Below are 218,537 nucleotides of genomic sequence, written 5' to 3'. Positions count from 1 at the left end.
CCACTTCCTCCCCCTCCCAGTCCCAACGTGCTTTTCTTGTCTTGCACGTGGTCCAGCAGAGCCACCCACCCTGACACTGCAGCATGCCCTCACAGCTCTGGTCCCCTAACTGGAATGTCTCTTTTTTAATCTGAGGGCAGATTCTCAATGGAGAAAATGTGGCCAATTCCCCATCCCCAAAGGGTCATTCCCAGAAGGCAGAACCCTCTGTGGAAGGCTGTGTCGGGCTGGTGGGGGTGCCCTGTGGACTGGTGACTGTGTAAGGTGTCCATTCAGGTAAGGAGAGAGAGGCTGGTCACCACATTGTACGTACTATTGCCCTTTCCAGAAGCTAAGAGGTGGGAAGAAGCCTATGATCATATGAACCATCAAGGTGCAAATAACAATTACAGCCCCATAGTCAGTGGTGGAAGAGGTGTAGACAGAGCACCGTGGGAACCCGGTGGAACAGAACACTAAGTCAGGCTGGAACAAGTGGGAAAGGCTCCACCGAGAATGCCACATTTAGGTGGGATCTTGAAGGACGAATATATGGTGATTTACCTTGGTGAGGGGGCTTGGTGGTGAAGGACAGATGAGAAACAGGATGCCCAAAGGCACAGGCGTGAAACGGGGCATGGTGGGGTTACGGGATAACTAACAGTCGTTGGCGTGGCTAGAGAGTAGAGTGCAAAAGGACACAAATCAACACCAAAAACAAAAGCAGTCAGGGAGAAGGGTTTGGCTAAAAGGCTTGTTCCATTTTTTGCCAACCGTGAAGTTGACAATGAAAAATGTCCCTTAGCCAATGAAATAGTAGACGCAGGCTCATGAAATCCATTCGTACCCAACTCTCCCCATTAGTGAGTCATTTCTGGGTTGTTCAGGTGTTGGGCTTTGCCACAAGAGAAGCTGGGATGAACCGCAGAGAATGCGGAAGAGGACTGAGGAGAGGAGCTGGGGAAGCCGAGGACCTGGGACGAGTCTGTTGCCACCACTAACTGGGTCTGTGGACTTGAGCCGATCTGCATCCTCTGTGGATCAGTTTCCTGAATTACAAATAAGGTTTCCATCCATGGCCTCTGAAGCCCATTACTTCTAGGTTGAACACTGAGATTCTAGGATATATACATGAAAAGTGATGCATGTGTATGTGCACGTAAGTAATTAAGCCGCCCGTTGCCCTCATCTGACAGAGCACAGCAGACGTCTTTCTACAGTCCCTGGGCTCCACAGCCTGTGTATTAGTCAGTGTGAAAAGGACATGGCCAACCATCATGCACAGGCCATTTTCAGCACTTTTTACTGAGAGAGCCACAACATTCCCATCCCCTCGACTCATTTATTATGTAGAGTAATGTCAGCTGCTGTAACAAAAAACCCTTAGCAAAATGAAATTTTCACACTCATGTGCTAACCCAGTGAGAATGTTCCTGGTCAGCAGGTGACTTCCTTCCATGTGATGATTCAGGAACTCAGTTTTCTTCCATTTTGCGATGCGGCCACTCTCGGAGGCCTTGGTGTCCTCTTCGTCCAGTGGCTGATGGGAAGGAAGTTAGGAAATACAAGCACACTTCTCACTGCCTTGGCTCCGAAGTGATAACCATCGCCTTTGCTCACATTCCATTCATAAAAGTTTATCACCTTAACCCACTCGAATGCAGAAGACACTGGGAAATATAGTCGTGACCAGGCAGCCACTTCCCAGTGACCACTCTATCCCACAAGAAGACGAATTTTTTATGAATGGCTGCCTCCGTCACAACCCCTCTGTGATTAAAGGTAGATATTTTTAGTATCAATGGCCAAACGCAATCTGACCTATGTCTATGTGGAGTCTTGTGGTTTACAAAAAACCTTTCATATGCATGGGCTTGAGTTGGTTGAGAGTCACAGAGCTAGGTGTTATTCTCATTTTATCAGTGAGGTTCCAACAGGTTAAACGATTGGCCAGGAGCCACAGTGAGTAAGAGACAGGTCAGAGACACAAGTCTTGTAATTCCAAATCAGAATGTCGTGGCCTCCCATGATCCACACCAGAACAAAGGATGAGGTGACCACCCCCCTCCAGCCCAGGAGGCTGCTGTCCCAGTGAGAGGCCCTGGGAGACAGCCAGGGTCTGGGAGGGAAACAGGAGAAGCCAGATGCCACTGACCCCCTCGCCCTCCTTCAGTTTCCTTCACTTCCCTTTGTCTCCATCCTTACTGAGCAAGAATGCCCTTTGAGGGCAGCTGAATGGACTCATGTTCCAGAAAAGCCAAATTTCCAAAAGAAAAATTTCCTTATGATAAAGTGATTTGGGGTAAGGAGTCGTCTAATTACTCACAATTAATGATGGAGTGTTACCTGGTCCCAGGGAGGGAGGTGATTCAAAAGACACCTTGGGAAAGGATTCCTGGAAAGCTGCCCTAGGAGGCAGGCCATGTGACCTTTATGACATGTGCAGCAGAGAAAGGGGAACCAAACTGTCTTTATAAGAAATGGGATTAGCTCTTACTCATCAGCTTGAAGGAAATTCATCATTCTTTCTCAAGAATCTGGAAAGAAGGTGACCCAAGTTTAACGAGTCTGATGCTTCAAAATCCTTAGATTCTGATTCCTAATCTTAGTCATTTCTGCTGTATCTCAGGTTCATCCCAACATCTACATCAGCTGAAACACAATAGGAGCTGGTCGTCATTCTGTGGGCTCCCCAGTCACCTTTACTATAAGTGCAGAGTCCATGAATGGCACAGCGACGTAATTCACCCTTCTTCTACGATCAGTGCCGCTGGCAGACTCCACTTCTCTCTCCATGACTGTGGGGCAGGAGTTAAAACCTGGTGGCCAGCAGGCTTGATATGTTTGATCCATGAAGTGTCTTTTTAACGGGATAATTGTCAGTGTTTTAAACTGGAAACATTTGGTGTGATAATCTGGATTTCCGCCTCTCCGGCTACGGTGGGTGGGCGTTCCCACGTGGCAACAATCCAAGGGAGCTGATCAGTGGTCACTCTGTGGAGACAGGGCTCACGTTCTCCACTCACCAGTGTCTTTACCCAGCCCGCCGCTCTCATTCACGGGACCCTCCTGGTCCCTGGAGACATGTGACACCAGCTATGGGGTCAAGGCTTGAGGTTTTGCATTTTGGCCTTTCATGTGTTGGTGCTAACCTTCAGGATTCTGTGGGGTTTGATTCCCAGTTCTACCATTCTCACCTTTTGTGAGATTTTAAACAAGCGTCTTTAAGCTCCCTGAGCCTCAGTTTCTCCAATCCAAACATGCAGTTGTTGCAAAAGTTAAACGACCCATTTTTCAAGGCAATTACTGTCGTGCCCTGTACCTAGCATACACCCTGGGAATATTCCTTTCGCCTCACAATATTAGTTTGTGATAAAATCCCTTACAGCTTGTGCCATCGGGGTTGAAGAGCCTGGCAGGGTTCCAGGAGGGAAGATGGATGGCTCCAGGCCACCACATCCAACATGCTGTCCCTCTGTAGGTTGGTCCAGGCAGGCTCCAGAAAAGTGGAGAGAAGCTCCCCACGGTCTTGCTTCCAGAGCAGGAGCAGGCCTCTACCTGCTGGGGCTGCAAGAGGCACAGAGATCGAGACTTAGAGGGATGGCCAAGGGGAACAAGCACCCCCAGGTCAAGAAAGCCCCTTAGCACATTGGAGAGGAGAGGCAGATGTGTTTGGCATCAAAGAAAGTGACACAGAAAAGGGCAACAGGCCATATAGGGTTTTCCATGTTAGTAATACTGTGAGTAATGGTGGACAGAAAAATCTATGGGCTTGCAGATGGAGGTGAAGCTTTGGGAGATGCCATGTAGTCTGTCCAAGGTCATCCAGCAAGTGGCAGAGCTGGACTTAACTACCTAGGTCAACCAGAGTTCAAGGTCACTGCTTATTATCTTCATATGCACCTGTTGGGTATGTAAGACAAGCATTGTTTACAAGTAGGATGGCTTGTCTGGGTTTCCCCAGGACTTTCCTGGTTTTAGCACTGAAATTCCCATGTTTTAGGAAGCCCCTAAGTCCTAGGGATGGTTGGTCATCCTAAAATCTTATGACCGTCTTACACAATAAGGCACCTCACAGAGGCAACTTATGTTAACCTGCCTACCATCGCCCTGTGTAGCACAGACTCCCGTCCGCACTACGCGGACATTGCCATCCCGAGCAACAACAAGGGCGCTCACTCAGTGGGTCTGAAGTAGGGGATGCTCGCCCAGGAGGTTCTGCTCATGTGCGGCACCATCTCCCGGGAACACCCTTGGGAGGTCATGCCTGAGCTCTGCTTCCACAGAGATCCGAAGAGATTGAAAAGGAAGAGCAGGCTGCAGCTGAAGATTGTGACCAAGGAGGAATTTCAGGGTGAATGGATGGCTCCCGTTCCTGAGTTCACTGCTACTCCCCCTGAGACGGCAGGCTGGGCAGAAGGCGAGCAGGTGCCCTCTGCGCCTGTCCAGCGGTTCCCTGCAGAAGACTGGAGCGCTCAGCCCCTCGGGACTTTGGGGGGGTTTCTATTTTCCCAGAATTGGTAATTAAGGGCCAAAACTGAGAAAAAAGGAGAGGCTTAGTATCATATATCCTAAAGAGCAACAGATACCCTCCCCAAAGATAGCACGACACTCAAAATAACTCTGTAACTAACCACCCTTCCCCATCCCTATCTATTAAAAAAGGTTAGGGGAGAGAGAGGAGAGAGGTAGACAAGAATCACTGGGTTGCTTGCTCTCCTCCTTGAAGCTGAAAAAGGAGGGAGACTCAGAGAATTGTTTCTGGGGAGTTAGGCCAGCTGCAGGCCCGACATCCCATTTCCCAGTTGGACATCTGTGATGCAGCAGACTTGCTGACCAGTCTCCTCTACCCAGTGAGGCAAAGGGGAGGAGAAGTGGCCGAGAGGCAGAGCTGAGAGAGGAGGCAGGTGTGGATCAACCTGCACCACCACCAACCAGCAAGGATGTGTGTTTCCCACAGATGAATGGAGGCCCTAGAAGGGAGCCGGGTGTGACCATAATTCAGGTATAAAACCCAAGGCAGAGTCCTCAGAACAAAGTGGACATGGGCTACATTGGTGTGGGGAAGTGTGGAAGAGGTCAAGCCAGAGCTGGACTTCCCACATAAAGGCCCTGTGCAGTGGGGAAGACCCACCCAGAACCAGCACGGGCCCCATACGAAGGCCAGCGTTCGGGCCCCTGTCGCACAGGGGTCCAGCCGTGCCAGTCTGGGAAGTGGCCACAATGAACAGAGAGGGCTCAACTGTGGTCTGTTAAGAGACCCCCATGGTTTTCCTTTCCCTCCCTCTATCCCACCATCTCAGGACAGCTGCGTGAGGATGAAGGGGAGGAGGAACGGTCTCAGAGCCTGGCCGTAGCCTCCCTGCTCGCCTCCAAGCCATCGGGCTGCCAGCTTACGACTGTGCCGGGGGCAGAGAGGGGAGGATGATCTAAATCCAGCTAGAGGTTGAAGTTTGTACTTGGTTGGAACTGAGCTTGTGAATACCTGAAGTAACCAGGAAGTTAGGGGAACTGCCCAAGTTGTCATGGAGGGTCCACAGCACAGAGTAGGAAGATGCAGCAAAGCACAGCTGAAAGCAGTGATTGCACGGGGACAGTTCACATCTGTACCTCCGGAGGGAAGTGATTTCTCAACCAGCCCAGAGTTACCTGCCCCGCCCAAGTTCTCCAGCACAGCACGGGGAGCAGGGGGTGGTGAGGGGAGAGCAGTTACTGCAGGGCCTCACTTACCTGAGATGTAGCTTCCAGGTTGGGAGGGGAGGGGACTGGGAGCTCACAGGAGGGAAGGGGCATTCACGGTTACCAAGCTGGAGAACGGTAATTACCATAAATGTGATAGATCTGTCAGAAGTAATAGACATAAAATGCACCATGTAAAACCCCGAAAAGCAAGTCTTTTTCGTTCTTGGGCAATATGAAAATTACAGATTTTAAATCCATATAGAAAACACAGAGATCATCTACATTGTGAGAGTCACCAGAGTTGCTTACCAAATACTTCTAATTCTACATCTGGCACTTACCTGTTGAGCTAGGTGGGACCACGTGATTTGCTTTAGTCATTGAAATGTGTGCAAAGTGACATGTCACTTCCAGGTGGAAGCTTTAAAAGCCAAGGTGCAATTTAGCATGTTCCCCTCCTTTTTTTGTCTCCACAATCATGGAGGATGGCGCTTCCCTCAACCCAGCTCCCTGAGGAAAACAAGCGCCCCCTGCTGACATATGATGGGTATGTTGCAGGAATGAGAAGAACACCTTTGTGATTTAGCCGCCGGGAGGATGGGTGGGGTCTGTGTTACTGCCGCTTATCCTGGTCTCTCCTGATTCTTGTTGAGTCCTTTAGCAATGTGCCCATCACCCAGTGAAGAGACCACATCCAAGTATTCAATGCCACTCCACCACCAAACATGTGGATGATCAGGGTGGCCCTGGTCGGGTGTGCCACATACGGAATCGTGGACCATTAGCTACAGTCAAAGCCTTGTCTGGGAAGACCCCAGGCAAAAGGACCTTCATAGAGCAGCTAAAGGAAGAAGGGGAACAGTGCAGACAGCAAAAGGGGTGAGGCAACTCTGAGGAGGTGTTGGCTGGGGTGACACAGACGATTATAAGAAACGGGCCAGAGTGCTGGACCAGATCCGACAAGAAATGTCAGGAGATACCTGATTCAAACACTTAGCATGGACATTCAGATGGCAGGCATGTAACCAAGGTCATGACCCTTCGTATCAATTCATGAAAGTCACACAAATTGAAGCCATGATCCAGGCCATAGGGATGAGGGCTTGATTTGGTGGCACTGCATGAAAAAGGTCAAGTTTCACCTGCCCCCAGGTGTACAATGTTAAAAAAAAAAAATAAGGCCAAATGCCACAAAACCAGAAGACCAGGATGCTGGGAAGGTCTTCAATCTCTTTGGTGGGCACACCTGTGGCCATGTGGGTCCTTTAGGAACTTGGGAGTAAATGGCCAGATGACCAGCGCGGCTCTCTCTAGGTTTTTCCTCCTAGGGATCTGGTGCTGCCAGCTTCCCATCCCACCCAGACCCCCTGGGGAACCAGGGATGAATACTAACCTGGAAGCCCCTCCTCTGGCATCTGAAAACACGCCTGGCCCCAGCAGCCGTCGTCTCTTGACATCCTGATGGGGCTACAGGCTAGCCCTTTTTCCCTCCCCACATTAGGCTGGGTCTCTCTGCTGGAAGCGAGGTCAACCCCAAAGTGGTCTTGCCTGGACAAAGACCTCCCTTATTTCTCTTCCCCAAATCCCTGAAGCCCATGATAGGCCTCTGCAAATTAGTGGCTTTTAATAAGACCTAAACTGCTCAGATGAAAAAATGCACTCACAGCTGAATGCAACTGCCTGGGGTTAAGGGGGGAGGAGACTGTGTTCTAGCTGCTCCAGGAAGGCAGCCAGGATTGGGCAGAGCCCTGGGCCTGGAGTAGAAGATCTGAGGGTGACACCGGCTCTGCCTTTCCCAGCTGGGTGCAACCCAGCAAGTCACTGAACTCCCACGTCTGCATCCACCCCTGTGAAATGGGGATGATGCCGCTGGCAGCTCTGGGCTGGGGTGAGTATGAAGTATCTCAGGGCCTGTGGACACAGCGGCACAGCGGCACCATGGGAGGAGGGGGGACCTGTGTGACCACATTCAAGGGCTGAGATCCTTTCCCAGAGAAACTTAGCTGAAGAAAGGCTTAGGGGAGAATTTTTCAAGGGCATTATCTTCTGTTCACCTGCCAAGGACAAGGAATCTGGAGGAGGCTCTGAGAGGCTGATGAGGAAGCCACCGCCAGGGCCAGCTGTGTGTGGAGAGAGGGGGACAAAGGGAGACGATGCCAGCAACACCGGGAACAATCAGGGCCACATCTCTGCTGCAGAGTCTACGCCGAAGGCCGCCAGCAACACGAACCAGACCAGCAGGCTTGACCTGAATACGTGCCACACGGAACTGGGGCACAAACGGTGTGAACCCCACTGGGGGCCTGCTCCCTGTCTGCAGCTGCTTCCCAGCCTGGGCTCTTGTGATCCGGATGACGGCCAGTGTGCCCACGCCTGCCAGCCTGAAGCCACGGAATGGGCCACCCCCAGCCCTGCCCCCAAAGCACCACCAGCCACATCCCGACCCTCCAGTGAGGGTCTGTGGGGGCAGCTGTGCCAAGGGCACCACCACTATAGGCGAGGACCCAGGGGATCGATGTCCTCACAGCAAAGCATGGCGTCACCTCATGGCCACTTCTGGTTTCGTCTCCAGTCCAGCACCTCGGACTTTCTACGATCAGAGTGAAGGGCACCCAGAGCCACAGAAAACAACCAAACTTTTAAGGAAATGAAACCTATCCATCAGAGAAGGCCGCCCAAACAAAAAGGCAACAGCCACCAAGGTTTACTCATTTTTATTTTTTATAAAACAAGCTACAAATAGTCTCCGTCCCTCCTTACAAAGGAAACCACACAACACAGCCTACACACACGTGAAGGGAAGATGCCTGGGGCAGAGTCTGAGTTTCCACAAGGAGGCGCCTTCTCTGTGCTGACATGTTCCTTCCAGGCCAGACAAGGGTCTCCTGGAAGGGCCACCAGTGCCGCTACACCGAGCTTTCTGGTCCAGGCCCCCTTGGATGGGGGAGGGCTCCCTCTCCTCCTTAACATGCTGGGATGGTGCTTCCAGTCACTCTGAGACAACCTCTGGGACTTTCACCAGGACAGCAAGAACCTTCTCCAGCCAGAGGCTCCATCTGAGCACGTCCTGAGAAGGCCATGCCCCACACCAGCGGGGCACCTCCCCCTGCCACCACCACAGCGTCCCCAGCAGGACCTGGAGTGGGCAGTGCTTACAGTGCCAATTCCTCCCAGACCTGAAATGGGATGCACAGTCCGCCCAGGTGACACATTTACAGAAATCCTGGGATGTGATAGGAAATGCGGCCAGTTTTCCAAAAACAACCCATGGGGGCATCAGTCCTGTGTTACCCGCCCTCCCTCGCTGCCGCCATGGCTGCTCATGGGAAAGGGCACTATGTGTCACTTGTTGCCCTCTGTCCGATGCCGGGCAAACGGGCACAGCCACCTGGGCAGAGGAAGTTGACATCTGACCAGAAGGCTGGGCAGCCCACATTGGAATCCCAGTAAAACGTCTGTGGAAAGCTCAGCCTGGGTTTCCCCGGAGCTGGGTTCTGATCCTTGCACTTCTAGGGGAGGCAGGAGTGGGAGGCCCAAGACGAGTTTTGCTCTGGAACTGGCCTCAAGCCTGGAAGCCCTTAAGAGCATTTAGGGAAAAAGGAAGAATCTCAGTACTGGGTTTTTTAAAAAAAGGCTGAGTTACCAACAAGGTGACCAACCCAGCTCCTCCCTCAGACTTACAAGGACCAGATGATGGCAGGGGGGATCGAGGAGGGTGGAAGGGAAAGCCTGGAATGACTCTGGCACTGGGAGCTGTCTTGGGAAGCCTCACTCGTGGGTTTGCAGGAGCTGAGAAGCTTCCTGTGGGCACTGCCCTCACCAGTGCAGGCCCTGTGTCCTCTTTCTTCTGCTGCTCAAATACTAAACATCTACTAAATGAAAGGCCCCACCGTGTGTCTTTCTTCTTTGCCTCTCCTCTCATGCTTTACATGGAGTAGATGCTAAATGTCAGTGGAAATATTTCAACTGTCTCTAATGCAAATCCTTTGAGGACAATTTGCTCAGTGGGTCCCTAGGATACTGTGCACCCACTGAGTCTGGACCCTGGGGGTCTGGACGGCAGGAACCACAGGCATGGGAATGGGTGCCTGTGTTGGCCATGGGCTCCTGTAGGGGCCACTCCCATCTGTCCTTCACCCAACCTCCCATGAGAAGGTCAACCATCAAGTGACTTGCCAGCTCTGGCAACTGGGGCATGAGGCAGTGCCCTCCTCTCACCAGAAAAGAACCAATGGCATCTACACTATGATCACCAGGATCAGTCTCCAAACAGCCCCCAAGCAAGCTAGGGATGGCGTCTTTGATTCCAGAAAGCTGAACCATGTGTCCAGAGCCCTCACAACCCAGAGTCGGGAGAGGGAGGGGAATAAACAGACAGCAATGCCAACACTTGTACAAAAGAACTATACAATTTACATATATATTTATATACAGTATATAAATCTCTTTCTTCTCAATCCCAACGAGATCCTCCCCCCCACAAAAAAACCCTACAAGTTGTCAGTAGCAGATCCAAAAACTTACAATAAAAGAGAGAATAAACAGTCTTTCTTCCCTTTCCTTTTCCCACTGTGGTATTAGATAGCGATGTTTAAAAATGAAACCCAAAAGAAAACACACAAATAAGAGTTATTAAAAGTGCAAACACGGTGGGCATCACTTATGTTACATGGAATGTGGCCGGGCCAGGGCAGCGTCGAAGGTTAGGTGTCTGATGGTCCATCATGCCTCTTGGTCTCTCCACCTGCCCTTTGGTTTTCTGTGCCTTAGACGAGGCGTCCTACTGAGAAGGGGAGGTACAAGCAAGAGGTTAGAGCTGGGTTTATGAGAACGCCAACTACACATACCAATTCCCTCCCCAGAGCAGTCTGTTCCACCTGCCGTTGGATATAGGGCTGGGTGGGACACAGGTGAGCTGGGCTTGTGGATAAGCCCATGTTTTATCAAGCTCTCTTTTTCTACCATGAGGTGTCATCACAGTGGCGCCTGAAGCAAGTTGGACATTCCAGAGAACTTGGCTTTGTCTAGTAAGCGCAGCTGGGGCTCCTGATGCCAGCCTTTCAACCTGAGGCTGGGGTGAAAGTGGTAGGTGCTTTTTTATAGGTGAGGATGGTACGATCCTTGGAGAAATGACTCATCTTTCTCGTGTGTCCTCAGCAAGATAATTGAACATAGGAGCCTAGGTGAATAGCCAATCCCACCGCTCCCGCTGCACCACCAAAGCTGCGTCAGAGGGACCAAGGAAGGGGCCCCAGAAAGAAGGCAACTCCTGAATGGGTTTGTGCCTGCTCGTTTCCCTGGGGGAGGATGCCAAGAGTGCCGTTTACAACAAAGGGGGATTTACGACGCTCGAGTGGCCTTGACCGAGAGAATTGGTAGGGCTCCTTCTATCCCTGGGCCCCTGTCCCCTGTCACCCCCAGAAGGAAGAGGGGACTTGGGGAAGAGCCAGAGGTTGTGTGGCCATGCTCCCTCTTCTGCCTGGATGAACCCACTGCTGGCCAACACCTTTAAACGAAGTCCCTTTTCCCTAAGGCCAGGGCCCCCCTTGTTAGCTGAGAGGGGCTTTGGTGCGGATGGACATTTGCATAACCGCCTTGGGTCCTGGCTCCCCAAGCTGCAGGATGTCAGGTGGAGGGACTCTAAGTGATCATCTAAGGAATCTAAGCCCCTTCACTTAACAAATCTGGAAACTGGGCTCAGAGCAGTTGGCCTTGGGCTTACCCAAGGTCCCAGGTCTACTCTGCTAACACCCCCTCCGCCCCAAGGGGTGCTGATCAGTTTTGGAGGCTGTGCAGGTCTCCTAAGGGAGGAGCAGGGAGCTGGGAGGCAAGCACACAAGAGCTGGGCCAGCTCCGCGTGGAGTTATGCGATCTTGCGCGCACCCCTTAACGCCGCTGGGTTGGTCTATGGAACGGGAATTAGGCCGCGCTGCTTCTGCTCTGGCTCTCACAGGACTGCCTTGAGAAGGGACGGAGAAAGGGCTTGGAGGAGTATAAAGTGCTGTGGGAACCCACACCCACCCTCAGCTCAAGTGCCCCCCAGGTGCGCTATCATTCCTTAAGAGCTGAGAAAAAAGATAGAACGTGGGTAGGGTGGAGCCCTGGGTAGATACTGGTATATCCAGTCTTACAGATGAGAAAATAAATTCAGAGAGAGACTGACAGGCTCCTGGCAGGCAAGAGGGAAGTGACAGAGCAGAGCCAGAGGGCCAGCCTTCACCCGCTCCTAGCAGCTGCTCCTCGCAGTGGTGAGTGGAAAGATCCCCACAGACAGACGGACCTGGGACTGTCCTGCCCACCTGGCTGAGACTCGGGACAGAAAACGTACAGAGGCCAGCTCTCTCCTTGAAGGCTTGCTGCGTTGCTGCGCGAATCCCGTTCCTCGTCATATCTCTGCATCCTCAGAGCAACTTTATGTGCAGTAGTAAAACGATCACACCAGCCCCGTTTTCTGAGGGTGACACAGGCTTGGAGATGGCATAGTTTTATGTGGTGAAGCAAACTCAGGCCTGGCGACTGCTCCCAGAACCACGCTTTTCACCACCAAGAGGGGCGGGGAGGGTAAAGGCCTGAGCCCAGGGCTGGCGCTGTCCTCGGGCAGCTAAGCTGGAACGTTGCCTTTTTCTTCAGTGGAGGCACTCGTCTCCAGCCTGCCTGCCTCACAGGATGGGGACAATAATCCTCATGACTGTGCTGTATTAACTGGGAAGGACCGTTCAAGAGAGAGGCACGGTCCTCAGAACGCAGGGCAGAAAATTCAGCTCCCCGGTGAGCAGTCTAGTTGGTAAAAATGCCTGTGTTCATGGGGCATTTCCAAAAAATTCATTCTCTCAGATTCCAGGCTACATTCACCCCCAAACTCCGCGTCTTCCCCTCACCCGACTTCTGCCCATCCCCGACTTGGCATGCAAGCCCCTCTCAGCCCACCAGAGGGCACCGCATGACACCAGATGACCGGCATTCGCTACCCAGGTGGCCTTTCTGTGGCTCCCCAGAGCGGAGGGACCCAGGGAAGCTGCCATCAGCCCCAGGGTATGTTCCTCTACTTCTCCTAATTTCTTTCATGCTTTCACTACAAACCAGGTGCTGGGCTAAGTTCTTCACAGGCACCAGCTGGGTAATCTTCACACCAGCTCTCTGAGGCAGATACCATCATCTGCATTTACAGGGGAGGAAATGGAGGCTCGGAGAGTTTGGGAACTTGCTAAGGATTAAAGGGCTAGTGAGTGCAGAGCTGGATGCTTTCTCCAGGTCCTGGACACCTGATGCCTGGCAAAGCTTAGAGGAAAGCTAGGAAGCCTTCGTGAGCTTCCTGGACCCAAGGTCATCCCACTCAGCCTCCCCTTGGACGCTGTGCACTGTGAGGACTTGAAACACCAGCAAGGGAAGGGGACCCAGGGCAGAGTCGCTACAGAGCCCTGTGATTCCCACCCTACTGAGCCAGAAGTGCCCGTGGGTGGGCCTAGGGTCTAGGCTAACATTGGCTAGTCCCTTCCCAATACTGGCTCTCTCTCTGCCTGCGCTCCGAGAAATGGACACAGACTGCAAGTGCATCAAAGCAAAATGTCACTGCATAGGACAACCCCTCACCGTTCCTTCATCATTTGACAAGGATCTAATGCACTACTACTGCCAAGGATCACGCACTGTGCCTGCGGTTAGAAATTGAGAAGACAGAGTTCATAGCTTCAACAGAGAATCAGGAAGATGAATTGCAATGCAGTATGGTAACTGCTTCTGACAGCGGCAATAATTTTATGAAGAAGAACAATAATATTGAACTTCCACTGAGTTCCTGTAACGTCTCAGGCACTATGATAACTGCTTTGACTCATTGTCCCCTTGAATCAGCACAACAGCCCTATGAGGTAGATACTAGGGTATTTCCATCTTACAGATGGAGAGATTGAAACCTGGAGTGGTTGAGGACCATTTTGCCCAGTGTACTTGGCCAAAAGAACCAGTCTGCAGCCGAGGCGGGGTTTGATCCATGACACTGCACTGTGTCCTGGGAACTCAGCGTAGTGGGAACACAGAGAGGCATCCTCATTAGACAGGATGCCCAGAGTGATGAAGTCACTCACCCAGGGTCACCAGGGTGAAGGGGGCAAGTCCTGAGACTGGGCAGCTTGTGGCAACTCAGCCATTTCCCAAGCTACCTTTTGGGTTTACACTGTCAAGCAGGGGTTAGGACAAGGAAGAGTCCTTACGTCTCCTCCAAGGCAGTCTCAGCTTTCCCAAAGCTTCCATTTCAAATAAGCATCACTCAAAGTGGTACTTTCAGGTCAGACCCTTCCCCGGCACTTCAGACCCACTCATCCTTCAGGTGCAGCCAACTCGACGTGCCCAAGTCCTCCTCCTCGTCGTCTCCTCCACCCCCTACACCCCTGCTCTTCCTCCAGTGTCGCCCCTCTTAGTGAATGGACCCATCCTCCAGCTGTCCAAACCATCCTCCATCCTCTCCCACTCAGGCACCAAGCCTTGCAGGTCTACCCAGCTCAGACCCCCCCCCCACTCCACTGCATCCTCCTCTGTGTTTCTCTTAATTCAGGCCTCCATCACCTCCCACCCGGACAGTGCCACACCTCCTACGGAGTCCTCTGCCTCACTCATCGCCAGTCCATTTCCCACACTGCACCAGAATCATTTTTAAGCAAAACTGACACTATTGCTTCTCTGACTGAATCCCTTCAATGGCTTCCCACTGCCCTTAGAAAGTTGAAACTCTCTCACCTTGCCTCCTGCAGCCTCCCCTCTCCTCCCATCCTCAACATGCATCTCAGTCACATGGACATTTTTCAGCTCCTCTAAGACACTGCTCCCTCCCCTCTGCAGCGTCCTCTTCATTTGCCTCAGCTCAGAGCTCTCTTCCCTCCCCTGACCTCTCTGCTTGGCCACCGCCTGCTCGTTGCTCAGGTATCCATGTAGAGCAGGGGTGACAAACTTATCCGTCAAGGACTAGATAGTAAGGAGTTTAGCTCTGTGGGCCATGTACAGTGTACAACAGTTCCTGTTGTATATACTCCTTTTTTGAAAATTATATCTCTTTAAAAATACAAAAAGCATTCTTAGCTCACAGGCTGTACAGAAACAGACTGTGGACTAGCTTGGGCCCCTGGGCCATGGTTTGTGGACCCCCCATTTAAGCATCGCGTCCTTCCTGAAGTCTCCCAAGGCCGTCTGTCCCCGAGCTGATGTACCCGCCCTACACATGTTCCTACAATACTCTGCACTTACTCCACTGTGACAGAGATCATTGGGTGTCCCCAGAATCCATGCTCTCCTCCTCTTCCTGGGCTCCCAGCCTTCCTCACTGTGGGGTGTGGTCAAGTGACTGAGTTCCAGCCAGTGAAATACGAGAGGTGATGCATGTCACTTTCAGGACGGGCCCATGCGGGCCCATAAACCCTGCCCCACATGCGCTGCTTCAGGTTTTACCCTGTCTGGTGGACTGGGAAGGGAGATGACCCGCAGGGTGACTTTGGAAGCCACATAATGAAGCTGGCAGAGACATTCTCAGCCTAGATCTCAGAGTGACTGCATATAGAGCAACCCCCCCATTCCTTCCCTTACACACACACACCCCCCACCACACACCAGGACCTGGAATCAGGGGGAGCTATTATATGGGCAAGATGAAAAAATTCCCACTGTGTTGAACCATTACATGAGTGGCTCTACTTGTCACTGCAGCCTGGCCTATCCTAATACACTCTCATTGCACTTACGTGAATGCAAATACGTCAGTATCCGTCCTCTCAGTAGACGGGGAAGGGAGGGATAGGGACCTTATCCATCAGTTCCTCCTGGTGTCAGGCATCTAGCACGAAGCATAACGCACTCCCAGGAAACAGCTGAATAAACGAGCACCTAGGATCTCATCTGTTGGGGGAAGCCCTTGGTCCCTGGGCCTGGGAGGCACAAGTCCCGCCAGGCCAGGAGCACAGGTGCGCACTCACCTTCTTTGCTGACGCCCAGGCAGCCCTTCAGCTCGGGCAGCGAGATGACCTTGTCCTTGTTCAGGTCGCAGTAGTCGGTGAAGCGCCGGGCGCACTTCTTGGGCTTGGCTTTCTTCTTCACGTAGCGCTTGAAGGGCTTCATCTCCCGCTTGTTGATGTCGCTGCTGCTGTTGCTGTCCAGCTGGCTGAAGTACCAGTGCACCACCCGCTCCTCCAGCGTGTGGCTGGGGTCCGGCTCCGAGAACCTGGGCCATGGGCAGACACCCCCACCCCAGAGCACACCACTCAGGCTCCTGCAGGAACCATGAGCCCCACCACAGTTCTCCCCCCAGCATGGTCAGATGCCAGGGTACTGCTGGCAGCCAAGCCAAAGGCCCCCAGCCCCGCTCTGCTTGCAGCAGAATCAAGCCATCCCTTCCAACTTGAGCCTCAAGACTGGACAATTCATTTCTCAGGGTGGGGGGTCCAAGTGGGTGAGGCTGCCACACCCTCCAGCAGAGCCAGGAATGTTCTCGTACAAGATGGGTGCTCAAGACATATTGGCTGGATGTCATTGACCTGAGAAAACCACAAGAATCCAAACTGTCCTTCTCCCAGCCTCATGCTGCTGCCAGACAAGCTGCTCACCACCCATGAGTGTGACACCCAAATGGGAGAGGGTGCTCTGAGCCTGCACCACACACCCAGCGCCAGCCCAGGGCTTGGAGAGCTTCCAAAGCAGGAGGCAGAACCCCTGGCTTCAAACTGCTCACTGTCTTGGCAAGACAGAGCCCAAAATGTGAAACCGGGCAGCAACAATTCCATGTGAAGTGTGAGGTTCCCATGGGCCGTCCCTGTCGGGTACCAAGTCCAGCAGGAATTGAGAGAAGAAGGCAACTGAGATGGACAAAAACAGAGGTTCTGTAACTGGCAAGTCCAGCCCTACTAAGGGTGAGTCTCTCCACACACAGCTTTCAAGACAGGAGGTCTGAGGTGGACCCAGGAAGCCACGTGTTAACTGAACCCCCGGGGGATTCTGCCGAGAAGCACTGGACTGGAATAACCAAGAAAGCTTCCTGGTGTTGAGATGCATGGTGGTGACTGTGTCCAGCAACCCTTGTGCGCCTGGTGACCACAAGGTGATAAGAGCAATGTCTTCTTATGTAACATGGACAAGGGCTCCCCATCCATTTTATTTCCTCATGCCTCATTTTCTCCCCAAAAGGATTCAGAGTGCTAGCTAATATTTAAAACTTAAAGCCAGAGATGGGTCTGTTCCAGAGTGGGTGACTGGGGTCTCTGACCAGCAGGACAGAGCCACAGGAGTCCCATGGCTCCTGATCCCGGGGCTTGGCACTGCGTGAATGTGGTCCAGGCCCTTGTGTTTAAAGTCCTGGGTAACTTTCTCTTGGCTAGGGGACTGGGCTGAGGTTGAGAGGCCCATATATTCAAATACCTAGTCTGCAAGGCACTGGGACAGACCACATGACCGCCGCCGTGGGCTAGAAGCGGGAACAGAGGGGCTCACTGTCTCACAGGGACCCTAGACCCGGGGTTCAAGGCCTGCCGACATATTCTGAAGCTGTACCAGGCAAGAAAAATATTCAAGGCACTTGCCAATGCCCTGGGGGTTCCTCTCTGGAGTTTGCCGGGTTTTCCAGGAGGGAGGGAACCATCCCTGACACCTCCCTTATGAATAAGCAGGCAGACCCCCTCCTCTCCCCACCCCTAAGTGATCTCACCGTTTAGGGAAAAAGAAGTTTCATTACCAAAAAAAGCCAGGCATCCCTGCTAAATGCCCATTCCTATTTAAGTGGATTGCAGCCTTGGGCAGGCCCCCCAGGCACCCTGGACCAGTCCCAGAGCAGATCCGCCAGCACGACCTCATCCTGACAGGTCTGGTGCAGGGAGCACTTGGGAAAGGTGTGAGGGACCGTCTGCCTCGAGCTCCCTGGGAATCCGTCATAGAAGCCAGGCTTGGAAGGGCTTTCACACAGGCAGAGCTCAGATGTTTGTCTCTGCCACTATATGGTATTCTGGTGGTTTTAAGCTTCCTCTATTTTCCCTGCAACACCCACACTCGAGCCTGCAGGGTACCCCAGGCGGGCAGCAGAAAACTTGCCATCAGGACGCTGGTGGAGCAGGAGTGAGGTGGCCAGCTCCCTCTCAGAGCACCCACCTGCTTCTGCCTCCCCCTAAACGCGAGGGAGGACCCAGACTGTGGAGGGGCCCCAGGGGAGGCGCTCCAGCTGGTCCCGTCCAGGCTTTCTAAGTCAGCCAGGGGAGGGGGTCAGCGGCTTTCCCTCTCAGCCCCTCCCAAGGGGGCCCCCCAAGAGCCCCAGGCAAAGGCAGCTCTTCCTCTAACCTTTAGGCTTAGCATAGCGTAATGTCTACCTAGAGGCTGGAATAATAAAGCCTCAGTCGCTGAGACGGGAAGGGATGAGGTCATCCCACCCAGACGCCCTGCCAGGAGAGGCTCACTGCCTCCAACACATGTTCCTGGGGCTCCCATCCGTCCAGTTCTCAGGGACTCGTGGATGGAGCTCCCTGCACCTTCCTCGGGGCTAGTCTGCAGCAAGAAGCAGGTCTTCCACCCACTTACAGCCTCTAAGACGTTCCTTTCGTGCCAGAGAGTGACTGTCATTTGGCTCCTGCTCCCTTTTGCCTCCCACCCCTGAATCCGGTGTCTGGATAACCGCATTCCTGCCCTCTTCACTCCACAGGACCTCGCAGCCCAGAGCAGCCACGACTTTTGACCGTTAGAACCCTACACACACCCCAGCCCCCATCAGACTCCTGACCCAGCCGAGGACACGTCCCCAGGAGAGGTCTTTCGAGGCCCCTCCAAGCAGTGCCTCTGGTTCCCTATAACACTGCCACGTCCCACAGCCTGCTCTGTGGAGCCTCAGGGTCCTGCCTCTTCCCCGCTCCTCCCCAGCTGGTGTTAAGGCTCTCTGCTTCGGAACTCCTTTGACATCCAGAATCCCAGGCGGCCCCCTCCCCATTATCTGGGGAGAGAGCCCGGCTCTGTGTGTGTAGCTGAGCAGTGCTAGGGCCCTACTTTGGAATTCAGCACTTCGTCTAGGCCAAGCTCCAAGTGCATTTAGGCAAGAATTTCTTAGCTTTGGGAGATCAAGGACCCTTCAAGAACCCAAACAAAGCCAGAGTCCTCCTCTCTCAAACGTGCAGGCACCCAGAGCTCTGCAGATTTTAGGGGTTTAATGGACTCCTAAACCTCATCCAAGGTCATGGGCTCAAGAAAAGAATCTTTGTCTAGAGGGAAGGAGACTCCAGCCATGGCTCCAGAAGAATGTTTAAGTATGAACCTTCTGGAAGAAGATGGAATGAGACAAAAGCCAGTAACAGGGGGGTGGGGGTGGGGTGGGGCTAGTTTTCATGTTTCCAACAAGCATAATAGAAAAAAGAAGACTACTGAAGGCATCTGGTTCCAAACTCTGAAAGTAAGGTTTCTGGCTTCACAACAGCCTTATGTCCCAAACCTACCACGCTTCATACAAGAACTAGTGAAGACTGAGCTCGATCAGGAGTCCTGTTTTAGCCAAACCAGCAGGGGGCATGTGCTGGATTGGGGGGGTGGGCAGGAGAGCCTCCCCCAGAGTTTCCAGGAATCTCTCCAGCAGTCTTTGCTGGAGTCCCTTCCATCACAGCTAGACTCCCCACAATTTACTCCTGACCTCAAAGCCACACCCCACTGGTCCCTCCAGCTCCTGCAGCTTTTTAGAAGTAGCCTTTAAAAACACTGGCAACTTGCACACCCAGTTCTAGGGTTACACTGGCATCAGACTTCTAACCTCTGTCTCATACATGCACACAGAAACCCCATTGGGCTCAGGACCACTAGAATTCAAAGCTGCTCAGCAGGCAAGGGCTGGGGACCCTACGTTAGAGAGTGTAATGGTTCTTTAAGATCACTTAGCAGCGATTCCCAGGCCCTTGCTGTGGGCCTCCCTGCACATGGAGTTCCACTTCTACTGAAAGAGCTCCTTGGGTGTGTAGAGTTTCCTCGGATATGGTGTGGAGGGACACACGGAAATGGTGGTGTCAGCCCTGCCTTTGGGATGTTTTGGTGGCAGCCCCATTGACTCCTGCCTCCAGGGATAAGGAAAACCAGTAGAGCCAGGTCCCTCCCTGGACTGGCCCCACCGAGTCTTCTCCCGAATTTAGAGGTGGCAGGTGCCGCCCTTTGCCTGCAGCCCTCTCCGTTTTGCTTCTGCAGCCTCAGCCTGCCAGGCCTTGGCTGCAATGCACAGCTGGAAAGCCAGCCCCATTTAACCACCAGGAAACTGGCTCTGGCCAAGATCTTGGGCCCAATTCTGCTGTCCCAAGCAGTTTTAAACAAGGTGAGGTGGGATGGCCTGGAGGCACTAGCCAAGCCAAGCAGACCAACTAAGCCCCATCTGGAGTCGGGTCCAGGCCCCACCAGCTGTGCGGGCGGGTGGGGCTGGGAAATGCCAAGTCAGCCACATTCCAGCCTCTTCCTTGCAAGACCATCAACAAGGAACTGCACTGGGCAGGAAGGAGGAAGCCACAGTGCAAACGGTCTCTGTTTGCGGGGCCATGGGAGGGGCCAGGAGGCTCACACAGCCCATCCCACCTCCCCTCAAAGCTGACTTTTTCTAGGGCGGGTTGGAGAAAGGCGAGGGTTCCCCTCCTCTAGAAGACTCTGCCAGTTAGGACCTCAGAACTCTTCCATTGAGACTGATAAATTCTGATGGGTGCCATGGAGGGGCTGATCTCCGGTGGTGGGAGGGGAAGGTGTCTGCCTCCTGAAGCCTGAGTAGGAAGGCCCAAGAGCATAATTCAATCAGCCAGCAAAACTTCACTGAGAACAGCTCCCATCTAATGATACTTGCAGACCACCCTCTCCCAGGCACTAGCCACAGATGTTTCCATGGATACCCCATTTTACTTTGCCTATTTTTAGATTTGGGCGGCCCTGCTATTCCCCCTAAATTGGAATAGAAAGGGAAGTAAATGTCTCCTCTTCTACTCCCTACATCTAACAAGTCTTCAAATCCTGTTGATTTCATTAATTAAGCTTCTATATGTCATCCCTTCCCCCAGACCTGTAGTCCACCCTCTAATTGCCTTTCACTCCGACCATTGCTGTAACCTTCCTGACCCATCTTGCTCCCTTCCCGTCTGGCTTCCATAGGAATGCCCATCCTATCACGTGGCTCCCCACTGCCCTCTTTGGCATGAATCGCAAGGTCCACCACGATCTGGGCTCTGCCCAGCTCTACAGCCTCATCTCCTGCCTGCCCACAGACTGCCTCCCAAGCTTAAACCTTACTTCTCACAATTCCTTCCACAGACCCTATCTCATTCATACCTCATTACCCGTAGGTCCCCTCTACTGGGATGTCCTTACTCCTGGTCCATCTGGGTTGGTGCATTTTCCTATTTGTAAGTGAAGATGTGGCTTAAATGTCACCTCCTCTGGAAAGCCTCCTCTCACATGCCCTCTCCCCTGAGTCCCTGCAGGACTTTATCTGCCTCTATTGTCACATTGGCTTTATAGTGCAATCACGTGATTCTTAGATCTCTCTTCTCCCAGGAGCTCCTCCAGGCCTTCATCCCTGGATGTCCCCAGAACCCAGAACAGAGCTCATGCCAGAGGTGGGTGGAGAAATAAGAGTTTGTGCAAAGCCAAAACCTCCATGCCTGATAGGCGGTAGTTCAGGCTAATACACTCTCTTTTCTGTTCTGCCCAAACATCCCCTCTGTCCCTTCTTCCCACTGTCCCCAAGTGGGACTGTTTCCCACTGGCCCCAGCTGATGCCCAGCTTTAATGGCCAGACCCCGAGAGGATGCTGGGATCAGTTGTGGCTTCCTTGACCCTGTGTCTGCAACCCCAACTCTGCCAGAATTCAGAGCCAGTGCCCAAACCCAGGATCCCAGGAAGCCTGGATTTGCTAATTCTCCTCCCAGCCCTGCTGCACATGTGCTGCCCTGGGCCTTTGCTCTCCTATCACAGAAGTCTGCCTGACCAGGGGCTGTCCACACGGTGCCCCGAGGCCCTTGGGCCCAGCCAGGGCGCTGGGAGGCCCTGGTGACAAGGAAATGCCACAGTGAACTTGACAGCTAGATTTGGCCTCATAACTAGTCTTGAAGTAGTTGGTGGACCCTCTGAAATGTGCCAAGATAAAGAGGCCTCATCAAGACATCCTTCTCTATATCTGACAGGGATTCATCCATCTACCCACCCATCCTTCTGGCTGGTTATTCATTCCACAGACATTTACTCAGCACTTACTATGTGCCAGGCGCTGTTCTGAGTTGTAGGGACACAGTAGGGAAGAAGGCAGAAAATGCGCCCTCTCTCGTTTAATTTAAATTTCCATTGGGTGGGTGATAAAAAGGCTATAAATAAACAAACCAGCAAAAGAAAAAAACACAAAAAACAAAAAACATCAGATAGTGATCACTGCCGGGCTGAGAATTAAAAAGAGGTGTCCTGATAGAGGGGGACTGGGCTGTTCCTTTAGAGTGGATGGTTAGTGAGAAGGTGACATTGAAATGGAGCAGCCGGGCCAGTCACGGGAAGATGGGGGACTCACACCCCAGGCTGAAGGAGCAGCCAGCATGGAGGCCCTGGAGCAGGCAAGAGTCTGGCCTGTTTGAGGACCTGAGAAGGACCAGTGGCTGGAACATAATGATGGGAGGGAGAGGAATATGAGAGGAGGGTGAGAGCCAGCGAGACCATCCTGCAGGGCCAGCTCACATCAGCGTTTGGGCTTATTCTAAATTTAGCAGGAAGATCTGGGAGGGATTTAAGCTCAGAAAAATTGGTAAGCCGGGACAGCCCCCTCCCTGTAGAACTGCTTCTCTTTCTCCCTCCCCGCAGGCCCACCCCAACTCCCTTGATTTCTAAACTATTTCTTGGTTCACTTTGTCTGTCTTTTGATTACAAGTCTAGCTTCCAGGTAACACAATTGCTAAATGCAGTTCAAACCTTCCGTGCGCATCAAAACCAAACATAGTCAAGCTAATATGAGCTTAAAATGAAAAATATGTTTAGGAAAAGAACATTAAAAAGAATTTTTTTCCCAAACTCTATTTTATACCTAAAAGAAAGATTTTCTTGGGGAAACAAAAAACAAACAAAAAACCCTTCCCTAAGGACATACTTGGATTAAAAGCGTTTATAAACTCCTTATATTTTTATTTTCTGTAGCAATCTCTTCAGCCTGCAATTCGAGGGCAAGGCTTCCATCCTAACACGCCCTAGCAGAAGGGCCCACCTGTGCTCTTGTCCCCACTGGCCCAGGACCCAGCTCCCGCAGAAGCAAATGGGATGGAAGGCGATGTCTTGTCTCCTTAGGACCCGAGTACAAGCACCAGGCCAGCACCCTGGGGCGCTGTGTGTGGGAAGCACCAGACATGGGATTTTTAAGGCCATGCCCCCTCCTCTTTTTTTTCTCCCTCTCTTCTAAAAAACATAAATAGCTCATACCCAATTTGTATGCAACAACAGGTATGTTTTCACATTCCAAGCATAAATAACATAAAGGCGTATAATACTGAATATGCCTTTTCATCATTTCCCATCCTCCCTTCCTGGAGGTTGGGACACAGCCCTCTCTATTTTAGACTCCCAGTCGCTGAGCACCATGGGCTGCCGCTGCCGCTGCCTCTGTCAGACCCTGTCTCCATGTTCTCAGACTTACTGCTGTGCTCCTCCCAGGGGCTGCCTGGCGCCATCCACGGGGTGAGCAAAACCAGAGTAGGGCCAGAAACCAGCCTCAGAGCTCACAGGACCATGAGGGTGCTGAGAGCAAGCTCCCCAGCAAGCAGTTTCCAAGACTGGCAAGTCGCGAGGCAACCACTGTGCTCACTCTGATGTGACGTTAAAGTGGGTCTTCAGGATGGCTGTCTTCGTCTGCCTCGGGACGCAGAAGCACTGACAGCTGTGCTAGGAGTCCTGGTTCCCACCCTAGATACACACCCTGTGGTCCTGCTGACCACCACTGAGGCAGTCATCCTGGGGCCCTTCCTGTCATCGGGCCCCACTCCTTGCCTGTTGAGACCTCTGCCTCTGAGAAGATGTGGGGGGACTAGCCCTCCCTCTTGGTGAGCCTCGTGAGCCCATCCCTGCCAAGCACATGGTACTTCCTCTGCTGCTGCAGGAGCCTGAACTCGCCCCCACCCACTGCTGTGCCTCCTCCTCTGGCATCATAATGGGAAGCACGTCTCACAGGCCCTTTGAGATCTGGTTCCTGCCTACCTGCCTCTTCTGTCTCATCTACTACCACTGTCATCTCCTCCACCGTCTCCACTTCCATCCACCCCAGTCCAGCCATAGAGAACTATGGATGTGCACTTTCTTGGGATCACAATATTCTTTCCTTTTTCCTGGAATGGCTTTCCTTCTTTTACTGGCTAAGTCCTACCTGTCCTTCAAAAATCACCTCCTCTGAGAAGCCTTCCCTGACTCTTCCAGACTGAGTTAGCAAACTCTGCTCTGTTCTTCCACCTCTGTTCAAGCACTTACCACACAGTTTGTGTAAGTGATTGAACAGAGCACAGTTCTTTGGAGGCAGGGGCATACCTCACACCCCTGGACTTCCAGTCCTTAGCCCAGTGCTTGGTGTGCCATGCATGTTCAATAGGTCTGAGCGGTGGACAGATGAATACATGCATGCTCCAGCCAACTGACCCAATGGGCCAAAATTAGTGAATGTTGGTGATGCTGGTCACTGGGGAGCGTGTGCATTTCAGTCTCATGTCAGGACTGCCTTGGTCAGCATACTCTCCTGAACTAAGCTGGATTTGGCTATGGTAGTGTCCAATCCCTCTGCCCAGAGTCCCTTGGGATTCTCAGGAAGCCAAAATGACACGTGGCTCCTGCCTTCTCAGAAGAGTAGAAAACCACCAAATGCTCTGGACTCCCTCCCTGCGGTCCCGGTCCCCACTGTATGACCATCCCCCTTCCTGCCATTCAGGACTCTCACTCCAACGCATCCACTTCTGAGATTAAAATGCTAGAAGTCTCCAGACACCCCTGGACTTGCCTATAATCAGGTAAATAGGCAGAGAAAAGCAACGCCCAAAGACTAGAAAGGGGAGAAAGGCAATGAGATTTCTGGTGGAAGGTGGGACAAAGCTATAGCTACAGGGTTTCAGGAAGAGGACTGACTTCCAGCCCTTGCCCTAGGCAACCCCTCCCCACTCTCCCTGCAGCATCTGAAATGTCAGGGGCCCCACAGTCCCTGCTGGGCCGGAGTCCTGCTCACATTCTCACCTCCCACCTCCGGTGGGCGCTGCTGAGTTAATGGCCTGCACCATGTCAGTGGTGAGGGCATCCAGTAGGCTTGTGATAAACTCCATCTTCTTCCCTTCTGGACAGCCTGAAAGGTAAAGGGAGATTTGAAGGCAGACGCCAGATAAATAATCAAGTAAACAGCTTCTTCCATTACCACCATTTTCCAAACCTCTCCAAGTCCGTCTTGTCCAGCCAAATCCACTTTGGGAATTGTCCACAGCTCAGCTGATTCTCATAAACCTCCACAGTTCCTCTTCCTACAGCCCACAAGGGTCCATCAGACCAAATGGATAATAATGCTTTCAGTACTCTTCCATTCCACACATTTTTGCTGAATATCAACTCAGGCACTATGTCAACACTAGGGAAGTAATACACAGGGTTCTTATCCTCATGAAGCGCACTGTCTACCAGGGAACTCAAACTACTTCTGGTATCATATGACCGGGTGACTCTAGAGGCAAGGGCCAGGTGCTGCGGGGCCACAAGGAGTGGAGAGAACGTCAGTGGTCACAGTTGACTGTAGGAGACCTACCAGTTTACCCATCCAAGAACCTCCTCCTGTTTTCACATCGCTCCTTATCCAGCTCAGATTATAATCATCAAGCCTCCCTTACACGTACTCTCAAGTCCTTTGTTTCTCTAGACCTCACTGCACTGTTCCAGCAAAACGGCAGCACAGCTGAACCTTCTCACAGATGTGCAGTCTCCAAGTCTGCACCCCGCAGCTGCGTACTGCTGGTGTGAAAACACCAGCACACAGCTGGAGAGAGGGGCCTTCCTGTAAATGCATGGTTCCACGCGGGTCCTAGCACTACCTACAACCCTCCTCTCTGCAGCAACTATCTCATTCCCTTCTCTCTGCAGATACTCCAGGTCTCTGGTTAAATGCTGTCTTCTCAGAGAAGCCACAGACTCTCTCTGCCCTCCTCTCAGCATCTTGCTCTTTCCCTCTGGAGTACCTGTTCCCACAATTTATCTATGTTTGTTTTTGTTTATTTGTATGCTATCTGTCTCCCCAACTCAGTAAGCCTCATGTCGATTCTGATCACTAGATTATACCCAGTGCCCGGCACATAGTGAAATCTCAATCCACATTTGTTGAAGGGATGGCTAGAAGGAGGCAGCCTGATCTCTCCAACTCCGTTCTCATGACAGAGTGATTTCAACAAACCTCACTTGGAAACCCCCTGACTTTCAGGAGCCTCTGTTTTCAGTTCTCATTTAGAGTCTGGATGGGGAACGGTGGGCCCAGCTCCCACCAGCACTGACCTGCATTTGTGCAGATTAAGACTACAGTTGTTCCGAGACATCAGTATTTAGTAATCTTATTGCAACTCACTGGCAGAGAACACTGTAAGTAAGGGAAGCCCAGCACAGCAGCCCTTCGGAGGTCCTGGCCCCCTGCCTGTGTGTCTTATGTTATACCCCAATGACAGTTCTGGGCCATCAGGGATCATTGCAAAGGCACTCTACAGGGCTGGTGACAGACATTGCCATGTCCCTCAGGACAGCCCCTCCCTGGGAGCTATCTTCTCTTTGAAGCCCTAGGGAAAAGCGTCCATGGCTTCCAGAACATTGTCCCAGTCACCCTAGGATAGAGAAAGAATTACAGAGTTGCCAGTCATTTTAACCCAATGACTACATTTTAAAGATAAAAAGGTAAGAACAAGGGGGAGAAACAGTATGCTCAAGAGCGCACTGGACTAATTAGAGACAAATCTCAGACTGGATACAGATCCCACGGCTCCTGCAATGCCTGCCCAGCATCCCCGTGACATCTGACAGATGGGGAAACAGACCCAGAGGAGGGCGCTGCTTCTGTAAGATTAGGGGGTGGAGGAAAAGAAAGAGGTGACAGCGCCAGCAAGGGGCAGTGTCATCTCCCACCTGGCAGCTCCCTGTCCTTGAAGGGGTCGTCCACCTCCACACTCTTGGCCCTGGCGTCGCTCTCACAACTGGGCATCACATAGCTGGGAAGAGAGAGATACGAGGATGACGAGGGGTTGGGAGCTGAGCCGACTTCAGCTCCTACTACCAGTGATGATCTGTGTGGTCCCTAAGCCTAATGTCCCTGGGACAGCAGCAAAATATCTCCTACACTGTCCAGCAGCTGCAGGACGATCCCAGCATCAGCATCCCCAAGGAGACATGTTCAGTGTTATCACTTGAGCATAACAACACCACCTTATGTCTGCATGGAGGATCAGTTTGATCCACAGAACCTAGTGACTCCAGCAGGGAAATAACCTTCTTACTGGTGAATTGAGGTTCAGAGAGGTTGCCTACTTTTCCAAGGTTACCCAGCTAGGAAGGGCCAGACCTGTGACCAGAATCCAGGATCCAGGTTTCTCTACCAGAATCTCATCTGCCCATGGGCAGAAATGTTGCTCCCCTAGGCCCTCGACTCCCACCGGGCTGGGAAGAGAAAGCTGGGAGATGCCAGGTGCCAGCTTGACAGGAAGCTGGTTCTCCTGCCCCAGGGTCCACCTGAGGGGCAGGATGGGCTCGGGGGGGGGCTTACCGTGTGGAGGTTCCGGGCAGCGGGCGCCCCGTGTCCACCAGCACACACCAGCAGTAGCCAGTGGACTGGTGGCACTGCACTGGCTTATAGAGCCCCCCAGGGGCACACTCGGGGATGACGATGCCCTCCCGAGGGTTCTGCCGCGCCTCTTCCAGGGCACTCTGTCTCTCCTGGTCACACGAGTGGACCTTCTCTGCAAGAGAAGACGCAGCCTGTGGGGACTCTCACTCCTGTGACGTCATTGCTGTCTTCCCTGCCAGGACCCGGGACCCGGTCAGGCCCCCCAGGAGCTGATGGCTGGCTGGTGAATCACAGTGGGGAGCTGTGTCCCCCACACCAAGGGCTGAAGGCCCAGAACCTCCCTGTGGCCCTCTCACCACCAGGCTGCACCAGCATTCACACCCAGTGGGTTCCAGCAGCCTCAAGGCAGTCAGGGACTGCAGGGCCACTCCTCACCAGAGCAGCTCTGCCCCGGGGGTGGAATCTCCTGGCTGTTTTCAGAGTGGCTCCTGCTGATGCACTGTCTCCTGGCTCTGGAGAGGAGGCTGCAGGAGCCTGGCTGCCCTGCCAGCTGACAGCTGATGCAGGAATGCCTGTGCGTGTGGACACTCTCCCAAGCCCAGACACAGCGGGACAGAGCCACGGCCTCCGGCCTCCAGGCGGGGGATGCTAAGTGCCCAACAGGAGCAGAATCAAGGACCAACTCCACCCCTTCCTGGCCTCCAGCAGGGCTGAACAAAGTAGGTTGAATGGACCTGAGCTGATTACACAACACTGCTTCCCTCCAGTGGGAGGCAGAACCAGGCCCACAGGAAGGTGTCTGCACTCAGAGGACTCAGGAACATGTCAGGGTGTCTGAACAGCCAAACCTGGTGTTCCTGGAGTCAGACCAGGCTGAGGCAGTGCCTGGTGCCTGGAGGCCTCAGACCCACACGGCCCCTGACCAGCCAGCCTGCCTGACTTCCCTTTCTTGTTCTTTTGTTGATTTTGTGTTTTGCTTTTTAGTTATTAAAAATAAGTAATCTTGGGTTTCTTTATTTGTTATAAAGAAAAATTTGAAAAGCCCCTGATCATCCCACCAGAGTTAAACACTGCCTTCCCCGGACCTTTTCTTTCGCACATACACACAGATGCAATATCTGCTTGGGTTTCTTTTAACAATGAAAGGGACTATATCGTAAACCCGTGCAGTCACTTTTTTATCTACTTGTTTATCTGTTTATTTACTTTATTATCACTTTACTTCTTTCATGAACAATATTCCACAACTTCCCTCCTGAAGAAGACAGGAATTGTCTTGAGCATCCTGTGAAGTTTTCCCAGCATGTTATGGAAATACCATTCTTAGAGCCGGGAGTTTGGTACCAGCAACCAGGAGACTCATTCTGCTCATTAGACAACAGCACAAATGATGAAGTAACAGAAGCTCAGCTCTGAAGGAGCCAAACCCTTTGAAATAACAGCTCCGTTAATGATATACGTACGAACTGGACAGATGTTTAAACAGACGAGAGGTGTACACAGAGACGCAAAGAGCTCAACACCGTCTTAGAGGGAAGTTAGAGGATGCGGAAGTGATTCTTTGCCTCACACTTAGGGAAAATGTCTCCCTGGAGGGAGAGGGACTATTCCCTTAAGGGCATAAAAATATCTGAGGGTCAGGAGGCAGGTATATACAGCATATTCACTATTAAGATACAATTCTGAATCTGGACAATGGGAAAAAAAGAACTATTGTTTTCATAATGCAAACAGCAAAACTAAACAGAATCTCCTTGACTAGAGGAACAGGAGTTTAAAACAGTTGATTGACACTAGACTCAGGATTCTGAACCCAGTTATAACCACCACCAGAACAGCCCCTAGAGGAAGCTTAAGAAAGAGACACAGATAGGTAAGAGAGGGGCCTGGGGGGCACCCGGCCTGAAGACCTAGAATTTTGAGTTGAGCCCCTAGCTGGGATGGAGCAGTGGCACCTTCCAGGGGAAAACACAGAGGTTTTTAATAGCTCTCCCAACCCCAAGTTGGTAACCTTATTTTTCTACCTCGTATTTCATGCTGCACAAAAAGGCGACAGAGGAGCAAAACCAAAGGAAAATGGCTTTTTACTGGCACCACGGCCGTGTAACAACCTCTGACAGAGGCTTTAAATTAAGATCCTCCAGGCCAACACGCTAAAGCTATAAATCAGATAGGAAGTGAGATGCGAAGAGAGGGTGGAGAGAGTTTCCCGGGGACAGAGCGAATGGGGAACCCGACTTCACTCCGTCAGGGATCCAGACGCTGCGGAAGTGGGGAGGGGAACCAGACAAGACAGGGGGATCCTGTGGTTTGGGGGCTGTTGACAGATTTCTGGAAGTCCCTGAAGGCCATTCTGAACTGTTTGTAGGCCTGCTTCCATAGAGGCTGCACGAAGTTCCATGGAGAATACGAACCATACAAGGATGACGCTCGCTAATCTGAGAAAACCAGGGCTAGTGTGGAATTAGAGAAAAGGCTGAGTGCAGGGGCTGTTACCTTTTTATTCGTTTGTCTGCTTGCTTGCTTACTACGTTACGGCAATCTCTGCAAGTCCAGGTGTCCCTCCGAGAAAGAGCCAGGAAAGGTTTAGAATCACAGCACTAAACGCTTGTGGAGCCAGCACAGAGAGCTTGTCTTCCAACAGAGAGAAAATCTCCAATAAAACCCTCTTTATGCTAAGAACAGTCAAAGCAAGTATGCACGGAGTCATATATGCCAGGCAACAGACGGAGGGCTTTACTTGCTTAAACTCTCTGTCCGTTTGAAGTGGGCACCATTATTCCACCTATTTTTCAGACAAGGAAGCTGCGCTGGGGAGGGAGTCATGAATTTTCTCAAGTTCACTCAACCTGGAGAGAGGAGGGCTGGGGCTCCCTCCAGTCAAGGGCTTCTGACAGTCAAGCCTGTCTTGCTGAACTCTAGACAGAAGTTACTGCCTTTAATTACTTGCTCTCGGGGAAAAATACATTTATTTTTATGGTGTGAGGATTTTCCAAGCCAATCACCTTGCAGACTACCCCAAATCTGCAGCAGTCAAAGGCAAATGCATCAAAACAGGTACTTGCCCATTCGACACAGCCCCGCTTCTTCTGAACCGGTGTTTGTCAGCTTAAGCACACTACAGATTCCGTACCTACGCACTTTCCCCTGCCTGCCTTGGAACTGGGACGCTTAAAACCCAGCTTGTAACTCACCCACCTTTACAGACAGGCGCATGAATAAAATAGCTTACAGCTCTCTGAGTGTTCACCGTGTGTCCGGCTCGGTCCTGGGCACTGGTGTTAATTCACTTCAAACTCATCACAAGCCTCTGAGGGAGGTGTTATCATCAACCTCGCTGAGCAGACTGGCTGTGTGCTTTCCTTGGGGAAGTGGCAGAGCCTGGATTCCAGCCTGCTCCCAGGCAGTCTGCTCCCGGGACTTGGTCTTCACCAATCTTCAATATCAGCTCTCACTGCCCTGTGCTAATCTGATTTTTATTCTAACCTATGGTTTCTCTTACTCGGTGTGGTAGATCATTACAAAACGGTACAGTGACTCACACGTCCCTGTATTCATGCCATTGTGTAGAACCCTCCCGCTGACTCTGACTTGCTTTGAACAATGGAAAGGACAAAGGGGATACTGTGTGACTTCCAGATCCAGATCAGTGCTTTTCCAGAGGTCATGTAAATACTAATTAATACATACCAAGAGGCATAAGCTCATTCTACATGAAGACCCAGAAGTCCCATCCTTAGGGCCATTGTCACCCTCTGCCCTTCTCAGTCACTTCCCCAATGAATCTTAAAATTCACAACTATCAGTTTTTCCAGATACCAAGAAGTCACCTTCCAGAATGCAAGCCAGCAATCTATCTCCAGGATCTCTTCATGACCATTGGTTCAGAGAGGAAGCTCCTCAGACGTGGATACTCACTGTTCTAAAATTTTCAACCTCTGCTTAGGAAAGTTCAGGGAAAGACGACAGGATAAGCAGGTCTGGCCTGATAACTACAAGAATGAGCTGGGAGCATCTGTAAACACATGGAAGACATAAATAGTGGGGAAGAGAGAACAATCAGGGCTGTCCAGCGGGGCACAGGACTACATAACCACACATTCTTACACACTCAGGCATACCCACCCCCTATAATCCTATCCCGAGACGGTGCAGAGAAATCAGGAGAGCTGGTTCACTCCCCACCTGGAAATGGGTGGTTTAAGTTTCAATCACAAACATTCAACTGCCTAAGAGAAGAAACACAACAGAAAGGTAGCCTGTGGAAGAAATGAGAACATGGTCCAGCCACTGCCACCGGAAAGCACACAGCCCTCTTTACCACTGATCACACCGCCCCAGAGCAAAGCAGGACTGAAGTCGGGTGAGAGTGAGCAAGGAGGGGGACAGCAGAGAGAAAGACCAGGATAAACCAGACAACACAAACCCTGTCTGCAGGCCCAGGGCACGGGTTCTTCGGTGTCCAGCCAAGACAGGAGGAGCGTGGAGAACGCCCTGTCTGCTACAGCTGGCCCCTGCCCTGCACCTCTCAATTACCCGTGGTAATTAGGAGCGAAGGAGAGGGTGGCCAACCTCAATCCTCAGCTAATCCCCAATCTTGATTTTAGCCCACAGTTTATCCTTTTGTCCTGGGAACCTTTTCTCCTTTATCATCTTTTTATTTTTTTTCCTTCTTTCCTTTAAAAAAGCAAAAACAAAAATGTTCAACAAATATAAACATTAGAAGATTCGAGTTTCAGGTCCTTGGGCTGGTCTTTATTTCTGGTTGCTGCGTTCCAGGAGGGGAAGCTGATGAAGGAAGGTGCAGACAAAAGCTGGGACACTGGGTAACCCAATACCCAAGTGAGCAGGGAATGGTAAGCCAGTCACATCTTGAACTCTTTGGAGAAGGAACAGGGGGATCTTATGGTGATGGAGGCTGGGGGAGACGGGAGAAGAGAGTAGGCAGTCATCAGAGAAGATGAGTAGCAGCCAGAGTTCTCCAGAGAAACAGAACTAATTCAAGATATATACAATTAGAGGTCCTGGGTTCAATCCTCAGTACCACCACTAACAAAGATATATATAAATATAGATAGATATGGATACAGATTTACATATACGGAGAGAAATATTTTAAGGAATTGGCTCTAGGCCAGCAAGCTGGAAATTCAGGTACGAATGACGGTGCAGTCTTGAGTTCACAATCAATGGGTCAGGCCAGCAGGCTGGAAACTCAGGCAGGATTTCTACATTACAGTCTGGAGGAAGAATTCCTTCTTCTTCAGGAAATTTCAGATTTTGCTCTTAAGGCTTCAATTGATTAGATGAGGCCCACCCACATCCTGGAAGGTCATCTGCTTTACTTAGAGTCAATTGATTATAAAAGTGAATCACATCTAAAATAATACCTTGGCAGCAATGTCTAGACTAGTGTTTGACCAAGCTGGGGACTGAAGCCTAGCCAAATTGGCTCCTAAAATTAACCACCCCAAGATCTTTATGAAAAATGAGACCAAGAAAAAACTCAAATCTTACAGAAAACCACACACAGAGAAGCTGAGGAGAGTCACAGGCCATAGAAATGTGTATTGGGAAGATGCCTTGATGAATGAGGCAATCGTCCCAACAAAGAACCAGAAGTTGTCTCCTGAGTGGACACTCTGCTGGTAATTAAGGGCACCTGCTCAGGCTGTTCTGACTGGGCATTGCTTATACTGCAGAAAACATGAGTGAGATGCTGATAGGGCTGAGGACAAGGTCCTGAGAGAGGAGGGTGCCCTGGAGTCTCAGACCTAACACGGGGTCCTGGGTAACACATGAGACTAGGGCTCACCAAGAGGATGCAAAAGGGGTCAGGGGCCTTCCTGGACCCAGGCTCTCACACAGGCTGGTACTGGGTGTGTGCTGGCACCATGGTGGGCTCTGGGAGGTCAGAGAAGTTCTGTGAGATGTAGTAAGAAAGAAGAATGAACCCAATTTAAAAATGGGCAGAAGACCTAAACAAGCATTTCTCCAGTGAAGACATAAGAATGGCCAATAGACATATGAAAAAATGCTCAATATCACTAATTATCAGAGGAATGCAAACAAAAACTACAATGAGGTATCGCCTCACACCAGTTAGAATGGCCATCATCCAAAAGTCCAAGAACGATAAATGCTGGAGAGGGCATGGAGAAAAGGGAACCCTCCTACACTGCTGGTGGGAATGTAGTTTGGTGCAGCCATTATGGAAAATGGTATGGAGATTCCTCAAAATACTAAAAATAGACTTACCATATGACCCAGCAATCCCACTTCCGGGTATATATCTGTAAGGAACTCTAAATCGAAAAGATACATGCACCCCAATTTTCATAACAGCACTATATACAATAGCTAAGACATGGAAACAACCTAAATGTCCACTGACAGATGACTGGATAAAGAAGCTGTGGTAATACATATACAATGGAATACTACTCAGCCATAAAAAAGAATAAAATAATGCTATTTGCAGCAACATGGATGGACCTAGAGATTGTTATTCTGAGTGAAGTAGGCCAGAAAGAGAAAGAAAATACCATATGATAGGTGGTATCTAAAAAAACAAAAAAGGGACACTATGAACTCATCTACAAAACAGAAACAGACTCACAGACTTAGTAAACAATCTTATGGTTACTGGGGAAAGGGGGAGGGAGGGGATAAATTTGGGGGTTTGTGATTATATTAGCCACTATATATAAAAATAGATTTTTTAAAAAGTTTCTTTTGTATAGCACAGGGAACTATGTTCAATGTCTTATAATAACTTTTAATGGAAAAAATATGAAAATGAATATATGTATGTATATGCATGACTGGGATATCGTGCTGTACACCAGAGATAGACACATTGTAATTGACTGTACTTCAATTAAAAAAAAAAGAAAGAAAGAGGAATTAGCCACAAGATCTTAACCTACCCTCATTCCAGGCCTCTTCTATCCTTGAAGCTTTCCCTGGGGGCCCCACTTAGATGGAAGCCTCCCTTTGCTGAGTCAGAGTGTCTGTTTCCCTCCTGGACCCCTGGCCTTTGGTACCGGGACTTAATGAGACTGCAAGCTCCTGAGAGTAAGGACTCTGCCGCATCCTTCCTGATCCTTCCCCACACTCATCCCTGGCCCCTAGCACCTCACTCAACCATGAAGTCTCGGGTAAAAAGAATTCATAGAGTATTTAGTCCAAGAAACGCTCTATTGCTTGAATCCCTGCTGTGCCATCCCCAGCCACAGGATTCTGCTCTAGCCTGACACTTTGGAGACGGGACCACTCAATGCTGAGTCAATGCCAAGTAGAGGGTGGTGGGGAGGATGAGACCACAGAGGCTGAAAAAAGAAAATCTGTCCCTTTGACTCATCCTGGGAAATGCCACACTCAACCCTCAGACCATCAAGCACTAGATTTTCTTGGGGGAAAAAATCAATGAAAGGTTACCCGCCTGAAAAACAAGAGGAGCTTATCTATGTTTTGTTGCAAAAGGAATCATCCCACTGGGCCAAGAATATTAAGGAAAACACTAGTATTGTGTCACCTACAATTACCCTGAAACCCTTTCAAATACCTCACACCCACCTAGCCTCTTATCAAAAATGAATGAAATGTTGAAGGATAACCCAAAATAACAAGCCGTGTGTTAAAAACAGGCTTTCTGAAATCACAACATGAAATTCCAGAGGCATAAAAAGTTGCGCTGCTCCTGCCGCAGGAGTCTCTGGGTTGGCATGTGAGTGGTGTGTGCTGCTGCAAGAGTTGCAGGGACTCTGGCCGAGGAAGGGGCTGCAGGAACAAAAGGAGGGACTGGAGGGACCTGGCTTGAAGGCACTGACTTTCCTGTTTCTCAAGGGCTGGCCCAGGGACTGAAGATGTGGTCTCCAGGGAGAAGATGCTGTGGAGTCCACGATCCTGGGGGGCGATTTGCAGGACATCACTGAGCAGTCCTTTTTGTTCGTTTAGCCACTCAGGGTTCAGCCCCTATCCCCGGAGGACCATTTTTCTGCCCTTCCATCACGCCTGGCACCGAGTTGTCACTTGGCCATTGCCAATCCCCAAGTCTGAGAGTCATCCAGGGACTCCAAGAACCCCCTGAAGAGGACGAGAACCCACAGAACCATTGCTCAGGGCTCCCTTTGGAACAGAAAGTAGGCCTAGAAAAGAAGCCCTGTCAGGGAAAAGAAGATGCAGGTGCCCTGACACACAGAACAAAGTCAACGCTTGAAATTGTGATAAGGTGTGAATCAAGTAGGGGTGAAGGCAGAGAGGAGAGACACAGAATATGCACAAATTTAAAACAGTCACGTCTTCCACTAGAATGGGTTTCTCCATCCAGTTTAATCTAAAGGCCCTTTGCCCCATAGAGTAGGCAGCCAAATGACATGCACAAAATAACATCATCTCCCAGCCGTAACTTACAAAGGGAACTTGGACCAGTTCTCTGGAGGAGGGCAAGAGAAAAGATGCTGTTCAGCTCTGGTCCAGAGGAGAAATGAGGATGGTATAAAACCTCAGTGGGGTGGCTGTTGCCAAACACAAGCGGGAACTCCAACAGTCCGAGGGAAGACATTCTAGGAACGAGTATCATTGATACCTGGGCTTCCTCTCCAAGGCTGAAAGCAAGAGTGAGTGCCCAGCACTCCTGTTCCCGCACACTCCGGCCCAGGCCTGGCATGTGGAGGGTTCTGTCACTGCTCATGGAAGTCAGCAGCCGTGGGAACAGAGGCAGAAGCGCATGGTGGTCAAGGGCACGGGCTCAGGGTCAGACGGACCAGCCTCTACCTCTTGTTCACTCTGTGACCTGGGGCGGTGGACTTGTCTGCTCTCTAAGCCCCAGGTGCCTTACTTGCAAAAGCAGGACAACAACAGCACAGGCCGCACAGGGTGCTTGTGAGGATGAAACGCAATTGTACATGTAAAGCTTTTAAGCTGGCGCCATGGTTAGTTGACAAATGGTAGATTATAAGCTGGTCTCAGGGAGCAGTGTCCTCAGCACACGTGGAGTAAACCCGGCCTTCCTGACCCATCCCTGTGAATGACCAGTCTCCCATGTGGACCACAGGGTCTGACCAAGGGCGGGGTGGTGGGCACCTCCTGCTCCAGGTCCAGGCAATAAGGGGCACACTGTCTGTAGTTTATGTAAAAAAAAGATCGTATAACTAAGAAACAATCTACTTTCTATGATCATCATGCCAGCAACTCCAAACAACGTCTGTGGCAGAATACTCCTCCCCTCTGGGGTGGGCGGCACCAGCACCCTCTTCCATTGGCACACCACTGTCTGATGGTTCTGCTTCTTTCTTCCGCACGTGACAGCTCGGACGGGCCTGTGGCCCTGGACAAGGCCCTTACCTGTCTGGGCCCCTCTCCTTCGTCTGAAACAAAGCTGTGCTGCTAGGTGACACAGCTCCCATGGCCCCAACCTAACAACTAGACAGGATCAGGTGCACTTCCTCATGGCTCAGGGGACTGATCCAACTCAGCCTCCCCCGTCCCAGGGGAGCCCAAGCACCGGGAAGCAGCTGAGTGAGGGGGCGAGGCTGCTGGGGGCCTTCAGGTCCTCTCTTGTACCTTGTCCCCCCTACCCTCTTGGTCACGCTGTGTTCCAACCTGCTTTTGGCCCAGAGGCCCTCCTTTCAGAACAAGACGAACAATGCCTGCCCCACGTCCTGGATGCACCCACTCAGAGGAGTGTTTGCAGCAGGCTCTGTAAATAGGGCATGGTGCTGGGATGACGTGTGGTGGCTGAGGGGGTGTAAGGGAAAATTACAAGCCAACCAACGGGTCTACGTAACTTCTCTCTGGGGAACCTAAAATGGCCATTCACGGCTCACCATTGTCTGAAGCAGTGACCTCTTCCTTCCACACAGAGACTGAGAAGTGGAGGAAAACAAGATAAAAATTCGACAGAAGATAGTTCCTTTAAAATGGATTGTCCCAATATAGCATATAGGCATTTTAAAAAAATTTTTCCCCCAAAGCATCACTGACTCACATCCACTCAAATTTTATAAAAGCCTCCATCTCTACTGACTCATGCCATTAAGGGAGCTCATATGACCCTTCCACCAAAAAGAGTACGGAACACTTCACAGGGGTTCTACCGTGACAAATACCGAGAAGTGGCAAGCTGTCTGCTTCCCAGTTCTTCTCAGTAACTTCGTTGACTTTGACCTGACAAGCTCTGTCCCTTAAGGACCAGAGCTAGCAAATGCAAATTCAGGCGAGAAGGGAGGAGGGGTCAGACGCCAAGGAGGAGATGGAAGAGACTTTCCAATTTGTCAAATAAAGTGTCATAACTTGACCCTTCATTCCCCAAAACAGTCATGTTGCACGTGTGAGTGTGTTAATAAGATATATACCCTGCCTACTTCCAAAGCCATTTTACAAATATACACAGAACGAGGACCCTCAGACGAAAGCAGCTGACTTCTAGCGAGCTGGAAGGACCCAACTGCAATACCTTCGATTCCAGTTTTTCAGCAGCCGAGGCCAAAAGGAAAACATTGGGACATAATGGTTTTTGCTATCAACATGAAAAAGCATACAAACTCATCTACAGAAATACAATCTTTGCTGGTGGAGCCAGTTCCAGAGGCCGGATCATACCCCCACACCACTCCTACCCACCACTGCTGCGCCTCCATGCTCCCAGCAGACAATGTGGGGTGAAGGAGCAAGGCCCCTGGGAAGGCTACTTATAAAGCAAGGTTAAAAAGACTGTGGGGCTAGGCTCCCTGGGGCCTCCAAATATGTTTCGGCTCCTCTTGGCAAAGGGAAAACTGGAGAAAGGCCTGTGTTGCCAGGGAGAAAGCCATAGGAATGGCCACACATCACCGGCCCCGGCTCCATTCTACTGGCCATGATGGGCCGAGACACCAGCATAAGATAGATGAGCAGACATCCAGAAGGCCGCTTATAGAAATAAACATCAAGAATTTGTTTTTATACAGATATTTTAAATGCACACGAGCCCAGACCCATCCGCGGCTGCTAACGTTAGTGAATTACTCATTCCTCCTTCCAAGCACGTCATGTGCGAGGTTCCAGGTGGCTGTGGGGTATTTGCTTACAACGGCTACTGCTGGTTTCCCTGAGAACTGTTTATTTTTCCAGGCCTCAGGTCATTACATCACCCCGCGGTTTCTGGGCAGGCCAAGAGCGCTGGTTAGGGGGGTGGGGGATCCACCCAGGAGGGGCTGTTGCCTCTGTGACCCTAAATCCCAGTCCTGGCCGCAGCCATCCCGGCAGGAGCATCCAGGTAAGGGAGGAGTAACCCAAAACACACCTAACGGGCCCCAAGCAGACCAAGAAGAGCACCGTGCTGACACCAGCAGGTCAGGACAGGATGCTGTAAACAGCTTTCTTGTGGTGTGGATGGGGAGCGAGGCAAACACTCTCACATATGAGGGACACACTGCCGTGGCAGAACTTATTTTCCGCCTTATGTCCCGGCTGACGGCTTGTCTCCAGGGAGCAGAACTACCACCAGCTGCTGCATTCACAGATGAACAGAAGGAAGGTCTGCCCGGCAAGGAGGCCAGGAAGCAAAGGCATCGTCCTTTTGGATATAAGCCCCAGTGCCAGGTTCTGAAATCTCATCAGATCGTGAAAGAAATTAACTAGAAAAGATGGAGATAAAGGAAAGAAAGAGAAGGGAAGCCAAAAGGCGCCACCAGAGGCCACAAGGGGGGCAGAGGGAAAGGGCCTTCTGACGTTCCTTGAGGGCATTGTTTGCACAAAGAATAAAGGTTCACGGACCACATTTCCTGAGAGATAGTATTTTCCCGGAGGAGAAGGCACAGAACTTTGTCCTACAGAAAAAAGAAAAAAAAGACTTTTATAAATCACAGCTGGAGGAAAGTGTCTGCCTATAGTAGAATTAGAAACAGTAAGATACAAATTAAGAATGAGATGAAGCCTCATTTTTGTCATTTCCCTAATCTTTTTACTCTCTTCTGTAAGATACAGATGATTATAATGTTTTACAATTCTAGTTATGCTAAGAAATGCCTTCCTTGGTCACTAGCTCCTAATTAAAAAAAAAAAAACTCATCAAGAGTTTCTGTTTCCTTATAAAAGCAGAAAAAGAGCCTCGGGCCAACACTCGAAGAGCAGAAGATGCTCGCCCTCCAATTGTAGGGTGTTCGCCGCCAGGTATGTTGTCTCCCTGGTCACAGGAGAAACTCCCGGTGCAATGGAGGTGAGAAGTTGAACAGGCAAACCTGCTGATGCTGACCCTGCCGGGTACTCAGAAGGCAACACTGACCATGATGAACACATGACAAAGCCTTAAAAACAAGGACCAAAACCTCCAGGAGGAGGGAAGGAGACAGGATAAGTCTGCAGGCATGTGTGTCATGTTATTGCAAAACTTCAGCTGCCCAGTGGAACCTTTCCAACGTCAACAGTCTTCAGGCCAGAAAACAAACCTGGCGTCACAGGGTCTGAGTGTGAAAGAAGGATGTTTGGGGTGTAAAAGAAACTGGGATGGCCTTTTTCCCTCTGAGAGAGAGCTGAGAAGAGCTCTCACCCCGTCGGCTCTCAGAGTCTACTCCAGCCTTCCCAGAGGAGCAGGCGGCAGCTTTTCCGGACCCAGAATCTTCCGTCAGACTCTAATGGCAACCACCCCAGAGGCCTGACCCACAGGCTCCAGTCCGTACCAGAGCTGGCTACCCAGGCTCGAGTTACCATTCAAAGTATATCTGACTTCTCATCAAACCCAGTGAGATCATGTGAAAAGTGGCTAGCACAATGCATAAAGATATTCCATTGAATTTTTAAAAAAAAATAATTAATGTGTACCTACTATGTGTCAGGCATTTGAGATAGATTGCTGAATTCTCAGAAAAAATCCAGCAAGGCTCTAATGACTTTAACAAATAACTAAGGAGACCAAGGCTCAGGGTAGTTCATAAATTTCCCAAGGTCTCCCAGCCTCTCGGTGGAAGGCCAGCATCAGAAGCCAGGTCTATAGGTTTGCCTGATACCAAAGCCTGTGCTTTTGCCACTACATGGTTTATTTCTTCCATATACAAAAGATTCCCTACCCCCCGCCTATGAAAGCCAAGCCTTGGGATGCTTCCTTGGCAACCCAGTTGTGAGAGCGTGCACAGAACAGGACGTCAAGGCATGATGATCGTATGAGATGGAAAGTGCTACGTGAGCTGCCTTAAGAGCTCTGTGCTATGCAGGCTTCCCGGGGGTACGTCAGGAAGCACTGCAGGAGGCACAGCCCCTATGTCTATGAAAAGGGCCCAAAACGTGAGAAAGACACTCCTCTACACACACTCCCACCAAATACCAGGGGCCAGCAAACTTTTTTTCCATAAAGGATCAGATCATATTTTAGGTTTTGCAGGTGAGATTGTCTCTGTCACGATTATGCAGCTTGACCGTTGAAGTACAGAAACAGCCATAGACAGTATGTCCATGAATGGATCTGGCTGTGTTCCAATAAAACTTTATTTGCAAAAACAGGCAAGTGGTCATTTGCCAACCCCTGTTATGTGCCTATGTGTTTTTGTGTCCCTCACACATAATTACATCAAAAAGATTGACAGGCACTCAGTCAGTATTACCACTTGATCATGATGGAGAAAACCCCTAATTTATTAGAATATGCCTATGGTATTGATCTCTGATAATGATCCCTGGCCTCGGTTTCTCCCAGGGGACTTTTAGCTCTCCCCCAGCTATCCTGTCCTAGACGCCAACCTTTCAGACATAACTTGGTACTGCCAACCAGGGAAAAGTAAAGGTGGCTGGGTCCCTCCAACAAAAGGAATGTGGTTGTACCTGCCTGGAAATAATTTCTCAAAATGACCCCATATTCACCCAAGGGAACTAGACAAGGGAAGAAGAAACAGAAAGCAGAAGGACTTGAGTGGAAGCAAATGTCATCACACTTGACATCGCCACTTGACTCGACACAGAGACTCTCGCCCACGAAGAGAGGCACTCTGTCCCCAAAGAGAAATTGTTTTCTCTAGCCCCTCCACTTACTAGCTGTGACCCAGGACAAGTTACTTCCTCTCTCTCAGCCTGAGGACAAGATGAGGACAATAAGCTCTGTAAAATGGTGACAGTAACAATACTTACAGAGTTCTGGTGACGCTCAATGAGAAAACACATAGCTGATACGGACCAGCTGTGATGATGCTGATGATTCTGACTTTACTGATGATGATTCTTCTCCTCCATCCTTCCCCAAAGTAATCAAACACACTGAACTAGATTCTCTAATAAATATAATAGGCAAGAAAGCCCTTGCCTTCACAGAGCATGACCCAGGTAGAGAAATTAATCACTGGTAGGTGAAGAAATTCATGAAAGTAATTGCTCAGTTGTCAAATGAGTGTTTCAGGGAAAAAGTGCTGAATAATTTCAGAGAGAACTCACCCTCCTATCCATCCCTTGGTCACCGAATGAGAATTGAGCCTCATACAGAGGCTTTGCAGACTTACCGGGAGCTCAGGAAATGCGGGGACCTTTTGCAGATGTCACTTCCAGATACTCAGGCACCCAAACTCTTTCTCTTTGATTTATCACATTTGCCTAACAGTGAGGGGGGAGTGGAGGAAGGTTCTAAGAAGCAGCTTCCTAATGGATGCTTTTTGCTTAGGGTGACAGTCATAAATTCTTTCCTGATTGAAAAATTCTCACCATAAAAAGCATTATCGTAAATATTCCCATTTTTCCTACCATTAATGATGACACCAACAAATACAATTGTACTTACAATTTATTATGCACTCACTGTTTATCACTCAGCCAGGCACTAGTTAAGTACCATACAGACATTAACTCAGTTAACCTTTACTCACTGTTCTTTAAGGGAGAGATCATGATCCCAGTTGAGGACTGAAGCTCCTGGGGACAGGGTGGGGGCAGGGAGGAGAGGTGGCTTTGATTTGACTGGGTCACTCATTAAGTGTTGGAGCCAGAGAGTGAACCCAGCTTTTGCTGATTCCAAAACCAGTGCTTTAACCAGGCACTGTTCTATCAAAGACTCTGGCCCATGGGACTTTACGTGGTTTCCTTCCCACCTCATCACCCCACACCTCCCCCAGCTTTTATCAAACAGAGAACCAGACACATGCTGAGGTACTGACAAGCTCAAGTCACAGAGAAAATCAGCCAGTGCTGTGTGGATTCATCTCGTGGTCTAAACCATTCCACACACTCTGGTCCCCACCACATTTAGAACAGAGCAGGTACACCATACAGATAAACTGAAAGGGGACCAAAGACAGCACACTCATTAATTAATGGTCATGCAAAACTCTGCCCACTAGTTGAAGAGAATGTATCTTTAGTTTACAGTCCTCACTATCTATCAGGAAAAGATGATACGGCTAAATCCAACAACCAGACATAAATATGCCAAGCGGCATATCTCTCAGTGAAGTCTGAGGCTGAAAGAAGGATGACTTCCCCCAACCCCGACAGAGATACAGATGGGGTCTGTTAATACATTTTCTTGTTGAAGGACAGCTGGTCTTTGTTGATGGTAAATGAACTTCATCAACTTTGGTCTTCATTGATGGTAAATGAACTCTACAATTAAATCCTACAAATCTAATCACACTTCAGAAGTTACCACCTTTCCAGAAGGGGTTCAGCCAGTACCAAAACCTGAACACTCACAAGACCCTCAAAAGAGCAGACCAGAAAAGACATAATTGTAAGCGGCTATTTAGAGCCTTAAAAACACATAGAACCAAGGCTCTTAAGATTTCAAGTCCAACTTCTCTATGTCCAGCTATTCTTCTTTCAAATTCTTCTGCATGGTATATAGAAGGTGAATTGAAATATACAATCAAAATGTTTTTGGCTAAGATGATCAGCTACTCATGAAAGCGGATCCCAGAGCACTTACTTGAAGACAAAGTTGGAAGGGATCTCACTCATCTCATTTTACAGCTGTTGAAGAAACTGAAGACCAAATTGGTTAAATGACTTGCCGAAGCCCACACAGCATTGGCAACCGTGTGGCAACCATGGGTAGGGCAGGTGTGCACGTGATCCAGCAAAGGACATTTACCTGAATTTCTTACATTGGTGGTGTTCAGTTTGGAGTCCTTGATTACCAAGTGCTTAATCCACAGAGTGGGAGCTGTGATTTCTGGGAGAAAAAAAAGGAGAGAGAAAATAAAGTCTGGGCAAAGAGAACATATAACTTGGAGTGTAACCTCCAGACTTTTTAATAGCTTTATAAAAAGACTGAGGCATCTAAACTTGAGCTATGTCCCTCATTCCATACCCACTTTGTCCCAACGCCCTCATGCTTCCTCACTATGGAAGCCCCTCTCTCCATCAGCTCATAGGAGCCAACCAGGGCCTCCTATGCTGGGAGGCAGAGTGGTCCGAGTCTGGAGGCACTGAGCCACTCCATCCAGGAATAAAAATATTATCCCAGGAGGTGAGGAGCACAGGCCAAGCCAAGTCTCTCTCAGCTGCTTCCCTGGAGGAAGATTTAAAGGGGATAAATCAACAAATGAACGCCAAACAAACCACAGAGACCATTTTGGAGGAAACAGCTGAGCCACAACAGATTTTAGCTTTCCGAGACTCGGCTCCACATGGGAGAGAGGGTAATGGGTCTAATGTGTGTTTCCATCCCCTTTCTAACGGTTCCTCATTGAACAGTCTGAATTCCTCCATCCAGTGAGCTCCAGGGGGTCTCCATGCTCCCCAGGGCTTGGGTCACCCAGTGAACAGGTGCTGTGGAAATCTGACAGTGGCCCTGAACACACTGTAGAATGACAAGATATTCAGGGAGAGTGTCTGGAAGGTCTTCCAAGCTGATATGGTCTCCATTTCCCACCCGATCTTCCCAGGTCCCATACTTGCCAATGATCTAGGACATTTGTACATCACAGAAACATTTGACCTTCTAGGCATGAACATACATAAGTTCCACTATGTGACCAGCTGCAAAGGCTATCTCACATTTCTATCTAGAACCAAGCCTGGGTGAGGGACATCCTTAGCCACAGTACCAACCAGTGGCATCATTTCTTCTTACTCCTCTGTCTCACTGTCCAGTCTTATGATCCAAGGCTGGATGTACTCGGCTGAAAGCTACTAAAGGGTTGGTGTATATTGCACTGAGCACTAAACCTTATTGTCAGACTTTCTAGAAACTGTACCCTGCCAAGCTTCCTGCTCCTCCTCTTAGAACTGGGAGTACTCAGCAAAGCACACTGAAGGATACGGACTCCTAGTAGCTCAAACTCTAATCGAAGCCAGCCACTTGCACCAGACTCCTTCTACCTTCTCCTCATACCTCTCGAGATATCAACCTCTCTCGTACCACCAACCATCACTACTTCTCTTGACCTAGAATTTCTCCTCTCGCAAATATCTTGACTCAACTCTCATGGTCCCTACAACTTAGCCAAACCAGTTCCGCTCAGCAGTCTCTTTCCCCTCCTTTTGTCACTGTACCCCGTGTCCACCATACTCTTTCCTTTTTCCACGCCAGTCCCCCGGTCAGGAACTCCTGATTTCTGCCCCTGCATTTCCAAGATCCAGCTCAAGTTCTCTCTGTTCACACACTCTTTTCCCACACCATTGTGGTCCCTTTCTTCCATAAATGTCTCTTACAAAAAAAACAAAAAACAAAAAACAAAAAACTGAGACCATATAATCTCATATGTAAAGCTCTCCAATAGCTGCTGCTCTCTTGAGAGCAAAGGCTTCCATCTCATCTGTGTCTCCTTCATCCCCCAGAGGCCTCGCACAATGCTGGGCACAGAGCACTCCAGGAACTTTTAAGTGCTGATTTGTTTAGAATAAGGATGCTGCCGGCCTGACTGTCTCTCTCAGCCATGGCTCCTTGGTCTTGGCAGCTTGCAGGGTCCATCCAGGCTCTGTTATTGTTGGCCACGAGCAGCCAGGCAGGAAGCCTGGTGAGAACAGAGGCCTTTTCCAGAAGTGGAGAGTGTACTAGTTCCTGGGAGGGTTTGCATTTTTTAAAAGGTTAAAACAACCCAGCTGAAACTGGGGAAAAATTGAAATTAAAAAAGAAAAAAATAATAATAGTAAAGCTTACACAAACATCTGAAGGAAAGACCTTCCCCAAAGCTGAAAACGGGTGGGAGAATTCGAATCTGAAGTGATACAAAAGCTTACCATCTCCATCGAACACCGGCTGGGTCTCCATCGTGGGTGTCGGCTTAGACCCGTCATCTGAATTGAGGGTTAAAAAGAATCGAAAAGAGACTACCATTATTGAGGTAAATACTATCTACTCTCCAGCACTGTTGAATGGTTGGGGTTTGCACATGGCCCGGCCAAGTCCCAAGGAACAGACCGAAGAGAAAGAAAAGAAAGAAGAAAGGGACAAGAAGGAAGAGAGAATCACAGAGAGACACCAACAGCAAGACAAACCCAGGTGTGTGCTCGCCACCCCACGGAAGGGAGCCAAGCTGTCATGGCTCCGGAGGACTCATCGCTCTGAGTGACCCCAGTGTGACTCTGTTAGCCCTTGTTCTTTCTCCAGGAAGGCAGGGAGGGCTGCCTTCCCCAACAGCCCCGAGTTCCCTCCAGGCATGTTAGGAAATGTGGCATCAAGCTCTGATGTCCCCAGCTCCTCCCTGCCCCCTTGTGAAAGGTACCAGCCCAGTATCTTTCTAGTGGCGCTGATGGAAGAGCTGAGGGGAACCAAGAGACCAGGGTGCCATTCCCTCCCAAACTCCCACCGATTTCTCCACCCTCATCTAAAAACAGTGTGAAGGCAAGCACCATTCTCTCTCCAGCACGCTGAACTGCAATGCAAAGAAGTGGGAATCCTTGGAACACTTTTAACTGTGAAACAGCATGCACCCCAGTTCCCAAGGAGAGATGGAGGCAAACAAAATGGGATGGAACATGAGTAACTGCACCCTGGATTTGCTTTGAAATTTCTAACACAGGTCACTAGAGCAGGGAGCTCTCAGTAACAAAGTCCTAACACTTACGGCCCTAGAAGTGTTGGCAGCTCTCTCTGCAGAACTAGAACCTCTGCAAGTCAGAGTAAATGCAGACTTTATATGCCTTTCAGGACTCTTGAATTATGTCCATCAAGATCCCCAAAACCTGAATTTAGAACAGTGTTTCTCAACTTTTAAAAGAATTATTGCCCAAGGAAGGAGAATTTTTAGACATTTTTCCCTAATCACTTTCCTAATGAAATTTTAATAGCAAAGATACACTGTGTATCTGTTTATGTATTGTATGCATATCCGTGCTCTAGATGTAAAAATAACAAGGATTCTTTTGTGCCCCAGGAACCAATTTTCACCTCCTTGGCGAAAGCCAGGAGCAGGTATCTTTACCTGTATTGAGAATGCATAGGTCAGAGATTTTTCGGTCTTCTCCATTGGCAGGGGCAGGGAAGGAGTGCGCTGTGGTCTCAGACGCTGTGGTCACACAATCTCTTCCACCCAAGACCCCTAGAGATCTTTTAGAACTGAACACTATTCTCCACCCATTAACTATTTACAGAGAATGCAAGGTCTCAGATAGTCTGCAGCACCAGTCAGACCATCAATAGTAACAGCCTTCACCGTTTGGAGCTCCCAGAACTTTTGGCCAACTTCCCTGGGTCTTATCAGGGGAGGGAGAAAGAACACAGAGTCCTGATCCCTTTCTTGTGCCAACACCCTTCCCTTGGGATCTTAAGATTCGAGAGCTATGGAGACCCAAACCCTGGCTGGAGGCTGAGGCCAGCAACCTGTCAGTTGTGTGACACCTGAGCCTGCTGTTCTTCTCTGTGTCGACCAGGACCCAGCTCCCACAAGGGCCACGGAGATCCTGAACTATCCGACAATCATCCCCAGAGATGAGATGTAGCAGGAAGAGAGGAGCAATGATGCTGAATATCTTATTTGCCTCTAACTGGAGTCCAGAATGGTCATCTTTTGATTCCAAACTCTGTAAATTTGATCTGGAAGTCATTGAGGGAGAATAAACACAGAGTGGAGCCACACAATGTCATTTTTTAAAATAGCATCACTTTCCTGACTCTATTAACACCTCTTTCCATTGAATTCAATGAACCACTGAATGAAGTCTTTTGGCAGCTGCAGAGCCCATTTGGTTGCCCTTGCCGGATGCAGAGTTCACGATATAAATAGCCCAGCACAGCGTGCTCAGCCCCTCCACCCAGGGTGGCTTCATTTTTGGACTCTTAAGGTAACAGAGGGAGAGTGAGAAAATCAAACATTCCCAGAGGGACAACAGTGACAAGCCAAGTGCCAAATGGCTTATAGGATATTTTAATATTCAGTGAAAGTCCTCCCATATTCCAAGAGCTGTATCTCTCTCTGGAGCGGGACAATACAAAATATTCTGTTCATTTCTCCCATCAGCCACATGAGAGTCTTGCACTGAGCATCTGGTCCAGCATTCAGCAAAGAAGTCGGCTGCTGGAGGAGAGGAAGGAGGGGGTGCAGGCTCCCTGGGGAAGTTGTGCACTTCTGCAGGTTGAGGACCTCCACGATTGCCCAGATGCAGACCCAGAAGCCCACCTAGCATGAAGCTGCGTGCAGGGAGTGAATCTTTCTGCCGGGTAGGGTCACCGAGGGTGAAGACATACAGCTGCACGGCCACAATGGAGGCCCTAGATGGAACTCTTTATGAAGTGAGAAAAGACAAGGTGCGCTGCTGCCAGGAGAGCCACCTGTGAAATCCACGATGCCCAAAGGATGAGAAGCCAAGCCAAAGCCAACAGGACCCTCTGACCATCATCTCCGGGCACCTGGGCACCTGGCTTCCAACCCAGCAAACAAGCGCACCCTTCTACTGAACACAGGTCCAAGGCCTGGGTCCAAGGTCCACATCAGGCCTGCTTCCTGGCAAGCCTTAGGACAACAGCAGGCCCCACACTGGGCCCTGGGGAGAGAGAAAAGCTTCCACATGTGCCCTTGGCCTCCCAGTGGGGTCACATCCCAGTTCCCGGCTTTACATCCATTAAGTTGGGTAACCTGAACCCCTCACTTTTCTCCTCAGGGTGGTGGATATCCTCTTCTAAAAATGAAGGATGGTTGCCTCCCCAGCCTCAGGACACTGTGCAGCTGTAAAAGACTTCAAAGGCCTCTTAAAGAAGGTATAATACTATGAGCGTTAAACCATCTTATCCAATTGCTTTTCTTTTCATTGGATTTGCAGAATTAAAATCCCACAAAGTTTTAAAATAAAAAATAAAGTAAACTTTACAACTCAATAAGAAGACAAACAACCCGATTTTGAAATGGGTAAAATATTCTAATAGACATTTCAAAGATGCATGGACAGTTAATAAATACATGGAAAAATGTTCAGCATCATTAGTTGTTAGGAAAACACAAATTAAAACCACAGTGGGATAACACTACATCCCTACTAGAATGGCTAAAATTTTTACAATAGACACTGTCAAGTGTTGATAAAGATGTGGAGAAACTCAAACCCTCATTCATTGCTGATGGGAATGTAAAATTGGGCGATCACTTTGGAAAAGAGTTTGGCAGTTTCTTTAAAAAGTTAAACATAAACTTACCATTCATCCCAGAAATTCCACTCCTGAGAATCTATCCAAGAAAAATAAAGATATATCCACCCAAAGACACGTAGGTATACAAATAAATATTCATAGCAGCATTACTCATGATACCCTCAGACTGGAAACAGTCCAAATGTTCATCGGCTGGTGAAGATATAACCAAGTTGTGACGTACCCATACCATGATGTGTTATTTAGCAATTAAAAGGAATGAATTACTGTTAGATGTAACAATATGGCTGAGCCTCAAAAACATTGCCCTGAACGAAAGAAGCCATGCACAAATACTACATATTGTATAATTCCATTTACATGAAACCCCTAATAAAGGCATATCTATACAGAGGGAAAGCAGATATGCAGGTGCTGAGGGCTGGAGGAGGGAGTGAGGTATAACCATAAGTGGGTACAAGGTTCCTCTTGGGGTGATGGAAATATTCTCTTGTTAATGGCTGCACATCTCCATAAATGTACTAAATTCACTGAATTGTATATTTACAATGGGTAAATGTTATGGTAATGTAATTATAGTTCAAGAAAGTTTTTAAGACAAAGCGAGGAGGGGGTGCCAAAGTCGTCACAGATAAATCATCAGGTGGCAGCAGCTGGATAATTTGCATGATCCTTAACTTCAGAGGAGACGCTTCCTTACTTCTTAAAGAAAAATACACCTGAATCTCAGTTTACACACACACACACACACACACACACACACACACACACACACACACACACACGATAAGTTCATGTGCATATATGCTTAGTCTTGGTGGTTCTTTTAGACCTCAAATAGTAAGACTTTATTTCTCTTTGGTACCATAATATTCTCCCAGACTGAGGAGAAGAGGCTAGAACACTGGGAAAAACCCAGTTCAAAGATGATTGTTTCTCTTACAGGGAGAAAAGTAAAAAGTAAACTTGGAAACATTAAAAATAAATAAATGAGGCAAACCTGAGAGAATCTCTCAAGGATGATGTCCAGAACAACAACAGAAAGTGTTACTACATTTTGCGACCCTCCAAGTTTCTGGCAGGTGGCTTTCTTCAACTATTCTCAGCACCGGCCAGGGCAGAGGAAGTCACCAGACAGATAAAAAGAGATTGAGTTTCAGTGCAAGAAAGTGATTTGCTCAAGGCCCCAGAGGCAGTTGGATTCTGCCCAGCCAGAGAGCCGTGGCGTTTGGCCTTCCAAGATTCCCCAACCCCCAACCACGCCTCGTCCTTGCAGGTGCAGCCCCAGAAAGTCACAGCCCCCGCACGGGCTCTGTGAGCCTATACAGACAGTGGGTTTGTGTGACAGCACAATTCCTTGCCCTGCAAGAAGGTCTGGCCCACGCACAGACAGCTGGAAGTCACTTCGACCCCCGATGACACCGTTTCAAAGCCGCCTCTGTTTGGCTTTTTGATTTCTGATTGACATTCGCTGGCGAGTGGAGATAAATGCTGGGCTGAGGACAATGTTGATCTGCTCTGACTGTTCTCAGGGAAAGACTTTTCAGAATAACAAACAAAACAAAACAAAACCCCAAAAACATTGGTGTGCTTAAGGGACTGAATAGAGCCCAAGAGGTCCAAGGAAGCAGGGCCGGGCCTTTCAAGGGGCTGGCAAGTCCATTGAGGAGTTAATTGTTTGGGTGTACAATGAGTTTATTCTGACCACATACAAAGAGCTTTCTCTTCCAGGTCCTTCAAAAGCAAATGTGTCAAAGGGGCCAGAAGAGGAATCTGTATTAATGGCATCTCTTGGGGTCTCTGAGACTGAGGAGCCTTGGAGAAGGGGGGAAAAGAAACCACCACCCCCATCCTGAGATTTGGAAAGTCTCAACGATTCTGAGTCCCCTTTGATTCCTGGGCTCTGCCCCAGCCATGTCCATCACTGGTCACCCTCCCTCTTGTATTCATTTAGGCTGCCACTGGCCATCTTTTACAAAGACATGGAGATAAACTTCAGCCTGGTAGAAGTGCTGGAAGGTTCTTGCTTGTGAAGGGACCACATCTATGCCGGAGCTGTCATCTCCCTCAGTAGGTGACTCAGAGACTCAGTGTGAAAGTTGCGACGACATATTCTGGGCATCACAGGAAGACAACTGTGCCTATTTGCAAAAGTCTCTTAAAAATCTGACCCGAACCATACCAGGAGGAGAAGGGAATGCTAGTTAACCTAAACCTAATGTTAGTTAACCTCAACATTTTCTGAGATGCATGTTCCATGATCAATGAGGTTCAGAAATGTACTGTGAGCTGTCCTGATTCTGCCCTTTGAGAACAGGCATTATCTGGGTACTTCAGGTCCTTTCCAGAGCGAGAGATCAATGTTTAACATTCCACCTACCCACCTGTACACTTCCCCCCCAAAACAAGTGAACGCAAGCTTAAGGCTGTCTTTTTGCAAGCAGTTCCCCACATTGCCAAGCTCCACATTCCCTTGAGTAAGTAGAGAAAGGGTGGAATGAGGCTGGTGGAAAAGGTAGACCAAAGATGGACCAAGAGGCAGAGGAGGGGGACGGTGAGGGGGAGGGGAAGGTGGCGGAAAAGTGGTACCAGTAGCAGAATTGGCTCTGGACTGGGTTCACATCAAGACTGTGCTAATTTTTTTAACTCTTTATTTTGAAATGATTATAGAAATGATTTTGCAACAGGATGTTGCAAAAATGATATAGAGAGATCCCACGTACTCTTCACTCAGTCTCCTCCGGTGGTTACATCCTAATAGTTAACATAATAATATAGGTAATATCATTAGAGGACAATATCAAAAACAGGAAATTGATGTTGGTATAAGCCACGGACCTGATTCCCCTTCCACCACTTTTGCATGTACACATTTGTTTGTGTCTGTGGGGGTGGGTGGTGTGTGGTTCTATGCAATTTTATCCACGTGCAGATTCATGTGACCACCACCACAACCAAAATACAGAACGATTTCATCAGCGCAAAGATGTCCCTCGTGCTGCCCTTTTATAATCACACTTCTCCTCCTCCATCCCCTCTCTCTCCCTCTACCCGGCAACCACTAATGCTTCCCCCATCTCTATAATTTTGTCATTTCCAGAAAGTTACATAAATGGAATTATGCAGTATATAAAATCTTTGGAGGTTGGACTTTTTCACTTTGCATAACGCCCTTGAAATCCACCCAGGTCATTGCTGTACGTTTGGAGGTTGGACTTTTTCACTTTGCATAACGCCCTTGAAATCCACCCAGGTCATTGCTGTACGTGTCAACAATGTGTTCCTTTTTATCACTGAGTAGTCTTCCACAAGACAGAGACATCGCAGTTTGCTTCACCTACTGGAGGACATTTGGGTTGCTTCCACCTTTGGCTACTACAGACAAAGTTGCTGTGACTATCTATGTACAGGTTTTTGTGTGAACATAAGGTTTCATTTCTCTGGAATAAATGCTCAGAAGTGCAATTATGTGATAAGCATATGTTTCGTTGTTTAGTTTTTAAAGACATTTCCAAAGTATTTTCCAGAGTGGCTGTATCATTTGACATTCTTACCGACAACGTATAAAGGATCTAGTTTCCCTGCAGCCTCGCTAGCATTTGGTATTGTCACTACTTTTTTTTTAGCTCTTCTAATAGGTGGGTAGTGATACTTTGTCATGGTCTTGATTTGCATTTTTTATAGCTAATGATGTTGAACATCTTTTTGTGTGTTTCTTTGCCCTCTGCACATGTGCTTTGGTGAAATGTCTATTCATGTATTTTGCCCATTTAAAAATTGAGTTGTTTTTCAACATTTAAGCTTTTTAGCATTCTTTTCTCTATATATTCTAGATATGTCCTATGTCAGATACGTGGTTTGTAAGTATTTTCTCCCAGTCTGTATTTTTTTTAAATGCTCTTTACAGGATCTTTGGAAGAGCAAGTTGTCAATTTTGATTAAGTCCAATTTATCCATTTAAAAATTTTTTGGATCATGCTTTTGGTGTTCCGACACCAAAGCGCCAGGTTCACCTAGATACAGGTTCTGAAGATTTTCTCCTATGTTTTCTTCTAAAAGTTTTAATAGCTTTATATTTTACATTTAAGTCCAAGACCCATTTTAGACTAATTTTTGTATAAGGTGTGAGATTTAGGTTGAGGGCTTGTGGGGGCTGATTTTGTCTATGAATGTCTAACTCCAGTCGCTGTGTTACACTTGGAACTGCTTTTGCATTTTTGTCAAAAAATCAGCTTGTCATGCTTGCGTAAGCCTACTTCTGGGTTCTCTATTCTGTTCCAGTGATCTCTGTGTCAATAGGACAGTGAAAATACCCTGTGTGATACTACAGTGGTGGATGCATATCATTCTATATGTGTCCATTCTCATAGAGTGTTCAACACCAAGAGTAACCCTGGTATAAATTACAGGCTTTGGGTGATTGTGATGGGTCACTGAAGGTTCATCACTTGTAACAAATGAACCCTCTGCTGGGAGATGTTGATAATGGGGGAGGCGGCACATGTGTGGGAGCAAGATATGGAGACTCTCTGTACCTTCCTCTTAATTTTTCTGTGAACCTAAAATGGTTCTAAAGAATTGTCCTTTTTTAAGAAAAGAAATAAAATAAACATATAAAACATGGGGAGTCACGGCATTTGTTCAGATGATAAAAGGGAAGCATGGACTGAAAATTCATAAAGGGTTGTGAAGGGAGTAAAACATTAAAGATCTCTTGGTTTAACAAAAAATCAGATAGTGATTCCTCCCACTTTCTTTTTCTTTCTAAAAACTGGTTTTGCTATTCTAGCTCCACTGCCTTTCCATATACACTGGGATAGGCAGCCCTTGAATCTCATGGCTTTCTTTCAACGGGCACCTGTTGGTGTAACAGGACCTGAGAGTGACAATTCCTCGACTTTTACCACGGAGTCGGGGCTGGAGGTAAGTGGTTCAGATGGGGCCCTGAGCCCTTTCCACCCACAGGCTGAAATCCCTGCCTCCCTCCAATTGCTGCGTTACACTTGGAACTGAACTCGCTCAGTCAAGGAGCAGTAGGCAAATGACCACATGCTCAGTGGCCTGCCCAGCTCCGGGCTGTCTTGCCTGGACTTCAGGAGCCCCACCCAGGGACCAGGCAGAGGGCTCAAGAACTGGCCAGTGGGCCACGCTCATTCCCGGCAGCTCCATGAGGCGAGGACTCTAAGCATTTTTCTTGTCCCTGGACCCTCAGTGACTGTCACAAGGCTGGCACTAAGTCCTCAATAAATATTTATTGAATGAAAGAATAAAAGAGCCAAGTATAAAGCCCCATTGGTTACTAATAATACCAGGGACTTGTTTGGATATATGGTCAAGAGAATTTTCCAGATCACTAACCCCCATTTCCTCTCCAGTCCTTGGAAATAAGGATACGGCAGAGATTCTCCTCTTAGTTTAGTAACTTCCATGCATAAACTTTCTTTTGGAGAACATAGAAGAGGGGCTGAGAAGAGGGTGGGGCACTGAGTAGATGGAACCGTCCTGGGAGAGTAATTAACTGTAGGTAGAAGGGAGATGTGGTCCAGGCACGAACACTCCAGCACGCTCACGCACACCCCTTCTGCAGTCGACGTGCTGATATGCCAGGCTTGGTCAGGTGGCTCAGAGCAGCAGGAAGCAGCAGCAAGATGCATGCAGAGGAAAAGAGCTGCCTCTCGTGGGCTTGGAGCTGCTGAGGCACAGTTTGTGGCAGCAGGCACGTACCAGAACGAATGCCTCTCCACAGGGAAATCCAGTGTGAGCAGAAGCCAACCCCTAGAGGTCCCACCCAGGCTGGTAGATACTCAGGTTCCTGCCATTTGATGGCAAAGCTGACAGATCTACTATGATCCAGCTTCCCACTCGGTGCTAGGCAACGAGAAAAAAGAGGTTGCTGGGAAGAGGTTAAAGTCATGGGAACATTATAGAACCACGTATAGAACCATCTGAGACAGCCAGCCTTGCACACTTCAGCCAGGCTGGGGGCAATGAAGTAAACCTCCTTCTGGTGTGCTTTACCCCTCTGAGGGCTTATGCTAGAAGCCACATGGTCCCTTCATCTGGGAAGCCTGCCACCCATCACCCCTGCCCTAAACACATCCTTCAGCCTTGAACGAGACTGTCAGTTGCTCCATCACTTCAGTGACAAGGTCTCTAAGTTGGCACCAACCTGTAGACTGGGTGCCAAGAGAGATTCTAAAAACAGAGACCCAGAGAAGGACCTTGGAGAAATAATTGTGACTCATTCTGTTTGGAACACATCCTGTGGGACAGCCAGTGGGGAATAAAAGAAGTCTTTGCAAATTAAAGGGGGGTTGTGTTTGGGAAGTTCTGCTTCTCTCGAAGACCGCCTTGACAAATACAGAAGGCCATGTAAAAAATGGAAGAAGTCTGCTAATGTTTTTATTCCCTCTCACTTTCCTTAAACTGCTCACTCACAGACCACTTACAAGCTGGAAAAGAAGAAACTGCATAAAATTCCTGATGACCCTAAATTTTCATTTGCCATGTATTGAAGCAAGACCCCGGGATCTCTAAGGTCATGGGTGCTCAGAAGAGAAAGCTCCCAGAGAACTGCCAGAGATCACTGTCCAAGTGCTCTCCCATCATTCTCCCACTTAATCATTCTCCACCCGCCCCTCCACCATCCCACTGGAGGCCGACAATGTCCCTCCCACACTTCATAAGCAATGATGCCTGGACCAGTCCCTGACTTTGTGTCTGGTTATCCTGGAAACTCCCCCACATCCACTAGCATCCAGACCCCAAAAAGAAGCACCTCAGCAAAATCGACAAGCCGGGGTGGGGGGGCAGGAAAAGCCAATCAGGGTAAAATCATGATCTCTAAACACATTCCGCTTCCCAGCCATTTTTCGTCGGGCTACTTCAATGGAAACCAAAAATTCCTTTCTCTTTCTCAATTGCAGCAGCCTTGGACTGTTTTAGCAGCAGCAGATTGTCAGGGCTCAAGGAGCTACTGGGGGTCCCTTCCTCTCTTCTGATATTTCTCTGGAGCATCAATAAAACACATGTGGATGCACGTGTGCCCCTCACCCCCCACAAGACACGCACATACCCCTTCCATCTCTCTTTAAGGATGAGGACCGAAAGAGAAGAAGGGAGGGGCAGCAAGATGGGAGTGCCCCAGATCAACGGATATTTGAAACTCAAACACATGGCCCAGGACCTACCCTGCATGTGTTAATTACCACACATGTGCCCATAAAGGAGTTCGTGAAACACAAGGGGCCCAAAGAACAGAGCAAGGCAAGGACATTCCAAGGGATTAAGTAAATAGTCTGAAGTTCTGACCCTCCTCCCCTCCCGGAGCACGTGCATCTGGGTAAGATAATCGGGCCCCCTCCCTCCTTTCCCCACTTCTCCCCTCGGGCCCCGCACCTGTGGACCCAGGAGCAGGAGCAACCCAGACCTCCCTCCTGGGCCAGACGGCGGTGACCTGCTACCGCCTGGCCGCTCCCTCTTCCCTGCCTACCTCCTGCTATCTCCCTGGGCCTCTCCCCCAGCCTCCTCCCACTCTGCCTTTCTCCTCCTCTCCTTCGGAGGACTGATTCCTGGCTGGCAACCAGACCCTCCACCGCACAATACGCCTTTTCATTCCTCCCAGGCAGAGAGAACCGATCCCTCCAAGCCCCGTCTGTGGAGCACGTTCAAAAAGGCAAGCAAGTAGGGAAAGAAGGGGCTGGCTCTGCTCCTCCCCCGCCACCTTCACCTAGACCCCCAGCCTCACCTCCTCCCTTGCTGTCCTCCTCACCCTGAATGATGTTCCGAGCCTAGCATCCCTGTCCGCAGGTCTCGGGCTGCAGGCTGTGGCTCTGGGGAGGTGCCTTCTAGGAGACCCCACGTGTGGGCACAAGCTCAGACAAGGGGCCTTTGTGTCCTCCCACCTGCTGCCCTCCGGAGCACATTCCATTCTTAAGTAGCAGCTGAGAGAGGGACCTTGGCGGGCTGACACAGGATATTACAAATGCCCTCTCGCACCCTGTCCCCATTCAAACTCCAGCTTCCTGGACAGGTGTGGCTTCAGGTGGCTACAGGTGGCCCAAACCTGCTTTCCACTGCCCTGCTCACGGCAGACAAAGATAAGAGGATCAACACCTCTGCAGATCCTCCAAAGTACAAGCAGAGAGAGGCCACTGGGCAAAAGTCAAGTGTCCAGGGGCAAGTGAGCTGGCACATCTCCCCCACCCCCACCCCCTGCCAGGCCTCCCACCTGGGAGGGAGGAACCCCCCGGGGTGCAGAAGCAAGGAGCTGAGAACTGATGGTGGCAACTTGTCCCCCTGAGATGAGGCTTCAGACTCTACCCCCTTGTTCCCTGCATTCTCCCTGGAGGAATCAGGTTCCCCTGCCCTCTTCTAGCTGGGTCAGCAAGAGCCCGCCATGACCACAGGTCCCTTATTGTTATCCACAGGGTTCAAAGCCACAATAACCTGGAAAGAACTCCTCCGTACAGTTTAAGAACCAGAACACCTGGTTGGCCTTTCTTGGTTCAGGCGCTTCATTCAGCATCATGCACCCCCTTTGGTAGAGAAAGTCTGGATGGTCTGTTTTGCATGATTGCTCATTTTTTTCCCCTACCACTAAGATCTCATGTCCAGGAATAAAGGCGATGCTCCTGAAGATGTTAATTGCAACAAACAAAACTGAAGGCAGCTCCCTTTTCCAACCCCAGTAAATTGTAGGCAGATCCACACCACCCTCAGTGTTGATGATCTCAGGTCTTTGCAGAAAGAAACGTCCATCCTCTCTCCTACCTTCCCACCTAGAAAGGAGCTGCCAACACGGATGGCTGTCTCCCCCTGTGCTCCTGTGCTGGGAAGGACCTGCAAAGGCACCTGCTCCCTTCTTTTTGCCCACTTACTCGTCCCTCCTCACCAGAAGGGTAGCAGCTCATCAGGTCCCTTGGTCCATGGTTTCTAGTTGTTGGTGGTATCACCAAGCTCCACTTCCACATCTTCTTGGAGCACCTGCATTCAGGGACAGCAGGTTCTCCAGACTCTCAACTCCTGCTTTCAGGCAGGGGGACATTGCCTCCTCTTCTGGTCCCCACGGGATAAGCACCTGGGACAAGGTCCAGGGCCTTGCCTATGTGCCTCATGCTGATCCTTGCAGGCCCAACTCTCCACGTGGACTCTTATGAGCATGAAGTTCCCAAGGCCCAGATTCAGGTGGAAAGCCTCAAACTCAGCCAAGATCTCCTGTCTGAGTTTTACCCGAGAACCCAAAACAGGGGATCTGGAGTCCTTGCACGTGCAATAAAACTGCTGTAGCTGTTTCCCACACGGCTACCAGGTCTCTGCGTGTATGCTGTCCTGGAGGCAAGAAGTGGTGCCTCGTAGTGCCTCCCCCACTGGAAAGTATGACCCCCATATCCCAGGGACCGATTTCTTATGTTGGCTGATGCACTAAACAGCGCTCAGACACATGCCCCAGTCGGGGCTGGCTGTATAATTTGTAGGGCCCAATGCAAAATGAAAATGCAAAGCCTTTTGTTCAAAAAGCAAGAAAAAAAGGGGGGGAATGAAAGACACTAAAATATAGTCTTATCCTCTCTTCTACAGTCTCTCTCTTGACATGTTATAGTGTGTTTTAATTTGCTATTTAATGCTGTTTTAGGTAACGAAAAATAAACTTTCTAGGGTAATATGGAAGCCCCATAGCCTGCATTACCGAAGCCATCTGCAAATGAGACTGCAGCAGGTATGCATGGCACACGTGTCTCTTCTGCCTGCACACATACTTCATCGTCCCATTGAACTGGACTTACAAAACGCAAGCTCAAAGGCAAAATAATTAAGAATTTCAAGACAACGGCTGCCCAGGTTGCATGCCCATGAAGCATCCTACTCTCAGCGAAGAGACTCTGGATGTGCTGGAACAATCATCAAGAAGAATCAGAAAAAAAAAAATGCTCAGATGGGATTCCAAAATAAGAGCCAGGGCAGACTGGGGCCTGCCTGCCTCCATTGTCCATTTCTGTTTAATACTGGCTACACTGGTAGTTGATTGACCGAAATTCCCAGGAGCCAGGAGTCTTGGGGTCCCTGCCAGCCCTGTGCACTGCACTCGCCCACCTCTCTCAGAAATTCTGGGAGCTTGGCCCCCACCATGGTTTGAGCCTTCCTTACCTCCGATGCTTCTGGGAGGAAACACAAAATAAGAATGGGGATTTCTGCGGGGCATTTTAAGTGTTCACCCCAGGCTCCTTCCATCCTGTCTAAGAACGCCTGCTTGGACTGGCTTTAGAAGCAAACATTTAGATAAAGCGTGAAACTCTACTCACCTTTCCTTCCTGAGTTACCCTGGCTCAAGGGCTTATCGGTGACTGAACCTTGGGTGAGAGGGGAAACAAAAACACAGACGTTCAGAATGCATCGTGGTTGGCTTCTTTCAAAGAGTTGGTAAAGCCTGATGTTATGAGCATACGGTTATGTATATATACATACTGTATACACATCTAGGAACATTATATACAAAGTGAGGACATACATACATGCAAGTGGGGTTTGTTTAACATCAATGTCACTGATATCACAGCACTGTTGAGATGAGCCATGATTTCCAGGCTTCCTGGCAATAGACTGGACCAGATTTTTACAAAATTCCACATCCACATAACTCCTCTGTTGAACATTCCAGTGACTGCCCCTCACCTCCACTTCCCACCAACTCCATGTTCTGAGCCATATCCAGTCAGGAGGGCCAACTGAAAAGAAAACCCCTCTCGCTGCGAATGCAGTGATTGACAGTCCTTGCTGGTTAGGGCAGGAAATCGGCGATTTTCCATCTGCATTAAGTAGAAAATTGTTGGCCCAATTGTCCTGAATGGGCCAAATTTGTCTGAGGCATGGAAGCAATTTTCTAGATGCAGCCTGTTCCTCGAGGAGGGGGTAGCGTGTGGGTTTGGCCAAGCGCTTGGCCCTCTTTGTGCTAGGAGACCATGTGGACCCATCCGAGGGTCCCGACCCTGTTGCACCTGCCTCCTCCACAAAGACCAACCCCCACCTGCAAGGCAGAGCCAGCGCAGCCACAGAAGGGCATCTGTGGCCGTCCCTGCAGCAAAGGAGAAGAAATCTTTCCCAATCCATACCCTTCTCCATATACTAGTTTGTGAGAATCCAATTGTATTACCCTGCATGACTTGTTTCTAGCGCATTTGTTTGCTTTAAATGAAACTTTCCAGGTCATTTGCAAGGAAGGCTCATTCCTGCTCCTCCCCACACCAACCCCAACTAAGGTTTCCAGTTTCCATGTAAACCACAAATAAAGTAAACTTTCCTTTTTTGCCTGCAAACTCTGGTTTCCTAATGTAGATACTGACCGCCCTTCCCACTTACTTTCCCCCTTATACAGCAGATAGCAGGGCTGGTTGAAAAATGAGTAAGTTTAGTGAAAAAGAAAAAAACGCTAGGATAGCAGGACCGTGAGCCTTCTGAATTTCCCATAGGTTTTAGAATAATGTTTTGTATTTTGCCTGCACTTAAAAATTAGACATAAGTAAATGAAGAAAATCTCATAGACACAGATTACAGAGAAATATGAAACAGCTAGCAGGTAGGATAGGCTGGTTTGGGTTTTTTTTTTTTCTTAAATGCGGGCTGAGCTGCAGAGTAAATTAAGGGAGTAATTCCCAAATCCCTCACCATCTGAATAGAAGTGGGAGGCGTGGGGCTTCACAATGTAAATTCATAGTGCACAATCCCCATGAAACTGACCTAAGAACAAATTTTCTCTGTGCCTATAAAATTGAAAATAGAAAGGGCTTGATTTTGCTATGAGCTAGTAATATTTTACTAACCCAGAGGGTCACTACAAAGCTGTGGTTCCCTGACTCATCTAATCATCAGAACCGTCTGTGAAGCTTCATAAACACGTGGACTCCAAGTCTCACTCCAGACCTACCGGCTCAGACGACATAAGAAGCCTTCAACACCTGGGTTCTTTTTAATTCCCCAGGCACTGCTGAGGACAGCCGGACTCGAGGGCCACTGTCATGAATGTTTTTCATCACTAGACATTACATCGTTCAGGGATGGCAAACACACGGCACAAGGGCCACCCCCTCCTCTCCTACGCCATGATAGATATCACTAATTGATTATCACAGCCTTCGATGTTGAACTCCCATGCAGTCTTGAAATACATCTCAATAAACTGCTCCCAGGGCCACCAGCAATCAGAGCACACAAGCTAAAAACGTACAAGCTGTGCTCTAGAGGTTACAGCCGACACTTGGGTAAAGAGCACTGAGCCAGAAACCTAAACACAGAATAAACACCTAACACAGTCATATCCTGATGCTATCACCCCGCTGACTACAGAGCAAGTGTGTTTGGGTAGAGTCCTCCCTTTCCTGGAAGTGGGCTCCTAACCACCGCCAGTCTTTCAAAGGTTCCCCCACAAGATGCCAGAGACCAGCCAAGAGGTTTCTCTCCAACCCTTTTCTTTCTTCCCGCCCCTCCCTACGGTACCTGAACATACAGGAGTTTTATTCTGCACAGAAGAGCCACTGATGGGCTTCCCGTCTGGGGTGACACACCAGCAGTACCCCGTGTAAGTATGACACTGCACCTGTTCAGGGAAGTGGAAGGGGAAAAGAACCGTTAAGACTCGGGTCACTGTACCAACAGTCACCTCCCAACCCTTTCACAGCATCCCCAGTGTGGTGGAGGAGGTCCCTCCTCCTCTCAGCCCAGCATCCCTCCCCTGGGTAGCTCTGGTCGTGGACCACTCCACAATATTGATTGTGCTTTCCGTGTGACTCTCGGGCACAGCCGCAGCGATTTATCTCCTGTTTCCTCATGACAGTTAGTGCTTATCTCCTACAGCACTTAAGCACACTTGGTCCACTGCGTATCCCGTCCATTTGCAAGAAGTTCTGATTGGTGAACGAATGTGGCAAGTATAAGCTGAAGTGTCACCGCGGTCGGTGGATATGTTCCTTCTTTAACGAGCAGAGGCAAGTGGAAAGCTTTTCTTTTTCTGGCTTTTCCCAGCATCCATCCGTTCATACAGTCAGCCTGCCTATTGCTCACGTGGCTCTCCTGAGACAAGGGCACGCGGGATGGGGTGAAGGTCAGAACAAGGTCCCTTGTGCCTGCAGGTTCTAGTTCTAGATGCCCTGTCACCACCGTGTGATCTTCCTCAAGCCTCCATGATCAGGCCCCCCCCCACCCACCCCGCATGCTGCTTGGGACTAGGAAATAAAAACGAGGCTTTCTGCTTCATTCTTCTTTCTCTTTCTTTTTTTTTTTCTTGTTTTGCTTTGGTTGGGCGGAGGGTAATTAGGTTTATTTATTTGTTTATTTAACAGAGGTACTAAGGGTTGAGCCCAGGACCTCATGCTTAGTATGCACTCTACTGCTCAGCTATACCCTTCCCACTTCTTTCCCTTTCAATAGCTATCACTCTGTCCACCTCCTCCACCCCCCACCCCCACCATCCTCTTTCCACCCACTTTCTACACGGAGTTCCAACACAAATTGGGACATCACTCCCCTGCTTAAAACCCCTCAATGGCTTGCCATCAGACTCAGGAGAGAGATTACACTGATTTGCGTGAGCTTGAGGTCCCCCATGATCTGCCCCCTGCCTATCCCTGCAGCCTTGTTTCATCCCAGGTCTCCCCACACCCCCTCCATTCTGGCCACAAGGAACCCTTTGAGGCTCAGGAACACATCCTACTGTCTCACGGTTCTGAACCTTTGTTTGCTCCAACTAGTCGATATGTCCAGAATTCCCCAACCCAACCCACTCCCAACTCTTTCGTATTCCTACTTTCTTCATGATATACCTTCTTCTTAAAGTGGTCCCAGCCTCCCTGCCTCCTTTCCCTCCTTCCTCTGACCCCCCACACACCCTGCTTCCCCAAATTCAAAGCCCTTGTTCAAATGAGCTTAACTGTTGATCTGTCTAGACTGTGACCTCCCTAAGGCAAGGGACTATGTACTGGCTACTTCTATATTCCAAGCATCTAGCATAATGCCTGACGTTTATTGTAGGCATTTGACGAGTTGAACAAATGCATGAATTATCATATTTCCAGAATTCCTGGTCTCCATCCATTCTAAAAATGTAACATCAATTTAAACAGCTCCACCAGATTAAATATAGACCTCAATTACAAAATGTGTGCCAGTTGCACAGACATTAAAGTGAGAAAAAAGAAAGGTGCCTCTTGGGATCAAGGACATATTAGAATTGAGGATAGACAGTGACAGCATACAAATTGAGAGGTGAGGTATACAAGTGCTACATTGGTAAAGGAGAGATCTGACAGCCTGATTAAAACCCAGAAGTTATCGGTAAGGCAGAAAAGCTACAGAAACAGCTTCTGCTCTTGTGTGGGTAGCAAATACCATAGTTTCCCTGAAACTAGTTGTTTCATTACAGACCTCCCCACAGAATCAGGATAAAAACAAGATGGAGGGCATCTTGTCCCTACTAGTGTGATGACTGTGTATAAATGAGGCATTTACCTCTGCTCTCTGTGCAAGGAAACTGTATTCAATGCCTTTACCCTGGGACCACGTTCCACCCCCACTTCATCTCATGGAGACGGTCCATAAACCCCATGACCATGGTTGTTACCTGAGATGCTCACCCAGGATCAGTCCTAAGTTGGGTTAGTGCTTCTTTCTGAGGAAGACTAAGGGTGAGATGGAAAGAACCCAGACAGACCTGCGTTTGAATCCTGATCCAGCCAGTTACAAACTAGCCTGGCACTTAGTTCTTTGAGTCCTGTCTGTAAACTGGGGGTAACAATGCCAAACCTGGAGGGCTCTGGCAAGGAAAAGAGTGTGAGTTCGGTGCCCAGCACAGGGTGGTGGCCGGATACAGGGGGGCTGTGGCAATGACTGCTCTCAGCTGTGTCAGAAACACCTGGCAAGCTGGCCTCCCTGCGGGCCAGAGCTCCCCTGGTAACCTCCGGAGGCTCCGGTGGGAAGCACTGATGGAAACTTGGAGTTCACGCCTTCAGATCCTGTCCGGCCTGCAGGGGATAGCTCTGAGAGATGTCTCCTTGCCAGGGGCAGCATTTTAATGGGGCCTGGCTGGCTGCTTCCTCCTCCTTGGCCAATAATCACCTCTGGGGAACCTGTCCCCGGGGCCGGGAGGCCGCACTGACTCCCTCCCAGGCCCCTTGGCTCCTATGGCCAAGGCCGGCCTCCTTTTCCACAAGGATGGTACCCACCAAGTCCAGTGCTGAGGGCTGTGGAGAAGGCTACATGGGGCGCTCCCTTCTCCTGGGCATGCAGAGTCCCAGCTGAGTCTGCTGGGGATAGAACCACCAGCATGAGTAAGAGACTGAGCCCAAAGCTTTATTTCAGGGGATATAATTGGACCTCAGGGCTCAGAGGGTCCCCAGGGCCACACACTCACTGAGAGCGCCCATTGTATCCACATGCGCATGCAGACGCTGCCTCCCAGCCCCCAGCCAGGCCCACAGGCCCAAACACAGCTCCTTTCTCCCCAAGGCCCTGGGCATTTTCTTCAGTCCAGGCTCCAAGGAGTAGAGTCTGGATTACAAAATCCTCAGGCTGAAAGCTGCTTCCAAGTCCTTTCAAGTTTTATAACTAGAATCGAATGAGGAATTGCTGCCATGTTCCTCTGAGGCCTGGAATACATGGTTATCGGCACACCTGCCCCAGGTGTGCTCCAGGGGAGGGAACAGCAGTGAGCGAAAGAAGATGCAGAGGAGCTGGGCAGGGTCTCGGCCTGCAGGACCATAGGCAGTGCCCAGCGAGGTCACTTCTCTTTGCCAAAGGAGCCCTGAGTGAATCGACCCAGGGTTCTCAATCAAGAGGTTGTTTGTAAGTCGTCTTGGGGAGTTTTCAAGATGTCTTCCTGAAGAAAAAGAAGTTACATGGGGACGGAAGGCAGTGATCATGGAGCCAGACTATAGCCTGCCTTCCTTAAACCTTAAGCCCACCTCTGCTGCTTCACTGAAGTTATCCACTGAACTTGCCAACCCTCTGCAGCCTCGGAAAGGTTCATAGTCAGAACAAGCCCAGACTGCCCGTGTCTGTTTAAAAAGAGGAAGATAATAATACCTACCTCACTCGGTCGCTGGGAGGATTAAACTAGATAATGTAAATAAAACACTTAGCTCACATGGTAAGTGCCCAGTTACACTGAGCTATTTATTTTTATTATCATCATGTTACTTTTTAGCCAACTATGTGTACACTCAAGAAAAGCCCAGTCAGATTCCCTGATGGAAACCAAAGAACATTCTATTCTGACCAGCCCCAAGGGAAGGGGCAATCTGAAATCAGCAAAAAGTGTGAAAAAGTTTGAGTAGGGGAAGGGGAAGTTTGCTTTCATATAGAAACAGTTCCAGTATTCTCAGAGGAGAGAAGTAAGGTTTCTTGTCAAAAGCAATCAATATGCAAATTCTACAGAATTGATGGTAAATGTATATACACACACACACACATGATCAAGAGGTAAATTCTACCTTGTTTCACTTCCTCCCTTGTAAACATATTTATTCTTTTAAATCAACGAGTAATCTCCTTTGTTCTACCTCCTCCATACACACCAGCCTCAAATTAATCAACTCTTGGACTTAATCTACGGGAAAAGCATGGGCCAAGAGGAACTGATGAGGTTCCATTTCTAGTATCTAGCCTCTAGTGTCCTTTTCACACCTCGGAGTTGTTCTGGCCACAAAGGTACAAATACAAACCATGGAGTTTGCTCCTATCCCTATTTGCTCCTACTCTGGAGCATCCGGGGAAGGCTGAAATGTCAACTGATGGGTCTTCCTTAACAAATAAAAAGTGTTCTTACATCAACCTAAGTGACGTTACTCTCTGCTCATATTGTAACTATACCGTTGGATACGACTGGTACTCCTAAAGGTGCTCGAAAACAGTGTGTTCTTAGGTAGGTAAATTTCATCTCTGACTCATATACTTTTAAATATATTTGGCAAGAAGCCCTTTGCATAAACAGCCCAGTGGTGTATTTCAGGTCAACCTCTGTCCAAATTGAGACAAATCTGAAATTATTTTAAGCCTGCTGCTCTTCAGCCTGAGACCAACTTGTGGGCACCTGGAAGAACACGGGAGGCCAGCAGTCCCAACAAGTGCAGTTGAGTGATGAGCAGAGATGCATGGAGCAAACACCAGCTCACAGGGTAAAGCCAACGCAGCCCTGAACGGGAGGAAAGCATGAGAAAAGCAAAGGCAACAATGGAACACGCACAGAGACAAGGATCTCTCAGGCGCCACACCCAAGATGGGAAATATCGCCTCTACCTTCACAACGACTTCTCAGTCACCACCACGACCAACCGATGTGTTGTCTCACTTGGGCCTCCGGCTCACCCAGTGTGCAAGTCTTTCATAGGAGAGCTCGTACGGGGAGCAGCGGCTGTCTGTTCAAATGTCACAGCTAGTTCATAAAAGCACCGGAATTCACATCCCGATCCCCAAGCTCTCATAAAATTTCAGAATTGACAGAGCTGGAGAAAACCTTGGAGATCACCAGGCTAACTCGAACATTTTACAAATGAGGCAACCAAAGCCCAGAGATGAGAAGGATAGCGTGATGGCCAGTATCTAGTCCTGGCAGATGGAGATCCCCCAGACCTGGAAGGGAGGTGGAGAAAGGCAGGGTTCCCAGTGCTGGTGTCTGAGGGAACTGGCCAGTTGTCTTTGTGTCTTGTCATTCTTTTGGGGGACATGGGGGAGGAAATAGGATAAATATTCAAATCAAGAGTCTTTTGTTCCAGTTTGAGTGAGAGGCTATTTCTGGAGTCATCTGGACAACAGCACGAGCGCCTCTGCCGTGCCCCCCGGCCAGCCCACTTTCCATTGGCTGTTCTTCGAGGGCATCTCTGGCCGGGGTCGGACTCTGAATCCCAAAGTAGCTTCGTTGTCGTTGGACTTTTGCCGGCCTTCCTACCAAGGGCCCCTGCCTCCCTAGGAGACCGGCCTCCCCTGCGTGTGCCCACTTTCCTCCCTTCCCCTGGAGTGTGACACCTTTACATCCTCTCCTTTGACAGAGAGATGAATACTGCTGGTGTCCTGTGGGGCGTGACTAGGAATTATTGGGGATGAAGGGATCCTCTAGCCAAATGACTTTGGAAATATTGGGTCAAATAAAATTAAAAGATTTCTTGACTGCAAGACTTCTCAAAGCCTTAAATCGGTTCATGATTCAGCTTTAAGAGGAAGATGTCATTTACAGTAATTCTTCAACTTATTTAATTGTGGGGCCTTCCCTTAACTTCATGTGGGTGAAACCAAATCCCCCTAGAACTGAGTTCCCTTGCTAAGTTTATGGTTAACCTCTCTGTCTAAAATATTATCCCCTTTCTTTCTGGCCCCTTTCCCCCTCAGGATTGAGGAGAATCAAAGAAAAGAGGGAATTGAAACCAACCAGGACCCTGTGGGACCCTCCCGGGTACCAAAGCCTATTTCTTGTTTGTAGAAAAAGGCTTTAGTCTCCTAGGCCTTCCCTGAGTTCCAAAGAGCAGACTCAAGCAGTAACTAATTAGGGAAGTGAGGAAATGCAGAAACAAAGGAAAAGGAGTCAAGCAAGAAAAGTAATGATAGCTTAAACAATAGTCAGTGATAAAACAGAGTCCCAGTTCCGCCTCAAGGGGTAAATATAACAATCTGACACATATCTTTGAGTTGTTCTGCAGAAACTAAGACACCTACCCAGGTGGAAGATGTTAACAACATGCTGACCACAAGCATGTGGACCCCAGGCTGGTTGGAACCAGAAAGTTGATGATTAAAATTACCAAAACATTACCCGATTACCTCACCATCAACCAATCAAAAGAAAGTCTACAAGCAACAGCTGTCACCCCAAATGTTGCCTTTAAAACCCTTCCCTGGAAGCTATCAGGTAGTTCAGGTTTTTTGAGCATGAGATGCCTGTTCTCCTCGCTTGGCACCCTGCAATAAACACTGTACTTCCCTTCATCACAACACAGGGGTGGTACATTGGCTTTGCTGTGCATGGGCAAGCGGACCCGAGTTCAGTTTGGTAACACAGGGAGAATTCCATGGTAGTACTAGTGTTCTCTGAAACATGTTTTTTTGTTTGTTTTGTTTTGCTTGTTTGTTTTATGGCACTATCATGAAGTGCAGGGCTCTGCTGTACGTCTCTGCTTTGCCCAGTTGTACTTTCTTACCATCCAGGCATCAGGCTTTCATTTGGTTTCCTCTTCCAAAAAATAATTTCTCTCTAGCAAATCCCCATCTCCTTTTCTGTAATGCCTTCTCATGCTCTATCTGTTAAAAAATCCATCTTGAATTCCCTCAGACCTTTATTGAAAACTGAGATCCCCTCCAAAGCATAGCACCTTCCACCCTGTGGCTTCATCCCCCAGCCACCACCCCTTTTCTTTGTGCTTCTTTTGTAAAATAGAAAATGTGAACCATATGCAAAGGGACAGGCTTGATTCAGCATTCTTAGTAACAACTACCAAACTTGTAACAAAATGACTACTGTCATACACAGGAACATTTCCTAGTGGGAGAAAGTTAAACTAAAAGCAGAAGGCATGTGGCTATTTCTCTAACTCTCCTTGGCAGTGTGAGTAGGAGACCTTTTTTTTTTCCTTATAATCTGCCAGTTGCTCTAAGTCAGTAAGTCGGTTCTTGGATTAAGCTAATACACAGTGGAAGTTAAGCATCTTGCTGTTGGTGCACCCGATAACTTTGTCTAAGGGCAGCATTTTCAGCTGTTCCATTTCCCTTTTGTCTGCATTCCCTACAGGACCTCTAAGAAATTGTGTTTTTCCAGGGGGACATGTGGAAGGCTGAGTCCCTGGGCCATCTAAGGTTGCCAACTTGTTTCCCTAGAACCTCTCTCTCCATCAGAAGCCGCAGGAGAACATTGTTTATTGGGTGCACGGTTAGATTCACCTGGAGGGTTTATGAAAACAGCCTGCTGGGCCCCACCCACAGAGTTTCTGGATTCCTTAGGTCTGGGGTCAGCTGGAGGATACGCGTTTCTAACCAGTTCCCAGGGGATGCTGCTGCTGCTGCTGGACCAGGGACCACACTTCAAGAACCACTGTTTTAAAGGGTGCTTCATCACGCTATCCTTTCTGGATTTATCATGAAATACTCAAGAAACAAATACTTTTCTGGGTGGGAATTTGGGGGCAAGGAGCCTTGAAACAAAACTTCTCTCCAAAGTTTTTCTGTTCCAGTTGTTTTGATGACATGTGGTGTTTTAATCCATGGACCTAGTGATTGCAGCATTAAATCTTCTGGGTGATTTCACACATGGAAGGAAGTTTGATTGCAGAGAGGAGAGTGGGGGAGAAGGAAGGGATAGTGTAATCCTTTCGGTCTGGCTAGTAGTAGCTGTTTTTCCCTCAGTTTGGAAGAGGTTATCCCACAAACGTCCTCCTCATCGCTAGTCAGGTTTGGCTGAGAAGCAACAAGATGCAGAAGGAAAAATATGCCTTTGGAGGCAAAATGACCTGGGTTTAAACATCATCTCTGCCACAAGCTGTGTGACCTTGGCAAAGTCATTTAACCTCTCTGAGCCTATTCATGAAAAGAGGCTAATGGTGCCTACCTCAAAGGTTATTGAGAAGACAGAATGAGATAAGATAAATAAAGCATCTAAAATAATGCCGGGCATAGAGCAGGGACTCAGCACAAGCTGATTTCGTCCTTTTCCCCCTCCCCTTTCACAGGGAGTATGCAGGTTATTGCTCCAAAGCACTGCTATTCTTGTTGGCCATAGACATTGTCTCCTGCCCTACGCCAGGTCTAGGGAGGACCATCTACTGGGAAGTGAGGGATTCTCCTTTTAGAGTATTTACCGCATCCTCCAGAATTTAATAGAGAGGATGCAAGGAAGGAAGGTAATCCTTCTATTTCAAATCCTCCTAAACATGGGAGTCATTGTTGGCTATGTTTTTTAGGACTTAATGATGTAACATGGCCGCCAACATGATATTAGTTAGCAGTAGTGTGTTTAGAATGAGAGACAGGCCCATTCTTCCCCCAAGCTGTTTATGGCCACATCTGAAATGTGTCCAGTTTGCGGAAGGACCCTCTCTAAGACCCTCTCAAGACCTTCTCTAAGAGGGATCTTGGCAAACTGAATTCAGAAGAAAGAGGCCAGGAGGAAAGAGAGACATTAATAAATATCTCTGATTTGGGAATGAGTGAGAGAACTAAGGATTTTTGCCAGGGCGAGAAGAAATATTTGTCAGCTCTAAGAGAGGATTTCACAAGGACATAATGATGCCTGTTTTCAAATCCTTCTGTAGCAAGTGGGATTTCTGTGGATTCTGTAAATCCCACAGCTAGAATGCAGGTCATCTGTTGGAAATTACAACTCTCAAGTCAACACAGAGACTTTCCAACTAAATCGTCCCAAAATGCATCATGCTGTCATTGGTGTTAATAAGTGTCCTGTCTTTGGTGGTAATCAAGCAGAAGATAGCTGACTGTCTGGTGAGAGACTGTAAGTGGAATCTGAGCCCTGGATGGAGGGCTAGGGTAGAGAGATGAAGAAAATGAATCAGACACCACATACCTCTGGGGTCCCCTTTGACTCAAAGGTTCTGTGATTCTACAAATCTGCTCTACGTTGAACTTCTGCTGCTTAGGAGTAAGGTGAAAAATTTTTTAAACTAGTACCTAATTGTCAGTGTTAGGACCACTTTTCCAAATATATGATGAACATTTTTAAAAAAAAAATTTTCAAGAAACATAAACACAAATCCCCTCACACACACATAAAGAAATTTTAAAAATCTGAGCGTTAGTGCTTCAAGGACACAAAGAACTTTATTTTCCTGACTCCTGCCCCCTTATTTGGTACCTAGAAGGGCCCACGTTTTGTAAACAGCAAATATAACACTTCTTGTCCATTCACTTCTATTTCCATTTTGGGGGGAAGGGGGTTATCAAATACATTTCTGTGTTTTAAAAATCTCCAATAAAAAAGTCCCCCGTATATAGGAGCTTTGTTCAGATCACAACTGTGAAAAGAGGGCCAGCGAGGGGACAAAGGTGGCCTGCAGGAGTGGCGGCTCCTTCTTGCTTCCCATATCGGACTTCACTTTTAATTAGACTTTTCTGCCTTCCTCCCTCCCTCCTGTGTTCCTTTTACCTTTCCCTGCTTTAACAGGGAAGAAAATCTGATCCTGTTAATTGTGCCGAAGAGTTTAGTTGACTAACCCGCAGGGTCATCTCCTAGCATGTTATATGGACCCGCAGTGGAGTGGCAATAGCCCTAAATGTGTGTGTATTAATGGCTCTGCCTGGAAGGTTCCTGAACAACTGTTTGCTGTGGGCCTTCTGTGTGCCTGCCTACCAGACTGAACATTAGCTACCACCTCATAAAATCCTGAGAAGGGCGGAGGCTCTCTCCCAGAGATCATCAGTGCACCCTCCCTCCTGGTGAAGCAGCTCTCCCCGCCCCTCACAGCAGCCCTGCCGGATGCCCACACAGCCCCCACTTGCCCACTTCCTGGGATAGGAAGTCAAATCGTCTTTGAGTAAAACACTCCATCTGTGGGTTGCTCCTCTTGTAAAAAGTTCTTCCCTATTCTGTGTCAGAATCTGAGTCATGAAATATTTCACTCAGTGATCCCGGGTCGGCTCTGCGGGACTGTTCGGTAAAAAGCTCTTGTCATCCACAGACAAAGGTCTGAAGATACGCTCATGCATCCCTTTGGTCACCTCTTTCGAAACCACCCATCCTTTGGTTTTTCTCATCTCCAAACCAATTGCTGGCTTCTTTGAATATTCCTCATGTGACATCATTTCCCAGCCTTCTCACATGAACTATCTTCCTGGACATGCTCTAGTTTGTCAACACCACCTTAAAGGATGGCAGTGTCCTTGGGGAGGCAGCACAGAGTCGTGGTTAGGACCGAGAACCCTGGCGCAGACGGCTTGGGTTTGAATCCTGACTGCCACTTGCAAGCTGTGTGACCCTGGGCAAGCTACTCAGTTTCTCTGTGGTTCACCTTCCTCATGTATAAAATGAGACGATACTTATAGATCAGAGTGAGGATCGAGTAAGTTAACATGACAGGTACTCATAAAACACCCTGGCATACAGTAAGTGCTATATAGATGTTGTTACTATCTGAAAAAGAAAAAACAGCAGACAGGGTGGTTGGAGCCTCCATCACTGAGTTTCCTTTTTCTCATAAGCAGCAGGAAGGCCAGAGAAGTCCTTTCCTCCCTCCTGAATACACCCCCTTGCAGAAGAGCAGCTGCAGATACCGCCCAGAGCTTTCTCCTTTCATTTCCACAACAGACTGAGGGGACAGACTCACCAAAGGCTAGCGGAGGGCAGAGCCTAGCTGGGAGCACCCAGACCCTGCAACTTGCTCCAAAACAAATGATGCCAGCTCATCTGGGAGAGGATGCTCAGTGGCCTTTCGGCCGTTGAAGAGGAGGAACGAGCAGTGGTTGGGGTAGGCAAGTCACCACAGAGCACAATGGATACAGTGTTCGAGCATAAAGCATGCTCCCTCCACCCTCATCCTGCCTTCCTCCGCACCTGTGGGTGACCCAGGGCGTGCCAGCTCTCTCACTGAAAAGATGAGAGTGGTGGCTCCCACCATGTGCAAGAGATTAGATGAGTCACTTGCTAGACAAGTCCTTCCTGCACGTGGGGGCAGCAGGCCCTGTCCCTGCCATCAGTTACAAAATTAAACATTTACTTTTACAGGATCCTCAGCGGGTACCGGATTTGTTTTTGGGCGTTGAAAATATTCTGGCATCAGACAGTGGTGATGGTTGCACAACTCTGTAAATATACTAAAAACCACTGAATCATACATTTAAAAAGGATACACTTTATGTCATGTCAATTCTAACTTAATAGAGATACTATTTTAAATAACAAAACCAAGGGGCCAGCCCACAGGCCACCGTTTGCCAACTTCTGGAATAGCTCAGTTAGCTCTCCCATTTTACAGCTGAGCAAACTGAGACCAAAGAAGAAGAAAACTAACATTTGCTAAACAGCAATTCTGTGCTACACTGTATGTGATAATTTCATATCAATTATCCTATGCAACCTCTTGTTGTTTGAAACAAAAGCAATTCAATGAAAAACATACGTACAACAAGGAGTCAGGTGCCCCGGGCACAGGAGATGTTCAAATGGCAACAGTAATATGTTCACTGAGCACTAAACACAGAAGGAAAAAGGAAAGCAACAACTGACCCAACATTGGCTCTCCTGACCATTATGCCATTTGCACATAAAGGATGGGCTTAAATTTTTAACAGCGTGACTGCTTTGGAAAAAAAAAAAAGTTGGCATCATCCACTAAAACATTGAATTGGCTGCATTTGGCAGCATCCTAAGGAACCAATTCCGGCTGGAGAAGCTCAGAACACTCCAGCTATGGATGCAGCCAGGCTCTTAGTACCCTAACTACAGAGCCCTCTGCACTATCTGAGGAGAGGTGCCTACTGTGGCTCTAGGTAAGATAGCTCCACATTAAGAAAAAAAGATGTAGCCCTTGAACCCATCAAAGATGGGACAATGCTTTCCCCTCTGATGACCTCCAGCCTGCCAGTGTTTCATCAGCCCAGGTCAACAGCTGACATAAAGCATCGATGCCTTCAGTATTTGCTGGGAACTTGGAAGAGAGAGACCCAGATGGTAAAGCCAGGTGTTTCCAGGGCAAGCTAGTCTGCCCGCAGGGGTGACTTCAGGCCGGGCAGTTCTGTACTGTGGGGGCGGGGAGAGGAGGCGCTAAAAAGGAACCTCAAGACCTGCTTTCATAGCTCAGCCCCCAGCACTCAGGAAACAAGCTGTGGCTTCCCAGGTTTTAGGGAACACAACAGTAAGAGCTACAGAGATTCTGACAAGGGGAGCCCACTGTCTTAGCCAAAAAGCCATCTTTCTCTTTGCACTTCCAACTTCTGAAAAAAGCATCATCAAGAAGAAATTACAAAAAAAATAAAAAGACCTCTGGAAATAAAAAAAGCATGTATGTATGCATTGGTGTGGGGAGCAGTAATTAGAATGAGTAAACATGGGGAAAGAGTTTGTGCCAGACAAAGCTATATCAAGAAATCTGTTCCAGCATGAAAAAAAGAAAGAAAGAAAAAATCTGTTTCTGGAACATGAGGCTTAAAGATGCGACACATAATATATCTTTTTCACATAGCAATAACATGACAAATGGTGTTTTATATTCTATGGTATTACTAGAACTACAATCTATCTACATAAAAAATTTAAATGGCTTGGGAATGCATTTGGTAACAACCACTAACCAACCACATCATTGCTCAACACTGTGGAAGGCAATTTGGGAGTATGCATCAAATGACTTAAAAAGTGCATGTCTTTTTGACCCAGTATTCAACTTTCGGAAGTTTAATCCCCAAACTTCCAAAATTCACAGTACATTCATACAATGGAATACAATGCAGCCCTTTAAAAAATGAGATAGAGCTATATGTAACTAACCTGGAAATAAGTCCACAATATAGTTAGTGTAAGAAAGCATTCGAAAATGGTACATGACATTGTATCTTTTTTGTCCTAAATAATGAAAAGTACACAAAGAAAAAAAGCTCGTGGGCTACAGACTTCCTTGGTGCTACTTCAAAGAAATGAAATCAGTGGCTCTACCTTTCTATCTATGCACTTTCGTATTGTCAGAATTTTCTTTTACAAAATGTATGTAACTTTCCCATTTAGAAAAAAATAAAAATATTTCGTTTTATTGGATGAAGTGTCTAGCACACATGTATACACACATACTACGTAAAATGAGCACCCACAACACGTCATTTTACTAGCTGCACAGTAGGGCTGTGTCATAATTTGTTCAAGCAATTCTCTATTTTGGATATGTAGGTTGTTTCCAAGTTTTTGCTATGATAAGCAGAACTCAGATGGAAAGCCTTGTGGATAAATATTTGCATGTATTTTTAATTATTTTTTCAGAATGAATTCCTAGAATTCAAGGCTCAAGATGTGAGCACAGTTAAAGAATTGTGACCCATGTTGCAAAATCAGCCCATAAAATGCCAGGGCCAATTTACTTTTTCAAGTACGATATGGGGGTAGACTTTCCCCTTTACCCAAGCCTGACTATCATTTCTCTAAGTTTTAACATTCTGGTGAGTAAAATGACACAACATTATGTTTTTTTGTATTTCTTTAATTACTAAGGAAAATATCATTCAGAGTCACTTATCGGGCATCTGTTATTATTGTGTGAACTGAGATCTCTTGCCCACCTCTCTACCAGGATCTTTAAGAGTTCTTTACGTAACATTAGCCTTTTGTTAATATATGTCACTTTGCTAATATATGTCACTTGCCTTTTCTCTTTGTTTAAGGCATTTTTTATGTTCAGAAATTTTCAATTTGTATATATTTTTTCAACAATAAAATCACTTGGAATTCCAAGTTACTGACTCATAAATGGACATTTGAAATAACCCAGTTGTACCTCTGGGGTCTTGTATACTAGTTACTTCATCGTATGTTTTCATATCTTTTCTGCATAGTAGCTCCTTGAAGGCACAGGGCAGGGCATTTCTTGAAGCCACCATAGCAACCAGCTCACATCCCAGGCCATAGCAGAGCTCCAGAATATCTGACATGAAAAATACTATGTCTGGGACCTGCCTTGAAGCAATCCAGTTTAGGGTGGGACGTGAAAATGGGGTAACGAAAAAAACAGATTAGCCACATGTTAATCATTGTTGAAGCTGGGTGACGGGTACATGGAGTTCATTATACTATCATTTCCACTTTTTTGTATATTTGAAATTTTCCGTAATCAAAAGGGTATTTTTTTGTGTGTTTGCTTGATTGATTGGTCAACAGCATCATAGAGGGGCCATCTAGAATAACAATGGTAATGCAAGTAAATGGCACACGCATCAAGGACCCTTCTGTAGCATAAAAAAGTTAAGAGCACAGGCCTTGAGATTAGGCAGGCCTGGGTATGAGTCCTCAGAGACCTTGACATAGGTATTCAACCCCTCTGAAACGCAGTTTCCCAGTATAAATGAGGGTATTAATAACTACCTCTAAATGTTCTAGTAAAGAGGAATGGGCGTAAAACCAAGCAACACTCAATAAAGAGTTGCCATCATTATTATTCAGTGATGCACAAACTTGACAAGCTCCAGCCAACTCTTCCTAGTGACAGTGATCCAAGACCCTTCCACTACAGCTGTGACTTCAGTCAGTCACATTGGGCATCAGACAACAGCTCGGCGGAAGACTTGGTAGAACACATGTCAGGAGTTACATTCCTGTACCCAGAAGAGAAAACAGAGAGGCCCGTAGGAAAAGACAAAACCAGTAGCTCCCAGCCTTACTCAACAGGTCATCAAAAAGCCCAAAGTCCACATTCCAATGATGCAACCAACAATGAGAGTGATGAAGCCCTTATGACAGCAGGTCATTTACAACTTGGACCCAACACTGGCATCCCCTGGGGAGCTTGAAATAATAACCACATCTGGGATGTGGAATAGGTATCAAGGTTTTTAAAAACCTAATGTGATCTAGTGTCTACCATTCTGCTGTGTGAGCGAGGGTTGGGGGCTGCAAGGGAAGAGGACAAGGAAAACAAATTGGAGAACGGAGACCACTGGGTCCCACATGAGGCCCGTGAAAGCCAACCCAGTCACGTGTCCCAAGCTGTGTCCCAGGCCAGACAAACCCAGTCCCATCAGGGTCCCCTCACTCCCTCCATAAACTTCAAGAACATGTTGCTGTGTAACAATTTGCAGGGTTAAAATATGTTATCAACCCCAGGATGCATGCATGTGAATATCCTAAACAATATTAAAATAATGTAGCTGGTCTCTGGCTTTTGGTCTTAAAAAAAAAAAAAAAAGAAAGTCCAGCTAAGTGATAGTGGAGGCTGGGGGAGGGAGAAAAGCGTTTTTTTCTCATAGCCTTCTGGCAGCCTGTCAATGCAGTTGAAGCACACTCAAAGAGGCAGCCTCATTTTGTGAAGTTATTGCAGTGTCTTTGATCAAGGGAAAAAGCACATCCATTTCAATCACTATAATGGGGATGGGCTGGCTGTCTGGTTGCCTGGCTGCCCAGCGGGGTGAGCCAGGCTCGAGCCGGCAGACACATGGCAGTGCTTAGTGTGTCAGACAAATGAGGGGGCTCTTGACTGTCTATCCAACCTTTGCTGAACTTCAGGGGCCCCCTCACTCAGCAATCCTGCCCGGATTAATCTGGAAGTTCCTCTCCCTGGCAAACACCACCTGGTCCAGCCTGGCCTCAGCAAAACAAAAAGCTAGCCGGTGGCTGTCTGTCACGAGGCGGCAAACGCTTCAGAACCAGGAGGGCAGGGGTCAACTGTTCTCATAAGCAACACACTCAGGATTGCACAAGCCTACAGAAGGGGGAAGAAAGAGTTCGTCGCCACCTCCCTATTACCTTTACCCCCATCTCAGTCCCAAATGCAGCTTCGAGAGGTTTGATTTTCTCCCACAGACACGAATTCTCAGCAGTGTGGTTTCAAATATATATACAGAGGTCACCTGCATTCTTTTCACTAGAATAAATAATAAATAAAGAATGGATGGTGGGGAGAGGGGCTTTGACCAAAAGTTTTCTTTTCCATAACATCTGTAATATCTTGGGAAGATCTGAGCAGTAGAACCAGAGTAGAGATGGGGATAATGATGATGATAATGACAGACACTGAGGTAGCATTTATGTGCTCCAAGTGCTTTACACATGTTAACTCACTTAATGCTTATCACAGCCCTATGAGGTCAGCTACAGCAATACTCATTAATAATAGGAACAATAATAGTAACATATAATATGCATAATATAATAATTTTATGATATAAAATAATGGAGACAATAATCCCCTTTTCTCACGTAAGGATATTGTGACCCAGAGAAGTTCAGCGGCTTGCCTGAGGTGGCGGGTGGGATTCAGGCAGTCTGGCTCCAGGAGCAGCGCGCTAACCACAGCACTAGACTGCCTCCTTCCGGTCTGCACCTCACAGCCTCCTTCAAAGCTGCCAGTTCCAAGAACAGCAGAGTATGAAGGACTCTGGAGGGCTTTGGAGCCAGAGGGATCTCAGCTGGACTCCCAACTCAGCCACTCCGCATCCCGCTATGGTTGCATCTTCTGCAAATGGCGATAGTAACACCTACCTGGCAGGCTTGGGGTGAGAAAATGAACAAAAGCACCTCTCACAGGGTCGGCAGCCAAGGTCAGCTTAACCCAGTGGCTCTCAGTCCTGGCTGAACGTTTGAATCAGTGGGGAAACTTTTAAAAATATGAGGCCCAGTCCCTACCCCATCACCCCTCCACATTTCCACCCCAACAGCCACTATGTCTGAAATCAGTAATCTCCTGGGCCCAGTCCTGAAATGAAACCCGAAACCCAGTGGACCGAAGGACAGTCTGCCCCCCTTGCCCATAGATTCAGAATTACAGGGAAGCTCTTAAACCTCTGAGGCCTCGGCCTCCAGCCCTCAAGTAGTAGGATTCCCCAAATGCCACTCCAGTCCACAAAGGGAATCTCAGCAGCCGGCCCATCCCAAGCAAGTGGTTGACCCACCCTTGTCCAGGGACCTCCCCCACTTTTGTCCAGACAGTGCCTTCATCCAGCCGCCTCTGCCCCCCAGACTGTCCCCACCTCCGGCCTAAAAACTTTACCACCCTGTTGTCCCATGCTACCCATGTTTCCATCTGTGCCAAGTTCAACATAGCCAGCGTTACTTGTACACTAGCTCTAACCGGATCACCCAGGATGAGAGGTAGAACTGCCTGAAAAGAAAATTTTAAATTTGACTGCATGCATCCACAAGTGCACACACACACACACACACATACTCCAAGAACCACAGACACTTTACACTCAATGGGACCACGGCTTCATTTGAGGCTAGGGGTAGGAAGAAGAGGGGGTACAGAAGGGGTAGCCATAATCAGTGAAGGGAGCCCTGGGGCTGCCCATGGAAACTGGCGGGAATAAGGAAAAACAATCAGCCTGCATTTGACAGAAGAGAAAAGTGGAGACGGCCGGCAGGGAGGACGGGACCAAGCCATGCCAGTTTCCTGGCTCAAACCTCCATGAGCCTTTTAGGACCCACTGCCAGCTGGCAAGAGGTGGTGTGGGGGCCCAGGAGGGGGAATGCAGGCACCAGAAGGCAGCACAGAGGGGTGTCAAAGAGCCCTCAGCCGTTTCCAGAAAGCGAGGCTCTCAGGGCCCTCCTGCTCCAGGCACCTCCCCTCGGCCTCCGTCCAGGACCCGGGCCTGAGAGACTTGGCCAAGGTCTACCTGGGTAAAGGAGCCATCCTCGCCGCACTCCGGGACAAACACCGCCTCCTGGGGCTTCTTGGCTTGCTCTAGGGCCTGAGCCCGCTCCAGGCGACACTTGCTCTGGCCAGCGTCTAGGAGAGGAGAGGAGTCAGTGCGTTTCAGACTTCACTTGGATCCCACCCAGGAGCCGTGGACAAAATGGCTGCCCGGTTCCAGAAATACTGGGAGAAAAGCTCCGGCCTGTGGGGAGCCCACACGCAGCCAAGTGGCTTTTCTAAGAACACGAGGGCCAGAGCTAGTGAGTGCCATGCGGCCTCACCTTCCTCTTAATGTTATTCTTACATATTTATACCGGGTTCTATTACTTTTTTTTTTCTCCCAAATATCCCCAGTCCCTCCTGGGGGGTGGGGGTGGGGAATATTCTACTTCTATTATTTATCACTGGCTTTATTCAAACATGGGCAAGCCCCAGGAGTCTCAAAGACGTTTTGTAGTTCAAGAACTTCAAGCACCTTCTTTGCAAAATCAGAAGTTCTAGGTCAGCCGGCTTAGCCTTCCACAACCCCTACAACAGCTCTAGGCAGCCCTGGGATCACAAACTCCAACACCACCAGGGGTAGGAAAGCGACAGAAATTAGAGAAATGAGCTGAGTATACAAAGAATATCATTCAGCTCGGGGATGCCATAGGGAAGGCTGAGGACTGCGGCAAACTAGAGAGCAGGTTCCCCTTTGAAGGAGGTAGCTTCTACTCAGCCTCAGCCCCTGCCATGGGTTTTCCTTGTAAGAAGGAACACAGACTTAACACTACCAAAGCTTCCAATTTTTATGAGAAGTACAAAACCCCAGATTTTTATGTCGCATGTCCTAATTTTTAAATGTGGTCTCAAGTGTTTTTAATATTTTTAAACATGTGAGCAGACCAAACAAAATACATCTGTTGGCCAGCAATTTGGAATCCCTATTCAGGAGCCAGCCATAATGTCTTGCCATTTTAAGCATCTCTACAAAAAAAAATAATAATAATAATAAAAATTAAAAGCATTAGCCAAATAGCAACACATCTTTCAGCTGTAACCTGGGGGCAGTGTTCGAAACACAGGAAAGTAATCATCCTTCGCTTGGCCAGTCCTCCTTCCCATATTCCCCAGAGGACAGGGTTGGGGGGAGAGGATAGCAAATGAAAAGAACAGACTCATTCTGAGCGCCCCCTACGGGGAGTGCACCACGCAGGGAGCTGTGGCGCTCAGATGTGTCTCCTTGGCTGCGCAGGTACACACTCACCTTTGCATCTACCTCGATGCACCACACCCAGGTTTGGGTCTCTGCACTTGGCTCGCTGGTACTCACACATGGACTCATAGGACCGGCCATCGGAGGCACAGATAGGTTTGGGTTGAGTCCTGGAGCAATGGAGGTTGCACTGAGGGTCACGGTCACTAATGAGAAACTGGATTGGAAAAAAAAGTGAAAGGTTCAGACGTTACTTTTGCAAGAAGAGTAAAGGTGAGTCCATGACTTACAATATGAGTTTGCCCTTGGGAAGCAAGTCCAGTATGAATCCAAAGTTACTCAACCCTAGGAGGGGAAAGGAACTGAGCAGCCACAAACTCTGACAAGGAAGGCAATTTGTGCTGAGTAAATCCACACGCAGGATCTCACCTATTCTCACAACAGCCCTATGGAACAGGAGGTATCTATTTTGCAGATAAGGAAACTGAAGCCTAGAGAGAGGTAACTTGCCCAGTTCTATGTAGCTCTAAGTGATGAATTTGAACCTACATTGTCAGAGGTCAGGTCAAAACTTTCACCATTGGGACATTCGGTCTGTCCGTCTACACAGTGGGTCATTCTTGGGACCTCTATCTCGGCACTTTCCCAAATCAGGAACTCTCTAGCATCTCTGCTTTCCATTGTTGGAAATTTTTATTTATTAGTAAGTAGTACCCCTACCAAATCTATCACCCTTCAATTTCTGCCCACAGCTCTCTGGCAGAATACAAGCTAAGTAATTTTTCACATGAAAGGGATTTCCAGATTTGAGAAAATGATAATCCTCAGGTCATGAAATGCTACGTTAAACCGTTTTCTTTACTGCAGGCCTTCTCATACCTTTGGTACATTCTTATACATTATGAATCTCCAAGAGGAACAGGAAATTAAAGGCCGACAGCTACAAATTATTTGCTACTCTTCCCATCGAGCTGTGAAATCTAATTCCCGGACCTTGAATCTGGACTGGCCTCAGTAACTTGCTTGACCAGTAAAATGCTGCAACAGTGATATTTTGGGACTTCTGAGCAAGGTCATGTAAAGCGTTGCTGCCTCCTCCCAGGCCTCGTGCAACACTCGCTCTGGGGGAAACCAGCTGCCACACGAGAAGCCCGACACGCTGAGACCGCCACGCCATGAGGAAGCCCGAGCCAGCACGTGTGGAGAGAGACATGCCCATCTGACATGGGCGCAGAGGCCTGTTGGTAACGGAGCCTTCAGGTGAGACTAGCCACAGCAATCATCTGACTGCAACTTACAGAGATGAAAAGGAGTAACTGACCCCCAAAAGAGACCCACCCAGCTGAGCCCAGTCAACACACCAGAACTGTGAGAGAGAGAATGATAAGTTGTCATTTTAAACCATTAAGTTGTGCTGTAGTTTGTTACAGGGCAGGAGGTATCAAGATCAAGGGGCATATATGATGGGTCATCTCCCAAACCTGTTTGACCATGAACCCCTTTCTCAGGGAACCCCCGTTAACAACTGTAGAATGCAGCTGGAAAACAGTAAGTGGACTGTACAATCCATGAGCTTCTGCTGAATTACCCTGATTAGACTGCATGGGTCTTGAGAGCTGAGTCCACTCTTAACCACCTCTCTAGAGCAGAGCTGTGGACACACTGAAGGCTCTGCATCAGGGTGAGCAGCGAGAATGAATATCCCACAACAGCGCATGGCAAGGCCATGAGCACACCTCTGGCCGTCAGCGACGTCAGAGTTGACCGAGTAATCACACCAGCTCATAGAGGTTTCGAGAAGCTGTGACTGCAGTTTTTCCTACCTGCAGGCCCTTTATGTAAAGCACATCGATGAGAACATGTTGACCCTTTGCCAGAACAGCCGAAGGAGGTCCAGAGGCAGGACCACTCCCTTCAAGGGAACGCTGGAAACACACACCCCGTACTGGCCAAATCCCAGGAGAGTCCAAGCCTGCCCATGAATACACAGACTGCCTCCCAGCTGTAAGGCCAGTCCCTCTGGCTCTCCTGACCTCAAGCCTGGGTGCTTGAGTTACTCCGCACAGGGAGGCAGCAGCTGGGGCTGAAACCACCACACACACACAGGCTTATCAGGGTAGACAGTACAACCCAGCCTCTCTTCAGATCCCCTGGGCTCCCACCCTCACATGTTCAGCCCGAGTCCTGCCCAGGGCTCAAAGGGAAATGTCCTGATTGTGTCTCAGGATAGAGTCTAGAGTTTGGGGTAAAAATCAATAGTATACAGAGTCATAGCCAGAAGCAGCACCCTCCCCCACCCCAGGCTGCCATACGGAGGAGGGATGAGCTGACGGGACAGTGGGAGGGGGTGGTGTCATTCACAACTCAACCCTGCAGAGGATCAGCACCCCTCAGGCTGCCTCTGCCTAAAACCCTTGAGTGGTGTCCCATGGCTCTTGGGGACTTTCACACGGTGTGCTGGCCTGGCACACCTACTGCCCCGACCTCGCCTTGCTTGCTGCTGGTCAGGCACGATGGCCTGCCTCCCAGTTCCCAAAGGACCTACACCTGCCCCTACCCCCAGGCCTTTGGACACACTGTTCCTTCTCCCTTCCCTCCCACCCTTACTCTGATTTGGACTCAGCTGACTCTCACAGGTGAGGCTGGGTCCCCCCTATAATAACCTCTCACACCTCACTTTTCCTTCACAGCTCTTACCACAGTTTGTGATGATGAATTGCTTTGTGTGATTTGATTAGCAAAAGAATCCCTGACTCTGAGCTCCCAGGAGACAAGGGTCTGTCCATTCTACCAGTGAATGCATTCCCAGCATCCAGCGCAACAAGGGGACACTTGATTATTCGTGGGATGAATGCACCCCTGCGACAGCCTTTCCCACATGGTATTACCTCCAAATCAGCTTGTGCCATCTGACAGGACTGGTCTCCCAGGCTCAGGGGGATCAGTGGGCCACAGCCCTACCCCACCCTCTCCTTCTGAGCTCTCCCCCTCCCTCCCGCATTACATGGTGGGCAGAGGTAGGCCACAGCTTCTTGCCCGAGACCCCTTCAGAACTTAAGTCAGCTCTGAGGCCGAGAGGTGCGTCTATTCTCTCTCCATGCCCCCCCAGGCCCTTCAGCCACTACAGCCCCCCCAGCCTACAACAACTACGCATCAAAAAAATGGGACCCAAAGGTCCAGCTGAATAGGCAGGCTTGGAAGGCTTCTGGATGGACACAGGGTACAGGTGGCCGCCATCAGCAAAGATGGCCTCGAAGTCTCTCTTCCTCCCTCAGCATAGCTCCCTCAGACCCATTCCTAACCTGTCTGCAGCCTGGAAATACAGCCGGACCTGGCTCTGTAATCCTGCCCGGTGAGCAGAAGACACCGGCCAGAGGGTGGGATCAGTGTTCTCACACCCTGGCTTGCAGGCCAACCAGCGGCCTCAGAGCTGTCCAACAGCAGATCAAGGCACCGCCATCACACCACTGTCTCCTGGTCCATGGAAGTCAGGGCTACTTACATGAAGTAGGACCCTGATTTTCAGACCTCTTTGTAAGTGACTTTGCCATGTGAATCTGCAGGAGCCAAGGATCAGCACGCCCTTTGTTCCCATGATCACAAACACCTGTATCTTCTAACGCCTGGGAAAACCAAGGAATTCATCCTTGGTCACAGAGCGATTTGGTAGCCAGACCTTAAGTCTGAAGAGTAGTGATAATAAGAGCTGATAATTATGTATCACAGAGGATACAGTAACTAATCTGACCTTCACAATAGCCCTAGGAGTCAGGGCGTATTAAGTGGGTGTCAGTGCTGAACTGGATGTCCAGGCCTGGCTCCAGAGCCATGCTTCTAACCACTACACACATTGCCTTGAATTATTATTATTTTTTAATTTATCATTTTAACCATTTTTATTTTATTTCATTTTGGGGGGTGGGTATTAGGTCTTTATTTATTTGTTTGTTTGTTTATTTATTTATTTTTAATGGAGGTACTGGGGATTGAACCCAGGACCTCATGCATGCTAGGTATGCATTCTACCACTGAGCTATACCCTCCCTGCTTGCCTTGCATTATTACAGAGTAACACTGCAAGCAGAAACTCTGACCCAGTTGCAAAACTGGGCTCCCAAAGTCAAAACGTGTTGAACAAGAGCCTACTATGTGCCAGACATCAATTGCTGAAAATCAAGATAAGACAGCCCTGCCCCCTGGCACTTTAAGCCTACTGTGAGAAGCTCCTCCTAGGGCTCTTGTTCATCTCCAAAGAAGAGGGATCAAGGAAGACAAAGATGCTTTTCATGCTCAAAAAGGCTGCCCTGTTGTCTCCTCCGCAGCTCCCCAGCTCACGGGAGAGGGGAGCTGCAGGCGTCCCCATGGTGTTGAACTCCAGGCCATAAATTTGGTTTGGAAATCATCTGCTCTGGGCCAACAGAAATGCCATGGCAGCTGTACCAGAGACCAGCTTCACAACTAGAGGAATGCTGCCTGCAAACAGACAGCTTTTAAAGGCAGCTTCAGAAGGAGCCCTACCTACCCTGACATGGAGATCCTTCCCAGCTTGAGAAGAGCTCCCAGAAGGGTCCATCTAGAAATGGCTGGCTCCTGAGGCCAACTGAAAAAGTTCTGAGATAGCACAGGGCCACTGCTGAAGACCATCGCCAATGGTCTGTGATGTCTCATTTGCAAATGTTTTAGGAACTGCAAGTATTTGTCATTGATCTCCCCCAAAAGGCAATGAGTTCTATAAAATGGAGTTTTATTTTTTTAATTGAGGTATAGCTGACTTACAATACTGAGTAAGTTTCAGGTGTACAACATGGTGATTCACAATTTTTAAAGGTTATACTCCATTTATAGTTGTTATAAAATATTGGCTATATTCTCGGTGCTGTGCAATATATCCTTGTAGCTTCTTTATTTTATACATAGTAGTTTGTACCTCTTAATCCCCTTCCCCTACATCACCCCTCCTCCCTTCCTCTCCCCACTGGTCACAACTAGTTTGTTCTCTGTATCTGTGAGTCTTTTTCTTTTTTGTTCTATTCACTAGTTTATTTGAGTGTTTTAGATTCCACATATAAATGGTATCATACAGTAATTGTCTTTCTCTGTCTGACTTACTTCACTAAGCCGAATGCCCTCCAAGTCCATCCATGTTGTTGCAAATGGCAAAATGCCATTCTTTTTTATGGCTGAGTAATATTCCATCACACACACACACACACACACACACACACACACACACACACACACACACATCTTCATTATCTAGTCACCTGTTGATGGACACTTAGGTTGCTTCCATATCTTGGAATAACAGAATGACTGTGCCCTAATAGGATCACCCAAACCTCCAGGGTCCCAAAAGCATAACTTTGGGTCCACAAACACTGCTTGTTCAGCCATCCACTGATCTACGTTTGTACACAACAAGCAAGCACTATGAGGCATAGGAAGAAGAACACAACCAACATAGTCCTGCCCTCAATGTGCTTGCACTCTAGGGTAGAGAGAACAAGCAAACTGCCATTGGCCATACAGCAAGGGAACAGGACACCACAGGACCAAGAGAAGATTTCATCCTAGGGACTGCAGTGCTACAAAGCCACACAGTCCAACAGAACTTCCTGCAGTGATGGGCATGTTCGCTATCTGTGCTGTCCAATATGGAAGCCACAAGCCACACATGGCTATGAAGCACTGAAGTGCAGCCAGTGTAAGTGAGGAACTAAATCTTTAGCTGCATTTAATTTCAGTTAACTTTACATAGCCACTTGTGGCTAGTGGCTGCCAGGTTCATGAGCACAGCTATAGAGGGGAGGGGAGAAAGGCTCATCCTCACTGGACTTTCTCCTAGTTGAGCCAAACCAAGATTTGACTGGGCCAAGAAGCAGAGACTGAGATAATTTCTACATTCTGAAACTGGGCATGAAATGGGTTTCAACAGCAGGACATCCCAGGAGTTCAACACAGTCAATCTGAAGTCACAAAGGCAGATTTTTCCTCTCTCCTGCGGGAGACAGGAGGGACAGGCTAGAAGTCCCCAGCACTGCCCATGGCCTGGGCCAGTTCTCTCGGCAGACAGACAAAACTCAAAGAGTCTGAGTCACCCTGCTGAGACTGAACCCGGGACCACAGAAGTCTGTTGTGGGCTCAAGAGCAACCAGAGTTGGTGGAAATTTTCGGTGTCAGGCAGAGGCAAGCTGTCTCCCCAACCGGGCAAATGCTGAACCATTTCCCTCTGGGGAGGAAATAGTATTTTCATGAAAATCCTCACATACATTCCCTTCCTTCTTCCTAACCAAAAGACAACAAAAACAAAATAATTATGTTAAATATGATTGTGTAATACAGAAACCAAACAAAAGGGGCTGAGACAATTGTGCATTTGCCAACAGCTCTGACTACCACCCTCTCCTTGGGGAGTGAATGATTCCAAAGCAAACACACAGCATTTTGCTTTCTGCTCACATTTGTAAAGTAGGGCGAGCATTTGAAATACTTATCAGCAATCCATCCTTCTTATTGGAAAAGTAAGCTACCGACGGGGATTAGCATCGCCAGAGAGAGATGGGGATAAATGAAATCAAGGGTAGACCAACAGTCCCTTCTGTCTGAAATTCACACACGCTGATCCTTGCCCTCAGCCTCCAGCAGAGGAGAACGTAAACCCTGCCACAGCTTTTGCTCAGGGAGACCCACTCCAGTACCAAAAGCTGTGTTCCGTTTGACTGACTGCCAAGTTTCCATGATAACAGAGGGACAAACAGAGGCAGCCTAAGGTTCCGGCTGGGAGGAGATGTTCAATTCTATATAATAGGGAGTTGGTTTCACCTGTACCATGCTGATTTCACCAGCATCTAAAACCCTAAAGGTGGCTAGTGACATGCCTAACTCTATATTTTTCCCAGGTGTAGAAGTGGGGCAGAAGCCACACTAAACAACCAGAACACTGGTTTGGAAGTGTGAGGTCCACAATCTGGAACAGCAAGTGGTATTCCTCTTATGATATCAGACTCAAAAATTACAGCCAAACTCAAACAATGTGAGGTTTTTCTTTAATAAATTCACAGTTAACACAGCTTCAGCAACTCACTGTTAACATTTTGTTTCACTCATCTATGGCTGCAAAACAAACCACTCCCAAACTTAGTGGCTCCTATTAACCATTCTCTTGATTCTATGGATTGGCTGGGCTCAGCTGGGAGGTTCTTCTGCTCCATGTAGCATCAGCTGAGATCACACACAGGCTGCATTCAGCTGGGAGCTCAGCTGGGGCTAGAGCATCCACTGTGACATCACTCACTGGTACCTAGTCAGAGTGGCTGAAATGGCCAGGAGGCTGGCGGGGCCTCTCTCTCTAGCAGGCTTTCTTCTTTTATCCATGGTGACTTCATTCAATCCTTAATCACTTTCCTAGATGTCTGACTTTTTGCCACCAAACTTTCTCCCCATTCAAATTCCACACTCCATTGAAATTGTCCTCTGAAAAAGAAAATGCTTTCATGTTTCAAACACTACTGCTAACTTCCCTGGAGTTCCTGCTGCATTGTGTTCATATCTATCCATCGAAACCCTCAATATACTTCATTGTCATTTACATATTTACATATCTATAAAAGACTGTGTCTAACTCTTCTTTATATATACTGGGCCTTTTTAAAGTAGAGTTCCCTCTGGATAGACGCCCAGGAGTAGGATTGTTGGATCATATAGTAAGTCTATTCTTAGGTTTTTGAGGAATCTCCATACTGTTTTCCATAATGGCTGCACCAAACTACATTCCCACCAGCAGTGTAGGAGGATTCCCTTTTTTCCACACTCTCTCCAGCATTTATTGTTTGTGGACGTTTTAATGCTGGCCATTCTGACTGGTGTGAGGTGACATCTCATTATAGTTTTGCATTTCTCTGATAATGAGCAATACTGAACATTTTTATCATGTGCCTATTGGCCCTTTGTATGTTCATAGCAGCACTATTTACCATAACCAAGACATGGAAAGAACCTAAATGTCCATCAACAGATGACTGGATAAAGAAGCTGTGGAGTATTTATACAATGGAATACTACTCAGCCATAAAAAAGAATAAAATAATGCCAATTGCAGCAACATGGATGGATCAGGAAATCATCATTCTAAGTGAAGTACGCCAGAAAGAGAAAGAAAAGTACCATATGATATTACTCATATGTGGAATCTAGAAAAGAAGAAAAAGAAAAGGAAAAAAGAGGACACTAATTAACTCATCTACAAAAGAAACAGACTCACAGACATACTAAACAATCTTATGGTTACCAGGGCAAAGAGGGTGGGAAGGGATAAATTTGGGAGCTTGAGATTTGCAAATGTTTATATATAAAAATAGATTAAAAAAAGAAATTTCTTCTGCATAGCACAAGAAACTATATTCAATGTCTTGTAATAACCTTTAATGAAGAAGAATATGAAAATGAATATATATAAATATATATATATATATACACATATATACATATGTATCTATGTGTGACTGGGACATTGTGCTGTACACCAGAAATTGACATGTTGTGACTGACTATATTTCAATTAAAAAATTAAATTAAATTAAAAATTTTAAAAATATATATATACAGGGCCTAACCCAGTGCCTGGATCCCACGCAGTTGTTTAAGACATGTTTGAAGAATGAATGAGTGAATATTAAATCTTATCTTAAAAGATATCCTGGAAAAGAAGCTCCTTTTTTCTATCACTTACTATGAAAAGAGATACATATTCTTTATCCAAATGCCACCAAAAGTTTAACATTCTCAAATGCCTAGAGTAATGGAAGCTGTTTGATCCTTTTTTTCCTTTTAAGGAATGTCTATCAGATAAAAAAAAAGTCATACATTAAGCACAGGATTTTTCCCTTGAATTAAAGGAAAGGAAAAAAAAAATCCCTGAGTCATTGAAGAAACAACAGATTGGCTGAGACAGTACCCATACACCCACAGTATTATGATAAGATATCATCACCAAGTGACCATGGAATTCATTCCCAGTGAAACTGGCCTTAGCCTGAGCAGCCTCCTCACACAGTCCTCTTGGAAGGCTTTCCACCACCCTGCAGATAAGTCATGTCAGCCATAAGTCAGGCAGTAATGTGAGATGCCCAGGGTTGCTAAGCCTGAAATGAGTATGTCAAGACAGGAAACTAACAACTTAACAGCCCATGCGATTAGCACTCTGGTTTTCCTGGCAGCTACCATATGCATGTACTTGAGTAAGAACAATAGCCAGATTCATTTAGAAGTCATATTTTTGACACCTTGGATTTATGTTTTCCATAGAATTAATGATGTAAACAATGGTGAGTGGCCCAGCCCAAGCTGCAAATGTCTATCTGGAAGGAATGAGAAGGAAAAGGAGAAGCCCTACTTGTGTGCCCGCTGAGTAGTAACGAGTACAGTGAAGGCCCCCAAAGCCAGCACCCTCAGCTGGGTAGAGATGGTTGGCCCCCGGGCACTGTTCCTTCCTGCCTTGGGACTTGGCATGCACAGGCCCTTCTCCTTGGACTCTGCTTCCATCTCATAAACTATTCATCCTTCCAATCTTCAGTGCAAATGCTGTCTCCTTGGGGCGTTTGACTCCCCAGGTAGGTCAGGACCCTGTGGTAACCCTCCATACACCCTCTCCTTTTCTACTGTGGCCTTTGTCACAACTGTCATTAAATGACCAACTGTTAAATTATATGTTTCTTGCTTTTCTCACTAAGCTGCATGCTCCTTGCATGCAGGAACTGAGATTTGCTGGGTGCCACCCTGCCAGATCCCCAGTGCCCAGCAGGGGTCTAGCCCAAAGTGGGTGTTCAGTAAATATCTATGGATTGTACGAATGAGAAGGAAACTAAGGCTCAGCCAGGTTAAGCTAGAAGTGGGACAGCCTGACCCTAAGTGACTCAGTGGCCCAGATTCTTTCCTTCAAGGCAAGATAGCAAGCGCTGAGTCTCGGAGGCAGGAGGGCAGAGGGGACTCTCTTGTTAGCTCTGGCCACAGTGGCTGGGGTCTCTGGCCATGGCCCCTCTGGTGAGCAGGACAAGAGAAGGGCTTTGCAAGCAAAGACAGCTCTCCTAAGGGAGGGATTTTTTTTCCCCGTTATGTTTGTCAGTCCAAGTCCAGCTCAAGTTTTTAGGACTCAGGCACTAGAAAGCATTTCTGGGAGGTAAATCTGCTATTAAAGAGGGGTTGGAAGGGGCAGCCACTCCTAGATCAGGGCCTGGAACAAAATGTAGAGATGCACATTCCAGACGTCTAGCTGCAGCTCGGCCCCTCACTCTCCAAGCAGGCGCTGCCACTTGCTGCACCATCTGCAAAACTGGACTTTGGCCTTTTTCTCTCGGGCCCGCGTCTCTGGGAACCAAGAGCCGCCTCACATGAAAACATCACTCAGCCACCCACTATCTAATCCATCATCTGCACTGAAAATCCACATCCCTGCTTCTGCCAGCTTGCCCTCACCCTTCCCTGACCCCACCACCGCTGCATTTACACAGGTGCAAAGGAGGGCCTCGATCAGGGCCGGCCTCAGAGCACGGCTCACAGAGATGGAGGAGGGGAGATAAGGGAGGTCAAAGGGAAGGGGAGGCCGGCAGCTACGGCGGCGTCTGCTCTTCTTCTCCACACCTCCACTGCGGGCCTGACAACAGCGTGCCCGATTAAAGGGCTTTTCACGCTGCTGAAGGAAAGCAGACAGCCCCCTCCAGCTGTTGGGCAGCTGGAACCACTTCTGTTGTTTCAGCCAGGAGAGGCCTGACCCTCGTCACCCTCGCCCAACACCCTCCCCAAGGGAGGAATTCAGCAATCACCCTACCCTGTCCACCCAGCTTCCCTCCTCCATGATGCTCCCCCCACCCCCAGCTACAGGGATGATGGGCAGGACCCAGGCAAGAAGCTTGTTTCATACCAAGCACCACTGGGGGGAAGAGGGGGAGGGTCAGTGGGTTTGACCGAGCAGCTGGGACCCTGGGTGGACAGAGGCACTAACCAGGCTGCAAAGGTAAAGCTTCTAATTCCCACGGACCCCGTCCACACCCTAACCCACGCCCCATACCAGTCTGCTAGAAAGGCAGGCACAGATCAAGTGTGGGTCAGAGCTCAGGCCATCAGATTTCCAAAATAGGAAGTATTATTCTAAGTGAAAGGAGCCAGTCTCAAAAAGCTACATACTCTATGATTCCATTTACATGACATTCTGGAAAAGGCCAAACTGTACAGACAGAAATTGGATCTGTGATTGCTGGGGACTGGAGGGAGACGGAGAGGCATGAGGGAAGGAGGGGGTGGAAACATTCTCTATCTTGATTGTGGTGGTGGTGATACAACTATACAAATTTGTTAAAAACCATCAAAGTGTACACCTACAAAGGGTGACATGTACTGCATAGAAATCATATCACAATAAACAAAAAAAGGAAAAAGCAACAAAACTAAAGAAAAACATCAACCCTCTCATAAGCACACAAAGAGGTTTCTGGAGATTTTGTTGCCACCCCCTTCAATTCCCAGGCCTCGTGCTAGATGCACTGGGGGCTATGAAAATAAACAAGAACAAAGGCCCTGCCCCCCAAAGTCGATCCAGTTGCAAAGATTGACATGTGTCCAGTCAACTCCGTAGGGACTGCATTTTCAAACAGCAGCCGGGAAGCAAAGCCTAAATTACAAACAGACAAGAGAGTCGAATATTTGAAAACAGGACTCCAGAAAGTTCAAGCTGTTGAGACGACTGACTCTTTAAGAAAGAGAGGCGATCAGAGGAAGAAAAAAGAAAAGTCCAATCAGCAACGAATAACTGAGCAGCTATGTGCAGGCCAGGGACAGAGCAGCTGCCCGCGTACATGCTCCGTGGAGTCAGGGTGAGAGGTGATGCCTGACTGCAAGGATGCAGGAGGATTTCTCAGCAAAGGAGCCATCGCTGAGCTGCAAAGGGTGTCCACAAGCAGGAAAGGATGTTGAAAGGGAACCTAAGCAAGAGCAACAGATACACAAAATTAAAGCAGCAAACTCCCTTTAAAAGATAGTTTAGAAATGACCATTTATGGGAGAAGTCAGGCTCTAGGGTCAGGTTGAGAGTGAGATCATGGAGGGTCTTGAAAACTCCCGTTTGTCTCCCCTCCTCCCCAAGCATTGGAAGCCAGTGAAGAAAGTAAAAGACAAGATCAGACGTGAGCTTTAGCAATCTCTCACAGGGATAGGAAAGACCACAGACAGACTGACTGGGGGCCACTCTAGCTGAACATAGCAGCAGGAGGAATTTTGAGAAGAAGGGGCATATTTGGACCGAGTGAGTGGCTGGGTGAGGCAACTGGATGAGATAAAAGCACCAGGAACCAAACAGCTGTCTGTGGGGAGCAGGACTGCTGCCCCGCGGAGATGGTCTGGGTTCCCCAACACAGCCCTGCAGGACTTCCGCAAGGCTAGGAAGGGAAAGCGGGAGATGCCACAAGCATACCTGTTGGCAAAGAAGACGGCGACACGGAGAACAGGTAGAGGTAAAAATACATTTTTGCATGAGTGGAGTCCTTTAGCTTAAAAACGGTTTAAGGTTTCAGCCAGCCTTGATCACCAAGAGGGTGTCAAGCCTTCTGGTCACAGACACAAAGCATTTATTTTTGTTTCCTGCTTGCAACCCTCCAGTCACTAGATTCTAACCAATAGAATTCACGAAGCGAGGCACAGAGAAAGTCACTTACCCATCCTCGCCCCCAACTCCGCCCCCAATCCCTCAAACTCTGCCATCAGAGTAAATAAAAACTCCTCTCACTCCAAATCAAATGAAGAGAATGCTCTCAGGGACCCAGAACCCAGATTTTTTTCAGTTCTCTCAGCCCATTAGCACTAGGGGAATGAATAACTTGATGGTATTAATAAGGAACAAAAAAGTGGTCTTGTATTCAGGGTGCATCTGAGAGATTCAGGGTGGATTACAAGAGAGAACTTGGACTTAGGATGCAAAGAGGACAGTGAAGGTGTTCTTAGTACCCGCTGCATTCTAAGTGCCCAGCTCTTCATCTCAATGACACACAGGTCTGGCAGTAAGGTTTGCTAAATTAGCACTATCTGTCTACCTGGCAAGAGCAATTTATTCCACCAAGGCCAGAGGCTCCTTACAAGGTTACCCTTGAACACTGCCCCAGCTCTGCCCAGTGACATGCTCCAAGTTTTCAGTGGGTGTTACTAAGAATGGAACCGTCTCACATACCACTGAGCATCCTGGCTAGTGGCAATGGGGCCCAGATGCTACTCCTGCCCGTCTGGGCCCTGCCCCACCATACTCTGTCCCACCATCACTAGTAGCATTTTATGCCTAGTGATATGTGACATGTGTTTCATAACCAGGGGAAGGAGTGAGGAGACTGGTCTGGACTGGGGCTCATGACTGTGGGGAGAGATGACTGGAGTTGGTCCTGACCCAGTTGGGTGCTGGTTGGTGACTAAACCCCTCTGGCTGGAAGGATGAGGTCCCAAAACAGAATGGTTTTCTCAGGAGGTTTGGTGAGATGCTGGGAAAAAATAGGAGGTACAGAATCTGAAAAGAGTGTTCAAGAGATTCATGATCACTTTGAGAGATTCTAGGCATCCACAGAGCTATTTCAGGGCCTAGGTGACAAAGAGACATAGCAATGAGGCAGGTCCTTTCCCCGCCTCTGCCTGAAACCCAGCCCGGCTCTGGCAACTGAATCAACAACTTTGGCAGCTGCTGGAGACAGTTCCACTGGCACAGACTCAGGTGTTCTCATGATGGGCGCAGCCAGCAGTGAGGCTTTGGGCAAAGGGGAAAATTATGACTAGTTTGTGGAAATATTTAAAGCACCCCCAAGGAAGGACTAAGAAGAATAGCTATTTGAGCAGACTAGGGCCTTGTAGTCATTGCAATTCATGAGTAAAGGTCAATGTGGCACCACTTTGCAATCAATGGACAGAAGAGGCTTGGAGATAACAGTTATGAGAACAGATGCTAATGGGAGTGCAGGTCCACTTTGAGGGCTGTGGGAGTCAAAACCAGCAGCCCGAACTTAGGGCAAATTTGCAAAGGCCAACTGAGCACCCAGAAATCCATTTTCCAAAATGGCAACACTGGGTCTGGCTGTCAAGCTCCTAGACTGGTCAACAAAATGCCTCAGTAACTCGTTATGTGATTAAAATAAAGCTGCTAGCACCTGGCCCAGAGCAGGGTGGAGAGTTTGAGGGGGTGGGAATTGGATAGTCCCCCAAATGAAAGGGCTGGTCAACTGAACCTGTTCATGAGTTTCAACATAAGGGTGTCCACTGTATGGTCACAGGCACATGCGTGCATGTGCGTGCACACTCACACACTCACTAAGAGCAAGTAATCTTTGTGGGACACAATCACCACCTCCTGCTCAAGAGTGCAGGGCCAAGAACATTGAAGGAGAAAGCTGCTATAGCTAAGCCACTTGCAAAAACAATAACTCTGGAAGTCTCTGTTTTCCTTTCCTTGTGGATTTGCTCTGCACTGTCCGCTGTAAGTCCTTCAGCACCACAAAATGTTCCCCAAAGGAGGTGAACGGACCCCACAGCACCCAGAGAGGTCATGATCAGACACCAGTCCTCCCTGCAATCAGCCCCCACCAGCCCCCTGCCCCCACCCCTCACCCCAACAGCCCCACAGCTTCCTGCGTGGTGGAGAGGCCCCCAAAGTCCCCTTCAGGACTGAACCCCTTAACCTGGAAGACACTCATCTTAGTGGAGTCTCCTTTCTCATCTTGCTGGAGGGCAACCACCAGCCCACACCAGACCACCACTTCGGATTCTTGGTGCTGCTGCTGTCAGTTTTCTGACCTTAGAAGATATCTGCCCACTCACGTATTTTGCAGTGAGCCTTCCAGCCTTTCCCACTTACTGCTCCCCTTATCAACACAAAAGGGCCCCAAACAGCCTCACCATATCCCACCCAAGATAAAAGACCTCCACACACAATCTAAACATCGCGGGAAGGAGAGGCAGGCGTATTACACCCTCCTAGCCCCTGGGAATTACTCCCTGGCTCCACCATAACTAAATGGAGAAATGGGTATACTTTCAATGTCATGGGATTATCACGGATGAAGATGTCATTTTAATGCCCATTTTGCTCAGGCCAGATACTAGGGCATGGACACACAGGCCCATCTTCGTCTCCACTCACACAGTGGAGCAATTTATATTGACAAGGGAGATAACAGAGGAAGAAAAGCTTTATCCCCAGCACTTGAGGAAATCCACTCCCTTACAGCACTAAGCCGGGGGGATGAGCGCTGAGCAAGTACAGCCTAAAACAAACAGAAGAGGAAATCCCAGTCTTGCTATGTCATCGAATTATGCTGGGGCTGTGTGTTTCCTTTTATTGCTATTTCCACTGTCATCTTGAGACCACGCTGCGGAGAGCCGGTCTCCAGATCACCAGACACGCAGCATCTACATACGTGCACAGGAGCATGCGCGTGAGCACACGCACAGACGCACAACGTCTTTAAAGTCAGTTCCAGACAGAAAAGAAGAAAGAGCTAAGCCCATGTGGGACTGCCATGTGCCATGTAAAACCTGACTCTGTCACTCCGTCTCGGGTTGAAATCCCCACTGCGTTGCTCAGACAAGGATTAATTACTGCTGCCCAGAGCCCAGGCTCATGTCTTCCTTCACACAAGCGTGAGGCTGTTCTGGGCAGGAGAGAAAGCCTGTTGACCCAAACTGGGCCAAGGAAAAGTAAATAAAACCATGTCAAATTCTACAGGCAGGAATGGAAGATGGGGCGCATCCCAAAACAAGCCGGCTCCTGAGGGAGAGAAAGAGCAGACCTTCCGTTTTCCGATCCTTTCAGATCCTGGGCACAGAGAATGTCTCTCTTTTGAGGATAAAAATTTGTATTTGACTTGTGAGGATCTTTTCCTTTTAGTCTAGACATTTATAACCCTTAAATCCGGCTCTCCCTCCAATGCCGGATAAGGTAGCCCGATTGAGAGGACATCTAACCTGGCACCGAGCAGATTCCATCTGGTCAGCAATTCTGTGAAATGAGGCAGCAAAGGGGCAGGCTGGATCTACGCCGCAGAGCCTGCGGGGTACACGCCCAAGGAATGGGACTTCTCGGGCTTTCTGACGTGCGGTACAGGGTCGAGTACAAAGACTTGGTGCTAAAGACATTTAATCCAGGCTCCAATGGGGCTCAAGGCCCAATATAAAGATAAAGAAAATCAAAGCAGAATATCAAACATATGTATGTGTGTGCAGATAGATAACACTAGACAGATAAATGTGTGTATGTATACACACATACATGCATACATGCATATATATAATACATATGTGTATACATATTTACTTAAGTATATCTTCCTTCCACTCCAGAGAGAGAGAGAAAGAAAGAGCACAAAAGATAGAAGGTAATACAACAAAATATTAATAGTGGCTATCTCTGAATGATAAGAACACAGATAGGTTTGTTTGATTTTTTCCCTTTGCATTTTATGTTCCAAGTTTCCCACAATATGCATGTTTCAAGGGGGTTAAAAGTGAAAAACACACAAAACTCCATGGAGATCGACACAGGCTTGCCTCTTAGGCAAAGCTGCCTCCAAAAACTCTACCCTAAACTCTGGTGTCCCAGGATGATCAAAGCCCCAGAGCCAGAGGCCCACCCAGGCCAGGAGCTGGGAGAAGCTTGCCTTAGCTGGAAGTAGGAGGGAGGGGCATCTTCCTCTGGGCTTCTTTATCTCCTAGCGTCTGATCCGGTTTCCAGTTCTGCCTCATGCACACAGCTCTCGTAAAGTAGACACAGAACAACTCAGCATCATTTCCATGGGGTGTCATGTTGGGCCCAGATGATCAGCAGCATCCATCTGGGCAACCACCTCATCACCGTGTCGCCTCCTTCTCCAGTTTGGGTGGCCTAGCCAGGCACATCTCCAGCCTTCTCTACAGAAGGAACTCTGAATCTCACCCATCAGGATGAACTCATCTTCCAGTCCAGAGCAGCACTGTAACAAGGTTTGCCAGCAGCACTCAGCAGCCTTTCAAAGACATGCATGTAGCCTGCATCGCCATCAGACTCCAGGGTGATGATGGGTGGTTAGTATGCTGTCACCTGGGGCTATGGGAGAGGAGTGAAATTCCACGGCTGAAAATGAGGCCTTGGGGGACAAGCAGTTCTAGCTTCAGGTAAGGGAAGGAACCAGAGTGCCATCTGCTCTCCCATGTTCCTGCAAGATGCCTTTAGAACAAAACGTCCTTGCATTCATTTCCTTCCTTGCAAAATAAATCAAAACGTGCTAAGTAGTTTTGTCTCGTGGCTCCACGACTTCCCACATTCATTCATTGGATAAATATTTAGTAAGCGCTCTAGGGGCCAGGCACCATGCTGGGAGCTTGGCACAGTGAGGGACACAGTGACACAGCCCCCACCCTCAAGGGCTGTGCTGAGTTTCTATGTTCATGTTTCACATACAGATTGGGGTCATTCTAGGACCTAGTAACCACCCCAGCTATACGGAGTCGTGATCCAGGCACAGACTGCAGAGCAGGAATAAGCCACCACAGGACCTGCCACCCACATGTCACAAACTCCCTGAGGAAGTTTCTTCTTGGTCTGAATCATGACGCAGCCACTGCCCACAGAAGGCAAAGCCATTCCTGAGCTGATCCCGAAAAACAGATCAGTCCTACAGAGAGCCCAGAGAACTTGCTGGAAAAGGGACTCACGAGGCCCCCAGATCGAATCCGGATGTTGCTCAAGCTTATCAGAGCATGCAGGCTGTGTAAAGATCCAGGGGAGACGGCCTCCGGCGTGGCTCCCAAAAAAGATAGGGCTAAGGGTAACATGCCAGAGCACCGGCCCTTGTACAGGAAACTGTTCCTCCTAGGGAAAGCAGAAAAAGACAGTTTCCAACCTGCCCCTTTCTACCTCACTAGAGCATCTCCTCCCAAGTCCTGATGCATTTTAAAGCATTCCTGAAGAACATACTTAAAGAGGAAGCTTCTGTGCTTTAACTAGGCTCTCCATGCCAGACCTAAATATGTTAGGGTCTCAGCATCCACCAGAAAACTGCCTAAAAACAGTATATTTTTAGTGCAAAAGTCCCAAGAAAGAAGATCGTATTTATATAACCTAGACCTAATAAAACACCTAACTGCACAGCTAAAATTTCAAAGCCCTCCAAGAGAAAGTTGGAGGGGAGGGGAGGGGGCCGTAACAGGAATAAATTGCAAGGGGAGGGCGGTGGTTCTCATGTATTGGACAACTGCTATGTGTGAGGCACAGTGCAAGGTAACTGGAATAATTATCTTCAATGACCCTGACATCAACCCAAGACATAATATTTTGCATCCCACTTTGCAGGTGGGAAAACTGAGGCTCGGAAAAATTAAGCAATTGCTGAAGGCCACACAGTCAGAATCCAAACCCAGATCGATGACTCCATAGTATCACAACCAACAAGGACCAGAGAACTGTTCGAGGACCCCCAGGAGTTGCTTGCTCTAGCCTTCGACTACATAAAGGCTCAGCAAACTAAAAAATGCAGTCTGATGTGGTTATGTCTTCACACACAACTGAGAGAAAACGTAGACCCCTAACCCCACGACCACGTTCTCACCTCCTCCCACCCACCACCTTAAAACAAAGATGGGCAGGAGGGCAGTGAGGAAGCGTATGACTAAACAAAGACTCTGGGTCCTTCATGGGCCACAGCACCAGGTCCCTAGCAGCAATTTCCCCAGGACCCAACACTTCCTACCCTTGTGGTCCAGCTCCACCCATCTTCCCAGCTCCCCCACCCCCAGTCTCTCAGCTGCTCTCTGATACAGTCAGCTGAAAATAACAGGGGAAAAGCTCAAAGGCAATGCCTTTCTGTTTCTGATGTGCAGAAAGGGGGTTGTCTTCTTTTATGAGTTGTGGGGAAGATGGATAAAAAAATTAACTCAATACCCCAACTATCAGGCAGCTGTGGCATTTGCAATAGTAACCAGATCTGAGTCTTTGACAGGACACAGCAAAGAAGGTGCTGTTTGGGAAGGTCTTCTGTACCCAGCAGAAAATGCAGGTGTTAAAAGCATGGACTTTGAGTAGATAGACCTGGATCCAGCCCCTGGACTGTGAACCTCGGTCAAGATACTCTATGACCCTCGGTTTTCTCATCTATTAAGACCAGGAAATACATCGACTATAATTCAATGAGAAAGAAAAGAAAAGGAAAGGAAAGGAAAGGAAAGGAAAGGAAAGGAAAGGAAAGGAAAGGAAAGGAAAGGAAAGGAAAGGAAAGGAAAGGAAAGGAAAGGAAAGGAAAGGGAAGGGAAGGGAAGGGAAGGGAAGGGAAGGGAAGGGAAGGGAAGGGAAGGGAAGGGAAGGGAAGGGAAGGGAAGGGAAGGAAAGGAAAGGAAAGGGAAGGGAAGGGAAGGAAAGGAAAGGGAAGGGAAGGGAAGGGAAGGGAAGGGAATGGAAGGGAGAAGAGAAGAGAAGAGAAGAGAAAAAAGAAAAGAGAAAAGAAAAGAAAAAAGAAAAGAAGGAAGGAAAAAAGATAGATAAGGAAATAGAGCAGTTCTACTCTCAGGCTGATCTGAGGATAAAAGAGTAGGTTGGTGCATTAAAAGGGCTTGCTAATTCTTAGCTAACATTATACATTTACCTCTATTATCAACTAAATCAGGGTTGTTCCAACTACATTCTGTAGTCCCACATATTCTCACTGAAGATCCATGGGGATTGGTTGGCAAACAAAGTTAAACTTTGGATAATTTGTGAAGTTGCCTATTTTCTTTGTATTTTCCATTCGTGTGAGTGCACTGCTTTCTAATTTCATAGTACAGTGATTTTCAACCCACAGCAGGATCATCCAGAAACATGGCAAAAAGAAGTGGAAAATATTTAAGTTCTAGAAAGTTACAAATTCAAGAATAGTACAACTGTCCCTAACTACAGTGAAAATGTCTTTTATTTGTTTTACGGGGAGGGCGACCATGAATGTTTTTTAATGGGAGAATAATGAGACTACAAACCTGCAATTGCCATCTGACTCTCACAGTAAGTAAATACCACTCCTCTAAACACGTTATTTTAGACCTCATTCTTTCCAATAAGGGTCACTGGCTTGAAGTAAAAGAATAAGATAAAACCTTAAACAATCATTTTGCAGCAAGACTGGACCTGTTTTCTGCCCATGCCATTCTACGGGTGAAAGACAGTGAAAGTCTCGCCTTGCACATCATAATACGTGTGTTCCCCCTACGCGCACTAAAATCTGGTTTGATTTAATGTAAAAAGGCCATGTGTTCAAGATGTCTCAGAGCTGCCGCCCTGGGCTGGTCTAGTCCTGTATATCTCATCTCAGAATTGCTCAGAACTCCTCATGGGGTGACAGGAGGTGACAAAAGGAGAACCGGTATCCCCATCTCCCCAGTCTTTCAGCCCTGAAAGAGCACCTTTGCATCCACCTCCACCTTCCCATTGCAGTTCCTGGGGTCACCAGGACGGAGCCGACCCTGCCCTGCCAGCCAGTGGCTCTCAGCTTCAGGCACAGGGGTTCCCAAAGCAGAACGGACAGTCCCCAGGCCCACAAAGCTACCCTTGAATGAACACAGCAGCAGAGGGCCGCAGAATGCAGCTCATCAGGCCTCTGCAAGTGAGCAGAAGAGGGCTGTGCCCGTACAAACAGCGCTACACCTGCAGCCCAAACCAGCACCGAAAGCCCCCTCTGGCTCCCGCTGCCCCTCCCCTCCTTGGGGCTGAAGGCAGCAGGCAGAAGCACCCAAAACAGCAGAGGAAGGTCACCCCCAGGCGTAGCCCATTCTAGCCTGTCAGGCACACATTCTACTGCAAAATACATCTCTGTTTACTTTAAAACCAGCATCCCACCTCCTGCCCAAATAGGCCCTGCGGGAAGCTGTCTTTTGAGAAGCTGAACCTGTGTTCTTCCTGCCTCTGGCAAATCAAAGCCCCCTCCCACTCCCCTGGTGGCCAACTTGCAGGGATAGTGGGGAGGAGGGGGGTTTCCATTCTTCTGAGCATGCCAGTGGGCTGGCACCTTATGATGACCGATGGCACACCTGGTCACTGGTTGACGGACAGCTCAGGTTTCAGGGAACAGGAAGACAAAGTCACTCGTTGGTTGGGGACGCCTGGAGCAGGCACATGGAGGCTTTGGCCCTGACAAGCTTGGTGCCCCTCTCCCTCCTGCCTGCCTCCTGCTCCTTTTCTCCTCCCACCCCTGAATCTGATTCAGTTACGGCCAGACCACAGCTGGGTTACAAGAGGGGAGAGCCGAGAAAGTCCTGAGCCGACGGCTAGAACCGGACATCGAGAGGCAGAGAGCCTCTGTAAACTGGAGGCTGCAACCGGAAGTGGCCACTTCTTCCTACCTGCCCTTTCTCTGCATGAAACTGACTGCTGCCCCTGCTGCCAGCACACACCCTGAACAGCACTTCTCAGGAGAATTTTCTCTTATTTTTCACAAATGGCACAAGACCTAGTACTCCTACAACCCCCACCCCAGTCATCGTTTCTAAACATCTAACTGCTCTCCCAACAATCCCTCCTTAAGTCTAATCTAAATCCCTCATGCTGCGAGTTAAGCTTATTCCCAGGTGATCAATTCAACAACATTTCTTAGAGGCCTGACCCACGGCCACCCCGGGCTACAAAAGAACATGATCTGGCTCCTTCCTTCCCGAAGCCAATGCTCTGGGGGAGAGGAAGGAGGAACCAGACCCTGCCCGCCCCATTTCCCCAAAGGCCGGTGGGCTGCAGGGTCTCGGAGCAGGAGGAGCTGGAGCAGCTGGGGGACTGCACGGAGGGCGGAGGACACGGGCACCTTCTTGAAGGGTAGATACGATTTGTGCTTATGGCTGGGAGGAGGAAGGGGCAGAGAAGAGACCAAACTGGCTGCAGGAGAATGTCTGTGTGAGGACGGGGTGGGTCCCTCAGTCCTGCAGGCCACAAGGAACGCTTGGAGGCTTGGGCAGGAAAGTCACTTCATAAAACCGGTATTTTCAGCTGGTTATTCTGGCCACCGTGGGTAGAAGAGACTGAAGGGGAAAGAGAAGAGACGCAAAATAGACAGCTAAGAGGCTCTGGCAGAACTCCAGACCTGAGGTGCTGACAGGGGCCCAGGCTACCCAGTGGCAACTGGGATGGAAAGAAAGAATCAATGTGAGAGACGGTTTGGAGGAAGATTCTGGAAATGGCTGTCACCATCCTCTGCTTCCAGCCTACTGCGGTAAATGCGATGTAACTGGGTCACCTCCTGCATTCCCTGCTCCAGGCCAAGACCTGCTTCAGGCCCTGGGGGATGAGCGTTCTGGTCAGCGAGCGAGCTTCAGAAGTGCCCTCTCACCAGCCAGGCTCCTCTTGGGACAGTCCCTTCGGGTCCTCCCTTGACAGGGAGCTTTCCTCAGGCCCAACCCTGGAGGCCAGCAGCTCCAGCTCCCTGATCCATTCTCTAGTGTCCCAGGGGACTCTCCTCAGACCTCGGGACCCTCCTCAGACCTCAGACCCTCCAAACTCTAGCCCCGGGACCTGGCTGCTGGCTTCCACCCAGGAAAAGTGTTTGGAAGTGGCTAGGCGGTGTCACTCTGCACCCTGTCGGCCACCGAAGGGAAAAAGACGCCTTCCCCAAAGCCACAGTTTGGTTCAGGCAACGTAAACTAGTGTTCCACAGAAGAGGACTCGGTATCCCCTGACTCTCCCGCAAGCACACATCCATCTACCCTCAAAAATGCCGTTGGGACAAGGCAAGTCCCACAAAGGCTCCTTGAGTGAGCTGGCCCGGCAGCCATCAGACGGAGCTGTGCAGAGGCAGGAAGGGCGCCCCCCGGGTGTCACTCACCAGAGGCGGGGGGAGGTGGGAGGAGAGGGTGGAGCAGAGCCAGGAGGGATCCAGAGGCCAGGCAGCAGAAGCACGCTTGGGTGTTGCAGCCCAGTCTCCAAGGTGGACTTGGGGGCCGGGCTGCTCTCTCTCAGGGGCTGTGACACCCACTGCCCACACCGCACCCCGCCACCTCCTTAGAGGAGGATCGCTGTGGGTGGCAAGCTGAGTAGGCCCTTGTCCAGTCTGCACTAGACAACCTCCAGGAAAGTGACTCCAGGAAAGTGACTGTGCCCAGATTGGTCCAGACACCATAAAGAGGTTTCCTTGTAAGAAGGCTTCTCTGCTTCACCCACCCAGCGCCCCTGGGCCTGCCCCTTTCCATGTCCACACTGAAAAATAAGGCCCCCAAGTCTAGACAAACTTCCAGTTGGCCCTACTAGGAAGTCCCACCTGTGTTTAATTCAGACCCAAGAAGTTCTTTACAGGCTTGTACCTTCCCCTGGAGATCACATCTCTTCCTCTCTCCTTCTCCTGGAGTTCAGATTCCTAAAAAAGCCTCCAAGATTCACTACCCTGTGTTCCAGGCTTAGTTCTCAAATGACTTCCAGAACACCTCTCTAAAACACTCACCCTCAATGTCCTAGAAGGTACTCAGTTTCTCAGGCATTTCTGTGGCCAGTGCAGCACAATATTTAAGAGTGTAGCCTTTAGAGGCAGACAGACCAGGATTTCAAACCCAGCTCCACCACTTACTTGCTGTGTGACCTTGGGACAGTCACTTAACCTCTCTGAGCCTCAGCTTCATCCATAAAATGAGAATATGCCTGTCCCGTGGATTTGTCACGAGGACCAGTGAAATGATGCATATAAAGCACTTAGTACATGCCTGGCACACCGCAGACGCTCGATCTCTGGTCGCTGTGTTTATTAGGACCACACTGCAGCCCTCAGACCAAAATAGGATGGGGGAGGCAGAGGGAGTAGGGAATGGAAGAGAAAGACTTCAGCACATGGGGTGGCTCCAGCTGGCTCCTTCCTCTTCCTCTGCTAAGAGTCAGTGTAGAGCTTCCAGGAAACTTGGATGTGGCAGATGCTGGCCCTAAGAAGGTCTCTTCCTGTGTGTTTGGGAGGCTGCCTTTCCTGGGAGGCCAGCCCCTCAAAGAGATCTTCCCTAGAGATCTGGGCCCTCCAGAGAGTGGCCGCTCCAGGGTAGAGGAAATTCCAGAGCGACCCTGTCCAGAAAGTCTTCTGTCCTTGTCCAGTATCCCAGCACTCATACCATCTAACACTTAGGGGTTCGAGAGCTATCTTTCCTGAGGGGAGGGAAATAGCTTAGCATGCACGAGGTCCTGGGATCAATCCCCAGTACCTCCGTTAAAAAAAGAAAAAGAAAAACTAATCAAATCAACACATTAAAAAAAAAAAAGCTATCTTTTCTGACCTTCTCTTGGAATTTATGATAAAGGTGGAAAATAAGAATAAACATAAGCATGAAGCATATATATGCACAGTTCAGCTATTTGGGCTCTGAAAATATGTCATATTGGTAACTCTACCCAGATGGACACATTAATGGGGCAAAATGGATTAATCTAGATATTTCTCCCAAATTGTAGTGTGAGGCAGGTTCTTATTTCACTTGCACTCTGAAATTAAGGTCCAAGGAAGCAAAAAAGGGCCCACTGAAGAGTACCCGAAAGTAAGGCAGAAAGAAAACCCAAGATCCAGCCACAGAGCGTGCACCGAGGATCAGAAGGACCCAGAGCTGGAACCACCCTGGAGTTTGTAAATCCAGCTACAAAGATGTCTGGGCTGGGCTGGGCCCTCACCCCCGGCTGGCTCTGGCTCTGGCCTCAAACAACTGAGCCTGCATAAACAAACAGGGGATTACACAGACCCAGGCCATGAGGAGACTGCAGTTTTGCTTTCTGAAAAAGTTGCAGTTTGCCAAGAAAAATCATCTCTGAGATAGACAAGAAAAATCTCGAAAAGCACGCGGCAGGGCAGAGCCGAGGAAGCCTGCCTACATCCCGGAGAAAGAGGCCAATTCGAGGTCAGCCGGACCTCCTGCTTCCCAACCTGGGTGCCAGCGCAGACGTTCACAGATACACGTTCTCCTCCAAGCCTGGCCCTGAGCGAATCTCTTCTCCAAGCTGGGTCTCAGGTCTGAAGCTTCCTGGATTTATTCAAGGCATCCCTCCTCTTTGGCAGGAATCCCACTTCACCAAGCTCAGCAGCCTTCCCTGACCTCCTCGCCCAGTTCCCAGCCGCCGTCCCTTGCCCACACTGACCCCTGCCTTCTGTTTATTCCCGTCTGGTTTCCTCAAGGGCTCCCTCTTAGCCTCACGTTACAGGACAGAAGGGAACGCTGCTCCACTATCCCGGGCTAGGGGCTAGGAGGTCCTGCTGGACAAGCAGTCCTGCCAAGTGACTGGTTCAGCTGTGAGCCGGGAAGGAGGACCAGGCCCTTCCAGCCTCTGCAAGCAATCCTGCACCTCCGCTAGGGTTTTCTGGCATGGGGAAGAGGTGTCCTCCTACCATCTTACTGAGTTCAGCTCCTTATCCTGCCAGCCCCGTCATGTTCTCAAGCAATCACAGAGCCCTTCCTATCTGGCGTTTGTCAGTCCCGGCCCACAAATGGCAAATGCTCCGAGTTCGATGACATCCAAGGCCAAATCCAAGGCCTGGACCTTCCGAGGCCTCCTTGGATGTGTAATACCGAAGCAACTGGAAGTTGGCCAGGACTTGACAAAGCTCGTCCTGCACGTATTACCTCAAACGGTCATGTGAAATAAAGCTCTAGTCTGTGGCCTCAGACATGGTGTGTCTAACTTATCTGTGCCTCACTCTCCACATCTGTTAAATGGGCACAACGATAGAACCACCACGTCAGGATATTGCTAACAAAGTGAAGGGTGAGTAAAGACAAGTGAAGAATGGAGAATCACACCTGGTGCCAAACAGTCCTCAGTTAATGTTCACCGCTGTTGTCACCAGCATAACCACATTCAGGCTCTCACAGCAACCTGCGAGCCACTCTGGCAGAGATTCACGGAGGTTCCGAGAGGTCAAGCAGATTTCTCCAGGTCACTGTGTAAAGGGCTACAACATGCATTTCAGGGAGGTCTTCTTGCTCCAACATGTTTTCCATCATTCAATACTCAAGAATGCTTATTTGGTGCCAATGTACCATTTCTGCTCAAGGAGATACCACAGTGCGCAAGGCAGACGTAGTCCCTGATTACACCCCCGTGGAGGAGCAGATCTTGTGAAGAGAGGAAGCCGTTCTGGGAACAATCTGCCAGGATTGGTCAGAGGTGCTGCCTTGTGGGACACAGCAGGGTTCAACTGCATGGAAAGAGAAAACATTTGTCCTCGGCAGAACCCCTAGGACTAGAGGCCACGAGAGGGAGATACAGCAAGTGGAGGAATCCAAATCTCTCCTGCATCCGCTGCCCGGCCCCTCGAGACCTATTTTTTCCACTTTCCCTTCTCCATTTCTCAAAGTAATCAGGGTCCTTCCTGTCCCATGGCCTGACCCGAAGCTTGAAATGGGGAGACTGGCTCAGTTATCCCTGGCTCCCGGCACAAAATCAAACACTAAAATCCGACCTAGTCTGCCCATGGGTGACTGGTCCGGCATTGAGACTTCTCCTCCCCAAACTTCTCCTGAGAACACCATTCGAAGGCCTGACTGGCTTGGTGGTATTACTACCTTAAGACTCTCCTGCCTCTTGGTCTTCACACAAAGTTGGCATCTGGAGAATGTAGTTCATTTGTGTTTGTTCCCTAGACATGCAACTTCCAGACTTTGTCAGGGTGTTGGTAATACCAAGTCAGGACGTGGAAAAAAATCCCAAAAGGCTGTGACATTAACCAGTTCCATAGGCCTCAGTGCCAGAGGATTCCTGAGACAAGACCCTTGTGGGGAGCAGAGCCATCCCCGGGGAGATGTGTCTTCAGTTGGGAAGAGCCAGAACACCCCTTCTGTGTGTGCTCAGATTTTTCCAGATTCATCTGTCTTTCCTGGTGGTCTGAGGTATAAGCAGGAAACTGGGTTTCATTTCCTGCTCTGCTTATTTTGATAAGAAGAAAGCTGGAAAAAGAACAACTTCTAACCTACAGTGAACTTTCTGGACAGAATGCCTGAAAGTAAATGGGCCCCTGAAGATTCCAGAGAACCAGCTGCCCTCATGTCTCTCTGTTCCCTTCTCCCAGTGTTCAGTCATTCAGGCAACACGCATCTGAACCTAGCCTATGCCCAGCACTGTTCTTGGTGAGCAAGATAAACCAGGCCCCTACTCTCATGGGCTTTACATCTCAGGGGGTTGAGACAGATGGACACAAAGAAATAGACAAACCATTTCAGACAGTAATTTGTGTTCTGAAGAAAATAAACCAGTGTGATGGCACAGCAAGCGACTGGATCACGTGGCTGAGGAAAGACTGGAGGGTGGACGACATTTGCGCACAGACTTCAATGTCCAGGATGTGCTGCCCACACAACGTCCCGGGAAGATCGTGGCTCCTCCCCTCAAGAGCCTCCCAGTCTACTAGCGGAGAAAAGATGCACAAACATGAGAGACACATCCCATCTCACCCACCTTCTTGTATCCTACCTGGTTCAGGAGGTGGGAGAGGATTGGGGGGGGGCAAAGGTCAGATTACCTACAACTCAACACAAGCCAGGGTGAGGAGTTCGAATTTCATCCTAAGTGCAAGAAAAGGCATTGATAGGTTTTGCAGAAGATAATGTGATTGGATATACAGTTTTTTTTTAAAGATTTGCCCCTAATAAGAAAACAAAACCACCTGATGAAAAAGTGGACCAAAGACCTTAAAAGACATCTCACCAAAGAAAATATTCAGATGGCAAATAAGCACATGAGAAGATGCTCCACATCATCAGGGAAGTGCAAATTAAAACAACAGCGAGACACCACTGCACACCACAAAAATGGCCAGAACGTGGAACGCTGACCTCCGCTACCGGTGAGGACATGGGGCCATGAGAACTCTCATCCACTGCTGGTGGGAACACAAAATGGGTACAGCCACTTTGGAAGAGGGCCTGGTGGTTTCTTACGAAACAAAACACACTCGTACCATGCAATCCAGTAATATGCTCCATGCTATTCACCCAAAGAAGATGAAAACTTGTGTCCACACAAAAACCTGCACATGGATGTTTACAGCAGCTGTATTCATCATTGCCAAAACTTGGAAGCAGTAAGTGGATGGATAAATAAACTGTGGGACATCCAGAGAAGGGAAATTACTCATCATTAAAAAGAAATGAGCTATCGTGAAAAGACATGGAGGAAATATACGTGCATATGACTAAGTAAAAGAAGCCAATCTGAAAAGGCTACATGCTGTATGATTCCAACTATAGGACATTTTGGAAAAAGCAAAACTAAGGAGACAGTAAAAAGATCAGTGGTTGCCAGGAGTTTCAGGACAGGGACGAGTAGGCAGGGCACAGAGGGATTTTTAGGGCAGTGAAAATACTCTGCATCACGCTATAAGGATGGCTACATGCCATTAAACATTTGCCCAAATTTATAAAATGTACAACACCAACGGTTGAACCCTGATATAGACGACAGACTTTGGGTAATAACGATGTGTCAATATAGGTTCATCAGTGGTACCAAATGTACCACTCTGGTAGAGGATGCTGATAGTGGGGGAGGCTGTGCATATGTGGGGGCAGAGAGTAGAGGGGAAGTGTCTGCATCTTCCTTTTAATTCTGCTGCAAACTGAAAACTGCTCTAAAAAATAAAATCTTTTTAAAAAGATTCACCCAGTTGCTGTATGAAGAAGGATAAGAAAAGAAGCAGGGAGATCAATATTGAGGTCAGTGAGACCAGCCAGGCTCAAGAGATGAGGAGAGCAGTTCAGAGTAGGATCAGTAGAGAGAGAGAAGTCACTGCAGATGGGATATAGTTTGGAGGCTGGCTTCACAGAATTTGCTGATGGGACAGATGTAAGTGGTTGAGATTTAAAAAAAAAAAAAAAGGACCAAGAGTGATCTCTAGATTTCTTGAGCAAATGGGTGAGTGGTACCATTTACTGAGATAGGAAAGTCTGGGGAGGACTTAGTTTGCCAGGGAAGAGCACTTTGGGGCTTGTTAAGTTATAGATGCTTACTGGTCATGACTAGTAGATCCCCTTTTCAGGCTGGTGCATCCACCCCCACCCCCAGCTGCTCAAAGTGCTGCAGATCTTCTGGACTGAATTGTCTTGATGAAGGTGGCTACTCCACTTGGGGATACCAGGGAAGCTATGTGCCTGTACCCCCAAACCCCACCCAGGAGACCAGGCCAAGGCCAGACATTTTCTGACAGCATATCACTTTTTCCCCAGCTTTACTGAAATATCATTGACAAAGCTTGTATATATTTAAGGTATAAATGTGATGTCTTGTTATAGACATATATTGTGAAATGAGTACTGCAATCCAGCTAATTAACATCACAAAGTTACCTTTTGTGTGTAGTGAGAACACTTAAGATCCACTCTCTCAGCAACTTTCAAGTACACATTATTAACGAGAGTCACCATGCTGTATGTCAGATTCCTAGAATGTATTCTTCCTCTAATGCGAAGTTTGTAGCCTTTAATCAACATCTCCCCATTTTCCACACCCGCCCCCAGCCCCACCACCATTCTACACTCTGTTTCTTGGAGTTTGACTTTCTCAGATTGCACATATAAGGGAGGGGCACCACATCCTTGCTTAGCCCCTTCCCCGCCCTATCCTGCAGCCCTCATTCCCTTTCCCCAGAGAGCATGCACTCAGTAAATCCTGCACCAGAATCCCTGTCGCCAGCTCTGTTTGTAACGAGGGAATCCAGCTAAGACAACACCTAAATGAAGATGTCCAATGGGCAGCTGACATGGGAGCCTAAAGGTGAAGACTAGAGTTGTAAATGTGAGAGTCACCAGGGCACAGATTTAAAGCCATGGGGCTCGATGAGATCATCTGGGGAGAAAATATGGTTGCAGATAGAGGGTCCAGGCATGAGGCAATCCCGCACTGAGAGGGGGCAGAGTGGGAGGAGGGATGGAGAACAAGAAGGAAAACACAGTGAGATCAAAGGAGATCAAATCTCTCGCTCATTCTGGTCCACACCAAGTCACCCCCTACCCAACTTGCCTTGTATCCCCCATCGGCACCCTGGCTTCAGAACCAATGTGAGGAAACGCGTATTTCCACAGCAATAATTTTGCTGCATTCACTCAAATATTTACTGGGCTGCACTGAGCCAGGCAGTGAGTTGGTGCAGAGGGTGTAAAGATAGCACAGACCCTGCCTGGGAGCTCACCCAGGGTGGGAGAGAGTCAGCAGGTGAGCCAGGTTTAATGTGACAACTGATAGGATGCAGAAAGGCCCGGGTCAAGTTCTGTTGGTTTTCAGTTATCTCATTGGCTCACTCCCTTCCCCTCTGTGACCATAGGTAACCTCTCCCCACACCACCAAAAACAGAGGGAGGCCTCTCTCCTCATGAGCTGAGACAATGCAGAGCAGTGCTTCCTGAACTTTGAGGTGCACATGCATCACCTGGGGTCTAATAAAGATGAAGATTCTCATTCAGTGGTCTGGTGGGAGCCTGGGATGCTGCATTTCTAATTAGCCTCCAGGTGATGCCAGTGATGCTGGACCACACTTGGAGCATCAAGGCTGTAGAGACCACATAACACTCAACAGCAATGGCCCAGGGCAACAGCAGGGAGTCAACCTGAGCCATGACTTTCCCCGGGAAAGCCTGGTGGGGCAGCAGACAGGGCTCAGCTCACCCTGGACCCCATTCCAGCATTTCCAGTGGCAGCTTATACTGTGCCTGAGCATATAAGGATGCACAGCACCTTGATGGCCTGAAGCATGATGGGAGGAGTAAAAGAAGTGGGTAACAATAATCCACCACTATTCATCGAGCTCGCCAACTTTATGCCAGGCACTGTGCGAAGGATATGAAATGCGTTTTTCAGTCTATCTGCATAGCTTGTGGTATCTACAATTATATTTTGCCAACAATAAAGTGCCAGGGGTTACATTACTAGGCCAGGATAACACAGCCAGACCAGGCGGTCCCCGTTGAAGCCTGCACTCTGCATCGTGACACCTGAGCTGCACTTCAGTGAGCTAGAGGAGTCTGGTCCCCAGTCGCTCTGAGCTGGGCTCTGCCTGATTCTGCAACAGAGCACCGATCCGAAGAGGGAGGGGCTCAGACAGACGGGGCAGGATTCCCAGTGGAGCATCCCAGCCAAATTCACCAGGAGCACTTCAGGGGTCTCGGGGTTGAGAGGGATCCTTCCCTCAGTGCCCATCTTTCTCCATCCTGATGCTCAGCCTGCTGTTTCTGGTTGCCACCGCAAAGCACGAGAGACTTCAAGACCCTCCACACTATTTTATAAAAGGAAAGAAGCACATGAGAAACACTGGCTCATTCTCCAGCTGGATGGTGCAGTGAGACCACCCAGGTCAGGGCCCCAGCCCGGCCCCTGGGAATGCTCTTTTGTTGGAAACAGAAAACTAATAAGATTCTCCTGGGGTTTATGGCAGCCGTCTCCCTCCCCAGAATACAAAGCTCTGCACAGATATGGGATTTCATTCACCCCCTTTGAGATTAGTCCAGAGAAGGGGAGGGGCTGACACTGTCACTCAGCTGGGAGCCCCCACGGACAGGGGATGGAGACTGTTCACCTCTGAGGCCCCAGGACCCAGAGCTCGGAGGCTCAGAACATGACACATCAGGGGTGTGCAATAAATGTTTGTTGAATGAATTGATGTCTCTCCTTCTGCTCTGCTGGGAAACTTGGCTCAGAACAGAGAAGAACTCATCACTCTAAACTTTGCAGTGAGTAAGTGAAAGGGAAAAACAGGGCGGGCTGGGAGCTTCACGTCCTGGGAAGGTCCCGGCACAGCACTGTGTGAGACGTGAGGGGCCATTCAGGCCAGTTACTCCTCTCAGCAGCCTGCAAGATCGCGCCGTGTTGGAATGGCCAAGGCAGAAGTGTGTGGAGCTGGGGGCGGCTGAGTCAAGCTCGTTCCCTTCCCTGCCCCTGGCCTCCCCACGCTGTGGCTCAGGCAGGAGGCAGAACTCAGGGGGCATCTGGCCAGCCCTGCGGCTGGAAGTTAGTGTGTGAGGGGTTAGTTCATGGCCCGTTCTGGCAAACCAAGTGTGGGGCCTCAGCCCCAAGGAACTGTCTCATAGGACCCAGGGGTGTCAAACGCCCTGAGGAACCCAGTGCTAAAAAGCTCAGAGGAGGGCTCTGCGTCTGAATGGTGACTGTGGACTGGCCTAAAGGGTGGGTGGAATTTTAACAGGCCACCTCCAGCCACCATGTCTTTCCCTGTGCTGTGCCCTCGGCCTAGAGTGAGTCCTCCTCCGCCTCCAGACCTCACCTGGAGCAGGCATCTTCAGCGAAGACCTCCTCCCTTCCAGATGGGGTCAGAGCGCCGGCGCTAAGCAGCTCTCTGGTGGAGCGCTCACCACGTGGAAGCTGTATTTTGTTTCTGTGATTATTTTATTGCCTCCCCCACTAGACATCAAGTCCATGACTGATGGCAGCGGCTGTGTCTGTTCTGTTGTCATCATTGCATCCTCACCTGGGGCCAGAGTCTGGCACCGAGCAGACGCAAGTTGTCCTGTACGAATGTGCCGGGTGAATGTTAGGATAGGGTTGGGATGGAGAAGATAGTCTGAATACGGCAGGAAGTGACTGTGGTGCATGAGCATACAAATTAGGACTCCAAGTCCCGTTCTGCCAATGGTCCCCAAGCAGTAATAATAGAGGGATGCCTGCTCCCAGCAAAGGCCCCCGTATTCTCATCTGCACCTGCCTAATTTGCGTATCGGTAAAACCTACAGCCAGGTGGGTGGCAAGGACAGAGCCAGCATGAGCACTATTCATATCCAGGATCAGCACATTAGGGTTCATTCATTGGCAAAGAGTTGATCATAGCAAAGCCCTGGAGAAAGCAATCGTGGAAAGAGTTTCCCAGGACAGAATATTGGGGCTCCAGGCAGGGGTGCACGCTGTCCTTCTGTCTGCAGATCCAGGCCCCTCTAGGGGCTCCAGGCTTTGTTCTGCTGAAAGCCTTTAAACTGAACCCATTCTGCAGCCACAGTCTCGACAGCCACCAGGGGGAGAGGGAGCCCACCCACACCTCCCGGGAGACAGAGGACATGGCAGGTGACCACCCTGGTGTTGAGGTATGATGCGTGCCTCTTACCTCTACTCCAGGTGAGTGTGTGTGTGCGTGCACGCGCGCGTGTGTGCATACGTGTGTGTGTGCATGCGTGTATGTGTGCGCGCATACGTGTGTGTGTGTGTGTGTGTGGTAGTCTTCTTAACAGGATAATTGAGTCCAGATGGTTATGTTAATTCTATATTAGATAATCCTTCCCCAAATTTAAGTTGAATAATTGTATAATAAAAGCACATTTTTTGGAGCAATCTACCTCTGGCAGATTTTCACTGATTTCACTGAAGCCAGGGGAGTGAATGAAGTAGGATTCCCTGCAAGTCTCAGGCCCACCCCATCCCCCCTGCAGCTTTGATAATGGTGAGTTAAGAGTGTGAGATCTGAAGTTCTGGTCCAAGCTTGAGAACCTAGCTTCACGTTCACAAGTCATGTGATCTTGGGTTCAGGCCACATTTAATACCCCAGTTTCCTCTGCACGCCCATGAAAGGTAAATAACCACAGGTATGTGATGCTAGTGCATGTGACTGGGACCTTCTAGGTCTCGGTGAATATTAGTAGTAATAATTGCTGTGGTTGAAATGATAATCATTTTCATTTTTTAAAGTACAGAAGGCAAAGTGCTCAGGGTATGTGTGGGGAACAGTAACTCCCCCCTTGGCTGGAATACAGGCTAGACAAGGGACACAAAAGGCTGGGGAGGCGGAGTCCAAATGGGGGGGAGGGGCTGGGAGGGCCACACCAGGAATCTGAGCATCTGTCTTCAGCCCACGGGACCACAGGGTTTCTGAGCATCCCCTCTGGCTCTGGACAGAAGACGGAGGTTGAGTCCAGCTCTTTCCATGGGCCTGACCCGGCTGTATGAGGTAGCAACAGAGTCTCCCAAAGGGAAGCCAGGCCTGTGAGAAAGAAGATTCTACACACTTCAATAAAAAAACCCAAAGTCAGCACTGCTCCTCTCCAAGTGTGTGGGCCCCCAGGGGCAGCAGTAAGAAAACATACAGCTTAAACTCCAGAGAAGCAGGAATCAAAGGCAGCACAATCACCACCCCGATTATCCATGTCAACAGACAGCGGATGAGCCCTCATCCCTGTATCATTGGCCTGACTGTGTGTGTTTGATGTCCCGAGAGTTACCCGTAGCACCTCATAATGGTACAAGTCAGAAGGGACAGAGAAGCACTGTCCTCAGCTATTCTGCAGTCTTGGCCAGCGGGGCAGCTATGAAAAATGTCACCTCTCAGAATAATAATAATAATAGCAATTTTAAAAATTGTTCTAGATGTTTAACATGTTAATTCATTCAACCCTCAAGACAGTCTTGTGAGATAGATTTTTTTAACAGAACTTAAAGTTGAAGAAACTGAGGCACAGGGAAGTTCCGTTATTTGGCCATGGTCTCTAGCTGGTAAGTGATGGAGCCAGAAATGGAACCCAGCCAGTCTGAGGCTAGGGTTCATGGTCAAAACCACAACATACAGGCAGGAAGGGATGTGAGGCAAGGTTAGGACACTGCATGTTGCCTCCCCTTCTGACTTCCGCTGGGTTCATTCAACATCCAAAGCGCAATAATTGAGTATCTACTGTGTCCTTAGTCTTTGGAATGTCCCTAACAGCCATGTGGAAAAGACATCCAAGTTCACTGGCCCACTGCGCCTTGCTCGGTAGATTTTGTTCATGTAGAAACTGGAAAAACAATGCTCACTATTTTAAAATAGAGGGTTAAGAAAGTCAGAAGAGTCTACCGTTTTAAACCGTTCTCTAAAAGAACTGATGTGTTAACACACTAAGGACTGTAAGCACACTGTCTTGTGCTCCCAAGGTTTTCCCACAACACTCAGTAACAGAACTGCTCCCAGGTCATCTCTGTGTGTTTATTTAGATGTTTTCTAAATGTGTCATTCATTGATTAAGAAGCCGTAGGTCTATGTGTTTTGTTTGGTTTTAACTCAGGCTGCATATGCCTATTTATGTGGCATTCTAGAAGCAAGTAAAGGTCACTATGACAGCCCACGTGCAGCACAGTCAAATGCTCGGGCACATACGCTCAGCGAGTACTCTCATCAAAGCGTTTGGGTCAGTTGCTGAAGAGCCCACAAAAGTCTAACTTATCACATCATAATAGCAGCCTGCAATTGACAGTTTGAGACCCTGTTATAAATCAGGATTCTTCTTCCCTGCCTGGTTTTTAAGTGCTGCTAGTAACTCAACTTTGAAATAAAGAATATCTGACTGTCCTTCCTTCAAATTTCTGGTTCAGTTTAATTCAAAAGTATTCTACTACTGCAATGTAAATCAGAATTGTCTCAACATTTAACAAGAAGACAGCAAAAACAAAATAAATATCAGATCAATTTGAACTGACCAAGTCTCATTGATATCTGTCCTACAGATTGAGGTTCCTTCCAAAATTTTTGGAAGAAGAATTGTCTTGCTTTTTAAAAGTTTGAAGACCACTGCCCTATGATAATGCAGTTTAACTGAGTCTGAGAAGTGAGACTTCATTCATTCCACATGCTGCCAGCTTGTTCTTGATCTCAGGCACCGTTCTAGGCACCAGGCCCCTGCCCTCAGGGGGCTTTCATGCTAGTAGAAGGACACAGCTAATAAAGAAGTAGATCTATAATCTAGCAGGGATGGATGTGTGCTAGGGAGAAAAATAAAGCAAGGCACAGGCTGTAAGGAGGTTGGGGATGTCACATCTTATCCACAGGTTGGCCAGGGAAGAGTCTCTGAGAAGGTGACCTTTGTGCAGAGGCCTGAAGGAAGTGAATGAGTGAGCCATATGGTTTTAGAGACCACTCCACACAGAGGGTGCAGCAAGTGCAAAGGCCCTGAGGACAGGGTGTACCTGAGGTGCTCAGGGAACCACAAGGAAGCCAGAGCAGTGGGAGCAAAGAGGCAGCATCAGGAAGTCAGACCAGAGAGGCAGCAGAGGAGACAGTCACGCAGGGCTTGGAAGTCACTGTGAGGTGGGAAGCAGGGCAGTGATGGTCTGATCCTTGTCACAGAAGCTCACTTGGCTGTTGTGCTGAGAGTGTAGAGACAAGGGCTGAAAAAAGGAGACAGTGTGGCAGCTGTTGCAGTCATCCTGTTCAGAGGGAATATTGGCTGGACCAGGATAAAGCAGCAGGGGGATAAGAAGCGGGTGGACTGTGGATACATCTTGAAAGTACAGTCAATAAAATATGTTGATGGATATGATTCGGGAGGTGAGAGAAAGAGAAAGATCAAGGATGGCTCCAATGGTTTTGTCACAGTTGTAAAGACGGCACTGTCATTGGCTGAGTTGGGGAAGACGACTGGGTGAATGGGTTTGCTAGGGCCAGCAGGAAAAATCTGGAGTTAGGTTTTGGTCATTTTTAGTTTCAGATACCTACTAGACATCTATGCAGAGATTCATTGAGTAGGAAGTTGGACGTGTGGAGATATCCAGACCAGAGACATAGACTTGGGATGGCTCTGCACACGGATGCTATTTAAACCATGAAGTTAAATGGCAGCAGCATAGGAATGAGCACAGACGGAGAAGCATGCCAAGGACAGAGCCCTGAGGAGCTCCAGCTCTCAGGGATGGGAGAGAGGAGGAGGGACCAGGAAATGAGATGGCCTGGGAGCATCCAAGAACATAGGATGAGAACTGAGAGAGTGGTGTCCCAGAAACTGAGGGCAGTGTGGTATGAAGGAGGAGAGAACAAGTGTGTCCAGTGCTGCTGAAAGCCTGGGGACCACACTGTCGTGGAATTAGGCAGCCTGGACGTCAGTGTGACAAGCCTCAAAGAGGAGGTGGAGACGACAGCTCAACAGGTGCGGGTTCAAAAGAAGACAGAGGCAAGGAATTGGGGGACGTGTGTACAGAAAACCATTTCAGAGAGTTTGCTGTCAAGGTGGTAGCAAGAAGGAGGCACAGGAGAAATTAGAGGAGGTCTGACACTGAGGAAATGGTCCAGTAGGGAGGGGGGATCCAGTGATACTGAAGACAGGGGGCAAATGCTAAGGGAATGTCCTTGTGCGTGCAGGGAGATAAGATCTAGCGCAAAAGTGGAGGGTTTGCCTGGGAGAGCTGCAACGGCAGTTCACCTGCAGTGACAGGACAGGTGGAGCATGTGGGGACAGGCGTGCCTAGATTTGGAGATGCAGTAATGGCAGACTGCAGAGTTTCTCTACTCTTGCCTATGTTTTCTCAGTGAAAGAGGAAGCAAGACCATCAGCTGAGGGTACAGACGGAGGACTATGCGCTGGAGGTTGAGGAGAGCATGGGTGGACTAGCCTTCTAGAACAGAGGGAGACTGAATGGACCAGAGGAACAGAACTGGACTGCCAGGGAGCACTTGGGGTAAATAGGGACAAATTCCAGTAAGAAAAGTCAGAAGGGTCCCATCCATGAGCGTTCCCACTGGACACAGGGTAGGACTCACAGAAGGACAAAGACATCCTAGTCCCCGGGCCCCTTGGGAGGGACCCTTCTCTGATGACAGCAGCTACTTCCCCAGACCGAGGCAGTGCTGTTTGCTGTTTTGTTTTTCCTTCCTTCCAGTGTCTCCCACTTCTGATTGTTTGGTTGCTTAGGAGCATTTCAACTCTTATCAGTGAACAGAAGAGGCAAGTAACCAGCAAGTCTCACTGCTCTGAAGGCATCTTAGTTTTTGCAGAGGTCGGCCAACTACTCCAGGGGACACATCTGGCCCAGCTCCCTGTTTCTGTGACCGTAAAGCGTTGTTGACTTTATAACACAGCCACACCCGAGTTTCCCATACTGTCTGTAGCTGCTCTCCAACTACAACGGCAGAGCTGAGTAGTAGACACTTCCTACGGCCCGGCCCGCAAGCCTAAAACATTTACCATCTGGTCTTCACCAGAAAAGTTTGCCTACCCCTAATACAGAGCAGCGGTTCGCAAACTACTCTGCATCAGAACCCCTTCCACAACTTACTAAAAACAAATTACTGGGCCCAACGTGAAGAGTATCTGATTCAGTAGGTCTGGGGTGGGGCTCAGACTTAACATTTCTAACAAGTTCCCAGGTGATACTGATGCTGCTGGTTCAGGGAACCACACTATGAGAACCACTGGTTTAGGGGGAAAAAAAGAAAAACCCTGAACATGTCAACACTGGCCTATGTGCTCATCTCATAAAGATCTTACTCACGACTGTAGTGAACTTGAGCTTTTCTGTTCTAACTCTAGTTCCAAATGCATAAACAGATACTCAAGAAAAAAGACACACGAGTCTCTTTTTCTTAATTCTCCAAACAGGGAATGGATGAGCCAAGGAGAAAAAGCTGATGGGAGCTTTTCCCATCACCCCTCCTCTCCTGCCTGGAAGGTAAGGCTGTAGCTAGAGCTCGATCTAGAAACCACCTTGTGACCTGGAGAAAGGAAGCCACAATTGAAGGATGATGGCACAGAAAGACAGAAGAGCCTGGGCCCCGGGTGACGCTGCAGACCGACAGCACATCTGGAACTCCTTTCTGTGAGTGAATGAAGCCAGATATAATTAAGCCTCAACTATAGTTGAATATCTGTTAATTGCAGCCAGACACCATTCCTAAATGCTACAGGCTCAGGGTATATTAAAATATAAAGGAATACTAAAACTAGGTTACCAAAATGGTATTACCTGTCAGACGTGTACACTTGACAAGCTTTTTCCACATACAAAACACAATTTAATATAATTGTGCCATTTACCTCTTTCAATCCTGAAAATTGTAACCTCATTGGGAAGCAATGTCCAAAACATTTCAGTAGAAATGCAAGTTAAAACCATAATGAGATGCTGCATACCTATGAGAATGCTAAATAAACATAAACAGATAAAAAAAATCGTGGCAATCCCAAGTGCTGGTGGGGGCACAGACAACTAGGACCCTCACTTATCAGTGACGGGAATGCAACGTGGCGCAGCCGGGCTGGAAGAAAGTTTGGCAGTGTCTCGTACAGTTAGACATACACTTGCCCTGTGACCCGGCAATCCCACTTCTAGAAGTGGAAACGTATGGCCATACAAAACCCTATACCTGAATGTTTCTAGCAGCTTTATTCACAATGGCCCCAAACTGGAAACAACCCAAATATCCTTCAAGGAGTGAGTGGATAAACAAACCATGATATATACTCAGCAATAAAAGGAACAAACTATTGATACGTGCAATAACAGGGATGAATCTCAAATGCACTATAACACACGAGAGAAGCCAGGCTCAAAAGCCCACCTAATTCCATTTATATGACATTCTGGAGCAGGCAAAACTGTCGGGACAGAAAACAGATCAGCGTTTGTCAGGAGTTACGGTGGGACGGGTCGATGAAAAGGAGCAACGGGAGGGGTCGGAGTACAGCCGAGGGATAAAGCTAAGCGCGCATGAGGTCCTGGGTTCAATCCCCAGGAACTTCATTTAAAAAAAAAAGAGCAAGAGGAGAGAATTCTGGGGTCGGGGGTGATAGAACTGCTCTGCATCTTTGCTGTGGTGGTTACACAACTCTGCACATTTGCCAGAACTCATACCACTGCACACCAAAAGGTGTTTCATTTACTCTACGTAAATTGGAAATCATTTTTTTTTAAGTTTAAATGAGTGTCCTTCAGGAAAATAGGCCTGGGCCACATGGCTTTCCTGGGATGTCCCCCCCTGGCCCCAGCCTGTCTGTCCCCATCCCCACCCCCAGACACCATCTGGACATCCCTCCAGGATCTACTAAAGTGGTAGGCACAGAGGATTCTCTGCCAAATCCTGGGCGCATTTTAACACCAGCCACTAACTGGCACCCCTGAAACACAGGACAATAGCCAGATTGTATGCAGCCCCATACAGGCCACTGCGTAAACATTAGCAACAAGTTCCATGGTGACTCCCTGCCACCAGCCTTCGCAGCTGCCTGGCTCTCAGGACTGGAGGATCTGCCCAGCGTAACACGGAGTCTGGACACAGTTCAATATGTCAGTTAAACCTATAGCTCAGAACAGCCTCAGTCCTTGGAAACTCCCTGGTAATGTTACAGACAACAGACCCTCTACTATTCCAGACCCACCAAAGTCCCCAGTTTCAGGCTTCCTACTAGTTACCCCTGATGACCTCGCAGAGGACACCATCCCCTAAAGCTTTGAAGGTCCAGGGTTCATCTGTGAGAGTCAAGCCGTGGAAAATCCATCTGCTCAGGAGGGATTCCAACCAGGGGCACACTCAACTAGACACCTTCTCAGCATAAACACAGTCTGTCTCCTTGACCTTATGCAGCTACTAAGCCTGGTTTATTAAAAATTGAATACCCAAGATTTATTGCAATAGGGGTACTTTTGTGGACCAAAAAAAAAAAAATCCTTCAACCATAAATCATTTAAGGCACCCTCCACATTAAAGTTGGCATGAAATAAACAGAGCCTGTCTTGTGGGCAGAAGGTGCCAGAGTAGCTCTGCCAGCTTCAAGCCTACTGCCTGGCCATCATAAACCCACCCTGCATGCTTGAAATACAGTAAAAACCTTCACAGAAAGGTTTCTTCCCAACTGTTTCTTTCCACCCACCTGCACTGGGCTCTGATGTGCTGTGAGGCAGCGTGGTGTGTTGGAAAGTACCAGGACTTGGTAATAGACAGACTTGGATTCAAGTCCAGTTCCTTCCTAGGGGCCGAGCACTTTGCTTAAACCTCAGTTTGCTCATTGATTGGTGGGGATAAAGAGTGGTCCCGTTTGCAGGACTGTTGACAGAAATAAAAGAGGGTCTATGGAAAACACATAACACAGACGTGGCTAATAAAACACGCTCATCGCATTTAAGTCTCCTTTCTCCTAGGTAATTTCCTCTAACTGGAGTTAGCTCACGTCAGTGTGAACACACAGCTCACACAGAAAGCAGAGGCCAGCCATCAGAGGCCAGGAAGAAACCACCTGCTCCAATTAGGGACCTGGGTTCCCAGGGGTGACTGATATCTGAGTGAAGAGAAAGAAATTTGGTCTCCAGTTCTGTCACCTTGACTAATAATCAGGTGGGACCCCTTCCTAGGGAGCGTTAGACCAATAAGCCTCTGGTCTCTCACTCCCTCAATCCTCATTCACACCCAGGTGGAATTCTTTTTGGCCCGAGTCAATGAAAAACAAATTAAATGGCCAATGTCCATCAGAATACAGATATTTTTAAAAAGTGTTTTAACTGCTCCTATCTCCTAGGGGGCTCTTGGAAAATACCCTGACATTTTCTGGAAACTTTTTACATGGCATAACTTAAAACCCAAGACTGTTTATCAATGGAAAATCGCTCTTCACAAAACAGGAGACTGAACATTCATTACAGATACAACAGTCACAATTTTGAAAAACTTTCACATAAACCCTTGCCAGAAATCATGTTACCCCAGGGCGATACTCTGGACTGAAAGCTGTCTCCCTCCCCAGGCAAACTTTTACCACCTAGACGCTGCAGTGGGAACTTTGGAATTTGGAATTCGATGTATCAGTCTATAAAAATCAAAGCGAAGTCCATCAGAGACATGTGTTTGCTTTGAGAAGGTAACAACAAATCGGGAAGGGCATTAGCCAACTCCTGCTATCAGATGTAGTTTATTACCTGTTCAGATCATTAGGTGAGAAACATTTCACACACTAGTTAAATTCAAAGCACACAGAGTACACACGTACCATGATTCAGAGATGCAGGAATCTCGCATACTTCTGACGAAATGCTGGCCGGTGCCATTACCAGTAAGTGGTTATTCAGCACCTGATACAGTGTTGGGCCCTGGGAATACAGAGACTGAAGACAGGTCTCTTGTCTTCTGAGTTCCTTTGATGGAGTTGGTAATGGGGTTCCTGCCCTCAAGAAGCCCACAGTCAAGTGGGACAGAAAAAGAAATTACAGTGAACCAACCAACCCGTCACCATCAGAGCTTCAGCAGATGTGAGTATAAAGTGCTGGGAGACAGAGAGGAAGAGGTGAGGGACACTTCAAAGACACAATCTGCAGAGTTGAATTCTCCCAAATAAAATTCTCCCCCAAAATAAACACATGCACACACACTCACACCAATACCTAGGATTAACAGGAAAGGGGGAAGGAAAACAGAAAAGCGACTCCCCTGCACCGTTTTGAGCCGAGCTCACCCCAAGTCCTAATCGTACCTGAGGAGGTTACCACAATAGACCAAAATGGTCTCCCCTTCCAGCCTCCAGCACTAACAGGAAGACCGTCGGAGGGCACCGGAAGGCCAGCGCGCCATCCGCAGAACCCCCGGCACCGGCAGAGCCAGAGAAGCGGCCAAGATATACATATTTGTCAAAGAAATGGGACAGCAGCCAGATGAAAAGGGGAGCAGAAAGGATGCTGAGGCCCAGGCCCTCCAGTCCCGGCGAGCAGGCTCTCAGGGGTCTAGCCACGTTCTTTCCTTGTCTGTGTTGAAACACAGCCTGTCCTGTGGCCAGAGTCTGTCCTGGTGCCCAACGTCAGGAAAGGCAACAGCCAGGGCTCACCTCCTTGCACGTAGAACTGTGCGAGACTGTCAACGTTCCCATTTGCAATGAATGAATGTGCAGGTTCACTGACTGCTCCGTTTTTACTAATTGTATTTATATATGCAAGAAATGCAAGCTTCTTTGAAACAAGGAAAATGAAAATCTCCATAATCCCCAGACTATTAACATTTTACTGTATCTTCTTTTTCTATGCATATTTATCATTTACAAAATGGGACCTTACCACGCAGTACCTAGTGTTTGGAGCTCCATTTTCATTCCACACTAAATCTACTGTGAATTTATCCATGTCAGAAACACAGCACCATTTTTATAGATGGTGCCATCAGTCTATGCCATAACTTACTCACCTGCTTTCTATTTAGGTTCATTCTGAATCCTTCCCTTCCATTTCTGTCTTATCCACCCTCATCTTTACTGTCACTGAATGGAAGGCACAACACCCTTACCAGCAGATTCAGTGTCTGATTAGGACCCAACTCCTGGTTCATAGACGGTATCTCCTAACTCTGTCCTCACACGGCAGAAGGGGCCAGAGAGTTCACTAGGATCTCTTTCATCAGGGCATTAATGCAACTCATAAGGGCCCCACCCTCATGACCTAATCACTTCCCAAAGCCTCCACTTTCTAATACCATCTCATTGAGGGGTTAGGATTTCAATATATGAATTTGGAATGATGCAAACATCCGGTCAAATACACTCTAAAACATAACAACTTAAAGCAATAATTTTGCCATGCTCACAGATTCTGTGGGTCAGGAACTCAGAAAGGGCATAGTAGGGCTGGTTATTCTCTGCTCCATGAAAGACTCGAAGGCTATGGGTGAATTTACAGCTGAAGGTGTATTCATCTTGGTGTCTTCACTCACACATCTGGCAGGTGATGCTGGTTGTCAGCTGAGATCTCAGCTAGGGCTGTTAGCCAAAACACCTACACACAGGAGGAATGTCACTGTCACACAGTAAGAGGGCATGTGGGATGAGGATGATGTTGGAGGTATCTTTGGACAATGCAATCCACGACACTCCTCTCCCATGGCTTTTCTTCCTATGCCCAACTTAACAGCAGCTTTCTCCAGAGTCGGATCACATCTTCCCTGGACAGCTATATCCACACCCCTGGCTTTAACTCTCTTCTACACACCGGTAGCTCCTCAGTCTGCAGCTGATCTGGAATGAATGTATCCTGAGAGCTTCATCTGGATTTCTCAGGGTGTCTCAAATTCAGTAAGTCCAAAACAGTCTTTCCTCACCCCTCATCGAGTCTACTTCTTTTCCTGTACTCCCCAATGTGACGGTGGCACCACCTAATTGCTGAAATTGCCAAAAGTGAGAAAACAAATCGGCATCTTCGATCTCTCACTGTCTTTCACCCTCTGCCCTTCCACATCTAACCGGCCACCGACTCCTAGCAGTGCTGCCCTCTTGATAGTTTTAGTCCTTCATCACAACCCCTTCAAGTCAGATCCTCATCATCTCCAGCCGGGCTTTTGTAATTAGCTCGTAACTGGGCCCCCAGCCTCCAGCCTCGAACCCCTCCAAACTCCGCACTCCTCAGACTTTCTAAAGCATTCATCATGTCACTCCCCAGCTTGAAGTCCTCTGAGGATGCCCCACTATCTACAGCACCACGTCCGACTCCTTAGCGCACAGAGGCCTTGTCCCTCATGTCCGGTGTCACCCCTGTTTTCCAGCCTCACTCCTTCTATTCCATCACCCCCCCACCACTGAACTTCGTGCAGTCTCTAGAACTTACCACTCCCTCTCTCACACCTCCAAGCCTTTGCCTGTGCTGTTTCCTCTGCCTGGAAATTCCTCCCCAAGCCCCCCTGGAAACTCCCACTCAGTGTCAAACACCTAGATCAAGCGGGACTTCTTTGACTCTGCTCCCAGAAACATACTAGCTCCTCAGTCCCGTGTGTTGCCATAGTGCCCCTTCTCACCATCATCATAATTTTACTGCCTACAACCTTGTCACATGATGTTAAAATTTGTTTACATTATCACCATTCTGATCATCATGACCATGAGTCCCATTTGGAAGGAAATAGACAGGCTGTTAGAAAAGATCCTCCTTATCACAAGCAACCCGTTTTATACTATTGATTCCAAACCAAACACAGCAGGACTCCTTCTAGCGCTAACCATGAGATAAAGGCAGGAAGAAAACAACGTTCCGTGATACCCCGCCTCCTACAAGAGGAACAATGTTGAAGGTCACTGCTAAATCTGCACTGCCCACACTGCCTGCCAGGCCTGCCCCTCGCCTTCCCTCAGGGAATGGGCTCCACCACCCCATGAAGTCGGTATTATCACCTCCCCTTGCACCTGCAAGGAAACCACACCTCAGCCTGGTTAAGTCACGAGCGAAAAACCCTCTGCTGGTAGGTGGCAGAGCCAACCTTTGAGCCCACATCTGCCCGACTCCATGGCCTGGGCTATTATACTGTCCCTACCACCTTCCTTAGTCTCAAACAACCCATCTTCACATCTCCTAGGCATTCTGAGGACAGATCAAGAACTCCAGACATCAAATGCGTGAGAACCCATAAAAAGGAGCTACCACTGTAATGGAAAAGAATCTGGAAAAAAAATGTGTGTGTGTGTATCTGAATTGCTTTGCTGTACACCTGAAACTAACATTGTAAATCGACTACACTTCAATTAAAAATAAGAATTTTTTTAAAAAGACCTACCAATTTCAAGAAGTCATCTTGGAGAGAACATTCTCCAATGGGGCCAAAGAAAGTCAAGCATCAAATCACATAAGGGACAAGTGAAGAAGAGTTGTGGAGTGGGCTACCCTCCGGAGCGTGTGCTGAAGAAAGCTGCCCTTCTGGAGACGGTGGCACATATCCAGATAAGTTACACTGACACGCGCAAGAAATGGATTCCACACCAAGTGTGTTCAGGCACACACCTGACAAGTGGAGGTCCAGGTGGAGACAGCGGATTTCACTGCCTCGATGGCAGAGGCGGGAAGAAGTCCCACAAAGGTACATTTGCGGTAAAGCTTCGTTTACTTCATAACAGTCGGAACAGTTGCAAATCAGTCTCTGTTGCAAATGACAGCAAATAGAATCAGCCAAAAAAGGAGTATATGAGCTATTTATTAATGTATTGCAAACCACTCCAAAATTTAGTGGCTTAAGATAAAAATTTATGATTCTGTGGGTTGACTGGGAGTTTCCTCTGCGGGGCTCACCTGTGCAGCTGCGGCCACTGGGGCGTCCATTAGGCTGTATGGCCCAAGATGGCCTCCCTGACATGCCGGGCCATTGGCGCCAGCAATTGGCTGGCTCTCTTCAGCTCTCCTGCACGTGGCCCCTTATCCTCCAGGAGGTTAGAGTTTCTTACACGGCAGCCTCAGGGCTCAAGTCCAAGAGTGTGAAGGCAGAAGCTGCAAGGTAACCTTGAGGCCCAGTCTCCAGAACTCACACCAGTGTGCACCCCATCACACTCTGTGAGTCAAAGCAAGTCACAGTCCAGCCCAGATTCAAGAGATGGGGACACAGACTCCAGTTCTTAATGAAAGGGGCCACAAAGCAACTGTGGCCATGTTTTATCTACCACAAGAAGTCACCGACATACTTAAATGGGAGAAACAGGAGCTCTAAGAATAGCTGTATCCAGGTGTTCACAGCATATTATCAGAAACCTGTCTCTCTTCTCTCAGCTTTGTTTTGCTCTGTGCTGGCTTTGTTCTCAAGTGAACTGTTCATTCATAGGGACCAAGTCACCACTAACCACTCTAGGTCTACTTCCTCACAGTGTCCCAGCCTAACTAAGAGCTTCTCTTCCTCAACTGTTGTACCAAAAAGTCCCAGAAATGAATTCATTGGCCCAGCTTGGGTCTCAGGACCATCCTCGACCCAAGAGAGAGCACACACTCGTTGACCAAGTCCAGGTCACACTTTCAGCCTGTAACTGGCAGAGGGGATCAGTGTACTTCAGTTATGGAGACTAAGCGTAAGGGAGGGGTTTCTCCCAGAAAAAGATATTCTATTACCAGGAAAGAGAGAATGGATATTAGACAGACCAAAACCACAGATGTTTACTACAATAGGCTTTTCGAGATGGTGACAGGGCAGGGCCACCACAGAATGCACTGAATGGCTTTCTCCATCATTGCAACTCTGCCAGCTGAGAAGTGTTTCCCAGTGAGGTGGTGTGTGCACCACTGAATGACTCATTGTGCATGTGAAAAACAAAGACATAGGACAAAGCCTTTTGCAACATGCACTTGCACAATTCTTCCGTTTGGTAAATGATGTCCTTTCTCGGGCATCTGTCACGTTGCTCCCAAAGATACCCCTTCCTAATAGGAATCAGAATGCTTTGTCTTTTAATTTAGTGGTTTTTCGGCATCAGATACAAACACAATTTCCCCCTTGCCTACCACAGCCCCATCAAGGGCCAATTCATAAAAGAATAAAGGGACAAGAGAATGAATCAAAATGCCCCTCCCTAACTAGAGCTGTGCTCAGATCCAAAGCCCCCAGGTATAGGAAGCAAAGGTGGTCATGGAGAAATCCAACCAGTCCATCTCTCTGCAGCCTCTTAGACTCTGCTGAACTAATCCACGCTGTAGCTTTCATCTTTGCATCTCCATGGAGAACTCCTGAGTATGGTACAAGGAGCTGTTTTAAATTTTATCACATGGGATAGTAGTTGCACATGACCCTTAAGACTTGTTTTCCATAGAATTGGACATCACTGTTTTAAAGCTCCTACCCAGCTAAGATTCTCAGTTTCCTATCAGTGCAGGAATGGCTCCAACCCCAAAACAAGATGCTCCTCTACCTTCAAACATGGACATAACACGGGAAAGCAGAGGCCAGCAACCTCAAGAGGCTCCCTTCCCTCTAAGGGAGCATTTCTTGATACATGTAAGTAGCTACTGGCAAAAGCAAATGAAATTTGTGTTTATCTTCTTTTAAGTCACAGGTTACACAGGCCAGAGGTTCCAGTCCTTGCCTGATAGATTTTATTCCCTTCTACAGTTTTAGCCTAAAGAAGCCTCAGAGTATGCATGAGAATCCCCTGTGGTACTTCTTTAGAAATGCAGATTCCTGGACCCTGCAGCAGCTCAAGAAAGCTACAGACCATACCTTAGGAAATATGCTGTTTAAGAAATACACATCTAGAGGGGAGGGATATATTAGGATTTTGGGAGTGACACATACACACTAGTATATAGAAAACAGATAAACAACAAGGACCTACTCTATAGCACAGGGAACTATTGTTAATATCTTGTAATAATATATAATGGGAAAGAACCTGAAAAAGGATATATAAGAATCTATATAAGAATCTCTCTCTCTCTCTCTCTCTCTATATATATATATATACATATAAACTGAATCACTTTGCCATACACCTGAAACTAACACAACATTGTAAATCAGCGATACTTCAATAAAAAATAAATAAATAAATAAAAAGAAATACACGTCTACAGGATGTAACAAAATTTTTAACTGCCGAGTCTTAGCTCATGAGATCTGGTGTGACTAAAGGATCCGTGAGGTGGACCAGGCTATTGTGGTCATATGGTCATGAACCCAATCAGCCTTAGTTAGCACAGGGATGGGGAGGCAATGCACACTGTAATGTACAATTGACTTGCTTTAGAGCCTCAGAACACCGGGCTATCAGGTTTTTCACCACTAACACAAGGGGAGAGACTTTAGTGTTGGGGATAGGCAAGACATGTACTGGAGGCAGCGGGGAGGGTATGGCTCAGTGGTAGAGTGCATGCATGAGGTCCTGGGTTCAATTCCCCAGGACCTCTGTTAAAATAAATAAGTAAATAAATAAACCTAATTACCAACCCCCCAAGCAGAAACAAACAAACAAGCAATAAATATAGAAGGAAGGAAGGAAGGAAGGAAGGAAGGAAGGAAGGAAGGAAGGAAGGAAGAAAGAAAGAAAGAAAGAAAGAAAGAAAGAAAGAAAGAAAGAAAGGAAGAAAGAAAGAAAGAAAATAAATGTACCAGGGTCTCACAATGAATATCAGGAAAATCCCCACCTCCTTCCAGAAAGGGGAGGCAAAAATAGCCATTTTGAAATCACCAGAGTATTCTGTTCATTCTGCTAACAAGGCCTGCCTTCAAGAGAAACTATTTTACCAGGGCCTAACTTAACTGGGGTTTTATCAGAGCCTAACTGACTGGGGGAAGAGAATACCCAATTCCAGCCCCCTCTAGCCATCCTGTCCTACCTGTGGGGAGAAAAGCACTGAGAAGCATTTGTGATGTTCACTGTCCAAAGGCCCAGGTTCACTAAAAGACCAAAACCTAATCATAGGACGAAAGAACACTTTCCTGCCCCCTGTGCCTCACCACTTCATCACTAAAGGCCTGTTTATTGCAGTCACTCTTACCCAGTACAGCACATCTGACTTTCAATAAAAAAAAACTGGCAATGAGTGTGTATATGTCCATGAATGACTGAAAAATTGTGCTGAACACTGGAATTTGACACAACACTGTAAAATGATTATGAATCAAAAAAAAATGTTAAAAAAAAACCTGGGCTTACTAAAATGCAAAAAACATAATTTGAAGAGACAGAGCAACCATTGGAACTAGACTCAGAAATGGCAGAGCTGTTCAAATTACCAGACCAGGAACTTTTTAAAACCTATGATTAGCATGCTAAGGGCTGTAATGGAAGAAACAGATAGCACACAAGAACAGAGAGGAAATGTGAGGAGAGAAATGTAACTTCGAAGAAAGAATCCCAAAGAAATGCTAGAGATAAACACTGCAACAGAAATGCAGAATGCCTTTGATGGGATCATTAGTAGACTGGACCCCAAAGAGGAAAGAATGTCTGAGCTTGAGGATATATCAGTAGAAATTTCAAATAGAAAACTGAAAAGCAAAGAGAAGAAAAGACTGAAAAACAAAAACCAGAACATAACATCCAAGAATTATTGGACAACTACAAAAGATGTCACGCATGTACTCTATGTAATAGGGGTACCAGAAAGAGAAAAAAGAAAGGCAGGAACAAAAGGAATATTTGAAGAAATAATAACTGAGAATTCCCACCAAATTAACGTCAGATCCAGGAAGCTCAGAGAATACCAAGCAGGATACTGTCCCCCAAAACTAAATCTAAACATTTCATATTCAACCTGTGGAAAATCAAAGATAAAGAAAAGATCTTGAAAAAAAACAGAGGGAAAAAAACACCTCACCTGTAGAAAAGCAAAGAGAACAATTACGCTGAGGTTCTCCTCAGAAGCCACACAAGTGAGAAGACAGTGAAATGAAATATTTAAAGTGTTGAGAGAAGGAAAAAAAAAATTGACCTAGAATGCTGTATCCTGCAAATTTATCCTTCAAAAGTGGAGACTAATAATAATTTCTGTCTTTATAAATGTAACAGCTTGCTAGACAATATAAATCAAATGCATTTAAGTAAATTTATTAATGCCAGAAGGAAAAAAAAAGTGAAGGAGAAATAAAGACTTTCTCAGACAAAAATGGAGGGAATTTGTTGCTTTATAAGATAGATTAAAAGAAGCTCTTCAGAGAGATAGAAAATATAAGTCGGAAACTTGGATCTACATAAAGGAAGTACACTAAAGAAGTAATAAAAACTTATTTTTCCTATTTGATCTAACAGATAACAGTTTGCTCAAAATAATAACATCAACAACGTATTCAATAGTTATAACTTTACATATAAGTGAAATGAGTGACAGCAATGACACGAAGGGCAGGAGGAAGGAATTAGAAATACTTTGTTATCCTACTAGCTTTGCACTACTCATGAAGTGGTACAGTGCTATTTGAAAATAGTCTTAAATTAGTTGTAAACGTATATTGCAAATTCTAGGGCACCTACAAAAAAGTATTTTTTTCAAAGTACAGTTGATACGCTAAGAAAGGAGAGAGAACAGAATTGTATGAAACACTCAATTAAAAACATAAAGGTAGAAAAAGTGCAAGACAAAAATAGGAACAAAGAATGTGAACAACAAATAGAAAATAGTAGCAAATATGGTAGATATTAATTCAACTCTATCAGCAATCACTTTAAACGTCAATGGTCTAAAGACACCAATTAGAAGTATTTAGATAGAAAAAAAAGTGAGTGTGGTTGACACAAGCCACCTTATCTGGAAATATCCCTCCTGGAAGTCATGCTTACAGTATGGAGTTTTTCTGAAATGCTCTAAAAGCAGCCTGGATCTCCTGCTCAGGCCCACCCACAGGCCCTGCTGTGACTGGCTTTCCATCCCCAGATAAAGGAAGGCTCAGCATGGGGTGAGGGGAGGAGGAGGCCTAGAAAAAACAGGCAAATTCCTTGAGCTCCATGGAATTTGTCTGGGGACCAGATCTGGGAGCATACTGAGTAGTCACCAACCCAACCCTTGTGACCCTGAGCCCAGAAGTGATGAGGAGGGCACATCGGCAGGGCCTTCTGTTACCTCTTACCAGCAAAACTGCTTCTCACAGTCTTGGAGAAAAAAGGAAAGGTGGTCAGGCTTACCTGAGCTTCCTTCAGATGCTGAACTCCGAAAAACAACCTATCATCCCAGGAAAAGAGAAAATGAAAGAAGACTTCAGGAAGGAGAGCTTGTACAGTCACCTGAAGAAGAAGACATGGCCACCTGGCACATGGAGGGAAATCACTCCAAAGGGCACCTTTCCTCCACTGATTCCCAGGAGGAGGTCCTTCTGACCTATGTTGGGTTTGGGAAAGGCATGAGGGGCAGAGATATTTGATTTATCCCCTCAAAATTTGCTTTGTTTTAAACAAAAGGAGATAGAACCACAAATTAGCTATCTTGCATATACTGATGCACCTTTTAGCTTTCATTCCAAGGGGAAACTCTAGGGAAAAAACAATGTTGGGTTCTTATTTGAATCATGTTTTCTTGTTACATGTGTTCTTTTATGAATAGTTAACATTTACTGAGCATCCTGCCATCAATTCCCTTTAACTCCACAAATGAGAGGCAGCAGCCATGGCGGGACAAGAGGACCCGGTGCAGCGGGAGATTCACCAGGACTGGGCGAACCGGGAGTACGTTGAGGTCATTACCAGCAGCATCAAGAAAATCGCAGACTCTCTCAACTCGTTCGATATGTCTTGCCGTTCAAGACCCGCGACACTAAACGAGAAATTGACAGCTCTTGAACGGAGAATAGAGTACATTGAAGCCAGGGTGACAAAAGGTGAGACCCTCACCTAGAATCGTGCCACACTGCTGCTGGGAAGTTGCTTCTACAGAACACAGGCCCACGTGGGAAAGGCCCCAGCAGCCTTCAGCTCCTTCCTCTCTCCTTACAGAACAACAGGGCTTCTTCTTGTTTTTCTTTTTTTCAAAAATGTGGCCTTTGGGCTCTGCCATGTACACCCAGGAGCGTGAGGTGGCACGTTGGGAGGGGGCCAGGAGAACTCTCGGCAACGTTAGTCATTTTTACCTTTTCGGAAACATTTTGCAGAGCCACTTGTCAACGAATTTGAGGCGCTAAGAGCCAAAAGCCTGAGACTCTGTCACGGTCCTCCCCACCTCTCTCTCTCCCTCTCTCAGCCTTTCTTTGCAGCTCTCATTGCCTCTGCATTAATTCTACAGTCTTTGTCTCCTCCCCACCTTTGGCCCGGGATGGGAAGCAGTCCTGGCTGAGACCCTCACACCCCAGCAAGGTGGCTGCCAGAGAATGTTGTTGCTAACACACCAGTTTCTTGTCCTTTGGGGGAGGTCAAGTCCAGGCCCCCACTTGGCTTGAAAAGTTTTCAGGGCTTTCTTTCTGTCATTTGGGGTGTCTTTGCCTCTCTTATTTCCCTAATAAACTCCTCAACTTTAAAAAAAAAAAAAACTCCACAATGACCCACTGAGGTACATGTATCTTCAAATTATAGATGAGGAAGCTGAAGCTCAGAGGTTAATTTGCCCAAAGACACAGAGCTTGAAAGCAGAGCTAGGATTTAATCTGAAGTCTCTTTGGCCCTAAACCACTAAGCTACACTGCCTTCTGGATGGGCAAGAACGCTTTGAATGGTAACAGCTCAGACTTCTTCTGTCACCCAGCAGTAAGATGAGAGGTGCATTTCATTCCCAAGGTAAATGCAGCTTTAGTGAGAGAAAAGGTACAAACTGGCAACAGCTGTGGGATGAGTGTTTTGATTTTTTTTCCCTAAGTCTCTCCCTTGGTGGGAGAAGAAAGTGCAATAATACACCATCAGGAGAGGACATGATCCTTGAAGCAAAGGAAAAGATGAAAAGGATAGAAATGATGTATTTTGTCCCCTGTGTAGCTTCTGACTTCCGGCTGCCTGGGCCAGTGCAGCTGTGAATCTGCCCCACGGGGCAGGGAGAAAGTACCCACAGAGGGCAAGTCCTGCACACTTCCAGATGCTCTTCAACAAATACGAAGATTCTCCACTTCAATCCTCAAATCGGGTATTGATTTTAAAAGATCTCCCAGGGAAATATTGTGCCAACCAAAAAAAACACCCCCTGTGCTCTAGACCATTTGTCATTTAATTTAGGTGTGTCTGCACTGATTGCATTGCTATTGACAAGCACGAAGAGTCTTACACCAAGATCTGCCTTTACTTCAAACTCTACCACTGACTACATGTTCTAGCTGCTCTGCTGCACATTTCTTGACTGAAACTTTCACCACGGGCAGAAACCAAGAATCCACATCTTTTAGGGAAGGAGAAACTCGAACCTTGTGAAATGGAAGGTATAATGACACCAAGAGTCAGGTGGCAAGGATGGCGGAGACTCTGAATGTCCTGAGTTTTTTGGCCACATGTTCCAACCACTGGACATTGGTGAACTGGCCAAAGGCAACTCAGAAATACAATCTGCTCCTAAAATTCAGGCTGTTTCCTCCCCTTGGCTAGACTTTTGCTGCTTTCCCAAGTTCTCCAGGACATCTTTGAATGGAAAAGCCATGGACAGAGCGATGGAGGTGGAGCTCTAGGTCCGGGCTCTGCTCTGCCTCTAGTTAGCTATGTGGACCCAGGACAGTCCTTATCTCATGCACAAAATGATGGCACCCCTGAGATTCTGTCCAACAATGGGACTGTGCAATCGTGTCTCTTCAGTTGAGGGGTCCTCTGGAATCATCTTCATTTGGCTTATTCTATTCTGAAAGTATCCAAATTTTTCCCATGTTCCCCTTTCCTATCAGCTCCTAATCTTGGAATGTCTGCAGTGGTGGTCACCTTAGAGGTCATTAATTCTTCGTGTAATAGATGAGAGAACTGGTCACACAGTCACAGGAGATCTCCCTCTCTGGGCTCTGACTATGAATGATGTCCAGCACACTTCTTATCACACATCCACTCTCCACTCTGCTGAGCTACAAATACAAATCCCCAAATGGACACTGTGTTTGTTGCCCCAGCATCACTTCCAGACTCCCACCTTGTACAGCCATGTGGTCAGGATGAGAGAGAAAAAATGCCCTCACCCTCAGCTCCAGAAATGGGCATCCTCTCTCCTACTCTGCACAGAAATTGGTCTAAGGAATCTAGGACCATGTCTCTCACAGCAGGGCACTCTCCTGGCCAAAGGGTTTGGCTAAAAGAATGGGTATTTGAGCCAATGTAGATCAATAAGCTAAGAGCCAAAGGTTTCCATGAGTATGGAGGAAAGGCTGTCTGGAAGCCAATTCTCCCTTTCCTCTCTTAGGTATGAAGCATGGAACCACCACAGCAATTCCACCACCATGAAGAGTGAGGCTTTGGATGAAACAGACACCACAAAAAGGCAGAGAGGAGAGACAGAAATGCACTGAGTGTCTGAGGACATCATTAAGCCACTGAATCCAACCAATCCTGAAACCTACTTTCTATCTGTATCTTCTATTACTTGAGCGAATGAATCCCCTTCACTGGGTAAGCCTGTTCAAAATGTGGTGTCTGTTTCCTACAAGATAAATTCCCAACTGATGTGCAGATCACACATAAAGCTGATCTGCAGTCACACTTCAAAGGCCTCCCAAGTAGCAACAGAGAGTAAAACCAGCTCCCTCACGCTCTTACTACTTCCACCCAAAACTAAGGAGACTCCTCTTCCTAAGCCACCAATCAAGAACTCAGGCAGAGTTTCTTTCAAGGTGCTAGAGTCTACTGGGAGGCCGCTGCTGAGAAGGGAACACTGGCCCCCAGGCCCTCTTCCCCAGGCCCCTCCATGCCAGCACAGAGACAAAAAAGATGGTCATGCCACACAAAAGGTAGAAGCACTTTTTGGAATCACCTGTTACTTGTTTAAAAACCAGTGACAGTGCCTAACAAATGAATGGGTCCCAAGATGATCATCACTGGGTGCTAATATCACAGATGCCATGAGCCTCCTGATGGAAGTACACACCAACTACCAGGAAACATACTAGCCCGAAAACATACCAAATCTACATCTAATCAAGCCTCGAGACCTAAGTATCATTTTCCAGGAAATATAAAGGATAGAGAAACATGTGACACAATTCTACAGGAAGGTAATCAACAAAAGTTAGTGTGGAAAACCCTAGAATAAGCTCTTCATTCAACAAATAAATTACAAAGTTAAAAGGAGGTGGTGAGAAATCTCATAGACTAAAATACAGAGAAGCCAATAGGTAGACCTTAAATGGATCTTGATCTGAGAGATAATCAGAGAGATCTGAATGTTGATTGAACTCTACTATATTAAGGGATTGTTGTTAATATACTTTGGTTGTGATACGATATTGTGGTTAGGTGTTTTTTTAATGAGTCTTTAGCTTCTAGAGATATATATGAAAATATTTATGGATAAGATACAGTGTCTGAACTTGCTTCAAAATAATCTGAGCAGAAGACTAGAGGGATGGGGGGAAGAATCGAGATTGGCCAGGAGTTTTTCATTGTTGGAGCTGAGTGAGGATTTCAGGGGAATTCATTATACTAGTCTCTCCTTTTTGGTGTATATTTGGAAGTTTTCATAATAAAGAAAAGTTCTTTTAATGAATGAAAAGGACTCAAAAATGGAGAGTCTAAGCTGTTTGCCAACATCCTGGTGTCATTTCCAGGAAATCCTGCTTACTCAAAGTAACACTTTTTATATAAATTTCCCCAAGTAATTCCCTTGACAGAATACTTCCAGTTGACACTTCTTCTTTCCAAAACTTTCAACCTTTATATAAATAGCAGCATAACGTATGTATTCTTCTACAGTTTGCCTTTTCTCCCTCCACATCTTGGTTATGAAATTGATCCATTACAGTGAGTAATGTTTTATAGTAGTCATTTTCAGCGCTGTATAATATTTCATTATTTGAATATACCATAATTTATATTTCAAGTCTCCTCTTGATGGACAGTTAACTGGTTTACAATTTTTGCTACTACCAAAAAATGCTGCCATGGACATCCTTAAACACGTCTCTTAGCATACATTTAAGCACATTTCTTCAGGATATATATCAAAGAGGAATTACAAGCTCAAGGTGTGCAACTTCAACTGTAATTCTACAAAGTGATTGTACTAATTTATATTCCCACCAGCAGCAATAAATACATTTTTTATAGTTATGTCCTGCTGAGGTTAATTGAAAACTCTCCTTTAAAGCAGACTGAGTTCAAAGCAAGCAGAAACTGAGTCAGAGGCCTGGTACGAATAGTTACTAACCCTAAAAATCAACCCAACACGTGCACAGGCTGTGTCCGATGCAGACGGAGATCAGGCTGGAAGGAGACAGGTTTGGGGATTTCTTCAAGTCATGCATGTTTTGATCTGTATTACTTTCCTCTAAGATTAAAATATGCTAATGGTAAACAAAATTATTTCAATAATCACTAAGACACATATCATAGAAATGAAATATCCTAATGGTGACCACCATTAACAACATGACATAATCCACCCAATTTTTCGATACATAAACCAAAATACAGACTTTTTTTTGCACAAAGGGGATAATATTTTTTGGTTTGCACTTTACTTCTTTTTACTGTTTAATATTTCTTTACAAGGAAAGAAACAATCTACATTTATTGAAGATTCTGTTATTCAATAAATATTTACTAAGCACCTGTTCTTGGGCAGAATGGAGTCTATAAAGAAAATGAAGCAACTCCACCACTAAGAGACTGCTACTCAGAAAGGAAAGAAACTCACAGATGTAGGTCATAATAATGGTCCCCACTTACCAAGCACCCTCTATGAGCCAGGCACTATTCCTTAATGAATGTGGTAGTCAGAATAATGCACCCTCCCCAAAGATGCTCATGTCCTAACCCTAATACTGCTATGTTACATGGCAAGGAGGAAGTAAGGTTGCTAATCAGGTGACCTTAAAACAAGGAGAACAGTCTGGGCTCTCCAGGTGAGCCCAATGTAAGCAATCATAAGGGTCCTTAAATGGGGAAGAGGGAAGCAGAAGATGGCAGCATGAAAAAGACTTGACCAACTCTTGCTGGCTTTGAAGGTGGGAGAGGGCTACAAGCCAAAGAATACAGGCAGTTTCTAGAGGCTGGAAAAGGCAAGAAAAGGAATTCTCCCCTAGAGCCTCCAGAAGGAATTCAGCTCTGCTGGTTATTTAGCCCACTGAGACCTGTGTCAGACTTCTGACCTCCAAAAATGTGTATTGCTTAAGCCACTAGATGTGTGGCATTTGTTACAAAAGAAGAGGTATAGGAGTAAGACTAGGAGTAGGGAACTATTCCCCACCACCCTGGAAAAGAGATGCTATGATTTCCATTGGACAAACTGGGGGACCGAGGACCCAAGATGTTAAATTACTAGCCCAGGCTCACAGTGGCAGAACCAGACTCAAACCTGGGTCTGCCCACCTCCAAAGCCTGTGCTAAGGCTACCTCAAAACACTCCCTCTCTGGTCGGGCAGATGCCCCAGGGGTAAGCAAAGCACAGGGGGCTGGGAGGACTGTGTGGAGCCTTTCAAACAATGGTCAGGATTTTGACAGACAGAGATGGGAAGAGAAGGAGGGGTCAGGAAATGCAATGTGGTTCAGTGTGACCAAAGTCTGGGGCATGTTGGGCTTATCTAGTGGGAGGTCAGGCTGGGGACCTCGGTGAGAGACATTGTCCAGTATGATAGCCACTAGCCATACGTGTCTATTAATCTTTACACTTCATTTAATTAAAATCCTATTAAGTTAAAAACTCAGTTCCTCCGTTTTACTAATCACCTTTAAAACTTCAATAGCCACATGTGTCTAATATTGCACAGTGCAGATGCAGAACATTGCCACCCTGGCAAAAAGGTCTATCCCCACTGATGAAGGGAAGTCGTTGGAGTCAGTTTTGAGCTGGTCGGGGGCGCTGTACACTTGAAGGTGTGCGTCTCATCCTTTCATAACACTCTGCCTCACCCTCTGACTTATTCCTACTTCTGTGTCCTCTCCTCTGGGGCTCTACAGAATTTGTCAAGAAGAGATGCATGATAAACATGCACAAAAAAATGTTTAACTCCCAGCACTGTCCTAGAGATGCTATCTAGTCCTAAAAAATGAACTATTCTGGGAAGTGGGTCCAGTTTTTCTCCACTGTCAATACTTTAAAAAAAAATCAGCCCTTATTTAATAGAATCAGATCAACAGTGGAGTGGGAAATGGTTTTTAAGGGGAAGGGACACAGTCACTCACATCTGTAGAGTTTTTGTCAGGTTTCAAAGCACCTGACACATTATCTCATAGAACCTCACCCTGTCCTGGTCCTCCCTGATGGTGGGAGAGGCTCTTCTGAGATGCCAGCTCTTCTGAGCAGCCTTTCCTGCTTTGTAGAGACTGCCCCACTCTGGCTCCAGAAAAGGGAGGCTGAACTCAACCAAGGCGAAGTCTGGGAAGTACACACAGCTCCACACCTAAGAAGCTTAAATGTCTGCCAGAGGGAAGATTAATTTGTGATCTAGTGATTGAGATTAGAATGACGTCAGGGGCAAAGGGAAATCCAAGTCATTGCTATACTGACCTATGTTGTTTTGGGATCTTCATGAGGCTGTTGGGAGTGTCCTGGAGACCCAGTTCTCTTACCCCCTCGGTGACTCAGGATTCTCTCACGGCACGTATGTGCAAGGCTAACCCTGTTTGCCGGGGCTCACAGGCAGCTCTGATCGATTTCCCATCCACAGCTCAACCTTTGTCCTCTCCCGAACAGCTCCTCGGTGACAAACGCAGTAGGAGGGGGTCCTCCACGCTGACATCCCCCTACCAACACCGGCAATGCCAGGAACTTGGCTGCTTAAACAATAGATCTCTATGCAGTCAGGACAGAAAAGGTACCCTGTACCCGCTAAGAGGGGCCTTGCTTCCCTCCCACAGCCTCTGCCAAGCAGGGGTGAGGAGGGAGGTTGGAATGAAGACAGAGGTCAGCCAGAAACACGCCTCCCCCACCCCCGCTGGCAAATAAGGCTTCTGGCCCGAGCATCAGCTAGTGAATTTTTCTACTCTGATGGGCTGAGGACTCAGAAGGACAGGGTTGACCCCCGAGCAAGGGAGAGGGAAGATTGCCCTCTGCGGGCTCAGCTTTACAAATAAGCCCACTCGCCAGTAGATATTTATGCCCTGGCCTGGCCCTGCTCTGGGTCTAATCAGCCAAGAATTAAAACAAAAACCAATAATTCGGAGATGTACATCTGGAAAAGGGGAGGAGGGAGCAGAGAGGCAAGAAAGGAGTCACCACTCGGGCAATTGTTGTCTGACCTCAGGTGTAAAGAATTGAATGAATCATAATTTTGCTTCATGTCACACTCAACACTGGTCCATGCAAGGGTCACTCTTATTTTTTGTTTCATTAGCTATTAGATCTTCACCGCTGCACAAGTATCTTCAAACCATCTTCTTCTGCTCCTCCCCTCAAAAAGGTAAAGTATTGACACTAACTTACACTGACCCATGGTCCCCCCACAGCCAATCCACCCTCCTGCCTCACCCTAACCTCCCCCAATCCTGTGCACGCTGTTACCTAGCTTTTCTTTTCATATACTTTTCTTGCAGCTGTATGTATTCCCAAAAGTTTTTTTCTTTAATTTTTGCTCTTTATAACTTGACAAAAGATGTCATGCTGCATCTTTCAGTGCATTTGTTTCACTTAATATCATATTACCCAGATGAGTCCATATTTTTTCATGTCATGGAGGCTCATTTGTTTTGACTGAGTATAATTCTCCTCTGTGTGAATACATCACAGTTTATTCATTTGCCCTCCAACTGATGGGTATTTGGGCTCTTCCCAGGCTCGTGGTATTGTGAACACAGTCACATAAGTCTCCTTCTGGACCCGAGGTTCTTTTGGGAATACATATGTAGGAGTGGAACCACTGGACCACAAGAAATGTGAATGTTCAACTTTAGGAGATAATGAGATGACATCAGAGTGTTTTCCATTTGATTGCATTTCCTAGAGTTTCTGAGATGATTGTTTCCTCTTCCTGTCCTCCTCGATTTTGTTTAAGTTTCACATGTCAGCTCTTCAAAATGTTTAAATCAACTGCTTGGCCTAACACTTTGAGCAGCCTCTCAACTGAATCCTCCATGTGGAAAAGCAAGGTTCTTGTCCCGAATGCAGATAATCAGAAGGGCACTTATGCAGACACAGGACCCACCCTGGTCCAGACCCTGAGGCAGGCTAGTTAAATGGAGGGGAACTGTCTAGAAGCTGCTTCACATTTGGCAAATGTAAGATTTTAAAAAAGGGATTTGGTGGAGCCAAAGCCTGTTCCCCCATCCAAGTCTGCTTGCTCAGTCTCTCCACCCCCTAACCTCCCATAACCACCCCACACACTTATTTTTAAATAAGGAACAAAAGTCTAAAAATGGGGGAAAAAATAGTTTGTCAAGGGACCAATTTCACATTTAGATGAGAGCAGAGGGTCTGGTGTGGATGTCACAGTACAGACGAATTCATTTCAATAAATATTTACAGAATGCTCTGCAGTGTGACCAGCACACTGACAAATAAGATCTCGATTCTGCCCTCGAGAGATTGTGAGCTTGTTCATTTAACAAGACAGAGCCATGCTTGCAGTGCAGAGGGGGCAAGTTAGAGCTAAGAAGATGAAGGTACTGGCCTGATCTCAAGATGCTCACTGTAGAAGAATTAGCGAAAGTTAGAACACAAGGGAACCAGATGTTAAACTCGTACAGAGGTGAAAGTGATCGATTCTAACCAAAAGGGTGCTCTGCAGGAAAGTTCCTAGCGAGTGATGCTGGAGCTGGGCTTTGAAGTAGGAATCCAGTAGGTGAAAGGGGAGAGGACAAATAAAGAATATACTGAAAACAATTCAGAAATCAAATCTCTCTGAATTCTTGACCTTGTCCTATTTTCTCCTATTTCTCAAACTTCTTAAATCTATTTCCTGCCTCTAGTCCGAGAAAGTGGAACCCGTGGGTCACTATTAAACATGAATCACCTGCATTTATTTGTTCATTCCATGGGGGCTAGGTCCTGTGCTGAGCTCTGGGAGATACGCCGATGGATAAGACGGGCCCGATTCCTGCCCTCGCCCAGCTCCCCATCTGTAGGGCAGGACAGAGGTTTAGACAAAGGCAGGCAGTGGGTTGGCCTGACCATCAGTCAGATTCTGTCAGCCCAGGAGAGTCCCTCCCCCATCCAACACTCCCCAGAAACATTTTCAGTAAATTGTGCAGGATTAAAGGAATGGCTGCCTCCTCCATAATTAAAAGGCTCCTGGTCAGCATCCCAGGTAGCCATGTGGCTGCTCAGAGCTGAGAGACCAAGAAATCAGGTGCTTCCTACATAATAGCCTCCAATCTGATACTTGATAGCCACTGGCTTCCAGAGTCAAACAAATGTCAGGCATTTTATGATGGCAAGAAGCAAATAAGGGGGCATAGATTGGGGTCTAGGCCTCAGGGGAACTCAATTAGTGAGCCAGATAAAGTTAAACCGAAAGGGCATGCTCTCAGTTTCCTAGAAAAGCCAGCTGGAAAAGATGCCAGTTCTTAAGCCTCTGTCACTCAAAAGATTAACAGGAGAGACCCAGGAGTGCCCAAGGGAATAGTGCCACAGCCAGATGTTTCTGCTCCTCCTATGACACCGTCACTCACAACCAGGGCCACGTTTCTGAGGCTACCAAGAAGCGACAGAACTGCAGTCTTCTGGGATAGGTTGAAACTCAAAGACATCACCCATTAGCAATACAGACACCAAAAAGTGCCATTAATAATGATTTCTTCAGACTCTCCTGATGCCCATTTAACAGGAACCGCATCGCTGGTTGGACGAACACTCCCTGCAGCTACTTGGTGGTGTAGAAAGCATATAATCTGTACATCCATATAAACTGGGATTTGGCTCCCACAGCTACGGATGCACCATAACTGTTTCAGGCAAGGCTTTTAGCCTCCCTGAGTCTCACTTGCCAAATGATACTAAAAAGACCCGTCTTCTCATTCTTACAAGCATAAACTATCAAGGAAAGCACCCAGCCTGAGGGTTCATAAATGTGTCTCTTATTGGGGCCTATAAATGCATTCCGGTAACCACATGCTCAAGACAGCAGCTTCCCTTTGGTACTTTCTGAACATGTGTGTATGTGTCAGAGAGAAAGAGGGAAAATGCAGCTGGGACATATACAAGCCTATTTACAGTTCCTGCTTATGTTCCATCAGTTCTATCAAATTAATAAACAAAGGAAGCTGGAGGGAAAAGTAACCAATGTCCCTTTCCTCCCCCTTAAGTACCTAGCTTTTCCCCTAAGAGCTGCTTCCTCCAGGGTCGGGAGTCAAGGAAGGAGAGCCATATGTCTTGAGACGCAAGACCTGCCTGGCAGCAAGCAAGCCCCCCACCATTTGTCTCCGGGCCTCCCTCTCATGTGGGCGGGCATGCAGATTTCAGTCGGGGTGCTCTGGTCTGCATCTCTGTCTTGACTGTTCCTAATTATTGGAGGGAACGCTGTGGCTCTCCTGACCTCGGAGTTTAAGAGCTGGGAGTCTGAATATCCAACCAAGCAGCTTCATTTAAAAGGCATCCTCATCTGCATCCATAAAAGTCACTCCCGGAGCCCTGACTCGCCCCAGCTTTGGGAATGCCTGCTGTCGAGGATTTATGACACGCCCTGGATCTAATCGACTGCACTTTAACTGCTGCTGTTGCACATCTGGCCATAAAAGCGAGGGCCGGCCCAACACGGGGACAAACACTTTTCTTTCCTAAGTGGCTGCAAATCTGATCTCACAGTGATAGCTGGGCTTGCATGTAATCATCCGGCATCTGGGCAGTCATTAAGGCTCGACAAGCTTTGCAAGGCTCCCCCTCCCCCCGCAACACACACGACAGCTATAAAGGTGATTCTCATGTAGCAAGAGCTATGAATGAAGAATCTGCAATCTAAACAGGTGGCAATGGGCTAGGCCGACCAAAATCCAGGAAAGCAAGAGTTGGTAAAGAAGCCAACCTTGTTTTCACAAAGATCCCAGCTACTTTTTCAGGGACTCTCATACTGACGGTGGAGGCAAAGCAGCTATCCCGAGAGACAGCTCTCCTGACATAAGCTAATTCTTGGCCAGAGATTGTCTGGATATTTTTGGTCAAATGAACCCCTGGGTGGTTTAAGAGTACATTTTTTAAGGCAGTGGAATCCTTCATTAGAACAATTGGGGTGAGGGGAGCAATAATCTAGCCCAGAAATGAACACAATGCTGTTGGTTCCAGGAGATTTTACAATGCTCTGGACAGCCTGTCCTGTGCACAGAATTGGCACGTTTCACATAGTTCAGGAACTCCAATCGGACCAAGGTTCAACAAGTAGTCCAAACTCCCGGCCCCGAACGCCAGGGAAGAGACCCTAGAACACTGCCAGCTCCTCTCCACCAGCTGCCCACAGCTCCCACCTCTTCCCTTCCTCCAGAACTGTGCCCAGCAGGAGGGAGCATTAAAATTATCTGCTGTGGGTTTTACGAGCAGCGATAGCTTTTTAAAACAACAACAACTCAAGGTCCTTGTGTGGCTCTCGGGTAACCTAAAACCCTGGAGGCAGATCTGCCCCCCCCCCACCTCCTGCCAAGAACGCCAGCGCTCCGGGACCCCGCGCAGAGTGAGACCACAGGGCAGCCCTGCTTGGGCGGAAAATGAGTCTCTCGGATGCAGGAGGCTCCTCTAAGGGTCCTGGAGCAAAATGCCCTGCAAGAAAACACTGGGAAAGAGAACCCACCAGTGACAGTCGTGGGGGAAGGGAAGAGGCAGAGTCGGTGCTGCAAGAAAGAATGGGGTGGCGAGGGGTTGGAGGAGGTGGGGGAGCGGGCAATAGGAGAAAATTTTATTTCAACAACTTGGCCAAGAAGACCGCAGGGACGAGGTCTGACACTTCCCTTCTCCTCTACCCAGCCCCCGAGGGATAAGGGCCAGCGACCTCGGTCTCCCTCCGCAGGTGGGCACGCGGCTGGGGGCGCACTTACCCTGGGGCCGGTGCGGTGGCCGTAAGCCGGGGACAGCTGCACCAACACGAGCAGCAAGTGTGGCGCGAGCAGGCGGGCGCAGCGCGCGGGCAGCATAGTGCCAGGCGGGCCGGGCAGCAGGCTGCGGGCAGGGGTGGCGGGCTCCGCGGGGCGCACGGCCGCGCCTGCTTTTCTGCTTTCCTGCCTTCCTTCCCCCCGGGGCCCTGGCTGCGGCGGGCCGCGGGCCGCGTCGGTACGGCGCGGGCTCGCTGAGGCTGCGGTCGGAGCGCGCGCTCATGAACCGCCCCGGAGGGGAGCTGAGCGCGAGCGTGTGCTCTGCGCGGCGCGCTCACCGCTCGGCTGGGCCGCGGCGGCAGCAGGTTGGATGCCAGAGCCCGGGCCATGGGAATTCCCGTTATAACCCCCCGGGAGGGGCGGGGCGGAGCCCGGCGGCCCTGATTGACGGGCCAAGAGGCCCGTGGCAGCCGCCCCTCTGGCAGGTGAAAGCCAATGGGAGAGAGGAAAGAGAGGAGGCTCGTGGTCCTCCCCACCAAGGAGCGACACACGGTGGAGTGGGCTCTAGGAGAGACTGGGATAAAGAGAAACTTTCTCTTGGCGCTTCAGTCCGAAGAAGCCTACGAGAGCTCCAGCCGCCTAAATATACCAGAATGCCCACCCGGCTAATGGTAACACCTTAAGCGCTTACAGTTTTCAGCACGAGTACACGAGTTGTCACAGCGGCCGGGTGAAATTGGCAGAGAAAACACTCCTAGCCCGTTTCTTTCAGATGAGGGTAATAGGACGCGGAGGGGCTGAGAAATCTGCTTCCTTGCTGCATTAACACCAAGGACAACTGGAAAATCGCCAGATCTCCCGCACAGAGCGGGCTGTGATTCGCGTTGGGAGTTGGGAGCGAGTGCATTCGCTACTTGCAAACAAGTTTCCAGCGGGTGGCATACCAAGTCCTACAGCGGCTGCCCCGGGAGCAGAGTCGAGGAGAAAGGGGAAGCATTTGCTGGTTATCTGCTTGCCAGGGGCGGCCCCTGTGGGTATGGAATGATGCTGACCCGTGGCTCCGTTGTGGATCTGGGATTGGAACCCAGGCGTCCTGGCGCCTGGCCTCAAACACGAAGGCCAACAGGTAGTCTCTCTGTGGCCTAGGAGCCCTAGGAGGAAAGGTCAGAGGAGACCTGGTCTCCCGGTGCGACGAGAAGGAAGAAAAAGCGTTGATGAGAGGGGTAGTCTGTGGGTGCAAAGACCACAGAGATGGGTTGGAGGAGGGAGGGAGACCTCTCCTGGGTGACCAACCCACTTGGGAACCACAGCCTACCAAAGTGTCCAGCAGGATGTTGGAAGGCTCTACGCAGGGTCATCCCCAGGGGGCCATCTTGGAAATGGTCACAGACACATCACATCAACTCCTCAGTGGAGGGAGAAAGTCCACTGCAGTCAACCCAAGAAAATTGTGGTTTATCTTCAACCCTTAGGGTTTATTTTCATTGGTATGGATCATTCACTTCAAGGGGAGGAATAATTTTCTCCAACCAAGCTGCAAGCAGTGCCAGGGCTTAACTCCTCCTTCCTGTGGGCCTGAGAGGTCCTGACAAAGGTTAACTCTGCTCCCCTGCAGCTTCTCTCCTGGGTTGTATAAACAAGCTTCTGACCTAACTCCTGCATTCAGTTTTGCCCACTCCCCTTGCCCACCACTCAGCCTCCACCCAGCTGCCAGTCATCCTTCTAAAGAGCAAACCTGAATCACTACTCTCTGCCTAAAAAGCTTAAACTCTCCCCAGCGCCCTCAGATCAAAAAAGCCCAGACTGGATGATGGAACAGTAACAAAGTACTGGTGGTTCTCCAAAAAAAAAAAAAAGAAGAAGAAGAGCTGCTCTAAGAGAATTGCCTGTCTTCCTCTGCTGGAGCTAGTCAGGATGGGTTCAAATCCAGGGTCTGCCACCTAGTGGTATAACTTTGCAAGAGTCACCTTACTTATCTAGGGTCAAGTTTTCCCCTCTGTAAAATGGGGATAAAAAAATAGTATCCACTTCATGGGTTGTTGGCAGGATTGAAGGAGATGGAGTATATAAAGCCCTTAGAATGGGTAAGTTATAAATATCACCATCTGGCATGCGAAGAGGGTGGGACAAATGCCTCATCTCATTTTAGCCTCAGTATGATCCTGTGAAGTTAGAGAAATCCAACTTTACAGGTAAGTAAATGGATACTCCGCGGGATTGAGACTTGCCTGGCCTCATTTGGCTGGTAAGTGACAGCAGAGATTCAAGATCAGGTTTTCAGAGTCTAATTCTGCCTCTGTCACCTGATAACTGCAATGTCCAATTGCAAATGCCATAGAGTTCCAAGGTTCCTGTGTGCTCATTGGGGATTTTTTTTTTCAGTGGCCTGCAAAGGAGCTGAGACTCTGAGATTCACTGAGCTTCAGGGAAGGGCATGGAAACAGCAAGGGTCAGCCCTTCCTGGAAACAGCCCTTGTGATCTGGCAACCTGGGAATTTGCCCAGCTGGACTTGTGACACTTACCCAGTACCCCCATGCCCCAGCACTGAAGCACTGACATCAGTTTCCCTGTGCCTGCCTAGGTGCTCCCCCATGAGGGGCTGGGTAGGATGAAAATGTTAGCACTGGGCTCAGCAGGCTGACAAGTTAGTGCTGACTCTACCACCTGGCCACATGCACCGCGTCAAGCTGGTTAACTTCCTTCTGTAGCTGGAATTATTGAGAAATCTATTGGAGTGAGTAAATATCCTTGAAATGGCCCCCCAGTATCTGGCAGCACAAAGCGCCCAGGGAACAGACATTGCAATAGTCCTTTCCATCCATAACACCCTGGGCTGCTCTCCAGCCAGAAAGCTTATTTCCAAGTGGTCGCTGGTCCAAAAATCTACATTATTCTGGATTTCAACCATGTAGCTTAGTTTAAAATATGAGCAACTGCCTTCCAGTTACTTTGCTTAGCAAGTATTTTCTTTCCTTCTGGTTGGCATGCAAGGGCTGTCGTAACCATGGCCATCATTCAAGTGATGCATTTTCTTCTCCTGACTCCTCCCAGAGAAGCCCAGAGAAGGTTAGAAATTCCAGAGAACTGCTAGTCCCAAACAGCGTCTCTCTGCCAGGCTCAATCGTCTGATCCAAGTAAAAAAGTGAAATTGACAAGTTCCTTCTTTCCCTGGGGGCCAAGCTTATGGTTCAAAAATAAATCTAGCTCTCCTGGCACCTGGTCCGTCTGGTTTTCAGCCATGCTCCTTGTCCTGTGGGACTTCTGTTTGCGAGGGGATATTTCAGTGAAGAAAAATAATACTTTATATCCCATATTGAGGGCTGAGGGCCTTGAATATTTAGGAGTAGCTAGGAACACCCATTTCAAATATATCTGTTTCTGTATAGCCTAGAGGAGTCTTGTCTCAAATTCAGAATAGAACCTTTCTATTCATTTTAATAAGCATTTGGATGCATCTCCCTCTGTGCCCAGCACAATGCTCATTATTATAAGGGATCTTTGGATGCACTCACAGCCCTCTGAGAGATTATAATCTAATTTAAGACATGGAGCAGACACATACCTGGAGACCATATTTAAGGGCAAAGCCTGCAATGTGTCTTGTGAACTCAAAGAGCAGGGACCTACTATAAACCTAATGGGCAGGGAAGGTCTTGGAAGGTAGGTCTTGAATCAAGCTTTAGAGAAAAGTGCTTCTATAATATAAATATACCTTAATTTATGTTTGCTTCACCTGTGACACCAATACCAACAGAGGAAGGTGAGTGGTGTCTAATCAGAACTCCTTTCAAATATACTACTGAGCTCAGGAGCCTGGGACACTAAGAATCCTGGGTTCTGCTTCTGGATTTATGATAAACTTGCTGTAACATTTAGCACTGGGCTGAGGTAGGTATTATTTGTCCCATTATGCAGATGAGATTGACCCATAGAAGTTAATCGTACCAAGGTCAGTTCTTACACTTTAAATATACAAGGCAACTCACATGCACACGAGAAAGAGTAAATATGTGAGGTAGGTAATGGATGTTTAATTAACTCAATGGGGGAAATCCTTTCATAATGGATACATATATCAAATCATCATGTTGGACACTTTAAATCTCTTGTAATTTGTCATTTATACCTCAGCCAGGGTTACGGTCATCTAGGGCTGAAAAACCCACTTCCAAGTTCACATGCATGGTTGTTAAGAGGCTTCAGTCCTTCACTGGCTATTGGCTGGATACCTCCATTTTCCTCCACCTGAGTCATCACAAGATAGCTGGCTTCTCCCCAGAGCAAGTGATCAGCAAGAGAGCCCACGATGGAAACCACAGTCTCTGATAACCTAATCTCAGCAGTGATAGACCATCACTTCTGCCATATTCGATTGGTCACACAGACCAACCTGGTACCAGAAGGCGGGGATCAGTGGGCGCCATCTTGGAGATTGACAACCACAGGCAGTGAAAAACAACTTTGTTAGAACTGTTAATAAGAATTTAAATATAATAAACCCAAAATTTTATTCTACATTTTCCTAGTTTTGAAGGTAACATACCTGAAATAGACAACAAACTTTGACTGAAACCATTCACTCATCAAATATCATGAACCTGGAACATACTCACCTTGTAAATATGGATTTCAGATTTCAAATGTATCTCTAATTGGTCTAGCTTATCATTCCTTATGGTTCTCCAGTTTGTATTTGCATCATCAAAACAGTACTTTTGAAAGCTTTAGCGGCTCATAATTCTGTTGAAGAGAAGATGGCCACCTCCTTTGCTCTGTAATTGCAAACATTTTCATTTTTCAGATTTAAAAACATAATTTAAAATCTTCAGCCCAACAAATATTTTCATTTCTACATCATCTGTTTCCTCTTTGCATACACACCTGCCTTCAACATTTGCTCATTTACAAACCACTTCAAGCAAATTTTGTTGCACAAAAGTATGAAAGATTAATGAATATTTTTATGTCTCTTTTGCAAAATAAAAATGTTCAGGCTCTTGTCACAAAATGTTGTGTAATTAAGTCCATCTTGTTAAGTGAATAACTAGATAAAAAAACCGTATATCCTTTTTGTCCTTAAAACTATATTCTTAATTCATTGATAATTGAATTAGAGAAAAAATCATCTAGGATATCATCATCTAAAGATTCACAGGCTAAGATTTCTCTTAATTAATTTCACTATCGTCATTTGATTATATTCTAGAACACTGCTGCCTCTTTGCATTCATCTTCTGATTTAGGTAATAATTGTGAAATCTCTTCCTCTATCAATTTTTTTCTCATTGCCTTTACAAGCACAAAATGAAAATTTCAGAATTTTCAGTTCTATCAAATGAAAGCTGAAAGCAGACCACAAAGATGGTGTCTCCAGTCTTCTTTTATACCTTCTTGGAAAATGATATAGTATTTTAGGCAGTGAATTCAGAAATCTGAAGGATGATAAAATGATGATTTGTGACACTGTTGCACCATCCTTCCAGGTAATTCCATCATTCTTCAGTTTTCTTATTATGTTAGTCTTTTTCAGCATAGTTGGGAATAACTGATGAGTAATGGTAAAATAACTCCTAGGATGACAAAACAACAAAGTGTTTCAAGACATAAGAAAAAAATCAGATCACTAAGAACTCATAATGTAGCTTACATTTATGAAAGGGTTCCCATGCACCTATAACATAATGGCAAGATAGAATGAATTTTAGTCTATCTTTAAAAAATTAGTTAATTTTATCTTTGTGCTTTGAAAGATATCTTAAAAAGACTAAATGTCAAGAAAGATCTTTGCAAGAAAAGATATTTACAAGAAATGCTTTATAAAAGATACAGTGCATTAAAAAAAGATCAACCAAAATTGAGTCCAGTGGAACCCGGATGGTATTAACATACCTGATGCAGTAGATTTGGGAGAAGTGACACCACTGACAGGACTTAAAGCAGACACCATTCATGCCGCACCCACATCCCCTCAGCACACAAATTCCCCAGCATCTTCCTAACGTCACAGTGCCTCTTTTTTCTGCCCCAGGGCGTCCTCTGCCTACAGGTGCCAGCTCATCTTTTGCAGACGGTGAGCTGGAGGGGTCTGGAAGGCAATACCCTCCAGGTGCAACCAATGCGGAACCAGAATTAGTGGGTAAATCCCAACTTCCTCACCCCCCAGCAAGACAATTCTGAGGTGTGTTCCACAGTCTCTCAGTGGGTCCCCAACAGGATTAAGCCCCAGTTGCCCGCAGCAGTAGCCCTCTCATTAATGAACCATTAGTTGGCATTTTCCCCTTCCTTGTTGTACTTCCCCACTCCCTCACTGTGCTTCCTTGGATCACCTCCAAGTAAACTACTTGCACTGAAATTCGTCTTAGAATCTGCCATTGAAGGGGAAAAAAAAGAATATGCCATTGAGAGAATCTAAACTAAGACACAAGGTGAAACCACATCATGATAAAGCAACTGCAGCTCTAAAAATCAATCATAGGGCTCTTCTTGCTCTACCTGGAGGCCTCACGCAGGACAGAGCAGACTGGGCTGATGCAAGCAAGCCAAACAGAGAGGAGACTAGTTAATGATGGCAGACTGCAGTTTAGGAGAAAGAATGCTTTTAGAGGTCATTAGAATAAGGAGCTGTCTAAAACCATCAGAAGTGCTTTCTCCATTTAACAAAAAGTTGGAATGGGCTCCCCGGGTGGCAGATGGACCGTCTGATCTCGATTAAGAAACTGCCTGGGGCGGTGGAATAGTCCCGGGCAGGGAGACGGAGGAATTGGATTCCAATCCAGGCCTCTCCGAATTCGACTGCCATCTCTACCAAAGAGGATCATAAAGTCTTCACAGCGTTGCTGGGACTAATAAGTAAAATCATGGGTTGTGGTAGGATGCTCTGTGGTTTTCATCGTCTTTGGCAAGGTAACTTGCCGGCTAGCATGAGGTGCAGGCAGGGGTGGACACACACCTCAAAGCAGATGGCCTGTGTCAGAAGAGTCACTTGAGTCCCCTTTAGTCATGTACGTGGAGGGTCAGCAGGCATCAGTGTCCTGGGAAAAAGAGTGTAACAAGCCCTTTTTTTAATTTTTATTTTTTTTTAATTGAAGTACAGTCAGTTTACAATGTTACATTAATTTCTGGTGTACAGCATAGTGATTCATTTATATATTCCTTTTTATATTTTTTCCCAAGGTATTGAATACAGTTCCCTGAGCTACACAGTAGGACCCTGCTGTTTATCTATTTTATATGTAATAGTTTGTATCTACAAATCCCGAACTCCCAATTTAAGCTTCCCACCCCCTTTCCCCTCTAGTAACCATAAGTTTGTTTTCTATGTCTGTGAGTCTGTCTCTGTTTTGTAAATAAGTTCATTTGTGTCCTTTTTTTTTTTTGATTCCACATGTAAGTGATATCATATGCTATTTTTCCTTCTCTTGCTTGCTTGCTTCACTAAGTACGACAATCTCCAGGTCCATCCATGTTGCTGCAAATGGCATTATTTTATTCTTTTTTATGGCTGAGTAGTAGTAGCCCTTTCTTGTGCTGTAAATAGCTTTGCTCCTTTAGAGAAATCTGGCCAGTGGAGGGGGAGAGGGACCCTGGTTCTGTGTAGGCAGGGGCAGGGCTGAGGTCTTTGTGACTCACACCATCTTGGAGCTTTACACCCCAGGGTGACTGTGTGAGTGAACCAAGACACGTGGAGAGCTGGGCCCCTAGGGCTCAGGTCCAAGATGGGAAGCCCATGGGATTATGCGTGGCTGAGGGTGGGGAGAAGACACCAACCCATCTCAGCACCTGCAACAACAGCAAGATCAGAAGAGAATTCAACCTCTGTCCTCACCTAGACCATATTCTCTCCTCTTCAACACGTCAACTGGCCTCTTCCTCTCACTGAGGTTGACCGTGATGATGTAGCTGAAGTGACAAAACTGTCCAACGAGAAATAAGTATAAACCTAGCAGGTTTTTCCCACAAGCTTTCCGTGTATATACATTTTAATGGCTTCTATTTTTTTGAGCATTTAAATATACCAAACACTTTCCAAACATCTCCTTTCATCCTCATGACAAGCTTACTATCCCTGATACAATCCCCATATTTCAGAGGTAGGAACTGAAACTCAGAGAGGCTAAGACACTTTCCTGTGGTTACAGAGCCTCAGTGGCAGAGTTGTTTTCAAACCTGAACATGTCTGACCCCAAAGCCCGTGTCCTTCACCACTAGCCTGTGTTGGAAGAACTGGACGACCAGATGAACCTTTCCCGATGACGCAGTCTAAAGGCCCAGCTGTCACCAGAGGCAGGAGCCCGGCGGTCTCCATGGGACCTACATTCAAAGTTAATGGTGCAACCCGAGGGTGGTGGCCTCTGCACAAAGCGGCATTCAGGAAAGTTCTGGAGCCTGAGAGGCAGGGCAACACCAACCACAGCCTCCTTCTCTAGGATGCACTGCCCGGAGTCACAGCAGGCGTGGCGCCCAGGTAAGGAGGCAGGCTGCTCTCGGCCAGGAACACTCCCTGACTGACACAAGGTCACTGTAGCTGGCCCCAGCCCTTCGAATTTCATCCTTCCAGCAGCCCACTGTCCTGTGGTCCTGTGTCTGTGCCTTGGATAATGCCTCTCAGCTGGTGCCATCTCTCTGTCCAGTGAGACCACAAACATCTTGCGATTAGAGTTCATATCTTCTATTTTCTGGCTTTTTTATCCTCCCCATAAGGTCAAAATCCATGCTCAATCACACTTGTGAGTTAGGCCATTTAAATGGCCAGATGACACTGAGGTAAAGGACTACAGGGCAGCCAAATTGACTAAATTCTTTTAAAATTAACCAGGATGAAATGCAGATTAAGGAGAAATCATTTGCTATTACTGTTTTCCCATATGAGAGGTGTATTTTCAATAAGAACATGTAAAAACTCTTTGGACATATTTCACTCCTACTTGTGTGCCTTTACCAGATGTCTTGCACAATTAGACATCTGTGCAAAGACAGAAAAGTTTGCATTTGGATGCATATATTAGAGGCAAGAAATATAACAGTTAAGGGTCCCAGTTTGGGAGGTGGACAAAACTAGATTCAAATTCCATCTCTGTGACTTGCAGCCTGACCACAGACAAGTCATTCTACCTCTCTGAGCCTCAGTTTCCCTATTTATGAACTTGTAATTAAAAGTGCCTTCCTTGTTCACATTCATTAGGATGACCATTATTTTAGAAAACAAAAAAAGAAAAAAAGTAAAGAAGCATTGGCAAAGATGTAGAGAAATCGGAACCCTGTGCATTGCTGGTGGGCAAGTACAATGATGTAACTGCTGTGGAAAACAGTATGGCGCTTCCTCAAAAAAGTTAAACGTAGTATTACCATATGAATCAGCGATTCCATTTCTGGGTATACATATCCCAAAGAAATGAAAGCAGGGACTCGAATAGATATTTGTACACCTGTGGTCAGGACAGCCTTAGTCACAATAGCCAAAAGGTGTAAGCAACCCAAGGTCCATCAAATGAGTGGATAAACAAAACGTGGCATATGAGTACAATGGAAAATTATTCTACTTTAAAAAGGTAAGAGATTCTGACACATGCTACACCTTGAAGACATTGTGCTAAGTGAAATGAGCTGGACACAAAAGGACAAATATTGGATGATTCCACTTAGATGAGGTACCTAGAGTCATCAAATTCAAAGACACAGAGAACAGAATGGTGGTTTTCCAGGGACTGCTGGGAGGGGGGAATGGGGAATTATTGTTTAATAGGTACAGAGTTTCCATTTAAGGAAATGAAAAAGATTTGGAGATAAGTTACAGTAATGGGTGCACAACAATGTGAATATACTTCATGCCACTGAATTATACCCCTAAAAATGGTTAAAAGTAAATTTTACATACAGTGGAAGATTATTCACCATAAAAAAAGAATGCAATCTTGCTGTCTGGGACAGCATGGGTGGACCTTGAGGGCATTATGCTAAGTGAAATAAGTCAGATAGAAAAAGATAAAGACAAATAAGCGAGATCACACTCATCGTAAGTATGTGGGGACTCTAGAAACAACAACAAAATCAAGCTTCTAGATGCAGAGAACAGATTGGTGGTTGCCAGGGATGGGGAGTTGGAAGTGAGTAAATGCTTAAAGGGAATCAAAAGGTAAAAACTTCAGTAATACAATAAATAAGGCATGAGAATGTAATGCACAGCATGGCCTCTATAGTTAATAACACTGTATTGTATATTTGAGAGTTGCTATGAGAGTAGACCTTAGAGTTTCTCACCACAAGACAAAAAGATTCTGCAGCTCTCTGTGTATGATGATGGACATTAACTAGACTTGCTGTGATGATCATTTTGCAATATAAACAAATATCAAATCACTGTGCTACCCACCTGAAATTAATATAATGTTGGATGTATGTCAATCACACCACAATTTTTTAAAGGGAAATTTTCTGTTATATATATGTTTTGCCACACACACAAAAAATCTTCCTTGTAGTTTCACAGTGAGGGCTAAATAAATTAACACTGGTAAAACAGTTGACAGTGCTTGGCGCAGAGTAGTGGTCGCTAAATTGTAGATAGCACCATTGTTGGCTTTAGTCCAACCAGTGGTGGGACAACAGGGGCCTGGAGAGTCCTAAGCCCCAGAATAACCACAGGATGAAAAGAGAAGGCCCTGGAAGAGACTAGGAGAGGAAAAGATCTGCAGGCCTCTTGTGAAAACACGGCCAGAGCAGGATTGCCAGAAAAACACAGGCTGCCTTGTTAAATGTGAACATCAGATAAACAACAATTTTTTCTTGTAATCAGTATGTCCCCAATACTACATAACTCTGTTTTATTGCAAGGGACAGACTAATATTAAAAATGTATTCATTGTTTATCTGACATTCAAATTCAACTGGGCATCCTGTATTTTTATTGGCTAAATCTAGCAACCTTAGGCCAGAGGCACGACTCATCCTTCAGTCCTTGACACTGAGTCAGTCTATGATGATGACAGATCCTAGAATAACCTGGTATCTAAAACTCTGGACAGGGCATCGTTTGGAGGACGGGCGGGCAGAGAACAGAATAAGATTCTTTGCTTTATAAATGTATTCTTTCACAGCTGAGGTCCCATAAATAGCAAGCTCTCCCCACAGTCTCAAAATAGAAATTCATTTTTAAAACTTACATTTACAGCCCCACTTTTGAAGGAGCCCACCTGTCCAAGTTTGAGGTGGTACCAGCCATCGTCCCCAAAGCTGTGGTTCTCCTGGCTTCTGAGATCAGGGATGGGGGTAACACCTACCAGGGTTCACTGCAGACAGAGGGGTCCGGTTGATAAAGGCCAAATCACCACCCTGGGCCCCAGGCTCTGGCCTCCTCCCGGCAGGGTCGACTTGGACCGGCCCCAGCACCTCCTACCCAGGCTGCTGTGGCTGGCTATTCGCACACAGAAAGGGCGGTCGAAGAGTCCTCTGAAATGTCAGCAGAGACCTAAAAAGGGCTTTGTCTATGTAAAACCAAACACAATTCCCCCGGCCTCGGCCCTAAACTGATTAAAAGCTGGAGTCATTCGTTTTGTTTTGAGAAGTGCCAGGGTTTTCTGCCCGCGGTCCCCCCTTCCCTCCTCACTAGTTCCAGCTGCAGAGGCACATCAGTGTGAAGGACCACACACCAGCAGGCCCAGCGGTGCGGAGGCCTGGCGGAGATTAAACCCCAGGCGGCGGGGAGGGCGCCCCACCCCCACGCAGAAGGGGCGCGGAGCCTGGAGCGGGGAGTTCAAGGAGAGAGCCCTCCCGGCGGACCCGGATCGCGTTCACCCCGGCCGCGCCCCTGCTCCATCCCACCGTCAGACCCGGGAGGGCGCAGAGGAAAGTCCGAGGGGAAGATCTGCCCACCGCACAGAACGTGGCCAGACGTGACTTCCCTCTCGACTTAAAAAAAAAAATTAACCAAATTTCTTTATCACACAACAAACATAATTTGGGAGGAAATCCGAGGGACCGAAAGGAGGCAGAGTCTGGGTTTTCGTCTGGGTTCCACCAGCTCACGAGGCGACCTAGGACCATTTGCCCCAGCTAGGCCATCTGTCTGCCTCGCTCTCCAGCCAGGGGGGCTGCGAACCAAGACTGAAAACCAGTAAGACGTGTGATTGGGTTATTTCCTTTGTCCCACGCAGGCCAAACAGGACTCGGTCTGCTCACTTGTTTATTGTCTGTCTCACCCAGCAAGATGCCCCGAGCTCAGCGCTGGAGACCCACCGGGCAGCCAGCACGGTGCCAAGCATCAAGGCTGGTCCCTACGTGGTTTCCGTCGCCTGAGTAAAGGATGGAAGCCGCGCTGATGCGGCAAAGGAGAGCTGCCCTTCCCGCCTGAGCCAACCTTTTCTCTTCCCTGTGGTGTTCCCCCGAGGATCAGAAGGGGACTTTTTTGAGTGCTTGGGGTTCCTGAGCTATTTTTCTCACACCAAGTTCGGAAGCTGATGGAGGTTCACTGTATGGTATCCGGCACTGGTATCGTCCTCCTTTCTTCTTTGCCTTTGGTACCCAGTGTCCTCATCAGCAACGCCCATACCCCACCTGCCAAGCGCCCTGCCAACAGAATGCCGGGGTCAGAGGTTAAAGGAAATTAAAATAGGACAGAAGGTGCTTGAGGGAGGAGGCCAGAGTTTCTGGTGGGCCTCAGAACAGAAACAGGCGTAGGCTCAGTGTCACACAGACATGTGTGTCCTGGAGAGGACCAGGAGGACACCCACCCCTACAGGACGATTTCTGGTGCTTCCCCTCCCCCACTCCATGACATAATGAAAAATCCATGTTAAAATCTTCACATGTGATCTGATTTTTCAACACTTTAATTGGATTAATAGAAGCCGGGAATATAGTGAGCCCACGGCCCTTCCTCCCCAGGGTCCCCCCTCCCCCCCACCCCTTCCCTCTCAGTCTCCAGTCCTCTCTGCACCCCTCTCCCTACTCCTTCTCCTCGCTTGCCTCTCTATTCCTAGACTGACTCATCTTTATCCCTCAAGGCTCTGCTTCCATCCACACCTCCCTCTCTTACCTCCCTTCCAGCTCACTCCCAGCAGCCTCTTCCTCTCTGGGGGCAGGGGGGCACTTTTTTTTGGTGGGGGGGTGGCTCCAGTAAAATTTGCTCTTTCTTCCCTAACTGAAGGAAAAGCAGTCCCATCACTCAAAACCCTGGTGAATGGAATATCTCCAAACACCTGGGGAATGGAATGTGTCTAAAGAAATGCCATTTTATTGCGTTCTAGAATATACACTACCTACTGAGAGTTACAGGAACAGCACTCAAAATCTTTAACAGATATGAGTTAAATATAACTAGTATATTGGTTATTAGCATGCAAGTGTTACTGTTAAAGGCCCTTGTTCTTTTTTTTTTTTTAGATTTTTAGTTTTTTATTTATTTTTCAGGGGGACGGGTAATAGGTTTATTTACTTATTTATCTACTATTATTTTTTTTTAATGGAGGTACTGGACATTGAATCCAGGACCTCATGCATGCTAGGTGTGCACTCTACCACTGAGCTATAACCTCCCCCTAAAGGCCCTTATTCTTGAGGTGACTCTTCCAGACATAATCTGGGCAATGGCACTGCCACCTCATTTTATAATAAATATGGTTAAACTACAGAGAGGAAAAAAAACACCCTACGCTGTTTCCACGATTGTGTAGTGAATGGCTGTGGGGCGCTATATCCTTAGCAACAATGAAATCCTGTGCAGCTAAAAAGCTCTGGACAGGCACTCCCCTGGGTCCCAGTGCCTGTGTGGTGCCCAAGACAAGCTCACAGTGAGACTCTGAACACGCGGCTTGATTTCTCTGCCCTCAATTACTTCGTCTCTACAACCAGAAGGGCAGTTGGGATGAGTGGATTCCAGACTGTTTTGTAATGTATGCCTCTATCAGTAAAAACTTTTTGAGCATTCATCTCCACTCTACGTATTTCTGGTTATATTACGCTATTTGTACTGATATATTATGTATACACCATACAGAAAAATTTAATGGATAAAAGAAACATGAAAAAATGGTATTTTTATGTTTTATTAACCATGATGCCTTCAATTTATCACTCACTAATATTTCAAGGCAAAATATTTACTGAGGGCAAGACTTTGCTGAGTGTTGTTTTAAATTCATTTTTCAAGTAGACTTCAAAATAATTTCCATTTGTTTTTGTCACTGATTTCTTGCCAGATGCCTGTTTTTAACCTCACAATGTGGCTAAAAGGGGGAATTTATAAGAAAACTAGAGAAGTCCCAGCTCAGCTGTTGTTGTTTCTTTCTGCTTGCAAAACAATATTAAATTATTAATACTATCTTTAAAACAGTTTTTTTTTTTTTGGCAGGAATCTTTTTAGGCTGCCTGACTACTTGGTGAGGAGAGGTATTTGTTAAAGCTAAACAATATACTTTATAAATTATTCTTAATAGGCACAAGTAAACTATAATACATCACAGCACACTGGAAGCACGGAAAAGGATGAGGGCTCCCGGTCCTGGTGCAGGGCTTCCACTCATACACCCCACATGGCGCACAGCATCTGATCTACAGACAGATGGACGGAGTAAGAGCCACTCCGTGATTCTCCATAATGTTCTCTGACTGTTGAACATGTCCACAGATGGAATCTTTCTCACTCTTCATTCCACCTGCTGCTGATCAGCACTCCTTGCTTGAGAGGTGAGCCAAGATGCTGTCTGGCACTGAGGTCTGCACCCTGTGAAGGCTCGTGCTATCTGGGGTGAGCAGCATTTAGTGCCGGTGGACAGAGCTGGGCCCCGGACCTCAGTTTCATAAGGTGGGCTGGAGTGTGTGGGGACCTTACTCTGGGGTGTGATTCTCCACTGCTCTCTCACCCGCACCCCCACTCTCCACACCTCATAGGTTCCTCCCTTCTCCAAAGTATGTGTCCTCTTCCCCTCGTCTCTTTCCCTACCCGGGAACCCAGTTTTTGCTTAACCAACCCCACCTTTCTGCTGGAAGAAATCAAGACAGCTCCTTTTGAGGTATGAAGTGTTCACACAGGTGGAACTACATTGGACTTCCTATCGAGGGCCTTTTTACCAGTTCTGCTGCTAGGGAGAGTCAGTGACTTGATCTGGGTCACAAAGCTACTAGGTGGCAAAACTGGAATTTGAAGTTGGGTCTAGATAATTCCAAAACCCACACTGTGTCCAGCTCTCCAAAAGCAGGGAACGACTAGGGTTTGTAGGTATGTTGTGTTTCCATATGTACACATAAGCATACATACCCTTATGGTCATATGCTACAACTGAATACAGGTGAATGGGTAGGTGAGGAGCCACACTGGGGAAAGGCTGACATGTCCCAGGAAAGCCATGGGTCCAAACATGGACTGACAGGCTGAGAGCCCCTGGAGCAGGCCTGCCATCTCCTCAGCCCACACCCAAGACCAGCTCTTGGTGGCTGGGAAGGAATGAGGGTGTGCCCACGCATAACCTCCTCGGACACTGAAAAAGAACCTAGATTTGTCTGCTTCTGACTCATCTGTTTGGCCTTGCTGAAGGGATGGCATTTACTCTGGCCTCGGACAGAAACCTGTTCTGGTTTGAAGAGGAATCAGAATTCTTGTTAAGGTGATAATGACCCAAATACCAGTCACTACCTTCTGCTGTCCAAGCTTGAGGGAACAAACTCAGTGAGGAATTTGTGGTCCTTCTGCATCTACGTGACTGGCAACCAAGTGCAAGTTTTATAAATAAGATAGCAGAGGCATGCAAGCCACCAAACAGGGAGTGGCTCACCCCTCCTGAAGTAGGATTAGTCCGGGGGAGAGTATTTGAAATAGAAGTCTACCCTCCCTTTTGTCACTTCCCCCATGGAATTGCCAGGCCTTAGATCAGCCCCACTCTAACCAGTTATGAAGGGTCTTAGCATCAAGGTAATGAAGATGACCATGATCATGATGCCAACCATACAGCATTTGTTGTGCACATACTTTGTGCCAAGAATTGTCACAAACATTTTTCAAACACGATCTCAATTCACCCCTAGATTATTATTAATGATTATCTTCAGAGAAGGAAAGTGAAGCTTAGTGGTGCTGGGTGATTATCCCAAGTTCACATTACTATTGAGGGGTGGAGCCAAGATTTTAATCCAGATCTATCTGGCTCCAAAGGCTGTGGTCTTAACCACTGCTCCCGGAACCCCAGATTGGACACCAAAGAAAGAAGCACCATGTTCTTACAATGCATTTCTCCTGAAATAACTTGACCCAGCAAAGATGTAGGGCCAGATAGTCTCTTCCTGGTTGGTGGTCAGAGAGCATCACCATCCCCTCATCCATTCATTCAATAAATACTGAGAATCTGTGAAGTGTCAGGCACTGTTCTAAGTGCCATGGATAGAGCAATGAACAAAACAAACAAGTTTCTATGCTTATAAAACTCAGCATGCCATAAGATAGATAACAAATCAACTAAGATGTGATATGACAGGGGTGACAAGCACCACAAGGAACAATCAAGCAGGTAAAGGAGCTAGAGAGTGACAGCGGGGAGGAGGCTTGCTATTTGGGGTGGGGTGCTGGAGGAAGACCACTTTGAATGAGTGACCTTTGAGCAGAGGCTGGAAGGAGTGAGGGGCTGAGCCCTGCAGAGATCTGGGAGAAGAGAAAATACAGAGGGAACAGCAAATACAAGTCACTAATGGGGAGAGTGTGCCTGGAGGCCAGGTTGGCCCCACTTTTTAGGTTCTCAAGCCTGCTTTCCCTTTTGCTAGTTTGCAGGACCACATTATCCTTATTTTACAATGAGGAAATCAGAGGACTAGATTCAGAGAGTTCCCCTCACTGGTTTCACAGAGAGAGGAAAAGGAAGAAATTTTGTTGTGTTTACTTACCTGAGCTCATTTTTCCTTACAATGGCTCTGAAAAGTGGGTATATTAAAGTTATGGTCTGCTGGCTCCAAAGCCGATGCCCTTTCCACCATACCATGCAGAAGGAAACCATATGACTTCAGGCTGATGTAATTCCTTCCTTCTTAGGAGCACAGAGCACCTGGAAACCAGACTTCCAGTCTTCATCCATCCATCCAGTGTTAGCCAAGAGCCTCCTGTATGCTGGGGTCATGCTGTGCTCTGTGAGGACACAGTGACAAAAGAGACCGACTGGCCCCTCCTTCCAAGGATGGCTCCAATCACTCAGCAGGGCCACTTCCAAGGCACACATCATCAGTGTGTCACGTGTACTCTCACCCACCGTCCACTCCCAGGCTTGGACCCAAGAGGAATTCCTCCCACCCTAGTTCTGGCCAAGGGAGAATGAGTCCTGAGTCTCTCGTCCTCGGCCAACATTGAGCTGCCTGCTGGGGCTCAGTCCCTGCCATCTGCCCCCACTTGCCCTCCACCCCACTCTGAGAAGTCCTCCCCAACAACAGAGCACTGGTTTTCAAGCCAAACTCTCCTACTTTTGCCCACTGACCAAGGCAGAGTGAATGGAGTAACTAAGATTTGTCGCTTCCCAAGGAATGGAATTCAAGAGACTCCATAGGGTGGGCCAAGCCATTAGAAGCATCCAAGATGGGTTTGGGGATTCAGACAGAGGTCTAGCCAATTCTCATTTGATCCAAACTATATGCCTGACAATAAGCCCGCCACACCCCCTGCCTCCAAAGGGAATTAAACCCCATTGAGCGTTGCCAGGAACCTGTCTCTCAGTCTTGCCCCAGTAGGATGTAACCTCTAAACCCACTGGGTTGATGAACAGATCCAGGGACAGCCAACAGATGAGATGTGAGTCTGAGTGGGGGCTGTCAAAGCTTATTCAGAAACGGGCCTGGCAACCCACCGCTTCTCTCCATCCAGAAAAAACGGGGTGGTTGGTGATCAGACCTGGAGGGAGGGCAGATGGGAAGAGTGTTAAACTGCAGCTGAAATCCCCCTCCCCCAACCTCAGGGGCTGCTCCTTCAGTGTCAACAAATACGCAACCAATTAATGTAATTGCAGAGTTATTTATGGTGCCCCGCAAAATGCAGCTGGATCCTAAAAGATGAGGTAGAAGCAGAGAAAAAAGTTCTTAGTTTTTGGTGTGCGATTTTGTTGGTTGTTTTTTTTTTTCCTTTGCTTTCAGATGTTTCAGTCAACTTGTGGTATCCATGTGTCTGGTGGTCATGGCCCCTTCCAGTCAGTTTGCAGGTGTTCCTGCCTGGGGGCAAAAAGGAGGGGGAAGCTAGAGGGAAAAGCTAAAGGTCTTCAGATTTCAAACTGTGACCTGACAGAGAAGGCTTTTTCAAGGTTCCCCACTCCAACTGCACCCCTGTCTTAATCGTCTTCCATTGACCCTTTCCATAACAACCACCACCAAAAATTGCATCTAGAGACCTTTTTTTTTTTCCATAGCTCTGTTATGTGATTGTGTGGAATGACAGCTGTGTGGCCATTCAGCGCCCTGCACAAGACAGGTTTTAATTAGAGTTATTGAGGGGGTTGAATTGGCACAATTAGGGCCAGCATTAATGGGGTCTCCATGTGTTCTTTTGAAGAGTTTGGCCCTATTTTTTGTCCCAGGGCAGGAGGGGGGTTGCAGCTAATGAAATTGGAGAGTGCAAATTATCTCAGCCAAAGGAGGGCTGGTGTGAACCACTCAGGGGAGGGGGAACGTGCAAAGAAAAGAAGCACTTACACATGGCAAAGGCACTCACACGTTCTCACACACTTATTTTCATGTCTTCTTTCTTTAACATGGTCCTTTTATGAAGGAAGTTGTGGCCACCAAATATGTATCATTGGCTAAGAGGGGAAACAGAGAAGATGTGTATCCTATGCCAAGTAAACCAAGGGTGTGTGTGTGTGTGTGTGTGTGTGTGATGCACTCACAGTCGGCTCCCTCCATAGTTACAGTTTCCACTGTATACGTATTTAACCAATCACAGATCAAAAATATATATATTTCTTAATTCCAGAAAGGTCCAAAAAGCAAAATGTGAATTTACTGCACTGGCAACTATTTACATAGCAATTACATTGTATTAGGCATTGTAAATAACCTAGAAATGATTTTAAGTATTCGGGAGGATGTATGTAATTTACATGCAAATACAACCCCATTTTTATATAAGGGACTTGAGCATCCATGGATTTTGGTATGGGGGCGGGGGGGAGTCCTGGAACAAGTCCTGAGAGACAACTATACAGGTTTTCACACTTACCTCAAATGCTTACGGGCATATCAGAGGAAGAGCAAGATACAAAGACAAACTTCATTTATCAAAAGTCCTAACCCTTCATTATCTGAAATGTTGATTGCTCTTTACTATCCCAATCTCCCCTTTCTTTCTTTCTAGATGTCTGTTCTTCTCTTTTAACTTCTCTGAATCCTTATCCTCTATGCTCTCTTGACTGGGCTCCATCAGAAAATATAAGCCCCGTCTCTAAGGCTCTGAGCTTTTCGCACCCCTCCACCCACACCTCCCCACCATGAGCTGCAGCCCAGGAGGGGCTGGGGACAAGTGTAAAGCCTGATAGGCCCTGATGGGCTTGACATTCCTCCCAGAGGGCTCTTTGTAAATGGCATTTCCAGTAAAAAGTCAACACAGCCATTTGGGAGGTAGGAAGGTCAGAATTGGAAAAACAAATATGGAGCCCAGTTATCAGTCAACTTTCAGTGAGAAGGAGGCAGCTGGACTGAAACAGGCTTCAGTTCGGTATGGTGTGGTCCTAGAGCCTGAGGTTGGCTTTCAAGTGACCCGAGCAGCTTTCTGGGGAGTGGAACCGTCAGAGAACTAAAGCAGCAGCAGGCCACAGCAGGACCAGAAGACGGACAAAAGGTCACACACAAGTTGCAGCTAAAAATGTTGTGAGCCCTTGCTTATGAAAATCCAGTTCAGGCCCCTTCCTGGGCCAGCAGTGCAGCTGGCTGCCTGCAACCAGGTTATTTCACAATGAGGCCCAGGCTCCATTTCGCACGGTGACATCACCTTTCTTCATGCTGCCTTCACTGGCTTTGTTCCCTAAAATGTTAGCTCTTTTAGTGGCCCAAGGCTACGTATGCTCTTTGGTAGAGTGAATGGAGGAGGAAGGTGGTCTCACCCTCTGTGGGACAGACAGAAATGGAGAGCACAGTTGAAGGGTCTGAGGCCACTCCAGACAGAAAGACAGACAGGTAGACAGACAGACAGACAGACAGACACCCAATTCAAAATACCCCGAGCACTCAACATAACTTTGGCTTCTAGTGTCCAGACAGTTTGGCCTTGTCAGATTCAGCCAACTCTTCTTCTGCCACACCCTCTACAAACCACACCGCTGACCTCTTTGGAAAGAATCCCACACTGCTGGTCCAACTGTTTTCCCCAAAAGACGAAATACCAAGCCCACTGAAAACCAGCGTACCAGCACGTACAGAATGCCAGGTTGCTTTCTTTAAAACATTGCTTCTCAACAGAAGGTGAATTTGTCCTCCACCCTCCCCCAGGGGATATATGGCAATGTCTGGAGACTTTTTTGGTAGCCATGGCTGGGAAGGGGGTGCTACTGGCATCCAGAAAGTGGAGGGCAGGGACGCTGCCATTCATCCAGCAATGCACTGGACAGTCCCCCAACTAAGAGTTATCAAGGCCGAAATGTCAACAGAGCCCAGGTTGAGAAATCCTGCTCTCAAGTCAACACACCTGGGTTCAAACTCCAGCTTAGCCATTTTCTAATTGCAATTTGAGCAAGTCAATAACCTCTCTAAGCCTTGGTTTCCACATCTGCAAAACAGGGATGGTAAATATCTCACTCCAAGATAAAGCATTGTACTCATTCTTCCCTTTAAAAAAAAAACTTATAAAGAATGTTCGGGGCTATCTTTATTAGAATCACCAAAAGAATGTGGCATTCAGTAATCAGTAATGAAGTCTTACAGCCCTGAAACTGTCTTTTGCACTCGCAGCCGTCACCGGCCCCCTTCCCAAGGTGTATTTCTCCCACAGAAACTAGAAGGCGGGGTGCCCAAGCCCTCGGGGAGCCACCTTCTGGATACCTGATCTTCTGAGTCAAAGCAACCGCGGGGGAAGGATTCTTCAGGGCGCGCGTCCCCCGCGCCGCTGTGGCCAGCTGCACCGGGGTCCCCGGCTGCGCCCCAGAGACCTACCCACGGTGGGGAGGGGAGGGCGGCCTCATTTCCGGTGGAAGTGGACTTGAGTTCGGCCTTTTCTTTTGAACCCACAGCGGCCAAACGTCAATTAGCCCAGCCCTGACAAATGAGCGGGCTCTTGACTCTCGGCGGGGAGGGCCGGGCGCCCCCTGCCCGGCCTGGGGTTGCTGCCCCGTTCCCCCTATTGTGCCGCCAACAAGAGCGTTTTATTGAAAAGAGCTGAGTGCATCTAATGCAGTTATCCGTGTCCGCCCCATCGGGCCGTGGGCTGGGGGCGAGGCGCGCAGCTGCCGGCGCCTCACACGCTCGCAACAAAGGAGCGCGCCGTGGAGAATGTGGTCCCCTTTGAACCGCTCATCTGGTTTCCATTTTTGAAAGGTCCCCAATCTTCGCTTCCAGCCAGCCCTCACCCACCTTCTTCCCACCCTCCTCCCCTCCCCTGTGCTCCAGCCGTGCCCCTTGCAGCGGGCGCCCCACGCGGGTGCCCCCACCAGGAGAGTGGGAGGCGTGGGCTGACCCTCTCCGGGCAGGGCCGCGGGCCAAACGAGCCTGGCTTCCTGCCCGCCTGAACCACCTTCCCAGTCCCAGGCCTCAGTTTTCCCACCTTTAAAATGCCACCTGGATGCCTTTCAGCTCCAAAGGTCTGTGAGTCAAGGAACTCATTTGTGAAATATGTGGCAAGTACATAATAGTATGATTAAGACATGTTTAATTGCTAATTAATTTCACAGCGTGGATAGAACCATTATCAATATTCCAGAGTCTTTTCTTCCGGCCTTTTTCTATGTATAATAAGTCATATATAAAGTTATCATTGTTTAATCAAGCTAGGTTGTATAGTTTTTATCTCCTGCTTTTCCATTATCTGGAGCATTTTCCTATGTTAATAGGCTTTGAAAATATTTTTAAACAGCTGCAAAATACACCATCAAGGGCTTGTGCCATAATTGATTTAACAGGTTCCCCCATTGTTGATCATTCAAATTGTTTCCCTGTTTGCTCAGCGTTTGTCATTTGGTTTCTTTTTTTTCTTTCCCACTATTATAAATTACAAGGCAATTTTCTTTTAATAGAATCTTCAAGTGGCTTCCCAAGTTGACAGCTGAGACTAAACCCCCTGCCCCACTATAAATCAAAGGCATCAGGCAGGCACTTCCACCTCTGGCATGAAGGGGAAAGGTCATCGTTGGCCTCCTCCTCCCCTCCCTGACACCTCCAGGCACCTGCAAGTTGGAAATTTCACATGTGAATCATGGCCCCTGTAAATCATGGCCTCCGGCAAGTTGTATAAACCTCTGAGCCCTCAGCCACACAATAAAGATACGATCGTACTGACCTCAGAGGGCTGTTCTGAGAACTAAATAAAACAAGATATTCAACTGGCTTACCTGATGCCTGGCATCTAGAAGTCCCCTCTTGCTAACTGAGACCCAGCTCCTGCCAGGCTAGTGGGGACCGGAAAGGGAATACAAGGCCTGGGCCTTCCCAGAGCTTCAAACCCTGCCACTCACAGGGCAGTGTGTGTGGCTAGGTCACAGCTGCCTGGCTGTCCCATTTACTACATGGGTGGCCTTGGGCAAGTTTCCTAATTTTTTGTGCCCCAGTTTCTCCACCAGTAAAATAGGGAGTTGTGAGGATTAAATGAAATAATACAGATAAAGGACATAACACCTCACATCTGTTAGAATGGCTGTTACCAAAAAGACGAGCAATAACAAATGCTGGTGAGGATGTGGAGAAAAGGGAAGCCTTGTGCGCTGTTGGTGGGAATGTAAATTGGTGCAGCCACTGTGGAAAACAGTATGGAGGTTCCTCAATAAATTAAAAATGGAACTACCCTATGATCCAACAATCCCTCTTTTGGGTATATATCCAAAGGAAGAAAAAATAGTACAGTGAAGAGATACATGCTCACTCATGTTTACTGCAGCATTATTTACAATAGCCAAGATGTGGAAACTACCTAGTGTCCATCAACAGATGAATAGATAAAGCTGTGTGTGTGTGTAATATTATTCCACACTGTGGAATATTATTCAGCCATAAAAAGAATGAACTCTTGCCATTTGCAACAACATGGATGGACCTTGAGGACATAATGGTAAGGGAAATAAGTCACAGAAAGACAAATGCTGTATGATCTCACATGTGGAATCTAAAAAACAAACTCATAGCTACAGAGAAGAGACTGGTGGTTGCAGAGTTGGAGGGGTGATTTGTGAAGGGAGTCAAAAGGTATAAACTCCAATTATAAAATAAATAAGCTCTAGGGGTGTAATGTACCGTGTGGAGACTATAGTCTGTGTTGTGTATTTGAAAGTTGCTAAGAGAGTAAATATTAGAAGTTCTCAACACAAGGAAAAAAAGTAACTGTGAGGTGACGGATGTTAACTAAACTTATTGTGGTGCTTATTTCAAAATATATTAAAATGTCAAATCATTATATGGTACAGCTTGGACTAATACAATATTACATGTCAATTATATCTCAATAAGACTGGGACATAAAAGTACCTAAAATAATGCCTGGCGCATACTAAGTGCTCGATAAATTTAGCTATCATTATTGTGCACTTGCCCTTCTTGTGAAGAGAAAGCTCAGTCTTCCCCAGGAACTGGTTTCCTCTTTCGTCTCCCAGGACTAGCCCCTTCAGACCTATCAACCCAGGCTCCTGCCTTCAACCTCAGGCCCAGCTCCACTTGGAGGATCTCAAGGCCACAGAAAGCTGGACCCTGATGGGATGCGGAGCTCCAGCACAGAGGCCAGACCCCAGAGAGCCTCACAGAGCAGCCACACCCCACCTATACCCCTAGCCTCGGCCTGTGAGATCTGGCATTCCCTCTGGCTGAGAGAAGGGGACAGGTTGGGAATGAGTTAAGTCAGAGAGAGAAAGACAAATACCATATGCTATCACTTCTGTGTGGACTCTAAAAAATGGTATGAAGGAACTTATTTACAAAACAGAAACAGACTCACAGACATAAACAACAAACTTGTGGCTTTACGAAAGGTGAGGAGGAAGGATAAATTAGGAGTTTGGGATTAGCAGATAAAAACTACTATATACAAAATAGATAAACAACAAGGTCCTACTGCATAGTACAAGGAACTACATTCAATATCTTGTTATAAACCATAATGGAAAAGAATCTGAAAAAGAATATATATATTATATATATAAATATATATTATATATATATAAAACTGAATCACTTAGCTGTACATCAGTAACTAACACAATGTTGTAAGTCAACTATACTTCAATTAAAAAAATAACTAAAATAGGAAAATTACCCCAAAATACAAATAGTACTCAATATCCAACTTCTCACCCCCAGTGTTTTAGGCCTGGGTTACCATTGATCTTCCTTTGATTGGAAAATCCTGTCAGTTTTTAACTTCACTCAGGTGCCTGGACCTTGCAGGGGAAAAAATAATTCATATCTCTCTCTAAAAAAGGGAATCAAAAGCAAGCAGATGGGGAAGGAGGGAACAGTCTGCCTGAAAGAACATACGTTCAAGGTCCTGAACTCAGTTCACATCTGTGTGTTGTTTTTCCTTACCTTATTCATGAGATATTTTAGAGCCAACTTGATGTTTTCCCTCTTCTGAGCCTGTCGTCAGTTTGTATAACCAGTTCGGTTATACCCAGCTCAGGGCTGGCACCCAGCAGGTGTTCAGAGTAAGGCTGGCATTCCCGGGCCTGAGCTTCCTGCTGGGGGCCTCAGCCTGGCCCAGGGCCCTCAGCTGAAAGTAGACGTGAGGACCCAGCATGCCGCCCCTCTTTCAGGAAGCTCCCATGGGACTCTTTTTTTTGGCTCTCAGTTCATTGTTACCAACCTTGAATCCACGGTAATCATCAGAAAGAAAGTCATTCCAAAGCCAAAACTCATTATCTTCCACCATCAGCCTGCCCCTCAGTCTGTGTTCCCTGACAGTCATTCAGACCAGAACCCGGGGCCGTCGCACCTCATGGCCCACCAGGCCTGAAGTCCTGGGAATTCATCTCCTCCGTGTCTCTCAACGCTGCCTGCTCCTCCCCAGCTCCACCGCCTCACCTGTCCTCGCCCTTTGCCTGGTTTGTCGCAACTCTTTCAGACCCATCTACCTCCAAGTCCTTCCTCCATCCTCTAAGTCATCACAGTGGTCAGTGTCATCTGAAACCCAATGACAGTCAACTACCCAAAACAGGCCCTGGACCCCCAGTGCCTACAAGAGAAAGGCCGACAAACTCCTGGGGTTCCTGAGGGCTCAGCTCAGTGCTAGGGATTGTGTGAGAGATAAGAGAAATGGGGGGCATTGCCTTCATTCCCAGAAAGTCACAACAGAACTGGGAAGACCAGAGACACACAGGAAGCTGCGCGTGAGGCAGACCCAGAAGCTTACATAAGGACAGTGTTTAGCAGGGCGCCTGGCACATAGAGAGAGCTCACTAAGTAGAATCCACAAGAATAATAAATAGCGTTATTATTATTATGTGTCAAAATCTGCCCGGGGCTTGCTCTAAGCGGATCAGGTAAATTCCAGGAGCCAGCTGTGGCCAGGCAGAGACCCACCCACTCGCCCATCCTGCACACTCTGGGCCTCAGTTTTCACATTTGCTAGATAGAGACAGCTTTAGAAAGGAGCTTTCGGGTCCTGAGATGGAAGATGTTGGAACATCAAGGCTTTCTGGGACTTGTTTCTCAGTCAGTCTCCAGTTGCACACGATCACCGCCGCTCTCCTACACGGATCCTGCTGGGCGTCTCCGTGCTGGTGCAGGAGGGCCCCCTGCTCCCAGCGCTGCCTGGCCTTCCCCGAAAACACCTCCAGGCTCTCAGACCCGTGGACTTCAAGGCCTCGGGAACCTCGCTCCAGCCTCCCAGGCCCAGTGGACAGCAGACCCCAGCCCAGCCCCTGTGCTGCATGGGCCCTGACACCCTTGGCATTATTTAAAGGTCAGCCTTGCTTTCCAGAGAGCCGGTGGCTTGGCTGGGGGTAGGCCAGATGGAGACACACACACACACACACACACTCCCTCCCCAACTGGTCTCCCAGGCCTCTGCCCTTCCAGTCCTTCCCCTGTTTACCCTTTGCTCTCAGCCACTTGCTCTGTGCCAAACTCCAGCACCCTCAACGGTCCCCAACTGCCGCCGCTAATCCAGTTCCGGGGAGCAGGTCAGCAGTGAAGGAGCCACAGCTCGCAGCTCGTGTGAAAACAGCCCTGCTGGCCCCAGCCGCTCACACCTGCACACTCCATTCATCCCCACTGTTTACACATTGTCATCCGCAATTAATGCTTTCCCAGGAACTGCAGCGGGCTGATTGCCCCACCGCCACACAGGGACCCCATTCTGTGCCCTTGTGTCTGTTAAATTGAGCATGGGGCCCTGTGATTAAATTAGGGTTTGTGGCTCTGCCACTCCGGCCCCCACTCCATCCCACTCTGCCTCCTCCTCCCCCGCCTCCCCCGCCTTCTCCTCCTCCCCTCCCTGCCCTTCCGCTTTCCCTTCCCATCCATCACAGGGCCTCTTTGCAGCTTGATGGGGGAAGGTGGGCAAGGGGGAAATGGCCTGGCCCCTGGATGGGGAGGAAGAGCGGACATCCTTCATAAAGAAAGGATAAGAGGGGATGCATGGCCCCTTGATGAGAGGCGCTCCGGGAGAGGACACAGGGCCAGAACTAGAGAGAAGAGGGTGGGGGGGCCTTTGCTAAATTAATTATTCAATTCCTAGAACCAGCATGGCAAAGAGATTAAGGGCACAGGCTCTAGGATAAGACACACTGAGTTCGGGTTGGAGTTCTGGCTCTGCCGCTTCCTACCTCTAGGGTCTTATTCAGGTGTAACAGAAGCCTTATGTGCTCTGAGCCAGACAGAGGGCTCAGGAGGAACAAGGAAATAGAGGCAGCTGGTACCCTTGTCGCTGTGATGGGAAGAGAATGGCACGTTACCTCGGGGCTCTTCCTCCCAAAACCTGTAAGCCGAGTCCAATCATGAGAAAAGCATCAGACAAATCCCAGTTGAGGGACATGCTACCAAATACCTGACCAGTACTCCGCAAAAACAAGGAAAGTTTGAGAAGCTGCCACAGCCAAGGGAAACGTAAGGAGGCCTGATGACTAAAGGTAGCCTGGTGTCCTGGATGGGGTCCTGGGACAGGAAAGGATGTTAGTAAAAAATGAGAAAATGTGAATAAAATATGGACCTAAATTAACAAGAATGTATGAATATTGGTTCATTAATTATAATGAATGTACTGTAGCACTGTAAGACGGTAATAAGAGGAAAACTCGGAGGCAGAGTATATGGGATCTCTCTGTACTATCATTGCAATAGTTTTGCAAATCTAAAACTGTCTTAAAAATCAAGTTTATTATTTAAAAAAGTGGGGGTAAGAGAGTGGATATGGAGAAAATGGTGGCAGTGGCACAGTTTTGAAATCTCCCATAACTCCCCCAAACACAGATGGAGTAGTCAGGATAGCAGAGCCAGAGGCCCCCAGACAACGTCTGCGGCGGTGTTAGGTGACAAGGTACTCCCAAACCACTAAGTACCCCCAGGTCCCCAAAACTCACTGGACAGTGCAGCAAGTCGGTGTAAGATGAGTAGCTGAAACTGAGAGGGGCTTCTGCAGGATCCACTCCTGGGTCAGGACAGGGGCACCATGATGCAGTAATGGTGGTGGTGCTAGAGCAGGCCGGGACCTATGACCTCAAAACTAACTAACTGGGGGGTGGGGTGGGGACGGTATAGCTCAGTGGTAGAGCGCGCGCTTAGCATGCACGAGGTCCTAGATTCAGTCCCCAGTACCTCCATTAAAATAGATGAAAAAAAAAAAAAACCCTAACAAGCCAAATTTCCTTTGCAGAGGAAACCCCACACTGAAGAGAAAGTGCTAAAAACAGCATCTAAGTAGAAACGGACTGGACAGGAGCAAAGGTTAGAAAAGCCTGGGGAAAATAGGAGAGTGAAGCCGAGGAAACAGATGTAGAAAATGCCAGACCGTATTTGTTATCACTTTGCAAAAACAACAGAAGAAGGAGTTCTAGAGCCAAGAAGGTCAAACACTCTTTTGAGTCAACTGTTTCTCCAAAAATACTCAATTCACTTAAAAAAAAAAGTAGTAACAGTAAAGGATCATTTGAACATTCGGAGAGATTACATCACTTATAAGGGGAAGAAAATGAGGTTGTCATCAGATCTTCCAAAAGCAATGCTTTTTGCCAAAATACAATGGAATAAGATAGTTTAGACACTCAGGAGGAGAAAATGTAAGCTGTGGAGTTTATATCCAACTAAACGGAACTTCAAGTATAAAGGCCAGAGGTAAAATTTAGTAACATGCAAGAGCTCAGGAATATTTTTTTTCCATGATCCCTCCTGAGGAATCTACTAGAAAATTAGTTGTAAGAAAAAAAAGTTATTGAAAAGATACCTACATAAGCACTGAAGGTGGGCCTTAAATATACATTTACTGTGAAATTCAGATCAAATGATGTATAAGTGATATAAGTTATAAGTGAGTCAGGGAAGCATGTGGTGCTTGCATGCTCTGACAATGCAAATAAAATGCAACTATCATAAAATGGATGAGAATGGAGGGTATATATGAAAAGCAGAATGAACATACTGATTGCCTTATAAGTATTATTTGAGAATGAGAGTATTCCTCCAAATACTGGAGGCAAAGGTGGGGGGAGTGAGAAGGTGTTACTACCTGGTTTTACCAGTGTTCATATTATGACACCAAAAGACAACAGGCCACCTCCAAAGAAAAGAAGAGAGGGTACTCCGGGCATCATATAAAGGTATGAATATAAAGATAACCATCAGAACAAACTAGAACCTTCCTAAATACTAAAAGACACATCAAGAGAGAAGGAATGTAAACTTACGGCTTATGGTGGGAAGGGAAAAATTGGGAATTTGAAAATTGCACCTCTTGAGGAGTGATGGAAATGTCTCGACTGTGGTGGTGGTTTCATTGGTATATACGTCTACCAAAATTCATCAAATTGCACATTGGAAATACATGTAGTTTACTGTACAGGAACCATATTGCAATAAAGCTGTTTTTAAAAATTAAAAAATAAAATGCTGACAGAAATGAAATGCTTTTAGAAAAGATTATAAACCTAAACCTATCCAGTGCTGCCTGCCATCTAAAATAAGCAAAAGGAAAAGCTAAAAAAAAGAGAGAAAGAGAGAACGTTGAAGTACACATAATGACAGATATATGACAAGACAGATGAAAGAGAAAAGAGATACATGACACATGTCATAATAATACGACAGAAATGAGCCGAACATATTGATCATACCACTTTCCTTTTAAGTCACCTATTAAAAGGAAAAGATTTTTAGATTCGCCAGCAAAGCAAAATGAAAACCTATGAAATGTACAAGGGGCACACCTAAGACAAAGAAATTCAGATAGGTTACCAATTTTTAAATGGACAAATGTATACTAGGAATATGTAAATCCAAAAAAAATAGGAGTGACAACAAAAGAGATAAAGGAGGACATTTTATAATGATAAAGCCTATAATTCACCATAAAAATATAGTTATTAATATACAGCAACCATATCCATAAAGGAGAAACTACAGCATTTGCAAGGAAAAATATTAAGAAACAGACTGATGGAAGTTGATGACATTTTTATAAGCCAGCCTTAGATGGCACATAGCATCATTCCCACCATGCTCTGCTGGTCATGGGAGTTACAAAGGCCCACAGTTTCAAGGGAAAAAGACTTAGGCTCCACCTCTCAATGAAAGAGTGGGTTTTAGACTAGCACGTGGGATGGGGGTACTGTTGCAACCACCTTTGAAAATTGTGCTCTTCCGTAACAGCCTACTCTGCTGCTGAGGCTCTGGGAAAGTGGGTACTCTCAGCCAATGGGCGTCAGAATGAAAAATGGTACAGTCCTCATGGAGGGGAATTCAGCAACATTTAATGAAATCACACATACATTTAGCCACCTGACCCAGCAATACCACTTCTAGGGACCTATCTCACAGATAGGTTGGCAAAAATATAAGACATGCACGAGAGTATTCATTGCAACATTAGTTATAGTAACAAAAGGCTAGGGGTGGGGAAATGTTCAGCAGTAAGGGACTCCTTGAATAACCTATGGTATATCCACATGACATAATACCATACAGCTGTAAAAAAGAGTAAAAATAATCTCTGTGGTATTATATAGTTATCTCCAGGATATGGTGTTAAAGGGGAAAAAAAGAGAATTGGAGGAAAGTATACATAATATGCTACCATGATTTTTTTAAAAAGTAGACTATAAATACACACACTTGTAAATTTTTTGAACAGAAGGATAAATGATAACTTTTTTTAAATGATTACTTGTGGGGGATGGAGGAAATGGAGTTGAGAGAATAAGAATAGAAGAAAGACTTCTTTGACTGTAACTTCATTTATATTATTTGACTTTGGAATTGTGCAATATATTTATATAATTATAAGACAAAAATGTGCCTACAGAGTATCACTTAAACATCAAAAATTAAATGTAACAAATGAACTCAACTATGTATTCAGTTGGAAGCATAATCACAGAGAAGAACCACTCCAAGTAACTGTAAAATACAGAAAAGTGTACCTCCCTAGTGGGATAGACTCTAAGGACAAAAAAATGTACAAAAATGAAACTCCTCTTAAATATTTTTCAGTATTCTTAATGTTGGTATGTGCATTGGTATTCATATTCTAATTTTGGTATGTGTGTAATGTAGAATAAACCAAGTAAGTAATTTGTTGGTGGCATTGAAAACCAAAATGTGGGGTGTGGTCAAAAGCAATACTAGAAATAGACTCACAGACATAGAAAAAAAATTTACGGTTGCCAAAGGGGATAGCTGGGGGTGGTGGTGGGGAGAGATAAATTAGGAGATTGGGATTAACATATACACACAACTAGATATAAAACAGATAAACAACAAGGATCTGCTGTATTTAGCACAGGGAACTATATTCAATATCTTGTAGTCACCTATAATGAAAAAGAGTACTCACATATGTATAAGTGGATCACTTTGCTGTACACCTGAAACTAACACAATATTGTAAAGTAACTATACTTCAACCAATAAAAAGTTTTAAAAAGTGATACTAATGTAAGATGAACAAGGTTGTACAAAAAATCTGAAACATTAATTTTATGTTTAAATATGCATATATGCACATTCATCTTTTCCAGCTCTGTCCACTCGAAAGGCCTAGCAGCAATGACCAACACAGTAGAAATGAGCAGGCAAGCACGCAGATTGTGTTCTCTACGTGTGATTCTCATTGAAAAGAGTCTGAACTCTTGATTCCAGTTCTGAGGCAAGAAATGTACAAGATATATCTGAAACACCTTATGGTACCAGACAGCAAGGAAACGATCAAAGACTACTAAGATGGTGTCAAAGAGATCCAGGAGCCAACCTGAATAAATTTCCACTGGCCAAAGATGAGACAATTTGACCACTGATAAAAGATAATTACTGTAGGATTGGAACACATCATGTATATTTAATTCGTGAGTTTATAATGATTCTAAGAAAATCATTGGTGACCTTTGGAAGACGCTAGGCAACCAACTTACTATCTTCAAGACTGGTAAATAAACATAACATTTGTATGTAAGGTAAACTAATTAGTTGATGAAGGAAAACTCTCTCTGTAGGATTACTTTAGCTAATCAAGAAAGAAAGATTGATAGAATTAGAATATAATATTTTTTGCAACCCTTAATGAATGAATCTACTCAGCAATGATCATCAATGGCTGATAATATTAACAAAAAAAGAAACAATTAGACTTTATATACTTCCCAGTAGAGGTGTATACATCACCACCTATGAGATAATCTTGCAAAACAAAGAACAAAAAAGAAACAAACAAAAATCCCTAAAATGGACCAAACTTCAAACGAACTTCCCAGATCCAGTTTATAAAAACACAGGGGACAGACATACTAAACATCACAGTTATTAAATCAGCAAAAAATTGGAAACTTACAGCGCAAAGAACTAGTTTCTTCAACAACAACAACCAAACTACAAGGAAAAAAACTAGAGATGGAGATGGAATCTACAGATCAATAGGGTCATAAGAGCCATATCAGTCAACTACAGTATACAACTCTCTTGAATCCTGATTCAAACAAACTTGTAAAAATTGTAAGACAATTAGGGAAATGTGTACATTGATCACTGATGATAATTAAGGGGTTGTTCTTTTCTTTAGGTGTAAAAATGATACTGGGGTTATTTTAAGACTCTAACTTTTGGAGATATGTAATGAAATACTTACAGACAACATGAAGCCGTGACTTGGATTTGCTTCAAAACAAGGGAGGTGGGAGGTGGGAGAGGTTAGGTATAGCTCAGTGTTAGGGTGCGTTCTTAGCATGCACGAGGTCCTGGGTTCAATCCCCAGTACCTCAATTAAAAAAAGAAAAAGAAAAAATAAAACACTTTCAAATTAAAAAAGAAACAGAAAGGAAGGGAGGTGGGGGAGTAGATAAGGTATCACATCTAGAACAAACAAATGAAAGAAAGTTGTCATCAACAATCGTTGAAGCTGAGTGATGGATCCATCAAGTTTAATAAACTATTTTTTCTCCTTGTGTATGTTTTAACTTTTTATTTAAAAACAAAATTTAAGAGACAAATTGTGATGGGCACAGAATACTGACCTGCCAAGATCTCTGAAAATTACCCTTCTATGATGTGAGGTCATTATTAATCTATTCCAGTTAAAATCACAGTCAGAGGTGTTCCCAAAATTTTTCTGTTGACTTGCGTGTAGGTAGAGCTCTAGACGTAACACATGAAGATGAGGTAACAGGTATCACTGGGAGCTCATGATCTGAGTCCTGGGTTCCAGTCCTCACCTTTGTGGATCATTTTGCCTGCACGGCAGCTCCCTGTTGCTTGATTCCACTTTAAACCCTGTTTCACTGTATTTCCTATGACTGAAAGTTTTGCTGTTGGTATATATTTCCACAGTACAGTCAGACCATTGGCAAATTATTGAATACTTTATACATTAAATCTCTCAGAAATTTTCATTTAAATTATCAAAAAGGAAAACTGAAGAAGAGAGCAAGGGAGGGGATGGGAGAGGAAGGGTAGGAACTATGAGACCAGCGAGGGGAGGCGTCATGAGCATGGACTCTGAGGTTGCTCCAGGAGGAGGATGAAAAGGAAAACTGAAGCAGCCAGCCCAGGTACAATCTGGAATGTCTTCCAGGATCAGTGTCCTGCCTCACCCAGAAGGGGCCCTCGCCCGCTGCTGCCTAGAGGCAAGCCCACAGGACCACTGGAGCTGCTGGAATACCCGCGTTGCTGTCTTAGCCCATTTGGGCTATGAAAACAGTAATACTCCACATGGGGTGGCTTATGAACAACAGAAATTTATTTTTCCTCGTTCTGGAGGCTAGAAGTCTGAGATCATTGTTAAGTTCTGGTGGGAGTCCTCTCCTTTCACACTACTGACTTCTCAGCATGTCCTCACAAGGTAGACAGCAGAAAGAGGAAGCAATCTCCCTCGTGACACTTAAAGAGCACTAATCCCATTCAAGAGGGCTCCGTCCTCATGACCTCATCTAATGGTAATCATCTCCCAAAGGCCTCACTTGCTAATCCCATCCCATTGGGGTAAAGTTTCAACATGTTAATTTGGGGGGGACATATTCAGTCTGTAACTGATATCAAAGCTCAAGGCAGGGGCTCAGAGAGTACGGGGTTTCCACACACTCACTAGCAGTCACAAGTTTCCTGGCACTGCTGGGATCCACTGGGAGCTGACTCTTCATTTGTGAGCCTACTTCACCTCGTACTTCGTCTCTGCTAGATGTAACTAACCCAGCCCCACCACCCCAGCTATGCCTGTAGGTGAAGAAAGAGAGGAGCCACATGGGCTGGAGGTGAAGGCCAAGGGAGTGGGTTTCTAGTCCTCCCAAAGGAAGCTCATTGAAGACACTGACAGGCCATGGCAACCAGATCAACATACACAAACCCTGGACCCAGTGACAGAGGGAAAATAGAATAGAAAATGGATTCACTGTAACAGTAAAAAATTGGAAAAGTTTTCATTTATCACTTGTATCATTAACTATAATTTTTTTAAGAGAATGTGTAGTTTGGTGCAGCCATTATAGAAAACAGTATGGAGATTTCTTAAAAAACAAAATATAGACTTACCACATGATCCAGCAATCCCACTCTTGCGCATATATTCAGAGGAAACTCCAATTTGAAAAGATATATAGACCCCAATGTTCATAGCAGCACTATATACAGTAGCCAAGACATGGAAAACAACCTACATGTCCATCAACAGATGACTGTATAAAGAAGTTGTGGTATATTTATACAATGGACTGCTACTCAGCCATAAAGAATAATAAAATAATGCTATTTGCAGCAACATGGATGGACCTGGAGATTGTCATTCTAAGTAAAGTAAGCCAGAAAGAGAACGAAAAATACCATATGCTCTCACTCACATGTGGAATCTAAAAAAAAAAAAAAAAGACACTAATGAACTTATCTACAAAACAGAAACAGACTCACAGACATGATAAAGAAACTTATGGTTACCGGGGGGGGGGAAGGGAGGGAAAGGATAAATTGGGAGTTTGAGATTTGCAAATATTGACTACTATATATAAAATAGATAAACAACAAGTTTGTTCTTTACAGCACAGGGAACTATATTCAATATCTTGTAGTAACCTACAATGAAAAAGAATATGAAAACGAATATATATATGTATATGTATGACTGAAACATTATGCTGTACACCAGAAATTGACACACTGTAAACTGATTATACTTTAATTTAAATAAAAAGTCAAATAAAAAAAAGAATGTGAGAAATTTAAGAATAAATTTCGGTTTATACAAATAACATGCAGATTCATGCAAACATCCGAGTGCTGACAATCCAAACAGGCTGTCCAGACGTTTGCCCTCACTCCCAGCCCTCCACCTTCCCCAAGCCCCCAGGGCTTCTTGGCCAGCCCTGGCGGCACGTAGCTCAGCTCCAGCCGTGCGGAAGCACCGATTATCCTTGGCAGCGAGACCCAGGCTTGTGACTGGCCAAAGGAGGTCTGAGGGTCATTTCAGTGTGAATATCTTGAACTGTTTATTTGCAAGCAGGCTTAGAAAGGGCATAGAGGTGTGCCCAGGATTTGAAGAAACTTTAGATCCATTTCGTTTCCCTACCTGGCTCATCCCAAAACACACGTCTGGGGCTGTCCAGGCAAACCCCCAGGAATTTGAGGAATTAGTCGTAACTGGAGAGGAAGCAAGAAGCCCAGGAAGCAGATCAGCAAGGCTTCAGCTTTATCTAGGAGGTGCGGAGGGCGAGCTGCGAGCCAGGAAGGTTGGAATACGAGCGAGACTCTGTCATGGAAAAAAGCCCGCATCTGTGGGGTTTCCCACAATTTAGGAGACCAGGAACTCCACAGCCTGGCTGGTCTCAGTACCATCACAACTGACTCCACCTGGCGGCAACGCAGCACGGCCTGATGACCTCCGTGGGTCTCACAGCCCCGCGTCCTAATCATCAATTCAAAAAATAATACAGCTCACGGGGAGTAACACTTTATGGCATGGGGTTTTATTTTAGGGTGATTACATGTTTTGGAACTAGACAGACGCAGGGGTTGCACAACACTGTAAATGTGCTAAAATGTCACTGAATTGGTCACTTGAAAACGGTTAATTCTATGTTATATGAATTTCACCTCAATTAAAAAAAATAAGATGGTTCAATACAGTGGCTGAATAGATAATTAACACCCAAGAATCAGTTACCTGGAACACACAGGAAGGAAACTGGAGGGAAAGTCCGTTTGAAAGCAGCAGGAGAAACTGTGAAGAACCTATGATTAAACTTCACAGGAAAGATGTGAGGCCTATGCATTTTAAATTATCACACTTAATTTCTGTAGGGCAGAAATAACTTGAATATACATGGGGAATCTTCCTGTAACCCTAGATAAGACTTCTGATTATTTATGCAGATGGTAACTCTACCTACGATACTCTCTCTCAAAATGCAATCTTAATCACAACTTTCCTTCTGGAACTTGACAGATTTATTATATAATTCATTTAAATACATAGAAAATAAGAAGTGTAATCTCTGCAATTTGCCCATAATCCTAAACAGCACAGATTACTTCTTCCTGCAGCATTACCGGATCATCATGCCTGCGTGTACACATTTTTTGGAAACGCTATAAAGCACAGTATTAGACATCTCAGACTCTGTGGTCAGAGTTGATTCCAGTTCCGTAGCTTAAGGTTGTATGTATGACCTTAGCCATATTACTGAAACTTCTAAAGTCTCAGCTATCTCTTTTGCAAAATAGATCAGATAACACAACCCTCATAGGAATGAGGATGAAATGAAATTGTCATGTCTGAGTGCTTAGCCCAGTATTTCAGGCATAACGGATCTCGGCATTCAGTATTACATCTGTATAACTACATGATAGCATACATGTGATTTTATTACACACTGTGACCTGTTTTTTTTTTAAATATCCTATCATAGACATCTTTGCAAGTCAAAACATGTATTTTTAAAATTATTATTCAGTGCTTAAACTGGCACCAACATATGCGCTGTGTGCTCAGAATATGTTAGTTATATGAGTAAATGAAGAAATAAATCTTGGCTGGTTTTTTTTAATTGAAGGTTAGTCAGTTTACAATGTTGTGTTAATTTCTGGTGTACAGCATAGTGATTCAGTTTTATATATATATATATATATATATTCCTTTTCATATTCTTTTTCATTATAAGCTATTATAAGGTATTGAATATAGTTCCCTGTCCTATACAGTAGGACCTTGTTGTTTATCTATTTTATGTAAAGTAGTTAGTGTCTACAAATTCCAAACTCTCAATTTATCCCTCCACCCCAACCTTCTACCCTGGTAACCATAAGTTTGTGTTCTATGTCCGTGAGTCTGTGTCTGTTCTGTAAATAAGTTCATTTGTGTCATTATTTTTAGATTCCACATATAAATGGTATCATATGGTATTTTTCTTTCTCTTTCTGGCTTACTTTACTTAGAATGACAATCTCCAGATCCATCCATGTTGCAGCAAATGGCATTATTTTATTATTGTTTATGGCTGAGTAGTATTCCATTGTATAATTATACCACAACTTCTTTAACCAGTCATCTGTTGATGGACATTTAGGTTGCTTCCATGTCTTGGCTATTGTAAGTAGTGCTGCTATGAACATTGGGGTGCATGTATCATTTCAAATTAGAGCTTCCTCTGGGTATGTGTCCAGGAGTGGGATTGTTGGGTCACATGGTAAGTCTATTTTTAGTTTTTTAAGGAATTTCCATACTGCTTTCCATAATGGCTGCACCAAATTACATTCCCACTAATAGTGTAGGAGGCTTCCCTTTTCTCTACAGCCTCTCCAGCATTTATCATTTGTGGACTTTTTAATGATGTTGGCTGGTTTTTTGAGCTTGCTACTGGTTGTCATGGTTGCCTTGGGTTCCAGCATGCAGATGTACTACAAATAAATAACCAGTCCTCCACTGATAGACATGTATTATTTACAACGTTAAAAAAAAAATACTGAAAACAGCTCATAGATACAGAGAACAGGTTGGTGGTTGCCAGAGTTGGGGGATGGAGGTGGGCAAAATGGGCGGAGGGGGTCAAAAGGTACAAACTTCCAGTTATAAAATAAGTAAGTCGTGGGGATGTAAGGTACAGCATGCTGACAAATATTGCATATTTGAAAGTTGTTAAGAAAATAAACCTTAAGAGTTCTCATCACAAGAAAAAAAATCTGTAACTACACATGGTGACAGATGTTGACTAGACTTATTGTGATGTTCAGTTCACACTGTATACAAATTTCATGTTATATACCTGAAACTAATATAATGTATGTCAATTACACCTCAATAAGAAATTTTAACTGAAAACATTATAAATACCCTTTGATGGGGGTTATAGATAGACCTTGTGCTTTAAACAATTCCAAATGAGTTAAAACATTCCCACCCCTGTATTAATTGTGACCAAGTGTACCTGGAGATCATTTCGATGTGAATTCCTCAACTGAAACTAGTAAGGATAGTTCCATTTGGGGAGGGGGGAGAGCGAGCCATCATTTCAAGCCATCGTCTCCTGCAGAGCTGACTGTCCCCACTCAGAGCTCTGTGGGTAAGGACCCCTCAGCTGGGGAGAGAGCTCTGCAGGGCCCATCCTCTCTGTGTGTCTTCATTGGTTCGACCCTTTTCTGCATGTCCAGGAGAAAAATGATCAGGATTTCTTTGTGGGAAATGACCACCAAGTGAGAGATTAAATATAGTGAAGTTTTCTCCACAGAACATGTGATTCAGGAGAAAGTCTGGAGCCCTAAGGACCTTTTTATGTTGGCAAATATGGTGATTCTGAGGTCTTAAGATGATGTGTCAAAAAAGTGTGGCCCACCACCGCATCTCCCACCAGCTACACCAGCAGCCGGAGTCTGGAGAGGTCGCCCTATAATATTTGTAGGCTGAGTCAGGATTCAAGTGGAGCCCCCCGTCCACAGCCCACCACCCTTCTCTTTCCACCTCCAACACCATCCTTCATCCGAGGGGCCTGGCGTGCATGTTTGCGTCCAAACCACGTAGTCAGCCTGTCCAGCGCCGTCCACCTCCCTCCCCGCTCAGTGGACACCCGGGCCACCGCGCCGGGGTAGGAGCACATCAGCCAGGAGGGCCAGCAGGAAGCTCACGCAGGTCTTGGGAAATAGAACATGGTCCAGAAATGTGGGGTTGCTCCAGGTGGGCGTGTCTCCTTGGCTCCCTGGCCTCCTCACCCTGCAGGGAGGGAGGGTAGCTATGGGAAGGGGGCCAGAGCAGGGCTTTCTCAGGCAGCACCCAGAAGCCCAGCCAGAGCTTCTGATACATTGATGGTTCTCAACTGCTGCTGGTTTTGTCTCCTCAGTTGGCAATGTCTGCAGACATTTTTGGTTGTCACCAGTGTGGGAGAAGGGTGCTACTGGCACCTAGTGGGTAGAGGCTAGCGATGCTGCTAAACCTGCTGCCGCAGGCAGGGTAACGCCTGCAGCGCCCCGCCCGCCCCTGCCAACAAAGAATTACCCGGTCCAGAGTGTTAGCAGTGCCAGTGCTGAGGAACCCTATGATATGTCCATGAGTGTGGAGGCCAGCAGATCTGGGGTTCAGACCCTGACTCTGCCACTGACTTGTTACGGGACCAATTTTTATCTCCCTGTGCCTCGGTTTTCTCATTTGTAAAATGGGGTTAAGGGTAAATGTTTCACAGGGCTGTTGTGAGAAATAAAAGGAACTTGATGTGTAAAATGCCTTGCACAAAGTGGGCCCTCAATAAATGTTATAGGTGCTCCTTGAATGGGGAAGGAATCCAACTTTGTATTCTTTGTAAAAAAAAAAAAAAGGTCTTTTTATGAATCAATCAGAAGTGTTGGAGTCTGGATGAGAAGATTTCAGCCATGAAGGCAAGAGAAGCTTACAATATTTCAGAACTACTATGTATAAAAGATGAGGAACTATGGATGTGTCGAAAATAGTCTTAAATTACACTAGTCAACAAGAGAGTTGTTTACACACGGTGCTGTAAGAAGCTGTGAACTGTGTGAAACTGTTAAGGTATATGTCTTGACAGTTTTTCCCTTTTCCACAAAGAATTCTCTGTATCAAAATGCCATCTCTACCCCTTTCATGGCCTCTACACACACCTCTATTTACTGCCTGGTCCCCAACCCCCAGCAGTGCTAGGTGTAGGGAAAGCCCATCAGAGGTGACTTACTGCCCTCTGGTGGCAGAATTAGTAAGGGCAGCTAAGATTTTGTCTATTGGTTTGATTTTTCTGGTAAAAATGACAGAACGTGATCTAGCACACAAAAAGCATTTTTTAAAAAATTGTGATGCGATTGACATGTAACGTTGTGTAAGTTTAAGATATACAACATATTGAGTTGATACATTTATATGTTGCCATGTGACTGCCGTAGTAGCAATCATTTATTTAACAGTTCTCTGGGAGCTACAGGGAATATAAAGATGGACAAACTCGCCCACATTCCTTCCCAGAATCAGATGGAGACATGTGGGTTCCTGGCAGCTGACCATAGCTTGGCGCCCCGCCAGCCTGTTTTAACATATGTTTAGTTAGAGTTGGGATTCTGTATTTAATAAAAACAGAATTTGTATAATTCCTTATGCTCAAATAAGAAAAAGTTCTTCCATAAAGCTTAAACATTCACACTTAGCCAAGGAAAGAAATCATTTACAAGCATATGGCTATAAAACAATATCAAAAAGTACTTAAAATTTTTCTTTTGGATTTTGTCAGCAAAAGGTTTCCAGCTTTCCTGTTTTTCTTCCTCTCTCTTCTGTTTTCTTTTGCAATTTTCCTAAATTGGGCAACTTGCTAGATTTAAGGATTTAAATTGTAGATAATAAATCACCCCTTATGACAACACCATGCCATGATTATTTGATTTCAGAACTTCAGCTGACTTCCAGTGGCGGTCAGGGCTGGTAGTATGACTTAGTTGCACTGAATAGACTGCATTTCCAGGTCACAAAAAATGCTTATTAGATCCGGTTTGATGCTGCCAACAACTGTGTTTTATTCCTGATTTATAGCACTAAATCAATAAAAGTGGGACCAGTTTATTTTTCTTCAGGTAGGAGCAGAGTGTGGAAACCTGAGTTCCTAGCATAAGATTTCCCATTCGCTCCAGTGATGTTTCAAATGTTTATTATGAAATATTTTCTACATGTAAATAATGTAAATATATTCTACAAATAAATATATATATAATAATAACATATGTACCTAAATGGGAGTCCCCAGATCAAGAAAGAGAACGTTGACGGTGACTTCTAAGGTCCTGTATACTATATCTCTCGCTCCCCTCACCCTCTGGCAAGGGGAATCCAGTCCAGTAATGTTTTTGCATCTTGTGTGGGTCAGAGTGCCTGACTGAGAACCACAGAAAACCCAACTTTGATGATCTTAAAGAAAAAGGAGTGGGGGGTGTTTTTGTAAGAAAAGAGAAGTTTTCACAGAATTCATAGGAGGTGGGAGGGTCAGATCAGACTTGAAACAGACACGAATCGGCAGGGCTCGGGTTGGCCTGTCACTCCTAGAACTGGGTACGCGGCCCCGGCCGATGGCAGACGGGAACCCATCTTCCCTCTGCATCCTTCATTCACAATTTCGTTCTCTAAACCTGGGTCCTGTGCCCACAGCAGGCAGGGGCTGGCTTCCAGGGAATTCAAAACCTGGAAACTGTCCACTCAGCTGAGTGCCCCAGAGAGCTGCCCGGCTGGTCCACCCACGCCTGTCTCTGCTCTCATCCTCCTGGAACTTTCCATCTGGGAAGGAAGCCACGCAGGGAAATGAAGAACTAAAGAGTAGATGGGAAGTGTCCCGAGAAGTGCCCAGATGGTTTCTGAGCACCTCTGTGGAGTACACATAAATGTGGCAAATGTTAGGGAAGAAAGAAAATCCTCCCTTCAAGCAGGGTGGAGCCCCTATGGGATGGGAGGAGTCAGAAATGGCATCAGATCATGGAAGACCTTGGACATCTTGCTAAAGGGCTTGGATTTTGATCCTGTGGGTCATGGAGGGCTGCTAACTGGTGTGTGTGCATGTGTGTGTGTGTGTGTGTGTGTGTGTAACTGTGCTTTGGGAAGATTAGGCTGAGGGTAGATTCCACTCAAAGAGACCTGCTGGTTGTGGGGGTTAAACTGACTGGCCGCTCCTTGGATTCTCAGGAGAGAAAGGTCAAGGTAGGTAGTGAGGCATCTCCATCCCCTTGGCTTTGGTGTAGTTCTCCTGGCCCAGCAACCCCCACTGAGGTCGTGTAGTGACTGATCTGAAGGGTGAACCACGTGGTGCAGTTCAGCCAATCCCGTCTTCCTTCTCCTGGGAGCCAGCTTCCAGCCACATTTCAAGTCTGATCCTCCAGGCAGTAAGTCTTCAGGGAGTTTCGACAACACCCCCTCCCGGGTCTGCCACCTTGCTAATCCTCGTTTCTCAGACTTCTTTGCTTGATCTTCCTCCATTTCCCTGTCTTTAAACACTGCCTCAGGGCTCTGACCTCTTCTCCTGAATCCATGTTCACCTCCTCCAGTCCCAGCACTACAAATACCATCTGTGCACAGCCGGCTTCCAAGGGTGTGTCCTGACTCCACCTCTAAGTTCCAGCTCCATCTTTAACTCTGGGTGACAAAGAGACCTCTCACTCAACATTTCCAGAATTTATTCTTCAATCTCCCCTCCCAAAGCTGGCCCTTCCTCAGTGCCCCTCCTCTCTGTAAACGGCACCACCGGAAACCAGTTGCTTGCCCTCACTTCTCACCTCTCACCCTCTCCTCAACTCCACTTTCAGAGTCAACACAGAATCCCACCATTTCCTGCCACCCCCAATGTTCACACTCTAGGTCAGTGCTGTCCAATAGAAATATACTGCGAGCCATGTATATAATTTTAGATTTTCTAGAAGCCAGCTTTACAAAGTAAAATAAAGCAGCTCAGATTAATTTTAATAATATATTTTATTTAACCCAACACAGTCAACTATTATCGTTTCAACATGTAATTGCTATTTGTTTAAATGATCATTATGATAGTCTACCTTCTTATTTTCGTAGCAAGTCTTTGAGATCCAGTGTGTTTCACACTTGTGCCATGGTCTCAGCTCAGACCAGCCACATTTCAAGTGCTCACAGCCACTGTGGCTGGTGGCCACCATGCTGGACAGCCCAGCAACAGTCCAAGCAGCCTTCATCTCTAGTCTGGGTCGTTACAATGTTCTCCTGCTTCCACTTTGTTCAGTCATCTGTTGATGGACATTTAGGCTGTTTCCATGTCTTGGCTATTGTAAGTAGTGCTGCTATGAACATTGGGATGCATGTGTCTTTTGAAATTATAATTTTTTCAAGATATATGCCCAGGAGTGGGATTGCTAGATCATATGGTAATTCCATTTTTAGTTTTTTAAGGAACCTCCATACTGTCCTCCACAGTGGCTGCTCCAAACTACATTCCCACCAGCAGTGTAGGAGGGTTCCCTTTTCTCCACAGCCTCTCCAGCATTTATTATTTGTAGACATTTTAATGATGGCCATTCTGACTGGTTTGAAGTGATACCTCATTGTAGTTTTGATTATCCTGCCACTTATTAAAAGTTATTTCTATTCAAAGATATTTACCATGCCTCAATAATAAAAATAAAAGACCAGTGCTAAAATGATCCATTATGTGATGCAACGACACCACAGTGCGTTACAAATGCACTTTCTGCTGCACAAGCCATGACTTCCCTACAAGGTAAATGTCTGAGTGCAAAAGAGAAGGCCCTGAGCCTGGGAGCATTTAATCCGGAACTGCACGGTGAGCTGCCTTGGTGTGGGCTTCTGTGAGAGCCTTTCCCGTGAGGCTTCAGCCTGCCCACCAAGGCACGTCTATGACAAGTGGGAGTAAGCCCCCAGAGCCGGCAGAGAGATGCATATTCCTGCGTTGGTGGTCCCAACGAGGTTATTGCTCAAACAAGTTCACATATACATTTGTTTATTGTAGCTTTAAGTGGTCTTTCTACTTCTTCGATGAAATTCTGACTAGCATTTATGAAGTCTTAAAAGCACCTCCACAGAATCCTGGGTCCTCTAGGATCCCAGTTGGAAACCACCAGACTGAAATATTAACCATGCTGGTTGCTGGGTGGTCAGATTTTTGTTTTCTCCTTTGTGCTTATCTTTGCTTTCTGGCGACTCTACACCTCTGCAGCTTGTGTAATTTTGTTTAAGCTGAACAGAAATCAATGTCATAAAAGGCTGCTGACCCTGCGGGTCCACGGCTCTCTGCCCTCAGGAACTTTAGTCTCCCGTGCACTTTGCTTTCTCCTGGCCACATTTGCTTACATTCACAAATGGACAAGAAGTGCTTCACGGGGTGAAGGTGTCATGCATTCCACCAGCCTCATCGTTTTCCAAGCTGAGTGGTGTAGGAACCATAGTTGAGTGTGGCAGGAATCACAGCCTGAGCACTTTCAGGAGGATTGTTGAAACACTTCTTAGGAAAAGTTGTAAGGTGCTGGGAGCTGTCTTCCCCATCCCCCAGGTCTAGGGCATAATCATCGAGCCGGCCAATCACAGTCCTTCAAAGGCTTAATGCCCTGCACCCACCACCGCCTCCTCCCTTGGGAATCCACCTGACCTCTTGGATTATCTGTGTCACCTGACCACCTAAAGCCTGCTGCGGTCCCCACTATGAAGCCTCCAATTCAGACATTTACAGAGGTGTTTTGTGAAACAGAAAGAGTTCAGAAATACTCCAGGAGCGGTATCACTGTCTCCAGCCATGGGAGCACGGGGACCAGCTCCCCGTTCTTTCAACACCCAACGTGTATACCTTTCAACACATTACATATTGAGTTTGCAATGAGATCAGTCCTCTGAGAGTGTTTGAAAGCCAGTGCTTGCTGTCTTCTTGCTGATTGAGTAGTTTGTGTATACATTTCCCAACCACATGTTACAACACTGAGCAGGTGACATTTTGCTTTAATCACAGCAGACACATAACAGATGATGCCTAGCACTGTATGAACAATCCTTCTGTTCATCCCCACTCCTCTAACATACCCCGTCCCCACAAGTAGTCTCAGCCCAGAATCTCCGTTTGGGTTGATACCTGATACTTGAGTGTCCTGAGAAATTCAGACTCTGCTTCTCTGCTTGAACCTCTCACCCCCACCCCCCAGCACTTCCAAGGTACATCATTCTTTTTTCAGACGGTTACAGGTTAAGAGTTTTCCCTGTGTGGAAAGGAACTGCAACCAAGCCCCACTGACACCAGTTTCCCTTACCGAGTTTACGATTACTCTGTCTATCCACAACTTTACTCCTTTGCTTGTCTCCTCTGACCTCAATCCCTTTTCTTGTCCCTTCTGACCTCAATCCCGTGCTAAGTAAACACTAACCAACCAGAGTCAGATGACTGAGATTCCGGTTGTCGATAGCATCATCAATGTACTAGAACTGCCATTATAAATATCATTAACTGCAAACTCAAGTTTTCTCCAGGGCAACCTGAGCTCACAGACCCCGGAGCCATGGACCACCTGGCCATGAAGTCATAAACCAAAAACACCCTGACTCCCGAAACCACGATTAAGAAATGTTGCAGAAATGTCACGAGGCGATGATAAATCCCAGTTTCTTTGTTCTTCCTCTTCAAAACACCCTAACTCAGAGATCAAGATGGAGCGGACCTGAGGTTGGTCTCCCACTCCTTGCTTAGTGCCCTACAAAGAAATCCTTACTTTGCTGCAAACACCCCCTGATAGTTTGGCTCTCTGTGCTGTGAGCTTGCTCAGTTACAGAATCAAATGTAGATCCACCTTCCCAACTCTGCAATTCCTAAATCGAATGTTCTGAAATCTGAAAGTTTGTCTGTAATTCCTTTGACGGCAAACCCTATTCTGAACTGGTGTAAGGCTATTTATAGACTTTATTTACCCCATCCTGTGATTCACTGCAGAAATGTCGATGTGTTTGACTATCGTGTTGCCCCAGACCCCAGCTGGGAGGTTACATAATATACAGTATATGTACTATATCACCTTCCCAAACTTTGAAGTAATAGAGGGCTTTGGGTAAGAAATTACGAAGCTGTATCTGTTTCTCCAGATATAACTTGGTCATCTAAATCCCAATTTATTTTTTCCTAGGTCATCTATCACTAATTGAGAGAGGTGAAGTAAAGTCTACCGTCACTTGCTTGCTTGCCTGTTTTTTTCCCTCTATCTCCTGTGATTTTAGCTTTGTGAATTTTGTGCTTTGTTATATGGTACATGGGCATTCACAGCTGTTATATCCTCATCGTGAATTGCATCCCTGAATGTTGTTAAGTACCTTTCTCATCTTCACCTGATGTGATATTAAGATGATGAACTGTGCTTTCTTTTCTTTGTATTTGCCTGATGTATCTTTATATTTTATACCAAAAGCATACTTTTATTTTCAGCCTTTTGGAAAACACTTTGTCTTAGATGGGTCATTTGTTTGATAACGGCATGAAAGTCAGTTTTGCCTAGGAATACAATCTGAATACCTTTTTTCTTTTAATAGGTGATTTAAGACTATTCCAACATTTATTGAGGTCATGTACGAAGCTTTAATTCTATCATATTAATATTACATTATACTTTCTGTTTTTATAGGGTTTTTAAAAAAATCTTTCACTGTGCAGTCTGTTGTCTTTGTTGCTGTAATTTTCAAATTCTAAAAGGTTTTGATTTTTGCTCTACTTTTATAATGAACACTTTAAATACCTCCAGTTTTCTGTAAGTTAACAAATGTCTATTAGTTTCTTACTATGAACAATGGAAAAATAAAAGCACATTTCCTCTTCTTCCCTTCCTCCTCCCTCCTGACCAATTTTAGTCAATGACATCTTTCTTAAGAGTTAATCTTTGTATTTTATTACTTGGTTTGTCAGCTTTGAGGAATGTTGTTTGACTCCCAGACATTAAGGGTGTAGCAATCAGTACCCTCATTCTGCTTCTCACCTACTTTCCCACTTTCTCTGCGAATATCTGTTTACTGCCCATATTCTCCGGACACATCATTTTTACATCTTTTTCAGTCACTCTAATGTGTAGAACTATTTTATCTTTTGTCCACAGTAAATGTTTTAAAGCTTGCAGCCAATCTTTTCCCCACAATTTCCTCAATTATCTTTCAGTTGGCTGACATTCACCCTCTAGTTGTTTCCTCAAAAAAGTTTTGTAGGATTGATGTTCTCTGAATACTTTCCTGTTCAAGACTGTCTGTCGCCTTTATAGTTGAAGGATAATATAAAATCCTTGGGAAGCTAGAACACTCCCTTACACCATTTACAAAAATCAACTCAAAATGGTTCAAAGACTTAAACATAAGACAAGATACAATCAACCTCCTAGAGGAAAACATAGGCGAAACATTATCTGACATACATTTCAAAAATTTTCTCCTAGAAGAAATAAATGCAAGAATAAACAAATGGGACCTAATGAAACTTACAAGCTTCTGCACAGCAAAGGAAACCAGAAGTAAAACAAGAAGACAACCTACAGAATGGGAGAAAATTTTTGCAAATGAAACCGACAAAGGCTTGATCTCCAGAATATATAAGCAGCTCATATGACTCAATAAGAAAAAAATCAACAACCCAATCCAAAAATGGGCAGAAGACCTAAACAAGCAATTCTCCAAGGAAGACATACAAATGATCAAAAGGCACATGATAAAATGCTCAGTATCACTAATTATCAGAGAAATGCAAATCAAAACTACAATGAGGTATCACCTCACACCAGTCAGAATGGCCGTCATTCAAAAATCCACAAATGACAAATGCTGGAGAGGCTGTGGAGAAAGGGGAACCCTCCTACACTGCTGGTGGGAATGCAGTTTGGTGCAGTCACAGTGTGGAGATTCCTCAAAAGACTAGGGATAGACTTACCGTATGACCCAGGAATCCCACTCCTGGGCATACATCAAGAAGGAACCCTACTTCAAAATGACACCTGCACCTCAATGTTCATAGCAGCACTATTTACAATAGCCAAAACATGGAAACAGCCTAAATGTCCAACAACAGGTGACTGGATAAAGAAGATGTGGTATATTTATACAATGGAATACTACTCAGCCATAAAAAACGACAACATAACGCCATTTGCAGCAACATGGATGCTCCTGGAGAATGTCATTCTAAGCGAAGTAAGCCAGAAAGAGAAAGAAAAATACCATATGAGATCGCTCATATGTGGAATCTAAAAAAAGAAGAAGAACATCAGTACAAAACAGAAACAGACTCATAGACATAGAATACAAACTTGTGGTTGCCAAGGGGGCAGGGGGTGGGAAGGGATAGACTGGGATTTCAAATTTGTAGATACTGACAGGCATATGCAGAATAGATAAACAAGATTACTCTGTATAGCACAGGGAAATATGTACAAGATCTTGTGGTAGCTCACAGCGAAAAAGAATGCAACAATTAATATATGTATGTTCATGTATAACTAAAAAATTGTGCTCTACACTGGAATTTGACACAACATTGTAAAATAACTATAACTCAATAAAAAAAAGTTTAAAAAATAAAATAAAATAAAACAAAATTGCAGACATCAAGACACTGCATCCATAGAAACATCAGCCTATATGTCCTAACATAAGAATATTATCTTATGTGACCACAATACTAATTTAATAATTATTCCATAATATCATCTAATACATAGTCCATATTCAAATTTCTCCAAGCCCCCGCAAAATATTTTTAGATATTTGCTTAAATCTAGCCTTCAGTCAAACATTGCTTCAGTTGCTATGCCTCTTTATTCTCTTTTAACATACAACAGACCCCCAACTTCTATTACATTTACCTGTTTGAGAGAACATGCCTTTCAACAATGATGGAAGTTTAGAAACTGCTATGTGTGGAAGCAGTACAAATCTGTTACATAAGAATTACTGCCCGACTTCCCACCCCAAGCTCACCTCTTCCATCCTTGAAAAAAGAGAGAGAGAATAAATGCCAGTTACTTTGTAAAATGCTCCACATTCATGAATTTTCTGGTTAGTTCTTTATATTTCGTTTGTTTTTCTAACACTTGTATTTCCAATAAACCGCTAGCTAGGTCTAAAAACTTTATTAGAGCGAGATTCCACTGTTTGGGCTATGATCACATTGTGCATTTGATATTGCATTCCATCTGGAAGCCCGGATGTCAGGTTGTCTTATTAGTAATTCCAAGGTTGATCACTTGGTTAAGGTGAGTAGCTGCCAGGTTTCACCACTATATAGTACATACCTCCCCTGTCTAATTACTAATTAATCTGTATGATGATACTTTATCGCCATATGAACATCCTGTTCCCCAGTTACCTTTCACCCAAAGGTTTTAGCAACTATTACATTAGGGGTTCCAAAATGGTGATTTAAAAAAAAATTAATTGTGTTCTTGTATTTCGTAGCCCTCTTTCATAGAAGCAATTATCGCTTTCACTTTTTAAAATTTGATGGCGTAATGTCTGGACAGGTTTCATCTGCTCCGTGTCAGTGTTTCCCTGGTGAGTATTCTTCAATTGTCGGAAACTTTGGCTGCTCTCTTCTGCTTTTACGTTAGTTGGATGCTGTATATTACTCGCCATCGAATAGGCCAGGTATCTGCCTAAGGCTCCTGCAGAGGGGACCAGGGTAGCGTTCCAGGCTAGCTGGTCTTCCCCACCATCACCCAGACCTAGGCTGCTTTCTATGACTACTGCACATGCATGTAATTCTTTGTGCAACCCTACATGGAGGATTAAAGATAGCCACAAATTCTTTGCTACTCTTCCCATTCAGAGGTGAAATCTAATCCCCCCCATCCCTCAAACCTGGGACATTTTAGTAACCTGCTTGACAAATAGAATGTGATGAAAATGACATTGTGAGGCTCCCAAACTAGGTCATAAGATGCCTCGCAGCTTTGGCCCAGACCACTTGGAGATATTGTTCTGGGGGAAGGATGTCAGCTACCTCATAAGAAGTCTGACCATCCTGAGACCACTGTGCTCCGAGGAAACCCAAGCTGGCTGCCTGGTGAGGCCACATGGAGACAGAGAGGCCTGATAAACCAAGGCACCAGACATGAGACTGAAGGAAACTTCAGGTAACTCATCCGCAGCTGCCATCCGACAGCAAGTGTGTGAGGAGCCCCCAGCAAAAGCCACCCACTGAGCTTGTCACATCCCAGGATGGTGACTTGCTAATAGTAACTTGGTGTTTTAAGTCACTGAGTTTGTTACACAGCAACAGGTAGCTGAGACACCCGCTCCCTCTGGTTGTGTGAGCCTGTACATTTTGGGGTCTAACATGGCTTCTTCTACCATCAACCATGCTCACCTCAGTTCCCATAGCTGCACTGACACTGCATCCTCCCCCTGTAGGAGGGGTAGATATTTCTGGAGCTGTCCAACATCTGCCCCCTCTGCACCCTCCTGCATATCACGTTTCATCCCTCTGCCTTCACTTTCTTTTTGGGGATTTCTGCCTCATGTTAAGCACTTTGGCAGCCCTTTCACATATTTTGCAATCACAAGTTTCACCAAAAAATTGTATGTTTTTCCTCTCCAATTTTCTTGTTATTTTTGAGTGATTTCTAAGAGAGGGAAATACTGATTTCTACAGCCACTTTCATAGTGAGAATCCCTACCATATTTTTCAAGTGGCTACATTCTTTTAAATGCACCATAAGCAATCACCTAGCAATAGACATTAAGGTTGTTTCCAACATTTCACTGTTACAAGCAATGCTGCAGTGAAAATCCTTTTACATATAACCTCGCACTCAAATGAATATTTCTGTGGGATACTTTTCTACAAGTAGAATTTTGGAGTCAAGAGCAATGGGCTGACTGAAGGCTTTTTATGCTACCTCAGAATATGGGAACACAGCTCCGTTTTACTAGAGCTGAAAGCGCAGTGCCCCGTAAGTAAACTCCCTCGGCCACCACTACCCTTATAAACTGTTTGAATGTTGTGCTGCTTGGTGTATCCAGCCTGTGAAAAAAATAGTCCAGTCCACTTTGGAAGAATATATGTATAATCACAAGGATTTTTCCAGTTAAAATTTCCAGGTCTCAACAAGCAGGGTAAGCAGTGGGTAGGATGAGATGGAACAAAAAACACAACAAAGCAACACAGCATAGCAATTAGGGGCATAGAGCCATGCTGGGTCTCAGTACCCAGCCCCCCAGACCGGGGTGTGAATATCAACTCCACCACTAGACAGCTGTGCCGAAATAAGGGTAGTAATAGTACCTACTTTATGAGGCTATTGTGAGGACTAAATAAGAAATGTAATATAGAGGGGAGGGTATAGCTGAGTGGTAGAGTGCATGCTTAGCATGCACAAGGTCCTGGGTTCAATCCCCAGTATCTCCATTAAATAAAAAACAAACAAACCTAATTACCTCCCCCCCAAAAAAGAAATGTGATTTAAATGAGCAGAGTTTGTATGTGCTCAGAGTATGTGCTCAGCAGCCGTCAGCTATCATTAACATAGCACAGAAGATCCTCCTGCCTTCCAGATTTTATGGCATTAGAGTAGGTGCAGAGGAGACATGGAGAAAGGGGTGAAGACTGTCAGCTTCCTGGATGAGATGTTTCCGTTCTCTACAAAGTCACGTTGCTGGGAATAAACAGAACGGGTAGGGGAAGAGAGGAGAGGGCTGCGAGGCCAGGGCCAGAAGGTGTGTTCTCCCAAAGGGAAAAATCCACAGTGAGAGGTGGAACCATAGGTTTCTGAGAAGGCGCGAGGAGGCAGAGTTGGTGGAAACTAAATGGCTTGGTATCCAGTTTACAGGTGTGTTGATCAGAGATCTGCTCTTTCTCTGTGCACAATCTGATCAACAGACACATCCCAAGGCCCTACTTTTTTTAAGAGATACTGAGTGATTGCTCCTCACCCCCTAGGCGTAAGGCAGTTGTGTGAAAACCGGTTGCACAGGATGTCTGTGTGAGTGGTGTCCCTTGTGTTGTGCAGTCACAGGCTGCACAACTGTACGTGGCAGCCCTGCACAGACTCCACCCTCAAGTATTTTTGCTTTGCACTGTGAACCATCATATGACCATAAGGTCCCTGAGGACAGGAGCATGGATTATATAAATTTTTGTACTCCCGAAGTGCCTGGCAGTCAGTTGATGATCAGTAATTCTCCCCTGGCAACTCTGTTAGGGGGCCTCTTCTGACCAGCTTTAGGGAGAGAAAGTAGCCCTTCTGGGGCCTGCCCTGACTCCAGGCACACTCAGTCCAAGCTCCACATACCTCCATCATCAGCCAGCACCCCGCACTCTGCCTGCCTCCTCTTGAGATCAGATCAGCTTAAGCACCAGGAAATCATTAATATCAGAGACTCTCAGAGGGAAAGGAGTTTCAGATTCATGTCACTCAGGGTCGCAGTATATAGCCCCACAGTCTGTGACTGACAAGACTCTGGGGAGCTGCCTTCTACTGCACCTGACACACAATGTGGAGATCGAGTCACCAGACCCTTATCTACGCGGGATCCCAGAGGTTCCAGGGCCAATGTCGGAGAGTGATGGTTCCTTATACCAAGCCAAAATCTGCCGCCCCCCACCTCCCCACACAATGGCTCACATCCTGGTCCCTGTCCTGCCCTCTGGAGTCCCACACAAAAAGCCTAATCTCCTGCTTCAGCAAATATCCAACTATGAGACCCCCTCAGGCCTGGGTTCCCACCCAGCCTAGAGGCAGTTCTTCTGAAGGCTGCTCACCTGACCTTCCTCTGAGGGCACTTGTCCCTATGGCTGGGATGGGAGGAAGGAGACCCAGGATGCCACATACCCAAAGCGCACCCTGCCCCAGACATCCTGCCTCTGTCTACTGCTGCTGCTCATCCAGAACTCCCAGACAGGTGCAGAGCAAAAGTTGAGCAGTCAATATCAGACAGAAAAGGCTGTGCATTCCTGCTTCCTTCTCAGCAAGTTTCCCAAGCAGTGGGGCTCCTCGGGCTGCAGACCAAAGAATCTGCACACAGATAAATCCCCACAGCTGGGGTTCCCTCGGGGCTTCGATTTGGGGAAAGTGTCCGAGGCTTTCTGAGAGTCCCCCCTCTTCCCTGGAGGTAAGTGTGCTGGGCAGCGTGTTCCTTCCCTGGGACCATGCCATCCAGGTTTGGGGATAGGACAAGGGTTTCCCAGCACAAGTGAGAAGGACGCGGGCACCTCTCCTCTCCCAGGAGAAGGGTCATGGACACATATCCTCCTGGATGCCAGCAACTTACCTGCACCAACCCTGTCCCACGACCCCCTGGGATATGCCCCCTAGGTCTACAAAGGAAAGGTAAAACTCACTCTTGGCAGTCCCGTGGGCTTGGGGGCAGATGGAGGTGGTCATCTTGGCTTGGGTTGGGCACCTTCTCCTAAATGAGAAACTGAGGCCTCAGGGACTGAGCAGAGAACAGGAGGAGCTGGATCTGGATTGGCCCCCAGAAGCAGAATGCCTGTGGGCGTGCTCAGTGGAGGGTGGAGGAGAGATAAGCCCTCTCATCCCAGAAGCAGCCAGGAGATGAGGGAGGGGTGTGAGCAGCACCAGGAAGGCAGCAGAGGCCAAGGAGTTCAGGAGCAGCAGGGACAGCCCAGCAGATAAGGCTCAGGGATCTCTTCTTTTTGGGGCCAAAGCCACAGAAAAAGCACAGCCAGTTGCATAACCCTTCTATTTGCTCAGATCTACAATTTACCCTGAAGTTCCCTGTCCTGGGAGGTGACAGAGGAAGACAGCCAGCAAGGGCTGGGCAGGGCAGGGAGTCAGCAGGTGAGCGAGGGGTGTGCTGGGACCTCAGCCTTCCTTCCAGCACTGCCGCACAGGAGGATGGAGGTCCTCAACGAGTCGGTCCCGTTCAACTTCAGCCTCCCACCCAACTTCGGCAAGCGGCCCACCGACCGGGCGCTGAGTGTCATCCTGGTGTTCATGCTGTTGATCATCATGCTCTCGCTGGGCTGCACCATGGAGTTCAGCAAGATCAAGGAGCACTTCTGGAAGCCTAAGGGGCTGGCTATCGCCCTGGTGGCGCAGTACGGCATCATGCCCCTCACCGCCTTTTCACTGGGCAAGCTCTTCCGGCTGAACAACATCGAGGCGCTGGCCATCCTGATCTGTGGCTGCTCGCCTGGGGGTAACCTCTCCAACGTCTTCAGTCTGGCCATGAAGGGGGACATGAACCTCAGGTACTGGAGGGTGAGGAGGGAGCAGCCTGCGGTCAGCGACTGCGTGGAAGATTGCAACCAAGGCTTAGAGCTGGGCTAAAGCTAGGAGCGGGAGGGAGTGGGGGCGGGGCGGGTGCTAGGACAGGAGGTGGGGGGCTTTATTGTCAAGAGCTTATGCTGGGCTGAGGGCAGGAGTTGGGGTACCTCTTGGTTCAAGGACCAGGCCAAAGGGGCCCATCTGGTCCAGGGGCATTCTGGAGAGCCCCCTACCCCGAGAGCTGTCTTGAGTGGGGCATAAGGATTGTCTTGAAGGAATACTGTAATGATTTAAACCAAAGGGACCTCTGGAGGACTTTCACCTACTTACCATGGTGGGCAAGTTGTCTGCTTTGAGGCCAGAGTTCTGAAAGGAAGTATAGAATAGTTCCAAAGATCTCTAGGAAGATCAAGGTAGCTTAGAACCAAAAAGCACCTCCAATTTCTGCAGAGCAAGCAAGGCAAGAATTTCCAAAGACCCTCTTAACTATCCAGGCATGTCCTCTCCTAACTTTCCCCATCCACTCATCAGATACAGAAACACGTCCACACAAAGACACAGCCAGGTAGATCCTAGAATTTCCCAGCTGCAGACTGGGGCCCCAGGTCATGACAGACCTCACCTCAGCCGAAGTGGTAGCGGGAGAAACAGCAGCACCCCTGCACCCAAAGCATTACAGCAAAACCCAGCTAGGGCTCGCTCCTGCAGGGCCAGTTGGCCGCCTGTCCTTCCAAACAGGCGGGACTCTGGTCTGGAATGCCTCCCAGGGTGAGGCCATTTCAGACCTGCTCCAGCGGCAGCAGCAGCCCGTGCCGGCTGAAGGGAACTTCCTAGCACAAAGACTCTTGCTTTTATCGAAGCCTCCATCTCAAGCAAGTCTCCTCTGCTTCAGTGCCGGGTGGAGACACTCTTCCATGCTGGGCAGGGCAGTGAATTCACAGTCCACCTGCTCGTGTCTGTCCGTACCCTGCCCCTGGCTGAACGTTACCAAGGAAATCAGCCAAGTAAGGAACCCCCCTTCCTGGTGATGCTAAGTGATCATTGGGGGTTACCTGGACCTGCTGTCTGAGTAGCTCTGGACTCTGTGATTCAACCCTCACTGAGGTGGTGGATGGAGGGGGAGGCACAAACAAGGAGCTGGGCTTGAACATTCTCCCATGGGGACATGCCCAGTGTTCAGCCACCTCACTGTGAGGAAACTCCTCTATCCAATCCAAACCTTTCCTGCTGCAAAGCAAGCCCTCACCTCAGTCTTGATCTGGTCTGCAGACAAGGCCCATCATAGCTTGTGTCCCAGGAAACCCAGACTGTATCTTAATTGTGATGTAGAAAGGCTGCAGGTCAGGAAAGAGGGACCCTGGGGCTTTGTGGCTCTGTGGAAGCAGCAGAGCAGGGTAGGGCAGCGTAAAGGACAATGAGGGAGTCCCCAGGTGTGAGTAAGCGTCTGTCCCAGCCTCCTGAGCCAGAGGGTGCTAACAAGGTCTGTTAGTAACACATGCACTTCTGAGGCTCTGCCTCCACCCAGGCCTGCGGTGACTCAGGAATGCAACCTTCATGCTCTCCTGCTCAGCCTCCTTGACTGGGCACCTGCCAACTATCACTACCACCCAGGCCCCACAAGAGATAATGCTCTGCTGGGACGGCCACCTTGGGCCATAAAACCCCTTCCCACGGCCCAGCCTCCCAAGCACGTGAAACCAAGCCTCAGAGCCCACTGGCCGAGTGTGACTCTCACCCTCTATATCACATGCTGCCAGACTTCGAATTCCAATTTGAACTCACCTGGGACAACTTGTTACATGTATTGCAATAATCATAATGATGCGGGCCATGAGACAGCAAGGCGCCGAGCCACGCACTTTATATGGTGTCTTCCCGTGGGGCGGGGGGATGCTGCAAAGAGACCCACTCTAGAGATGAGGAAACTGAGCCTTAGAGAGGTTAATACATTCATCCCAGGTCTGGGAGCTCCAAAGCCTGTGCTTTTACTCAAATATCTCAAATTTACACCTCAGGGTCAGGTGCGCACTTGAACAAACTAAGTGGCTGGAGGCTGACCACCGGCCTCGGAGATGTGGGCCCCCCGACACAGGGCAAGTGCCGAGCATCTCTGCCATGGGGGTTGTGGGAGCAGGGACTCACCGCCAGTCCAGCTTCCTGATTTTCAGGAGAAGACAGAATCTCCCTTTTTATGTGAAATCTCCACATTTTTAAGTATTGGCAACTTATTCAAAATTTGTAAAACACTGTGCAAGCCAAACAGCACAGGACCTGCCTTTAAGCACAACACTACACTATTTCCCATCTAGAGGAGAAAAGAATGTTAAGACAATTTACACGGGATTCCACATTACACGGGAGGAAGCTGAAGTTCAGAGATTTGCCCGAGGCTTCACAGAACATGCGGGAAACCCATGTCTGGAGCCAATACTGGGCTCTCCCTTCCCCATCATTCTGCCTCACAGCTGAGTGAGTCTAGGGGAGCTGCCATCAAGGTGGGTGGGCGGGCACGTCCCAGGAGGCTTGGCCACCAGGTGGACCTCTCATAGGCGGCCAGGAACAGCAGCTCCTTCCTCAAGGATGCTGCTAGACATGTTCCAAAAAATGCGGGTGACCCACAGGCAAAAGAAAGTGCCCCCATTGAGGACAGAAGGGAGAGTGCCAGAGAGAGCTGCGCCCTTTTGACCACCTCTGCTGCCCCTCAGATTCACCCAGCTCATAGCGGAGACCAGAGCCAATGGTTGTGGTGACAACAGACTTGGACACAACCCAAGGATTCCCTCAGCTCTCCCCACTGACACAGGATGACTGAGTGGGATGAGACAGAAGCCACTCGGGTCCACAGAAGCTTCCCACTTCACCAGAGACTCTGACGGGGCCCCTCACAGTTCCCTCATCTTCTGCCTCCAGTGCCTCTATTGACAGGGACTCAAAACCTGCCCTTCAAACAAGGTGGACAGATGTCCAAAAACAGGCTGTATGCGGTGCTCTGGGAACTTAAGCAGGAAGGATAGATAAAAAACCAAATGCACTCCTTTCTCCCCGCCCCTGGACCCCTGAGAGGCAGCACATTACTGGGTGTACAGAACAGTCACCTCCCATTCCTGTCCTTCAGGGTGACTGAGAATCATGACAGTCACAGATGCTACTAGCAAGTTAGGACCTTCGGAGCTGGTACCGGCAGGTCTGGGAGCACAGCTCCCACTCACCCCTGTGCGTGAGGCACACCAGGTCCAGAGCAAACTCCAAGGCTCCCAGCACGCCAAGCCAAAGTAAGCATGACTCCTCTGCTCAAGGACAACAAAACAAGCACACAAGTTGTGTGGCTTTTCTTCTCGGAAAGAGATCAATAGCTAGCACTGGAGCCCGCTGTGTGCCCTTCCCAATCTCATGCCCCTCTACCGAACCCACAGGGAGTACCTTCCAGGCTTTTATACTATTACTACATGCAAATATATCCCTAAACAAGATACACAGTTCCATTTGCATGCTTTTAAATTTTATGTAAATGGTCTCATACTGCCCATATCATTTGACAGCTTGCTTTTTTGAAATACAGATATGTAAAGAGCTTCTTCATGCAGTTGAACTGCAGCGTAGTTTGCTTGCATTTATCCTTTCATTCTCCTATTGTCAGACGTTTATGTGGCTTTCGTGGCTTGTGCTGTGGAAGTCTTGTGCATCCCCCTCCCTGTGCTCACATGAGGGCATATATAACGAAAGCAGGACTGCTGGGTCTTGAGCTTCACACATCTTCAACGAAAAAGTCTCCAAAGTCGTTGTTTCACTTCACACGTCCTGGGGCAGTGTATGAGGATTCCTGTTTCTCCGTGTCTTCATCTGTATTCGGAATTGTCAGACTTCTAAATTTTTGTCATCTGGTGAGAGTGAAATGAGTCAGAGTGCTTTAAAATTTCATTTCATGGGAGATCTAGCATCTTTTCAAATGTTGTTGGCCATTTGGGCATCCTCTTCTGAAAATAATGCCCTTTGCCTATTTTCCTATGGGAATGTTGTGGTTTTTCAAATTAGTTCGTAGTTATTTGTTGTTTTTATATGTTGCAATGGTCTACTCAGTTTGGGGCTCATCTTTACATTTTGATAATGATATTTTATAAAACAGAGTGCTTATATTAATTTAACCAGTTTGCCAATGTTTTTCCTTGACAGTTCAAGTTCTGGGGGTTTCTTTAAGAAACGCTCTACAGCCTCAAGGTTGTAGAGATATTCCCCTATCTTTTCTCTGAAAAGTTTTAAAGTTTTGCTTTCCACATGGAGATCTTCAAATCAGCCTAGAATGTATTATTATGTATACTGTGATCTAATTTTATGTTTTCTATATGAATAGGGAAAGTCCCCAGGACCACTGAGTGAATTTTCCTCGAACAATCTGTAATGCCATCTCTCTTGATCAAACTCACAGATACGCATGGGTTGGTGTCTGGGATCTCCCTTCTATTGCTCTATGTGGCTCTCCTTGCACCAATATTATATTTTCTTAATTACAACTTTATCATAAATCTTGATATCTGAAAGGTAAGTCTCTCTACCTTGTTCTTGAAAACTATCTTAACTATTCTTGGCCCTTCACTCTTTCACTTGAATTTCTGGATTAACTCTCAAGTCTACAAAAAATATTTCTGGATTTGTGGTTAAATTTGCACTAAATTTATAGATAAATTCAGAGTTCATCTTTGTAATACTGAGTCCTCCCCTCCATGAAAATGGTATAGATTTTATTTAGACATTGTTTTATCCCTTTCTGTGAAGTTTTATTTCTTCCATGAATATCTTACGTATCTCTTTTAGATTTATTACTAAATATTTTATAGTTTTTGTAAATATTATAAATGGTATCTTTTTAAAAAAATTCATCTGCTAATTATTTTTCATAGCTTACCAGGACTCGATTTTTTTTGGTACTGCTACTGTATTCCTAATTTTATGGATTCTCTTACTTTCCAGTTATAATGGAAATTCACTTGGGTTTCCTCTGTGGACAGTCCTATCATTGGCATACAATGAAAGTTTAGTTTCTTCCTTTCCCAGCCATGTGTGTTTTCTAGTTCTTGTCTTGCTATGCCAGCAAAGACCTATGTAATTTACAGCAGAGGTGATGATAACAGGTATCCTTACTATATTTACCATTAGGTTTACTCGTTCCTTAGATTTTTTACAGATAACCCTTTTCAGGTTAAGGAATTTCCATTCTGGTGCTAGTGTGCTCATTTTTGTCGTGCGTGAACACTGGATTTTGTTGAATGACACTTTTCTGCATCTATGAAATGATCACTACTAATTTTCAAAAATCTGATACTACAGTGATATATATCAGTAGACTGTCTAAAGTTAAACTATTTTTACATTGCTGGGATAAACCCATCTTGTTCACTGTATTATTTTGTAAAGGCATGGCTAGATTCATAATACTTTACGACTTTTGCTTCTATGTTCATAAATGAGACTGGCCCCTAATTTTCCTTTCTCAGTGTCATTTTCCAACTTTGATTCTAAAATTATACTACTTATATACAATAATTTGGGGCATGTTTCCCTTTTTTAACTCTCCATATAATATTGTGACTATTTTACTGTACTTTGATGTTTAGTAGAACTCTACTGTAAAAGCATATACATCATACGACGTTTGAATGCTAGGTTTCAAACTGCTTCTTAAATGTCTTAGTAATTCTAAGTTGATTCAGGTTTTCACCTTCATATTGAGTCAGTTTTTGTAGACATATTTCCCAGGAAACTGTCCATTCAATCTGAATAGACAAAGTATAAAGCTGTACTTGGTTTCTTGTATGGCTCTCTAAAATCTTTATTTTATCTGAGATTGTTTCCTTTTTCTTTCCTAATAACATCAGTTTGTGTCTTCTCTTTTTCTTGGTTAGTCTTGCCAGAAGTGTCTATTTTACTGGACTTTGCAAAAACTTGCTCTTGGTTTAACCAATTCTCTCAACTAATTTTTAACATTTTTAAAGTTTTTCTCTCATCTTTAATATGTTCTTTCTCCTAATTTCATTGGGTTTATTTTGCTTTTCTCTTTCCAATTCTTGAGGAAAATGCTTAGCTCATTAATTTTTAGTCTTTCTTCTTTTCCTAAACATAAACATTTCAGGATACAAATACAAATACAAAACAGGTCTGATGACCAGGCTATCTTGTCACTTACTCAACAGTGGGTAACTATTGCTGCCTTCTCTACTGTTCTAGCATTGTGGCCCTTCAGTTATTCTGTTTCTTCTCCTTTGCTGCTATATTTTACAGTCCTTCTAATCATGATCTCTGTTTACTTTTTCTTTGCATTTTTTTTGGCTTTTGCCTGACCATCCCTCCCATGCTACCCACTCTCAAAGACCAAGTATTTCTGTCACTGTCTGCGTTCAAAATCCCCAAGAGAAAAACTGCTCTTGATGCACTTAATCCCTGTTATCTTAGTTAGACAGAGCCACTATGTCCAGCCATTCCCTGGGCTCTAAGGCAGGCACTTAGCAACGGTAGGTCAGGTGTTATTCTATGATCCAATGGGCTACAGTCAAAGTAATTGGATCACACAGCTTTCTTCAAAATGGGCTCTGCATATGGCAAGAACAGAGAGCTCAGTTACAGAGGAGACCAGCATGGCTCCTTCCACAATGCAGCACACAGGGACTGAAGCAGGTGGACAGACCTGGGTTCAAATCCTGCCTCAGCCTTCCTACCTGTGTGATCCTGGGCAAGTCTTAACTCTTCAAGTCCCCAGCTTGCTCATTAGCAAAAAGGAGACAGTATGCTTACCTCCTAAGACTACTGGGAAAAAGAAATAAAGTATTCCTTACATAAAGAATGTAAGGTTCTTAGCATAATACCTGAAACATAGCAGGCACTCAAGAATAGCTGTGTAGGCACACCTTGGAGTACTTGCAAGTTCCAGACCATGGCAAAAAAGTAGAATGTCACAATAAAGCAAGTCACACAAATGTTATGGTTTCCCAGTGCATATAAAAGCTATGTTTAAACAACACTCTATAGTCTATTAAGTGTGCAATAGCATTACATTTTAAAAAGCAACTTACATACCTTAATTTAAAAATACCTCATTGCTAAAAAAAAATTCTAACCATCATCTGAGCCTTCCCCAAGTTGTAATATTTTTGCTGGTACAGGGTTTTGCCTCAATGTTGGTGGCTGGTGACTGATCAGGGTGATGATTGCTAAAGGCTGGGATAGCTGTGGCAAGTTCTTAAAATAGGACAAATGAAGTTTGCCTCCATCAGTTAACTCTTCCTTTCATGAGTGATTTTGCTATTTAATAGCATTTTACCCACAGTAAGACTTCTTTCAAAATTGGAGTCAATCCTCTCAAACCCTGTCACTGCTTTATCAACTAAGTTTATGTAATATGCTAAATGCTTTGTTGTCATTTCAACAATCTTTACAGCATCTTCACCAGGAGTAGATTCCATCTCAAGAAACCACTTCCTTTACTCATCTATAAGAAACAACTCCTTGGGGTGGGGGGTGTAGCTCAGTGATAAAGTGTGTGCTTAGCATGTGCAAGGTCATGGGTTCAATTCCCAGTACCTCTATAAATGTTTTTAATTAAAAATTTTAAAAATTAAAAAAAAAACCTCATCCACTCAAGTTGCATCATGAGACTGCATTAATTCAGTTCCATCTTCAGGCTCCACGTCTTGTTCTCTTGCTTCTTTTCCACCACATCTGCAGTTACTTCTTCTACGGAAATCTTGAACTGCTCAAAGTCATCTGTAAGGGTTGGAATCAACTTCTTCCAAATTCCTGTTAATGTTAATATTTTGACCTCATTCCATGAATCATGAATATTCTTAATGGCATCTAAAATAATGAATCCGTTCCAGAAGGTTTTCAATTGACTTTGCTCATAGCCTTACAAAATCTATTTCTTAAATAATAAGACTTAAAAGTCAAAATTACCCCTTGATCCATGGGCTACAGAATGGATGTTGTATTAACGGGTATGGAATGACATAAATCTCATTGTATATCTCCATCAAAGCTCTTGGATGACCAGGCACGTAGTCAGTGAATAGAAATATTTTGAAAATAATCTTTTCTAAGTAGGTGTCAACAGTGAGCTTAAAATATTCAGTAAACCATGTAGTAAACAGATGTACTGTCATTCAGGCTTTGCAGTTCCATTTATTGGGCACAGGCAGAGTAGCTTTAGCATAATTCTTAAGGGCCCTAGGATTTTGGGGATGAGCACTGGCTTCAACTTCAAGTCACCAGCTGCATTAGCCCCTAATGAAAGAATTAGCCTGCATTTTGAAGCTTTAAAGTGAGGCATTGACTTCTCTCTAGCTACAAAAGTCCTAGGTGGCATCTTCTTCCAATAGAAGGCTGTTTCATCTACACCGAAAATCTGTTTACTGTAGCCCTTTCATGAATGATCTTAGCCAGACCTTCTGGATAACTTGCAGCTTCTACATCAACACTTGCTACCTTACCTTGCAGTTTTATGTGATGGAGATGACTTCTTTCCTTAAACCTCATGAACCAACCTCTGCTAGATTCAAACTTTTTTTCTGCAGCTCCCTCACCTCTCTCAGCCTTCATAGATTTGAAGAGAGTTAGGGCCTCGCTCCAGATTAGGCTTTGGCTTAAGGGAATGTTGTGGCTGTTTGATCTTCTATCCAGAGCACTGAAACTCTCCATATCAGCAATAAGGCTGTTTCGCTTTATCATTTGTGTGTTCACTGGAGGAGCACTTTTAATTTCCTTCAAGAACTTTTCCTTTGCGTTCACATCTTGGCTAACTGTTTGGTCCAAGAGGCCTAGCTTTGAGTCTATCTGGGTTTTCCACATTCCTTCCTCACTAAGCTTAATCATTTCTAGCTTTTGACTTCAAGCGAGAGACATACGACTTCCTTTCACTTGAACACTTATAGGCCATTGTAGGGTTAGTCACTGGCCTGATTTCAACACTATTGTGCCCCAGGGAACAGGGAGGCCCGAGGAGAGAGACAGAAAGGGGAACAGCCGGTCAGTGGAGCAGTCAGAACACACACAATATCTATCCTTTGTTTGCCATCTTACATGGGTGCGATTAGCAATGCCCCGAAACAAGTACAACAGTAGTCAAAGATCAAGAATTATCATAACAAAATTAATAGTGAAAAAGCTTGAAATATTTCGAGACTTACCAAAATGTGACACAGAGACACAAAGCGAGCAAATGCTGTTGGGAAAATAGCACCAATAGGCTTGCTTGATGCAGGGCTGCCATAAACCTTCACTTTGTTAAAAACAAACAAACAAACAGAAAAAAACAATATCTGTCAAGTGCAGTAAAACAAGGTATGCCTGTATTAATGGACTCTCTCTCTCTCTCCACTCTTCCTGTCTCCTGCCCAGTATTGTGATGACCACCTGCTCCACCTTCTTCGGCCTGGGCATGATGCCCCTCCTCCTGTACATTTACTCCAGAGGCATCTATGATGGGACCCTGAAGGACAAGGTGCCCTATGGAGGCATTATGATATCACTGGTCCTGATTCTCATTCCTTGCACCATAGGCATCATCCTCAATGCGAAACGGCCACAATATATCCGCTATGTCACCAGGGTAAGAATCTGGGGGCCTGGGTGAGGAGCAAGAGCACCACCATCACCTCAGTGAATGGCTTGAGGCAAGTCATTTGGGCTTTTTGTGTATCAGTTTCCTTCTTTGTTTTAAAAAAAAAAGAAAAGCCTGCTATTGGTACAACCAACTTCATAGGATTGTAATGTACATGCTTTTGAAGAGTTAGGAGAATTAAAAAAAAGTAAACCGCCATGCAAACTATAAGGTATGATCACTCTTTTAATAATAAAATTTAACTTTTATCATGTATCAGCTAGATGCTGTTTTATGCTATCCAGTAAGTCCTCAGAGAGTTTATTTGCAGAAAGTCAAGTAACACATGAGAAACAAGATCCAACATGGTGGACAATCAGGTACTGTCAGAATGCAAGGTGGTGAGGTTAGTGAGGGCCAGGTGGTCAAGGAAGGCATTCCCTGGAGGACAGAAGGAAGGGGCGGACTCGAGCCAGACCATGAAGAGAGGGTAGGATTTGGGTAAGCCTATGAAGCCTAAGACCCTAAGATGCCTGAATAAGGTTGTTCAGAGGGGGACGAAGGGCAAACCTGGCTGGCTGAATGAGAAGCTGGAGGGGAAGAGAACAGGGGAAGAGGTGGTAGGTGCACGTGTAGCAGTTCAGGAATGGGACGGGAGGAGTGTGGAGTTGGCCCAGAGGGTGCAGGGGAGTGCTGTGAGGGTGTCATCACGCCATTGCCTTACATTTGGAAAAATCACAGACTCTTGGAGAGGTCCCTCTGCCAACTCTTGGGACTTTGGAGCTCAGTCCCTGTCTCCCCTCACTATTCATCCCCTGGGTCCAAGGCTTAATCCTCTTCCTCAGGAAAAATTCTGCCTCCTGTCTTCCTGAGGGCCTGTTCTTGTCCCTGCCCCTGGATCCACGCCTCTGGGCTGGTCTACAGGCATGCTACTTGGAAGCCCAAGGCTTGGCAGTAGCTTTGGGCCTGGGACAGAGCAGCTGCCAGTCAGAGTCTTTTGATTTCCACACTAGTATTGCTAAGGGTAGTCTCTGCCCTTGTCCTGGCATAGTCCTACTACCATGGCCACAGCTCCTCTCCGCACCTGCTGTAAGACATGAAGTCATTCCTCCTCCCAACAAATAGCTGATCGACCCCACTCTGGGGTGGCATCTTCTGTTCTCTCCACTCTTACTTCTCAGAGATCTCCTTTTGTTGATCATGCCCTCTGCTTCGACAGCCTCCTCCCCTGCATTCTCATTTCTAGAATGTCTCCATATGACTTTATAATCAGCACTGATATGGGTTCACATCTCTCCTGTATTTAAATATGTACATATAATCAAACTCTCACTGGACTCTGTTCCTGTTCCAACCAACACCTTTCTTTCTTCCCCTTCCCAGCCGCACTCCTGGGACACATCTGCAGCCCCCACCCACTTCCTCTCATACACCCTCCACTTCCACCACACCGCCCACAGGGCTGCTCTCCAGTGACCAGGCCCTCAACAGTTAGCCTCCTCTTCTCCTTGGTCTCCCACCCACTCAGCATCTTGATGACCACTGTTCCACTTCCTTCACCCAATCCAATGGACATTTCTCAGTTCTTTTAGTCACTTTTGGATGATTGACCACTGCCTCCTCAGAAGCCTTCTTCCTCAGCTTCGGTGACTGAGCACACCTGCTTTCCTACCACCTCTCTGGCACTTCTTTTCAGACTCCCTTGTGAGTTCCTCTGGTAAAAGTGACTTCTCTACAGTCAGTATAAACCTTCTGCTTTCCTTGTTAACCTTCCCTAAGCCCAGGACCTCTCCACCATGAGATCTGATCCATCTCAACAGCCATCTACAAGCTGACGACTTGCAGCACAGTATCTTCAGCCCTCAACTCTCTCCTGACTCCAGAATCCATTTATTAACTGCCAGACCTTTCTACCTGAATATGCCTCAGGCATTTAAAACTCAGTATGTCTTAAATTAAAATCTTCTCCTCAAGCCTGTTCTCCCCCCCAACATTCTCCTCCTCCCATGTGATCAATCCCAGTGAATGGCATTCACTGTGCCCAACTGCCTGAGCCAGAAACTGGAAAGTCATTCTCCACATCCTCTCTCCCTGCACCCCACACTAATAATTGTCCATTCTGCCTTCATTTGCTTGGATCCATCGAAGTCTCTCCATCTCTGTGTCCACTGTCTTCATTCAGGCCACTCTCTTCTCCTACTAGACAACTCAAACAGCCTTCTAACCCAGCTCCCTGGGCCAGTTTTAACCCAAGACTGGAAAGAACAAACTCACATGTCACTCCACTTGTAAAGCCCCTCATTGGTTCCTTACTCTCAGGCCCTTCTTGATTTGGTCTCAGCTGACCTCTCCAGTGTCAGCTCTTTGTGCATGCTCCTCCCTCTGCCTGGAAGATTCCCTTCTCAATCCCACCTCACTCATCACCTTTCACTGGACTCATTCTTACTCATCCTTCAAGTCTCCACACAATTAGCACCTGATCTAGGAAGCTTTCCTTAACCCACAAGCCTGGGTAGGATGCTTGTCCTACTTGCTCCCATAGCACTCAACACCCTTGTAGCATTTATCATGCTGTATTATAAATGCCCGTTTGTTTTTATTCCCCACCCACCTGCAAGTTCCTCAAAAAGCAAGATCCTAAGGCTGTGTCTTCACAATGAATTCTCAACACCTTATTGCAGTGCCCGCACATCTAACACCTGAGAATAAACAAAGGAATAAAGGGCACGTCCCATCTTACCCACACTTTAGCAGAAAAACAAAAAACCAGAAATGTTTGTCCATCATTTCACTTATTCAAGATAGTTTGTAGGGGGATAGAAATAAAAAAAAAATCACACAACACAAAAATGTGAAGTGACCACTGATATCACTTAATGCCAACTCTGCCCTCTTCCACTTTATATAGAACCCCAAGTACAATTGATAAAAGAATATGTCTCCTTACCTTAGAATAAACTTTAAAAATGTTCTTCTGAGGATGCAAAAAGATTCTCAAATCTTAAAGCTAGAAAAGAAAGGCCTTCAAGATGTTCAGTCTCCTGCCTTATTCCCATTTTATAGATAGAATAACTAAGGCCCAAGGACTCAAGTCTCCTGTCCCTGTTGTGTTACACATCCACTGTTCAATTTCACAGCAAAAAAAAAGGAACCAAAATACCCCAGAGAACATTAAAGGGGCTGAGATATGCTTGGGCTGGAAAGACAGGGGCCAGCACCTTGGACCCACTTTGCTGCTGGCCAAACCTCCAGGGTTAGACAAGCAGACAATCAAGAGCTCTGTTTATAAAATACTCCCAAACAGGAGTCACTCCTGTAAGGATGCAGAGAAAAGCAAGTGGTCAAGATGCAAAGGCTGAAGTTTCTTCTGCTTTTGTAGGTCTTTGAGGACTCTGCTCATCTTTCATTGTCCCGTTTCATAAAATATAGTGAGTTACAAGCTGAAAAAACGAGCAGTTGTCCCAGTCTCTTCGCACACTTAACCCTCCTAGAGATTTTCAAATCAAAATGATCTAACTTCTGATAACTAGCGCTGGCAGAAGGTATCTGCTCAAACTCTGCTTGACCAGTTGCACCCCCTAGTGGGAGGTCCCGTTTAGACATGCTAAGATAATCTCAGGGGAGCCCCATTTGGAAAAGGCAATTCAAGTTAATTCTTTAACTTACCCATGAGGGCTTATTCAAACCTCCGTGGTGAGAAGGTTGGTGAATCTGAGCACGCCATGGTCTAGGAGCCACTCTTACCATAAGCCACCCACCACTCTAATAAGGATTCTGCCCGAACACGTGACTCAACTACTCCACCTGTGCTTTTCCCATACCTGCTGCTACTGAACTGACCTGACTCTCCTTTATCTCACAGCTTCTGCTGCTCCCAGGCATCTATGTCTTTCTCCTCTGTTCCCATTTCCCACTCTATAATTCTGCAAACTCCCTAAACGAGAGGATGTGACTAGTTGGGTCATTCACCTTCCTTATGTAGGCCACCTTTGTGGAAGAGTTTGGGCCAGGTCATCTCCTGGGTCACTGGCAAGCTGGACTGGCTACCCACAAATGGACACTCATCACAGCTTCAATCAGCGATGACAGGGCAGTGCAGGTGGTAGAAAACATGGTGACCTATGCAGAAGCAACCACCTATGATCTCTCTGCTTAGCAGGAGGTTGTGGTCCTGAGATTTCCACAAATGGCAGGACTGAGTGACAGGACACTTTGTAATGTTAAGTTCCCCTCCTTTCCCTATGAGTAATAATAGAAGCTACAGTTTAGTCGGTAGTTCTTATATGCCAGGTCCTTGCTGTCAACATCACTCAGAGAGGTTGAGTGATTCACTAAAGTTTACACACCTTAAGATCAACTGAACTGAGCCAGCTTTCACACATGGGTCACATCAGTATCTGTGCTCACAACCACTCTATAGGTCCCAAGGGTGGGAGAATTAGAGTGAGATGAGAGTGATGCCCACATAGAGAAAGAGGGCTCTTTAGATTCATGGACAATTCCTATAGCCCAATACCCACTACGTCTCCCATTACACTCTTTGTGGGGGAAAAAATTGGTCCTTAGGTAGGAGACAAATCCAAAGAACAAACTCCAAAAGGAGAAATCAACTCAAAACGCAAGGGCAAACTAAGAAGCTCATCAGTTAATAGTCTTTCAATAAAACTTGAAGCATGTGGTTACTGATGAGCTCTGCAAGATTCCTTCCCACTCTGGGACAGGACCACTAGCAGTACAGGTGATGTCCTTTTGTGTTATACATATTTTACCATAATTTTTTAAAAATGGTGTCAGGAAATAATATAAAAAGCCACATGTGTGAGTGAACTAGAAACTGAACCAACACATATAACCATTATAAACAACAGGGTAAGTTCAAGAAGTTTGTTATATATTCCTTCACTCAGAAGGTAAGTGGGACAGAGCCTTAAATTTACGCATATATTTTACCAGTTAGAGCGTGTCATTCTCTAAAATGCAGAGACACGTAAGCACACTTTGAAAGCCTGCATCTTTGTTATACACTGAAAATTTTCATTCTAATTTCATCATGAATCTGCCTATTGAAAATTTTAAATGGTATATGAGATCCAACTATAAAATTATACATTTTAAAATAAAACAAATTAAAACATACCATTGTTCCCAGTGGAAGTTCCTTCCCCAGCACTTACTGGAGGCCAGGTGGACCTCCTTGAAACTCCTTTTTAAGGAACTTCTTTATACCCAATCTGCAGATCACTCAAGAAAGCAGGCTCATCCCTTTACAAAAGTTACACATCACTGTGGATCTAAAACCACCTTACCTGACTTCATTACCTGCTTTGTTTACCAGCTTTGTTTCAAATGACTCTTGCCAAGTTTCTGATGTCAAATTCATCCTAAAATGGATGAAGTCCCTACCTGCAGTGGAAGTGTTTTAAGACAAGTATGACAGTTCTAAGAATGACTTCGAGTGAGCTCCAAAATATTTGGAGCGATGGCAGTATATGGGCTTCAGAGAATTTTGAAAGAGAAATTTCATTTACACTATCTTCAGTGTGGGAGGACTGAACAGTCTAATGCTTTAGAGCCACACTACTACACTGAGAATCTGCTACCCAGAGATGTCAATCAGAAGCTGTGCTTGGCTGAGCCTTCATGTGTTAATCAAATCTATGCCCTCCAGGAAGCACCCTAGCTACAGATAAGAAACCCAAAAAGATGAAACATAAAGGTCTTTCATATTACCTTCCACTTAAAATATTTTTTAATTAAAATGTTTTCCACCCCCAATATCCACCAGTGCTTCCCCAACCCTCCGCTCTTCCCTATCCTTCTAATTGCCTTTTTTCTCTTGTTCTCATTCAGACAGGGATGATCCTCATACTCCTGTGCAGTGTGGCCGTCGCAGTGCTCTCTGGCCTCAATGTGGGCAAGAGCATCTTGTTTGTCATGGAGCCACACCTGCTGGCCACCTCCGCCCTGCTGCCTTTCATCGGCTTCCTGCTAGGCTACATTCTCTCTGTTCTTTCCTGCCTCAATGGACGGTATGTGTTATTTTAGGTCCCACTGGACCCATGGGCTTCATGCTCATCGTTGTCTCTCAGGAAGGGTAAGAAGATCCAAGATCTGGGGAAGGCATTTACCAAGCAGTATGTTCAAATGCATCAACTGAACAAGGAACTGTCGACCATGAGACAGATTGGGGAGGGAAGATACTGAATCATGACAAATTCAGAAACAAAGTCCAAAGACCAAAGGCATCTAATCATCCAAAGAGCAACAGTTAAATGGCAAAGTGTTCCTTCCAGAGCCTAGATTCCACCTCCTGTCCAACTCCTTGGTAGCAAATAGTACTGGAGTAGCTCCAGGTCTTCAAGGCAAGCACTGATAATCTCCCTTACTCACTTTCCTCTTTTCCTGTCTAGGTTTCAGTCTTGACATGACATCACTGGGTGGTGACTCCGCTAAGTGGCACTCAGAGCTGACGGAGTTGTAGACCTCTGCTACAGCCTAATCCAATTCACACAGCTGCTACTTTAGGGGAAGTCAGCTTGAGAGGCTGGTGTGGGAACATCAGGCACTCTTTCTGTACAAAGTAGCTGCACATTTTGGGACTTTTCCTATTTTCAGCCATCATAGACCATTATTTATGCATAGACCAATATTTATCCATGAATCTAGAAGCCCTCTTTCTCTGTGTGGGCATCACAGCACTCTAGCCTCCCATAACAACCCCTAAAATAATTGTTTTTAAAATACAATTTAAAAATAATTATCGTTTTAAAAACTATGCTAGTTTAATACAGAACAAACTACTACAGTATATAACACATGGTGATACAGTAGAGTCAGAAGGCTGCCAATGACCACAACAATTTTTGTGAAGACAGAGTGATACAGGCCATAACAAATGGCCAGAGCATCAAGTGCTGTCACAGCAGTCTCCTTTATAATGTAGGTGCTGAGGTGGCTCTTGGGATTTCCTTTTAGTGAAGAACTATTTTAATACACTAATTGCAATTCAGTGACTCAAATGTTTTCACTTAATGTCAACAAACATCTCATTTTTCAATTCATAAAATGGAAAGCAAAACCAAGTGAATGTTATCCAAAGATAACAGAATTAAGCTTTTTTTTTTTAAACCATGTTTTGGCTTTAAAAATGATGCCCAAACCAGAAACTTGACCATGGGACAAGGTTCCCAGACACTTAAGTCAATCTTCTATTGTATGTCGAAATTCTAATTGTCCTGTATGTAAGCCCAACATGAGACAATGATTGATTCTGGCTCACATCTTCCTTTTGTCCATCACCAGCCAGACATTTCTCCAAAATTTAAGTTGGTAATCCCATAAGTGACACATTGTACGTTTCCAAGCTACTCAAAAATTCTCTCAAAAAAACTCGACATGAACCTACTAGTCACCATCTTCCCCAAGGCTGGATTGGTGATTCAAGAATGGGTTAACTTGACTTTTCTTGAAATCTTGTGCGCTCCACACATGTGACTCATTTCCATCTTCCTGTTTTGGGGTATCTGTCTCAAGGCATCTGGAGAAAGGAGATGAGCAAGCGAATTTGTTCCCTCATGTCCCTTGAGAGCATACGGGTTGTTTTAACCTACACAGGTGCAGTCGCACTGTCAGCATGGAGACTGGATGCCAAAATGTTCAACTGTGCTCCACCATCCTCAACGTGACCTTCCCGCCTGAAGTCATTGGACCACTTTTCTTCTTTCCTCTCCTCTACATGATTTTCCAGGTTGGAGAAGGTCTTCTCCTCATTGCCATCTTTCGGTGTTACGAGAAAATCAAATCTTCCAAAGGTGAGTATTAAACTATTTTCCTTTGAGTTCTGCTCCCATTTTGGACCTGATCCTGCCAGCAACTGTCTCTGGCAAGGACCTTCTGGATGGGGCTATAACCCATAGGCAGTAGGAACCAGGTAGCACCAAGCAAGTAGGAAAGAACTCCAAAAAGCCAAGGCCACCTGTATTAACTACACTCCATTTTTCTGAAAGAATCAACTGTGGGATTTGCTTCATGGAACAGAAGTGATTTTGGCTGCTTTAACTGGGCAGACCATGTAGGTCAAGATGAAGAAATAGGACAGAACTGTCTTGGATATTAGACAATTGTAAGACATCATATAAAAAGCCCCTATTCACAAGAAGTCAGAAAGTTTCCGTGTTAACACTAGGTTCTCAAGTCATGGAACCAGGTCAGAGCCCCAGCACCACTGGCAACTCCTTATGAAGGAAAACATGAAAGCACTGCAGCCCAATAACCCAGAATCCAAAATAAGAGGATTCCAACTCTGGTTACATAATAAGAAAACTTAACTATCAGCTTACTAATAGCAACTATCAAAACAGCCTAGGTTTAGTATGATTCGCCAATAGCACCTCTTTTCTAAAGATGCTCCAAGTACTTCATTCTCTTCAAGACATAATCAAACCTCAAGAAAGCCCAGAGTCCCTTCCTCAAAGTGGACATCAATCCCAAGTATCTTTTTTTTTCAAAGCAGGAAACTCAACCTCACTTGGCAACATGTTTCAGTATTTTATAACTCTAAACATCAGTATGTTCATCTTAACCACTCAAATCCTTCAACTGACTCATACTTTCCATGAACTTGAGGACAACTTGAAGACCTCTTCTAGACACTAGAGATTGATTTATATCCTAGAAGGATACCACTCACCCTCGTGGAACTCATAAATCCTAGAATCAAAGAAGCAATCTTGGTTATCAAGCAGCCAAAAAGAAACTAATAAATAACTGACCATACTTCAGACCATTTTAAAGCTTTGATTCAAAACTACAATAAAGTTGTGGAGAATCTAGTCTGAAACTCCTCTGAGAGCAACTCAAGAAACATGCTGCCCACTGAAATTTCTACCCTCTTACAAAAATACAAGGTTCCCAGGTTTGTAGTTTTAGTCCTAAAAAGGCCTGCAGTGCGCTCAGGGGGCTGTACTCTAACTGTAAGTCTCTGGCTCTCAAAATCTAACATACTTCAGAAGTACATTACCTCTAAAAAAAAAAATTAAAAAAAAAAAAAAAAGAAGTACATTACCTCTGGCCTCAAAACCAACGTACCTCGGAAGACTCCTGTGGCAAAACTAAGTGCATACAACTGAATTCTTTGGAGCTAACATACTGTCTGGGTCCAAGCAGCAGTAGTCAGGTTAAAGAATCTGTCACAAAAGTTTTTGTGCTTTTGACCCTTACACACTTCTGCAGAGATGGAAGAACAGGAAAGGTGGCCCCTATCTTCAAAGAGCCTCACCACTTCCATGCAGGCAAGGGGGAGACCCAGTATCACAATGACAGGGGTACAGAAACTCCCCTTAGAAGACTTCCCATTTTCCTCCCTGTCCCACCCCTGCACGTCCACCTTTGCTTACATAAACTCAACTCCCCACTGTACTGCGTGTACTCCATCTCCAACTGATGAAAAGTTAGTACTCCCAGAACTTTTGTTACTAGTACTACCATTAGGGATGTTGAGGCAAAAGCAAATCTTTCCTGTTTGAGTTAAGTCAGGGGAAGAAAGGTGGTAAAGAGATGGGAAAAAACATAGCACACCTTAGGGATAAGTTAGTATTCTTTTATCTCCCAGATCAAACAAGCATTTTAACTATTCTTTTGTTCTTCCTAACCTTCGATTCTCTTCAACTTCACAGATAAGACAAAAATGATCTACAGAGTTGACACATCTGAAGAAACCATTCCAACAGCTCTGGGAAATGGCACCCACAAAGGAGAGTGCTCCCCTCAAACAGCCTAGCCTCCCCCTGTGATCTGGATTCTGGTCAGAGGCAATTCAGAAAGCAAAGGAGGCAAACTACAGACAGCAGAACGATGAACCACCACCAGTGGTGTCTGAGTCTTCCTCTAGCATTTCCAGCATAAGTTATCAGAATCATCAAGCCTTGTGTGGACAACGTGAGAGTCTACCCCCAAAAGCCTCACTTATTCCCAGCACAGAACATGATACTTGTTTTAAAAATAAGAGACTTATCATTCAATGGCAGCCTTATGGTGGCAGGAACCAAAACTGCCTTTTCCCCTTGAATCTCTAAAAGTGCTGGAGAGGCATAAAATAAGCACTCAATTTTTAGACTAGTCAATAAAATCAAATACTCAAATCCTATTCCAAGTTTTGCGACCCAAAAGGGAAATAAATGCTCAGAGTGCCATAGGATTGGTAGACTTCAGATGTCCTTTCTAACCTCAAAAATTCAGATTCCATTCCTTCCTTTTTGACATTACTGAGATTAAAGCTCCTGAGAACATGACATCAAGTATAGAAGTACAGACAAGATAAAACACAAAAGCAATGGGTAAGACAAACTCAAAAACTCAATAATTAAATGAAAAGACACTTTTGGAGAATACAATCTCGGAAGAAAGGAGAGGGGAAACTTTAAAACAGAAAACCCAGGAAAGCAAATACCAACAGAATTTCACTAATAAGTTATCCCATTAGTTCATTAGGTATCAGTGCTTTTCACATTATGCTCCCTCAAAATTCATAGTACTGCACGCTACTGCCAAAATTAGTGGTTTACAAAGAAAAATAACCAGAATTTTCAAAGAAAAACATCATTCTTAAATTTCATTTTCCTCAATGAAATTTAGACATTTTCCAAACTGCTCATATACAAGCAAGCATTAGGTGAAAGATTAAAGAACTAATATGAACACTTGTGCAAGCTGACCATGGCTAGTTACTCGCAGTTTTCGTATCGCTTACCGTG

General features: G+C 46.7%; 2 protein-coding genes, 2 long non-coding RNA genes and 1 pseudogene across 10 annotated transcripts; 3 read left to right on the top strand and 2 right to left on the bottom strand.

Moving 5' to 3' along the window:
* Positions 1-8,359: 8,359 nt before the first annotated feature.
* SMOC1 (SPARC related modular calcium binding 1) lies at positions 8,360-144,909 on the bottom strand. Of its 7 annotated transcripts, none has more exons than XM_072963302.1 (13): positions 144,275-144,909; positions 80,457-80,622; positions 79,191-79,303; positions 61,398-61,497; positions 59,210-59,257; positions 45,566-45,655; positions 43,473-43,553; positions 27,410-27,602; positions 26,776-26,858; positions 24,865-24,970; positions 15,621-15,865; positions 11,961-12,128; positions 8,360-10,444 (listed from the first exon to the last, which is right to left on the bottom strand). In XM_072963302.1, the coding sequence occupies exons 1-13, from the start codon at positions 144,368-144,370 to the stop codon at positions 10,428-10,430; spliced, it is 1,506 nt and encodes a 501-aa protein (XP_072819403.1). In that variant the 5' UTR covers positions 144,371-144,909; the 3' UTR covers positions 8,360-10,427. The 7 variants fall into 7 exon arrangements, with proteins under 7 accessions (XP_072819403.1, XP_072819405.1, XP_072819406.1 ...); XM_072963304.1 differs by having other exon boundaries at positions 8,360-10,441; XM_072963305.1 differs by having other exon boundaries at positions 45,566-45,622.
* On the top strand, positions 131,877-132,373 carry LOC102537142 (probable protein BRICK1 pseudogene; annotated as a pseudogene).
* On the top strand, positions 144,908-147,484 carry LOC140696962 (uncharacterized). Its single transcript, XR_012073714.1, has 2 exons — positions 144,908-145,394; positions 146,651-147,484. It is a non-coding gene; the product is annotated as an uncharacterized lncRNA (long non-coding RNA).
* Positions 147,485-197,657: 50,173 nt separating this feature from the next.
* On the bottom strand, positions 197,658-199,438 carry LOC140697146 (uncharacterized). Its single transcript, XR_012073984.1, has 3 exons — positions 199,256-199,438; positions 198,534-198,647; positions 197,658-198,226 (listed from the first exon to the last, which is right to left on the bottom strand). It is a non-coding gene; the product is annotated as an uncharacterized lncRNA (long non-coding RNA).
* Positions 197,738-217,978, top strand: SLC10A1 (solute carrier family 10 member 1). The gene is made up of 5 exons (XM_006206924.4): positions 197,738-198,187; positions 207,585-207,795; positions 213,637-213,815; positions 215,401-215,597; positions 217,461-217,978. The coding sequence occupies exons 1-5, from the start codon at positions 197,832-197,834 to the stop codon at positions 217,562-217,564; spliced, it is 1,047 nt and encodes a 348-aa protein (XP_006206986.1). The 5' UTR covers positions 197,738-197,831; the 3' UTR covers positions 217,565-217,978.
* Positions 217,979-218,537: the final 559 nt, after the last annotated feature.

This window comes from Vicugna pacos, chromosome 6, assembly GCF_048564905.1.
Source record: "Vicugna pacos chromosome 6, VicPac4, whole genome shotgun sequence".
In the NCBI taxonomy this organism is placed as follows: Eukaryota; Metazoa; Chordata; class Mammalia; order Artiodactyla; family Camelidae; genus Vicugna; species Vicugna pacos.
This window is presented reverse-complemented; position numbering and strand designations above follow the sequence as displayed.

What these genes read in the sequence shown, in the direction of transcription:
- SMOC1 (XM_072963302.1), bottom strand. Translation starts at nt 144,370, where the DNA reads ATGCTGCCCGCGCGCTGCGCCCGCCTGCTCGCGCCACACTTGCTGCTC. An exon ending in GCATCGAGGTAGATGCAAAG is followed by an intron (nt 79,304 to 80,456) that starts GTGAGTGTGTAC and finishes CTCCTCTCCTAG; the next exon opens with ACGCTGGCCAGAGCAAGTGT. An exon ending in CTGCCCGGAACCTCCACACG is followed by an intron (nt 26,859 to 27,409) that starts GTAAGCCCCCCC and finishes CTCTCTTCCCAG; the next exon opens with CTATGTGATGCCCAGTTGTG.
- SLC10A1 (XM_006206924.4), top strand. Translation starts at nt 197,832, where the DNA reads ATGGAGGTCCTCAACGAGTCGGTCCCGTTCAACTTCAGCCTCCCACCC. An exon ending in CTTTCCTGCCTCAATGGACG is followed by an intron (nt 213,816 to 215,400) that starts GTATGTGTTATT and finishes TAACCTACACAG; the next exon opens with GTGCAGTCGCACTGTCAGCA. An exon ending in GAAAATCAAATCTTCCAAAG is followed by an intron (nt 215,598 to 217,460) that starts GTGAGTATTAAA and finishes TCAACTTCACAG; the next exon opens with ATAAGACAAAAATGATCTAC.